Here is a 232,778-nt window from a genome sequence, read left to right as displayed (position 1 = left end):
CGGACGTCCGGCTCCTGGCGAGGAGCAGTAGCAGTCACCGCCGCGGTCGCTGGCCTGGGGTTATCCCTTCGTTGGGAAAAGCCAGGTGCCAACGAGGACCTGGATCGCGCCGTCTGCTGCTGGAAAGCGCGCCTTGGCATGACGTGACTCATGGCTTTGGCGCGCTTTTGAGCCTCCGCGAAGCGCTCAATAATGGACTCCACGGCGTCACCAAAGAGGCCGGAGGGAGTCACAGGAGCGTTCAGCAACACCTTACGATCAGCATCCTTAAGATCAGCCAGGGTTAGCCAAAGGTGCCTCTGAAGGACGACCATAAAACCCATGGCCTTACCCACGACCTGGGCCGCTCGCTTCGTCGCCATCAGCGCGAAGTCCGTCGCCGCATGCAGATCCTTCACGCCTCCGCAGTGAGAACTCTGCCCTCCGCCGACTGCAGGAGGTTCGCCTGAAAAATCTGCAGTACCGCCATGGCGTGCAGTGCGGAAGCTGCCTCGCCATCAGAGGCATACGCTTTATTAGCGAGGTGGGCGGTGGTCCTGCATGGCTTCGAGGGAAGGCTTATGTCGGAGCCTAGGGTCTTGGCTGCTGCAGGGCAAAGGTGCGCAGCGACAGTCTCTTCGACAGGGGGAGAGCGCACGTACCCGTGGGCCTCCGCCCCATCCACGTGGGAAAAGATGGCCTGTGTGGCAGTGTGGACGCGCGCCGATTGGGGCGCAGACCACGTTTTCACCAGCTGCTCGTGCACGTCTGGAAAGAAGGGGACCGACGCCCTCGAGTCAGCTTTCCGTGTGGACCTGAAATACCAGGAGTCGAGCTTACTCCTGGCAGGCTCCTCTGGAGGACACCAGGTAAGCTCCAACTCCTGGACAGCCTTTGACAGAACCCTCATGAGCTCCTCTTGGAGGTCTGGGGACCCCGAGCTGTCTGTCTGATCGGGCTCCAATCCCGCCCAATCCTCCCTCTCCGAGACCGAAATGGACATAGTGTCATCCCCCTCCTCCTGGCCAAAGGACACAAACTCCCCAATGTTGGAAGGAGGGCGGAAGCAGTCCTCGGGGAAGGATACTGGGGAATGGGGCAACCGTTGGGTTTGGCGGAGCGGCAAATAGGCCGAATAGGCCGCGAATCATATCGCGGCGGGTCCGGAGCACGCGGGCCGGCAGGTCCGCGCAATGTCCGCAGTCGGACTCTACCAGCGCCGCCTCGGCGTGGGCCAGGCCCAGGCAGGCGACGCAGTGATCGTGCTGATCCGGCGGTTCTATTGGTCCCGCGCAGATCTTGCAAACTGTAGCCATGATGAATTCAACAGGAGAAGTAGAAGATTCTGACGTAATTGTCGCGGGCACCGCATTTTATACTGCCTCTCGAGCTCGTCAGTATTTGCATACGGTTGCATGCTTCGCGACAATTGGCCAGTCATTTGACTGGCGTGAGCCAATAGGACTTCAGGAAAGGTTGAAGGGAATGTAGCATCAGAACGAGTCAGACAAAACTAAGATTCGATCAGGACATCGAAACATGAGGAGCCGAAATTCCAGGAGAACATGACAACGTCGTAAAGATGCCTATCTCCGACCTCTGGAGCAAGCCTAACCAACAAGCCTCTTCCAGAACAGTTTGCAACATTAAGACAAAAGAACACTTATTGATAAGTGTTCAACGCAGGAAGGAGATCGTCAAATTTGGGGTAAATAATCAAGATTAATGGTCAAAGAGATGGCCATCACATGTGTTCCACGAGAGAAATCACAAGCTTCTTTAGATTGACTTTTCCCCCACGCATAGAAGACAAAGAACCAGACGGAAATCCTTCTGTCCAAAGAACATGTCTTTTGGTTCCCACAGATCTACACAGAGACTTTCTTTTTCATATGCATATAAAATCATCCTAAAAGGAACTTTTCTAGGCATAACACTATATTATGTATGTAACCACACATTAGACTATCATGTTTTAAGCACATATTATGTATGTCTTTCTAATAACTATTGAATGACTTTAAGGTTAGTCGTGTTTGGTATGTATGAGTTTGACATTTCTAGCTTGAAACGTTTCTTCCAACTGATTCTTTGTCAAATGTATCATATTCTGGTTATAGAAATCACATCCAAAATTATACTTTGCAAGAGTGTGTAAAATTCAGACCATGTGACTGATAACATGCTGATTTATGATGGAAGGAACAACCCTAGCTAAGATAATAGCCTATCTAATTGGTCAAGACACCAGATGGGATGTGTCCAAAAAGCTGAGTTTAAAACCTCAGGACACCATCAAATCTCCCCTTCTTCTCTCTCATCCTTCTTCTTCTCGCCACCGCGTTTTGACGCTGTTTTAGCGCTCTTTGAGCGTGCTCTGGCCTACAGGCCAGTTGCTACTTAACACCACGATGAGAGGAAAAACCACCTAGTCTCGTTACTCATTTTATTCTTTTACTTTAGTTTCTTTTCTTTCCGTTGAGACTCGTGTTCAAAAGTTAAGTTTGCCGCAAAGTCCAGCACCCGCTTCAAACTTCAACCAGCAACGGACTCCAAGACCATCCTCAGCCAACTCCCAACCATTGGCTTCCCAAGACATCACTTCAAAGACTACTGAACTTCCAGCCAATCACCAACTCGGGAAAACCCCTTTCCTGCAACGACGACGAAGACAGAAGGGAATCCCTGTAACACAAAGGCAACGCAAGTAAAACAACTCCAGATTCTAACTGAACTGGTGCATTTAATATAAATTTTAGCCTCATTGAGAAACTCAGTGCGAGGGTTAATTAAGTGATTGATGGTTTGTTCAGGTCTATGCAATAGCACATATTGCTATAAACTTGGGATTTCACATTCTCATTCTCTAAACTCATCCTTTCTCTCTTTCTGCAACGTGTGAATGTGTGAATGCGTGTGTTCATGTTAGATTAGTTTGTCTTAGGTTTATATAAATAAAGTCTTATTTATATTCAAAAGAGAAGTATCTTGTGTTTTGTGCTTACAAGTTAATGTCTTAATCTGCCGATCTTGTTACTGTGCTTATTAATAGTGTTTTCACTATATTTTGGATTTTAATATCCAGTGCAGAGTTGATGTTATACGGCTCGTTCAGTGAATCGCTGCCGACTCAGTGATCAGCCGCAGAACAGTGATTCTGTTCAAATTATCTATAAAATCATAAATGATTCCCTTTGAGCTAAATTAAAATTATATTTATGTATCAAACCCTACAGGAAGGAGTTCCCATAACGGAGAAATTCTCTGTGATGTCTCGTGAAAGCTTGAGAGGGAACTGAGGGTGTTGCATTTAAGCAATGAGACATGTGATACTGTGAATATCCACAAGTTTGAATCGGTATTACGCACGGCGCGCTCGCTGAGTGTTAATATAGTAACAGAAGTAAACGTTTTGTGCCAGGGCTTGCCTTTTTCTGAGAGACTTGGGGGAGAGCTCTTTTGACTCGGCCTATCAAGCAGCCAATAAGTACTGACATGACAACTTCATAGCTATGCCCTAGCAACCACTTACAGCACCCTAGCAACCGTAAAAGGACATTAACAAACAATTTTTCAGCACCAAATCATTGTAGAAACATGGGGTTGGGCTCTGTTGATTCAGACTGTCAAATAGTCTTTAAATACCATCCCATAAACTGTATAGTCACACCATAGCAACCATTTAAAGTACCTTAGCAACTGAACAAACACATGAATAAGCAATTTCTCAGCACCAGAAAGTGGTATAGATATGGGGGTGGCCTCTTTTGTTTGGGCTGAAAAAACAGTCTGTAAGTATCACCATGGCAACTGTGCAGCTACAACCTAGCAACCATATAGAGCACCCTAGCAACCGTATAGCAACATAAAGAAGCCATATCTCAGCTCCACAACATCATACAGACATGGGAGTTGGCTCTCTACAATCGCGCAGAACACTGTAGTATCTGCCCAGCGCCGAGTTTTGCCACTGCAAGCACCACTCACATTTTCTTCAGGAAATGTACATTCTAGTATTGTTATTACTATTCGCCCTGACAAAACTTCGGCGCGCTACTCCTCCTACACCATTTGTCGTAGACCCACGAATGAGGTGTCAAATCGACCGGCTCATTGAGGAGAGGTGTGCTATATCTTTTCTAAGTGATTGGGCGTACGATGATCGTACAGCATGCGAAAAATTTGGGCAAAAAAATCCCATAGATTTAACATTGGCATAAAATTTGTGAGATCATTTAACTTCATTTGACTCGGGGGAACGAAAACAGCCAATCATGAATCACCATAGACACTTCCTAGCCACTCCCTAGCAACCAATGTCGAGTACCTTAGCAACCCAAACCGAAACAGGCATATCTTCAAATCTGAATGTCATAGAGACATGGGGGTTGGTTTATATTATTCATACTGGCAAACAGCCTTTGGACTATTATCATTGGCAGCTGCCAAGCCACTTCCTAACAACCATACAGAGTACCCTAGCAACCATTTATCAAGTCCTATATCTTTGCATCAGAATGTCGTATAGACTTGGGAGTTGGTTCTTTTGACTCATGCTAACAAATATGACTTCCAAACATGCTACACATGCTAGCAGTGAATAGCTACATGCTAATAGTGATTAGCTAAGTGCTAATTCAAACTAAGAACTCTATAAAACTCCATAGTAACGATCTGTGACAACTAGTAACTGCCTAGCAACACCCTAGCAACCATCCTGGGTACCCTAGCAACCGCATAGGAACACCTTAGCAACCACCCTGATTACCCTAGCAACCGCATAGCAACAACCTAGCAACCACCTGGCTACCCTAGCAACCGCCTAGCAGTGCCGTGGAAAACACTCATGCCGACCTAGCAACCGAGTGCTGAGTTTTGCCACTGCAAGCACCACTCACATTTTCTTCAGGAAATGTACATTCTAGTATTGTTATTACTATTCGCCCTGAGAAAATTTTGGCACGCTACTCCTCCTGCACCTTTTGTCGTAGACCCACGAATGAGGAGAGGTGTGCTATATCTTTTATAAGTAATTGAGTGTACGATGTTCGTCTGGTGGACGAAAAATTTTGGGCGAAAAAGTCCCATAGACTTAACATTGGCAGAAAATTACTGAGATTATATCTTTGGATCAGGAGGTCACAGAGACTTGGGGGAGGGCTCTTTTGACTCGGCCTATCAAGCAGCCAATAAGTACTGACATGACAACTTCATAGCTATGCCCTAGCAACTACTTACAGCACCCTAGCAACCGTAAAAAGGTTATTAACAAACAATTTATCAGCACCAAAACATTGTAGAAACATGGGGTTGGGCTCTGTTGAAGACTGTCAAATAGTCTTTAAATATCATCTGAGGCGGGGCAAGCGGTGCCGCATTGACTGAGTGAGGAGACTGACTGAACTGTATAGCCAAACCATAGCAACCATTTAGAGTACCTTAGCAACTGAAGAAACACATGAATAAGCAATTTCTTAGCACCAGAAATTGGTATAGATATGGGGTGGCCTCTTTTGTCTGGGCTGAAAAACCAGTCTGTAAGTATCACCATGGCAACTGTGCAGCTACACCCTAGCAACCACATAGAGAACCCTAGCAACCATATAGCAACATAAAGAAGCCATATCTCAGCTCCACAACATCATACAGACATGGGAGTTGGCTCTTTACAATCGCGCAGAACACTGTAGTATCTGCCCAGCTTCGAGTTTTGCCACTGCAAGCACCACTCACATTTTCTTCAGGAAATGTACATTCAATATTATTATTCTTCTTAGACTAAATTTCTGAACGCTACTGCTCCTAGAGCTTTCAAACTGGAACCACCAAACTCAGCCCAGCTGTTCAGACTGGTCTGACTCGAGTTGCTATATCTCTTTAGATTGATCCAACTTACGGTTTTCTTAAAAATGAAGATTAAAAATCAAAAAAATCCCATAGACTTACATTGACGGAATGTTCAAATGAGCCAAGACCTTGCCAGCTCCAACTGCCAAACATTCAAATGTAAACACACTGAAGCCTATTAGACTCAATCAAGCTTCCCTTCTATGTACTATTTCTAACCCATTCAAACTCATATAAGCTTCCACTCTATCTAATACTATTTCTAATCTATCTAAATCATGCTAGCAACATGCTAGTAACATGCTGATCATGCTTGAAACATGCTAACATCATGCTAGCAACATGCTAGTAACATGTTAATCATGCTAGAATCATGCTAACAACATGCTAGTAACTTGCTAATCATGTAAGCAACATGCTAGTAGCATAATAATCAGGCTAGATACCTGCTGGTAACTTGCTAATCATGCTAAGAACATGCTAGTAACATGCTGATCATGCTACAATCATGCTAGTAACATGCTAATCATGCTAGAAACATGCTAGTAACATGCTAATCATGCTAGCAACACGCTAGTTACTTGCTAATGATGCTAGAGACCTGCTGGTAACTTGCTAATCATGCTAAGAAGATGCTAGTAACATCCTAATCATGCTAGAATAATGCTAGTAACTTCCCAATCATGATAACAACATGCTAGTAACATGCTAAATACATGATGGTAGCTTTGCTAATCATGCTCAAACAAGCTAGTAACACCTTAGCAACCTACCCAGGTACCATAGCAACCACCCAGCAACACACTAATATTACCTTAGCAACTGCATAGCAACCACCCCAAGTACCCTAGCAACCGCATAGCAACACCTTAGCAACCACCAAGCAACCACATAGCAACCACCCCGGTTACCCTAGCAACTGCCTAGCAACACCTTAGCAACCACCCGAGTGCCCTAGCAACACCCTAGCAACCACATAGCAACACCCTAGCAACCGACCTGGATACCTTAGCAACCACTTAGCAATACCATAGCAACCACCCCAGCTACCTTAGCAACCGCATAGCAACTCCTTAGCAACCACCCCAAGGACCCTAGCAACCGCTTAGCAACACCCTAGCAACTACCCCAGGTAACCTAGAAAACCCTAGCAACCACCCTAGAAGCCAGCCCAGGTACCCCAGCGATCTGTTTTTCTGTTTGTTCTTCTGATAAGACTGTATTGCCTATAAAACATTCAAACATTAATCTTTAAAACTATTTTACATATTTCAAACTACTTCAAACTAAAAAACCTTCAAACTTCAAGCTTTTAAAACTTTTACAAACTTTCTGGCTAGGTTTTTTCATGCCAACTTAAAGTTTGTATCCAAACTTTACAATCTAGTTCTGAGATCAAATTTTATATCTCCGGTTTATCTGAACATTGCTCGTTGTGACTCTGGATTCTGATTCTGCTTTGTGTACGCCCTGTAACTTTGTAATTACTTTATTACACGTTTGCTGAATTAAGGGTTGTAGGGGGCTAGACGCCGTTTTATTTTGTGTAGGCTATATTTTTCACTTTGTTTATGGTTGAGGGAGGTAGGGAAGTTGGTTTGTAGTTTGTTTTCTTTATTTTTCTTTGAGGTTATTTAGTTATCAAAAAGAAGTTCGTTTTGTTTATTGTTTTGGCTTTGTCTGCCCCTGAAGATATTCCCTTATATGAGAAATAAAACTCGTTTTTTCGGCATCTCTCTGGTGTGGATACTGTTTTCTATTTCTGTTACGTCGAACCCCTAGAGGTCTTAACACTAGTTTTACCAGTTTTTCCACAATGTACAATAATTATACATTTGTCAATGAGATAAATTAACTGCCCTAAGGACCAAATGCTGAACTGTACACCTTGTGGGATTACAAATTTATTTAAATGTTTAATTTAGATCCCTATGTAATAGTGTACAAACTGAAGAAGTTATATACATTGTATTTAGCATTTATGGTGAAGATGATGACATCAGATGAACGATTCAAGAGGTCCCTGCCAGTTCCTGTTCTCTTATTGTAAGTGAAATGAGCCAGACGACGGAGACTCTTGCCTTTTGTTTGTAATTGCTCTTGCTGCCCCTGCCCCCGTCTTTGGGCAGTTAGGCTGATTAGATTAGGAGTCGTTAAATGGGGCAGTATGCTATACCTGAATACTTCATTTGCATGTCTTAAGGTTGTCACCCAGGTGCTTGGGTTCCATTCCTAAGCACTGCCCCCTAAATGTATATAAACTACAATGTATCACTGCTTTAAGTTAGATTTTCGATGACTACAGCTACCGACAGCTTGTGTTCTCAATAAAAGAATCCTGCTGAAGATACAACCCGAAGTCTCCTGGTCTTCACTTCTGAGTTGCCTAAACTTTAGAAGACATAGGTTTACAACAGATGGTGCCGTGACCGGATAGAGTTCCAGCTACCTCACCTGAATCCAGTTTGAAAACTTCAAGCTCAAACAAAGATCTGCTTCCAGACTGCATCTTTTGGAATCCAGCGAAAACTTCAAGCTGAACAAAGATTTCCAGACTGAATTTTTCTCTCAACCAAGGTTGTGGTGAGTGCTGTCTCTAATCCAAAAGAACCTTTAAGACCAGTACAAATTTGTTTATCCTCTGCGCCGTCAGAGAAGAGTTAACAGACAGCTGTAGGGTTTGGTTAACTAAGTTTTCCTCTAAAAAAATGAACTTTTAGAGATGAAGTTACCCTCTGTCCAGGCAGGGAAGTTTAGCATCAAGTGCTAATATTGTTTTATCCTCTGTTCTGTGTAGGCAGGGAAGATTGGCATTTACGTGCTAGTTATTTTGGTTTATCCTCTTTTCACAGATAAGTTTAGCATTTCATGCTAATAATTTTGGTTTATCCTCTGTTGATCAGAGAAGTTTTAGTGTTTTGATTGTGTGGTAACAAAGTTAACAATAGTTAAGCTGTGTTAACAAGTGTACCCTCTGTTGATCAGAGAAGTTTTAGTGTTTTGATTGTGTGGTAACAAAGAAACTCACAAGATGGTTAGAAGGAATGCTAGGCTGATTCAAACAACAGAAAAGGATGGTCTTGCGACTCCATTGTGGTCAGATAGTGAATTCAAAACACTGTTAGGGGAACAAATGAACCTAATAATCACTGAGAAAGTTAGACAAGAACTAACGCAGAAATATGAGATCCATCCAGACAAGACTTGGTCTGTAGATGAGTGTAAAAGGTGTTAGGAGCATGTATTCGCAAGAACAATGTTAAAGGCATTATCTGCTGCCACAGAGAATTTGGTTTAGCGCTAGCTACACAACAATCTCAGCGTAACTCAGAGCTAGAGAAACAGAACAAAGAGCTCCGTGCTAGAGTATCCTATTTTACTAAGAAATTGAACCACAACAAAGCTTCAGCAAAACTGATGTGGAAGAAGTTAGTCAACCGAATGACAATTATCCTGACTTACAAGCTTTCTTTGAAAGAGATGTAATCATCCAATCAGTAATTGATGTGCCTGTAGATTCAGTGAAGGTATGTGGCGCTAAGAGACGATCTCAAGGAATTGAGGGAATTGAAAGTGTTGCTCCCAACTCTTCTGTTGTGCAAGTACAAACTGTTGCCAAAACACTAGGACCTAAAGATATAGAGACTGTCCCAGAGCTTACCCTCAGCACGCACAGATTTTTCTGAATTTAGAAGAGCATTGATCAACAAAATGCGTCTCACGACATGTCGTTAGCAGAAGTCACACAGCTGATGTCACAAATTCTAACTGAATCTGAATTCAACAGTTTTGAGTCTGCTGTTACTTCTGAACTACAACATGCCAGTAGAGACGATTTGAGAGAAGGTGTTTTGAAAATTCTAAAGAATATCATAGGACCCAAGATAGACTGGTCCAGAATCACTAACTGTGTGCAAAGGAAAGAAGAAACTGTGAGTGAATACACTGAAAGGTTTTGTCAGTCAGCTGTAACTTACAGTGGAATAGTGGATGATCCTGAAAGTGTGCTTGATGACAAAGGACCACTAGTTCGAACATGGTTTGATGGCCTTTTATCAGAGTACAGATCAGCTTTGCCGTTCTTAGACCTAACATGGTCCACTGGAAGCTTGCAAAACAGCTTGGACAGCTTAGCTACTTGGGAAAGAGACTCTGATGTTAAAGCCAGAGTAAAGATTGCAGCAGCGTCCTTTAAGGTCAACACAGAGAACCGACAGAAACGTAAGTGTCCTAAGAAGGAGGGCAGTTGTTATTACTGTGGTAAACCTGGACACTGGATGAAAGAGTGTAGGAAAAGCAAAAGACATTAGGAGAAATTAACAGCTTTACTCAGCTTCTACTCAGTCTACTTGGTACTCTGAAGCAGCCCCTCCCGCTTCACCGAACTGTTGGAGCAGTTTGCTCAGGTGTTAACTGTTAGGGCTGTGAGTGCTTAATTCCCCAGTAATGTACAACAAAGCTGAAAGATTCTTTGTAAATAAAACTACAGGAAGGTTACTGTCACTTCCTTCCACTGAGAGAATGCTAGTTAAGTACACTCACAGCCTTCAAAGCTATACTACAGCACACCACAGTCACTCACCTATCCTCTTTGGGTTATGATGTTTGTTATGACTGATGTTCCATTAGAGGATGGAGATGTCACACACTAAAGTTTGCACACCACCTACAGGGATAGGATAGGACACATGGACCAGTGAGGAACCCAGGGAAGAACCGGATGCAACAGGCTTGGGGCCAACCCTGTGGTGAACACACCCTCATAGGCCTTTCCCCATCCACTAGTCCACCCTCACCTCACTGTTCTTTAGGTGTCTCGTGAATTAAGAAATAGGGAAAGAAGGAACAACAATAGCAGACTCAGATTGAACAGAGGATACAACCCTAATGTTTGCAGTCTTTAGAACAAATACTGCTCTGTCTTTTTGTTTTCTTTCTTCCTCTGTGCAGATACCACTTGATGGCTGTTCCAAGACCTATGCGCACCGAACTCCTCACCTGCGTGTGAAGCCACAACCTCTAAAAGACAACGAGACCCACTGCCGAGCCAACTGTCACGAAAGACAGAACAAAGAAAAAAAATACACAACGCAGAGAATCACATACGGGAACTTCAGTCATCATCAACATGAACAAGATTGTCGTATTATTAACCATCATGGACATCACGCTAAGTGTAGACCCCAGAAACAACATATTCTTAGAGCTGATGAATATGTCAAGAAATGCCTTGTTTGCTGGAAAGAACGTTTGCATGCCACACGCACCTTCAGTAGGAGCAGGAATCCCATGGGTGGCACACCCTATCTCCAAATGTGATACGTGTACCTTATTCGATCATCATACCAGTGGATTATACAACAAGGATACATGTCACAACGTAACAATTCCTCCACCTTCTACGTGTTGCATTCCTGGACTACCATCCTGCAACCTAACTTCAGCTACTCCCATCATGACAGATCTACTCATGCCAATGATGTTCTATTGGTGCATGGAAAATTATGCTCCAGCATCGACTACACTGGGTGAAATTCCTCGTGAGCGTTGCAGCTTTGTGATTAAAGAGGAACCAAATTCAATGTGTACGTTACTACATCAGTTACGAAGAGGAGAATGACTTAAAGAGTGTCTCTATGGGAACCCATCCCTACCGAAATTTTTGCTATAAATCAGTTGTGTATGATTCCTCCACCGACTGGCACTTTGTGGTTATGTGGAACTTCTGTCTACAGCATCCTACCCAGCCAATTCAACGGCAGGTGCACCCTGGTTTATGTTCTACCAGCTATCAGAGAAAACACACACTCCACCTCAAATTCTCCACATCTACAAAATTCAGCTTCTACCAACAAAGAGGGCTGCATTCCAGGACTCACTTGTGTACAAACGTGGTGGTCAAGAACTCTTGGAGCATTAATCCCATCGTATGGCGTCATGCAGGCTCTCGATCAAGTCAGAAGCCTGTCGGATTCTGTACAGAAATTGGCCAATGATACGGTTTTGGCCCTGGGCAATATCACGGACACTCTCGCTTCACACAAGATGATGATCTTACAGAACAGAGTGGCCTTGGATTACATTCTTGCAACACAAGGGGGAGCCTGTACCATTATCGGCCCTGAATGCTGCACGGTTTAATGGATCCAACCAAGAACTTGAACAATATCCAACAAGACATCCTTGATCTTTCAGTAAAATTACACCAGATGACTGAAGATAATTCTTCATGGTTCGGAAACTTGTTAGGTAAACCCTGGCTGTGGATCAAGGACATAGCAATTCTGCTGTTGTTTCTCATACTGGTGTACTATCTATGCATCCACAGTATCAAGTGTTTCGTTCAGCAAATGACTTCCGCCTCTCACGAGGAAATGACAGTTCAACCAGAAAAGATTATTACCCGTAAGAACTTCACGGACCATAACTGTATGTTTTGTTTCTGTGTCAGCATGCAGTTCGTCCCTACAGACAATCAACACAGAACAAGTGCTATGTGCCTGTAACGATCACAAGTTACAAGAATAAACTTTTAAGTGTCTAAATTTGTATTTTGTGAGAGTTATTAGAACTCTCAAAGGGGGAATTGTGGGATTACAAATTTATTTAAATGTTTAATTTAGATCCCTATGTAATAGTGTACAAACTGAATAAGTTATATACATTGTATTTAGCATTTATGGTGAAGATGATGACATCAGATGAACGATTCAAGAGGTCCCTGCCAGTTCCTGTTCTCTTATTGTAAGTGAAATGAGCCAGACGACGGAGACTCTTGCCTTTTGTTTGTAATTGCTCTTGCTGCCCCTGCCCCCGTCTTTGGGCAGTTAGGCTGATTAGATTAGGAGTCGTTAAATGGGGCAGTATGCTATACCTGAATACTTCATTTGCATGTCTTAAGGTTGTCACCCAGGTGCTTGGGTTCCATTCCTAAGCACTGCCCCCTAAATGTATATAAACTACAATGTATCACTGCTTTAAGTTAGATTTTCGATGACTACAGCTACCGACAGCTTGTGTTCTCAATAAAAGAATCCTGCTGAAGATACAACCCGAAGTCTCCTGGTCTTCACTTCTGAGTTGCCTAAACTTTAGAAGACATAGGTTTACAACAACCTGTCACACTCTGAAATGTAATATTGGTTTGGGTAAGAGCTTATTAGAAAATAAATAACTTGAATATTTATATTAAGTAGAGCATGATCTCATAAATTGTGGATACATTTTTAATGTGTGATGAGAACTTTTTCAATATTTTAAAAAAATGTGTGGTGATAGAAATGACAGGGTGTTGTGGAAATGACAATGAATTAACGTGAATGTAGAGAAACAGCAGAGATATTTATTAGAAAATGTCTTAAACTCATCCCACTCATTAAACTCAATTCACAAAGTTATTAAACATATCAATTGTACAGAGGCAGTGTGGTGGAAATGACATTTCTGTAGTTTTTTGTGAAAAAATGGAAGATATCTTCAATGATTAGCTTTGAATTAATACTTAGCATTTCATGTATGCAAATACTCTTATTTAACTTAAAAAAATGTTTTGAAGGTACAGTATGCTTGGAAATGACGTAGAATAAATATATTAACTGATCAAGCAATATTTACCTTTATTTTTCTTCCATTTGTTGTTGATGAAAATTTAAATTTCCTCCATGTCCAACATGTGCTCTGATGTCACTGAACATTTCCATAGAAACCACCAAAAGAATCTTTCACACAAACTTTTTAAAGGGACATTAGTGTTGTGGTGGAAATGACACCAATACTGTGCGACAGCTATATTTTGTATAAAAAGTAATATTGATAGTGGTCTCACATTAAATACTATAATGTATTTTAATTATTTTACTAGTGCTTAATTCAGGTACATTAATAGTTACCAGATAAGTCATATTTTTAAACTGTATTTTCATTGTTGAAGTTTAAAAGTCTGGGTGTGCGACAAGGAGAAAACAGTGATTTTGACACCTATAAGGAGGTTGAAAAGTATGAAAAAATCATAATAGAAAGGTAGTAAAAAGTTTTAAAGGTGGTTTTATTGTTAGTTTGACAAAGAAAGAGTAATTTGTCCAAAATTATATTTATTTTTAAAAAATATGACCAAAGAACATAAAAGTGTCCATAGTCTAAGAATCACCCATATATCAAATATATGATATAAATGGCATAATAAAACAAAATGCCAAAAAAATATTATAAAATATATAATGAAAATAGTGGTCCCCTGGAGTTGTGTCACTGGTGTTACCGCTTAACAAAAGTCTTTTATTTTGGAATAAAAAAATCACACTTATGACATCACTCGACTTTCTCCTTCCTATTTTATAAACATCTATGAAAAAAGGCCCATGTTTAGTCCACTGTTTCTTTTCAGTTCTGATAAATTTTCTCATTTATCTCATGATTTCATATGAAGCTTTTAGTTGATGTCACTGGTGTGACCTATTTATTGTTAGGGAAATGTAAAAAAAAAACTATAATACAAATGGATTAAACTACTTAATTTAGTGAGTATACCATGACTGACAACATGTGGCTTGATACCTTGCAGCAGACATTTTGTAAAATGCGTTTTTCATGAAAATTGTCACTGGTGTTACTGTCACTGGTGTTACCTTTCTTATAACAACAGTAAAGATCAGTATATCAGGTCTAAGTGTATGTCACTGGTGTTACTGTGCTGTGTTACTGTACTGTTTTTGTCTCTCACATTAAATAAATAAAACATAATCTCATTTCTTGCATTTTCATTATTTTTCTGTAATTCTGACTACATGTGCTGAATTTTTTTTTTTAGAAATAATATTTCATAAAAACATATTGCTAAAGAAGGTAACACCAGTGACAAAAAAATGATAGGTGTGGTCTTGAAATAATTGCACAAAAAAGCTAAAAAAAATAATAATTAAGCTGTCATTTATATGTATACATAATCTAATAATCTAATAATGTGGTCTAAGTTTAAATGTAAAAAAAAAAAAATTTAAGACGTTTTGCCATACCAAAAGTGGACGTTTCTGTAGAATGACCCTTCTATTGAATCAGCCGTTTTGAACGAATCGTTTGATATGAATGATTCAGTAAGTCATTTATTAAAACAGGGACTTGCTGCCACCTACTGGCGGTTTTATTGTTATATTTATTAATCCATGACAGGCCTAAACCAGCCAAGGTGCCAGCACAAAAACACACTCAGCAAAATATTGTTTAATTATCAATATTGACCAAAATTCCTCTATTTCCGGCCCCATAAGAAAAAAAAAATTTTTATACCAATTTTGTAATCATTGTGTAAAATTAGCCACAAGAACCCAACCCCCACTCCCTAGCTACTATATAGTAGCTACGCAAGTTGGACAGATGTAACAAGAATATCTAATAGGCCTATTCACAGCAATAACATAAAGATTTGTATTTTATCCTATTTACCTGCAAGTGAAAAGCATATTCGTATGTCCTCTACAGAAGTGAAAGGTGACACTGTGCTTTGAACATGTATTTGTTTCCCTGAGATGTTCCTATACAAGAGTCCATTTGAAAAGCAGATATAAATTATACAAATTACAGTATAATGGAATATAACAAGAACATTTCAATATCATTACTCCTTCTGTAAAATTATTTTAAGTATCAGAAGTGGCACATTCAATCTCATAATTTATTTATATTGCATTAAAAAACAAAAGCCACATCTAATACATTACTGTGCTGTATAATACATCAGCTGTCTAAGCAAGCAGATTCATCAATATTCATATAACCATGGCTTCAACAGAGTTAATCAATTTAACAAAGAGATTTATTGAACATGTCATTCCTGAATGGGCGAATTTGATAGATTCATGACAAATAACATGACTACATAGATTGTTTTGTTTTTTTCTTCTTTTAAAATTTGTCAGGTTAGCTTGGCCCCACACAAATTCAGGGGACCCTGTGTCAGCCAAGCAATGGACATTGATATGAATGGGAATGTGAAAGGGTAGCTTTTTATTATAATTTCTTAAACCATCTTAAATCATGGAGGAATGAAATTAATGAAATTCATTTAAGAAAAAAAGGGTGAAACAACACACACATTAAAAACTACACTACAAGTAAGTTTTAGGGGAGGGAAACTAGAAAAACATTTTCATCTGTAGCACCAGAAAAAAAAAACATGTTAGTATTAAAGCTGCCATTAAAGTTTTTTGCTAACTTCCACCAGACTAATGCTGTAACCACACTGCCTCTCTTCATAACCATACCCTGTAAAGACACAACTACAGATGTCAGCAAACATGGACGCACACACAATAGTTGACTGGCCTGCCCTGACACCTTTTTGCTGTTCACAGCGCTGTATATCAGACAGACAGATGTAATTCCTCAGGACATCTTTTTCAGTGATTTATGACCGGTATACAGCAAAACTGCTCCAGCAGCAATTAGCAAAACCAGGAACTCTACTAATTATTTTCAGTATTGACACTGGGATAGATCCACTATATTACAAACTCAAACCCAACAAACATAAGAGAATTCAATACAAAATGCACAAATAATGACATAAATATAAACCCATCTTCATACAAAAAGGATTTACGACTTTTTGACTTTTGTGGTTTCCTTGAAGTCTGGGTTGAGCAGAGTCATAAGATCCATCATGGCTTGACTGATCTGAGAACCAAACTTATGAGAGTCCTGTAAACAAGAAAAATGAACTGTACTTTAGTTTAATATGCTATATAAACATTATGAAATAAATGTCTCCTCTTTCAAAACAGGACACCAAGTGCCTGTTAAATATAAGAATAATAAATAGTGAAAGTGAAGTCTACTCTACAGCAACTGAACTCACATAGGAGAATTTTCCCCCTATATTTCCAATTCAAAATGTTTAAAGAGAACAAAAACTAGCTGCCAGTGTTAAATCAATTGTTTTAGCACATCATTATTTTGTCATGTAGTTAACACAATCTGGGTCTATTATATAGCAAAACAAAAATGAGAAATATGCTGCTGGAAGTTTAAAAAAAAAATTATGCACGGAACATAAAATATGCTTAAAACAAAGCTATAAACATTTTTGATATAATAAGAAAATTATATGAACTATATTCATATTATTAAAGATTTATTAGTCTCTTTCTTTAATTCACTATATTGTCTTTTATACTTTACTTCTGCTTTATATACATTATCATATTGAGATGTTTTTCAACCTATATGGACCAGGAAGTCAAAACAATGCCATGATCTGACATGTGCCCTATCAGTGTATTAAAAAATGATCTAGATGCAAAAAGGCAAGTAGTCAATTGTTCTTAATTGTTCAATTTAAGAGCATGTAGTGATGTCGGGTTGTTTTGCTCTTACAGTCTCTGTGCAGGAGTGCTTGCAGGACACATGGAAGTTGATCATTTCCTCGCCCATAATGATGTAAGATACGCCGTAGCCATCATCAGCCACCTTACACAGAAACAAAACATGGACACAGTGAACTCATGAGCGCTTCTACCTGTTCATGTGTGTTGATCAGTTACTCACAGGACCAAAGCCTCCACCCAGCGAGATGAACTCAGGATGGTTGACCAAATCAAACAACTCCATCTGTTGCACAGGTGTCTGAGAGGTGGAGAGGCGCCAGGGCTCTGACAACACCTGCAAGTCACATATGATATGAACCAACAACTTCATGCGCACGCATCCATTTAGACAAGAATCCCCTCACACATTAACATTAATCATTAATCTAAACTAAAATCAGCTACCAAGATAATGTTTATGCACCAGTTTAGTTAGAGATTGATTCGTTTTATTCTTTAATGCTATTAAACTAAATCTTAGGAGTGTTTGATGACTCATTTGTAGTTTTGGAGTGGTCAAAGAAAAGATCTTTGAAGAAAAGCATGCAAGACATTTTTTGGGTGGCTTATCAAGATGATCTCTCATCCGTGACTGCACAAGATCCAGACAAACACTAACCTCTTTAAGGAAAGGAGACTCTACCCCCAGGTATTTTGAGACCACATATAGGCAGAAGAGATGCCTGTCAATGCCAGATCCAGTCATGGCCAGGCGGTAGAGGTTCTGATGCTTCTCAGCAGTCTTTCGGAACAGCTTGCGGCAATGTTCTCCGTCCTATGAAGAAAAATCAGGCAAAATGAAATAACTGCCATGCAAGAGGTTACACGACAGTGCAAAGTAATTATGGAGGGCTGTGGCACTTAACTCAAATATCAATGGATTCAAATAAAAAATAGAAACAAATAGAATTATTTATAAATTATTTTTTTTAATTATTTAATAAAATAATAAAATGTTTAAAAATGCAATTTAATTACACAATAAATAATAAAAGAATAAATCATTTTTGCATGAAGACTTTAAATAGCATTTTTATAAAGTATTTACAATTAGCCAATCAACTTATAAAACAGGTCTTTTTATTTGACCATTTGAAAAGTGATTTATTTATTTTATTCATTACATATAACTACATTTTTAAACATGAAATAAACAGTTTAAATGTCTATTTATTCAACAGACATATTATATCTTTACTTTTGAACTAACAAATTGATAAATGATTCCTTCATTTTATTTTTAGGTGGCATTCCTGACTTCCTCGGTGAAGTGCTGTCAGTAAGAGACAGAAATAGAAGAATCTTTGGATTTACAGCTGAAGCATTTTGATAAAAATCAATGTGAAATGTACACTGCAGTTCCTTTCCCAAAAGGTAGAAGGAAGAATTTCAAAGAATTCAAAGTATTGAATTAACCTCTTCTGCTTCCAGTGCAAGGACAAAGGCACAGCTTTCGTTTGAACAGGATCGAACGGTCTCAGTGCGACCCTCACGAAACAGACGAGTCATAGAGGCTTCGTACGTCAGGCAGAAAGTCCCTCTGTCCTAAAGGTCAAAAAACAAATGAGACAGTGATCTAGAAAATAACTTCCTGTTATTTACATTGTATTAATTGAAACTGTATTGCAAGCAGAATGAGAGTATGAACACATGAGCCAAATAAGAGAAAGTCCCTTCCCAGGGCTAAAAAATGGCCTATTAAGAATGTTGACCTTCAATATGTGGGACTTTTCTCACGCATGTTAGTCATCTTCAATGCTTTCATTTTGTGAGGATGATGAAGATGTGAAGTACCCTATAGTAGGCCAGCTGCAAGGCCAGCTGCACAAAGGAATCTGGGCTCATTTTCATTTTCTTAATGCTGCCTTTCCCAAATTCTCTGAAGGGAAAAACATGGCAGTCCACATCATCAGCCAATGCTTGTGCAACAGCGAGAGACTCGGACACCTGCGTCTGAACCTACAGAAAGACAGCGGAGAGAGGTGGTCAGTATGCCTGTGATTGGTTTTCATTCCTTTTGGTTCTCAAGAGAACACTGCTGAATGTTGTATCAGTGATAAAATCAGAAATACGGCTGGTAACGTGTCATGCACCAGGATCATGGAATAGCATGAAGGAAAAGTTTCTATAGTTACCCATTCGCTTCGGTGGTGAAATTAAGAGAAATATCCTATAGATTAGACATTTTTAGAAAGATAAATACTCCTAAATGTTTCATGCACTTAAAATAGTCAATTTTGCCAGTCAACTGAGTAAAAGAACATCAATATACATGATGAAAATGATGATACTGTACAAGACAGACCTGGAATCCCAGCAAGTGTATAACCGCAGAAGATTATTAATACTAATATAACTGCTTCAGTTTTGTTTGGAGTGACACGAGACATTTTGGGGTGGGGTATCCTTTTAAGAATACTTTGATAAGGTGTAAAGACTTCAAGTGAGTTGCTTCCATTGTTACAAATGCACACAAGAAAGTTGTGTTTTCACACAGATAATCCCCAGAGCTGATTTGCAAGTGAACTACCAACCCTGAGAAGAGGCTGCAGGGAAAATCCCTGATTGAATGGACACATTTTCAGACATTCCAAGTATACCACAGTGAAGTGACAAAGTGCCATGCAGAGTTTTGTTAAATATTGCTACAGTAATACTAATATATTTATTATAGAAATGATAAATACAGAAAGATTATTGATTAAATTTATAAATAAAAAAGCAAACGACCTGCATACATGCTGCATGCTGCAACATTACTGAACCTTGAAGATATGAAACTCATATAAAGGTTTCCCTTCAATACAGGAACATCAGATGTACAAAAAACCTACGTGTTGCACTGCATTAAACAAATATTTTTAAAAGCTTTATCACTCTATTGTGAATGAATGAATGATGCATTTATATAGCGCTTTATTGTGTATTGCTGTACACCCAAAGCGCTTTACAATCATGTAGGGGCAATCTTGGATGATGCGACGGCAGCCACAGGACAACGGCGCCAGTGCGCTCACCACACACCAGCTACAGGTGGAGAGGAGAGAGAGATAGAGCCAATCAAGTGGATGGGGATTATTAGGAGGCCATTGTGCACTAGAAACCAATTAAATGCATTAAAATAAACACTTCCTCTGTTCCTTCCGTAACACTAACAAAGTCCTCCACACTACTCATATGCATCAAAGTCCTAGAAACTCTAGAAAATAAACATGCCTTGCTTTCCCTCTTCCAGGCAGATTCATAACATTTCCTGTTCCTGTTGGAACTTCTTACTTATTGCCTCAATGGTGAACATGGGAATTTTCTTACAGCCACTTTATACTTAGTGAAGTTCAACAATCTTTCACTGTGCATCAGAACTATATTCTTTGGTTTTTCTCATTGTAATGGATGATTAAGGGAATTTTGGCCTTTGTGTTACCTCAAAGTCCTGTGAAACAGAAAGTCATGGCTGGTGTGCTAAAAATTGTAAATATGAAGGGGATTATATATATGTTTACTCATAATAGGGGTGCCAATAGTTGTGGCCAACATGTATTAGAGATAAACATTTATTTCATAAAGTGATCCCCTCCCCCACTTTGATTTGTTTTACTTGCTGAAAGGTTAGAATTTTGTGATTTTTTTTTAAAGTGAAATATCAAAAGGATAAACGATCCTTCTTTGATAATATACACTAAGGGTGCCAATAATTCTGACCACAACTGTACTTACAATTACAATTACAATGCACCATAAGTGCCTCCATACACGCATCTACTATCTAACAAGATTTAGCAGGCCAATTTTCTCAAATAATAGTTGTTTTAGGAAAACAAAACACTGCTTTTATGGTGCAAACCGACCCTAAAGTGGGCATTAAAACAGTAAAAACTTTCTGCCTGTTTTGCAGCATCACTAGAACTAATAAGGATAAGGAACTAGAGTTGTTATGTTCATGTTATCATCCTTAACCAGACACATGTTGCTGTTGAATAGCATCGAATCTGTCAATGAATCTTCAAAACATCATGAAAGTTGAGGGAGGAGAAGGAAGAAGGAAGAAGAAGACATTTTTTGTGTGTGTGTTTGTGCATTTTTTGCAATCATCCTCAGATGTTTTGCAGATTGCATGAAGAACCTAATGTGTGACATGACATCAGTAACATGCCAAGGTTTGATGAGGAACACAGAAAGCATACACTGAGAAACGAGAAAATTTTTCATCTTGCCTCCAGAGGTATGTCCCAGCTCAAACGTTGAGGAGGCGGTAAAGAATGCTCAATCTCTCCCCTGCAGTTCCCATCTGCTGTGTAACTCAAATGAAATGCATCTGTGGCCAGAGTGAACTAGGAGAGTGAAATATACAATCTGAAAAACATTCTGCCCAAACAAGATTGTATATACTCATTAACGAACATAACACATTTGATGCACATGATTTGTATGTGTGGAGGTGTAAATGGAATGTCTTCTGCAGAAAGAGGACATCAAAGTGGTCTTTGTCCAAAAAGAACACCCACAGACACTTTAATATTCTAAAATAAGGACACGCACAGTGGGTTGTTGACTAATACTGAAACTTGAACCATGACATTTGATGTATGATGAAGGCCAAGTTCATTACTCCTCCGAAACTCCCACACTTACCTCCCACAGGTGGGCCACTGTAGGAGCATCGGCCCAAGAATGTTCTGCATTTAGCCCATTCTTTCCATTCTTATACACCACGACAGAAAATGACTTATCAAACCACCTGAGGGAAGGAGGACAGAAGTAATGTTATAGACACGCAAAGTTTCTCAGTACAAACACGTTATGCTGCTCTCCCACCTGTCATAGCATTTTCCGTGAAGGAGGGATTTGGCATAGCGGTCCAAGTTCACGGAGGGATCTTCCCCCATCATGCCTTCTTCCTGATCATCCAACGTGACAAAGAAGGCTGCTTTCTCAATGCAGTCCAATGAGCGCTTGTTCACTCCACAGCTGAAGAACTGCTTCCTCACCTGAGCCCAAGGCTTCCTGACAGGACAGAGACAAAGAAAATCAGTTAAAGACCCACACAAAACAAACGTCTCATTAAAGCATTTTTAGTGAACCATCGCAGACAACACGCATTTATAACTGATAAGGAAAAACTTCCTTGTAGACATCTTAGTGAGATCTTAATCTTGAGAATGTTAGTAAAGTTATTTTTGGCTTTGAATCAGGAAGAACATGCATTTTCCCATGCTACTTAACTATTGTTGATATACTGTAAAGGTCCTAAAATATGTTTTTAAAAATGTTTTAACTAACAGGATTTTTGCTGACTCTTAAAACTAGTTTACAGCCAGATGAAATAGCGCTGAGAAACACTGTGTGCAACAATAAAGTCAGAAGGCTTTTTAATCTACAATCTGCATCATTTAACATGGATTTACTTTAGTAACACTAACTGCACCATGGTATTTTGGCAGAAATGTAGGATAATCATAAGAGGAGTAAGGGAATATAATTACAGTGTTTTTGTGATTAAGCAATAGCGTTTGTGCATATACAGGTGCATCTCAATAAATTAGAATGTCATGGAAAAGTTTATTTATTTCAGTAATTCAACTCAAATTGTGAAACTCGTGTATTAAATAAATTCAGTGCACACAGACTGAAGTAGTTTAAGTCTTTGGTTCTTTTAATTGTGATGATTTAGGCTCACATTTAACAAAAACCCACCAATTCACTATCTCAACAAATTAGAATACTTCATAAGTCCAATAAAATAAAAAAATTAAAAACATTTTTAGTGAATTGTTGGCCTTCTGGAAAGTATGTTCATTTACTGTATATGTACTCAATACTTGGTAGGGGCTCCTTTTGCTTGGCTCGGCACTGCTGAGGTGGTATGGAAGCCCAGGTTTCTTTGACAGTGGCCTTCAGCTCATCTGCATTTTTTGGTCTCTTGTTTCTCATTTTCCTCTTGACAATACCTCATAGATTCTCTATGGGTCAGCAGAAGGAAGCATGAAGTGCTCCAAAATTTCTTGGTAAACGGGTGCAGTGACTTTGGTTTTCAAAAAACACTATGGACCAACACCAGCAGATGACATTGCGCCCAAATCATCACAGACTGTGGAAACTTAACACTGGACTTCAAGCAACTTGGGCTATGAGCTTCTCCACCCTTCCTCCAGACTCTAGGACCTTGGTTTCCAAATGAAATACAAAACTTGCTCTCATCTGAAAAGAGGACTTTGGACCACTGGGCAACAGTCCAGTTCTTCTCCTTAGCCCAGGTAAGACGCCTCTGACGTTGTCTGTGGTTCAGGAGTGGCTTAACAAGAGGAATACGACAACTGTAGCCAAATTCCTTGACACGTCTGTGTGTGGTGGCTCTTGATGCCTTGACCCCAGCCTCAGTTCACCCAAATTCTTGAATTGATTTTGCTTGACAATCCTCATAAGGCTGCGGTTCTCTCGGTTGGTTGTGCATCTTTTTCTTCCACACTTTTTCCTTCCACTCAACTTTCTGTTAACATGCTTGGATACAGCACTCTGTGAACAGCCAGCTTCTTTGGCAATGAATGTTTGTGGCTTACCCTTCTTGTGAAGGGTGTCAATGACTGTCTTCTGGACAACTGTCAGATCAGCAGTCTTCCCCATGATTGTGTAGCCTAGTGAACCAAACTGAGAGACCGTTTTGAAGGCTCAGGAAACCTTTGCAGGTGTTTTGAGTTGATTAGCTGATTGGCATGTCACCATATTCTAATTTGTTGAGATAGTGAATTGGTGGGTTTTTGTTAAATGTGAGCCAAAATCATCACAATTAAAAGAACCAAAGACTTAAACTACTTCAGTCTGTGTGCACTGAATTTATTTAATACACGAGTTTCACAATTTGAGTTGAATTACTGAAATAAATGAACTTTTCCACGACATTCTAATTTATTGAGATGCACCTGTATATGTATGTATTTAGACTACTGTTTTTCATAAAAATACCTAGAACCATATACATTTTTACCATGGTATTGAGATGCTATAACTGTGGTTATCATTATCTAAATGTATGCTACTATGGAAGACCAGTGGTTAATTTTAATAAAACTCTCACCATATAAAAACGGGATAATAAAGATTTGAAATTTATCGTGATAATTATCTATATCAACTGATATGAAAAATTTAATCATGATCATTTTTTTTGGCCATATTGCCCAGCTTTGCACCACCATATTATCAAGCTTATTATATTTTTATATAAAAATATTATCAAGAAAACATTTAGTTCTACCAGTTAAGCTCCAGAAAGAAAAGTTTGTTTAAAAAAGAAGCAAGAAATAGTGGGCAAGTGGGCATGTTAGGCAATATTGAAAATTTGATTTGAAAAACACTTAATTAGTGTCAGTGTTAGTTTGTAAACAAATGCCATCACAGCCGTAGAATGACTAATCTAGGTCACAATTCAGCAAGGAATTAATTAGTAATGTATTAAAGTAATGATTACATGCTTAAACAGCCCCAACAGTCTTTCAAATGAATAACAGATATTATGCCTTTTCAAATCAAATGAAAGTCATATGTAAGGGATGGATCTTAACAGTCAACACACAGACAAGCACTGCTTTATGTTTGCATTATTTATCTCTAGGCTGAGGTTCATAGAGGTGATGTGAATGGCTGCTCTCCGTTAAACTGCCAGAGGATGAGTACTGTATATAGCACTTACAGACTCGCATCAGAGCGTGAGAGAAAATACAGAGTATAAAATTGTTTCAGTTGCAAGTATCATTTCTTGCTTTCAAGCAAAGGTCATTTCACCTATAATGTAGTGCACAACATCCTCCCATTTCCTGTCTGAGCGTGATGCAAAGTTACTTACTCGGGCTTTTATCATCTCATTACTTTCCAACATGCATAGACTTTTAAAGACAAAAAAAGCAGTGGCATTAAACGGAACTAAGTGGGTGCTTATCATCTGTCTTGCTGCCAAAGTAGCTGCTCTCCTCGGGATCAAGCTACTGATGATCTGCATCCTGCACCCTCTGACCAACACTCTTTGTTGTATTTCTGTATAGCACAATTTAGAGTGCAAGTTTGCTAATGAAATATATAAATAGCAGTTCAGTGCCAACAGCCTAAGCAGTGTCTGTGATTTCAGCAGTCAATTTCAGAGGTTATTACATTTTTATTACATTTGGAAGAGGTTATTACAAAGGTCCTATTGGGACGGTAATTGGTGTCCAAAAACATCAGTGATTGTCCTGGAGAACACTCATTCTGGAATTATTTACGGTTTTTAGACAAACTCCAGGGTTGTGTAGAAATAACATTTCCCATCTGAATCGCTATTCAGAATTATCATTATCAACGAGGGATTGATGGAAACTTTTTTTTAGTTATACTACAGAAACATGTGAACTGGGGCAACACTGAGATGAACAAATAAAAAAAACTATATCACACAAAGCTGTAAGATGACTTCAGAATAATTTGAATGTAAGGCATAAGTTACATGGACTATTGTTAGGATACATTCAGGTGTTTTATGGAGTTTAACAGCCCCTAACCTGGTCACTTTATGGATTTGATTTTTTTGGAAAAGAGCAGTGTGAATATTTTGTATCCTACTGATTTTAAGTGATAAAAGTAAGCGAGAGAATAATGACATAATTTGTAAGTGCAAACGCTATGAAATGTTTTATAAAAGTCCTAAACTGTTAAAAGGTATAAATGAAATATGGAGAGAGAATTTTTCTGAGAGAAAAGACAAGAGTCTGGTGGCAGTTCACAGTGTTTACAGAAATTCCTGCAGTTAATGGATTAACTGATGAATTCACTTTTGTAAACTTAATATCTAACTTAATAAATTACCTTAAGTGAACATTAACAGGTTAATAAGTGCAGTATTCACATTGACTGGTGCTGTGACAGTGCAGCTGTTATTATACATCTACTCATGCTTTACAGCATTTCCTATAGAGTAATATTAATAGTCTATAAAAAACATAAATGGAGTATATTAGAAATTATGTAAAAAATTATAAACAAAATGCAAAACTCGTATATTATCACTTTTTATCATGGAGGAGTTCCCACATGCAGTATACTGCACACTTGATAATGTTTTTTCTTCACTGTTTGCTCCAACTAAAACTAACTTTCATAAAATTAAAACGTTTCATTAAATCATTTAAAATATATTTTTTTGTTCTGTTAAAAAATGTATGTACAGTAGTCACAGTTTATATTTTTACAGCATTTAATAACCTTTGTTAAAGTTAGTTAATAAAATACAAATCTTCATTGTTTGTTCATGTTAGTTTTGCAACTATTGTTCATTAACTAAGATTAATAAATTCTGTAGAAATATTGTTCATTGTTGGTTATTATTTGTTCACTCTTGTACTAAGAGATTTTAATCTCAGTGCGTCTTTTTCCTGGTTAAATAAAGGTAATATATGTAATATATATATACCAGTGCATATACAGTGAGGAAAATAAGTATTTGAACACCCTGCTATTTTGCAAGTTCTCCCACTTAGAAATCATGGAGGGGTCTGAAATTGTCATCGTAGGTGCATGTCCACTGTGAGAGACATAATCTAAAAAAAAAATCCAGAAATCACAATGTATGATTTTTTTAACTATTTATTTGTATGATACAGCTGCAAATAAGTATTTGAACACCTGTCTATCAGCTAGAATTCTGACCCTCAAAGACCTGTTAGTCTGCCTTTAAAATGTCCACCTCCACTCCATTTATTATCCTAAATTAGATGCACCTGTTTGAGGTCGTTAGCTGCATAAAGACACCTGTCCACCCCATACAATCAGTAAGAATCCAACTACTAACATGGCCAAGACCAAAGAGCTGTCCAAAGACACTAGAGACAAAATTGTACACCTCCACAAGGCTGGAAAGGGCTACGGGGAAATTGCCAAGCAGCTTGGTGAAAAAAGGTCCACTGTTGGAGCAATCATTAGAAAATGGAAGAAGCTAAACATGACTGTCTATCTCCCTCGGACTGGGGCTCCATGCAAGATCTCACCTCGTGGGGTCTCAATGATCCTAAGAAAGGTGAGAAATCAGCCCAGAACTACACGGGAGGAGCTGGTCAATGACCTGAAAAGAGCTGGGACCACCGTTTCCAAGGTTACTGTTGGTAATACACTAAGGCGTCATGGTTTGAAATCATGCATGGCACGGAAGGTTCCCCTGCTTAAACCAGCACATGTCCAGGCCCGACTTAAGTTTGCCAATGACCATTTGGATGATCCAGAGGAGTCATGGGAGAAAGTCATGTGGTCAGATGAGACCAAAATAGAACTTTTGGTCATAATTCCACTAAACGTGTTTGGAGGAGAAGAATGATGAGTACCATCCCAAGAACACCATCCCTACTGTGAAGCATGGGGTGGTAGCATCATGCTTTGGGGTGTTTTTCTGCACATGGGACAGGGCGACTGCACTGTATTAAGGAGAGGATGACCGGGGCCATGTATTGCGAGATTTTGGGGAACAACCTCCTTCCCTCAGTTAGAGCATTGAAGATGGGTCGAGGCTGGGTCTTCCAACATGACAATGACCCGAAGCACACAGCCAGGATAACCAAGGAGTGGCTCTTTAAGAAGCATATCAAGGTTCTGGCGTGGCCTAGCCAGTCTCCAGACCTAAACCCAATAGAGAATCTTTGGAGGGAGCTCAAACTCCGTGTTTCTCAGCGATGGGCCAGAAACCTGACTGATCTAGAGAAGATCTGTGTGGAGGAGTGGGCCAAAATCCCTCCTGCAGTGTGTGCAAACCTGGTGAAAAACTACAGGAAACGTTTGACCTCTGTAATTGCAAACAAAGGCTACTGTACCAAATATTAACATTGATTTTCTCAGGTGTTTCAGACCCCTCCATGATTTCTAAGTGGGAGAACTTGCAAAATAGCAGGGTGTTCAAATACTTATTTTCCTCACTGTATATGCACTGGTATATATATATTACATATATTACCTTTATTTAACCAGGAAAAAGACGCACTGAGATTAAAATCTCTTAGTACAAGAGTGAACAATTTTCCTCACTGTATATATATATATATATATACAGTGGGTACGGAAAGTATTCAGACCCCCTTAAATTTTTCACTCTTTGTTATATTGCAGCCATTTGCTAAAATCATTTAAGTTCATTTTTTTTCCTCATTAATGTACACACAGCACCCCATATTGACAGAAAAACACAGAATTGTCGACATTTTTGCAGATTTATTAAAAAAGAAAAACTGAAATATCACATGGTCCTAAGTATTCAGACCCTTTGCTGTGACACTCATATATTTAACTCAGGTGCTGTCCATTTCTTCTGATCATCCTTGAGATGGTTCTACACCTTCATTTGAGTCCAGCTGTGTTTGATTATACTGATTGGACTTGATTAGGAAAGCCACACACCTGTCTATATAAGACCTTACAGCTCACAGTGCATGTCAGAGCAAGTGAGAATCATGAGGTCAAAGGAACTGCCTGAAGAGCTCAGAGACAGAATTGTGGCAAGGCACAGATCTGGCCAAGGTTACAAAAAAATTCTGCTGCACTTAAGGTTCCTAAGAGCACAGTGGCCTCCATAATCCTTAAATGGAAGACGTTTGGGATGACCAGAACCCTTCCTAGAGCTGGCCGTCCGGCCAAACTGAGCTATCGGTGGAGAAGAGCCTTGGTGAGAGAGGTAAAGAAGAACCCAAAGATCACTGTGGCTGAGCTCCAGAGATGCAGTCGGGAGATGGGAGAAAGTTGTAGAAAGTCAACCATCACTGCGGCCCTCCACCAGTCGGGCCTTTATGGCAGAGTGGCCCGACGGAAGCCTCTCCTCAGTGCAAGACACATGAAAGCCTGCATGGAGTTTGCTAAAAAACACCTGAATAAGATTCTCTGGTCTGATGAGACCAAGATAGAACTTTTTGGCCTTAATTCTAAGCGGTATTTGTGGAGAAAACCAGGCACTGCTCATCACCTGTCCAATACAGTCCCAACAGTGAAGCATGGTGGTGGCAGCATCATGCTGTGGGGGTGTTTTTCAGCTGCAGGGACAGGACGACTGGTTGCAATCGAGGGAAAGATGAATGCGGCCAAGTACAGGGATATCCTGGACGAAAACCTTCTCCAGAGACTGGGCCGAAGGTTTACCTTCCAACAAGACAATGACCCTAAGCACACAGCTAAAATAACGAAGGAGTGGCTTCACAACAACTCCGTGACTGTTCTTGAATGGCCCAGCCAAAGCCCTGACTTAAACCCAATCGAGCATCTCTGGAGAGACCTAAAAATGGCTGTCCACCAACGTTTACCATCCAACCTGACAGAACTGGAGAGGATCTGCAAGGAGGAATGGCAGAGGATCCCCAAATCCAGGTGTGAAAAACTTGTTGCATCTTTCCCAAAAAGACTCATGGCTGTATTAGATCAAAAGGGTGCTTCTACTAAATACTGAGCAAAGGGTCTGAATACTTTCCGTACCCACTGTATATACTCTCTAATTAGTATTTTAGAAAATACTCTTCTCCTGAGGATTCATCATTCTTCATTTGTTGTCCTCTAGGGAGTCTTCAATCTCCAATGTCAATAGCCTATATCGTCCAATAATTGTCATTTAAATTTTTTTTTTTTAAATTTTCTGTTCATATATCGAAATATATTTTTGTGCTTATTTGTCTACCTATATATTGAAAGCAAAGCCTGAGCACATAGAGCTCCCGTTGTACTTATTCATTAAGTTTACTGTCTTAACTTAACAGTTCTGACTAATATATTCATTGCGTGCTGTGTGTAAAATTTGTCTTTATTTGAAAAAATATGATTCCCACTGTGCACAAGCATATCAGATTACTGAGTGCACTGTTGGTTACAGTATTTACTTCCTTTTTATTCATATTTTTAACAAATTCTTTATTTGTGGAAAATACTATAGTAGAATAACAGAATTTGCTATATAAATAAATCTCTTTATTTCACACATTACTATTTTATCAAGTAATTTTTTTCATATGTATTCATTTTCAAATTATATAACTGAGTAAATATTATGTAATATGAATACAACTTTAATTTCTTAAACGAGTCCGACTCTCTAACCATTAGGCCACGACTTCCCAATATTACAGAAATCAATGTATCGCATTTATGGCAAATAACATTACAAAACCCATAGTGACCCTGCTGAAAAAAAACAACAGAAACCATCACAGAACTTCTAATGGGTTCCACTACAAATACATTACAGGGCTCTAGACTGCGACCATTTTTTGAGAATGTGCGAGTAAGAATTTAAAGTGGTCGCACGTGTGCGAGTGCATAGTCCGCGTAGCTCCAAAAGCGTCTGCTTCATACCGCGCACGCAGCAGAGCCGTGGCGCATTGTAGCAGCCAGGTGTCGGATTTCACTGATTACGTGAAGAGAGGGGCTTCAGGTGTAGAGCCTGGTTTATACTCGCTGCGTCAGCACGAGCGCGAAGGTGTGCGCCACGGATGGAGCGCAATGGAGGATTTGGTTTTCAAACTTAAGTAAAAGGCCGCTTCTTAAACCAGAGAAGGTGAACATGTTGGTGTTCTTGTAGAAAAATAAACAAGCAAGTCCTGTCAGCGACAGACAGTTTAGTTTTACTTTTCTTTTTGTTTTCGTTTTGAAAAGCTTATCTTTGCTGTTTACCTCAAGTTATGCTATGGAGGCTTTCCTTAATTTTTTAAATATTATTATTTATTTGATTCCTCAGTGTTTGCTAAATATTCTGTCATTTATTAGTCGGCATATAATACAGCATGTGATGTGTCCTATGCCATGCCTCCTCTTATTCGTTTTTGTTAATAAATGTTATGCAAGCTAGTTTGTCATTGTAGCATACCGTTTTATTGTTGTTGTGCTTTTTAATTAAGAATAACAATGAATCCATCTTTTGTTTTAGTCTTAAAAAGTGAAAGGTGTATAGATATAAGCAAAACAGACAATTATCTTTTCTTGTAAAACGTGACACCAAGATCGCGAATTTGAAAGTGAAAGTGAAAGCGCACGAAAAAAGGAATTCCTGTTCACAAAATTTAAATCGCAAATAATACTGATGAAAAAGAACGGGTTGAATGTTGAACACTTTCGTTACCATATAACTATAAACTATGATAAAAGTTCATCAGCATGCATTGATTAATCAAATGTTGTAGCAAAAAAAATTAATACGGTATTGGTATTGACCCGAATACAAGACGATGTTTTTTTTCTTGGAAATACATCTGAAAAAAGCGGTCGTCTTATATTCGGGGTCTAGACTTTGACATGTCAGTAATACACCCACAACAATAGGTGGCGCCAAAAACGCATAAAACGAGTGTGCCATGAAATATGTAATGTAATGTGTGTTGTAAAGATCGTGAATGAAAACAAATGAAAAAGAAAAAGAAAAGCTTACAGGGGCACCAGACGTGACTGTCATGTTAGCCTGATGGGAACAAACTTCCTCTGTAAGTGATTTTAAAACATAAGACAGTACCCAGATTTGAAAACTACAATAAGATTTCACGTCTACTGTTAATAACATTTTGGTAGACTATGAGATGGATAGCCTAAATTTTATATAATTCAGATGGGCTACCTGTTTTCAATGGTATATCAAAAAGTGTATATTTTTCAATGTCATTGTTGGTACATTTTACCAGTATTTACCATACTTTCAAAACAAAAATTAAAATAGGAAAAAAACAGAGAAAAAAACAAACAAGATTTGGGTTTCAAAAAGCCTTTTTCCAAAAGGTACATCTGGAAAAAGGGGGGTCGTCTTATAATCAGGGTCGTCTTATATTCGGGACAATACGGTAATAAAAATTGCGACCAAATTATGTGCTCGTGCGACCAACTGAGAAAGTTAGTTGCAAAAGTGCGACCAGTGGGAAGAATGAGTCTAGAGCCCTGAATTTTCTGAGAATCTGACCTGTTTCCTGCTGTCAGTGCCCCTAGTTTGTCCTCTCCTGGAGAAGGAAGTGAGGGGTCGTCCAAGATCCTTTGAATCTGGTACTGAATCTCTCTGGGTGACAGCAGGCGTCCTGCTCGGTAAACCCATAACCTGAAATACCGGCCCCTGTGGTACACGGCGACAAACTCACTGTCCTGCCAATGCTGCAGCACATCTGAGAGATCAAGAGACTATGTCAAGAACATAAGATCACTTTTTATGTGTATTTGTGTGAGAGTGTGTGTGTGACTGAGTGTGTGTGTGTGTGTGTGTGTGTGTGTGTACTTGTTTTTCTATTCAGGTGGGGACTTAAACCTGAATACACAGACTCATGGGGACTCGTGTCACGGTGGGGACCTAAATTGAGGTCCCCACGGGCAAACAAGCTAATAAATCACACAGAATTAAGTTTTTTGAAAATCTAAAAATGCAGAAAGTCTCCTGTAAGGGGTAGGTTTAGGTGTAGGGCAATAGCACATACAGTAAGTACAGTATAAAAACCATTACGCCTATGAATGTCCCCACAAGGATAGCGAAACAAGTGTGTGAGTGTGTGTGTGTGTGTGTGTGTGTGTGTGTGTACCGGTCTCCTCTCCCGGCGTGCGTGTGGTGTTGAACATGCGTTCACACTGAGCTGCACACAGCGGTATGACTGTACCAGGAATACGACTCTAGGTGAACCAGAGAACAGGATCTCAAAAGACTATTCTCAGTTGAAAAATACAGCAGCATGACAGTGGTTTCTGTGTTTACAACTGATTTATAATTCATATTTTGTATACATTTAGGTAGTTAACATGTAACATAAGTGTCCAATTAGCCATGGATGTCACATAAAAAAATCATGACAAAAACATAATGTAACTTAAAAACAATGTTTTGTCACATACAGGATTGAGCTCCTCTCTATTGACTTTGCGCCGATACAGAAACAGGGCTGTGATAGTATTCCCAGCTCGAGCTGCCTGATTAGCCGTGGGTGACACATATAGGAAATCCTGGGGATAAATTATAGGCAATTAGCAAATGTTGAAGGATTGAATGAATCCACCGAGGGTGAGAACTTCCTTTTTTTGTCTACATAGCGTTAGGTTAATGAAAGCCTGATAAGTAACAATGAGTAATGGGGAGGGCTCGCATACCATGCCATAATAGTTACTGTTGACCATAATGGGACTCTGGCTCCGCAGATAAACATACTCTTCCCACCAGTCACTAACCTGGATGATTAAAAAAATTTATTAACATTTTGACTCTAAATAAGACATATTAAATTACCCTAATCAAATATCTATAATAAAACTAAATAACTTTATTACAAATTAAAGATCTCCAAAGTTTCATAATATTGCTGTGTTGATCTCATACATACACACACAATTTACATGATCATACAGTTGGCTATGAGAGTATTAGAACATTGCTTTAAAAAAAACTGCTTGAAAACTGCTATTAAATGGGTTGTTATTTAATAGAAGGCAGGAGCTTACATTTGCAACTAATTTAAAATGTCAAGTCAATTTAAAATGAGCTCTTCAGGTCACATTAGAAAACTATTGGCAATCAGATAAAGCTGTCTTCAAATGGTTTAACCAAAAATGAAAATTTGTGGAAAATGTACTCACCCTCAGACTATTCAAGCTGCAGATGAGTTTGTTTCCTAATTGGAAAAAGGGAGAAATTTAACATCACATCACTTATTCATCAATGGATCCTCTGCAGTAAATGGGTAATAACAGCTGATAAAAAACATTACAATAATTCACAAGTAATCCACACAACAGTCTATTAATTAACATCTTGTGAAATGAATACAAACACTCAGTTTTTAAATTTACTAGAGGTTAATTGATTGACTAGAGAAGTGTGGATTACTTGTCAGTTATTGTAATGTTTTTATCAGCTGTTTGGGCTCTCATTCTGACGGCACCCATTCACTGCAGAAGATCCATTGGTGAGCAAATGATGTAATACTAAGTTTCTCCAAATCTGTTCTGATGGAGAAACAAACTCATCTACATCTTGGATGGCCTGAAGGCACAGAGCAAATTTTCATTTTTGAGTGAACCTATAAGTATCTAAGATTCAATACCAATACATTTTTATTAATGATCAATTATCAGTTGTCACATATACTATATTTTAATCAGCTATAGTATTGTATGTAATCACATGCTTATGATAAGTAAGACTGATGATAGTTACGACACTGACAAGAAAATAATTCCTCAGAATTGTTTGGCACGTACATAATTTGTGGCCCACAGCGCTTTAAGTTTGAGGTATTTTTGTAGGCGGTTACCCAGACTTTTCTCAAACTCAGCAGCCAGTCTTGTCATTCGCTGAAAACCAGCCATATCTAGCAGTGGCTTCACTGACTCAAGATACTGTAACAGAAAAAACAGTTGAGATAGCATTCACTGGTAACTCATAAAACCCAAACATTCAAGAACCCTGCCAATTTTGATAAGTCATCACTTCCCAGCAAACACGGATCCATGCACATTACCCTCACACAATTTAATTTACACTGCATTGACTCACTCTTTCCAAAGTGTCTTTAATGGGAGGTACAGGCAGGTGTGGTAAAGACGTCTGATAGCTGTACAGTAATGGCTTTCTACTGGACAGCAACCTAACTAGGGTCTGAAATGAAAACAAGAGTGAGAAGGAGTCAAAAAGTAAAATATACAGAGTAAATATACAGAGTTCAACAATAAGGATGACCTGTTATGGTCCAGTGTGAGAGTTTTGGGCTATTTGACTGTAATGTCACCTTCCCTATTGGGCTGGTGCTGTGTTATCAATGTACAATATTCAACAACTAATGATCATGTATGTGACTTCAACAATTGGACTTCAGTGATGTATTGAAAATTGCTGTTGGAAATTGTTCTTATTTTACTGGGCCACTATTGTTATATTATCTAGCCGGCTAATGCAGATGAGGATTTGTTATAATTGCAAGTATGACTTGTCATAGTCTTTAGAGTATTAGCGTGAATATGTTAAAATAAGAAAAAAATTAGAATTGGAAATTGTTTACACTATCCACCTTATTTTTCAATGCAGAAAAGTATAACAAAGTGCAGTGAACGGTAACACTGTTTGCACTACAAACCAGCGTGTTCAGCGTATTCCGCTCTTACATGAAAAATAAGGTGGATAGGACTTTTCACACTTGAAATACTTAACCCTGGGTCATCCTACATGCTGAATCAATGGAATCCTGGTTCATCCTGTTTTACATTTCACACTGCTCATAATTTTTCCAGTGGTTAGCAATTGATCCTGGGTATTTGCAAGCTGATGTTTCAAAATGTACATTACTAAGCCCTGGGTTAATGCCCTTATTTGCATTAATTGTGTGTTTGTGAACTTACAGCTGTCATGGAATTGTATTATTGCAACTTTCAGCAACTGTTTTCTATTTTGATAAATTAAAGTGTCATTTATTTCTGAATTGTCAGCAGTCATTACTCCAGTGTCACCTCCTTCAGAAATCATTCTAATATGCCAATTTGATGCTTTAAGAAACATTTCAGTTTTGAGAACAGTGTATATATACTAATACAATATTCGTAAACTATATTTACACCAAAGGTGTATATACTAATTTTCAACTAAAATATCTATTATTTATAGCTTCTGGCAGGACAAGTGAAAATGTTGGCAGGGAACATACAAATCTGAACAACTCCCTATATTGCTACTGTTTAAAGAGTATATCTTTACAGAAATGATTGAAACAGTAATTTTTTTAAAGGTACTAACCGCCCAGACTTTGGTCTTGGTAGAAATGCGCCCATGTTGCTCGAACATCCATCGGTGGTATGACAGGAGAAGCTTTAGGCAGAACCTCAGAGCCAGAATGAGAGACATCCACAGCAGAGTACTGAACAGCAGCACTGACAGCACAGTCTGACCTTGAGCACTCAATGACAGGCTGACAGGAGAGAAACACAGAGGAGAAAATCTCTTCCAGGTTAATATTAAGCTGTATAAATACACTCAAATGTTGTCATTTCACACAGACTTCACAGTTGTTACAATCTTGCAGGTTAATCTTTCTATCAGAACATGCTACACAACTCCTTGTTTAAGCTTTTGTTTTGTCCAGGCTGGTCTATTGCAATGCTCTCTTGGCAGGTCTTCCAGCCAGTTCTATCAAACCTGTGCAACTGATCCAGAATGCAGCTGCAAGATTAGTCTTTAATGAGCCGAATAGAGTGCATGTCACACCACTGTTCATCAATTTGCACCGGCTACCAGTAGCCACTCACATAAAATTCATGCATTGACTACAAAACCATCACTGGCTCTCCACACCTTTACCTAAATTCACTACTTCAGACTTACGTGCCCTTCAGAAGCTTGTGCTCTCCAAGAGTTGATTATTAAGAATAACTTAAACATTCAAATGTCCATTAACCATTTAATAATTGGTAATAATTAATTAGAATAATTAAAAGGCCAGAGCAACTGGTCATCATCATAAGACAAAAGTGCTTAATTTCTCCATGCAACTGTTAACCATTTAGAAGAAAGAAGTCTGTTGAAGGTGTTACATCCCAGGACGTATTTGTTAAATTCCCGATCTACATTTGTGATGTATGTGGTCACCATTTATTTGTTTGGTGCAATGTGGTTGTACTTTGTTTTTTATTTTTGTTTTGCATTGTGTTGTTTTGTACTCCCTCTCTGGTTTCTCTCTCTCTCAGTCCTCCCTTCTGCCAGGTATGGACATCAGCTGTGCCCAATTAAAACCAAACTCTGTGGGTGACCTGATTGGTTGACGAGATGGGAGCTGGTGGATAAAGCTGAGGTGGAAAGCCAGGAAGAGATTGAGTGTTTCCTCCTGCCCCAGCATGTGTTTGTTGAGCCTGTGTGTTTTGCTTGACTGTTGTGAGGGCCTAAAGCCTTGAGTTTGTGTTACTGAGTGCTTTCCTTGTTAACAAAATCTAATCTGTTTGTAATTTGACTCTGAACTATACTGTTCAAATTCCTTTGTTGCTTGTATTTGATTGTGGAAGCCGTAGAGAGGTGGACGCTATTTTCTTTTGCTAGTTGTGTTTTCTCCTGTTCTTGGTCAGATAGGTAGTGAGGTAAAAGTTATGTTGTTTATTTGTATTTTCTTTATTCAGGTAAGTTAGTTTGATCCTCCCAACATTTAGACCTATTTTGTTTGTTGTTTTGGCCTGGTCCCCTCTTGAAGGTTCTTGCTTCCTCTTTTATTTCTCCTAATTCAGAGTCAATAAAAATGGTAACACTTTACAATAAGGTTCATTAGTTAACTACATTAGTTAACATGAACTAATAATGAACTGCACTTATACAGCGTTTATTAATCTTTGTTAATGTTAATTTCAACATTTAATAATACATTATTAAAATCTTGTTAACATTAGGTAATGCACTGTGAACTAACATGAACTAACAATGAACATCTGTATTTTTATTAACTAACGTTAGCGAAGATTAGTAAATACAGTAAGAAATGTATTGCTCATGGTTAGTTCATGTTAGTTAATACATTAACTAATGTTTAACTAATGAACCTTATTGTAAAGTGTTACCATAAAAATAAATCAATTATATCTCAAATCTGTGTGGTGATTGCTGGCTAGGACAGGAGTGATGACCTCCACAAAAAACTTTTTTTCTTTTTTTGTTTGTTGCACTTTGCAACCCCTAGACGGGGAAGGAATGTAACAATTGGGGGCTCGTCTAAAACAGTTGGAAACTCATCTTCTGTGGGTATGGTAAGTCTTTTTGCTTGGCTGATTTGAACTTTGTGTAGGTGAGGAGACTTCATATTAGTGAAAATGGAGTTTGATTTGATCACTTTTACTCTATCGCCAACGTTAGAGGAATTTGACAAGTGCAGAAAGAAGGATCTGATATTAATTGCAGAATTCTTTAATGTTTTAGTGCCCAAAGAAGACAAGAAACAAGTGATAAAAGACAAACTATATACAAAATTAGTAGAGGTAGGTATATTACCTGAACGCTCTGTGGAGGGTGAGGGTAATGCTGAAATTGAAGCTGATGCCCCGTCTGAGTCAAAATTGGCAGATACTGAAGCAGTCTGTCACGTGGACCCCACAGTAGCGATTAAACTGAAAGAATTGGATCTTGCTTTAAAGCGTCATGAACATGAAACTCAACTTCTTTGTTCGGACAGAAATATTCAGCTGCGCAAGTTAGACCTTGAGGCTCAAGCCTTGAAACAGTCTCCCCGTAAGCGAGAGAGCAGATAAGGAATTGCAACGGGTTAATGGTTTTTAAACCTGCTAGCGACTCCAGGTCCGTCTTAAAAAGTGGTGCACCTAAAAGGGTATGTTTCTACTGCCTTAACCCTGGACATTTGATTTCAGAGTGTAAAGCATGGAAGCAAAAACAATCTGGAACCAAACCCAAAGGTGTGGCTCTCTTGGTTCCTGATCGTTTGCACTCTAGCCAAACCTTATTCGATCCATTCATTATGGAAAGTGCCGTAGCCCTTTCAGATGTCTCTGATTTTAAACCTATTGTAATGCTGAGAGACACTGGGTCTGCACAGTCACTAATTTTGGAGAGTGTGTTACCTTTCTCGTCTCAGTCATGCACTGGTACAGATGTCTTAATTCGTGGTGTGGAATTGGGTTGCGTGCCCGTACCTCTGCATACTATGCACATAAAGTCCAATCTCATTTCAGGCCCTGTGAAAATTGGCGTACGTTCACATCTACCAGTTGAAGGTGTGAGCATGATTTTGGGAAATGACCTGGTGGGTGAAAAGGTTTTTCCATGTCCAATTGTGTCTGCTGAGTCTGATGTTGGGGCCCAAACTGATGTCTCTAAAAGGTTTCCCTCTGTTTTCCCGGCATGTGCTGTAACTCGTGCTCAGGCACGAAGATTTGATGATGTAGTTGATATTTCAGAATCTTTCTTATCTTCCTCTGCTGATGTGGTAGAGAGCAAACTGGCAAAACCAGCAGTCGCCCTTGAAGGTGGGCCGAGAGCAGTTAGCTGCTGCCCAAAGGGCAGACGTGAATCTGACGAAATGTATTGATGCTACTGTAGACAAATCACAAGTCTCAAAACGTAGAGTAGGTTACTTCTGGGAGGATGATGTACTAATGCGTTGGTGGAGGCAACAGATTGCTGATGATGATGATCGTCACATGGTTTATCAAATTGTTCTGCCTTCTGGTTACCATGCCCAAGTTCTACATTTGGCCCATGAGCATGTGTGCTCTGGTCATCTCGGGGTGACTAAAACCTATCAGCGACTTATTAAATACTTCTTTTGGCCTGGTGTAAAATCTGCAGTCTCAAAATTTAAGTCATGCCATATTTGTCAGTTGGCTGGAAAGCCCAATCAGACGATTCCACAGGCTCCCCTTCAGCCCACTCCCGTTATGGGAGAACCCTTTGAGAGACTATTGATTGATTGTGTGGGACCACTACCCAAGTCCAAGTCCGGGTATCAGTACATTCTTACTATCATGTGTACAGCCACCCGTTATCCTGAGGCCATACCATTGCGTTCCATCAAGACATCAAGTTCTGTTCAACTTTTGGATTACCCAAGGTCATTCAGACAGACCAGGGGTCAAATTTCACATCTTATGTTTTTGAACAGATAGTACAAGAGTTAGGTGTGGAACCTCAGTTATCAAGTGCATATCACCCAGAGTTGCAGGGGGCACTTGAGCGATTTCATCAGACCCTAAAGTCAACGATGCGTGCCTACTGTATAGAGAGTGGTAAGGACTGGGCAGAGGGATTACCTTTGTTATTGTTTGCTGTAAGAGGAACTAAACAGGAACCCCTGGGTTTCAGCCCAGTTGAGCTGGTGTTCGGTCACACGGTGCGAGGGCCACTGAAACTACTAAGTGAGCAGTTTCTTACCAAAAACTCCCCACTGGTGTCTACCTTTAACTATGTGAGTTCTTTTCGAGAGAGGCTTCACAAGGCTTGGGATGTTGCTAAAGTCCATCTTGCTGGAGTCCAGTCCAAGATGAAAACCTGTTATGACCAAAAAAGTGTTGTGCGCAGTTTTCAACCAGGTGACTCTGTGCTGGTACTACTCCCTGTTCCTGGCTCAGTCATGTAGGCAGGGTTCTCTGGTCCATATGTGATTGACAAAAGGTTGAGCGACACAAACTATGTTATCTGTACCCCTGATCGGCATTGCAAAAGCAGGATGTGTCACATAAATATGCTAAAGGCTTATGTATCAAGAGATGAGGCAAAGCCTGTTGTTCCTGTTAAACCAGTATCAGTGGATGCTGTATTTAACTGCCCATATACCCCAGAAGCCGATGGCTTGGTGGACGGAAATGCTCAAGTATCTTGTGGCAGATTGCCAAACTCTGCTTTCTTATCCAATTTGGAGTTGTACCTCTCCTATTTGCATGAAGATCAGCGTGGTAGTGTTGTTGAACTGATCAGGAAATACCCGGCACTGTTCCATGATGTTCCTTCCCAAATCAGTGTCGTAAGTCATGACATAGATGTTGGTGAATGTCCACCCATTAAGCAGCATCCATACCGTGTAAACCCACACAAATGGCAACTAATGAAAAATGAGGTTGATTATTTGTTGCAACATGGATTTGCTGTACCCAGCCAGGGTCCATGGAGTTCTCCGTGCTTGCTTGTTCCCAAGTCGGATAACTCCTAACAATTTTGTACTGGCTACCGAAAAGTGAACAATGTGACAAAACCAGAGAGGGAGTACAAAACAACACAATGCAAAACAAAGTACAACTACATTGCACCAAACAAATAAATGGTGACCACATACATCACAAATGTAGATCGGGAATTTAACAAATACGTCCTGGGACGTAACAAAGGGTAAAAGGAAGTGTTACCTGAGGGGCAAGTGCTCCTGAATCTTAGCAATGAGGCCCATAGATGGATCGGACTGCATGTACATAGTGGCCAGGATTGCTATGACAACAAAAAGCCAAGAGGAGAGGCTAGCTGGGTATACACCTTTAATGATTCTGTTCTGTCCATGAGAAAGTGAAAAGTATTAATGCAACCTATGTACAAACACATGCATCACACATTTGGGCTATGTCACAGCAAACTATTGAACAAAGCATTTTAGTGCAAAAAAAGTTACCAAGGATTTTCTGGATTTTAACACTTAAAAATAATGCAAACTGCATCATTTAAGCAACTTAATTTCACTACAGAATAAATGTCCTGTGTTCATTTTTCATACAGTGTTTTAACACCTTTGAGATTTTTACCTTATATTACAAAAAAAACAGAAGATAACTACATGAATTGTGAATTACATGATTTATTTGAATTTACATGACTCATTCGAGTCACTGACCTTAATCCTGCTGATGCGTTTCTTCCAGGATCGCAGTCCAGAGAGGTAGATTTGATTGAGGGCTTGGTAGGACAGATGCAGGTCGATCCCCTCAGGAGTGATGGTGAACTGAAACGCTACTGCCTGGTGAGCCTCTGCCATCACTACACACATAAACTATATGGGGTGCTGTTTGTAAAATAAAATGTGTGAGAAAATCTGGTCAAATTCTGTCAGATTTAACAACCAAAACAAATACATTTTGCAAGATTTACCTAAATAAGATTTATGCATTTTTTATTTCTAAAGCACAGCAGCTGCTGACCAAAGTGCTATACACTGTATAAACATTAAACTAAATATAAATAAAATATAAAAACCAACAACTGAAATACAACACAATAAAATAGACAGACTAACAAGAGAGCACACTGATTAATAAAATTACATTCATCCAAAAAAGGTGTCTTCAGTGAGGATTTAAAACTATCAACATCAATGTGTACCAGCAGATCATTCCACAGTCGCGGAGCAGCAACAGAAAAGGCACAATCCCCTTTTAACTTCAAACATGACTCTAAACATGACACCTTGACTCCAAAAAAAAAAAATGTTGCTATGTAGCACTAAAAGTCGTTTCTTGGCTCTTAATCATAGGGGAACCACATATCTTTAAAAAATGGTGCTATATGGAACCATAAGAGGTGCCATATTGCATTGTATTTCTTCAACAAAAATGGTGCTACACAGAACCAACAGTTTTTTTTTTTGGCTTGTAAAGAACCTTTAAAGGGGCTTAACAGGTTCTTTGTACGGCAGTGGTGCTATAAAGCACCTTAATCACCCCAAAGAACCACTGAAGAACCATACAGGAGCTTAACAGGTTCTGTATATGGTATGGGGTGCTATATAGCCCCTCAGTCATGCCAAAGAACCGCTGAAGAACCACTGAAGCACCAAGATTTGGTGCTATTTAGAACTAAAAGTGGTTCCCCTATATGTATGATTACGAGCCAAATTACGAGTGTTCTTATGAGAGGAAACTGCTTAACGTAAATAAATGCTTTGTGTTCACATGTTGGGCTTATATGCGTATCTGCACATGCTTTACAATTTTGTCTTCATCATTGTCTTGGTACATTAACCCTTGTGCGGTCTTCATTTTGGGTTGTGCACTTATGGTCTTTGGGGTCTCTGGAGACCCCAGGCAACAAAATGTAATTTTGTAGCAAAATAGTTGGGTTTTTTTTAAACCAATGTAATTTTACTCTGTTTATTAATGTTTTTACTCCACATTTGTGTAGTTTTTGGAGGATTTATGATATTTTATTTAATTTATATAAATAAATTAAAAAATATTTTTTATATAGGTTTTTATACAAAAAACAGCTTTTTATGTAAATTTCACTTAATAAAAGACCCACATTTCTAACTTTCATTCATGGGGATAACATGGATCATTTGACATGGTTTAGTGTAAAATTTTTGTCCATATTTTTGGAAATTGCAGTTTCAAAAGTAAAAATGATCATTTTTACCACTAGATGGCTGCAGAGCTCCACTATTTACTATTTGCTATTTGACCAACTGAAAGATATCTTTTCACAAGTTTTTTTCAGTTGGATTCATATCTACATATTGTGAAATCACAATTATAACAATAAAAATGATTTTTGTCAAAGTTTTGCATTTTTAGAACTGAAAAAAAATCAAATTTTCAATAATGTTACATTATGATTCGAATCAAACCTGAACAAGATGTTACAAATAGAAAGGTTGGAGTCTTTAGAGTTCATCATTTATTTAAATCATCTGTGTTTCATATAATTTTCAAAGTGTGTGTGTGTGTGTGTGTGTGTGTTTGGGGAGGGGGGGGTGATTGTGTGTGTGTGCATTGTCGATGTGTCAGTATCACCAATTTATTTTTGTGGTGGCTCTGCATTTCGGATTATTTTATTTGACAAATTATAAAAGAGCAGTTTTTTTTAGTCTCACAAATTTATTCCTCTGTGTTTGTGTGTGTGACTGTATGTGTGTTCACAGCATGATCATTTTGCAATATTGGAAGTGTGACACTTCATTTCTGTCCATGTGTGTTCTGTGTTGTTTCTGATTTTGAGGATGAATTTTGTCCATTTTCTATGCGGGGTCTCTTCAAATAAAATAATCCAAAATGCAAAACCACCACAAAAATAAATTGGTGACACTGACACATCAACAATGCACACGAACGCACGCACACACACACACACACATATACACACACACACACACACACACACACTTAAAATGATATGAAAAACAGATGATTGAAATAAATGATAAACTCTAAAGACTCCAACCTTTCTCTTGTAACATCTTGTTGAGGTTTGATTCAAATCATAATGTAACATTATTGAAAATTTGATTTTTTTCAGTTCTAAAAATGCAAAACTTTGACAAAAATCATTTTTATTGTTATAATTGTGATTTCACAATATGTAGATATGAATCCAACTGAAGAAAACTTGTGAAAAGATATCTTTCAGTTGGTCAAATAGCAAATAGTAAATAGTGGAGCTCTGCAGCCATCTAGTGGTAAAAATGATAATTTTTTACTTTTGAAACTGTAATTTCCAAAATATGGGCAAAAATTTTACACTAAACCATGTGAAATGATCCATGTTATCCCCATGAATGAAAGTTAGAAATGTGGGTCTTTATGAAGTGAATTTTACATAAAAGCTGTTTTTGTATAAAACCTATATAAAAATGTCTTTTAATTTATTTATATAAATTTAAAATATATCATAAGTCTTCCAAAAACTACACAAATGTGGAGTAAAAACATTAATAAACAGAGTAAAATTACATTTGTTTTAAAAATATATATATTTTGTTAAAAAATTACATTTTGTTGCCTGGGGTCTCTAGAGACCCCAAAGACCATAAGTGTAACTTTTTTTTTTCACACTAACATAAAATCAAGAAATCATTCCAATTTTATTTTTTATTTGTAGATCTAGAAAGTGTTGACGACCGTACAAAGTCTCACGCCATTTGGAAAAAGAGAACATTTTTTTTAAATTGAGCAAACTTCATTTGTGGGTCAAAAAGACCCCGAAGAACGCACAAGGGTTAAGCCACTTTAAGCATTTCAGAAAGTCCCCTGTTTAAGTTCTAATTCACAAGCCATACTCGCAAAGAAGGAAACGTTAATTATTAAACCAACAAAATCAAATCTTTCAAAAACACACAGAAATGTGATTCTTTCTTGAGTGGGAGGCAGTGGGTTTAATCAGTGACATTAACAGATTTACTATTCGGCGTTTTCCCGCTTCCTTTGGTATTTTTACACATAGAAAAAAGGTGAAAAACATACTGTTTTATTCAGTTTTCTCTCAGAACGATGATCTGAGTTACTATTGTAATTCTCGATGCAGCATGAATGACATACAATTGTGACATTTTTCACAATCACGACAAAAAAAATCAAATACTGCCCTAAACTCAATAGCGGGAAGGCAGCGCTATCCTGCAAATATGGCGGATAAGCAAAGCAGTTTCCCAGAACTCTACGCAGCGTTACGTCTGTGACGCGTGTCCCGAGACCTCATCAGCGTCGCCCTGGAAACGGAGGAGGATCACCTGCACGCCATCAACGCGGGCTGGCCGGCCACACCTGAGCCCAATCAAGGGACGGCTATATAAGCCGTCAGGAGGCTCAGACGGGTGAGACATGACTCCAGTTATAGAATCGCTAACTTTCCTCTCCATCTCCTATAGATAGCAGCGTCTGACCGGCCAGCCCCGAGGCACCCTCACCGCACAGACACCAAGCCCTCACCCACGTGGAGCACGGAAGGAAGCTGATCCTGGAGCACGAAGAGATCTCACACGAGCACTACGGCACGATCACAAAGCAAAATAAACACACCCTTCGGGGCATTTATTGATCTCCCCTTGTCGTGTGATTCTTCCACCCGTTACACGTCACATTCTCATTCTCTATTGTGGCAGAAATGTGGTATTTATATCAAATGTATTATATTAATGTAGACATGTGTTAAATGTATTAAAGGAGTAATGGAATGTAATTACACTATATTTGTGATTTAAGCTATAGGCTAGCGTTTGTGCATTTATAATAAATGTATTTAGACTACTGTTTTACATATAAATAGGCTACCTAGAAACCATATACAGTGGGGCAAAAAAGTATTTAGTCAGCCACCAATTGTGCAAGTTCTCCCACTTAAAAAGATGAGAGAGGCCTGTAATTTTTATCATAGCTATACCTCAACTATGAGAGACAAAATGAGAAAAAAAATCCAGAAAATCACATTGTAGGATTTTTAAAGAATTAATTGGTAAATTCCTCGGTAAAATAAGTATTTGGTCACCTACAAACAAGCAAGATTTCTGGCTCTCACAGACCTGTAACTTCTTCTTTAAGAGGCTCCTCTGTCCTCCACTCGTTACCTGTATTAATGGCATCTGTTTGAACTCGTTATCAGTATAAAAGACACCTGTCCACAACCTCAAACAGTCCAACTCCAAACTCCACCATGGCCAAGACCAAAGAGCTGTCAAAGGACACCAGAAACAAAATTGTAGACCTGCACCAGGCTGGGAAGACTGAATCTGCAATAGGTAAGCAGCTTGGTGTGAAGAAATCAACTGTGGGAGCAATTATTAGAAAATGGAAGACATACAAGACCACTGATAATCTCCCTCGATGTGGGGCTCCACGCAAGATCTCACCCCGTGGGGTCAAAATGATCACAAGAACTGTGAGCAAAAATCCCAGAACCACATGGGGGGGACCTAGTGAATGACCTGCAGAGAGCTGGGACCAAAGTAACAAAGGCTACCATCAGTAACACACTGCGCCGCCAGGGACTCAAATCCTGCAGTGCCAGACGTGTCCCCCTGCTTAAGCCAGTACATGTCCGGCCCGTCTGAAGTTTGCTAGAGAGCATTTGGATGATCCAGAAGAGGATTGGGAGAATGTCATATGGTCAGATGAAACCAAAATAGAACTTTTTGGTAAAAACTCAACTTGTCGTGTTTGGAGGAGAAAGAATGCTGAATTACATCCAAAGAACACCATGCCTACTGTGAAGCATGGGGGTGGAAACATCATGCTTTGGGGCTGTTTTTCTGCAAAGGGACCAGGACGACTGATCCGTGTAAACGAAAGAATGAATGGGGCCATGTATCGTGAGATTTTGAGTGAAAACCTCCTTCCATCAGCAAGGGCATTGAAGATGAAACGTGGCTGGGTCTTTCAGCATGACAATGATCCCAAACACACCGCCTGGCAACGAAGGAGTGGCTTCAGAAGAAGCATTTCAAGGTCCTGGAGTGGCCTAGCCAGTCTCCAGATCTCAACCCCATCGAAAATCTTTGGAGTCTGTGTTGCCCAGCGACAGCCCCAAAACATTACTGCTCTAGAGGAGATCTGCATGGAGGAATGGGTCAAAATACCAGCAACAGTGCGTGAAAACCTTGTGAAGACTTACAGAAAACGTTTGACCTCTGTCATTGCCAACAAAGGGTATATAACAAAGTATTGAGATGAAATTTTGTTATTGACCAAATACTTATTTTCCACCATAATTTGCAAATAAATTCTTTAAAAATCCTACAATGTGATTTTCTGGATTTTTTTTCCTCATTTTGTCTCTCATAGTTGAGGTATACCTATGATGAAAATTACAGGCCTCTCTCATCTTTTTAAGTGGGAGAACTTGCACAATTGGTGGCTGACTAAATACTTTTTTGCCCCACTGTAGTTGGATTTTTACCACAGTATTGAGGTGCTATATGTGTGGTTTTAACTCTGGTTATCATGATGTAAATGTATGCTACTATGGAAGAACAATGGTTAATTTTAATAAAACTCAAACAGTCAGAAAAATTTAATTTCACCATATAAGAAAGGAGGTTGTTGCAATTTTTTACAGATGTTACTGATTTTGATAATGAACATACATTTACAAATGCATCCTAACTCAAACTACTACTGTCAAATGTGCATTTCTAAGAGACAAAAATTAATATTTTATATATATATATATATATATATATATATATATATATATATATATATATTAGTGGCACGGTACACAGATGTCACGGTTCGGTACGTACCTTGGTTAGGGGGTCACGGTTTGATACGATTTTGGTACAACTGGAAAAAAAGAAATCTACTATGCTCAGTTTCTTTTCATTTATTTTGAACAGACAGTAGTGCAAATTACAATTTTTTTTTCCATCTAGATGTGAAAATACTAAATATTATTACATGAAAAAAAGGTTGGGAACCACTGCTATATAGCACCTTTTTTTTTTTTTTTTTTAAGAGTGTTGGCACAGACAGCATTTTAGCCGCTTTTCCATCATCGGGCTGAACGGTTCTCTTTGCATAACAGTTCCATTCCGTGCCGATCCCAGCCGGCCGGTACAGTGGTTTCGTTTTCCACTGCGGGGCTGATAACGGATATCTTTGGAATGCAATTCAAATGCGCCAGTCGTTGCCGTGGTAACACAAGTGTTTACATATGATGTTTCTGGTTATCTATGGAATGCAATTTAAATGCGCCAGTCGTTGCCGTGGTAACAGTCTATGGTGTTTACATTGCTCAAAATAGCGCGCTTAGCAAGCAACAGAGAATCTAGAAGCCAGGCAACAGACAAGTGACAGATCCTGAGTGTCGACGTCAAGCACACACCCGGCTCAGTGCGGTTGTTTAACCGTGCCAAGAATTCCGGTCCGAGAACGGTTTGTAATCGTCGTACCAGACTCACGTGGAAATACAACTGGAACCGCACCTGACAGTTCTTAGAACCGTTCGGCCTCATAGTGAAAAAGCGGCTAAAAAAACTAGAACATCTCCGGTGGAGAAGATCTGGCCATTTAACCCCTTATACACAGAGCAAAGCCTTAAATTTAACACGTTATTCAACCGGCAAACAATGAAGTGAGGCCAAAACAGGCGAAACATGTTCCCTCTTTCTAGCTAAATCTAAATGTTTTGTCTAAATCGAAATCTTCTATTTAATTCAAAATCTTAAATCTAAATGTTAAATATAAGTGTAAATGCTTGGATATCCTAACAAGCCATACATCAATGGAAAGCTTATTTCAAAAAAATTGACCCTTATTGACTGGTTTTGTGGTCCAGGGTCACATATTGTATATGCAAATAAATATTTTTTCCACAAAATTTTGTTCTGTTTTAATATTGCAAACCCAAGAGGGACTGAATGAACTCTGGACAATATTGGTGTCATGATCATATGTCAGGAAGGTCACAGAAGGAAACTGCAGTCAATATACCAGTCACATCTAGTAAACATGTAGAACTGCTAGTTGTGGCAATGGGAGGGCAATCTTCATGAACTGAGTCTACAACTAAGACATCAATGCCCCCTAGTGTTACATTTATATAAAACAACCCTTGACATTTGTGGTACAGCTATTTACAACATAAATACTATCATCCTTTTGATCATGTGTGTCTATGTAAAATAAATCTGAGAAATCCGAACATAATATTAAAGAACAACAACGAAAGAGAATCATGGTGAACCTGATCAACAGGACAGAGCTGAACGTGCAACACGAAAATGATGTGGTTAGATCGAGCTGGAGTGAAAAGGTTATACAAAGTGAGCAGTTAAACTGTGTGTAAATAAAAGTTTGTTGCATTGTGCTCTGTCACTCATCATTTACAACTGATGCAGAAAAACACAACGTTTTCATCCAAAAGAGAGCATATTACAAATTTACAAAATATCTTCATGGAACATGAGCTTCCTTAATATCTTAATGATTTTTGGCATAAAAGAAAAATCTATAATTTTGACACATACAATGTATTGTTGGCTATTGCTACAAATATACCCGTGCAACTTATGACTGGTTTTGTGGTCCAGGGTCCCACTTTTATGAAATACTGAACTTACCTGGAAGAGTTTCATTGTTATACATTACAATGAACCCTAACTCAAATTTGTCATCCACAAAAAAATTGTGTGCATTTACAACCCAAATTCAGTAAATGTTGGGACATTTTTAAAAATTTGAATAATGAGCCGATATTTTATTCACAATAGAGCAAAGATAACATAACAAATGTTTAAATGGAGAAATTTTACAATTTTATGCACAAAATGAGCTCATTTCAAATTTGATGCCTGCTACAGGTCTCAAAATAGTTGGGACGGGGGCAACAAAGGGCTGAAAAAGCAATACATTTTGAAAAGATTCAGCTGGGAGAACATCTAGCAACTAATTAAGTTAATTGACATCAGATCTGTAACATGATTAGCTATAAAAATTATGTCTTAGAGAGGCAGAGTCTCTCAGAAGTAAAGATGGGCAGAGGCTCTCCAATCATAAAAGATTGTGTAATACTTTAAAAACAATATTCCTCAACGTCAAATTGCAAATGCTTTGCAAATCTCATCATCTACAGTGCATGACATCATCAAAAGATTCAGAGAAACTGAAGAAATCTCTGATCGTAAGGGACAAGGCCGAAGACCTTTGTTGGATGCCCATGGTCTTCGGGCCTCAGACGACACTGCATCACTTATCGGCATGATTCTGTCATTGACATTACTAAATGGGCCCAGGAATACTTCCAGAAACCGCTGTCGGTAAACACAATCCGCCCTTCCATCTGCAGATGCCAACTAAAGCTCTATCATGCAAAAAGGAAGCCATGTGTGAACATGGTCCAGAAGCGCCATCTTGTCCAGTGGGCCAAGGCTCATTTAAAATTTATTTTTATTTGTTTATTTATACATTTTATTTAATGGCGCCTTTCAGGACACCCAAGGACACCTTACAACAAAAACACAAGCAATAACACACCAATACATAAAATAAAATAAATAAAAACACAAAAGATTACAGTGAATAAGCAGATTTAAAGAGGTAGGTTTTGAGTTGTGATTTAAAAATATTGATGGAGTCCAGCTGACGGATATGAATGGGTAGTGAATTCCAGAGTTCGGGGGCAGCGTGACTGAAGGCCCTGGCCCCCATTTTGATCATTTTAACAGAAGGAATGGACAGGAGACCAGAAGAAGAAGAGCGAAGGACACAGGAGGGAGTGTAAGGGTGAAGCAGATCAGACAGATATGTGGGAGCAAGGTTACGGAGTGCCTTAAAGGTGAGGAGAAGGAGTTTATATTGAATTCTTTGGGGTATTGGGAGCCAGTGAAGTTGAATGTGGATCGGTGCGATGTGTTCTATTGATTTTATGCGAGTAATGAGTCTTGCAGCAGAGTTATGAACATTTTGAAGTCGTTGGAGGAGCTTTTGGGGTAAACCAGAAAGAAGGGCATTACAGTAGTCAGGGCGTGAAGTGCCAAGGGCATGAACAAGAACTTGGGTTGAGTGCTGAGTGAGTGATGGGCGGAGTCTAGAAATGTTGCGCAAGTGGAAAAAAAGCTGTGCAGACAGTATTGTTAATATATGAAGTAAAAGAAAGAGTAGAGTCCAGTATTACACCCAAACTTTTGACCTGAGAGGAAATGGGTACCAGACAGCCTTCAATGCTTATACTAATGGGTGGGGATTTGGAAAGTGTAGTTTTGGAACCAATGAGAAGAACTTCACTTTTATTGCCGTTGAGTTTGAGTTTGTTATTTGTCATCCAAGATGTAATAGCCTGTAGACAGTCAGTAAGTGCAGTGGGGCATGATGAAATACTAGGTTTTGTGGAAATACAGCTGAGTCTCGTCAGCATAGCAGTGAAAGTAAATACCAAAATGCCAAAAAATATTGCAGAGGGGGAGGATGTAAATAATGAACAAAAGGGGACCTAACACTGAGCCTTGGGGAACTCCGTGGTGTAATGAAAATGACTTGATGTTTTTCATTTGTACAAACTGTTTCCTATCAGTGAGATATGAATTGAACCATTTTAAAGCAGTACCAGTGACCCCAGTGCCAGCCAAACGCTTGTTTGTAAAACTGGATGCGAGATGGTATCAAAGGCGGCACTGAGGTCAAGGAGGATGAGAATGGAAAGAAGGCCTGAATCAGCTGCACGGAGGAGATCATTTGTGATTTTAACTAGGGCTGTTTCAGTGCTGTGTTTAGAACGAAAACCGGATTGCGATGGCTCAAACAGATTATTATTTTGAAGATGATCCTGAAGCTGTATTGTAACAGTACGTTCAAGAATTTTGGCAGTAAGAGGTAGATTAGAAATGGGACGGTAATTATTGAAGTCTTTGGGATCTGAGCCAGGTTTCTTAATTATAGGTGTAACTGAAGCCTGAATACCGGTAGATAACGAGGAGTGAAGAGTGTGGAGAGACATGATTTAACAAGGAATGTGGGAAGTTTGATTGTTTGTTTATTTATTTATTTAACAGGGACAATACACTAGGCGTTGTTACACACAGACAAGCAATGCCGTGTACATAGGGCATAAAGCATAAAGCTAGTTTGCAGCTTTTACATAAAATTAAAACAACCAAATAAAAAACAAGCACAATCATCACAAGAAACAAAACGAGTACAAATAAACAAAAATAAAATGTAAATCAACCTGCATATAGAAAGAAAATGTAAACTACACCAGCCTGGTGGATCAGGGGAACAAGTAGATGAGCGTACTGAAATGATGATGTTACTGATTTGTTGGATTGATGGTAAAGTGAAGTCAGAGAGTGTGGTGAGTGGTGATGTATGTAAATTAATCCAACTGCAATCAAAGTGTGTTGAAAAGAATGTAGTCAGTTGTTTATGGATTGTGTCAACTTTATGCAAAAAGTCCAAAAAGTCTTGACATTACAGTAGTGAAGTGGAAGGTGGTTTCAGAAGTCCTTGAACAGTGGAAAAAAGTGCTCTGGTATTGAACTCATGGTTATTAATTACATGTGTGTAATATTCAGATTTAGCAAAGTTCAGAGCGTTTTTGTAGGTGGCAACATGGTCAGAGTAAATTTGTTGATGAATAGTAAGTCCAGTTTTATTAGAGAGACGTTCTAAACGGCAGCATTCTTGTTTTATTAAACGAAGGCCAGGAGTGAACCAGGGGGAGGATTTTATAAAGGCAACAGTGCGGGTTCGAAGAGGTGCCAGGTTATCCAATACAGAAGTTAGAATATTATTGTATTGATTAACCAGGTCAACAGAGAAAGGGGATTGTAGATTAAGAGTAGACAGTGCCACAGAAAGTTCATTGTTCAATTCAGATGTGTTGAGTTTTTTTAACATTACGAAAAGATATGGTGCATCGTTTAACTGAGCTGGATGTAGAAATAGAAACATTACAAACTAAAAACTTATGGTCAGATTGGAAAGATCAAATGCATTGAGATCGAAGGGTGTGAGTCCAGAGCAACAGATTAAATCTAGCGTGTGTCCTTTGTTATGGGTCGGGAAGTCAACAAATTGTGCAATGTTAAAGCTGTCCAAGGTGGAAATAAAATCTTTACAAAGTGAATCTGTAGGATTGTCAATATGAAACTTAAAATCACCAGTTAAAATTACATTTGGAGTCATGGTACAAAGATCTGCTAAAATAGATGAAAATTCAGTTATAAAAACAGGAGAGGACTTGGGAGGGCGATAAACAGTCACAATGAGGGTAGGTATGGGTCCATTCAACTGGACCGCCAGTATTTCACAAGAAGTAGTCTCCCTCACGGTCACTGGAACGACCTTAAGGGTCTCGCGATATATCAGCACGAGGCCACCACCTTTCCCAGAAGCACGAGGTTTCGCGATATAAACAAAACCACGAGGCAGCGCTTGATTTCAGTTAAAAAAGTCATTAGGCTGCTGCCAAGTTTCAGTAAGGCAAACAACGTCCAGGTTTTGGTCAGCACAATACTCAGAGAGGAAAACGGCTTTGTTAGTGAGTTAACGGAAATTGAAAACGGAGAGCTTTAGACAGTCATGGATGATCTCAGACGGCCGAGGCACCGCTGCTAATAGGCTGCGGTCAACAGGTCTCTCCGCAAAATGGACTGTTTCAAAGTGGAAAAGTGTTCTATGGTCAGACGAGTCCAAATTTGACATTCTTGTTGGAAATCACGGACGCCGTGTCCTCCGGGCTAAAGAGGAGGGAGACCTCCCAGCGTTCAGTTCAAAAGCCAGCATCTCTGATGGTATGGGGGTGCATAAGTGCATACGGTATGGGCAGCTTGCGTGTTTTGGAAGGCACTATGAATGCTGAAAGGTATATAAAGGTTTTAGAGCAACATATGCTCCCCTCCAGACGACGTGTATTTCAGCAGGACAATGCAAAACCACATACTGCATCTATTACAACAGCATGGCTTCGTAGTAGAAGCGTCCGGGTGCTGAATTGACCTGCCTGCAGTACAGATCTTTCACCTATAGAGAACATTTGGCGTGTCATTAAACAAAAAATATGTCAAAGACGACCACAAACTCTTCAGCAGCTGGAAACCTATATCAGGCAAGAATGAGACCAAATTCCAACACCAAAACTCCAGAAACTCATAACCTCAATACCCAGACGTCTTCAAACTGTTTTGAAAAGAGATGCTACACCATGGTAAACATGCCCCCGTCCCAACTATTTTGAGACCTGTAGCAGGCATCAAATTTTAAATGAGCTCATTTTGTGCATAATATTGTAAAATTTCTCAGTTTAAACATTTATGTTATCTGTGTTCTATTGTGAATAAAATATTGGCTCATGTGATTTGAAAATGTTTTAGTTTTCATTTTATTCAAATTTAAAAAAACGTCCCAACATTTCGGAATTCGGGTTGTAACTGCCAGCTATGAAATATACTCTTTTTTTTTACAATGTCATTTCTAAATGCAGTTAAAACATTAATTGTATGTCCTCCTTTGGAGAAAGTTTCACAAACAAAGGTAAGTGAAATAAATAAAAAGTGTTTTAAAGGAGATTAATTCTAAAAGTCAGCAGGGCCAAAAGTCCACATAGTTTAAAAAACAGACATATTGAGCTCTGAGACAAGAGGGGAAAAGAAGTAGAGACAAAGACATTTATTCACAATCACTGCATAGACTGGCATTGGAGAATAAAGTTTCTGGTTTTGTTAATCGTTAAACATGGATTTCATAGGAAATGTGATAAAAGATAAGGAGAAAGGTTTGAATGTTGTTAAACTGGTAAAACGTGGTAGTAACGAAACTCGAATACCAGCGCGTAATCCTTTCGGCCTCTTGAGCTCGCCTTTAAGCGCGCAGCGACAGATTCTCCGCCTTTGCTCTGCTCTCCAAAAACACGAGACCACTCAGGGATGCCGTGACGTCATGTTTGGATGGGTGAACCTGAAATGTCCCGACGAATAATGGTTTCGCTCAAACGAGCTTATGTTGTACTGGTCGAAGAGTTTTTATTTATTTTGCATATAGAACAGCTCAAGAAAGGCTATTAAAAAGAAAAAAGTTTCCTACGTTTTGTCAGTTTAGGCTATTATATTTAGGCGTATTACCAAATGAAGAGGCTACAGTTTAAAATTCGTAAAACAGCGTTTTAACTGATTTTATTACACAAGCAAACAAACAGCACCCAGTAAAGTTTCTCAGCATTAGAAACGTTTCCACCGCTTTCAACAAGCTAACGTTAGCCAATATTCCTGAACGCTGTAGTCACTAGTGACACGACGCAACATGAGTAATAATTACCGGTTTCAAATAAAAAAGCTCTTCAAACCAAGACAAATTTGTGTTTTCTGATTTACGTAGAAAATGACAAGATGTCTGAAAAATCATACCTGTAAATTTGAGTGGTAGTTCGGGAACAAGTAGGCTAAGACTGACTGCAGTTTCTGACAGATGTCAACTTTACGTTCTCCACCCTTTTACTTCCAGAAATCAACACATACCTGAGGTAATCCGTGTACACACACTGCCTATCTCATTTACATACGTGATGACATCACGCGGCACGTACGAAGAATTTATGATTTATGACTTTGTATAATTTTCCTCTGCCAGCAAGGACTTTTAACTCTGTCATCAAAGCATTGTCTCTATATGCACTTATTTAAAGCACACATTTGTTTTAATGAGAGAAAAACAAGTATGACTACCTTTATTGCATGCCATGCAATGCATGGAGTTTGGCTTATTGATTTAAAAAAATAAACCAATCAATCAATTGCTACATAATATTGTTCATACATTCACTAAATGTAAATATTACTGGAACATTCTGACAATATTGACTGCTAGTAGTTTATTTTATCAATGCAGTCAGACACATTCCCTTTGGGAGAACTGATATATCTCCTTAAAATGTGATTTAAACTTTTTGAAGTTTTTTTCTATGCACTTTTCAAATTCATCTCCATTAACATATAGTTGAAGTCAAAGCTTTACATACACCTTGGAGAATCTGCAAAATGTTAATGATTTTACCTAAATAAGAGGGATCATACAAAATGCATGTTATTGTTTATTTAGCACTGACCTGAATAAAATATGTTTACATCTAGTCCACAAGAGGAAATATTAGTTGAATTTATAAAAATTACCCCATTCAAAAGTTTACAAACACTTGATTCTTAATACTGTGCTGTACCTGAATGATCCACTGTTTTTGTTGTTGTTGTTGTTTTTATTTGTTTGTTGTGTTTTGTTTTGTGATAGTTGTTCATGAGTCCCTTGTTTGTCCTGAACAGTTAAACTGCCTGCTGTTCTTCAGAAAGATCCTTCAGGTCCCAGAAATTCTTTGGTTTTCCAGTATTTTTGTGTATTTGAACTGGCTGTTAATGCATTGTGTTTCCCTCTGGAGCATTAATGAGCGTTTGAACCTTCTGTAATGTTGTGTATGAGTCCCTCAGTTGTCCTCAGTGTGAAAAAATGGATCTTAAAATCATACACAGTCATTCTTGGAAAGGGTTCAAATACACAAAAATGCTGAAAAACCAAAGAATTGGTGAGACCTGAAGGATATTTCTGAAGACCAGCGGGCAGTTTAACTGTTCAGAACAAACAAGGGACTCAGGAACAACTCACTAAACCAGAGGTCACCAAGTTTGGTCCTGGAGGGCCGGTGTCCTGCAGAGTTTAGCTCCAACCCTAATCAAACACACCTGAAGCAGCTAATCAAGGTCTTACTAGGTATACTTCCAGGCAGGTGTGTTGAGGCAAGTTGGAGCTAAACTCTGCAGGACACCGCCCTCCAGGATCAAGTTTGATGACCCCTGCACTAAACGAAAAACACAGCTGTGTGTCATTCAGGTAATACAGTATTACAAATCAAGTGTTTGTAAACTTTTGAATGGGGTCATTTTTATAAATTCAACTAATATTTTCTCTTGTGGAGGTAAATCTCTTTTATGTGAAATATCTTATAATATATACAGTATCTCACAGAAGTGAGTACACCCCTCACATTTTTGTAAATATTTTATTATATATTTTCATGTGACAACACTGAAGAAATGACACTTTGCTACAATGTAAAGTAGTGAGTGTACAGCTTGTATAACAGTGTAGATTTGCTGTCCCCTCAAAATAACTCACCACACAGCCATTAATGTCTAAACCGCTGGCCACAAAAAGGAGTACACCCCTAAGTGAAAATGTCCAAATTGGGCCCAATTAGCCATTTTCCCTCCCCGGTGTCCCGGTTTGAGTCGTTCGTTCATCACGTGACAGCCTCATAAGCTAAACCTATGCAGTCTGAGCCGAAAATAGAATTGATTAGTTCGTATCCCGAGTCTTTCGAGTCGTTCGTTCTTTTGTCACGTGACATGACAGCATTGGACAGATAAATTAGTTCATTTACAAGCTTCCTTACAAACGGGTGCATAGTTAGTATTATTATTATTGTTATTATTTACTCTTAGTTACCTGATGCCTTACTGGTCTCAAATTGTAGCTTTTTAATTACAGTTTATAAATGTGAATTTCTGTCATAATGGTTCTTTTCCATAACACTGAATGTGGTAACAAAGGTAATAAACTAAAGAGTTGGTTATTATTATTATTATTATTAAGTATTTTTCCCTCAGACTGAATAGGTTTAGCTTATGAGGCTGTCACGTGATGAACGAACGACTCAAATCCAAAGACTCGAAACAGGTGAACTAATTCAGTGCAGAACCTATAGGATGTTGCGCATGCGCGACTGAACGAATCACTCTCCAAGACGACTCGTTCTTCCCGAGTCACATTAAAGATTTGTTCAAAAAGAACAAATCGTTCAAGAACGACCCATCACTATCTCATACTGGTCACTGGAAGTTCAACATGGCACCTCGTGGCAAAGAACTCTCTGAGGATCTGAAAAAAAGAATTGTTGCTCTACATAAAGATGGCGTAGGCTATAAGAAGATTGCCAAGACCCTGAAACTGAGCTGCAGCACGGTGGCCAACACCATACAGCGGTTTAACAGGACAGGTTCCACTCAGAACAGGCCTCGCCATGGTCGACCAAAGAAGTTGAGTGCACGTGCTCAGCATCATATCCAGAGGTTGTGTTTGGGAAATAGACGTATGAGTGCTGCCAGCATTGCTGCAGAGGTTGAAGGGGTGGGGGGTCAGTCTGTTAGTGCTCAGACCATATGCCGCACACTGCATCAAATTGGTCTGCATGGCTGTCGTCCCAGAAGGAAGCCTCTTCTAAAGATGATGCACAAGAACGCCCGCAAACAGTTTGCTGAAGACAAGCAGACTAAGGACTGGGGCTGCATGAGTGCTGCCGGCACTGGGGAGCTTCAGTTCATTGAGGGAACCATGAATGCCAACATGTACTGTGACATACTGAAGCAGAGCATGATCCCCTCCCTTCGGAGACTGGGCCGCAGGGCAGTATTCCAACATGATAACGACCCCACAACCTTGCTAAAGAAGCTGAGGGTAAAGGTGATGGACTGGCTAAGCATGTCTCCAGACCTAAACCCTATTGAGCATCTGTGGAGCATCCTCAAACGGAAGGTGGAGTAGTGCAAGATCTCTAACGTCCACCAGTCGTCATGGAGGAGTGGAAGAGGACTCCAGTGGCAACCTGTGAAGCTCTGGTGAACTCCATGCCCAAGAGGGTTAAGGCAGTGCTGGAAAATAATGGTGGCCACACAAAATATTGACACTTTGGGCCCAATTTGGACATTTTCACTTAGGGGTGTATTCACTTTTGTGGCCAGCGGTTTAGACATTAATGGCTGTGTGTCAAGTTATTTTGAGGGAACAGCAAATTTACACTGTTATACAAGCTGTACACTCACTACTTTACATTGTAGCAAAGTGTCATTTCTTCAGTGTTATCACATGAAAAGATATAATAAAATATTTACAAAAATGTGAGGGGTGTACTCACTTCTGTGAGATACTGTATATATATATATGTATATATATAATAACAACAGACATGTTGTTATATATAGATATTGTGTATATTAGAACAACAGAAATAAATTAAATGAGAAGCAAAACAAGGTAATTAGGAAACAATGGCACAATTATTTTTTTTGTATTGTTTATTGTTCTTTATCACAGGCAATAATAATAGTGCACTTTCATTTTTTTAATTATAACACAGACATTTATTTTCTCGTCATTTTTTTCCCTCCAATTTAATGACTTGCATTTCTTACGAAAAAAGTTCCTACTGTGCGCGATGGGGAAGAAAGAGTACAGCTTTACAATCTTAAGAGGAGTTATCAGTAATGACGACAAAGATAATCAATAATCATCAGGTGAATATAGAATGGATAAAGAATGAAGATATGAGTAATATTTTCTGTTTACAATGAAGAGATGGGGGGAGGGGTGAGCATACATTGGGGGCAGGCAGGGCGTATGTATATAATGAGAGAAGAGGGAGGGGGTGGTCTAAAGTATAATTCTATGATTGAGAGGCAGGAGCAGGACGAGGTATATAATGTATGGTAAATAAGTGAAGACTAATGATACATATGAAATGTGATACGTGTGCTGTATGTGTGAGGCGAGTAACAAAAACAGAATATCATTCAGTGCATAATGTGAAAGGGAGGAGAAGGAGGAGGAGGAGAGGACGGACACGTAGAGCAGGAGAGTGTCATGAACACAGAGAAAGTGTGTGGAGTGTATTTCACATTCACTCAGAGCTGGTGTCCAGACAGTCTGTATTTGCACACTCGCAGACTTACCCTGCCTGAGAACTAACAGAATTGAACATAGAACATCTTCAGGGTTTTGCTCTGGCATTTCCTCTGCCTCTGAAAGTGACCGGGCATGTTTGAGAGCGCACATGCTGACCATTTTGTATATGTGGATTTAAGGCATTTGGAGTGTACTAAAATAAGAATGTACCCCGTATTATATCTAACGAACGATGCACCTAAACATTCAAAAGTAGTGAAATATATTCAATGTGCTATGGAAAATCAATCCAGGATGATGCAGGAGCTGCTCGATGACTGAACCGTCCGAAGCTTTGTCTTCCGCTATGCTATTTTTGGGCAGGAGTGTATGTGATGGCTGCAGGGTGGTGGCAGAGGGAGGACCAGAGCAAAACCTCGCTTTGCATTTAGTGCTCCTTGCATCAGGAAAAGAGTGGACTGGAGGGAGGGATGGAGAGAGAGAGAGATTGGGAAAGAGAGAGAGAGAGAGAGAGAGAGAGAGAGAGGAGCATTATGGTCAGATTCTGGGCTTCAGGGCAGAGGCTCATTGGAGAGAGAGCTTTTAAGTGGATATTCAGGATCAGGTTCCCCCCATTCACAAATGTAATGAGCTAAAAAGCCCCACTGATCCTGAGTCTGCACTTAAAAGAGCACTTCACCGATTCCCGTGGGTGGGCGAGGAAAGGGACAACTTTGAATACAATTCTCTTTTTAGGACAGTGCATTCCAGTTTCAAAGTCCAGTTATCATTCATTTTGTTTCATATTGTCAGTTTTGAGAAGGAGAGTCTCTTGTGTCTGTCTGTCTGTGTCTGTGTGTGTGTGTGTGCGCGTGTATGTAAATGTGTGTAAATGTGTGAAAAAAGAATACTGCTCGCGTTTCGTACAAAGGGCTGGCCCGGTACGCACGAGTCCGAAACTTTGGGCTCTTGTCTGGGTAACATTCTCAAAGATGAAGAGCGAACACAGCGGGCCTTCTTCTCATTCCCTCTGTTTTGTTCCTCTGCTTCCATAAGGTTCACTTCAGTCTTTACGTCGTACATCCTGGAGGGTTTTGAAGTCTCTTCCCCGTGGGAGACGTCCAAGGCATGGAGTCATTGCTTGGATGATTTTTCAAAGTTGTTCTCCAGCTTTCTCCTTTGTGAGTTTGCTTCTTTTTTATTGAAAATGAAATGAAAATGAGATGGGTAAACTTAGGCTACTGAAATGGTTTTTAAAAGGACATTTGCAGCATTGTTATAAAATATTTGGGAACAGATACAAATAGGAGGTTTTCTGCCATTTTCTAAATTGCAAATTTTCCCACCCTTGTCATTTTGACTTTACCAGTCTCATCTCTAATCCAATAAATAAATAAATAAATAAATAAATACATACATAATAAATAAATATTCACTGAAATAAATATCTTTAAATAAATCAATTAAAATGTAAAATATTTCTGTTTTTTGACATTCATTTTGTTGATGGAAATATTTCACATCTCAGCTCAAAAATATAATATAAATATTGAAATGGAAAGCAAAAAAAAGAATTTTTGGACTTCTATTTATGATGGAAGTTCTACCAGGAATCACATGAGAAAATGGTGGAGGCTTTCGCATTTTTTCTCACGCTGTCTGTTTGTATGACACAAGGGAGTGACTGGCTATTTTGTTCCTCTTGTTCGGTCTCTGTGTGAACATGTCAGGAAATCTAGATGCTTGCTCAACCCTCTATGCCCTGCTTAGTGAGTGGGGTGGATCTGAGATACTTTCAGAACTGCGAAGACTTAAAACTAGCCAATTTTGCCAAATGTAGCTTCCAGTGGGCAGCTCTCCACTGCATATCTGACACTGACTGATTTTGGATCTACAACATTTCACAGAGTTCAAGATCTACAACACAAGCTTGAACAATCAGTGTTTAACACAGCCTATATCTTCAACACATAACATCTCACTAAAGGCATAATCCATCCTCAACTCATGAAGGTATAGTCACATAGGACTTGTGTTACAAACTTTAGATCGCCGTTCTAAAAATCCCTATTCTTTTCTCTACATAGTGTTCTAGAAATCCTTTTTGTGCTCCAAGTGGTAAGAATGAAGAACTTCCCACTTTTTCCCACAATGTTTGATTTTCTCTACCTCAAACAGCTCATTGTGATTTCCTGATGGATCATTGCTTATGATAATGATGATGATGATGATAATGAGGATGATGATAAGTTTTGGAGACATTCTTTCCTGTCCCACTTGGTGTTTGTTCCTCCTTGTATAGTTTGTTGCCATCCACCGGATGTCAATCTCCTTGTTTGTAGCATATGAAATAATTTATAGCTGGGGTTTATATTAAGCGATACATCTTGCTTCCATTTTTCAAATCCTTTGTTCCTAAAAAGGATAAGTGATCGTAATTTTTTTCGTCTGATGATTATTTGCATGTAAGAACACTTCCATGTGGATAGACTCCTGACTCTCCTATTGTCGCAGTTGGATCCCAGGGTTTCCGCTAGTGATGTGAAAATCAAGGCTGAGTATACCTGTTGTTGTGTACTGTGCAGATGGACTATGAGGGAGTCGTGTCTGGGGGGAATCAAGAGCGGGGTTTGTTCCCACCCGCTCGACAGCTTGTCTGATTAGTTCACTTAGGGTTGAGACTGAGTCCCATTTGAGGACAGGAGGCGAGTTTTATCCTTGCCAGACCCCTTTCTTTGTAGTACACTCGCACTACCACCAATACTGCTTCCTTCTCCTCGATCGCTGCGCTCTGCTCGCTCACCGCGATCACTTCCACCCTCCGAGCGACGAGAGTTCTGCCGGGTCGGTGTGCTGGGTGGGCGAGACGAAATCCCGTTTTTCTCATCTGGGAGAAGAAAAACAGAAAACATGAGGGTGGGGAATTAAAACATTTTTGTTAATTTAAATAAAATTACACTAAAAATCAAAAATAGATTTTGATACATGGAACATTATAAAATGTGAAACCTTCACATTTCACTATCATAAAAAAAGATCTATAATAAAAACAAACTAAAAATGGCAACAAATTAATTTTAGTTTTAGATTTTGATACATGGTATATTATAAAATGCAAAACCTTCACATTTTACAACTAATGTACACTAATAATCAGGGTGCACATAAGTTTTTCAGCCTGGTTCTCATGAGAGCACCAGGACATTTGGTTTGGTCCTCACAGTGCACATAGTGTGACCCATTAAATATAGCTATTTAAAAAACAAAAATTAATTATAGTGATAACAATATAATTGCACTTTATTTATTTAGTTTTTTTTAAATAATAATAATAAACAAAATAAAGTGTGATAATGCTATTATATTTTCAAAATAAAAAGATTATATTAAATAAAAATACAATTGTTTTATAGAAAGCTTACAAATAAAATGCTAATATTTATTCATTTTCAAACTTAAAATCAGCAAGGTTTTATTTTGGCGGGTTGCCGGCAAGTAAGCATTTGTGCTGCTGGGTTAATCTTATACAGTATTACAGTTTGTTGATTTAAAATGTTAATTGTGCATTAACAGCTGTCAACCGCAGTATGCAAATGAGTGGTCTGAATTTATTTATACAGCACATTTTTAATTTTGTTCACGTATGCGCATATGTGCACCCCTGTAAATAATACAAAAAAATATAATAAGATTAAATGTGACAAAAACTAAATTAAAATGAATTAAAATATATTACATTTAATTTATTGTGTATCATTATATGTTTTTGGGTGGAAGTGTAGCGTGTCACATTCACCTGCAAGCGCCTGCACAGAGGGCTGGTCGTGTGTACTGAGAAGCTGAGCTTGAATGGTCTCGACCACTCTTTTAAACCTGCGACTAGGACCTGAAAAATATCAATATCGTCACATCTGCAGAAATGACAGCATGTACAGACTCATGACACTGGCTCTCTCATCTTTTTAAATACCTGATAATAGGGTGAAGGTGACACTGTAGATGCCAGTCTCCCTCCTTCCCTCCCTTTCTCTCTCTTTCTCCCTCTCTCGTTCTCTCTCTCCCTCAGAGAAGGCGATGTCAACCTGAAATTTGACAGGTTTCTGGAAGACAGACGGACCTCCGGAGGACTTGTACTCCGCCCGGAAACTTGTCTGAGAGATGACACTGTGACTCAGGGAGGGAATCTAGAGGAGAGCAGAGATGTACATCAAAGTTTAAATCTTCAAAAGAGAATGAACAAAGCTTATTTGAAGTGAAGAGGAAGCTGAAGAGGAAAAGGAAAGGAAACACCTAAGATATTAAAATTATACTAACTGATAGAAAGGCATGGACAATATCAGCCTTGATTGAGCTTAGTGGTTTGTCTCTGATCACCACAAAAATTTGCTCTTCCCTCTCCAGACTGATGAAATTTCCAAACCACGACTTCTTTGCCAGCCTATAGAAAAAGATGAAAATATATGCAGATAAATACATAAAATATATAGTACACATTATTGTTACTGTTTCATGGCTCTCATTCTACACAGAATACACATGAGGTACTTTTTAACATTATGAATGGATTGTTTGGTTATATAAGTATGTTCTCTTTGAAAATACAGAGTATTCTCATCTGCCTTCATTCCTAGAACTGTACACATTCAGGGAAAAGTAGCCAGATATGCTGAAAAATCTTCAGAACAAACACTAAATCATAGGAGCAGGTTTTTGCTGTTGCAACATTGAACGTCTGACACATAGCATACGGAAAATGCATCAGTGTTAAAATTCATTAACTGTTTTAATGTTATGGCTGATAACCAATAAATGACTAATATTAAAATTCTACTTTGTGTAAATGATTAAAAAATTAAAACCAGTGGTTTTAAATGCTCCAAGTGAATTTAAGTAACACATTATAACGTATAATGTAATGTCAGTGTTATAGTATATAATAGTACATATAGTATATTTTCATTTAAGGTTTTTTTTACATTTAACTTTTTCATCTAATATATTTTTAATTTTATTTCACCTTTATTTTTTTATTTATTTTATACTAAATAATTGTTTGTTTTAAAGGTTAACATGAAGGTAGTGGTGAAGGTAATCCAAAGGTAAAAATAATATATATATAGTATTTTTACCTTTGGATTACCATCACCATTATCTTCATGTTAACCTTTAAAACAGTTATTTAGATATATAGATATATATACAGTAGTGGTGGGCATAGATTAATTTTTTTAATCTAGATTAATCTCACTGTAATCTTGGAATTAATCTAGATTAAAATGGCTCATTTGAATTCTGCCAAGTAGATAAGTAAACAACTAGCAGTCATCAAGAATTTAATATTGATAATAACATTGAAGACATTGTATGATTATTCCTTAAAGATAAGGTTTTAATAGTTTTAGTAGTAGTAGCCTATTATGTTCTGCCCAATGTCTTCAAGTGAAACCGAACTTTTATTTTGACAGGTTGCCGTGAGGATAGTTTTTCTCAAATGAAACGCTCGAATGCTCATGAAGTGACTCTCAGAGCAGTTCTGGAGATGTTGTTCATGTATTTATGTCCTCATTTAATGAGACGGCAGACGTTATCGCCGCAAGCGTCACGCGGTCTTCTGTATGAGTAGTGAACAAACCCGTGCGTCTGCGCCATACATTAACACAGAGACACACAGAAGTCATATTTAAATAGACGTTTTGCTACTTAATATTTACAAATAGGAGTGGGAGTGTGTTCACTTGTGTGTGCGCTTACGTTTGTTTGTGTGTGTGTGTGTGTGTGTGTGCGAACCGGGGCGGAACTCCGCTGTGCGCGCGATACAGAGAGCGCGACCATGTAAGGTAGAGACAGAAATGACTTGCCGATTTCCATTGGGAAGCTTCTTAAAAATAAATTTTCCCTGAAGCAAACCCTGCGGCTTCATAGCTGCATCCATGTTAGCACGCATACACACAGGTTCGAAGACTCGTTCTCGCCCCCTACAGTGCAATTCGGCTAGGTATACATCCGCGCTAAAATATCAAGGTGAAAGTCATCATAGCTTGCGTAGTATAGACCCAGCTCCCAACCCAACTTTGAGAATAGATTAACGGCGATATTTTTTTTATCGCCCGATAAGAGTCTCACGTTAACGCAGCACGTTAACGCCGATAACGGCCCACCACTAATATACAGATAGACATATATAAATAATATATATATATTATCAATATGTATGTACATATAGAGAGAGATATCGATACGTGTGTGTGTGTGTGTGTGTGTATACATACATATATATACAAACACACACACACACCTATATACTACTGTGCAAAAGTCTTAGGCCATAAGTATTTTCACCAACAACAAAAAAAAAATGGTTTTAAGCCAATTATTTCTATTTTTGCTGTAATGTGTCAGAGGGAAGTATCAGTTTATATTCTTTTTGCAGTTACTTGTAATAATCCAGTGAGATTTTTGTTTGCACAAGGAGTCTGACAGCAGCCATTGCTCCACACAGAGATCTGATCTGATCATCATCCAGTCTGTCTGGAATCACATGAAGAAACAGAACAAACTGACACAGATTAAATCCAGAAGAACTGTGGGAACGTCTCCAAGACCCTTGAAGAAACCTACCTGCAAAGCTACCTGACAAACTATAGGCAAGTGTAAAAAGGATGTAAGCGGTTTTAAACACAAAGGGTGGTTACTCTTTTAGTTAATAGGTTAATTGATAAAATCTATTTATGAAAGCATCATCACTTTACAGCATTTTTACACAAGTGCCTAAAACTTTTAACAGTGCTTTGCAGGTAGGTCTCTTGAAGCATCTTGGAGACGTTGCCACAGTTCTTCTGGATTTAGTCTGTCTCAGTTTGTTCTGTTTCTTCGTGTCATTCCAGACAGACTGACGATGATGGTGAGATCAGATCTGTTGTCAGACTCCTTGTACAAACAAAAATCTCACTGGATTATTACAATTAATGACAAAATGAAAGTTTGGAAATGTAAACTGATATTTCCTACTGACACACTATGGCAAAAGATAGAAATAACTGGTTTAAAATAATTTTTTGTTGGTGAACATACTAATGGACATACTAAGACTTTTCCACAGTAGTATATCTATCTATCTATCTATCTATATCTATATATATAAAATAAAAAATATATAAAAAAATACTGATTTATTCCTCTAGATACTTACTCTGGGCTGGACTCTGGAGTTAAACTGGACATATCTTCTGACGTAGGAACTATTGAAACAAATAAAAAAAAAATGTTACAATGACATTTAGCTCAGTTACAGCAATACGAAGGCGATGCTCCTCTCACCCTGTAGCCTTCGGCGGTGGAAGCGTGGTGAACCCAGCAGGTTGTTCTTGAAGGAGTTGAGGCGAGTCCTCCAGTGGGCTGAACTACTGGCAGCCATTCCACCACTTCCCCCAGGACTGGAGGGCGGGGTTAGGGACATGGAACCACCGCCCACACCACCACCTCCTTCAGCTCGTGAGGAGGAAGAAGAAGAGGAGGAGGAGGGCGGGGTGGGAGGGGGGTGCTGGGGGTGGTGCACAGGGGTCCCCAGAGGGGTGGGGAGTGGGGAGCCCTGTGGGGTGACCTGCGACACATGGGCAGAGTTAGGATAGATGGTCTTAGTGACAGACTTCAGGACAGAAGGAGCAGGGAAGAAAAAGCGAGGGATGGGGGACAAGAGCGGAGAGGGGGAGGGCGAAGGAGACGGAGGAGTCTGCAGGGGGAGGGACTTCATAGACTGCAGGTGGGGACGGTCAGAGGCTGCTTTTGACGGTAGGGTCTGAGTTTTTTGGTCAGGCACGCGTTGGGACACCCGGGGTGTGGTGGAACTTCCTGCTTTGGGGTCTTTGGACTGGGTGGTGGAAGCAGAGGTGACTTCAGTTTGGCTGAAAGTGAAAACTGGGCTCTGACAGGTAGGAAGAGAAAGGACAGAAGGATGGAGAGGGAAAGAGGAATGGAGAGATGGACACAGCAATGATCATGAGCGTTAATGAAAGATATGGTATATGATTATTAACATTAGAATTAAACTGAGAAGAGTTAGGAAAATGATGCAAAGCTCTTTCGAGAAGCACGTGAAATCTAGTATCAATTAGTAAACGATTGTTAGGTCGTTAATTAAGGTGCAAAATGCAAGTTAAAACAAGCTTAACATTTGTGTGTGTGTTTGGTGTGGATAATGACTCCAGTATGAGGACAGTATGAGATAGATGAACATAAAAAGAGCAACTGAATCCAGTTCAGCTTTGCTATTCATAGCACAATATCAAAAACAAACACGATACCTTTCACCATTGCAAAATGAGCTCTACATAGTAGTATTTTACTTCTAATCCATTATCAGTTAAAGGTGTGGAGTCACTTACTCGAGGGCTGCTGAGGGGACTGGATGAGAGGCCGGTTGAAGCTCCGCTAACTGACCGAGACCTAGAAGAACACCAGGACATATCAATCAAACATCCCGTTATGTTCATGGATATGTTCGTTATCTTAGATCAGGGGTAGGCAATGTCGGTCCTGGAGTGCCAATGTCCTGCAGAGTTTAGCTACAAGCCTGAAAAACCCTCACCTGCCTGTAGCCCTAGTAATTCTGAAGACCTTGATTAGCTTGTTCAGGTGTGTTTGATTAGGGTTGGAGCTAAACTCTGCAGGACAGCGCCACTCCAGGACTGACGTTGCCTATCCCTGTCTTAGATATACTCACCTCTAGTGTGAGTAAAAGGGTAACACTTTAGAATAATGGTCCGTTGTTAACAAGTAACTATGCAGGAAGTAATAGGTAGTACTACATTAACACTTAACTTAATACTATTAACTGATAGAGAAGCAAGATTAACTAATCAGTAAGTAGTAGCAAATTTAGGAGAAAGGTAGTTCCTTATTAGATATTTGATACTTATTAAATAAAAATCTCCTCATTGAGAACTACTTGTGAATTATGACCAATTAATAAAGAATAACCAATTAATTACTAATCACAACAGTAACGTCTTAAAAGTGAACAATTGGGTTCTTTGTGGAAACTAATTTATGAATATGATATCCCCCCAAATAATTCGGCTACAGTTTGAAATTTTGACTTCTACTCTTACCAAAGGATGGATGTTCTCTGTTTATTTCAATCAAAAACAGAATAATAATAAAAATAATTCATTTAAAAATGTTAATAATTAGGAAGTGATTGAATTAGTTAACATGAGCTCTAGTTTGTGTCAGTTCAGTATGCCTCCGACTCCAAAAGACCTACCTTTAGTGACAGTAGGCTGGGGAGGACTTTTCTTGAATATAAATAATGATGTTCTCTTGACAAAAGCAATTTACATCCTTAATGAAGGCATCGACTGCATTTATATTGTGTTAAGCACAAAACTGCAGATTCCAGATTACAGTGTCTGGTAAAATATCACTAGTGCCTCACACAAATGTATGAATGTACACTATGTGTCAGATTTAAATATGTTGGTTTCACTTTATTTTGATGGTCCCTTTAACAAATTCTGTTGACTATAAGTAATGTTGCACCTACATTTCTACTAACTCTCATTAGAGTGTTAGTAGTGTATTAGTTGACTGGTAGGGTTAGGGTTAGATTAAGTTGACACGTTCTTGCAAAGTTACTTATAGTCAGTAGAATATCTGTTGGGAGACCAACACAATAAGGAGTTAGTAGATATGAAGCAGACAGTCTACTAACACTCTTATGAGAGTTTGTTGACATGTAGTTGCAACATTACTTAGTGTCAACAGAATGTTCAAAAGGGACCATCAAAATAAAGTGTTAAATAACTTATTAAATTACTTAGTAATTACTGAGTGGTTAAGGTGTTTTTCACTTTAAAATAATGGTCCAGATCACTAGTTTTCCTGCAGGCTGACAAGGTTTGAGAGGGGTTAAAGTATTTTTCACTTCAAAGCTAAAGTGCTACTAAGGAACTACTAGTGATCTGGACCATGTGAAAAACATGTTAACCTCTCAGTAGTTACTCACACATAAATTAATAAGTTATGTAATGTTTTATATCTGACACATGATACAGTCATACATTTGTGTGAAGCACTAGTGATATTTTACCAGTAAGTCATTTGGAGTGGGATACATATTGAACTGACATAAAACAGAGTTCATAATTGTGAACTAATTCAATCATGAGCTTGTCAGCATCACTTCCTAATTATTAACATTTTTAAGTGAATTATCGTTTTTCTTATTATTCTGTTTTTGATTGAAATAAACAGAGAACATCCATCCTTTGGTAAGAGTAGTGGTCACAATTTCAAACTGTAGCCGAATTATTTGGGGGATATCATATTCATAAATTAGTTTCCACAAAGAACCCAATTGCTCACTTTTAAGACGTTACTGTTGTGATTAGTAATTAATTGGTTATTCTTTATTAATTGGTCATAGTTCGCAAGTAGTACTCAATGAGGAGATTTTTATTTAATAATTATCACATATCTAATAAGGAACTACCTTTGTCCTAAAATTGTTACTTACTGCTTAGTTGATCTTGTTTCTCTATTAGTTAATAGTATTAAGTTGAGTGTTAATGTAGTACTACCTATTACTTCCTGCATAGTTACTTGTCAACAACGGACCATTATTCTAAAGTGTTACCAGTAAAAGTCGTAGTGGGGAATTCACTAATTGCACCAACTTATAGAGCCGTCTATCTGCATGCTCTACTCTGTGGTTGTGGACATATTTTTGATCATTTGGTCATCATTTGATGAATTAGGAATATTTTACATGGTATGCAGCAACCGCAAGTTCATTTTGAATATGAGAGACGGGGGACAGCAACGGCTTGCATTCACAAGAGTCCAGGTGCTTTGTCGTACTAGCTAGCAGCGCACTGTGGAAGATTAAAACGTTTTTTTCAACTGCTGTGTGTTACTGACCAACCAAAATTTAGCTTAATCACAACCGTCATTTAGCTCTTACGTGGTCAAAAAACAACACGGAGGAGTAATACTCAACAACATGTGAGATAATACTCGCTGTTGCTGATTTCTCTGAGCTCTATGACGTCTAAATGTAACACATGCATTTGATTTTTAATTTTTTCAATTTTGTTTTATTAGCTTTCACTTAGATACAGCAAAAAAATGCAATACCTATACATTAATTGCCTCTGGTAAAGAATGTTTTCACTTGCAAGTACAAGTGCTACCTGTTTGTAAATATAAGAGAAACCTGCTGTGTACCATGTAAAATTCCTTTTCACTGCTGCCAATGATTAATGATCAATAGAACATGCATACAAACATTTCTTTTCAATTAAATTATGAGAGGCAAACAGCTTTTTTGTGGATAAGCTGCATCTAAAATGAGTCTAGCTTACATAGAAAAAATAAATAAATGCACAAGAGCGCATGGTTAAATGTGCAATATTTAATAGTAAAAACATTTTTGTGCTCAAATAGGCCTATCACACCACAGTTGTGCAACTCATCAGTGAATTTACCCACTTTTTTATCTGGATTTTTTTGAAAGGCACTTGAAGTTGAACAGAGGACACGTATGGTACATCAAGCTTGACTTTCAGATGAAGGTTAATACAAAGTTATCAAACAGTTGGCATGTACCTCTGGCTATGTGCAGAGGTATCCAGTGCTCTGCGGGGAGGTGTTGGAGAGCCCTGCTCTGTCACACTCAGTACCTCCAGACTCTTTCTCTCCGGCCGACAGCGCCCATGACGGGTCAACATGGGCGAGTCCACCCGCTTACGGGGAGGATCTGATCACACAACCACAACAACACACATACACCCACTGTAACACAAACATCTACTGTGTGCTCTTCACATTACAAACCTTACTATATCCATGATGGAATCTAAGGTTTGTTTTATATATACAGTATATACAGTATATATATATATATAAAACTATATAAAAAATCTTCAACTGCAATGCAGCACAGATTATCTGTATTACAGTGTTAGAAGGGAAATTAGCATAGAAGCTGAAAAAGAAGTCCTTTTCAATGTCTTGATGAGAGACAGAAAGCTTCTAAGCAATAGGGTAAATTGTACCTGGATACAACATGTGCTGTATGAGAGACAAATCATGGCATGACAGTGAAATGATGGACTAACATATTAGGGTTGCACATTTTAGTCAAAAAATATGATCGCAATTCTTTTCTCAAATCTTGGCAATATTCTGTCAGATGTGCACTGGGATACAATAAACATTTAACATCTTACAGTTTGTTGCAGCTTAGATTTTGAAGCAAAGGGACTAAAAATTACATTGAAATAAATTGTAAAAAACTACAAGATTATAAGCTTTTTTCCAAATTGTCTCATTTAAAGAGGCATCAAAATGACCAATTCAGAACTATTTCAGTGATACTGAGTGAAAAAACAAAAAAACAAAAATTAAATTCTCTTCATTTTCACGTTGTACCTGAAACATAAAGGGGACTCAAATCTCTTTAGTCTACTTCAGTTGATACTGTCTCAGTCCACTTTACATTCATACTGTTGTTTTTGGAACTGATCAATGTGAATAATAATAATAATTGTAATTATTATTGTTACTAGCTTATTTTTAAAGACAATAGCAATTATTTTAATGTGTTTCACTGGTAATATATTTCCATCCTAATTTCTTTACTTTCACATGTTAAATCCTCAAGCTTTTCTTTTCATGGAAAACTGCTTGTAATGTTTAAATTTACATGAATATAAAAAGTGTTGCTGTTCTCAGTGCACATTATAAGCGACTTTTTGCTTTTTTTTTTTTTTAAAGTGAATTCATTTTGATTATTTCAATTAATTGTGTATCCCTATCAGGGAGAGGCATACCTTACAAACAATAAGCCTCTTAATAAACAAAATATATGCAAGTAAATGGAAACTGCCAAAAATCATGTCAGCATCTATGCCAGATTGATACCTTTTGACTCATTTGTTCTGTATACATGAGGAAGTCCCTTTCTGATATAACCTGCAGCACCTGCTCTCACACTCGCTACACTACCCTAACAACCACATGCTACGACTTCCCTGTCGACCTCCTAATGATGATGATTCTTCACCTTGAAGTCTCTTTTTAGTCCTGGTCTGGTCTTGATCTGTTTATTTTGGGGAACAAGCCCTCAATATGTTACATTTACAAATCACTGACGTTTGCCTCAGGGCCCTTAAATAAAACTGGCTTACTTTCAGGCCTAAAGCACCAGCATGATTTCTAGGTTACCAGCTATTCTCATGGTGTTCAGTGACTAGCTTTGAACATGACAGCAACACACACAGGCCTGAACTGCAAAAGCTCACTCACCAATATCATTTCTGGGTGGAAGATGTTCATCTTCATAACTAGGGTAGCGCTCCTTTCTGTCCAACAGAAGATAGTAAATCAACTTCTCCTGGTTTTCTCTGGGAAAGGAGAGATGCAAGTCAGAAGACCAAAATGACTTTCATTGTATTGACAGAAGCATTCTTCAAAATATCTTCTTTTGGGTTTCACAGAAGAAAGTAAGTCATGCATGAGTGGAATGAGTAAAATAATTTTTTTGAGTGAACCATCCGTATGAAGTACAAATCCTTGAGTTTGTGCACTATTCTTTTCTGAATTACAGGCTGAGATGTCTTGAGCACACAGACAGAAGTTCAGACTCACTCTTCACACTGCAGGTCTCTGGTGAGCTTGACACGGTCTCTGAAGCAGCCCAGGGAGTGCATGCTCTCCAGAACATCAGGGTCCAAATCTGTAAGAGACAGAATCCTCTTCACACACACGCGCCTCGGGGGTGGCTGCTCTGGACACGGCTCGTTCCTTCCCCCTCTGAGACACAGACACACAGACACACAAGCAAGTGATTGAGGAGTGTACATTGTGGGCATTACACGCAACAACATAAAATAATAAACACTTTTAATAGAATAGTTCTGTGTAAGACAGAAGGTGAATTTTGCACTGCACAGTGACCATATCTGTCAAGTTCCAAAAAAGACAAAGAAAAGACCATAAAAGTGGTTCTTATGATGCATAGGCTATATTCCAGATCTTCAGGTGACATATGATAGCTTTGTGTGAAGAGCAGACCCAAGTTTAAGTTATTTCTGACGTTTGATGACGTTGATGATGATATTTGGCTGCACTCCAGACTGGATGGCAAGATGTTCCTTTAAAAGCAACATTCAGTCTGATTGTTGCACAAAACAAGCTTGACAAGCTTTTTGGAGCTCGACAGACATACTATAAACTGTTGATGTACAAAAAAGTGCCGCTCAAATATTTTTCAAATTCTCCTTTTGTGCTCCATGGACAAAAATAACAGCATACAGGTTTGAAATGGCATGACAGTCAGTAAACAATTGTCTTTTTTGTACTATTCAAGGCACCTCACATGATACTTACTGATACCAGGGGTGCTTTTGTATTTCTTCCAACTGAGAAAAGAAAAAAACAAGAATTAGCATAAACATTCCTTGGCAATACACTAAGTTAATACTTTTATTCAGCAAGATGCATTAAATTGATTAAAAGTGACAGTAAAATATTTATATTGTTTATGATGTGTACTTTTTTATTAAATGATGTTCTTTTGAATCCTGTTCAACAAAAATGTATCACTATTTCCACAAAAATATTAAGCAGTAATGTTTCTTTAAATACCAAATCAGCATAAAAGAATGATTTCTGAAGGACCATGTGACACTGAAGACTAGAGTAATGACATTTTATTAAATTACATTACAAAATATATTCAAATACAAAACAATTACTTGAAATTGTAATATTATTTCACAAAATAACTGTATTCACTGTATTATTGATCAAATAAATGCAGCCTCTTAACAACCCCAACACTTTGAACGGTAGTGTATATGCAATTTCTATACAAAAAGAGGTGCCTTGTGTGCGTGTTGCATACCGTGAAGCGTTTCTCAGGGTTGACCTCAATCATGCCACGGAGGAGAGCCTGGCAGTCTGGAGGAATGAAGTGAGGCATGTGAAATACTCCACTCTTCACCTTCTCCAACAGCTGACGCAGGTTATCATGGTCAAAGGGCAACGCTCCCTGTGAGGTGAGATGTTACAATTCACACACATTTCTGAGTGCAACTGAGAGCATTAAGTCTTCAATATCCCCACAGTCAATGGCAAATTTAAGACAGAAAACACTTATTTTCCAGCCATTTAATTTTTAATAATGCATGCAAGGAAGGTATTAAAAGTGGGGAAAATGTCGGAAATGACCAATATAAGATGCAGCAAGCTTCTTACCACCAACAGAGCAAAGAGAATAACTCCACAGCTCCACACATCTGCCCGACGTCCATCGTATTTCTCTCCCTGTGAATAAAAAAAACACTAAGTACAGATAAGCACTGGCTGTTTTATACAATATGAATCTATGAGACTTATACGTTAAAACATATGGTGCTTTTGCTCTAAGAGCTTTGTCCTTACCCTGATGACCTCAGGACATGCATAATGGGGTGATCTGCAGATACACAATATAGAGCATTAATACTTCATCTTCATTAATACAGTATTAAAAGCACACAAACACAAACTACTGACCCACAGCTGGTCTCCAGCAGACTGTCCCCAACCTGTAGGGAGGCCATGCCAAAGTCAGCAATCCTGATATTATTCTTCTCATCCAGCAGGAGGTTTTCAGGCTTAAGATCTCTGTGGCTGAAAAAAAAAAAATGTAATGACAACACTGCAATATATTTTTGCATATTGCAATATTTTTCCATACGTAAATGAAACCATAATTATTTTACAGAGTGAGAATAACCTATTTTTCTGTTGCATACCCTGCAGAACATGTAACAAGAATAAATCACAAGTTTTGTAACACATTTACACATGCTTTACTTTCGTTTTGTTTTTTGTTTTTTTCAAATCTATCATCACAAAGATTCAAAAGTGTGGGGTTGGTAAGATTTGTTAAATGTTTTTGAAAGAAGTCTCTTAACATGCTCACCATGGCTGCATTTATTTGATCAAAAATACAGTAGAAACGGTAATATTGAAAAATATTATTACAAATTAAATTGTTTTCTATTTTAATCTATTCTAAAATGTAATTTATTCCTGTGATGGCAAAGCTGAATTTTCAGCATCATTACTTCAGTGTCACATGATCCTTCAGAAATGTGAAATCATTCTAATAAAATGATTTGATGCTCAAAAAACATTTCTTATCAATGTTGAAAACAGATGTCCTGCTTAATATTTTTGTGTAAACCATTATATATTTTTCCGGATTCTTTGATGAACAAAAAGTTCAAAAGAACAGCATTTATCTGAAGTAGACACATTGTATAAGACTATAAATAGCCTTTGATCAATTTAATGCACCCTTACTGAATAAAAGTATTAATTTCCTATATATATATATATATATATAAAAAAAAAAAAACTTACTGACCCCAAATTTGTGAAGGGTAGAGTACCTGTGTGTACATATAGAGTGACCCATATATGGAAATAATGCAAGTCAGCTCGGGCTTCATAACTTTTCATCCCAACTCACATCCACATACTCTTAAAGTTACAATACTTGCTACAAGACTGCTGATTATGCACAAATATTATGAGAAAATATGCCTGTAAAAGAATGTGTGTGCAGCACATTAAATAAAAAAGTAAAAAGAGACATCTACCATATAGAGTGACTGTGACAGAAGTCCAGAGCAGATATGATTTGTCTGAAGAACTTTCGAGCCTCTTTAGGGGTCAATCTGCCTTTCTTTACCAGGTAGTCAAACAGCTCCCCACCAGATACATGTTCCAGCACTAGATACCTGAGAGAATGAGAAAGACATTTATGAAAGAAATGATAGATGCACATGAAATGTTACACACAACCACACCTCCAGAGAATGCAGGATGTAATAAGTCTAGACAAGACAAGACAAGGCCAGACATGCTTCAGATGTGTGGAGATACAGAGCAGTACTTACAGATATTTGTTATTCTCGTACACATCATACAGTTTTAGGACATGAGGGTGCTCTATTAGTTTAAGAATAGCTATCTCTCTCTCCACCTGCAGAAACGGGGAGAGCGAGGAACATTGAATGAGAGTTGAAAAGGAAAAAGGAACAACTTTGATGTAGGAAATAACCAAGTAAAGATGATCACTTTCAATTACAAGTGAACTAATATAGTCAATATATTAACAAGATTCTGACAATCAACAGTAGACACGGACAAAAATGGCTTAGCACAGAACATTAGGGCAGATGCAGCATATACTGTGGTTAATAAAGCATTTGGAGTTATGCAGCTGCTGTGTTAATGAGGAGTTACTGTAAATAAGAAAATGCTGCGTAAGCAGGAGGTGACTGAGAAAAACTACAACTTTTAGGCATTTCCGTTGTAAATTCATTGTATGCAAAACTTACTTTCATAAGAACAGACTCTGATAGCTTTTCTCTGTTAACTATCTTTATGGCCACCTTCTGTCCTGTGATACAATGAACTCCTAACTTCACCAGACCTGCAGGAGGAACACAGATGGTCATTCTTCATAGAAGCATCTTACAGTTTTTTTCAACTGCTTACACACTAAATCTTTACTTGTCACACAATTTCTGAAACCTGAGACTCAAACAGCAGAAGCACACACCAAATCTGCAAAACCAGACACTAATTCTCGGCCTCTGAATCACTGTTTTCAGTTTCATAAAACACAACACACAATTCTCTATGTAACACACAAATCTAACAGGAATTAATATTATGGCAGAGGTGTTTGCAAATGTTTGCTTTAGAGTTGTGTTTGTGATATTTTGAATGCAGTGCTTCATTTTGCAAGAGATGCGAGGCATTTTGCATTTTGTGCGTGCAATTCTTGGATTTGTGTGTAAAGTTTTGAAAAAAAGAGGCAAAGTTCTGAAAATGTGTGGAAGCAGTTGAAAAAAAACTGTAAAAGTGGACAACATTAAAATCCAGATGACATGCGCTTGTAAAAACTGAAAAGTAGGCAACATTTGTCTGCGACATTCATGCAGCACAATTTTAAGTAATCAATTCCCATTTACAAACCATTACACCTGAAAAGAGCAGCACTACCAAAAACACTACTGACTTATGCACACTCCAAAAAATAACATAAAAACACCAGTACATACTGCTCATATAGACAGTCACATAAATCGTTAATGGACACCCTCTTTCACTTGCCAAAAAACAGTCTACTTCTTAATGTATGTAGATCTATATCATTCTTGTCAACATTCATATCCTATTTACAGTGTACTGACAAACAAGATCTTAGTGGCCTTTGCATTCAGAACAGATCGGTGGCAAGCCATTAAACTAACTAGCATCTAGGTTTACAGTACATTTGTTAATTGCTAGCAATCTAATAGTGATAGGAATTATTTTAAATTTTACTTTTTACACTAGTATACTTCAGATACTCATTTCTTTGCTAGTTTTACCTGTTTCATTGCTACTGGTAACAAACGCCAAACCTGATATTGCCAAGTGCAACGTGTTCCTGGGTCAACATTGTGATTAACCAATCAGATTTCAAGAACCAGTTTATAATTTTTGTGAAGTTTAGGATTATAATCAGTGTTTGGTGCGTGTACATCAGTGTAATTCATCTATCAGTTCCTCAGATTTTAGGGATTACTCATGGGTAAGGTTAGGTTTAGGTGTAGGAATATGGTTAAGATTATATTTTTGGATTAAAATGTTGTTCCAGGGTCAACAAAATATGTTGACCCAGGAACACGTTGCACTTGGCAATATCAGGTTGTGCGGTAACAAACTGCAATTTGTTGCAAATTCATCTTAAGTTACTGGTATCAAGTCAAGTTTTCCTAGTACTTAATGATTAGACACTAGTACCTCGTATGTATTTAAGCTGTTACTTGTTTAATTGAACTGAGCTGAGCCTACACCCTACAAAAAAAATTGTATCTAGTGAAAAAAAGAAATGTTACAACAGTTTGGGTAGTAACTAGTTTTCCATAAATATGCACTAATATCAAATAAAACTGCGAGAATAGATATAACTTTTTGAAAAGTAACTGAACAGTTAAAACGCTAATAGGTACCAGGCACAATGGAATGTGAAAGGTGTGGAATTCCTTTAGAATTTAAACCCAAAAATGTTCAATGTGTTACAAGTAACAATGATCTGTCTCTAATGGGACAGCAAAAGAGTAAGTAGCATTAACTAGCAACCTTAAATAATTAAATAGATATGCCTAGGGAAAGTACTAGCATCTTTCAGTAATGAAACCCTGAATTTTGTAATGAAAATTTAGTAATGAAACGGACACAAGTCACAATTGGATAACGAATACAAGTACTACTAGTAGCATAAATAGAAAGAAATAAATGGGGGGGGGGGAAACAGCTTGCAATCACATTCAAGCTTTGAAACAGCGCGAATGAATCACTGCCACTCATGACTCAAAAATAAAACGCCAGAAAATGAAATAATCTTCCTCCCTCAAACACTGCCCTTACACTTGTCACTTGCCTGCGTGCCTCATTACATTTCATCAGCTGAAGCACACACATTAACCGCTTTGCTTATTGCCGAAACAACCTTTCAATAGATTAATTCTTTAATGAGACGCGCGAAGTAGAGCAGAATTTATTCCAATGCATTAACCAAAGAGGAAATGCTCTTACCTGTCTGGCCCTTCCCCAGCGTCTTCTCCAGCCGGTAGGGCCCGACGTACTGAGCTGCCTGACTCCCCGACAACTCCTTACTGGACATTTCGTTCGACCGCGATTCTGTGTCACAATATAAAGGGGGTAAATCAGTGTATTCTCACAATGTATCCACTGGCGTCTGTCCTGCTCACGCAATAGCTCCGCCGTACAGACATCACAGACGGCGAGCGATGACACAGGGATGCTGAGGCGTGAAGTCAGTGCCGTGGCCTACTCCCAAACATCTGCCGCGTCTCCTTAAACTTCGTGGAAACGGATCGGTAACATCTTCCGTTCGAAAATATCAAAAGTGAGCAGAGAAATGCGTGGCCAGCCGAGCCTATACGCCAAACTGTAGCTGTTATTGCGCTTTACACGGCCTGTGGTTGCAGCTGCTGGAAGAATGATGAGGGGACACGATTAAATCTGTCAGTATATGGGCCGATACTATATGACTAGATCAGATAATAGCTGCGAACGACAGTGCAATGATTATGAATATTGAAGACAGATAAATATAACGGGAGCATTAGGTAGCCTGGTTCAGTCATCGGTTTATTTTCGCCGGTATATCTTATCTTTAAAATAAATATGCATGTAGCCTCTCGTTATTGTCAAACTGCAAGTGACCTATTTATTAATTAAAAACTTGGCCACATTGATTCCGCGAAAGAACCGCACATCCGGTTTGTGACACCTTACGCGTATTATTCGGTGTCTCTTTTCTTTTGTCACTGACTCTTCAAAGTGTTTCGCTTTGTTTTCATAAATGTTTGGATGTGAAGGATGAGCGTCCCGTGCCTGATATAAACTACGGTATCTTCCAGGCCTCACATCCGGAAATATGGGAGACTTGTACGGGAGAAAACAGCCACCCTTTCGCGAAAGAAAGCCTCGGCGTCTTCCGTCACATGAATCCGTCAATCAATTAATCCAAGTGTGCATTGCGCTATTGCAAGCTATAGTGTTTGCGCAGAAATCCCTGGCTTTATTCGCGCGGAACACATTCCTGGTCAAAAAGCAAGCATCTTTAACTAGCGTAGGAGCCTCCTCTCCCTCTCCTCTCCCCTCCCTCGCGCTCGCTCGCGCTGGCTATGTGCAGTACATCACAGCATCTCCTCGCGCTCTCCTCCCGTCGCCTCGGATACCGCGCGCGGAGTCATCCTCTCGGGCCGCCTGGCTTTAATCCGTTCGCTTCTCTTGCCTTGTGGCCAAGAGGATAGCAGTCCCTCTGTCAGCGGGGCCTTTCTCTGTTTTTTAGCTCTCACTCTCCCTGTATTGCTTCTCCCCATCCGACACGAGCAGCATCAGCATCCGGGTTCTGCGCTGCTTGCGTCCCCTCCCTCACGCGATTCCCACTGAACATGCTCGTCATAGCCCCCCACCCCACTTCCGCCCCTCACATTATTATTGAACCCATTCCGCGCATTATTGTCATTGGGCAGCATCTGTCAATTTTTGATAAATGCTGTACATATTTTCTGATAATTTGTTATAATATTTATGGACTAGCTGTCCCATCTAGGCTACATTATCGATTTTAGAAAGAAGGAAAAAAAACAGTCACAGGCTTGCAGGAATATCCATTTTGATGGGCCCAGTTGGGTTTTTGCATAGTAGTTTTTAGTAGTCATTTTACATTTCCAAGTATGCATTTAGCAGACTTTAACAGTTTTTTTTTTTTCAGCTGCTTCCACACATTTTCAAAACTGTACACACAAATCCAAGAATTGCATGCACAAAATGCAGAATGCCTCACATCTCTTGCAAAATGAAACACTGCATTCAAAATTTCACAAACATTTGCAAACACCTTTGCCCTAATATTACAGTTTTTTTCAACTGCTTACACACAGTTTCTGAAGCCTGACACTCAAACAGCAGAAGCACACACCAAATCTGCAAAACCAAACACTAATTCTCGGCCTTTGACTCAGTTTTCAATTTCATAAAATACTTTTTGCAAAACACAACACACAATTCTCTATGTAACACACAAAAATCTAACAGGAATTAATATTATGGCAAATGTGCTTGCAATTGTTTGCTTTTGAGATGTGTTTGTGATATTTTGAATGCAGTGCTTCATTTTGCAAGAGATGCGAGGCATTTTGCATTTCGTGTGTGCAATTCTTGGATTTGTGCGTAAAGTTTTGAAAAAAAAAAGAGGCAAAGTTCTGAAAATGTGTGGAAGCAGTTGAAAAAAAACTGTAATTACTGATAGATTTGAGTGTTACATAGAGAATTGTGTGTTGTGTTTTGCAGAAAAGTGTTTTATGACATTTAAAACTGAGTCAAAAGTAGGTTTTGCAGATTTGGTGTGTGTCTCTAGTGTTTGAGTGTCAGGTTTCAGAAATTGTGTGACAAGTAAAGATTTTGTGTGTAAGCAGTTGAAAAAAACTGTAACCAAAGCGACTTACAGAAACAGAATTCGTCAGAGATCAGACAATTTTCAATGTCAGGATTATTAGAAAGTTAGATTAGGTGACAAGCTAGAGCAGAAAAGAAAAAAAGAAACGAAAATGTATTGCTTTCTATTACTAAAATTATAAAGCACCATCCCTGCCGTTTAATGTTTGAACACAAGGTGGCAGTAGTAACAAAGACATAGGCAAGAAGTTATTGAAATATCTCCCAACAATATAATGCGCGTTTATGTTGGGGTTTTTATTTTTTAATCTCACCCAAAAACATTAGGCATAGTGAAATGTTGGGGGTATTTTTTTAGTCCAATCTGTTTCAGGCAGTAGTAGTCCAGACAGCAGGGGGCATTGCTGTAGCTCGTTGAGCTCTTAGTCTATAAGTGAGGCACTAACTGTTCATGTATTACGTTAAAGTACCTATGTAATGTTCATTGAGTCATTACAAGATTACACGTCTGTTGACAAAATTCAGGGTTTCTAATTGTGTGTTTTCTGACAGAGATAAGCAGACAGCAGTGTTTCCGGCAGATTCACCTGCATATTCAACTCAGCACTTTCATATCGTCCCTAGCGTGATGCTTTTCAAGGTCAAACACATTCAGTGACCTTCCTACATGCCTTTTGTCAAGTTTTGTAAAGTTATCCCCTATTCCTAACTGTCTGGCAGGGCTCCAAGAAAGAGCACACCCTACTCTCTTTATTTTCTTGGAGTCTTATGACATCCGAAATCTCTCCTCAGCCTGGAGGAGGCAGAAGGACGTTGGCTGGAAATGTGGTAAAGCCGGGTGTAACGTATAAGCGTAAGTGTAACAAGTCTTGCATTTAGGTTGTAAAAAAACAAGATAGATGGTTCTGATGAGCAAAAACAAGTCCAATTCTAAGTAGCTATTCTAAAATATCCTTTATTTTATTCTAAAACAATATAATTTTACGATTTAATTAATGACTAGCTTTTCATCAACTCATGAACTCCCCAGTTTCCTTATGAACCCCCAGTGGTTCGCCAGCCTCAGCTTGGAAAACCCTCGTCTAATATTTCCCACTCCACTGCTCTGATATTGGTTTAAAAATAGTTAGATATTGAGACCGTTGCATGACAATATGATCACATTTGAGCAGTGATTCATGGAGACATCACCCAAAATTTTCTCTGCTTATGCAAGCGGTAAAATTGGTGTGACAAGACTTTTGCATTGATAATTAGCTTGAATTTCTTGTTTTGTACTGTTTAAATGATGCCAAACCAGCATGTATCAGCATAGTCCAAACACTGAGGATTTTTATTCTTGGTTATAGAACAAGTCTTCACACTTCTAGCTTTGCTAATAGATCAGCTCATGAATGAGCCTAAGATCTGATTGATTGACTGATGAGATAAGTGCATTTGGGGATTTGAGTGTATGTGTTTGTGTGCCTCTTAATGAGTCAAAGTGAGGAGTTTAGAGTATTAGTGACAATGGAAAGCTTAATCTCCTACTTTAGTTCAGCTAAACCCATTACAGAAGCCTGCATAATCCTTGCCTACAGTCCACTTCACTGCATCCACCTTAAAGTTATGGACTTGTATATAAATAAAACCACAGGGACTCATTAGAAGTCACTTTTGGCACGACAGGATCTGCTAAGCAAGTTTACCTAAAAACTAAAACATTGTAAAACAAATTCAGTTACAAATATCAAACCATTTTTAAAATCTTTATTCCATTTTGAAAGCATCTGAGACACATCATTTACATCAACTCTCAAACTCTCTAAAGATCAGATCAATACAATCAGCCACAAAAGGGGAGGGGGGGTTGGTGGTTGGAGGAATCCATTTAAGCTTCACAGGGTGGTAGAGAAGGGAAGAGACACAAATATGGTCTCTGCTGCCAAACCCCAAACCCCATCATTTAGTCCAGTGCCATGAGCTGCAGGGAATGCTGGGAAGGTGGAGGACTCAGTGCAGTAAAACTCTAAAAACAAACAGAAATATGGAGAATCATACATTTCAAATGATAATGAAAAATCATGAAGGCAATCAGAGCAGAACAAATGTGCTTAAGTTTAAACAGCTAAATTAACAGCTAATCAACGGGTATTATTAACAATATTAAATAAATATTTTTAGTTGACATGGTTTCACTTGCTACAACAACATAAACATTTGTGAAGTGAATTAGTTAGTAATGAAGTAAATTCATTACTTTGACTTTTTTAAAAGGTTGACTACACTTTAAAATTAATTTAATCTAAAATAATCTAAAAATCTAAAATAATTGTCAAGTTAACATACATTTTAAAGCAGTGACGTAACAAAGTAAACTTGACAAATTTTTTTTTACAGTGAAATTTAAACAAGACTGTATTTTTTTTAAATTCAGTTTAACATTATACTCTATGTTGGACATTTATTCTTGCATGCTCATTTCCCCCATTACATTTAGATTAAATTTGACATCACACAGTACTCATTCACTTATCTTTAACAACACTAATAATTTCATAAAAACAGTTTATTCTTCAGCAAATCTCAAAATGAATATCCATTTTCATGTTGAACATTATAATGTTTCATTGACTAAATTCACTTGATAAATTTAAAACAATATTTTTAAATAATAGATACATTTTTTGTAATTTTTGTTTTAATCTGTGTAGACAAAATAGTGCAGAAGTGTAATAAATATCTGCCAATTATCGGTTCTCACCCATAACATGGAAACAATTTTTGGTCACATTTTATATTAGGTGTCCTTAACTACTATGTACTTACATCAAAAAATAAGTACAATGTAATTATTGTGTTCATATTGTATTGCAAAACACTTTTGCTGTTTTGAGGTGTGATACGGGTAAAGTTAGGGACAGGTTTGGTGGTATGGGTAGGTTTAAGGGTGGGTTAAGGTGTAAGGGATGGATCAACAGTGTAATTATAAATGTAATTACAGAAATGAATTACAGACGTAATTACATATAGGTATTTTTAAAACTATAAGTACAATGTGAAAACATGTATGTACACAATATAAGTGCATTGTACCAAATAATTAATTTAAATGTGAGTACATAGTAGTTAAGGCCACCTAATATAAAGTGGGACCCAATTTTTATATATATATATATATCTATCTATCTATCTATCTATCTGTGTATCCTAAATTATTAGACCATTCCCAACTAATTTGAAATACTGATCAGTCAGCCATATTCACATATTTAGAAAAGGAAACAGTACATAATACTTCTGCTGATCTGACATAAATAAAATGCTTGTCTGACCGAGTAAAGGGGAACGAAGCAAGTGAATGTGCATTACTTTTCCTGCATGTCGAGCTCCTCATGACGCATCAGCATTGCTCTTCAAACAGGCAGCAAACGCCTCCATTAGCTCCTTACACGCTTCCTCACCATTCTCCTTTACACTGTAGCACACAGAAGACACGCTCATTACGCCAGCACACACACACACATGCTGATTCACATCAACATATCACATATACAACACAAAGTCCCTCTGAAGCACACAAGACTTCATGATCAAGTATAAAGGTTCTGTACCACACACTGTAAAGAAATTACATAACTTTGGTCGTGTCTTTAGTTTCTGCAAAGTCATATAAAATGTGCACTCATGAGAGGCTGGATTCTGCTGGGACTGAATGAGACAGTATGTATGCGTTAGTACAAGTGAGATTATTTGAGCCTCTCCACACCAAACAACGGCAGACACTGACACACTGCATTAGAGTGATGGAGCGAAAACAAGGGTTGGAATGACAGCGCAAAGGGGGAAAGAGATGCAAAGCGAGGGAGGAGGATAATCCAGCTGAACGAGTGAAAGATAGAGCCCTAGAATCACATGACAAAGCAAGCAGGTAATGGAAAAGAGACATGCCCCCTGCTAAAAGAGGGAGATGTCGTGACATGAGGAAAAGAGCCCCTCCCCCAGAGAGAAAATGATTTTAGTCTCTCCCTCCCCCCACAGATCATCTGCTGCATCTCGCATGGTGACATAAGCGTGCTCTTCCTCGCTTTCTCTCATTTCTCAGAGAGCGGTGATGTAACACACAGCTGGTCAATTTAAATATAAAGCGCATTATGCAGACTTGTTCTGATGAGCCACGTGACGTAGCTGTAAGGATGTATGGGGGGATTTCACAAGCCAAGGGCATTTCCTCTTCGTAGGCAGCCATTTTAAAACTAATACTAGATTCAGAAAGAAGACATGCAAAGAATGGACCATTGTGTAGCACAAGACTAATTGACAAAAAACAATTAGGGTCAGATTATGTCTTTATCCTCAACAACCGATAATTAGAGATCACAAAACCATTTCAAGTCAACTGGAAAACCACTCATGTTTTGGGCTCGAAGGATGGTCCATTTAAAAGCTAGTTTGATTTCAAAATGTGTTGAATTTCTGGAAAACTGTGTCAAATGAACCAGAATATGGGTGTGTTTAAAGACCTTTTGATTTGGGAGACAAATGTTGAAACACTCTGTATAAAATTGGTGGCAAAAGCAAAGTCATTTTATGTGTTAGGGATAGTTAATTATTTACTCACTCACACCTTGTTCCCAAATTGTATGACTTTCTTTCTTCTGTGGAATATAAAAGAAAACGTTTTGAGAAAGGGCTTTCTTTTTTTTTGTCCATAAAATGGAAGTCAGAACTGTTTGGTTACCAGCATTCTTCCCTATATTACCATTTGTGTTCTGCAGAAGAAATGGTTTGAAATGACACAAGTGTGTGAGTAAATGATGACAGAATTTTCCTTTTTGGCTTGAACTATAGATAAAATGATCTTAAAATGTGCATTAAATGAACCAAACCATAATTATTTGATGGTCAAATATTGAAATCAGTCAGTCTGGGAGTTGTAAAATTAGAATGATACCAAAAAGCATCAATGGGACAAATGGGAAGGGGATGATCACCTTCCCTAAATTAAGACTGAATAATTCACATGATGGCCAGTCCTCCACATATATAATGCAAAAGGAAAAAGGGCACGTCTCAGGAGTGCTCTGATCTTGAACACAAAAAATAGGAAATAATTTTACTTGATCCAAAGAATAATTCAATTGGAATGTAATAAATACTGAATCCATATGGCATTGATTTATTTCCACATGGGGCTCATATAACAAAGTTATCCTATGCTGATAAAGCAGATGTTTTTGTTTATTGGTAGATTAAGTAACACTGTTTACCCTGAGGGGAGCTTCTACAAAACTAGAACAATGCATTCCAACCGCTACAAGAGCAGGCATGCTAACACAAATGAGAGGAAAAGATCTGCTTAAAGTGTAAAAGATTACCTTGTGATTTGCAATAACATTTTTGAAAGGACACCCTAAAGCAGGCGGATGTTTAGTCGCAGACTTCGAGACCATACAAAATGGAGGACATCTCAAGGTCGTAAGGTCACAAATTTACACAGTTCCACAACAAGCAACAAAATGCATTCTCCCAGTGAATAACTGCTAGCTTCTGGGGTTAAACCTGTAACATTAATCCTCTTCTGGGTTTAAAGCCCATGATGAATCCCCTTTGTGGACTAGCATGACAAAAAACAGACAAGATGGCTACTCTGACATGCTTAGACCAGGTGTAAAGCGATCCAGTGAATAGTACATGTCACACTGTATAATGGATGACAGACACACACACATCTATGCATTACCATGTACGAGGGCACTATAAATACCAGAGTGGTGTACGTTACTTAAAGAATGCCTTCTGTATGGTTAAACATTCAGCTAGTCAGCAACACATGCAAGTTGCTGGTCAAAATGATCACAGAAAGGTCAACGACAAACTGACCTGCTAATAGAGTTTTAACTGTTTACAGTTCTGCCATTCTCCCAACAGTCTTGACCATGTCTGTCCCTGCAGCGTCCCAGCCTCGCTTTGTCATTTTAAGCGGTGACTGCTCATGTGATAGGAAATTATTAATGTTTACAGATGCAGCTTTTCTCCATTTTTCACTGCCCTCCCACAAATCCATTTTGGATTACAGTGGATTTTGTTGGTTTTATATCCGCTAAAGCAGTGTCCCACCTACCAGAATTTTTTAGATGTCTCTCTAATTAAAACTCCGGATTCATCTCATAAGCTTTTTGGGGTGTTGAATAGTGAGACATCTGAAATATCCTGGCATGTGGGTCTCAAAGACTGGAGTTGAGAAGCACTTCTCTAAATGAAGGTGACTGTGATGGCCAGTGCTTCAGATGAAACAGTGACACATTATTCAACCAAATTCTTACCCCCCACACACCCTTCCCCTATCTGGTCCTTGCACACCAAAGGTCAGCGTATGTGCAACCTTATCTGCTTTCTCATGCTGCCCAGGCTTGTCGACACTACAAACACCAAAAGCAACCAGTCTACAATTTTTGGGGTGGGTGTGGGGATTAGGGTCAAAATACAGTTTGAGCAATGGCTGGTGTCAATGGTCAAGAGAGAAGGAACATAATGAAACCCTACATACAGTAGGAGGGAAGTCAGCGTAATGAATGAATGTACATCACTGGCCACTGGTCACAATGAATCTCCTTCATTTGCAGGATATAAAACCAGCAAAACCCATTAGTGGGAGGGCAGGGAAAACCGGAGAAAAGGTTCACCCGCAGACATCAGTGATTCCCTCTCATTTAACTGGTCAAAACTCAAACATGACAAAGTGAAGCCAGGGAGGCTGCAGAAGAAATGGCGAAGATTGAGGGAGGAAATCAGGGATGGCAGGACGAGCGAGAGGAAAAGCATGACGTAGACACATTCCCAACAGCCAATCAGCCGTGAGGAAGAACTGAAGTTGAAGAAAACCCCCAGAATGCTCTTAATGAGCAGCCCCACTGCTGCTGCCAACTCAAATCAAACTGACACCAATCAAACCATTTAAAAAAACTCACTAAACTTAATTAAGTTACATCTTATTAAAAATACCGGATCCCTCTGCGCGAACCCTCCACCTCATATTCGGCGCAAGGTCCTTTCTTCCCTCCATTTTGGATTGCCATCACGATGCAGAATTTACACTGCGTATCATAATTCTACTGCATATCACCAATCTTAACTAATTAAGAACTATAATAAATCTATGTGGAAATAAATCCACATTTTGGAGCATGAGAATTTAACAAATTTGAATTTGGTCAATACAGAGTTGCAACGGACCGGTATTATGGACCATACATGACTGCGACTCCAGTCACTTACCATTTGTCTAGATCTGCCTTGATGGCCACACAGGGTGCTGGGACAGGGGTCTCGGCAGGAGCTGCAGTCTCTGAGTCTGACATGGTTCTGTGGCGTTGGTGTGATCCGTGTGATCCGTGTGCTCCTGTGGTTGCATGTGCAAGAGAAAAAGAGAGAATGGAGAGTTAGAGTTGGCAAGAGGGAGGGGGAGTGTACATAGTACACAGGGGAGGAAGGAGGGGGGAATGTGAGAGGGCACATATGTACATGAGCAAGAGATCAAACAGTGATCAGGTTCAACCGTACTCAGCAAAAAAAAAAAAAAAACATTTTGAAAGTATGGTGCTGCATAAGCAAAAAGCAAATAATTGTGCTTCTTTCTGCATCTAAAGCAACAGTGTGTAATGAAGTTTGCTGAGACAATGGAAAGTATGCAGAGAAACTTAACTTGCATTCAGACACGCAAAAGCTGCACTACTTCGCGTGTTATATCACGGACTGTGCATGGACGCCCCCTAATGGCAACATTTTTCATGACATGTGCACCACTTGAAACTTTTTTTTTCTTCGTTAATCATATTTAACTTCATCTAAAAGCAGTCTCATCTAAATTACATCCAATTACATTATTTCATTTTAATTAAACAAAATAAATAAACATAAAACGGTTTAATGAAAACATTAAAATTAACACATTTTGCAACTTTCTTGTTTTCAGACTTGTTTTAGGTATTGTTGAAAACAAAGTCTTACTTCCCCCATACTTACATTTATGTATACTAAATAGAAGTAGCAGATTAATTAATGAATTAAAAAATGAATAACCTTTCAAGAATTAACATTTTAAACTGTTAAAAGCCTCACCACCAGCCACTTTAGAGCTTATCACATTGTAGCAAATAAGTTTCCCTTTAAACCTTATTTTTATTGTGAGTTGTGCACTACATTCACTAAACCCAAATGACTCTAAATGGATGTCGGTATTTAAAATACAATTAGCTATTTCAATATGAATATATTTTAAATTTGAATTAATATTGCATTCCTATTCAATCAAGCAAACCAATTTGAGTTTTGCTGCCAAAAAGATTACCAGAGACCAGTATTCACAATAGTGGTCACTTAATTTAGGGTTTAATATAGTCACCTATTTACATTTAGGTTATCGAGAGAAAACTGAATTTACAAAAAAAAAACTAGATTTTATACAATAGCCTACTATTCATTCGACGGCAGATAAGATTCATTCATAGCACGCCCCTTCATCTGTTTTACCTCTTCACAAAGTCTAATTATTTATAACAATAAATTGAAATTCCGCGGGACAAAATATATAAAGTATGTGCAAGTTTTACAAAATATTTATTAGAATTAACCTCTTTATTACTGCAGTAGGGCCTAGTGTGTTTTTTGTATTTTTTTATTACACTTTTTCCTCTTGTTTTTTGTTTTTTTAGTTATTGTTGCATTATGTTCACTAAATAATCAAACGAAATTATTACTAAGGTTGCCTGTATCATTAATGTCAAATACGTGAACTTTATTTTTACTTTTAAAACGTAGCCTGTTCGATTGTGTCCGTGAGCATGTGGATCCGTTTAACTGCAACAAAAGCATAGTTGTTACTTTCTAAAGATCTGAAACTTTTGCGGATCTCTGCATCAACACACCTCCTCAACCCAACGGTTAGTTAAAAAGTTAAGCTTAGCTAAGCCTACCTGTCTGTCTAAATGTCTGTTCGTAGAAAGAAATGACTGAAAGCAGCGCGCGCATCTGAAAATGACGGAGGTATTTAACGGCGACCTTCAGACAAGAACGACATGTTCTCTAAACAATCAACCCACATCCATATGCATTCACACTGCTGCCAACGAGCTAAAGTGCAGTTAATTAAATTAGCATAAAATGTCAACCAATTACTTTACTTGGGTCTGCAGTCCGGAAGGATCTGGCGAGATTTACCTGGAAAACAAAATGAATATTTTTGAACTGGATCGCAGTAGCTACTGGATCCACGCCTCCTTCTCCAGGAGACTTCAGGGAGGAGAAACGCCCCAGTGCAGCCGACACATGGGAATACAATACTATTCTCGCTGTAATGAGATTATAAGGTTGTTTACTGGATAAATCGTCTTTATCACAGAGTTTTTAGGAGTTGGTCAAATGAAATGATAAAAATATAGGTTCTCTGAAATATATCTGAAATTTTAAAGTTCCCAAAATATATAAAATATATGAGAAGTTTTGGAAAGACTGAAGCCAATTTGAGGTGAAAGAAAAACAAAACAAAAAAAAACATGTTAATCCATGGCAACCATGTCCTAACCATATTTAAAGGATTAGTTCACCCCAAAATGAAAATTCTGTCATGAATTACTCACCCTGTGTTGTTCCAAACCCGTAAGACCTTCGTTCATCTTCGGAACTCAAATGAAGATGTTTTTGATGAAATCGGAGAGCTTTCTGACCCTCTATAGACAGCAACGCAACTGAAATGTTCCCAGGTCCAGAAACGTAGTAAATACGTAAAAAAATCGGTAAAACAGTCCATGGGACATCAGTGGCTCAACTTCAGTTTTGCGATGCAAAACTTGATTTTTTTTTTCTTTGCGCAAAAAAAAAAAAAAACAAGTATTCTCGTAGCGTCGCAAAACTGAAGCTGAGCCACTGATGTGACATGGACTGTTTTACCGATGTATTTACTACATTTCTGGACCTGAGAACATTTCAGTTGCTGTCTATAGAGGGTCAGAAAGCTCTCCGATTTCATCAGAAACATCTTCATTTGAGTTCCGAAGATGAACGAAGGTCTTACGGGTTTGGAACAACACGAGGGTGAGTAATTCATGACAGAATTTCCATTTTGGGGTGAACTATCCCTTTAACAGGTATTTGTAGTGAGACTGTGGTTATAAAAATTGTAATCAATACAGCAAAAACATGGTTACAATTTTACTACAAAAAAAAAAAAACGGTTAATTTTCATAAGGGATGAATGAATGATAACACCATTACACAAAAATGTTACAAAAGGCCTGTTATTTTAAGGTCCTGTAAGGTCACACACTGTAACTAACTATTAAGTTGGAAAACATAAAGGGAACAGGAAACTTTCATAAGAATTGGACTCAACCTGCACATTCAGACATAAATAAACAAGGAAAGAAACAAAAAGGGTTAAAACGCTCTCAGTTCACAGCAGGTCATGACAAATGAGTGTTTTCTCATTGCTGGGGGAAGGGTCTCACATGTAGACTTTCTTTAAATGGCATGTGGCTGTAAGAGTGTAGAATGGGTACACAACCCCCGTAGTGAGGAAAAGAGCTGGGAAAATCAACCTGGACCCCTCAGATCTGGCCCACTTTCTCTTTGAACTGCCGCTACAGAGCACCAAGCACAAAAACAGCCAGTTTATTTAAAAATTTAAAAAAAGCCTTTTTTTTTTAGCTAAAATTACATGTATGTCTGCACTATGTCTGTATTTTTTTCTGCACTGGAAGCTCCTGTCACTAAGACAAGTTCCTTGTGTGTGTAAACATACTTCACAATAAAGCTCTTTCTGATTCTGATAGTGGTGCAGTCTATTTAGAATCAACTTGTTTTTCCATTCAGAAACCCCAAAATAATTGCATCACACACACACAAAAAAAAGAAAAAAACAGGCACACAAATCATCAAACGTCACAAATATTATATTTAAAAGTTAAAAAAGAGAAGAAAGAATGTTTTACATTTATTTAACTGGTACATCACCTGACCGTCTGATCATCTGATTTTTGCCCTCGTGTCCTGTTTCTACTCAAACAGCTTCTAAATATTGATCAGCCAAACCCTCACATCAATGTTTTTCATTAGTTTCAGGATTTAAATAATACACCTGGAGTGCGAGACTCATTATGCAAATGAGAGGACCAAGAAGAGCAGACCTATATAATGGGAAGAAAATGACAGAGGGCTCAAGAGAGGAAATCAGACTGCAAAGATTCAACCGAGACCAGTTAAAACCAGTTAAAATGACTCAAGAATCAAGACTGTACTTCGCAGGTAAGCAACCCATATGTCTTTCCCAGACTAACCTTTCCCTGCCACATTTTACACTTTACTTCTCCTCCCTTCGTCTTTATATCCCCCTTTCCATTTTCTGTTCATACTTACTGGACTTCAGATGACCCTAATGTTATTTTTGAATGGTTTCTTTTTCTTTTTGCTCGCCAGTGGCTGTTCTGATGTGTGCATTTGCCTCCATCAATGGTGTCGGTCTGAATGATTTACTGGAGCGAGCCTCTCAGCTTTCAGACAAACTTCACTCTCTCAGCACCTCTCTCACTAATGACCTGGTCAGTACCAAAACACCCTGGTAAACGTGTGTTTATGTGGTGTTATATGCCCACTCACTGGGTTATTTATCCAAACAGGTGTTTCTTTCATTGATTTGATGTTGGTTGTTTAATATTAACCTTGCTTTCATCCACAGGATTCTCACTTTCCTCCTGTTGGAAGGGTAATGATGCCCCGTCCGTCGATGTGCCACACATCCTCCCTTCAGATTCCCAATGACAAAGACCAAGCCTTGAAAGTCCCGGTAAGAGCACACTTTACCGTATCCATCTTCATCTCTATCAAAGGTAAAAAAACGTTCTCCTGAACTCTCAGGAAAAGAGTATGACAGTCTCAATCTAATGTATTTTCAGCATATTTCAGCCAAAAATAAAAATTCCTGTCATTTACACACCCTTGATCAAACCCATAAGACTTTCATCGATCTTCAAAATAAAAAAAAGAAGATTTTTAATGAAACAGGAGAGATTTCTGTTCCTCTATTGAACGTCCATACTACCAAAATTTTGACACTTCAGAAAATGTATAAAGATACTGAAAAAGAAATCTATATGAGTCAAGCTGTTTCTGTTTAACGCCATCACTTTACATGATGAATAGATTTCATTTAGGTTTTTATTCACATATGAGCATTAATCAAAACACATACATAGAGCACATGTGAAGTCAACTATACGTGCCTCTCTGACAAACCTCACTGGTTCTTGCAGAATCACAAACATGCTTTTGTGAAACCTCATTGGTTCGAAAGCCTTATGGACTTGGAACAAGATAAATTAAAAATTTTTGGGTGAACTAACCCTTTAATGTGCTGTTTTAACAATGCAGAAGCATCTCCCACTTGTGGTCACAATTGTAGTTACAGGCAAATCAGAGAAGTAGTGCATGAATTTTTATCTGATTGTTTGTGCAGGAGGATGAGTTGCTGTCTCTGGCTCGGTCTCTGCTGCTGGCGTGGTCCGATCCGCTCGCCCTTCTCTCCACTGAGGCATCCAGCTTGGCACATCCAGAACGCAACACCATTAACTCCAAAACCAAAGAGCTGCAGGACAACATCAACAGCCTGGGAGCAGGTCTGGAGCATGTCTTTAACAAGGTGATTGCACTTGAAAGAACAGCTCACAGTGTGTATATTGTGAATGATGATTGTAGGAGGGCAGTGTGAAGTAAAAATGAATGATGTTCAGATTAAATCTTTTTAAGCAGGGTTGGTTTATACATTGTCCCCTGTCCATGTTTTCTTCTCTACAGATGGGCTCAACTTCAGACAACCTGTCCTCTCTCCCTTTTTACGTCAACAGCCTTGGCCAGGATAAAACATCTCGACTTGTCAATTTCCATTTCCTGCTGTCTTGTTTCCGCAGGGACTCCCACAAAATTGACAGTTTCCTCAAAGTTCTCCGCTGCCGGGCAGCCAAGAAGAGACCTGAAATGTGTTAGAGTGGAAGTGCTGTGTTCTGCTTCTCTCAGTGTGGATGTTAAGTTAAAATGGCAGAGCAGTGAGTGATTTGAAAAATCACTTCTTTATAATATCATAACAAAACATGCCCTTTATTTTTTGTTTCTAAGGTGTAGATTTTTGACTCACTTTCTTATAATAAATTGAATTAACAAATACAAAGATAAAATAAATTAAACAACGGCATTTAAATTGTAAAAATTTAATATTTTTATGAAGAGCATATGCACAGAATTTATTTAAATGTTTAACCAGCTTGACAACATTTGTATATTGGGTAACCTAATTTTATTTATTAAGGAAATGATGTTGTATCTTTAACCAGCTTTAACATACTTTTTCTGTAATGCAATGTTTGTCAGTACAATATAATGTCAATAAAATTCTATCAAGCAGATTCATATTGACTCTGAATACTTTATTTACACATGTGGATAAGACTTGCAAATCATTATTAGGGGCCCAAGCACAGAACGTGCTTGAACCATATTTTGTTAGTGCTGATCTTTTTCTTTTTCTTCTCTAAATGTGCTCTAAACTTGGTTGCCTTCTACACTAAGAAGCTATAAAAAGACCATTTACATGGACTTTAAGGACTGAAATCTGACTCAGAAATTTGGCACGTCTAAACACTGCAAACACATAGGCCAAAGAAAATTAGCCTTCTTTTAACTATTAGACTTTTTCTGAATGCAAAATCCAAACTTAGCAAAAGTACACGTAGACATAGACCAGAGGACATTCTGAGGATGCACGACAGGTCGTGTCTGATTCTGCTCGTAAGGGGTGCTACAACTTTTCAGTATTTCTGTAAACTGGTTAATCATGTCTTTTCTTATCAGTTAAGATTCAAGACTGTTGAATTTGCAGTAAAGCACTTTATATTTAAAGAGATAGAGGGCAATTGAATCACCTAATCATGCACATAAGCCATTGGTGCTTGGACCTTGATGATTGTCATATTTTTCATTACATTTATTGTAGCAGTCGTGGTTGCATATGCAGATTATATGAGATCGATATTCTTTTTCATAATGAGAAACAAGAAACTTGACGTAACACACAAAACAAAGACCTGCGGAGTCAGTTGAGTTCCAGTGGATGGAGCTCTTGATAAACCTGTGTAGAGTCTGTGACATCTACAGATGGAGGTGGAGCATCTACTCAGACTATAGAAATATAAACTTTGAACTGCGGGTTTCATCTGGTCAGAGGAGAACTGGCCCCCCGACTGAGCCTGGTTTCTCCCAAGGTTTTTTTTTCTCCATTCTGTCACAGAGGGAGTTTTGGTTCCTTGCCGCTGTCGCCTCTGGCTTGCTCAGTTGGGGACACTTAATTTCTAGCGATTATCGCCGATTTGATTGCACAGATACTATTTAAACTAAACTGAGCTAGACAATGACATCTCTGAATTCAATAATGAAATGCCTTTAACTGAAAATTTAAAATTGAGTGTTTAATCTTATCATTATACATTACTGATACTCTATCCTCCAATTTGATACTGTTAAGTGCTTTGACACAATCTGTATTGTAAAAGCGCTATATAAATAAAGGTGACTTGACTTGACTTGACTATAAATGTGTCGCTCAGTCATCAAACACTTTCATTGTAGCAGAAACAACAGAGCGTAAAGACAAAAAGGTACTGTAATATTTTTATAGAAAGAGGTTTGAATAATGTTGTGAAGATAAATTACTTTTTACTTAAAGAATATTTTGTTCAACAACAAGCTACATATTAATTTTGGCTTGTAAATATATTTGTTCCTTTTCTTTGTCAATGAAAGGCTAAAATGGAGGAGCTGACAATTATTCTGTTGGGAAAGCAAGGAGCAGGGAAGAGTGCATCAGGAAACACTCTTCTGGGTAGACATGTATTTCACACAGCGCCCAGCTCAGAGCGAGTTACTCAAGCCTGTTCACTGAGCATGTCCACTGTGGACAAGCAAAACGTCACAGTGATTGACACTCCTGGATGGTTTGATTCTTCTCGGTTTGAGAATGAAATGAAGCAGAATATCATTGAGTTCGTCATCAGGTGCATGCCACATGTGTTTCTCTTAGTGCTGCCTATTGGCAGATTTATCAATGAAGAGATAACAACAGTCATGAATATCCTGAAGGAGTTTGGAGATGAAGTCAGCAAATACATGATTGTGCTGTTCACCAAAGGGGATGAGCTGGAGGAGAGGCCCATTGAAGATTACCTGAAAGAACTTCACTCAGAACTGAAGGCAATCATTCAGGTATGTGGAGGAAGATATCAAGTCTTCAGCAACAGAAACAAAAAAGATCGCCAGCAAGTGTCTTCTCTTCTGATGAAGATTAATGAGATGGTGAAAAGAAATGAAGAAAAATGTTACACCGAAGCTATGTATAACAAGAACAAGAAACAGGGTATAAATGAAGCAGAGAATTCAGTGCTAAAAAACAGAGACCAAGTGAGCAGCTGTGATGTTGACAGAAAAGAGACAGGAGAAAAAGAAGAACAAAAGGGAAAAGGAGAAACAGATCTTGAAAAGTTAAACCAGAAGATGGATGAGCTAACTAAAACCACCCAAGAGAATGAAACGAAGTTATTGAAAGACATGGGCCAGCAGAAGAAAGACATGCAGCAACTGCAAGGAGAGTTGAAAACGATGCAAGGAGAACTTGAAAAAATGAAAAATGAGCTGCTTCTAGTGCATAAGAAAGCACGTCACCATGAACAATTCCAAGAACTTAAAAAACATATTAAATGATCATTTGAAGTAATCTGTAGTCTTATATGCACAGAGGTGAATTTTGTGGAATCAAATTTGGAATCTTTAATGTTGCAATATTACAAAAAAAAAAAAAAAAAAATTATATATAAATATAATTATATATAAATCTGGTCCAATGATCCCAGATGATGATGCTCATGAGCCATTAAAACTGCTGGGCTTTGATTAATGTTTTGCTCTAGTTTTCTGAAATGGTTGAGTCTTATTTCAGTTCAAAATGAAACTATTATCTGGCAATTACACTGTTCTATTACACTGTAATAAACAACAAATAAATTATTTTATAAATAAAGTTTATGCATTGCAGACAAATTCTTAATTCACAGTTTTTAATTGCCTTTGTAATATTTTAACAAATCTCACAACAGATTATTTAAAATGCACATTTTCAAACATTTCTTATCAGCTCAGTGCAAGACACAAAATCATTTAATCATTTAATCAAGCTGATCTTAATGTTTAATCAGTGAATTAGTTCAAAGTGTGTGTGTGTGTGTGTGTGTGTGTGTGTGAGAAAAAGCACAGGATATTGTACAAGAATGATACAATCAATGACTTTGTGTCCTTCAGATTGACACAAATACATGCATCTTACATTACATATGCCATGTTATAAAATAAACAATCATCATACCATGATAAAGAATGCCAAATTATTGCAACTCACCCTTCATCTGAAAATGTCAACTACAATATAGATTCAGTCGAATGGTAAAGTGGAAACATTTACTGTATTGAATCAGAAATCATAATCAGAAAGATCTTATTACCAAGTATGCTCACAGTATTGAAGTGCCTAGGCCCGCTCCGTCCCCCACCCCAGTCAGAGAGGATGCTGACAGTAACAGAGATGCTGCTTCTTCAACTACAACTTCGAACGCAGATGTCAACCAAGATGAGCACTTTTTAATAACAGGACCTTGTAAATATTATGTCAAAGGGATAGTTCACCCAAAAATGAAAATTACCCCATGATTTACTCACACTCAAGCCATCCTAGGTGTATATGATTTTCTTCTTTCAGACAATTACAGTTATTTGAGTTATAATAGAAATGCCCTGGCTCTTCCAAGCTTTATAATGCAAGTGAATGGGTGGTAATATTCAATAGTCCAATAGAAGACCAATAAAGTGCATCCATCCATCCTAAAGTTAGAAGAAGCTAACGATTATGGTATAAAAGTTTTAAATATACAGTCATGGCCAAAAATATCAGCACCCTTGGTAAATATAATCAAAGAAGTCTGTGAAAATTAATCTGCATTGTTAATCCTTTTGATCTTTTATTTAAAACATTCACAAAAATTTAACCTTTCATTGGATAATAAGAATTTAAAATGGGGGGAAATATCATTACGAAATAAATGTTTTTCTCTACATGTTGGACACAATTATTTTTGATGTTGTGGGCCTATATTTCTGCTGGAGGTCCTGGACATCTTGTTTAGACACATGGCATCATGGATTCTATCAAATACCAACAGATAAAAAAATCAATAAGTGACTGACTCTGTTAGAAATCTTTTAATGGGCCATGTTTGGATCTTCCAACCATACAATAATCCAAACACAAACCTCAAAAACAACACAAAAATGGGTCACTGAGCACAAAACCAAGCTTCTGCTGGCCATTCCAGTCCTCTGACCTGAACCCTGTAGAAAATGAGTGGGTGAACTGAAGAGAAGAAGCACCAACATGGAGCTGTGAATCTAAAGTGTCTGGAGTGATTCTGGATGAAGGAATGGTCTCTGATATCTTGTCAGGTGGTCTCTAACCTCATCAGGCATTATAGGAGAAAATTTAGAGCTGTTAAACTGGCAAATGGAGGTTTCAAAAAGTTTTGAATAAAAGGGTGCCATTAATTGTGGCCAGTGTGTATTAGAGAAAAACATTTACTTCATAATGATATTTCCCCCCATTTAAAATTCTTATTATCCAATGAAAGGTTAGATTTTTGTGAATTTTTTTAATAAAACATCAAAAGGATTAACAATGCAGATTAATTTTCATTTTCTTTGATCATATTTACCAAGGGTGCCGATATTTTTGGCCATGACTGTATCAAAAATGTATCAATTCGCTTCAGGAGGCCTTTATTAACCCCCCGGAGGCACATGGAGCACTTTTTATGATGGATGGATGCAATTTTTTGGACTTTTTGGGTGAACTATCCCTTTAATAACCTATGTCAGGGATCAAAATTATGATTTGCCCGTCACTGTGTGTCATGTGTGAAACAGTCAGTCACACATAGGAGTAGAGCCATACAATTCTGGATCAACTGAGAATCACAATTTTTTGGTTTCAATTAGAGATCACGATTATATCTATAGAGAAAACGAATCCGAAGCACTTCTTTCGGTTCCAAAATGTTAAAAAGCCTTAATTCAAACATGGCTCACTCTAGAAACATAAAAAAAAAAATGGCTAAAACACTGCACACTGAGGCATTTCGGCTACCCAGCCTTCCTCAGAGTGTGTTGGGAGAGATCACAATTCTCCAACGATTCTGAACAGACCAAAATATGTAATGCAAGTATGTAATTTACTAGAGGTTCTGACATAATGTTAATTGCTGCAGTCTATTTATTATTACATTTTTTTATTTGAATTATTTATTGCAAAATCTGCACCTCTTCCATGGCTAATATTAATTTCATAATGATCCTTCTGTGAAGTCAAGCAGAAGAATTTAAGTGAAAATGTGCAAATACTACTGGCTCAGTGAACTAAATATGCAAAACCTTATATGTCACTATTTATAAAACAGGGTGTTCATATTTTACTGTGCTGCTTAAATAATAGTAAAATAAAATAAAAAGTAAAAATTGGAGGCATTAATTAAGTGTATACACACTTCTCCAGGCACGACTACACCACTGGTTTGTCTTGGTGACAGAAGCTTCCAGAGCACAGACACAGATAAATAAATAAAAAAATAAAAAATAAATTAAAAAAATAAATATAAATAAATATATATATAAAATCAATATACAATAGACAAAAATAGACAATAGGCAATGTATGTACAGTTACGGTATATACAAGTTATGCAAGGGAATGTGAATAAGAGGTATGATGTGTTAAATAAGTGTTGGGTATTGCACTTGTTTTTATTGGACAGTGGGGCATTTAACAGTTCATGGGGTAGCAGGCCTGAGGAAAGAAGCCTTATTGTGTCTGGCTGTTTTAGTGCTCAGTGCTCTGTAGGGTCGACCAGATGGCACCGGTTCAAAGAGGAAGTGGCCTGAATGTGAGGGGTCCTGCCCTTTTTTCTCAGAGAGATTACTCCTCAGAGTGGATGAGTACTGTTCTTAGAGATAGGGAGGGGGTACTGTTACGGAGCTGACGAGACATGAGGCATGAGGATCCATTTGCAAGCATTTTTTAGAAACGTGGTCAAACACAGGCAGGGTCAAACATCAGTAGACAGACATGTCGAGGGCAAGACACAAGAGTATACCAAAAGCATGCGCGGGTCGTCGAATGGCGAACAATATCCAAAAGGGCTTGACAATAGGGGTAATCCGAGTATACGAGCAATAATCCAAAGAGGGGCAAATAGAGTCCAAAAGGCAAGACGAAAGCACAATCCAAAAACACAAAAGCAATAATCAAAACACAGGTAAACAGCTTGGCAAGACTAGATAAAGAAACTAGGAAAGACTCCGTAAAGTAGCTATCAGCAAAGACTGTGATAAACGCTAGACAATACTCGACAACTAGAGCAGGATCTGAATGTGTTTTAAATAGTGTGTAATGGCTCTCAGGTGAGCATGTGATTGGTGACAACTGTGTGATCAGTGCAATGGATGCTGGGAACTGTAGTCCGGAGTGGCATGTAAAAGTCTGTGTGGTGTAAGAGTCAATGTAAAGAGAAGACGACATCTGGTGGTGAACAAACAGAAGTGCATGGACAGGATTTGTGACGGGTACTTTGTAGGCTTCTGAGATGTCTGCTGGGCCTTTTTCACAATTGAGTCAATGTGATTGTCCTCTACAATTAATCCAAAATGCCGCTGCAAGATTAGTCTTTAATGACCCGAAAAGAACGCACGTCACACCTCTGTTCATCAGTTTGCACTGGCTACCAATAGCTGCTCACATAAAATTCAAGGCATTGATGTTTGCCTACAAAACCACCACTGGCTCTGCATCGCTTTACCTAAATTCACTACTTCAGACTTATGTGCCTCTAGAAGCTTGCGTTCTGCAAGTGAACGTCGCTTTATTGTTCATCCCAAAGAGGCACAAAATCACTTTCAATGACTTTTTCATTAACTGTTCCCTCCTGGTGCAATGACCTGCCCAACTCAATCCCAGCAGCTGAGTCCTTAGCCATCTTCAAGAAACGGCTAAAAACACATCTCTTCCATCTTTATTTGACCCTCTAGCACTCTCTATTCTAATTCTATTTTATCTGTCTTCTTTGTATCTATTAGTCTCCTTTGTATCTATCTGACCCTCTAACATTAGCTTTCTTTTTTAACATTTAATTTAGCTTTTCTATTCCATTCTACTTGTTTTCTTTCATAAAAAAAATGTAAAACATTTTTTTTTTAAAACCTTGCTACGTGTACTGCGTTAGGCCTTTAGGGTAACTGAGATTTGTCATAGCTCTTGCATTTTGTTGCTCTTTTGCTGGTTTTGATTGCTTCTTTTGTCCTCATTTGTAAGTCGCTTTGGATAAAAGCATCTGCTAAATGACTAAATGTAAGTCTCTAAATGTCCCACTTCAGATCCAGTGTCCAGGAACCTGAATGCAGGGCGACCAGTAAGGGTCCAGTGATGTCTTTCAGGTAGGCCAACACCAGTCTTTCAAACGACTTCATGACCACAGATGTTAGCCCAAAAGGTCTGCAGTCATGTCTAAAAAAGCTATTCAGAGAGATGATTCAGTGATCAAAGAGATAAGATAGGAAGTGATCCTGATAACTCTTCAGACCTGTTTAGATGCTTGCATTATCATATAGTGAACTTTGCAACCAAATGCAAGAAATATCAATAGCCTACATTGATTTAAATATGAGGGCAATAAGTAGGCCTACGTGGGCAATAAATCTGACCCCACTGCCATTTACGGTAAATCAAGTTAAAAGAGAATAGCGTGCATTCACATATCAGACACTGACCAGATCTGATAAAAGAAGATAAAAGAGGGATTATTGCTAGACTCCTTTAGAGAACATTTTAGAAATTTCCGACATTGTTTCCATTTCCATTTCACAGATGTAACATTTAAAAAAAAAAAAAAACATAGCTCAAAGCGTATTTACAAATTAACAATTTCATAGACAGAACAGGTAATGGAGCAACAAGAAGTTTTATACATCTGTGCTGCAAGAAAGCTTCTCTTTAGTAAACATTGTTCTGATTGTTTGTGAGAAGGTTCATGTGAAAGAAAGGTGAAGACAGGGTACTGTGGGCCAAAGAAAGGGTCGGATGTTCCCTCTAAAATCAAAATGTATGTGTGCAAAGTATGTGTGTGTGTGTGTGTGTGTGTGTGTGTATGTGTGTGCTTGTTTGAATACATGGCTTTTGAAGACACAAATATAATAGTATGGGTATTACAACATAAACATGGGTTTTGAGGACACTTCCTTTGTCCTTATAAACCAAATGGCTGAAAAACAATAAATAGTTTTTTTGAAATTCAAAAAATGCCAGTAGTTTTTGTTTTGTTTTGTTTTATTGTGAGTAAAGGGGATAGAAAATAGTTTTGACAGTATAAAAACCAATATATACGTGTGTGTGTGTGTGTGTGTGTGTGTGTGCATGTTTATGTGGTTTACAGGGACACAAATTTGTATAATAACATGGGTATGACAGAGGTATTACAATTTGAAGGTGGTTTATGAGGACACTGTCCCCGTAAATCAGAAGGCTTAAAAAACATACTAAATTGTGTGTTTTTTTTAAATCTAAAAATGCAGACAGTCTCCTGTAAGGGGTAGGTTTAGGTGTAGGGTTGGTGTAGGACAATAGCATTGTCATACAGTTTGTACAGTATAAAAACCATTACGCCTATGGAGAGTCCCCGTAAACCACATAAACCAACATGTGTGTGTGTGTGTGTGTATACGTTTAACTATACTTCTGAAGTACTCCTCACTAGTTTAAAAGGCTTACAAATTGGCCAAAGCATGTTTTTATTTAAATCTAGTGTTTTGCACATGTTGCTGGGAGGGGTAGGTTAGGGGATAGAAAATATCATGAACCTGATACTAAATCAATGGAAGTTTATACAATGTCCTCACTAACATAGTGAAACAAACGTGTGAGTGAAAAAAAGATTTAAAAAATCTTAATCCAGTACATCACGAATGACTGGAAAAATCCATCCAAAAATCCAAAAAAATCATTAGCAAAAGAGTGGGAACCCTGAGGTGTCTCAGATGATTCCTGCTCCAACTCTGTCTGCACTGTAAAAAAAAAGTCCGTAAAAATACAGTACAATATACCATAATAATTTGAAGGAATTTTCCGTATTTGGTTTTTACAGGTGTTTTTCCATATTTTTTTAATTACGCTTTGCATTGTGGGAACAAGAAGCTCAGTCGATTATCGGCGCGAAAACAGTGCTTGAGCAGACGCCATTATTCACGGAGATAGTATCGGTCAAAATATCATTTTAAAGTCGGATTTCGGGTTTGGGGAACTGTTCTTACACTTCCGTGGTAAATTAGTTTTTGTTAAATGTAACAAACTGTAACTTTAAATTAGCTGCTGTCTAGCTTGTTTGGTAAATGAATGTCGGAGCCGTCATATTTAACATTTTGAGCTCACCATCACATCTCACTCGACGACGTGGAGGTAAGTTACTTGTTACAGTGTTCTCACTTTTAGTTTTGTAATTAAAAGTTAATTAATTTGTTACTGAGTGTGTCGTAAAGCATCGGCATATAACGTTACTGAGGTGAAGTTAAGCAGCTAGAACATTACATCTGAGGTACAACTGTGTTTAGAGCGCTTTATAAAGCGCTTTTTAAAGATTAAGATAAGACTAACGTTAGGTGAAGATCTGACATCGCAGATAATAATAATACAATATAAGCATTTTCAGTGGTGCTTTACACGTTGTTAAATTAATTGATGTAATAATATTTTTGTCTTCACCTGTACCTGTAAGGCAAATAAAAGCTACTGAACACATTTTTAAGAATGTTTACATGAGGTAAAAATAAACCATGTTCAATTTGTATATATTGTGCTTGATTTATTTGCTACTAAAGATAGGCCTATGCTATAATTTTTTAGAAATTTCTGCATTAAGGATTGTCCGTTTATGGTACAGAAGAAAATGTAAATCTACAGAATTTTCCGTTTTAATGTTGAAGGAAATGTCCGTAAATATAACAGAAAATGTCCTGGTAATTTTCTGCCAGTACATTATCCGTTTTTTTACGGAATTATTTTTACAGTGTGACTGTACATGAGTGTCTGATTTAATTGTTTTATTAAAATTCCTCTGCCTTTTATATACTCATATCATCCAACAAAACTCTTCAGATCTGTTAGATGCTTACATAAGTCATATAGTTAATTTCGCAACCAAATCTGAGGTCATTACATTACCTCCAGAAGAGGACAATAAGTATGTGGGAAATTAATCTAACCCCACTTGCCATTTACTCTAAATCAGGTGGAAAGAGAATGGCGTGCATTCACTTATCATAAACTGACAACATTTGATAACAAATAATAAAAGAAGGATTATTGCCCAAAAACCTCTGTGCACCATTGTACCTTTAGCAAACATTAACGTATTCCCAACATGGCTTTCATTTTTCAAAATCACAGATGTGAAATACAGATCAGATACTCCCACTTATCACAACACAACCCAATAAAAAAGTTGCAATTTTAATTAATAAAAAATAAATAAATAAATAAAATTCAGAATTAGAGGATCACCTAATTCTTTTGCAGGTTCACCAGTGCAAATTCTTACTATTCTTAATAAATTCAAGAGACAAGATAGTGTTTTTGTGTTACATGAAAAAAGTTATCCTATAACCAATCCTATACACATAAAACATAAAGCATTATCAGTGTCAGAGCCAATGGGTGCTGGTATGGGCTTTGGGATTTATTTTACACATATTTTCCCCTTAATGACACATTGATCATCATCCTGCACATGCTAAACTCAATTTAAAAGTAAATGTTCTTAATGTGGGTATCTTCCCCAATCTTAAATAAAGAACTTTCCATTGCTCAATGAGCATTTTTCCACACAAGAGAAGGAACATGTTTTCATCTCAGGCAAACTTACATAAAAACCATAGGCACTTTGATTTTATTGTAAATAACTGTTTTCAGAAATGCGTTTTATTTATTTTGTTATACATAAGTACATACCCCAACAAACACATAGAAAAGCACTTATTTAAACACTTTCATGGTAGGTGCTTAAAGGTAGTTCAATAGTTAAAAAGAATAAACCATTACAGAACAAACAGTGGGCAGAGTGATCAACAAATGTACATAGACAACATAAACCTAGACACATTTATACATTTATGCATTTAGTTACATTTTTAATTATGCAAATTATTATGAAATAATCCATTTCTAAGGTTTGCAACCTAAACCTAACCCGCATAAAAAATCCTTCTGCATTTTCATTAATGCTCTTACTTGATGTCTTGTGTAGAAATTTTCTAAAACTCATTGGCTTGTTTTTTTGTTGGCTGTTTCAGTTTCTAGTTGAGATAACAATCTGTAAAACTGCCAACATCAGATCTGTTAAGAAGGGGCTGGAGCAAGGAAGCCCTTATAAACTCTCTTGTAGAGTCTCTCTTAAAGACTCTTATTCTAGGTCTCTGTTAAACTGAGCCAAAATGAGTGCACAATTCGCAGGTCTGTAGCAGATTTTTTTTTTATTACAAATGTTAAATTTTTTTTTTAAATGTAGCTTCATCTGAATTTTCCAATTTGATCAGTTTGTATCTTATTCAATAAAAATCTGATATTGTAATATTGTGACAATACAAATACAATCTAAAACGTCAGTACATTATTATTATTTTATGCAATTGTATTTTCTTTCTTGATTGATATAGTACAAGATATTAGGATTGTTCTTATTGGCAAAACAGGCGTTGGGAAAAGTGCCACCGGTAACACTATCCTTGGAAGAGATCATTTTCACAAAGCAGCAAGCTCTAAGTCGGTGACTAAGCAATGCGGTCTGGCCACCACTGTTTTTGATGGCAGAACGATCAAAGTTGTGGACACTCCTGGCTGGTGTGACACAGAGCTCTCCGAGGCTGAGCTCACGCAGGCCACAGTGAAATGCATCGACTTGTCATACCCAGGTCCTCATGTCTTTCTTCTCGTCTTGGCGATTGGCAATCGCTTCACATCTGAAGAAAAGCAAACAGTCCAGCAGATCCAGGAGATCTTTGGGGAAGGAGCTACAAGATACACAATGATTTTGTTCACAAAGGGGGATGACCTGGAGGACACAACTTTTGAGGACTATCAGAGAGGAGCTACAGCAGATCTCAAAGCCTTAATTGCCAAATGTGGTGGCAGATGCCATGTTTTCAACAATAAAGATAGAAACTATTTACAAGTGTCCAAACTCCTTCAAAAGATCCAAGACATGGTACAGGACAATGGTGGTGGATGCTACACCAACTCAACATACCAGCTACTGGAGCAATATAAGAAAAGAGAGGCTGAGCTACAACGGAAAGCTGACGCTGCTAGGAGGGAGATGAAAGCCAGAGAGGTTGAGCTGCAAAGACTGATCAAACTTATGGAACAGGAGCAGCAGTGCCAAAGGCTGAGAGAAACACAGCTGCATGAACAACTGATGGAACACAACCACATTATAAGTACTATGCTAGAGCACATGCACATTGAAAGAAACGAGAGGAGTCAAGAGGAAGAAAGGACACAGAAAGCATTAGGTGCCCAGGCTGCAGAACATCAAAGGATGATGCAGCTAGAGAGGCAAAAACAGAGAGAAGAGCAGTTAAAACATCAGCATTACATGGAGAAAAGGAGTTAGAGAGAAAAAATGAAGAGTCCCAGCATAGACGGAGAATGGAGACGGAGAGGCAGAGGTTGGAAAAGGAGAAGCAAGAAATGTCAAAAAGATATTTAGAAATAATTCTTCAGCTGGAACAACAGAAACAGATGACAGAGGCTGAAATGCAAGAATTGTTAATGGAAAAAATTAGGAAAAAGAAAAACTGTATTATAACATGAAAAGCTCTATTTACACAATATTTCAAGGTGTCTGAAGTTTCAAAGACTAATGAAAATGATTTCAAATTTTACAAATGTGATTGTAAATATTCTGTAATAAAACAGCATTCAGCTGTCAAATGTTTTTCAAGATTTGTTACCTAATGCATACATTTTTAGTAGACATTCGCTAACACTTTATTTAAAGGTGTCCTTGTTACAAATGTTACATGTACTACTATTATAATAACAATGAATTACGCATAATTACATGCAAGTAACCCTAAACCAAACCCTAATCAAATAGGAAGTACACGTAGTTAGTTAATATTACTTAGTACTTAAATGTATAGTTACACTGTAACAAGGACACCTTAAAATAAAGTGTCCTTATCTTATCAGATAGATCTAGATACAGCTAGTTAACTATGATATATCAATGAGACAACAGCCAATAGACAATGCAAGAAACCTTTAGATATAATATAATTTCAAGTTTCACTAAGGCTTTATTTCTTGCAGACAGACCCAGATATTTATTCAGAATGGCGAAGGAAAAAATTAATTTCAAGATAAAACATACAAAAAGCAATAAGACCAGCTCAGCAACAACTCGTTAAACATGTCTAATTGATGTTTTTATAATTGTCTTGAATTTAGTTGTGTACTGTATATGTTTATTAAAACTATATGTACGTTTGTTGAAGTACCTGAATATTCACATAAAAAAAACAACAATGCACCAATGTATTTTTTTTTCTTCATAGTGTTGAGTGAAAGTAGATTATTGGTGTGATGTGTGAATATTTGTTTGATGAATTTTGTCAAATGCACAAGCAGGTTTCTAAAAAAGAAAAAGAAAACAATATATCCTACTGAAACCATTAATAATGATAATAATAATAATAAACTATGCTATTGTAAGATTTACAGAACCTCAGACACTTTGATCTTCTGAGATGGACAACACACATAGTGTATTAACATACAGACATGTTTTCACATATCACTGAGAAGATGCAAGAAAAGTCCCTTCTCACCCGTTCATCCCCTTCCTTCCTCTTAGCTCACTCAGAATGGTCAATAATATAATGTTCTACATGAATGCAGGTGATATTTAGAGTCATGTTTGGTATCATTTGAATTGTCTCTGTGCGTCTGGTACAATGGTCTCATACTTACAATTAAGAAGTAAACTAAAAGGTAATACAAATCCTAAGAGTTCAGAGATATTTTGCTCACTGTAGAGGTTGTGCCATTTCCCAGTGTCTTTCATGCAAATCTGTCCCAAAAAAGGTGTAAACGATCACGTCTAGGACTTGATCAATGCAAATTATAATTGTTAGTTCCTGTCTGCATTTAGAGGATGCTTGTCTTGGTCTGAGGTACTTAAAGTGAAAGCTGCATAAAGATTAGGGTGCTTCTGTAGTCAGAAGCCCGTTGCATGGAGCATGTCCATGTGCTCTGCATTTAACCCATCCAAGTGCACACACACCGCAGTGGGCAGCCAGGGGTTTGGTGCCTTGCTCAAGGGTCTCACCTCAGTCATGGTACTGAGGGTGGAGAAAGTGCTGGACATTCACTCCACCCACCTACAATCCCTGCCAGACCTGAGACTCAAACCCACAACCTTAGGGACACAGGTCTGACTCTCTATCCATTAGGCCACGACTGCCTACTTACATTTATCTTTGAGATTGATTTGATATCTCTGAATTGGCCTCAACCTCTGATTATTGTAATATTATTCAAACTAAGTGTACGTGAGGAATCACGGCATGATTATATAAAGTTATCATTAGAGGAAGTTAAGTTGGTCAACTTGGTTCTATGGTAATGGCCATGACCTCTGGTTAGACATAGTCTTACCTTAATTAAGTGTGCATAGATCTATGGGTACTAAATAATGTATTCTAAAATGAGCAAAATATGGCCATCTAGAATATTAGTCAATCACCTCTGTCTAATGACCAAGACTGACAAGTTTGTGAGTATGAGATCCATATATTGGCTAGTACGAGACTCAAAGTGTTACAGGAATACGATTAAAAGGATTCAATACTATTAAAGAGTAAAATAGAGTAATCAGATATTTAGATAAATTATCTTCTCAATGATCAATAATAATTGGCATTCTAACCTAAATTTGAAGTCATAATAAAATAGAGTCTGATTAGAATTGAACTTAAATTAAATAACTTTGTGCACCAAAAAGATCAAACGCGCAGGAAACCTTCGTTGGGCCAATTGAATGGACTTTACACAACGAAAGATACAACAGAACAATTTTGGTATATTTTATATTATGCAATGTGTGTGTAAAACGGCCATACATTGGCATCACTATTCTATACATTGTATCAAATTTACATAGTGTTCTTGGGGCAACATGTAATGAAGAAAAAATAAAGAGGTAATATGAGTAATAACTTCCAACAATTTTTCATAGGAATATTTACACTTTTGTTTGCCTATCAACTCGCATCACCCTAAAAAAGCCTGATTAACATGCTGTATGTCAAACATGAAATTGAGGCCCTTTTTTTAATAACAGAAAGTAGTATTCTGATTTGATAGCCCATGTTTTCTCAAGATAAGAAATTTGTAAATAACTACAAAATATCATAATACCATAAGAGATCTAGCATTTCATTTAGTCAATGTCAGTTATTTTTAAAGACCAAAGAGGGAGTTTTAATGGTTAAAGTCATTCTGCATATCTAAAATGCCCTAAATGTGCTATACAGGACTTCCAGACTTAAAACTGACATATGAACTATTTATGCCTGGGTCTCAAGAGGAAACATAGTAATGATCACCTGGTGTTGTTTAAATCAACATTTAAAAACTACTGAATATGGCATGCAGGAGCATGTTAATAGTCTACTGTGAAGTCAGTTTGCATTTTTGGTCATTGAAAACAAACCATGCAAGTTCAATTTATTGTTTTTATTTCAAAAAAAGAAAGAAAAAAAAAAGGGGGGGGGGGGGACTTCCTAGTGGACAAATGCCTGCCTGGTAATAATCCAAACCAGTGCTAGACAAGACATCTGAACTTGCACCCCTCAACAAAAAGTGCACACTATAGTACACAGCAACACTATGAGAGATCACAATATGGAACAAGTGTGAAGTTACTCAAACACAGGATAAGCATCACCTTCAATAAAAGCATTCAAATGGAAAATTTAGTCTGAAGGTTTTCCTCCATGGAATTAAATTGTAGTTCTGGGTCTGAGAATCTTAGTTTTAAGTGCTTACAGTGCAAAAGAGCAGCAGATAAGCTTAAACTAAACTGTCAGTCACCGGATGAAGATTCCTCTATGACATTAAAAAGATCAACGGACCTAAAAAATAGTGCTCATTAACACCACCTATGAGTTGCACAAGAGATCACTATGCTGTCTCATCCATAACACGATAATATCCTCTGATTAAGTCATTGAAAAAAAAAAAAAAAAAGTAACAGATGAAGACATAGCACTACATGAATTAAAACTGTTACTCCACAGAAGACAAAAGGCGCATAATGGAGGCGCCCTCTACTGATGGTCCAAAACAACTGCCTCCAAGTACAGAAATACAAAAACGATATGGGCTCATTCAGCTACTACTGGGCAGAGCTCCTGTCCACAGTGGAACATGACCGGTTTACCTACATAGAAGATGCTGGCTTTACCAGATGGAATTTCAAAACATATGGCTGATTTGCATTTTTTTACAGTGACCAACACACACGTCGGCAGGGCAGGGGGGAAAAAAACAAACAAAAAGAATACATGACGTTGTCAGACAGACAAACAGGCAAAAGAGAGCAGCTGCACATGTGTACATGCATAAACCCAGGGGATTTTATCCAAGATGGTGCACCTAAAATTTGGAAAAAAAAACAAGGCCAAAAAAGAATTTGCCATTGTTTAGTCCGGTTGGGTGTATTTTAAAGAGGGGAAAGAAAAAAATAAAAAATAAAGTCGTCAGACAATATTCTGTAAAACAGAATTTCTAAAAATGTCTGTCATGCACAGTTTGGAATAATGTACATGGTTTCACACACACAAAAGCGTGCACTGCTCTCTGAGTTGCCTCACACACACACTGATGCTAAAGGAATCTAGCGCATCCTGTACTCTGACGTCTTGGACACCTCACAAAGCTGACCCTTGAAGTCAATGTCGACGGTAAAGTCCAGGTCTCTCTGGAAAATAGGAAGAAAATTATATTAATATTCAAATACGAAATATCCTCTTAATGGTCAGGAATGTGATCCATGTATAGATCTGTAGAACCATCCCAACATTCGCTTATTTACTTATGACATTCAACAGGTTTAACTTTAAAATTAAGACTGTAAAGCTTTACCAAAAGGAATAAATTCTTAAATATCAAAATAAAAGGTTTAATTATAATTTCAAAACAGCACTGTACTTGCAGAAAAAAACTTCTCTACATGAAAGAATTTTAACAGTAGTGTATGCATATTTTTGGGACTTACATTGTAATATAATGCAGTATTATATAATATAAATTTCTCTTTACACGTTCATGTAAGAATCTATTCTAAAAGTGATCTTTTAGAATATTAAGTGCAGGTGGGGCTTACATTATTCTTGACGTTGGGTTTCATGCTGATGGTGCCAAAGATCTCCTCTCCGGTCTTCACCGTCAGATAGTCATCAAGGTAGAACACAGTCTGCTTCCAGTGAGTGTAAGGAGACTCTGGGCCTAAAAGGCAAATGCACTTTGTTTTCCAAGGGTTCATTTATAGCTTAAATTCATGGTGAAAAAAAATTGCGGTAGAGAGAGGGGAAAACAAAACCAGCACTCACTAGTAGAGAAACCCGTCCTCTTGTGGCAGCGAGTGAACTCAATGTTGAAGTAGGTTACCAGCGCATGAATGTAGTCGTTCCTTTTCACCTGCAGGCAGAAAGGTGACGTGAAGGACAGGTCCTCAATCTTCACTGTGTAGATGTCCACCTCCTAATGAACAGAGAAAATTGATAAGGTTGAATAAGCAAACAAGCAGGGAAAAAAATCTTTTTTTATATTTTAAGAACACTTGCTAACCTTAATGAGGCAGGCAGTACTAACGAGCTGTTTGGGGTCAACAACATCCACTAGTGGTTCCTTAATGGCCACTTCCTTGATACAGGACATGTCAAAGCCATAAACATTCTCCCACCCTGAAAATACACAAAAATAAAAATGAAATTGTGTCCTATTTCAGACACAGCAGAAAAGGCCTCAAATGCATTCAGAGATTGACATACAGTGAATTTTGTAGTCCTTGTACTGTCGGTCCTCAATAGCAGTGACGTAGAGCGTGGCTCTGTCAGGGAAGATCAGGCCATCCGGTTTCTGCAAAAGAAAACAAATGGGCAACATGAGCATTAATAAAATTACAGTCAACATGCTCAATTTTTATAGTGACTAGCTTCAACACTGCAACGCGTTAAAAGGACATTAGCATACACCCACCAGCCATTTGTCTCTGGCATAAATGACGGTGTTAAGCATGGACTCGTAGAAGAGACAGTAGCCCATCCACTCAGAGATGATTATGTCTACATTTTCCACGGGAAGCTCAACCTCTTCTACTTTGCCCTTAATGATGGTAACGACTGGACAATGAAAATGAGGTTAAGAATTTGAGGTACACAACTCATAACACAGTAAGTTCAGTTCAAAAGGGATCACAAATGTGCTGTGCACACGAGGTCTGTAAACAATAAGTCAGTCAAGAGCTATGAGAAGTACTTACTGTGATCCAACTTGTTGGCCTTCACAATCTTCACAGCATAGTCGGATATACTGCTGCACTCAATCTGGGGAACGAATGACAAAAGAATGCAAATTCTGACAAAAGCACAGCATGGGCAAGAAGCTCATTTAACTAAACTTATCAGTATCCATAAAAACTCAACTGTTGAAAACAATGCGCTGACATTTAAATATACAGTTATGATTTACACTCACCCCAATTACTTTCTTGGCCCCAGCTTTGGCTGCAAACATACAAAGGATGCCAGTTCCACTTCCCACATCCAGCACCACCTTATCCTTGAAGAGATGCTTGTTGTGGAACATGGAGTTTCTGTACGTCAGAGTACGAACTTCATCCTTTAGCATCTCCTGTGGACAAAGAAGGGGTTTATATTAGTCACAGATATTAAGACGTTTAATTGTACCACTCTTCATGAAACATGGACCAATAATACTGTACCTCATGGATGCCAAAGTGTGCATAGGAATCAAAGTAGTAGTCTTTGGAGGTCATGTCTTCTGCTGCAGGTTTTGCAGAGCTCTCTCCCTGTGACACCTATTAAAAAGTAATCAAATTAAACACCAAGCATGAGCAAAAAAACTGAAGATTAGGCAGTCTCTTTTGTATGCTACATGCAATTTTGAAAAGTTGAGGAAACCAAACCCCATCTAAACCAGATGGTGATAAATCTGATTTGTAGTTATTGTGAGGAATTCTGTTTAATGTTTCAACACCGATTGGTATATGCACATTTTAACAATAGGACAAAACCTGTTTCGGTCACGCCTGACTCATTTTAACGAATCGAATAAACGATTCAATAACCGCAAGCCACAAAAGAATCGCTTGTCGCCTACTGCACCAAAAGTAAGGATGTAACGTTAGTTAAAAATTCACTGTTCGAACAAAGAAAATCTTATTTGTAAGCGATTCAAAAGATTCAAACCACCGTGACCAATCAAAATCCGCCACTATTACAATTAACAGAGCTTAAGTGTGAATTCAAGACCACCATTGCCTCTTTAAAGACAACTCAAATAGGTTAAAACCGTGATAAACGTATTTTCCCCAAAGAACATTATATTTATTAGAGAAGAAAAGTCGCGGTTATACCAATTCGCATTTTAAACGAGAAGAATCGTTTTCATAGCGTCGGAAGTCCTCTGAAACTTTAAATTTAAATGCATGCGGGCAACAACGTGGTTGAGAAAAAGAGTCTTTAATTAATTGATCACACCGCGAATTATAGCAATCATCTCACTAGTAACTACTTAGTCGTGGTTTGGTGAACAAAGCTGTAAAAATTAGCAAGCGCATCCCATGCGGTGCTCCGTCCCATGCGGTCTTTAACCAACAATAAGTCACTGTAGCGCGCCGCCAGCGTGCTCTAAACCACCCTCATGGAAACCGAACGAGCAGGACTCACAGATCACTAAATCTAATACCATTACACATCAAATCAAACATTTAAAAACTCGGAACTAACTCGTTTTAGCCTATTAGCAATAGCAGGCACGTGATGCTAAATGAATGAATTACCCACGGCTGGCTAAAATGGATGCTCAAGATGCGTGTGCGCACATTTCTAGCCACCTGATAACGACATACGCAGCGCACAAATCCTTCAACGACTAAAGAATCGGAGCTAGGACGCAACAAATAAAGCTAGCGTGTTGAGTCTAGCTATCGTAAATAGCTATTCGGCCTCGGATGTGTGCCAGGCTGTATGGCCTTGAGTAGCTCCAGTTTAAGTTACCTCCATTCCGTCCGCTGTCTCCGCCATTTCGGTAAACTGGACTGTACCACGACTGCAGCACTGCTCATGTAAAACACACTTGTTTTGCTCCCGCCCCTTCGCCTTTACCGAATGATTTGATTGGACGACAATCACGGGATTTACTGTAGGCCCCGCCCACTTTCTTGCGGCTCTCCGTTATAGGCTCAATTTCTCTGCGTTTTTCCGCTCTTTTGAAGCGTGGCTTTCATTGGGCTAAACCGTAGCGCGATCACTGATTTATGCGTTCATTTAAATTTTATATACTACAAGTTATTTGAGAATTATGATTTAATTGTTTTCAGGTAGGCTAGTTATGAGAGTTGGACTGATGTCTGTGACCATATACGTTTACAAAAACGTTTTTAGCAAACTGTAGGCTAATACCTTTTGTGCACAAGAACAGATTGAAGACATTTATTCAAATATTTATAGAATCGTACAATATTTATCTATCTCGATAGATAGATAGATAGATAGATAGATAGATAGATAGACAGACAGATAGATAGATAGATAGATAGATAGATAGATAGATAGATAGATATAGATAGATAGACAGACAGACAGACAGATAGATAGATAGATAGATAGATAGATAGATAGATAGATAGATAGATATAGATAGATATATAGAGATAGATATAGATAGATAGATAGATAGATAGATAGATAGAATGAGTATTGATCAAACTAAAACAAGTGAAAAGAAAAAAACAGTAGCACATTACATAGACACATAACTTAACAAAATTAAAAGCCTCTCCTCGTGTCTCCCTCAAATTTATATACATTTCTTTGCTTCTTTTTTTTCCCTGTGGAAGATGAAAAGATATATATTTTTTAAATAGGCATATTCCAGTGATTTTGTTCTTGCAATCATAATCAGTGTTTGAGCCACAACATTCTTGAGAATATCTTCTATTTTGTATTTTTTTTATAGAAGTCGTCATACAGTTTGGAAGGATGTGGTGAGTAAATGGTGACAGAATTTTATTTATTTTTATTTTTTGGATGAACTGTCCTTTTAAGTCAAAACGAGCTATGCGAAGCCTATTTGATGCTAGATGATGCTATATCAATGTTAAAGCAAGATGCCTTTAGAATAGTGTGCATTTACTGATAAATTGTAACAAATATAGATATGAGTTTACCATGTACGGGATGATGTATCATCCGATATATTATTTGGGGAAATTTGTTAAATTAGTGCCACAAAACTGACAGGTGCCATCTTGCTCTAAGTAAGAAAACCCCTTAGCTGGGACAAGAAGCCCCCAAGTTAAATCTCAGCTGTCATCTGATTTTTGTAGAATATATAAAATTCAGGATTCAGAATTCAGGATTACTTTATTTGTCCCTCGGGAAATCTGTCTTGGACATAAGAGCTGCCACATACACTAATACATAGAGTTATAATTCAACAACAGTATGCAACAACAACAACAACAAAAAACATAAGTACCTTACCTGCAACACCTTCATTTCACCTCCACCTTTTGTCCTAAGTTTAGGAGATTCACAGATAAAGAAATGAAAGTGTTTTTATTTATTTGTGATTTTAGCTTAACTGATATGTTATCAATCCAAGCTAAAATTCCATAACGTAAGACACTCTCTATCACAGCCTGATAAAATAACATCAATACCCTTTGTTCAACCCCAAACACCCTGAGTCTTCGCAGGAAATAAAGTTGCTGTTGAATCTCTTATAGTACATACAGAACTCACATGGACATTCCAAGACAATTTACAGTCACACCCAAGTATTTGTACGAATGGACCTGGGTAATACAACTGTTATGGACCAGTAGTGGAGAATGGTCCCCCAGATGCCCTGGATCAAAAATAATTTCTTCTGTTTTCTTAGTATTTACAATGAGATGATGGTCCTTACACCATTGTACACTTTTGTACACCATTGTCTGAACTTTTTAACCACCAAGGTATAACTAGAAATGTTCATATCCATATCCATAAGTCCCAAGATGGCAGTGTCATCAGAAAACTTAACAATAGAAGTGCTGGGATGATAACTATTTATACAATAATTTGTGTATAATGTCAATAAAATGGGAGAACTCATGCATCCTTGCGGAACACCTGTGTTCACAACTTTAGAGATAATGCCTGATTCACTCTGACCTGCTGGATGCTATTGGTCAAAAAAGAGTAGCCTACCACTTAATGATGTATGGATTCACAGACATCTGCCTAAGTTTACTGAGAAGGGTGTTTGGCTCCAGCGTGTTAAAGGCAGAGCTGAAGTGCACAAACAGTCTACACTGTAAAAAAATAAAATAAAAAAATAAAAAGTTGAGCCAACTTAAAATTTGAAGGCAACCAGCTTCAGCAGATTTTTGAGTTTGCTCAACTTATTTTTGTGGGAGATTCTCTAATTTGTGTTGTATAAATTTAAAACAACAATTTGAGAAAACTCAAAAACTCAAGAAAACTTTTTTTTTTTTTTTTTTTTACAGTGTAGCATAGGCCTTTGTGGTTTTCAAGATGTTGCAAAATAAAGTGTGTTGTAATTAATAAAGCATCATCCATTCCCCGATTGTCTTTATAGGCAAACTTGTACGGATCTAGCTGTCCCTTTATGTCTGACTTCAGCTTCCCCACCATTAGCTTTTCCAGACATTTCATTATAATAGACACCAGGGCTACTGGTCTATAATCATTATTTTTAATGATAAGTAATTATTGCTTAAAGGGTTACTCCACTCCAGAATGAACATTTTGTCATTAATCACTTACCCCCATGTCGTTCCAAACCCGTAAAAGCTTTATTCGTCTTCGGAAGACAATTTAAGATATTTCGGGTGAAAACCGGGAGGCTTGTGACTGTCCCATTGACTGCCAAACAATTAACACTGTCAAGGCCCAGAAAAGTTGTTGAATATTGCTTTATTGTTGAATAAAGTCGACTTTTTTTCTTTGCGTACAAAAAGTATTCTCATTGCTTCATAACCACTGACGGCAGATGGACTATTTTGATGATGTCTTTCATACTTTTCTGTGCCTTGACAGTGTTAATTGTTTGGCAGTCAATGGGACAGTCACAAGCCTCCCGGTTTTTATCCAAAATATCTTAAATTGTCTTCCGAAGACGAACAAAGCTTTTACGGGTTTGGAATGACATGGGGGTAAGTGATTAATGACAAAATTTTCATTTTGGGGTGGAGTAACCCTTTAATAATTAATTATTATCAAATACACTTGATTTCATCTTTAATAAATTATTTGAAAGAGCTGGTGTGATGTCCATACAGTGTTTTCCCATATGAGCTCCAGCTTCTCTGTGACCCTAGGGAAGTGTTTTTAAAAATGGATGGATGGAAGAAAAAGGTGTCATGTAAAAAATACAAAATTACATATTCTATAGCTATTAATTCATGCATAGAGCAGCATGTGTAGAATTTTTTTGACAAACAAATAGGCATTTGATTATTTTATGAACTCTTTGCAAATGAGCTCAACCCACCATTCAAAATACATTTTTGACATATTCAGACATTAATGTGATTTTGATTCTAACAGACGCTTATACCATGATACCAATGAACGTACAGAACGAAAGATAGATAGATAGATAGATAGATAGATAGATAGATAGATAGATAGATAGATAGATAGATAGATAGATAGATAGATAGATAGAAAGTATCGTATGATTATATTAATATTCATCCCCTTCACACAATCAGTAACGCTATTTCAAATATCAGATTTAAACAGGAAAACCAATCGTCAGATTTAATTAATGTGATTTACAACTTCTCTTTTAGCAATTTATCACCATTCCCACATACTTGCACTTTGATACTTCCAACAATGTCGATCTTGTTTTCAAGCCAATTAAAATGGACAAAAAAATTAACTGACGTATGAACGGACAAATGGTGTACTGTCTGACAGTAAACTAGCCAATCAGAGCAGGAGAAGCGGGCTGGGGGCGGGACATGTGGGGAGGAAGCGCTAGAACGAGCTCAGCGCCCGTTCTGTCACGAGCTCCGTCGGGGTACAGCGACCGAGGGAAAAGTCTCGTACATTATTGACGACTAAATACAGCCCAGAGCTATCTTTTTCTCCAGAAACAGGTCTGTCAGATTAGTTCGTCAGCGAGCAGGATTTCCCGTTGTCCTATCGCGGTCATTTGGGTGATGTATTCTAACATTTGATAGAGCTAGCCAGCTCGCTAGCTGTTTGGCTAGCTTGCCGTGCGTGACTCAAAGTCAGAGAGGAATCAGTTGTTATTTCAACACCATCCATCGACATATAGGCGCGTAATCGTAAACTAAAAACAACACGTTGGCTTGTTTTTTTAAGTAGTCAGTGCCGCGACGTAAGCGTACGCCTTGCATCGTTTTCCCATTGACTAGAGTTCAAGGGATTGAATGAATTAGCCAACGGAAACAGCAGTCGCGCTGACTCCCCAGCTTCTCTCTACCCGCTGCATTCACCTCTTTTCTTCATAAACACTCGCTGCTGCTTTATCTGTGTGCTTTACGAGCGCTTAGTTTAATTCGGGACTAAATTAGCAGCTCTAGTGTGGGTCCGTGTTAGTTAGCCCGCTAGCTCGGTGCATTTGAACCCAAACCGCCGCCTGTTAAACCTGCACCTCTGAACATCTGAAAGTCATTTGTTTCGCCTTGAAGCCGGCTTGTAGTAAAAAAACTAGCAAACATGCCGGCTGTGTCGAAGGGAGACGGGATGCGAGGATTAGCTGTGTTCATCTCGGACATCAGAAACTGTAAGTTGCCCCTGTCACACTCAAACACCATTAACGTTAGTCATTTTCTTATGCGAACGGTTGTGCTGAACTCTTCCTATATAACGTTACGCCCTAAACTGAACCAAAGGGCTTCTGCTTTGCTCCGTGATGCTTTTTAGCCAGCATTAAAGGTTACATCGTGCTAGTCAGATGAATGGCTCTTGGCTAGAGAGGTCATGGTTGACTATAGTAATCGCGCCGATCACCCAGGCCCGTTAGCTTTAGCTCCGGTGATGGAGTGATGCTTTATCGCTAGGCCGCCGCCGAAAACCGTGTGTTTCACTGCAGATGGTTTATCCAGCATGGCTTGTGTCTGTTGCTCTTGTCACCTTGACTGGCTGGATAGCGGTTGATATCTCTGCTCGCCAAGAGGACTCGGTTCAGATGTGTTTTTCACGATAATCCAGTTATCAAGCTGTCGCCTTGAGCTAAGCGTTATAGGAGGGTCATCTGGTTAAGATGTGTCTGTAGTCTTCTGGTTCTGCCTCTTTTGTGCCTCTAATTTTACCTCTTGAATTTTTTGAAAGGCTTTCTTTGTGGTAGGAGTTTGAGTTCCTAGTAATTTTGTGGAGTTTTGAAGAATAAGATTGATATTCGTGAACTTTTTTCGTCCTCATTTTCTGTTGAACGTCTGAGAGTGTTAAAACATGCATAATTCCAATTCCAGCTATCAATTTTGTGATATTAGTGATGAATGAGTGAACTGTTTTGCACATATATTGACTGGGATTCTGTATATTGTAGTATGCATCTTGCATCATATTTTGGCACCACATACACATGAAGTTCCAGGTAACCTGTGTGAGATTGCTGTTTTTCTGGACATAATCTCCTCATTGTCACATTTTATTTTAGGGCCAGTTGCATAAAAATGCATAGCCTTTATACTAAAGTGGGTAGTGCATGGTTTTTAGGAAGGTGTTGTGCTCTCTAGGGTTGTTTTATCATTATACAATCTGATATTAATTCCCTCTTAGCAATGAGGCTTTCCAATACCTCAAAACATGCGGTGATATGATATGATTCGATTTAGGGACCTGTGATCAGTATATCGATATTACAATGTTATGTGGCTATTTTACATAACCTGTTACATTTGTTTAATCCACAAATGCAAACAAAATATAACATGGACATTTAATTGTACTCTGGACATAGAAAATTGTGTATTCCAGTTGGGACATCCACCAAAAAATGATGTAGCCTAGATAAAACATATGAGTCACACATTAAGTTATCAATCATCTAATGTCAGCTCTGCATTGGCTTGTGCAATGAGATAAGTAATGACAATGGTCAAGGCTTTGTTCTCTCCAAAATGTACAAAAGTAGTATTAGGACTACAAAATCAAGTATTTAAACTGTTGGGGGGAAAAGATTTGTACAAAAAATAAAGATATTTCAAAAATACAGTTTTTAAAACTTATCAAATATTTGATGACACCTCAATGGCAATTTGACATAACTCTCAAATATTATTTAAGTTTAAAAATATAAATATAAATTTTTATGCATTGCATCAATACGCCATATTGTTAGTAATTTGATCGTTGGTCCATGTCATTGTATTATTTCACACCTATTGCTCAAGCGTTTTAATCTAGCCTGTTTTTAGTCTGTCTGTCTTGCTCTACACTCTTGTTTAGCTCATAAACAAATGAATAAATGGTAAATACATTTTACCATATTATAGAGTTTGTGGTGTTGCTCAATTTGCGGTGTTAAGTCATGAATCACTCTGTAGTGTACAGATGCTTGTCACTGTCTGATACTATTTAAATGAGCTCTTTTCAGATACATTTCAGAATCATTTTGAGCTGGAGAACAACACAAATGGGAAATAAAGGATATGTGAATGCAATGTATGTGCTGACATTCTGGCAGATATTTGATTTTGAGGTCATGGTAGTGAGTTAATCATAGCAAACAAACCATAAGATTTGGCTCACTGATGCCTGAGGTCAGTCCATATTTGGTAAAGGTTGTACATCATTTTGCATGCCACCTGGAAAACTTTTGTGGGTGTGTTTAGTACTACACACTCTGAGACACCTTTATGATGCTTTTACCATGTTAGTGATCTTTTCTTTATCTATATGCAGAAAGGATTGTTGCTGTGTTTATTCTGTTGCTTTGTCTGAGAGTTAGCAATGACTGGCGTTACCCACAGTTGAAATCAGATTGCATGTTACTGCAAGCTTTCACACAGAGAAGCCAGCCATTACACAGCTTGAACCTTAAGTTGGTTAACATCTACAGTTACATAAATTGTAGGAATAATGTTGACCCATGCTGTTTTGCAGCTATGTCAGGTTACTTTGGTGGAATGAGAGTATATTCTGCGAATAAAAGCTAATTCAGTCCTTCATTGCTGCCATAATTGCAACATTGGTGCATCAATTTCAAATCTTATATAACCATAAGATTATATTGGTTATATAAAAGTCACTTAAATTTTACATTTTGATGCTTTCATCAAAAAGTGCATTTCCAAGCATAGTTTAATTCATTTGTGTCCTACTGGAATCATTTAAAACTACAACACCAATAAAAGCATGTGTGCATGGTCAAAGTTAGTTTGACTTGTGCATAAGAAATGTATTTTTGTGAGAACCCTGGTATTGACTCAGGACACTCATAGAATTATATTGCACCAAAATAGCACTTACATGCAAAGCTGTTCAACATAAGCAGGAGAAGGTTTTTTTTTACATTTAGCAAAGGGATTATTTTCCTTCTAGCATTATCTCATGTGTCAGCAGTCACTAGAATGTCATCAGATCCTTTCTTGAAAAGTGTATATACAAAACAGAGTGAATATTCATCCGTTGTGCATGAATAACATTGGAGCAAATAAGAAATCTGATGGTTTACCCAAGGGTGATTGATGGAGCGAGCACAAGAAATGGTTTAACCTGTATGTTGTTGGTGTAGTAGCAGTGGATGAGAGAAAACATTGAATAAGTCACGAGCTGTACAAAATTATGGTGGATTTTGGATACGTAGTTGCATGAATTTTATCATGCATGGATGCAAAGAAGTGAGGTGTAATGTTTGTATTGTGTGGTTTGGTTTTGCTAGACCTTTGTGGAAACTTTTTTTTTTTAAAACACATTGGCACTTAATCTTTATCCTGTTCAACTCCATACCCCTGAAAAATGGGTTGCTATTTCCTGTCATCTTTCCTGGTTTCCTGTCCTCTTCATTTATCATCTGCTCCTTTGACCCTCCTTTTATTTCGTTCTCAACGCACCAACTTTCATAATAGTGACAATCACGTAAATTGGTAATAAGTTTTTTTTTTTATATATATATATACATAAACATAAACATATACATAAACATAAACATAAGATTGTTTTTGTTTTTAAGATTCCTGATTTGGATGATATTATGAAAATCTTGTTTTATACAAGAGTAATTCAATGTGAAAATAAAGGCAGGGAAATATGGATGTTTTTAATGCCTAAAGAGCTCACAGTGTAGTCATACTGTCTAAGCTGTACTGTGGTAAATGCAAATTATCTCCATTTGAGGCAAGATATCAACAGCAGCTGGGCATTTTGTCAGCTTGTGTTGTCTCCTGATATGTTCAGATCACCCAGTGATAACCAATTGCTCTGCAGTGTCAGTTGAAATCCTGTTTTTTATTTCTCTCCTCAGGTAAGAGTAAGGAGGCCGAGATAAAGCGCATAAATAAAGAGTTGGCCAACATCCGCTCAAAATTTAAAGGAGACAAGGCTTTGGATGGATACAGCAAGAAGAAGTATGTGTGCAAGCTGCTCTTCATCTTCCTTTTGGGCCATGATATTGACTTCGGCCACATGGAGGCTGTCAACCTGCTCAGCTCCAACAAGTACACCGAGAAACAGATTGTGAGTGGAACCGTCTCAAAATATCCTGCCGTGCGTGGATGTGTATATTAAATTCTTGAATTAGGTTTTTTTTGTTTTTTGTAATTTTAACTAGTGGTCGACCGATATATCGGCTGATATTTGGCAAGTTTTTCTGTTTGGCCGATGGGTTTGAGTCAGGGCTTTTATTTTGACTGCGCTGAGAGCATCAGCGCCTGAGCACACAGTGCTCACATTCTCTCTCTAGTTCGCTGTCGATGTTAACAGTTCTGTCTATACGGATAGAAGTCTGTCTAATAATCAGATAGAACTGTTAAACAAAGGAATTAAATGTAAACAAAAAGTATTATAACGATTGCTTTTATATTATTAGTAACAGAAAGGCAAACATTAATACTTTCTCGTTTGCCATCGGCATTCAGCAAATACGCATTTTTATCATTTAAACAAATCTTTGAATGACTAATGGACATTTAATTTCACAAACCTTGCAAACTTAGTAGAATCCAGTTGTGAGATCTTGTGAAGTGTGCATTTGTATCTTGCATGATCGGTCAGGAGGAAACGCGTGATCGACAAACTTTAAACTCGTGATTTCAAATTATGCTGCGCTTTATGCATTTGCCCACTGTCATATTCATGTCACTTTCACTGTGTGCTGTATGTAAAACGAGTGTTACCTTGGCTTTATTTGGACAATATGATTCCCAATGCACACAAACATCCCAGAATACTGAGTGCCCTGTTAGTTAGTGTTTACTTCCTTTTTAATTATATTATTATTAAATATTTATTTATTTGTGAAAAATACTTTATCACCTGAAGTATAAGTGTGTTTATTTTACACATTTATTTTTGAATCCATTTTCAAATGATTTCAAATTTCTTAAATATTAATTAACATTAAAATTATATCGGCCATCGGCCACCCTGCTTTCCAAGATATCGGCATCAGCTGTCAAAAAAACAATATCGGTCGACCACTAATTTTAACACTTGACTTTGTGTAAACATGTATTTGTGTGGTAAGTTATTGCACACTTTACTGCTGCTCACAGTCAGATTATTACAAAGGTGTAAGGAAAAGATACAAAACATGACAACTGTACAGGAAATATTAGCTTATCAGGATTGTAAGATACACAAAGTGCAGTAGTGTCTGAATTCATCTGTTTATTTATCCTGGCATTCATATGGCATTCACAATGCATTGACTGGTTAATAAGCCAACATATGCGGTTTCAAACAATGCATATACATGCCTTTTATACGCCATGACAAGATATCATGAATGAACCTCAGCAGGGTCTAAATGTTTTCAGTTTTCTCATTCTTTTTTCAATGAGAAATACTCCCTTATATCTATCTGCATAGAGACATGAAAGTAATTATTGCGCAAATTATATGTAGGATATTGACTACACTGTTGAAACCAACAGATCCAGTGTGCAGTGTTAACAGCCTCTGAGGTGTAACTGTCAATATAAACTACCATTCAAAGTTTGGGGATTTTTTTTAAAGAATTTTAGAATTTAGCAAGGTGCATTAAATTAATCAAAAGTGTCAGAAAATGTATTTATAATGTTATAAAATATTTATTTTATATGTAAATGCTGTTCTATAGAACTATCTATTTATACAAAAATATTTCCACAAAAATATTAAAGGTGCCATAGAATGGAAAACTGTATTTACCTTGGCATAGTTAAATAATAAGAGTTCTATACATGGAAATGACATACCGTGAGCCTCAAACACCATTGATTCCTCCTTATGTAAATCTCCTGCATGAAAAAGACCACTGAAAAACAGGCAAATCAGAACATAACAGTTGTGATCACTACGCCCCCAACATTTGCATAACGTATACCCGCCCATGTTCTAGGTCAGCCGAACCTGCAAAGCCGAATCATCAGAAGTTCTGCAAATATTGTGAAGAAACAAGCGAGGACAACAGCGAAAATGGCAGATCATGGAAATAAACGTTACGTTCCAGGCTGTGCAGGGGATGTTAAGTGCAGGGATGGGTTGGTGTCTGTATTCAAAAAGGCACGGAAAGCAAATAACGTGTTCTAATAAAATAACGCGAGCCAATAAAGGGACATGGTTAGCTTGCTAGCAGTAGCCTGTTACATTACAGTATGTCAGATTTCACTTACCACATAAACAGTGTAAGGAGAGATGACTGAGGATGATGGCGAATTATTTACAGATCCTGAGCACCACTGACAAGCATCTGATCTTGTAAAATGTGTGGTAAGTACTTCTGCTCCATAGTATAAACAGAGTTTGTGTGATCGCGAATCTCGAAAGTGAAACTAAAACGCGATCGTGCATTCGAAAGCAGTTTCAATGCCCCTCATATTAATAGCGGCTCCCTGGTGCCCGCATTTTATATACAGTATAATTACCCGACGATATAACTGCGCGAGAAAGTACTGAAATATATATTTTCCTCCCTGTGTTTCCTTCCTGCTATGAGCTACTGAAATGAGCCGCACTGTGAAACAGCCAATCAGAGCAGAGCTCAACATTATTATTCATGACCCTTCCAAATAAGGTAGAAACAGACCATTTCATTGTAGAGACAAATCCTAGGGTTGTAAATGAACATGTAAAACCGGAGATTTTTTTGCCCTTACCTAAGCCACATACCTTCTATGTAGATATCAGAGAACAATTTAAAATACTGTATCAATGCATTCTATGGCACCTTTAAGCTGTTTTCAACATTAATAATAATTAGAAATGTTTCTTGAGCAGCAAATTAGAAGGATTTCTGAAGGATCATGTGACACTGAAGACTGGAGTAATGTCTGCAGAAAATTCAGCTTTGTCATCACAGGACTGAATAGCATTTTTTTTTTAAACTTTATATTTCACAATATTACTGCATTTTTGATCAAATAAATGCAGCCTAGTTGAGAATAAAGAGACTTCTTTCAAAAGCATTTTTAAAAATCTTACTGACCCCAAACTTTTGAACATTAGTGTAGCAAAAGTATCTGAAGTTTATTACTCTGCAGTTTTACCCTTGTGAAAGTTAGCTTTTCTAGATGTGAACATGGCCCTGCGTGGCCCTAGCAAGTGAGAGTCAGCAACAGATGTGTTTTTAGCTTGTCAAAGAGGCTTAGTGACACTCCATGCCATGTAGGCCTACCATGAGGTCTAATTATCTCCTGCTGATCAAACACCCACTCTAGCTGCCACACTCCCATCAGCCACGCAGCTCTCCACAGGGTAACACTGACAGAAGCCGGGCAGAATCTGGGCGATCTGAGCATGTTTCGGTACAAAAAGGACAACAAACTGAGGGCCATTTTGAGGCAGCTTATCATTGTCCCTGAAAAGGAAAAGCATTAAAATAATATTTACAATGCAAACTAGACAACATGTGTTGTCACTAAACTCCACATGGCCTTAGTATTTGCTCTTGGATAATGCTGTACAAGGTAAAATGAAGGAGATTTACATAGTGCTAATGAATTGTGGAAGGGTTGTAGAGCACACAGCACACAAGGTCGTTTGCTTCCTGTTGTAATTTTATACACTGCCATAAACTAGAAATAAGTTAAGGTCATGCATCTTGTTATTCCTTTGTTAAAGTCCTTTTCACTGCAAGACATTGTAGTATAATGCTGAAGAATGTGCTGATGTCACCACGTTTTGACCTACTCCTCCCATACGGGTCAAATACATTCAATACAATATTCAATTTCCTGTGAGCCCAGCCCAAAAATTCAGCAAAGGTTCTTCACTCAAATAAACACCAATTTCCTTATATAGAACTCTATAAACAGTTTCACTACAGCGTCTTACAGTTTTCTGTGATTCTTTAAATACGACTTATAAGCACATTAAAATGGATTCCAAACCTGATTTAGGTCACCGAGCGGCCTGCTGTGTGGTAAGATTTGGTCTCTCAAACTAAACAATGAGTCACAGCCTACAGCTAACTGTTTCAACGCATCCATTAGCCGGAAAATTCCACTGCTCTTCTGATACATGATATGCTATGTCTTGGATGCTGAATTTCTGTTCTGGGTTTTTGTTCAGCAAAAGGCATTATAATTTATAATATAGGTATGTACTGATACATGACAGAGAAAGAAAAATGAACATAAATGGCAAAAATCATCCAGAAACAGGCAATTAGAGTTTTTGTGAAAATCTAAGCAAAGGCTTCCAGAGTGAAGATTGTATTTTTGATCAATTCAGTGAACTGTAATAATGGAGTTGCGATACACTGAATGGAGCAAATGATTGAATTTTGCTAGCTGATTATAGTAGAATTCAGATGATTCTGATCATCTTGCAAGACACATTCCTCCAAACCTCCAGACTTTAAAAGCACGTACAACATCACAATGCAGTGAGAGTGGAAAAGAAGCAATTCAAGAGAGCTTCAAGCCTTGCAGCAGTGAGGGAGACACATTAGCTCAGCGAGGGGGAAAATCTCTCTCCCGTGGTTTAGTGCTTTTCCACAGACCTTGCAGTGCTGCCACTCTGAGCCTGTTTGAAGATGACGGTTCTTCAGTGACGCTGTCTTCATTTCAGATTTACCGTACGCTCATTTGGCCTAAGTCGGTGTGTGTGCAGAACAGATATCATAATCATCAGCTTTCTTTTCTTCCTTCCTCTTTTTCTGTGCTCCAGGGATATCTCTTCATCTCTGTGCTGGTGAACAGTAACAGTGAACTGATCAGGCTGATTAACAATGCCATCAAGAACGACCTGTCCAGCCGAAACCCCACCTTCATGTGTCTGGCTCTGCACTGCATTGCCAACGTGGGCAGCAGAGAGATGGCCGAGGCCTTCGCCGGAGAGATTCCTCGCATCCTTGTGGCTGGGTGAGCAACTTTTGGCTGGAAAAATTGAGTGAGAGGGCAAAAGTTAGGGATTCAGGTTGAGGGATTTAGATTGAAGGACCTTGCATAAGGAGAAGAAGAGGGTTAAAATTGGAAAAAAGGAAGTGTGTATTTGTGGTGTGTCACATGTAAGAAAAGTGAAATTATGCTTTCTTGCATTTAGTATCCGAGATTATGATTTGGGGTTTTAGTGCCAGTTATAGCCTATACTTTATACTATATATATAAACTTGCTTTACTCTAGCAAGTCACTATAGGCAAAACCCATTGTTTTTGCTATAGATGGCTGATGTAGTTCCTATTCTAATGACAGGGACACGATGGACAGTGTAAAGCAGTCAGCTGCTCTCTGTCTGCTCCGTCTGTATAAGACCTCCCCAGACCTGGTGCTCATGGGAGAATGGACCTCTAGAGTGGTGCACCTGCTCAATGACCAGCACATGGTGAGTCTGGCACATAGAAACCACAACCTCATGATGTTAATACACATATCTTTTGATGTATGTAAGATATACACACTTATCGATCAACATGTTTTTTTGTGTTTGTTGGGTTCTTACTGATTTCTGATTCTGTTCTTTTCTCAGGGTGTGGTAACTGCTGCGATCTCCCTGATCACCTGTCTCAGCCAGAAGAACCCTGATGAGTTCAAGACCTGTGTGTCGCTTGCTGTGTCACGACTCAGCAGGGTGAGTGTGTGTGTGCGTGCGTGCACGTATGTGTTTATATGAGCCTATAGGCCAGAAATTTCTGAATGGTTTGGAGTCCCTTGGGGGTTTGTGAGGTTGGTGGAAATGCAAATGCATTTAATGAATGAATGCATGCCTGCTTGCTTTTATTCAGCAAGGGCATAATAAATAGGTTAAATCAATTTAGAAATAAATGCTGTTCTTTTAAACTTTGTTCATCAAAGAATCCTGAAGAAAAAATCAGTTTCCACAAAAATGTTTATTAGTACAACTGTAAGATTGATGATAATAATAATAAATGTTTCCTAAGCAGTAAATCATTATATTAGAATATAAAGTATTAGTATTAGTGTTCAATACTTATATTACCCGCTGTATGTATTGAACACGTCACCATTTTTCTCAGTAAATATATTTCTAAAGATGCTGTTGACATGAAATTTTCACCAGATGTCGGTACCAATCCAAGTAATCAATACATACAAAGAAAGCAAAACAAATAAGTTCAGAAATTAAGTTCTGTGTAATAAAGTGTAATGACACAGGGAAAAAGTTTTGAACACATGAAGAAACGGAGATGCAAAAAGGCATGTGAAGCCAAGACACCAGCTGAAATCTATCAGTAATTAGAAAGCAGTCCTGCCCCTTGTCAGTGGAAATTAATATTAGCTGCTTCAGTCCCAACTGATGGCCTATAAAAAGGTGTCTCATGACCAACGTGTCACAAGAAACATTTCATGATGGGTAAAAGCAAAGAGTTTTCTCAAGACCTTCGCAACCTTATTGTTGCAAAACATACTGATGGCATTGGTTACAGAAGAATTTCTATACTTCTGAATGTTCCAGTGAGTACTGTTGAGGCCATAATCCGGAAGTGGAAAGAACATCATTTCATATTAAACTGGCCACGACCAGGTGCTCCTCGCAAGATTTTTGACAGAGGAGTGAAAAAAATTATCAGAAGGAGTTGTCCAAGAGCCAAGGATTACTTGTGGAGAGCTTCAGAACGACCTGGAGTTAGCATGTAGATTTGTTTAAAAGAAAACAATAAGTAATGCACTCAACCGCCGTGGCCTGAATGCACGCTCACCATGCAAGGCTCTATTGCTAATGAAAAAGCATGTTGAAGCTCGTTTAAAATTTGCTGCACAACATTTAGACAAGCCTGTGAAATACTGGGAGAATATAGGCTGGTCCGATGAGATAAAAATTGTAGTCTTTGGATGCCATTATACACACCATGTTTGGAGGTCAAATGGCACTGCACATCACCCCAAAACATCATGGTGTAGCTCCAGCAAAATTCATATAGTTGAAGGAAGGATGAATGGAAAAATGTACCGAGACATTCTTGATAAAAATCTGCTGCCATCTACCAGGATGATGAAGATGAAATGAGGGTGGACATTTCAGCAAGACAATGATCCCAAACACACAGCCAAGGAAACCCTCAATTGGTTTCAGAGAAAGAAAGTAAAGCTGCTAGATGGCCTGCCAATCACCGGACTTGAATCCAATAGAAAATTTATGGAAAGAACTAAAGATTAGAGTTCACAGAAGAGGCCCATGGAACCTTCCAGATTTGAAGACTGTTTGTGTGGAAGAATGGGCCAAAATCACACCTGAGCAATGCATACGACTAGTTTCTCCATACAGGAGGGATCTTGAAGCTGTCATTACCAACAAAGACTTTTGTACGAAGTATTAAATAAATTTCAGTAAGCGTGTTCAATACATTTCCCCTGGGTCATTCCATTTTATTACACGGAACTTAATTTCTGAATTTATTTGTATTTTTTTTCTTTGTATGTATGGATTACTTGGGTTGTTGCCGACATCTGGTGAAAATTTCATGTCAACAGCACCTTTAGAATACTTATTTTACCTGCTGTATTTATTTATTTTAAATGATAATAATACTTCACAATATTACTGTTTTACTATATATTTGATCAAATGAATGGATCCTTGATGTATATTTAACTTAAATATAAAATGTTCATTCAGTGTAAAAAGGATAACAATAGAAATGTTTCATAGATTAACATTTAAAAAAATTTTTTATAATGCATTGTGTTAAAGTGCAAATTTTTTGTACTCGCAGCTAAAGTCTGTTGTTGGTTCATTTTGCCAGCTTTTCATAGCTGTGTAGCAGGTTTTTTTATTTGTTTATTTGCAATGTTTTGCCACTTAAATTCATTTGACAGCAGTTTTATGAAATGCTCAGTTCTTTGCAGCCCCAGATTCATGTGTTCTTATCTTTTGATTCGTTCTTGTTTTTTTTTCCCATTCTCAGATTGTCTCTTCAGCCTCCACTGACCTGCAGGACTACACCTACTACTTCGTTCCTGCTCCATGGTTGTCCTGCAAGCTGCTGCGACTTCTGCAGTGCTACCCACCACCTGAGGACGGTGCCGTGAAGGGACGGCTGGTGGAGTGTCTGGAAACTATCCTCAACAAAGCCCAAGAGCCACCCAAATCCAAGAAGGTTCAGCACTCCAATGCCAAGAATGCCATCCTATTTGAAGCCATTTCTCTCATCATTCACTATGACAGGTGCAAGTTGCCTCCATTTCTTTTTTTTACCCCCTTTAAAAACGCACAGATCATTTTAGGAACAATTTTCATACATATGGATTCATGAGTGATTTATATTTTTTAAAATATAATTCACGAGTGATTTATATTTTTTTAAATATAATTCACGAGTGATTTATATTTTAAAAAAATTTTGTTCTTTTGTATTTCTTAAATAATCGCTTTAAAATGATCTGATGAGTGTTCCAATGATTTTATCTGTATTAAGCATTTATCTGTTTTGTTCAAACTCTCTTCATGGCCTGTTTCTCAACAGCGAGCCGAATCTTCTTGTGCGGGCATGTAACCAGCTGGGGCAGTTCTTACAGCATAGAGAGACCAACCTGCGCTACCTGGCCCTGGAAAGCATGTGCACCCTTGCCAGCTCCGAGTTTTCCCATGAGGCAGTTAAAACACACATAGAGACTGTCATCAATGCCCTGAAGGTATAGATTCTGCATTTTTACAATAAAAAGGCTTTTTAATAGCAGATTCATCCTTTTATTATTCATGGACACTGTTTATAACCATTTAATTCTATTTATTCTGCTGGCAGACCGAGAGGGATGTCAGCGTGCGTCAGAGAGCTGCTGACCTCCTCTATGCCATGTGTGACCGCAGCAATGCCAAGCAGATTGTCGCCGAGATGCTGAGTTACCTGGAGACAGCCGACTACTCAATCAGAGAGGAAATGGTGCGTCTCTCTTCATCTCTTCCATGTCTCTTCAGCCACAGGTCGTTGTTTTAATGTGTGACTGCTGTGTCTGTAGGTACTGAAGGTGGCCATCCTGGCAGAGAAATATGCAGTAGACTACTCCTGGTATGTGGATACCATTCTGAACCTAATCCGTATTGCTGGGGATTACGTCAGTGAGGAAGTGTGGTACCGCGTCATCCAGATCGTCATCAACCGTGACGATGTGCAGGGATATGCAGCCAAGACGGTCTTTGAGGTAAATGGCACCAGATGTTCAAATTGTCACTTCTTATGCACATTCAGAAAATTGATTTCCACCATCATTACGATACTTCATGCAACTCTCTTTGTTCATTTTTTTTTTTTTTTTTTTTCTCAATTTCCACAGGCTTTGCAGGCTCCAGCTTGTCACGAGAACATGGTAAAGGTTGGAGGCTACATCCTGGGAGAGTTTGGTAACCTTATTGCTGGTGATCCTCGTTCCAGGTGAGCGTTTTCTGACATCACACTTTGGATGTGTTTTTAATCTTATTGCTCTACTAATGCTGTCCTCTTTTTTTCTTTTTTTTACTTTTTTTCTTTCATCTTTCCTATAATCTGAAATTTTCAAATTGTTGCCTCTCATCCCACCCCTCTGTTCTTCTGTCTCACTAGTCCTTTGGTTCAGTTTAACCTGCTCCACTCTAAGTTTCACCTGTGTTCAGTCCCCACGCGCGCCCTGCTGCTTTCCGCCTACATTAAGTTCATTAATCTGTTCCCGGAGACAAAGAGCACCATTCAGGAAGTGCTGCGCTCCGACAGCCAGATCAGGAACAGTGATGTCGAGCTGCAGCAGAGAGCTGTGGAGTATCTCAAACTGTCCTCCATCGCCAGCACTGATGTCCTGGTGAGATCACACTCTTTTGTACTCACTTTTTTGATTTGTCTAACCATTTATTTGCATTATCATCTGTGTCACTGTGTGTAACTGTAGGCCACAGTGCTCGAGGAGATGCCTCCATTCCCAGAGAGAGAGTCGTCCATCCTGGCCAAGCTGAAAAAGAAGAAGGGACCAGGAGCCGTGTCTGTGAATGAGCTAGAGGAGGGAAAGAGAGAGGGAGGAGAACTCAATGGAGGGGGAGACAGAGGAGGGGACAGCTCTGCCATTGCTGCATCTAATGCTGTGAGAAACATTTTTATATATGCCCTACTGTTAAAAAGGTGGGGGTCAGTATGATCAATTTAATCAATCCTTGCCGTAAAAAAAATTAATCAAAATTGATCATTTATAGTTTTACAAAAGATTAATTTTTCAAATAAATGTTGTTCATGTGAACCTTCTGTTCATTGAAGAATCCTGAAAAAGTGAGCAGCAAATCAGTATATTAGAATGATTTCTGAAGGATCACGTGACACTGAAGACTGGAGTATATGGATTTTCCATCACAGGGATGAGATTCATTTTAAAATATATCAAAATAGAAAAACATTTTTTAAATTGTAATATTTCACCATAATAGTTGTAATAGTAATCTGTTCACAATAATAGTATTTAAAATCAAATGAATGAATCTTGGTGAGCATAACAGACTTCTTACAAAAACAGACTTTTGAATGGGAGAGTATAGCAAGCCTTTTGGCTATAAACATTGGGTCTGGTCCACTTTGCAGCTTACGCTGGTCAAGAACCACCCACTTAAGACAAGAAAGGCCTGTCTGACTGATATTAAAGGGATAGTTCACCTAAAAATTAAATTTGTCATTTACTCACCCTTGTTTTTCCAAACCTATATGAATGACTTTCTTCTACTGAACACAAAGGAAGATATTTTGAAGAAGGTTGGTAACCAAACAGTTGCTACTAGCAAAAAATGATGACAGAATTTTTACAATTTTGGGTGAACTATCCCTTCAAAAGTGATTGTTCACATTTAGTTTTGTTTTCCCATGCTTTTTAGGATCAAGTTTATCTGTGATAGGTGACAGCACAGTAATAGACTGGCATGATCAAAATTTCTGCCCACCTAAACAGAATAAGCACAGACATTGCTCAAAAATGTTTTTCCTCAATAGTACTCATTTTATCAACCTAGTACCTTGTAGATATGACTTTATTTCCCGTCAGACTGGCTCATCAGATTGGAGAACAGGCATCTCTTATCATTTTTGTTGGCAATATGCATCAGATGGTCAGTGCATGTACTGTGGGCAGTCTGTGGGCTGAGGCTGAAACTAGTACGTGGCAGACTTCAGCCGTTGGAGCCATGCACACATGTTTGCATTGTACAGGGAAGTGAGTCAGCAAATATAGAACAATCCCTGAGAAAACACCCTTCCACTGAACACATCCTGATTCAAATGCTTTCTAATTAGACATTCAGCTCTTTAGCATGTCTTTATTAATCCAAAATCCAATGTAATGAATGCTTTCTTTCTTTTAGTCCACTCCGTCCCCGTCTGCCGATCTGCTGGGGCTCCGCACGGGTCCCCCTGTTACCGCCGCCGCTCCCAGCGCAGGCAGCTTATTGGTCGATGTTTTCTCAGAGGCTGGCGTCAATGATGATGGCTTCCTGAGGTAAATAAGGATCTGGTTCATTAGCATCCTGTTTTCAGTTCGTTGTGCATTTATTGCTTTAATTAACTGAAGTGAAGCGCACTAATATTTTAACATGTTCAGAGCTCGTATATACGTCCGTCAGGCTTTCTGCTCTTCTGTCGTTTCACTTTCTACCGCTCGTTCTTATTGTCTTCCTCTCTGTGTGTTGTGTAATCTTGTGTCCTTTATCTTGCTGCGTATGTGACTGTCTTTCTCTTTTCTTGCCTCTTTTTTTCTCTTTCTCTTTCCCTCCCTTTTCCATCTCCCTCATTTTGGTGTGTGTGTGTGCGCGCACATGTTTGTGTGTATGCGTGAACGTATGTGCGTCTCACGTCCTTGCTTTTCATTGGACGATGGCAGAGATCTGGAACCCCCCACTGAAAGTTCTGACTCCCTATTGGCTGAGGGTCCTGGTGACTCTGAGTAAGGGGCCAGTGGTAGACTACAGTGTCAATATGTTACAGCAAAACTTATTGACAGTCAATAGTCATATATAAACACTTAACTTTTTGGTTATTTATAGATGTTGTTGTGTTAATGTGTTCTTTTCTGTTTGTGTCTGTGGAGTATTTTCTATTTGGGTGCTGTGTGGTGGTATTATTAATTGCTAACATTTTATTGGCCGCGGATGTAATGCCGGTACTAACCTCTGCCTTTGTCTCTTTCTCTCCTCTTTCTACCTACTTTGGCTTCACTCTGCACTTCTTCTCTTTCTACTGGCTCACCACCTTCAAACATCTTTAATCTGTTTTAACCATCTGTGCCTTTTCACACTTAACACTTCTCACCCCTCTCTTCATCTCCTGGGGCTGCTCTCCACTCTCTGCATCCTTCGCTTTTGGTCTCTCAGCTCTGCTCCCCCCTCTGTGGTCTCTGAAGATCCTGCTCCTCCTCTGCCCGAGTCAAACGAACTGCTCAACAAGTAAGAGCTCACTCGCCCACTTCACTCCCTCCATTCACCCACAGCCTTTCTCATATTATTTCTTCTCTTGTATTGGAAGACAGAATGCAAAATGTAGTTAAAAATAACCACAGACAAATGTGTTTTTTTTTTATTTATTTATTTATTTTTTTTATATAATAATACTGTTTATCTTAAGCATGTAGTGTGGGAACTGCTATTCGGTCTTTTTTTTTTTTTTTTCAAGTAAAAAGTCTGGGTGGATCAGTAAACACTTTTTTTTTTTTTAAAGAAATACTTTTATTAAAGAAATACTTTTATTATAGTAATTGAAAGTGATTGAAAGATATTTTTAATGTTAGAAAAGATTTTTATTTCAAATGCTGTTCTTTTATGTATCTTCTATTCATCAAAGAATATTTTCAACAGTGATAATCAGAAATGTTTCTTGAGCATCAAATCAGCTTGTTTGAATGATTTCTGAAGGATCATGTGACACTGAAGACTGGAATAATGACTGCTGAAAATTCTGTCAAAGGTTGAAACTACGTTTTAAAATATTAATGCAACAGTTATTTTAAATTGTAATGTTTGACTTAGGGCTGCTCGATTATCATAAAATATCAAAAATCATAATCACGGTTATTTAAAATGATTATTAGTGGGCCATATGACCAAAACTTTATATGAAAGATTTATTTAAAGATAGTGATATATATCAAATATATGTTTTCTGTAAATAAGGTTGCTATGACATCTACATTTTCGAGACCAGCGAAATATCACACGATTCTCAATACCACAGCAGAATACTAGAGTTACTAATATTAGTAAAAATAAAACAAAAAAGGTCCTCAAAATTATTGAAAATAATTAAACTGCCAGTAATAAAAAAGCAAAGGAAAACAATAGAATTTAAAAAAAAACATAAAAATGAAACAAACTGTGCTTTAAGTTTTTTTTTTTTTTTATGCCAGTCTAAAGTATTCAGTTAACAGCCTACTAGAGAAATTGAATAACCTAATGTAAAATAAAACAGCATAGTCTTCACTGTAAGAATTAAACTTCCTTTGTTTCTTATTAAAGCTACAAAAGTCCTTCAGTCAAGAGCAGTGAGTGATTTTGAATTTGTCTTTTGTTGTTTGATTAATATAAAGCACACAGTCGCAGCAGGAATATTAGCCCGCTATCACTTTAAGAGCCACACGGAACCAATTTACTGTTACACAAGTATTTTCATTCTCAACTCTTTATGTTCATTTATTACATATCCAGCGAGGGTTTACGTGAATAATCACCATGCATCTGTGAGCACATTAGACTTCTTTCTGAAACATAAAAAAAAAACTTGTGAATGACTATATGCGGAGAAAATTAATTATTTATTTAATGTTGGGAAATACTATCTTATGTTATTCTGACAGCTCAGATTTGTAATCTCTATTATGACTAGTGTTGTCAAAAGACCCGGTACTTCGGTACCAAGTCGGTACAAAAAAAATGAAAACGTCACGGTACCAGGTTTTTTTAAGTACCGGTGGTACCGAGTACCCGGTCAACCTGGTTCTTGACACGTACGGCCCTATGATTTCCGCGATGCAGAAAACGTGGATGGAATCTCGGAATCCAGTTATAAAAAAGGAATTTACAGTTTAGCACAAAATGCCACGGAATCTGTCAAAGTTTGGATGAATTGATCAAAAGTAGGTCATTACACTTAAATCAAATCGCGACACGGACTAGTATCTGTAAATATTAAGCCGCAAAAGTCGGTTCAAATATGAATCCTGCGCGTCTCTGTGTGAGTGAATGAAAGGGAGAGACGTGCGTTTTTGTTTTTGTTTTAATACATACACTGAAGTGCGCGTGACGCTCGCGGTGATTTCAGCATCTGCCATCTCAGTGAGGACATAAATACATAAACAACATCTATAGAACTGCTCTAAGAGTCACTTCACGAACATTTTACCGTTTCATTGAGTAAAACCAGCGTCATATCATATAGCTACACACAGAAATTTAAATGTATTCACGGCAACCCGTCAAAATAAACATTTATCTTAAAGACATTGTGCCAGAAATATATTACTATTATTTAGTATTATTTTACCGTGGATTTTCACTGGTATCGGTACCGAATACTGAAATTTTGGTACTGTGACAACACTAATTATGACTATTAATTATGGGGACCAAATTATACGTTTTAAATGAAAACGAGTTGTTGAGTGAGTTGGCACTCACTCAAAATCTCTGTGTCAATGAAACCAATAGCATGTGTCTGCTTGCACATTGTAGATACTACTGTTAGATGTCCCATATAAGCTTCGTGGCTATATTTGAGCTAATCACTAGTTCACAGCTCCAATACTTATTTTACATTTTTTATGAGATGAGACCATGGCACTACATGGTAAACAGCGGTCGGGAGCATTGAGGTCTTTTTTTTGCTTAGGCTTCAGGTTACAGTCTCTTGTCTCTGTTGTCACCGTCTCAACACCCAGCCTCCTCTCAGTGTCTTATGCTGCATTCACGTGCTCCTCGGATGGTTTCCTTAAGGCGAAGTCATTGTTCCAGTATTGATTTGCATGGCTTTACTTGCCTATTAGAGTGAATACATGCCACATTTTTTTATATAACCGAGTCCCTTAGCATGGACAGAAACTAATTATATAATTTACTAACACTGTTGGTAATTTATCTGTTTTACTAATGGTCACAGACTCCCATTTATAGATCAAATAAAAAATTGGCAGTGCGTTTTCCACGTGAATTTGCCCAGTGGGCAGCTCATGTTTTTGATTTTTCTGACAACACATGAATACACCATTACAAAACCAGTACCATTTCTGGCTGTCCCCGCATGTTTGTTTGTTTGTCTGCCTCACACACACCCTTATCTCTTGCCCTCAGGTTTGTTTGCAAGAACAATGGAGTTCTGTTTGAGAATCAGCTGCTACAGATCGGCATAAAATCTGAATATCGCCAGAATCTGGGTGAGTCACAACATCTGCAAAATTGTAATTGCATCATTTAGAGGTTCATGTCAGCAGACTTCTGGACTATGTCTTTAAGTTTATTGTTTTTTAACCTGTGTTTACGAGAGACTGTAGTTTCAGCATACGCATTTGAACAGTTCTTGCTCATTTTTATCCTGTTGTTTTAGCATTATAAAAACCTGAAAGGGATGTTACATTGTTAATATTTGACTTGATATTCAAAATGCCTTTGGGTTAAAGATGAGATGTCTTATTTTAGTGCCTACATAAAATTGAATGTACAAAAGATACTTTATATAAATAGATAAGCTATTAAAATGCAAATTACGGCCCTCTTTTATGTTTGAAATAACTTTTGTGAAAATAAAATGCCAAAATATTATTGAAATAATATTCCATCATCATTTAGCGTGACGTATTTATGCAAAAATTAAACAACATAGTTATTCTGACCTGTGCTTATTAAAATATATAAAAGAAAAAGCGATCATGTGAAATTGTATTATATTTTAAATGATTGAAATCTTGCTGACAAATGGGTAAAACCTAGTGATTTATAGGATAGTGGCAAAGATTGGTAAAGATTTTTGAATTTTCAGTTAATTCGTTTTTGGGGGCTGCACTTTGATCCTTATTTTAATGTCATTTAATGCCTTGGTGTATAAATTATTGGTCCACTGAATGTCATTTTAGTGGGTTTCTTCTGTTAATCACAGTAAAAATGTATGATGGTCATTATTTTACAATTTAAAGCTGTATTAAACCTTGGATGCTTAAACACCTTTTCATCTTTGACCTGTGTCTGTTGTCTTTCCTCACAGGGCGGATGTATCTGTTCTATGGCAATAAGACGTCAGTGCAGTTTGTAACTTTTACGACCACAGTCACCTGCCCAGGAGAGCTACAGTCTCATATCCTTCACATCCACACATGAAAACTCATGTTCATTCTTGCTTACACACATTGTGTTATTTGTCGTGTACATTATCAGAGTGTGTTGGTGGTTTGTTTATCTCCTTAACTGGTCCCACAGATCAATGTTCAGGCTAAACCAGTGGAGCCTCTCATAGAAGGAGGTGCTCAGGTGCAGCAGGTCATCAATATTGAGTGTCTGACTGACTTTACTGAAGCACCACTGCTCAACATCAAGTTCAGGTAACAGATGCATGCATTTAAACAGTTTATGACCATGAGTCAGCATACACAGATTTACTTAGTTGATGTGCTGTTTCAGGTATGGTGGAGCGCTCCAGAATCTCTCACTCAAGCTGCCTGTTACCATAAACAAGTTCTTCCAGCCCACAGAGATGGCATCACATGACTTCTTTCAGCGTTGGAAACAGCTCAGCCAGTGAGTGTTTGTGTGCAGACAGAAGACAAATTACTGTATACATGCATCACGAACTGTTCTCTAAATGAGAAACATGCTAAATTCCCTTCTCACAGGCCTCAGCAAGAAGCACAGAAGATCTTCAAGGCCAACAATGCCATGGACACCGAAGTGCTCAAAGCAAAGGTGGGTTTACACAACTTCATACCGACTTTGTAATGCCATACTAGCCTGCTGTGTACTGTACACTATACTATATACTGTACTCTGGCTTCTGTTTATTTAATAGCTAGTAAAACAGTAATCATTTTCAAACAGTTGTATGCAAAATTGTCAGATGACATGATCACATTTATTGTTTAATTCGGTGTCCAGTTATCAGTTGTCTCAAAAAAAAATATTTTTTGCACTTTTAATCTAAGTTTGTATGAAAAGTGTTAACTTAAGATCAATAGAATTGTTAATCAAGAATAGATAATGGCTATATTAATTTAGCTTCGTTCTTCACAGGAAAATGGACGATCAAATCGCGTGCATTGCATTGTGGGAGACAGTTCCCAGTATATTTTGCACTATATGCTACAAATTTTGGAATATGTTGTAGATTATCTGGTGTTTTTTCTCATTTTGACCATTGAATCAAAATATGAGTGTAGGGGGGGCAAAGGAAGAAATAAATGAACTATAACTGAACAAATCCTATACTATAACAAATCCTTACTAAAAGAACTCTTCCTGCAGACTGACATGTCTAATTTTACAGAATCCAAAAAACAAAAGTAATAAGTAAATTGTCTCTTTCGTCTGTCATCTATGACATGATTTTGTGACAGAAGTAGCTACGTGCTGCATCGTTGTCTTTTCCATCTGTTTTACAATAGGTGGCAACCAGTCTTAAGGTGCAATATTAACATGATATTTCATTGTTTGAATATATGTGACCCTGGACCACAAAACCAGTCTTAAGTCGCTGGGGTATATTCGTAGCAATAGCCAAAAATATATAGTATGGGTAAAAATTATAGATTTTTCTTTTATGCCAAAAATCATTAGTATATTAAGTAAAGATCATGTTCCAAGAAGATATTTGGTAAACTTCTTACCATAAATATCAAAACTTTTTTTTTTTTGGATTAGTAATATGCATTGCTAAGAACTTAATTTGGACAACTTTAAAGGCGATTTTTCTCAATATTTAGATTTTTTTTTTTTTTTGCACCCTCAGATTCCAGATTTGCAAATAGTTGTATCTCGACCAAATATTGTCCGATCCTAACAAACCATACATCAATGGAAAGCTTATTTATTCAGCTTTCAGATGGTGTATAAATCTCAATTTCGAAAATTGACACTTGAGACTGGTTTTGTGGTCCATCACATATATTGGTAATCGCCGATGCCGGTGTATTGCAACATCCCTATGCTAGAATTGTAAGATTAGTATGGCAGAACATTACTTTAGTTATAGCTATTCGATTTAGAGGGGTAATGTAGAATTTATGTAGAGATGAGCCCACTTAATTTGATTCTCGTCTTGTCTGTCTTTTTCATCTTTTCCATTCACCCATTTGTCTCATAGTTACTGGGATTGGGCATGGCTCTCTTGGAGAATGTGGATCCGAACCCAGAGAACTTTGTGTGTGCCGGAGTGATCCAAACCAAGGCCCAGCAAGTGGGTTCTCTGCTAAGACTCGAGCCCAACGCACAAGCTCAGGTATGAACAGACATTCGTTTTAAGCAAATATGTATCCATATTACACAATCAAAAGCTAACAAAAACAAAGAAATGCCACAAGCATCAAAAGTCCCTCCCTGCTGCTATGGAGCACAGACTTTTCACCAAGTCAGTTTTATTGCATCTTACTGTTGTCTGTGTGTCTCTGTGCCTGCTGATGCAACTCAAGTCTGGGGAGCAGGTAACGCAATCATCCTGCCACCCCTTTCAACTCAAACCACCTCCCATCCTCCCTCCCTCCCGCTCTTGTGATTCACTCCATGTCTGGTAGTAAAACCCAGTTGATTTGGCGTGACAGCAGCGTCCTTCTCTTTGTATCTGTGCAGTTTCCTTTGTCCATTGTGCAAGTTTACATTTAGTCTCTCTGTATTGGCAGTAAGGATCAGACACGCATTCGGACAGCAGAATGAGCGTCAATCTGCACAATTGATGTCTTTTTCAGTTGTTTGTGTTTCCGTTTACATTTTGTAACGCTCTTTATTCTCTTTCTCTCTCTCGCTCAGATGTACCGGTTAACCGTGCGCAGCAGTAAGGACACTGTCTCCAAGCGTCTTTGTGAGCTGCTGGCAGAACAGTTCTAGAGAGTGATCTAGAACCAACACCCAGACCAGACCAGCGTTCCTGAGAGACCCCAGAATAAAGAATCTACAAAACGCATTCATGCATAAGGGAAAAAGTAGCTGTCAGCCTCTGGCAGCCATATTACTGTCCTTCTGATAATGATTATTATTATTACTGTTGTTATCATCAGCGCTGCCCTTTCTTGTTTTTATCGGTGTTTACCTGTGTGTGAGCAATGGAGCGAAAGGAAGCGTGCATGTTTTTTTCGTACATGTATGAAAGAGTCATGGTGATAGTTCCGTTCTCCGTCCTGCCTGTTCAATGATCAACTCCTGTGCTTGTGTTGACAGCTTGTGTGTGTGTGTGTGTGTGTGTGTGTTGTGGGTTGAGGGGGGAGGGAGAAAATTAAAGCAAAAAGATGGAAGTGGAGCAAGTCTTCCCTCTCTCCCGTATTATCCGCAAAGTTTCAACCGCAAAAACTGCACATTAGCTGTTTCTTTGGAACATTCCCTATAAGACTATTAGCAGGACAAGAAAACACAATCTCAATACACTAACGCAACAGCACTTCCCTAAAAGAGGCCAGAATCACTAACCCCCATTGCTTTCTCTCTCATTTTCCTCCTCAACTGAAATCGGTCACATCCAGAGCCATTGGTGTACATAGAGAAAAAAAAAAAAAAAAAAGAGAGATACCACATGCATTTCCAGTTTATTGCACCGTACGTACGTTCCTTCTGACGTAGAAATGGCCAGTGCACTTTAAGAGGCTTTGAGAGGAAAGGCTTTTATAGTCCCACCCCCTTTTTCCTGTTCTTGTCCTATGTATTCAGTACTCGTCCTGACCCCCATATCTGACAATGTTTATTGAAAAAAAAAAAAAAGAAATCTCTATATATATAAATATATATAAACCATGTAAATGATTACCCTTCATGGATGCATTTGTATGTCTCTTTCTTGTTTTTGATAGTGGTATATTGTCAGTGTGTTTGTATGCTTTCTTAAATGGTCTAATGTTTTTGCTCTTGTTTTGGACATTCCATTCTGTACTACGAGTGAATGGGCATAACGTTTCAGGTTAGTCGTACAGTGTTAAACAAACTGGGGAGGAACTAGAATCAGAAAGAGGAAATGAAGCAGAGGGAGGGTCAGGTCCGCCAGTGTGTGAGTTTCTGCACATGAAGAGTGCAACTGTTGTGGACCTTCATGTAAATGTCTTTTCTTTTTTTTTTTTTTTTTTTTGTAATATCGTTTAAAAAAAAAAAAAAAAAAATACATCTGGAGGACAACATCTTCCAGTGCAGTTATTTACTGAAATGAATAATAGATAGTGGTTACCTCATTACTAAATCCTTACACAACACACACACACTATTAACTCTGAGTAGTGAGTGGCCACAGCTGGAGACCCATATTTTCTTTTGCAGCGATAAAACCTGGGAAAGCACTTAGTTTGTGAAAAGTCGTCACAGGCACGCAGTTGTACACACATTCTTAGGCTTAGAGGACGGGGGCTTAAGGGGGAGCACTGGACCAAAGCAGCTGCCAACTGTCAATCACGTACAGGGATCATAACAATTTTGGTCAGCATTGTTTGGTGAGCGAGTGTGTGGTGTTATTCTGTGTGATCCATGTGAAAAATATAATGGAATTTATGCGACATTGTCATATTAGTTCAGCTGGGGGTCACGCTTCCCTTGATGCAGTGATGCAGCACTGGGGACATCGTCATTGTAGTTGATTAGAGTCACAGTCATGGCGTGTGTGTGTTTCTGTGTGTGCGCGTGTCTATGCAGTATCCGCTAGCTAATGCAGCCCCAGTGTATCGCTGTTCAACCTGTCAGATACCTGTGTTAGATTAAATTTACTCTGTACTGAATAATGTGAAAGTAAAATTATGCCATATACTCGAACCAGATGTTTTCTTTTTGTGTGTGTGTGGTAGGGATGGGCACAGAGATCAGGTGGGCTGACAGCTGAATCTCACACATGCACAAAGCACAAAATAAGTCATTGTCTCACAACAAGGTATAGGCCCTACTCCATCTCTAAGATGTAAAGTGGCCATGACATGGGTTTAAAAATAATAACCGGTAAAAACAAAAGTTAAATTTTTACCAACCTTGACACTATTTCATTCTGACTAGAAATTAGTCATAGTTTAAAAAAAAATTTTTTTTAGGATTTATACAGCTAACTACTATAATGGTGGGTTGAAAAAATGCTGTCAATTTTAAAAGAAAATAAATGTTCTCCGTCTGTTATTTGTTTCGCAGTATAACTCGTATTTCTTGATAACCTAAATATGATTTATACTGTGGAAAAATACAGATTAATATTAAGTTCATGATTAGGTGGGCCTAATTTATCCAGGAAGCCAATATGGGTCCCTGGACCAGTCAGAAGGGTCAATTTCTTTAGCTGAATAAATAAGCTTTCAGGTTTTGAATTTTTTTTCTTCAATTTTCAGACAATATTTGGCTGAGATAAAACTATTTGAAAATCTGGAATCTGAGGGTGCAAAAAAAAAAAACATTGAGAAAATTGCCTCTAAAGTTGTCCAAATTCAGTGCTTAGCAATGCATATTATTAATCAAAAATTAAGTTTTGATATATTTACGGTAGGAAATTTACAAAATATCTTAATGCAACATGATCTTTACTTAATATCCTAAAGATTTTTGGCATGAAAGAAAAATTGGTCATTTTGACCCATACAACGTATTGTTGGCTATTGCTACGAATATACCCGTGCTACTTAATGACTGGTTTTGTGCTCCAGGGTCACATATGCAGGATTTTCAAGATAATATCTTGGCAATTTCATTCCATCAGAGTAAACACCATTTTCGTAACCCAGGGTGGTATAGCAATAATACAGCTAATTAAATTAACATAAATCTAATTTTAAGTCTGTTGCAATTGAGTTTGTGTTTTGCAGCCTTGGAAGCGAGATAAAAAAATAAATAATTTATTGATACAGTCTGATAAAAACAAATGACATCATTGAGAAAAATACAATGTAATGTACGGTTGTTTAATATAGTATAAACATGATATCAATAGGTAAATGTGGACCAGTGAACTAAGCGTTCTGAATAATATATCTTGTTTACAAGAGAAGCACTGCTCGCGCGGGACTTTGCAGACGAGCTGGCTTACAAAAACCCCTACAAGGACAGAAGACAGTCTCGTTTGACGGATTACACACTCGATTTGCAAATGAAAGCGGCGTGTTCCTGTCTGAAAGCCTACAGAAAGTAAAACACGATTCATCACAATAAAAATGCCGAGGTCTTCAGGGCAAACTGATGATGGCGAGCAAACAGAGCGTGCCCGCGCGCGCGTCAAAGAGCAGCTCTGCGCGCTGATTGGCTGGAAATGACATCACACAGAATGGTACTATTCTTAGCTCCTGGAAACTGGATGACCTCATCTTTTTCCTCCCTCGCGCAGGTATAGACATACAACAACAAATAATGTTAGAGGCGCAGACAGAAGAGAAGAGAGAGGAGCTCGGGAGCACAGCTACCCTGAAGAGAGCGAGATCAAGGGACTGTTTATATTCAAACACAGGCTTCACGCGCTGCACGCTTGCTCTTGTTTGTGCTATTTGAGTTTTAACGCTCGTCCAGCAGCTTCGTTGGACTTTTTCAACCTTTTTTGATTTCCTACGCACTCTGCTGATCCATAACCGACTGAATTGGTGAGTAGCCGCTTTTAGTTTGTTGTGAAGAAGCCTAACTTGTATATCGCCATTGTTAAAAAAATTCTTGAAAACTTTAGGGATACAATTTGGCCTGATTTTAGGACTGTGTATGTGTGTGTGTTCGTTGCGTCAGCAGTAATTTTCTGTGTATTTTTTTTCCTCCGTAGGTTTTCGGATTGTATTAACATTTGGAAGAACTATTTCTTTAAAACAAAAAATTCAAGAGATGGTCTACTACAGGGACAGTCAGTGCGAGAGGCCGCCGTTGTCTCGTATTCTGCCGCATCTCTACCTTGGTGCAGAGACTGACGTAACGCAGGTATATTTACAATTACCTAACGATTCGTCGTGTTAAAGAGTACATAATCCTCCCTAAACCATATTAAAAGTACATTTGCTGCGTAAGTTAGTTTATTTGCATATATATTTGCTACAATAGTTTGTTCTCGTCCGTGTTTTGCAGAACATCTAAGTTGTTTTCTCACCTCTCACCCGTTATTGGTACACACAGGATGGTTTGTCCGACCGAGGCATCTCATACGTACTAAGTGTGAGCCGATGCTGCCCACAGCCTTCATTTCTGCCCCAGTCCCAGTACCTCCGGATCCCCATAGACGACTCCCTGCGGGATGACCTGCTTCCTTGGATCCCTCAGGCGTTGCACTTCATTGGTGAGGGATCCGGAATCCCACTGCTTACATCAGCCTGCATTTGCATCCCAAATGCATTACATCATTAATACATCTAGCATCGATGCACAGAGCTGTGACTGTGGAAATAAATTTGTTTTGTCTGTGCAAAAAAAACATGAGGCTAATTTAAAACAGATCATTATTTTATGCATCTGGTAGAAAATTTTGGGTTATAGGTGGCATTGCATGTATAATATTTTTAATAAAACAAATGAACTGTTTCAGATGGGGCCATGTCATGTGGCTGCTCAGTCCTGGTCCACTGTGCTGCAGGAATCTCTCGGTCTCCAGCACTTGCTGTGGCTTACGTCATGTATAGCCTAAAAATGGATCTGGATCATGCTTACAGGTAATGTGCATGTGTTGTTTTGTTTTATTCTACTGCTATTTTCTGTGTAAAAACGGTGAAATTTTGCATCAAAGTCTGATGATAAACGTGAGAATTATATACATATATTTATTTTTTTATTTTTTTATCATGACTGCAGATGATTAAGTTAATTATCATGATCTGATTATTTCTTTAGGTTTGTGAAAGAACGCAGACCCACAATTTCACCAAACTTTAACTTCTTGGGGCAGCTGCAGCTCTTCGAGGGAACACTGTCTTTGAAGAATAATAACACAAACCTTCACACTCAGCAGTCAGTCAAACCTTTGGATAACTGCCTACAGCCCACCAGTGAAAAAAACAACAGCAGTTCCACAGCAGCACTGTTAACTAACCTAAACCTTCAGAACAGCATGGACAACAACTGTATTATTAATGGATGTACTGAGGATTCCAAAGCAAACGTGCACTGTGAGAACAAGAACAACCAAATGGAAAATATTCAGAACCGAGGCCAACGCTGTGAGGTGATGAAGCCAGAGTTTACCTTATCTCTTTCAGACAAGCTCGGAGCGCTCACTCTCCGCACCAGTCCCGTAGAGGTACAAAGACCAATCAACGTCACATCTCAGACACAGCAGGATGCACCAAAGTCCAACCTACCTAAGCCTACTTACCTTCAGATTCCGTCTCTAGCGGAGAAACGCAAAAGCCTTACTCTTTCCCTAACACCAGTGTGTGCAGTTCCTCAGTCTCACCAGAAGGGGTCATTAGTGAACAGCTGTGATCTGAACCAGAGCAGTTCCGCCGTTGACCAGACGGGGGAGTTAGATGACCTGGGCAGAGTCAATATGGAGCCATCAGCATCAGAAACCAGAACAGAACCAAAAGAGGCAAAAGGGTTTATCAGCCAGGAGGCTTCAGCTAAACTCAGCTGCTCAAAATCACAACGACGAAAGAGTAAACTAAACAGCAGTAACCCCAGAGCAAATATGGAGCAACAAAAAAAAAAACAAGTGAGCCATTCAAGCACAAGATCACAGAGGCAGACCCAGGGACCACGTGGTATTGTACCCTCTCCGCAGGAGCTTTTCGTGAAGGAGGTTACTGGTGGTGTTGAAGCAGTGGAGGGTATGGTCGGAGACCAGAGCCCCTTGTCTCCAGTCAGTCTTACAGTCAACAAAATACTGGACTGGGGTGAACGCATGCTGCTTGGGGTCCTACTTGGCCCACGTATTAAAGTGGGACAGGCTGCTTTGCCGTACAGATGTTGAAGAGAGATGTATGGACTGCGCTATTTAAAGAAACAGGTGTAAACAAGGACTGTACACTGTATCTCCTTAATGATCTGAAGGAACTAAAATGAAGACAATGATACTATGGCTGAAAAAGCATATGTATGAGTGTGTGAATTCACTTATTTATTTAATGAAATTGCATGTTCCTCCAAGACTATTTGACAGACTCACGTCATCTGATGGACTGGTGATATGTGAATAAATGACTGAACGTCTGCAAGAACAAGTGCGATTTGTTCTGTTATAATGCACAGTCTGCCTGTGACTTTATTTATTGAAATACACTGATAATTGTTATTTATAAAGGGGTATTTTGCAGGTGGAATTTTAACACTATAGCTTGTATTGAAAACAGTGTTCATTAAAGACAATTATTTTATTCTGTCTCATTGTCTCTTTCATTTTAGAGTTACTTTAGCAGCTATTTGGTGAACTGTATAATAAAATGTTATTAAAAGATACAATTTTGCTGTGAATTTGAATGCCAGTTGATCAATAGGGCAATGGTCCTGTTCCCTCTTAAAGGAGTAGCTCACACACAAATTAAAATTTGCTGATAATTTACTCACCCTCCAGCCATCCTAGATGTGGATGAGTTTGTTACTTCAGTGGAATAGATTTGGAGAAATTTAGCATTACATCACTTGCTCACCAATGGATCCTCTGCAGTGAAAGGGTCCACAAGACTCCATTGAACCAATTAACGTCTAGTGAAATGAAAACCTGCGTTTTTGTAATAAGTGCTTCATCTGTGCATATTGTTCTCCTCATATAGGTGATATCATGGTTAGCAGTCTCTTATTTTAGCCAGAGCAGCAGATGTAAATTAATTTATTGCAAACACGCAGCTTTTCACCTCGTAAGACATTCACTGATGGACTGGAGTGGTGTGGTTTTCTTGTGGATTATTGTGATGTTTTTATCAGCTGTTTGGGCTCTCGTTCTGACGGCACCCATTCACTGAAAAGGATCCACTGGTGAGCAAGTTATGTAATGTTAAGTTTCTCCAAATCTGTTCTGATGAAGAAACCAACTCATCTACATCTCAGATGGCCTGAGGGCGAGTACATTTTCAGCTAATTTTCATTTTTGGGTGAACTATTCCTTTAAGAAAACCATTAGTAATAAATACACATACAATGATACCTTAAGTTTTTTTTAAACTTGCAGGAATTTATTGCAACCGTTTACTTAAATTTACTCCCCTTGGTTTAGTCACAATAAAGAGGAGTAACGTTTCCTCCTAAATGTTGGAAAGGCAGACAACTGGTGGGTGTCTCTAAAAACATTTAGTCACACCCTGGGAGGTTTTCGTTTAATACAAGCCAGATGATCCAGCATCCACATCGATGATCTATTTTAAACATTACGTTTTATTATTGTTGTTATTGCTGTTATTATTAATCTTAACAGTATTGTATTATTATTGCCGAAGTATCACCATAGTATCACAAAAGAATATACAGGAAGAACTTATGCAAATGTTAAAGTAGCCTACAAGGAGGGAAAAACACCAATTATAAACTAAAAAAGATACAAAACAGTACATCTGGACAAACATCTCATTTCATATGTCGCATTTTTTGACCACAAAATATTTTATTACTTATCATGTTATTATTTTTGTTTTGCCCTTTATTTATTTATTTTTTATCTTATTTAAAAGCTCGGTAAAATCACAAGCTGAATAAAAAAATGACCAATGAATGCTGAATTAGCGCTCAATGCAAACATCTACTGTAACGCAGACAAACCAGGCCCTTGGCCAAATATGGGAAAGACTATGCTCGAATTACACATTTATCATATAGCGTGCCGTCTATTGCGGAAATGCAAGCGTAGTAACAGCAGAATCGTTCTTCGAATCCTGTGCATCAGCCAATCAGAACACGCCGTTGCTCACCGATTACGAAACCATGCGTTCGATGAGAACAACAACGCCTAAAGCCCCGCCCACTTCAGGCGTACGTATGAGATACACTCGGAGACGAAAAAAGTTACCCCTGGTCAAGAAAAAAAGCTATCGGAAGCAAGACAGAGTCCAGAAATCACCAAGAAAAATCCAGAGGGCGGACATTCCTTTAAGCCTGGAATTCGCTTTTTATCTCCCTAAGCAAGATGGTTGTATCGCGTGTACAAAAGGAGCATTTGTAGGCTAAATCTTTCGGATATAGTCTATTAAAGTTGTCAGAGTATTCGCGGGTTTGCAGTGGACTAAGTTGTCTGACTTTCGAGTCGCTAACTTGCCACCAGAAGGCTAATTTACTCAAGGCGGCTGCGGAAGAAAGGTAATCGGCGATCATTGCCCAGACCAGCACGGTATTAGTTTAATTTCCTCTCTAGCGTTATCAATCTACAAATGCTATTGTTTCGTACATATTGAACCATGGAGATTGGACTGATGATACATACTCGCCCAAAATCTGTAACATTGTACTGCCTACTGTAGAGGTTTATCAACGATGCCAGGCCTTGTACGGTCTGAAATCTTTATGCTCGATGGAGCAGCGTTATTCGTTTAAAAACAGTTTTAGACGAATAAGAAGACAGGATTCGTGTTTTTATAAGCTAATGTTTCATATTTGCAGGAGTACGACCATGTCGACTGAAGAAAGATATAAGTTGGTGGTCGTGGGAGGTGGTGGTGTGGGGAAAAGCGCCCTCACTATTCAGTTCATTCAGGTAAGTGTATTTTTGAGGGCTTTTTGTATGAAATAAAGATGTATTTGTGGCTTAATATTGGGCAAATGCGCAGTGAGTGTAAGTGTTGCTGTGGGTGTGTTGTAAGAGTTGTGTGAATTTCACAGTGCAGTGGGCTTTTCTCTGCATGTTCCTTCATGTTAAAGCCCTTGAGGAGTTGGTGAACAACCAAAATGCTTTCTTTGTTTTCTTTCACAGTCATACTTTGTGTCGGACTATGACCCAACCATTGAAGACTCGTACACTAAAATCTGCACCGTGGATGGAAAGGAGACACGATTAGACAGTATGTTGGAATTAATGTGTTCTTTATAGGAAGGAATGAGTGTTGAAAAGCTCCACAGGTTCCCTCAGAAGGGAGATTTTGGTCAGAGTTGCATCAGTATGATTCATTGCTGACTACGGGTTCCTGCCCAGGTTTTGTTTTGACTTGCTGTCAGTACAACATCATGCCAGCTGTGCTTAAAGCAAACTTTGTGTGTCAGTCAATTATGAATTGCATTTGGGCACCACAAAATGTTATTTGTGTAGATGAGCTCATCTTTCATATTCCCCTTTCTTCATTTGTGTTATTGTGTCGTTCGCTGTTCATTAGTCCTCGACACAGCAGGACAAGAAGAGTTTGGAGCGATGAGAGAGCAGTACATGCGCTCCGGAGAGGGTTTCTTACTGGTGTTTGCTCTTAATGACAGTGGCAGGTAGGTGTTTTCCAGAGTGTGTTTGTGTCTGCGTGTGTGTGAGAGGAAGGGGAATAGATAGTTCCTAACCTTTCTGTGTGATGAGAACAGAGAGTGTGTATGTGGCCGTGTGTGTTTTAAAAAAGAAAACCACAGAATGTGTTTGTGATGAGAATAAGACTGCTATGAGTGCTCATGTTATCTGGTGAACCTCAACAGCTGAACTGAACCTCTTTGTATGGAGATAAATTTATACTATAAATGTAGTAGTTTCTCACACATGTGACTTGGACTATGTTTTCCAGATTTTCTATGTAAATATTTGTACCGTTGTAAATTGCAATCAATTATTCAGCTTTTGGAGTTAAGAAGATTTTTAAAATATATTTCTTTCTTCAGTGAAATTCTTTATCTTCAGTTTAGTTTTAGTTAGTTTTCTGTTTCATAGTTTGTTTTAATTTTTTTTTTTTTTTGTATTTTAAGACTGACATTATGTGCTAACTGGTATAATTTTAAAAATATTAAATGGTGTTAAAATTCTTAGCACAGTCTTTTGTTTAATGAGAAAGTTTTAGAATATCTAAGATGAGTTCAATTATAATGGCATTCTATGATCTCTGTATTATTTTATGTTATTTTTGTGTTTGTAGAGCAAAATCTTGAACACTTTCTCTCTGTTTCAGTTATGATGAAATTCAGAAATTTCACACTCAGATATTGCGGGTGAAGGATCGAGATGACTTTCCTATGGTTCTTGTTGGCAACAAATCAGATCTTGACCAGCAGAGAGTGGTAATGTTTCCATGTTACACACATGACTGAATGTTTAATGAAAACCCTAAATAGGCTGCCAATTCACATGTATGTGTTTTTCAACTAGATCTCAAGAGATGAGGCCATGTCGTTTGCCCAAGAAAACAGGATCCACTATATGGAATCGTCAGCTAAGAACCGCCACAATGTGGATGAAGCCTTCGTGGAGGTTGTGCGAGCAATAAGGTATGTGGAATAGAGAAGCGCTCTTGTGAGATTGACAATGTAGTGCATTGTGATAAACTCACATTACCGTCTGTCTTCAGGAAGTTTCAGGAGACAGAGAGTCCACCGCTCCCCTCTAATCACGCTGGGAAGCAGAAGAGTGGTGGCTGTCCCTGCACCCTGCTCTGACTGCCCCTCTGCACTGTTGCCTAGGAGACTGAAGCCCTCACTCTCACGCCTGGTGCCTTATATGTCTACACAGAGTGTGTGTGTGTGTGTGTGGCACTGTATGCATCAGTGTTTTAGTGGCTTTTACAGTATGTGTGTATGAATTGGTTTCCAAGAAGAAACTAGGCAATATCAAATGAGAGCGAACCGTGAATCTGTTGGAAAGAGGGAGTTCTTGTTTCGTCCACATGTTTTATGTAGTGCCTTGTTAAATCATGTTCTTGATTTTACATTCAAGCACAGAATTTGTTTATATCCACCACAGTATGAGATCGCAGTCTGATTGTGTGCCACGAATGAGATTTAAAAAAAAAAAAAAAAAAAAATCCCCACTAAGGTGGTGAACAGTAGCGACAATGTATATTTAAACAACCACATAAGCGATCATAGGCGGTGCTGACAAAGCTTTTTTGATGGTTCTTATATCATCTGTATGTCATATATTGGGTTACTGACTCAAAAAGATAAGTCAGACAGTATTTTATTGGCCCAGAGCTCTGTTCAGCCTGTCTTCTCTCGGGAGATTCATTTAGTCAGTGAGACTGCACTGAAATGGCTGCTCAAGTCTAAACCTTGCTTCCCATCAGTGGCAAGAATATATACAGCCAGCTTGTTTTCATTAATCTCTTTCTGATAAAGCAGTGTGGAATGACTAAGACGTGATGTGGTTTTAATAATTGAGTATTTGTAGTAGTGTCGAAACAATGGGTCCAGTATCTGCAATGCTAGTATTCATACAAACCAAAGGCTATAATGTGCATGTTTGCACACCTAGCTTTGTCATCGTGAATAGTTATCTAATGTAGTTTAACACTAAAATGGACAAATCGTGTGGTTTTATTTCGGGATTATTTTGATCTGTTTCTTTTGTTTTCGGTTCAATTTTATGTTTTTTTTTTTTTAAGGTACTTCTATTTGTGCATATATGCAGAATAAGGCAGTCTGTCTCCAGGTTCACATGCTATTGTATACGACATGCTTGTGATTTTTGCACCTTCGTTCATAGACAGTGATGAAAAAGTGATACAGAGGAATTGCCAAATTAATTTACTAACTAAGCCTGATTATTAATCAGTGTTGTAAGGGAATGAGTCACTGTAAATAGGAAGAATGGCCTAGTTTATGGTGAGAAAAAACACAACTAGGTGCTTTTCCTTAGTCACACTATAGCAGTTCTTATGGTATACTTGTCTCTAGAGGGAGTCGCTACACACTTTACAGCCTTTAATCAAGGGACATGGATGGGGTTTTTTTTCAAACTGTGACAAATTCTGTTGTTGATCAGGTTTGTCAGCTGCAAATAAGAACAAAGCACTATTTAATTTGAAATGTTAAACAGAATTACACAATGTGGTAACAGGATAATTCTCATTCATATCATTTCAATATAATTTCATGTCTTAAGTCTGATTATTTCAGGGTTTCTTTTTTTATTTAAGCGGTGTTTTTGTTGGCTCTGGAGAAATATCAGACACCATTTATCTTCCAATTTTGTATCTCAATCTAACAATATTCTTTTGTACACAATTAAAATATGTCTTTAAACCATTTCATGTAAGCCTTATGGGTGATTGATTTTCTGGTAAGTGATTCATTTGAAAAGTATTCATAACAGTTTTCACACGTAACGTTTTCGGATTTGGCTTCGGATACTTTAAGCGGAGGAATGAGGAAGTAATTGTTCAAGTAATACAATTTTATTTTAAACTTTATGAATTAAATATAAATAAATGAATGTTGTGTATTATTTACTACTATCAATTTAGCTGTATATACGTTTTATTCATCTCTCTTTGTAATTAACTCTATTCTTATTGGCCCATAACAACCAGATAAGAGCTACCCTGCGCATATTGTTGCTAAATTATTCCCACATGTGAGATAGGGAACATTTTTAGTCGTTGGGAGGGAATCAACAGCACGGCGACATTATGAATTTTCTTGTGAAATATTAACATGGCGTCGTTTTCTCACAAAATTTGACTGTGGTAACGTGGTGAACGCACTGACCGATTCCTCAATAATATAAGACTACTGTCACGTCTATAGGACTGACTGTCGTTACTCAATTAAAAGCTGTTGTCAGATCTGCTCTTGCTGATAAGGAAGGGGGTCCATTCATAACTATCTTTGAAAAGGAAGGTTGGTTCAATTCAGGCGCAGCTGAAACCGGAAGCTGTTGAAGGTACACTGGGGAGTGTTATTTGTTTGTTTTTTAAATGACAGATGATAATAACATTAAACTGAGATATATGCAGCACTTAGATACAGCACTAAAACTTGCTGATACTAAAGGTTTTTCGCAATGGGGGCGATTGAAGCACCTTTGTTTATTGAGATGTTCAGGTAATTCACCGAAACTCTGTTACGTCCCACTGCTGCCACTCCTACAAATGCTCGCGGCTGTGAACTATGTTGTCAAACTGGTATGTCTCGTACCTGATGAGTTAAGATGTCGATGTGAATGTGAACACAGGTAAATATGGAACAATTTCAATTAAAAACATCGAACATGTGAATTCCGCGCATTCGAACTGTTTATCTACAGCCATAATATACAGCAACAAGGCAGGAGATCTCTGGAGAAATCTGAAAGTGTTTTTCTTTTAAAGTTTCCTTCTACGGAGCACAAAAGAGTGTCAAGGTAAGCGGTCGCTGACCCATGTCGTTTTTCTTTAGACGCAGTTTTGCTTTCTTTTCTACTTTCTGTCGTGCGTTTTGTAATACAGCTTGTTTTCTGAATGAATGGGCAGATATGCACTATTTACTTTACTTAAATACAAAAAAATATATTGAGTCATTCCCTCGTTTTGCCACAATTTTGTCAGAGTGTGGTCCATTTAAGTTGCAGTGTTGAAACGAAGATATTAAACGGATATATTATGTACATGTAGGCCAATATCTTTTTTTCTTAATATAAAATAAAAAGTTTTAGAATTTTTATCACGTTAATGTAGAAAATATTGTGTAATATAACGTGTTTGTTTGTTTTTTGTTTTTGCTATGAAAATAGCCTAAGATGCTGACATGGCATTAAATAAATATATACTAGCCTACTACTACTACTTAATTTAAAAGAAATAATATTTGCTTTTGAGTAAGTGAAATGACCGATAGAGGACGACATTGTAAAAGCCTTTTCATATTATTCGATATTTTTGTGACGAATTCTTGTGTATATTTCCTCTATATGGATTTATCAAAACGTAGCCAGTTAATCTTTGTAATATGTTTTATATTATTTTGAACAGGCACAATGCTGGGGTTTCCAGCTATATGTTTCAGCTTGATATCCCTACTGCATCTTGTTTGGGGCAGAGTGATTTACAATGGAAATGATGGTAAACAATAAACTTTAAAACACTTTTTAATAGCCAGTGTTTGAAATTATTTGGGTTTATCTTTTATCATTGCTAATTGTTTAGTATTATGGTGTGTTTTTTTTTGGGGGGTTGGTTTACCTCCCTATGCACTCATTCAAATCAAGGACTAGGACCTCTTAGATCTAATTTACTTTAGATGTATTGCAAACATTGGTAGGTTTCAATGCTGTAATTAAATATTAGTTATTTATTTTAATGCTTTGTATTTTTAACTATATGTCTTTATGGTTAACTGTCATTTCATTACCATTCCTGCATATTGTATTGTTCCTTGTGTCTGTAAAAAGTATGTTTGTAGTGTGTAGCTGATTCTCATTATGATGCATATTCTCTTGTGTTCCTCAGTGTTCCTAGAAGAGAAGTCAGCAGGTTCGTTTCTCTCCCGTCAACTGTTGTATAACAGTTGGGATTTTGAGTTAGTGGTCCCTGACAATCTAAAGAGGGAATGCATTGAGGAAATATGCTCATATGAAGAGGCCAGAGAGGTGTTTGAAGATGACATACAGACGGTAAGAAAAAGAGTGTACAAGAGAAAGTGAACGCAACGGAAGCATGCTATAGCCACTATGTGATGAGATGAAAATAAAAAGATGGTTTATGCACAGTTACTTGATGCTATTTATTTTGTTTTCCAACAGGCCACATTTTGGGAAGGCTATGTCAATAGTCATGGTAAGGTTTTTTTTTTTTTTTAATTAATGTATATTTAAAGATATGGACATTGAACATTTAAAATAAATTTTCAAATAAAAATGACAACTTAAAGTCTCATTTTTAGTCTTACTGCACTGAAGCAAGCAGCCCTTTACTCTTAAAATGGTGGTTTTATGGCACTGCTTTTGGAACCTTTAATTTTAAGATTGATGTCTAGCTAGCTATCATCATGGCGTAAGCCAGGGGTCACCAAACACGGTCCTGGTGTCCATTCTTTGTACGTCGCTAACGTCGCTGATCTTGGATTGTTTAGTTTGTCAAAGCTCATCCCGGAGTTTCTGTCATAGCAACAGGTCTGTAAGCTTAAACCTGCTCGGGAGCAGGTTTATTTCATGTAAACAGGATTAGGTTGCATCTTTTTAAGCAGAATTGATACTTAAAATATGTCCCAGCCACCACTACTTTATTATAAGAGTACCCTACTGGTCCAGGGACAATAATTTAAAATAATAATAATTTCAAAATTAATTTGAAAATAATATAACAATGTTGTGTAGTCTATAATACTATAGACACAGCCAGTTTTACTCATTGAAAGATTTATTAGTGATGAAATAATTACTTTATAATTGTATTGGAGTCTTACACGCATGCTATACAGTTAATCTGAGTCGTGCATTAATTTGAGTGGTGACCGATATTATGAGAGTGGCTTGATGGAGCGCAGGAGATGCAGACAACTGGATCTCTAAGAAACTTTAATTAATGCTGTCATATAAGAAATCTGCTTCAAAGATAAAATTAAATGAATTGCTAATTACACCATTGAAATAAAAATGTAAAGCCTGTACAAATACTAGAAATCATGAGTATAAATAATTGGGAATCATGTAAACAAAATTACAAATAAATTAAAAACAGTTCACATTTCGTTTATCTATTATAACATTTATGTAGTTTTGTTCGCTTGGATGTTTCCTTATAAAAGTCCAGAAATTGTCAAGTTTTTTTGTCAGGTGTCTTTTTTAATGATATGATGTCATTACGTTATTTTCTTGGCCGCCAGCCAATCGCTGCATTGCTGATCATGGTTTCGAGTATCGATACATCTGCCCTTTTCGGGGAACATGAGAACGCGCTGTAATCCTAGACAACTTAATCCAGATATTTTAATCTAACACGCAAATTCATTTGAAGAACCAAATTAACCAGAGATCAATTATCAGGATTAGAAGATCTGGAATCTTTCAAATCATCTCAGATGTAATAAACGACGTACGAAGAACGGGCCCCTAGAGGGCCGGTGTCCTGCAGAGTTTAGCTCCAACCCTAATCAAACACACCTGATGCAGCTAATCACTGTCTTACTAGGTATACTGGAAACTTCCAGGGAGGTGTGTTGAGGCAAGTTGGAGCTAAACTCTGCAGGACACCGGCCCTCCAGGACAGAGTTTGGTGACCCCTGGCATAAGCAAATGCAAACTACAAATATTATGAGTTATGTTATTGTCAGACCCTAGACTTGGGATTTGACACAGTATTTTCAATATTTTATCCAAAAAGGAAAAACGGGATCACTGAATAAACAATTAAAATGTGTATTTTTTTGAGAATGATGACTGAATGTATGATTGTTTCCCACAGAGTCTTCAGCCCCAGTGGATGTGTCTGGTTTGGTAGCTGGCATTGTGGCTATTGTCATAACAGCTATTATAGCCACTGTTTTGGGCATATATTGCTACAAGAACAGAGGCAAAAATTCAAGAGGGGGCAGGTAGGTGCATGCTATCATTACCACAGCAATATATATGCCCTTTATGCAGCAATATCACACTAATGTTTTCGGCATCTTCACAGTGTTCCTGTGCAAATGGGTGTGGATGGGCAGCCAATACCTGAATCTTTGCCCTTGGCTAACAGGGCTCCAGGTCTCCCCTCGTACAATGAGGCTCTGACCCACAGCGGCCAGCATGATGCACCTCCACCGCCGTACTCTGGGTAAGAGCACTGGACGGCTTGTTTGTACAAAACAAAACAAAAGCGATGCAGTGCCTGCTATAAAATTCTTTTGCGCTGCATGTTCAAAATGTATTTTAAATATGCATCTTTGCTCTTTGCAGGGGAAGTCCAGCCGAGCCACCACAAACTCAAGAAGAGGAATGACAAAGACATGATGATGTTGTTGTTGTTTTTTAAATAAGGGAGGGGAGAGGGGTGATACAGGGTTTTACTGGTGGAAAAGTGCAGCTTCAGTCAGTAGATAATTTATTATACTTTCGCTACATGTTCAGCAGTTAACCCTATTTTATTCTTTTAGAATCATTTTGCTATTATCATCATGGAACGCAGTTTCAGTGTGAATGTTGTCAATATTTTCATGAATCAGGTTTGTTCACTTTTTAAAAAAAGAGTTTTATCAAATGGAATTTAATTGTCATTATTAATAAAAGAAATGAAATGTAGACCAGCTTGAATTTGTTTGCTACTTCGACTGCGTGAAGCAAGAGCGCGCGTGACGCTTAAATCGATTCCAGTATTTAGTCGCTGTTGTCGCTCATCTTTCACAGTCTCGGTGTGCACAGACCGTACTAGAGAGAGCGTCCTATACTCAGTAGTGCCTCTGTGCTGTAACAAGGCGGCAGTACGCACGAGACTTCCAGACAGACTGCGTATGTGTGAGAGTGTGACAAGCGAGTCGGCAGAGGGGGGCGTGTGTGGATATGTTTATGTGTGTGAGCCTGTTAGTCCACTCTTAAAAATGGCGTCTTCTTGGCTAAATACCTGAAAGTAGCGATTAGAATCCCGTGCGTTGGTAACATTTATGTGAGGCGCTGAAGCATGACACTGGTCCCTTGCATATTTCTTAGAAACTTCGCGGATTTTAATGAACCTAACAAGCCACTTTGTTCCTGACGAGGAGGTAGCCTACCATCCCGCGTATATTTATCCATGATGTAAATATTTGGGGCGCAACAGCTGAATAAAAAAAGAAAACGCGCGCTCGGTTGACTACTATTTATAGAGACCTAGTATCTCACCTTTTTGTGGCAATGCAGTACGCGAACAACTAAGAGGAAATAGGCTACAATCAAGCACGTGTCGTGGGTGTAACAAGCAATGGCATCGGAATTAGACATGCAGTGCATTAGCCGCGTTGCTGTTTCTGCTGCGAAGGACAATAGGCATCGAGATATTTAAGAGGGCAAAAGAGGGGAGGGGAGGAAGAAACCGGATTTTTTGTGGTGGCTGTGGTTGGTGTAATACTTCAACCCCCACCCTCCTCCCCGCCTCCCCTCTGTATCCTCCATCTCCCCCTCCTCCTTCTCCTCCCTCCATTCCTCTCCCCCTCTGTGCTGGTCCTATTCTTGAGGACTTGCTTGTGAAACGGGAGAGATAAACAGACATTGAGCGCAGAGGAAAGGACAAGGGGAGAGATAGTGTGTTAGAATTTAGGAAATACCTCCCTCCCCTTCCCCCTGTCTATCTCTCCATCTTCATCCCTTGTCTCTTCTTTAATGGATAGAAATTATCCTGGAACAGGATTCGGTGATCTGGGCGCTGGAACGGGATGGAGTTACGAGAGATCGGCGAAGGCAAGGTAAGGCGCCTGTGCAAGTACACTTCTCCCATGCACTGGATGCATAAATATGCTTAGCTGGCTGTAACAATGCCCATGCCGACGGACGCAACGCAATGCAATGCATGTTCCCACTCTCGCTCCCAGTGCTGTGTTCATTCACCACTTCCATGCGTTATATTGTCGCTGGCTCCACGTACAGCCATCAGTATTGTCATTTCTGAGGGAGGAGGGGGTGTCTTGAAAATGCAAGGAATGCGATTGAGAGTTAATGCGTGATACGGAAGGTAGACTGAGACAGAAAAGGGGGAGAGGGGCGAAAAGAGGGGGGATGGGATGATGTTGCTAGCTAGCTTGCTAGCGTATTATCAAAAATGAAAAATCAAACCTGCCTTGGAGGCGCACCAAACCGGACATTGCATGCCGTACTTAAATACACGCTAATTCGGCGTAGTGAGTAATGCGTGGCACAAAACGCACGTTGACAAAGCGTTATTTTGGAGGCAACCAATTAGAAGCAATCACATATATTTTTGGGGGATGAAATGGTCGCTAGCTACTGTATTGCTGCTCGTCTCTGTAGCTAACGCATATTTGTCTGATAAATCGAGTAGGGTTTATTTTGGAAATGCACATTTTGAGTTAAATCGGAAAACAATGTTAGATTTACTTGAACGTTAAATGACAAAACGCGAGGTGAAGTTTCTTATAGTCAACATGTATAATTCAGTTACACATGTCACAACACTGGCTGTATATTATATGCAAACTTATATGAACAACCTCTGCTACTAATTCGTAGTATTAAAAAAAAAAAAAAAAAAAAGACAACCCAAATTTTGCATAACCTATCGTTATCATCTAACGGAGAAATACCATATCTGTTGTTGAGGATACTGTCGTTTCACTAGTCTCTTGGCAACGTACCAAATAGTGTGTAGTGTTCCTCAGTGAAATTACAGCGTGACCGAGACGTGCACACTGTAAACATAAACGTAAGACGCACTGCAAACGTACTTGCAGCCCACCAACAGAAAAGACTATAAATAAATACTTACTGCATAATGTTTTTTCCCTTATAAATATGCACAGAGATTTGAAAGAACTAATAAAATGACCTGACAAACCTTAGTTTTACATTGACTAGCCATTAAATCTCTGCGGGAAAAATTAGGTTTGCTCAAAAGGGTTGATGCTTTTAGGAAGTGTTGCATTGCAATATTTAAATAGCGATGAAATATTTTGTTGCTGACGTTACCTGAAAACGGGACTGTTACGGTGTCGTGCAGTACGTTAGGTACGTGTTTCACTATTTTCGCGGCCTACTTACAGTTCAAAGGCGCACCGCTATGTACGTTATCAGTCGCCGTGACAACCAAATCAATCTTAGCAGCTTACAGAGCGCGCGTGCAATCGTTCTTGGTGGCGTTAGTGTCTCGCGTTGCATGTATGCAGTCAGTCGTACACTTGGGTGCACACCTACAGCATAGTTTAACCTATTGTTATATGGGCACGGGAAGTGAAATGTTAAGAAATTTGAATATATTTATGATCATTTAGGTGTATTATGCGATACGGTGGAATCTATGCTACTATTCGTTGTCTTTGCAGGCTTCTTTCTATTAAAAAAAAAAAAAAAAATCTTTAATTGTAGGTTGTGTTTAATCTTTTTATTTTATTTACACAGATGCAAATAAGTTCTGGTGCCTATTTGTTCTCTGTGCCATAATGTGTCAAGAAGTCTTATCATTTGTGCATTGCAACACATTTGGAGTGGCTCCTTTTTTTCTTACATGACAGGACAACAATAGGGCTATTCTTTTGAGCAATCATTCCTAGATGTGTGGAAACCCCTATGTGTATGTATGAGGAATTCCAATCATGCTCCTAAAAAAAAAAAAAAAGGGTTACAAATGCTGTGTGGGGTTAGATTTTTTTTTCTAACACGTAACATTTCTCTGTTATTCTGCGTCCCAGTATCTCTGGCGGACTCTTAGCAAGGCTGAAGAGGAATTGTTCTATTTTCGGTCAAAATCTTTAATATTGTGTTTCTGACTCAAGAGCATCTCTGTAGACTCATAGGCAGATTGATAGAATCCAGAATCTTAATGAGGAGTTCAGGCTTATGATGATGGACAAGCTTCAGTGCTGCTGCTGCAGAGGCTGAAAAGCATCCGCCGAATAAAATGAAATGAACCGCTTTTGTATTGAATCTTCTCTCTTGTAGTTTTCCAAAAATTGCTTCTGCTTTTGAATGAATATTAGACAGTGAGACTGCTGCTTTGGGTCATTGGAAGCATAGCCATTATGCAATGATGAAACACTGAGAAGTGGTAAATTAGCATAAAATAAAACAAAATGACACTGGGGGTCTGTGTAGGACACCACATTTGGCAATATTGGATCTTATATTAAGAAATGTTGTTGCATGTGTTAATATTAAACGAGAATAAACATAAAATGATAGCACTGTTGCTTAGCAAGAGTTCTGCGCACTGAATCTTGGTTATGAAGACGACAAAGGCATACTCCATGATGGCAAGGTTCACCAGGCCCTCTGTCCTTCTTAGGGCAGCGTACATCCCGCACACACCTCTGCATGGTTCTAATGGAGATTAATGGCCATGACTGAGTTCCCCATCAGGCTGTAAACATTTTGCACCTGTTGGGGGGGGACTGTGTTGAATTATTGCCTGTGTAATTAGGAGCAGTCTTGTACAGTGGATTCAATCAAGCTTTCTAATTTAACCCTTCCATTAGTTTTTTTTTGTTGTTGTTTTTTTCAATTTCCTTCCATTGTTTGTTTATTTATTTTTCACCTTTTCCCTATTCTTTTCTCTCCATTGTTAAATTATGCTTAATCAGCTCAAGAACAGGCACAATGGCAGGAGGTGAGAGGTTTAACAGGATAAACTGATTGACTGAAGGTGTAAGACAGCATGATGAAAAAAAGTGAGAGAGGAGAGACTGAGAGGAAGAAATTACTTGATGTAAAATAGTTTTAGTGTGATCCAAATGTATAAAAATAAAATGGTAAATATATACATGTTTTTTAATATATTAAATTGAGTCCCTCTATTTTTATTGTATCAGTTAAATATTATAATATTAAAACAAATAAAATGTATTTGTAGGTCACTAATTAAATATAAAAAGCAAAAATCAATAAGCAAAGTTTTAGCTCAGCCCTGCTGTTGTTAAATTCAGCATGAAACCGAAACCATCTTCTCTTGTGAAATGGCTTATCGAATGAGAAAAATGTTGGACTGGACTTGTTTTGTTCATTGGTAATTGATTGGATTGTTGATCATTGTTGTTTTGCTAATTGCTGCGATCTCATATGAATGACAGGTTGCTGGAGGGAGGAATTATTGTCCATCCCTCATGCCGGTGCACACGTGATCAGAGAAGAGATACTGTTACTGAGGGGGAGGGGAAGGAAAAGTTAATGTTTATTAGAAATTATGAGTGCATATGAATTTAAAGATGTGCATGGATAAATAATTTCTAATAAACACTGCAATATTCCATAAAAATATAAGCAAATATGAAATTCTGCATGTAACTTCTCACTCATTGTTATGCTGATGATATAATTTGTAATAAAAGAATATTTAATTAAAAGCAAAATAGATTGTCTCATACTTTTGAACCCCACTGTTTGTACGATATCCTTCATTTTACCTTATTCTTGTGAAGTTCATCATCTATTCCCTGATCGTCTCTGCTCTGCCTCTTTGGGATTAAGAGCCAATTACTGTCTAATTCTTATCAAACCTCACATTACCTAGAAGTGAAACTGCTTCCTTTGGTTGCACAGAATAATTATTTCATGTACATGGATTTCACATTTGAAGAGAGAGTACTGATGCTATGATGCATTACTTATTTATGATGGTAAGACATTCAGTTGCAGGAGAAACATCTGCTTGTCAGGGTTCGTCATATTTATTTTATTTTTTATTTAAAATGATCATATCCATCTCATATCTTGATGGTCATTTTTTAATGCTATGTGTCACTTTTGCATAGTACTATGACTCTAACACTTTTTAAAGCAGTGACTCAGCTTATCTACAATGCTTGCCTTGTTCTGCATAACCTGAAACGATCCCACAAAAGAATCAGAAGCATTAATGTATCAAAACATCATAAGGGTACTTTTGTCATGGCACTGTATATTATGTATTATGCCAGAGGTACAATCAGTGAAGCAGTTGGCAGCCGGGATGTGCGCTCTCACTCATGCATTTAAATGTTTAACCCAGTTCATTAGAGCCTTTATCCAGTTAATTACGCGAGTCTTGTGCCTCCAAGATGAGGGTGTTTTTAAAAGAGATGGACATGCTCCCAGATGGAACCCCCTCAGGATGGACATCAGTTGTCTTTGTCACATTTATTAGGGTCTTTTGAGAGACACGTATTCCGGTGACTATATTGAGCCCAGGAGTCTATTTAATGGAGAATGACAATATAAATCTAGTCTTGCGTCCTGTCGGGACTGAATTGGGAAGTAGGCCTATGCAATGGGTGATGTGCTTATAGATTGTACAGATTTATTTAGGTAATTCTTCGAGTACTACACTCAAAGATGTATGTTTGAATAAGGTCTTTCTTTAATAGGTTTTAAAATAGATTTTCTGGTCCACTCCACCGCTTCTGTTGAATGACACCCACCCCCTCACCACGCGCTCACTCAGTATGTGGTGTCTGTGGCTTCCCACTCTGGTCTCAGAGTGAGAGGGATCTAGACTAACTGAGCTGTACTCACACTAAGAGCTTGTTGAGGATGGAGGGGAGGGGGTTACCAAGGCAATTCAGTCAGTGGAGAGCTTTTATCAATGAGCGCTCTGTGTCTTACCTCAGCAACATCCTAACTGCCATTGTCAACCGAACTGGCCACTCTTTATGAAAGCGAACAACAGAGACTGTCTGCAAAGACTGCAAAAGACAGTTGATTGGCTGGCAACAGGCAGAGTGGCCAATCAGAATGCTGAGCTACACTCGGTATCATTGCACATCGTGAAGCGTAGCGGTGGTAAATGTTGAGACAAGATACAAAAAAATGAATTATAATGTGGTCTTGTTTTGTCATAAGTCACATATCGATGAATCAGCATATTTGCCTAATTTATAGATAGAGGAGGCAATATTGAGAGTGCTGATAATATATTTGTTGGTGTGATGGTTGTTGTAGATAGTGTGTCAAAATCAGATCCTGCTGGTTTTTTAGGAGGAGGATGTGGAAGTGAGTAGGCTGATTAAAAGAGCTAATCTTTGTGTGTGGCTATGGTGTGAGAGGGATAATGCCAAGCTGGGTCAACTGATACTCTATACAGGGATTTAGTATGAGGGGGGGGGGGGATGAAATCCATCCCAATGTCACATGGCTGATTTTTGATACAATACAGTGAGTTATTGTTTGATTTAGTCCTCCAAAATTACTTTTAAATGAAGAAAACACAAGTGGTTGATGTTTGAGCAATTAAAAAGAAACACACACACACACGCAAAAAAAAACAAAGTCATAATTAGATTGTACAAAAATTGGCTGATTGGAAAATTAAATAATTAGAGATTATTTAATTAGATGATTAGTGGAATTTGATACTTGCACCCTTTATTTTTAAATTGATCAAAGATACATTACAAAACACCTACTAAAAGAGCAACAAACAGTGAACAAAAACAATGGTATAATCAAAATTCATTCCCAGTGCTTATTTTCTCTGCATCTTTCTCTGCATTGTTATAGAAATAACTAAATATATAGCTAAATATTATTGGGAGTTATGGTGGGTGCTTAATAATATATAGTTAGTACAAATTAACAGTACTATTATTAAGCACCGACCATAACTTATTATGCTAAATGATGAATATTAATCATGTTTGTATAATTTAACCTTTTTATTTTAAAAAATCATATAGATTTCATTCAATTTGATTGCCTTATTCAAAATTCTGGCTTATATGAGTGTTGTATTATTTAATATATATGCTTTATAATGTGTGTTTATGGTGTGTGTGTGTGTGTGTTACATTGTGTAATGTTTTTCTTTAAAAAAAAATTAATGTTTAAGCATTATTTTACCATTTACTTCTCTTATGTACAGGTGCATCTCAATAAATTAGAATGTCATGAAAATTCATTTTTTCTTGTAAGTTATTTCAAAAAGTGAAACTTTCATATATTTTAGGTTCATTGCATGTAAAGTAAAACACTTCAAAAGTTTTTTTTGTTTTAATTTTGATGATTAGAGCTTACAGCTCATGAAAGTCACAAATCAGTATCTCAAAATATTAGAATATTTACATTTGAGTTTCAATAAATGACCATCCTTACAGTATAAATTCCGGGTATCTCTTGTTCTTTGAAACCACAATAATGGAGAAGACTGTTGACTTGGCAATGATCCAGAAGACGAACATTGACGCCCTCCACAAAGAGGGTTAGTCACAGAGGGTCATTACTGAAAGGTGTGGCTGTTTACAGAGTGCTGTATCAAAGCATATTAAATGCAAAGTTGACTGGAAGGAATAATTTGGGTAGGAAAAGGTGCACAAGCAACAGGGATGACCGCAAGCTTGAGAATACTGTCAAGCAAAGCTGATTCAAACACTTGTGAGAGCTTCACAAGGAGTGGACTGAAGCTGGAGTCAGTGCATCAAGAGACACCACGCTCAGATGTCTTCAGGAAAAGGCTACCAAACCACTTCTGAACCAGAGACAACGTCAGAAGCATCTCACCTGGGCTGTGGAGAAAAAGAACTGGACTGTTGCTCAGTGGTCCAAAGTCCTCTTTTCAGATGAAAGTAAATTTTGCATTTCATTTGGAAATCAAGGTCCCAGAGTCTGGAGGAAGAATGGAGAGGCACAGAATCCATGTTGCTTGAAGTCCAGTGTGAAGTTTCCACAGTCTGTGATGATTTGGGCTGCCATGTCATCTGCTGGTGTTGGTCCACTGTGTTTTCTGATGTCCACAGTCAACGCAGCCATCTACCAGGAAATTTTAGAGCACTTCATGCTTCCTTCTGCTGACAAGCTTTATGGAGATGCTGATTTCATTTTCCAGCAGGACATGGCACCTGCCCACACTGCCAAAGGTACCAAAAGCTGGTTCAATTACCATGGTGTTACTGTGCTTGACTGGCCAGCAAACTCACCAGACCTGAACCCCAGAGAGAATCTATGGGGTATTGTCAAGAGGAAGATGAGAGACACCAGATCCAACAATGCAGATGAGCTGAAGGCCACTGTCAAAGAAACCTGGGCTTCCATACCACCTCAGCAGTGCCACAAACTGATCACCTCCATGCCATGCCGAATTGAGGCAGTAATTAAAGCAAAAGGAGCCCCTACCAAGTATTGAGTACATATACAGTAAATGAACATACTTTCCAGAAGGCCAACAATTCACTAAAAATGTTTTTGTTTTTTTATTGGTCTTATGAAGTATTCTAATTTGTTGAGATAGTAAATTGGTGGGTTTTTGTTAAATGTGAGCCTAAATCATCACAATTAAAAGAACCAAAGACTTAAACTAATTCAGTCTGTGTGCATTGAATTTAATACAAGAGTTTCACAATTTTAGTTAAATTACTGAAATAAATGAACTTTTCCACGACATTCTAATTTATTGAGATGCACCTGTATGTATTATGCACTGGCCAGTTAGGACAGTGAGGTTGTGTCAGATGCCCAAATTTCAAATAATGCATAAGAATGTAAACAATTACTCTGTTTTTGTGTCTGTTTCTGTAATGTTTCCTCTGTCAGTTACCTCTTTTTGAATCCTCTGTTTTTCAGTTTGGTTTATGGGAGCTCCAGATCCTCCCATCCAGACTCGGAACTCCTCCACCGCCAACCTTATGCCACACCACACCCCCTGCAAGGATATGCAACAAATCATCATCCAGGCACCTCTGGACAAGGCGGAGCATGGGGCACAGGAAGGAGCTTAGGTAAGGTCGACAAAATTAATTACTTAATTACTGGGAAACCTCTGTTGTTTCATCCAGCTTGTTTGAGTATAATGGTGACGGCTCATAAACATATTTCTTCAGAAATTGCTATGATTTAACACTGTACTGTTAGACTTTGCTTTAATAATCATCTTTCACAGGGCTCTCAGGCTTGTTTGATACTGGACTACATCATGCCAGTCCCTCAGGACCAGATGCTTCAGTTATGAACTTGATCTCTGCTTTGGAATCCCGAGGTGCTCAGCCACCCCCCTCTGCCTCTTCCCTTCTCTCCCAATTTCGCACTCCCTCTTGGCAAACTGGTTAGTGTTGTGAGTTATTGAATAGAGAATTATGTAATTATAAACACAGAAATATATCATGTAATAAATATATAGAATCACCCTATTAACTGCTGAATCATTTTCTTTTTCCTTTGCTTTCTCTCTGTTGCTGTAGCAATGCACACTCCAGCCCCTGCGGAGCTATTCATTTCTGGTGCACTACCTGGCTCTGGCTCATTTCCCTCTTCCTCTGCTCTGTCGGCATATCAGCACCCTGCATCCTTCTCAGGGCGCTCCTTCCCTGGAGTAACCCCATCATTATCTCTGCAGGACACGCCTACCTTCAGTCCTACTTCCAACGGTCTCCTGTCACCACATGATCCTTTGCTACACATTAAAACACCCTCCCAGTCAAGTCTTGGATTTGACCGTCTTCTGTCTTCACAGAGTGGGACTGCTTCATATAGAGGGCCACAAGAGCCCACTAGTGCTCCTCCACCACAAGCACCTGCATCCTCCTCGACACGCCATTTACCGCCTCAGTTTAACCTGCTGTCCTCACAACTGCAGGATCAGTCCTCTCAACTCTATAATTCCTCTGTTTTTTCTTCTGCACCCCCTCAACCACCACAGTCCCAGGAAAGAGCCATCCCCAGGCAAGACAGTGTGATCAAGCACTACCAGAGACCTTCTCCCGGACAGTCTCAACTATCCTCTTCCACACCTCATCCCCTACAACACTATCTTAGTTGCGGTGCATCAGGATACCAGCAGATATCACATCATCGGCATGGTTCCTCCATAAACTGTAGCCCACTGGGTGAGCAGAGCCCATCATCTGACCCCAAACCCTCTCCTCGATCAGAGCAGGTATATCGTCCTATTATCCAGCCCCCGTACACCTCCTCCTCAGTCTCCTCCTCAGCTGGCTCGGGTGGTGGTATTGGCAAAACAGGAAAGAGTTCCAGTTCAAGTAGTGGCTACTCTTCCTCTGGTTCTTCCTCATCTCGAACCCCTCACACTCCTCCTTCAGCTTCTTCCACCTCCTCTTCTTCCTCCTCTGCCTCTAATCCTAATGTCTCAACCAGTTCCTCCTCTGCACCCTCAAGGCAGCAACCACCACCCCAGTCAGCACCACAACCCCCTCCACCTCCAACAGTGTCATCCTCTGCTACGCAGCAGCAACCACCCAAACCTTGCCTGTCTACATATGGCTCTCCAGTTGCTCCTGTCAAGCCAGCTGCTGGCCTTCCTGGTCAAACCCCACCACAGCAACAGTCATATTCACCAAGCCAGCCACCCACCTCTCACTTGCCCCAGCCATATGGAGGATTCAGTTCTCCACAGGCTCAGGATCTTGGTTCCAGCCTTGGGGGGTCAGGAAAAGCTTATGGAAATCTTGGAGCTACGGGGCGTTCATTTTCAGCTGAGGTGGTTTATGGCTCTGATTCAGGATATGGTTCTTTGCCACCATCTCTCGGAGGAGCAGGGAGTCCCTCAATGGGCTACGGTGGTACAGGACATTCACCTGCACTAATGGTGTCTGGAGGTGTTACCGGTACAACAAGCAGTACCACCGGATCTGGAGCAGGTAGTTCAGGAAGTGTGGGGGGTGGTTCAGGTGGCGGTAGTGCTAGTGTAGGAAGTGGTGGAGGATCATACCACCTCCCAGATTCCAGCCCTTCACCGTCAAGTAATTCTGGAATAATCCGCCCAGGTCTGCACTCTCCTGCTCCAACTCGCCCTGCACAATCACCTGGAGGAAATGGAGGCAACAAGTACCTATCCTCAGTCCTTTCCCCAGCATTCCTGGCTTCTCCACAAGGATACTCAGACACAAGGGTGCCACCCCAGCAAACACAGTCTTATCACACAACGCCGCCAAAATCTAAGTCTGATTCTGATATGCTTGGGGTAGAAAGATCTCAAGAAGAGGACGAAGAAGATGAGGATGACTTTTTGATTCAGCACTTATTGGACTCACAGAGTCCAGCACCCAATCCCTCCCAGCATCATTCTCAACAAGCTCAGCAAGTAGCCTCACAACAACCGCAGTCCCAGTCCATTTCCCAGAGTAGAGATGGAGGGAAGTCTCTCTCTGCATATGAACTGAACAAAGCATCTGAAGAACGTTATCATCTACAGAGTGTCATTCGGACCAATAATACCACCAACAATGTGGCTTCAGTTGCTGCTGGCTCTTGTGGTCCAGGGACAGGTTTAGAGAACCAGTTGGAGATGTCTCTGAAAAAGCAGCAGCAGACTAAGTCTGATAGATCGCTTGCTGGAGCTGGTGCAACTGGAGGTCAAGGTGCAGTTGATTCTTTGTCTCATACTCATTCCCATAGTCAACATGACTCCCTAGGTTCAGTGGTCCACTATGGCAGAGGAGACCCTTACACTCATCAAACACATCAACATCACCCTCCTCACCCATCGCACTCGCAACACCCTCAGCATTCACAGCACTCTCACCCCCATTCAATGGCCCACTCGCATATAGATCTTAAGAAAGCTCAGGATCCTTCAGAATTACCCTACCTACGAAAGACTCCAGATTTGCAGCAGCGACAGACCCAGTCCTCCCTTGGACTAATGGATTCTCCACCCGACCCATCTCAGCAAACCTCCCAGGCTCACCTTCTCCAGTCTGTCCTTTCACATACCACTCGAAACAAGATGGACAACCAACAGACTCCCTCACAGCAACAACAACACCCAATGAGTCAACAAGCCATGATTGGACCAAATGGGGGATTAGGTACTGGTGGATCTGGAGGAGTAGACGCTCAGCCACAGGCCTCTCAACTTCAACTCCAGCTCCAGTCCCAAACTATGGATGTCCACTATGGACGTGAGGCTCAGCGAAACCAAAGCCAGTCAAATCAGAATTCTGTTTCACCACTAGACATGCTAGAGAGATCTCTCTCTAGGACAAACAGTCGGGAAGGGCCAGGGCCCACTGATAGAGTTGGTGCAGGAGATGGGAGCACCGCTGATCATCACAGACAACAGCAACAACATAGGATGTCCTCACACCATCAATCCCACCACTCTCAACAACCAGCAGCAGAGCTTCATGATTTCTTGTCCGAGTCTGATTTGAGCATGTCAACCCCCTCTCATTTGCATCATATGGCCTCACACCATCCACCCCCTCATTCCCACCATCAGCCACAGGCACACGCTCACCATCAACATCCTCACCAGCACCCTCACCACATGCAACCAGCTTCTGGACCTCCACAGCCCCAATCCCAGCCCAGGGAACAAGAGCCACAGTTGGATCAGCTCAAAGAGCATCAATATGACACTGGTAGCCCTGTGGGAAAAACAGCTCAGAACCAGGGTCAGAGCCAAGAGCAGCAACAACGGTTCATGCCACTGACATCTATTTGTTTCCCAGATTCTCTTCTCCAAGATGAGGATCGTTCCTTTTTTCCAGGGATGGAGGATATGTTCTGCTCTGAGGACTACAAGGCAAGTTGTGCTGGAGGAGGTGGAAGTGCAGGACAAGGGGGTCAAGATGGTGTGCCAGAGGCACGTGGGACAGTACAAGAAGGAATGGATGCAGTTAAAGCTACAGGTGGTGGAGGAGGTGCATATGACATGATGGGTCATCATGGTGATCCGGGTTATGGGCAGTATTGTCACAGTTTGTCTGAATCTGGCAATGGTACTATGCACTTAGATCTGGACCCCTTGAAATCCCATGAACTCCCATCCACTGTAAACACAGAACAACTAGGCTTAATTCAGTCTCAGGGCCCAGGCCTTGGGATGAGCAACACGGGACACGTAGTGGACGGAAATGGAAACAAAATGATGGGCTCTGCAGGTGTAGGTAGTGGTCCTGGCACAGCAGGGCTCACCTCACCAATCTTTTGTTCCTCTAGACCTAAAAAACTTTTGAAAACAAGCTCATTTCACCTCCTTAAACAACGGAAAGACCCTAATGCCCAATCACAGGCTAAAAAGAACTATGCTCAAGAATATGAATTTGAGGATGACGAGGATAAAGCAGATGTTCCAGCTGACATCCGCTTAAACAGCAGACGTCTGCCAGACTTGCTTCCTGATCTCGTTTCCAGTTGCAGAAAGTCTGGAAGTGGTTCAGGAGTTGGCAGTTTAAGCCCTTTGATGGGTGATTTAGATTTCTGCCAACCCTCAGGGTACCCATCCCTTGGACCTCCTCCACAGCTGCTCCCACATGATGGCCCAAAGAAAAGGGGTAGGAAACCCACCAAACCTAAACGTGAAGGTCCACCAAGACCCAGGGGTAGGCCACGTATTCGGCCTCTCCCCGAGCCTCCGTATTGCAGGAACATGATGGGACCTGGTGGAGAGGGTAAAAGGGGCCGTGGGCGAGGAAGAGGGCGTGGAAGGAAAGATGATCAAATGCTAGAAATGCACAGAGACATGAACAAGGGGCAGAACTACCAACAACAAGCACCTCACCTCCATCATCAACCACAGTTGCAACAGCACATGCACCACCATCTACAGCAACAACAGCAGCACCAACCACAACATATGCACCAACAGCAGCACCTACATGTACAACAACTTCATCAACACCATCAACAGCAACACCATCAACAACTTGCACAGCATCAGCCTCAGCAACAATACCAGGAACCCATCAAACCAATCAAAGTAAGTTAAAGGTTATGATTTGCACCAATGGGAAGAATTATGTTTGTGGGAATGATGGGTCAATGAAACTGTAACAAATGTAAAAGCATGTGTTGATTCAAAAGATAATTACTTTATTGTTTTCCTACCAGATTAAGCTCCCTATTACTTCAATGGCTTCATCTGACTCCCTACTGAGGACAGACTCCCTGTCTAGTACGGATCCAGTTTTGTCTGATGGTTCGGTAGGATCTGCACCATCTCTTGGTTTAAGCCCAGGGCCCACTACCAGTGTGGACATGAACAGAATTGACATGAACAGAAATGATATGAGCTGCGGTCAGGAAAAGATGAAGCAGAAACCCCAAGAGGTGAGTTCAGCTTGCAAAAAATTTTGTGAATGTTGAAATTTAACAGAAAATATTTAAATAACTCCAGATGTTCTGTGTAAAATGTAGAGCAAATGGCAATTCTGTGGTTTTGCATTTTAGGATATTATTTGTTGCAATATCTGTATCCTTTCATAATCCTTAGAAAGATAAATTGATGTCTTAAAAAAATTAGCATAAAGATGCACCATAAAATCAATTCCGACAACCTCACTTTTTGCAACCTATTTGTCCAAAAACATAACAAACGATGTGGTTGTTCATATTCTGTCTTTTTGATGTCCTTAAATGACCTGCAGATTTAGAGCAAAGTTTAGTGGAGGAGGTGCGTTTATAGGAGGTCAAATATTTTGTGGAAGACCTGCCAGGCCTTGTTGGCAGCTGTGATAGATTCATTTTATCAAAGCAAAATGCTTTGCTGAATTTGTTCTTTTTAGTTAAAACTGTTATTTTCTTTTCTTAAAAAGAGTTTTTAGGAGGCCTTTTAAATTGATTTATCAAGCATATTTATAGTCATTTTTGTTAGCCTTGCACAGCAAGGTTCGACAATATTATTCAGCAGTAGAAGGGATTGGTGGGAAGCAGCATGTGAAATCAGTTATGATTTATGCAAATGCAAAAGTAATGTCACTTACCGAGCAGCGACCAAGTTCACTGAGTAGATGATCAGCAACCTGAGTAGGATCTTTCCAAATACAGAAAAATCTAGATGATGATGAAATGGTTTGACATAATTTGAAAACTATAGGCCTACATGTCAAAGTCACAAATGTTTTGTCCTAAATGAGGAAAGTAAACATCTGCTGTAACATTATGAAATGTTGTCAGACCAAAACCATGTTTCATAGCATGAAGATTCAATAACTCAACCAACATTTTACAGCCTTAAACAAATGATGTCCTTTGTTGCCTCAGCAACAAGTAGCCTCAGGAAAGAAGGGTGGAAGAGCCAGTCTAGGGTGTTATGCGTAGATGTGCGATTTTCTTTTTATGCATGTATGTGAAATGTTTATGATTTATGTATCTGCAGATATCCTGGGAGGGAGACATGGATGACCAAATGACCCCAGAGACCTGGGCTACCATGCAGAAGCTTTCCAGCTCAGTAAGACTTCAATTCTTATTTTTTTATCAATTTTCCAGGTGTAATTCTGATAGAAAACAATAACCCACTCATATTTTGACCAAAAGACACATTACTAAATTATACATAAAACGCATTTGGATTTCTTTCACACTCAATTATTTTACATAGGAAGCATTGTTCTCAGTGTATGCACTTTGCCACTAGAGGGAGCAGAATACATAGACTAAATGATTGGCAGGCCACCCTGATGACTGAGTTCTTAAAAAATGCAATAAAAGAAAGGGAGAGCGCTGTTGCTAGGGTGGCTGTTGCTAAGGTTACTGATTCATAGTAACCGTCATCAACCACCCTGCTGTTCAGTAAGGTGTTTTACCTCCTTCCAGACACGCCTAACGTAAGAGAGTGGGGCTACAGTGATTATATAATCTAAAGATGTTAAGAAAAAAAGTACATTTTATTACAATTTGTCATTTATTTATAAGCTGTTTTCTGGTTGTTCTTTATTTTTCTTTCCCTTTTTTACTATATTTGTCTTCTGCGTAAACATTTCAATGCTATTTGACTCTTATTGCTTGTATTTTGCCATCTTTCACTGCTCTGCACTTCTTGCTCACAGACTGAGGAGAAATCTTCAGAGCTGAAGTCAGGTTTTATAACTTCCTTTCTGGATTTCTTGAAAACTGGGAAGAAGCAGCCGGGCACTGAAGCTCTACCTGTGGATGGGTGCACTTCCACAGATTCCTCTTCAGTAAAGGGAGGCATTCGTCCATTATCCCCACAACCACCTCCTCCTCCACCTCCCCCGTTTGGAGAGAACGAGGGTGATGGAAGCCTGGGTCTCAGTAACTGTCCCTCCCCCTGTAAAAGACTTGATGAGGAGCTCAAGAGGAACCTGGAGACCCTGCCGTCATTCTCCTCAGACGAGGAAGACTCGGTCAGTAAGAACCAGGACCTGCAGAAGAGCATCTCATCCGCCATTTCTGCCCTCTATGACACGCCCCACAGTCTCGCTGCCATTCCACCTCCTCCTACGCCATCGCCGCCCACTCCGCAGACAGTGTCTCTTAACACACCTCCGCCCCCACAACCGGAGTCTGTCCCGCTCACTGAACCTGAGATGGAGATAAACACGTCACAGGAGCTGGATTCGCTCTCACGGCCCAACCTGCAGGAGGAGGCTCATGTTCCAGGCAAGGGTGAGGAACGGGAAGAACCTGTGCAGGAGGAACATGAAGAAATGCAGCAGAAAGCAGACAGACAGACTGAATGTGAGGAGGAAGGAGAGGAGTTGGAAGTAGACGGAAGTGAGAAGGAGGAAGCTGATCAGATAAGGACAGAGGAGAGCAAGCCAGAAGAAGAAGAGCCTGAGTATGAAATGCTGGGTGCTCCCAAGGTTGATGGTGAGTGTATTAACATATCTACAGTCAAATATTACAATCAGTGAAAGAGTAATTATTTCCTTCTTTCCTCAACCGTATCCCGTTTTAGGATACGAGCTTCCCCCTGCACCCCCTTCTCCTCCATCTCTTTCTCCTTCTCCCCCAACCTCCTCCTCCCCATCCCCTCTGCCTCCTCCTCCTCTGTCTCTCCCCTCCCCTCTCCCATCTCAAGAAGAGGAGGAGAATCTACAACAGCAGCAGCAGCAACAGCCACCACTGCATAATTCCCTGCCTCCCAGCCCTTCTCCACCTGCTCTCCCCTCTCCCTCCCCGCCTCCACCCACGTTGCCCCCCTCTGCTACACCCCCACCATCCCCCTCCCCGCCTCCTCCCGAAGAGCTGCCCCAGCCCTCCCCGGCCTCACCCCCCACCCCCGAAGATGCCCCGACGCCTCAGATCACTTCACTGCACCTGGCTAAGAAACAGTCAAACGCGGCCATCGCCGGAGAGAGTGAGGATGATGACAGTGAGAGTGGGGGGGAGGGGATCTTCAGAGAGAGGGATGAATTTGTGGTGCGCACTGAAGATATTGGTACTCTTAAGGTAAAAATCCCCTGTTTTTTGTTTTAGTAGTATTCTATGTGTACAATCAATATTTCGATTTTTGCAGGGATAGTTCACCCCAAAATGATAATTCTGTCATTGCTCACTTTCATGTCATTGTGATCCTATATGACTCAATTTCTACTGTGGAAGATGCAAGAAGATAATTTGAAGAATGCTGGGAACCGAACATTTTCAATTCCCTTTGACTTCTGTATTATGGTCAAAAATTCTAATGGAAGTCAATGGGAACCAAAACTCTTTGGTTTCCAATATTTTTTAAATTGTCTTCTTTTTGTTACGCTTAAGAAAGAATGTCATACATGTAACGACATGAAGGTGAGTAATGGATGAGAGAATTATAATTTTTGGATGGACTATCCTTTTAATAATTGAAGTCGCAATTAAACGGAAATAGCAACAGATCTTTTCTCCCGTAGTGCAACGTACATACAAGTGAAACAGATTGTCAGACAAGAAAAAAATGATGGTGGGGACTTGATTCGGTCCATGTCAGGGGTCTCCAACCCTGCTTCTGGAGAGCTACTGTTCAACCCCAATCAAATACACCCGAACCTGCTAATCAAAGTGTTCAGGGTAACTTGAAAATTACAGACAGGTGCGTTCAAACATAGTTGGAGCTGAGGTCTTCAGAACGGTAGCTTTCCAGGAGCAGGGTTGGAGATCCATGGTCTGTCGCTTGTTTGAATTTTGAGATGTAGGTTTTACAGTGAAAAATTTATGCTTAGATTTGATTTTGGAAAGGCAGGGTTTAAGCAGAATAAACGATGGAAAAATCTGGTATAAATCACCAGTCTGTTGTTTCTGTGGAAGGTCCAGTTATGTCAAAAAATTAAGCATGTGCATGGATGAATCGTTCACAGTAAGATCTACAACATAGGTTTACAAAATAGATGAATGATGAATTTTTATTTAATACCAATTTAACTAGATGCTCAATTCTCATGGCTTTTCTCAGCTGGCGCTGCAGACTGGACGAGAGCCTCCTCCAATCTGGAGGGTCCAGAAAGCTCTGCTGCAGAAGTTTGCTCCTGAAATCAAAGATGGACAGCGGCAGTTTTGTGCTACCAGTAATGTGAGTGTGTTTTTGTATTTGATAAGAATTAATAGCATGCATTGGATGGCTTGCATGAAAATGTAACACTACACCACCCCCTTAAACTCATGCTATCTGTCCTCTGTCACCCTTTGGCAGTATTTGGGCTACTTTGGAGATGCAAAGATGCGTTATCAGCGTTTATATGTCAAATTCTTGGAGAATGTGAATAAAAAGGATTATGTCCGAGTGTGCTCACGGAAACCCTGGCATCGGCCCAGTCTCACACTGAGGTAATTTCACTCTAAATGCACTTATGGAGCTACTGTGGTCCTGTGCTATATTGCTGTTAATACAGTAGTTACTGTCAATCAAAGAGTTCTGTGATCATTTACTCAAACCCTCATGCTTTTAAAACCTAAATGCTGTTGCTTTTTCAGTGGAGCGCAGAATTTTTGAAGAATCTTCAAACAGCTTAAAACAGTTCACAGTGGCCTATGTGTCAAAAAATAAATAAATAAACAAAACACTAAAAAAAGCAGCAGAAATGTAGTCCATCTGACTCATAAGCAGTATTCAAAGTCATCTGCACCCATACAATAGGTTTGTGTGAGAAAGTATTTATTTATTCATTGATAATCTTTCAACTGCTGCAGCTCTGTAATAAAATACTGGCATTATGATAATTGATCTTGAGATATGCGAAAGCTAAGGATATATGATGTCCAACCTGTGGCTTAGGCTTAAAGCATAACAGAATTTGTTAAAACAGTATACAGGTTTAAAATTTCACGAGGCTGAGTAAATAATGACAGAATTTTAATTTCAGGTGAACTGTCAATTTTATCAGTATATTGTCGTTGCTAAGATGAATGTCTTTCCTTCCTACCAGACGCCAGTCACTTCCTAAGCCACAACCTGTACGTAGCTTGACTCCACCTCGCATGGAACGAGAGGATAGAGAGAAAGAAAGAGAGAGACAACGGGACCAAAGGGAAAAGGAGAAAGAGAGAGAAAGAGAAAAGGAAAGGGAGCGAGAACGAGAGAGGGAACAGATCGAGAAATCTAGGAGAGAAAAGGAGAAAGAGAAGGAAAGGGAGAGAGAACTTGAAAAGCAAAAAGAGAGGGAGAAACAAAAAGAAAGGGAAAAAGATAAACAAAAAGAAAGGGAAAGAGAGAAGGAAAGGGAAAAACAAAGAGAGAAAGAAAGGGAAAAGGAAAAACAAAAGGAGAAGGAGAGAGAGAGAGAAAGAGAGAGGCAAAGAGAAAGGGAGAAAGAGAAGGAAAGGGAAAAACAACGAGAGAAGGAGAGGGAGAAAGAGCGAGAGAAGGAAAAGAAGCTCCAAGAGCGACAAACTCAAGAGAAGCTGGAGAGGAGAACGGCCGTTGTGGAGCGCGGGAGGGTCAAAGAGGAGAAGAGAGTTGTAGAGAAGAGGGTTGACAGGACGAGGAGCAGACCTGTGAAAGTAAAGGCAGAACCTCCACCTAAAAAGAGGAAGAAGTGGCTTAAAGAAATGCCCTCTTCATCTGATTCAGACTCCTCCCCTGACCCACCCAGTGAGGATGAAGGTGTGTATGGCTTGGTTACTGTGTGTGTGGGTTTGCAATATTATGCAAAGCTATCAGCAGCTTCATTCAGTGTAACTTCAGTTTGGGTTAGCAAGATTTTTAAATGTTTTTGAAAGAAGTTTCTTATCCCTTTATTTGATCACAAATACAGTAAAAATGTTAATAATATGAATCATTGCATTTAAAATATATATATATATATATATATATAAATTAAAAAATATATCCTGCAGAGTAACCCAACACACCTAAAGCAGCTAATCAAGGTCTTACTTGATATACTTGAAACTTCCAGGCAGGTGTGTTGAGGCAAGTTAGAGCTAAACTCTGCAGGACACCGGCCCTCCAGGACCGAGTTTGTAGACCCCTGCTATAATCTGTCTATAAACCAGCACACTGTATGAGATGATGGACACTGAATAGTTCATTTAGCATTTTCTTGCAAGTTGTTGAAGTGTGTATGAAAGTATTTTCTGGTGTGTGCCTTCTGGTTTTTCATGTGTTTTGCATCTGTTCTATCTTCAGTATCCACACGGAGTGGGATAAACAGTCGGGCCATGAGAGAGATGTTCCGCAGTTATGTAGAGATGCTGGTCAGCACTGCGCTGGACCCGGACATGATCCAAGCTCTTGAGGACACCAACGGTGAGCAAACAACATTCGGTTAAATATAAAGTGCATGTGTGGAGGATTGGGTGGGGTGATTAAGGGAGAAAAGGATGGAGAGAATAATGAAAGATGAGTTTAATAAAGCAAAGGAGGCAGAGAGAGAGGACAATGAAGTGAGGCTAGAAGAATAATGACAAGCAAAAGATGCTTAGAAAAGAGGAGTGGAAAGTTACAGTGAGTAATGAAGGCTGTTAATTTAAGTTTCATTAAATTGTTTTCAGGCCAAAGATGTCATCATTCCAGGCCTAAACGCAAAGATATCTGAAAAAGTAACAGTGTAGCAGTGATTAAACCTGTGCCTATAGATAAAATTGCAAAAATCATCTGACACTATTTTAAACAGCAGTTTGCTAATTCTTTTGCTAGTTAAATCTTACTGTTCAAAAATTACTTTTTTTTTTTTTTTTTTTTTTTTTGAGAAATTTATACTTTTATTCAGCAAGAATGCAGCTAATTGATCAAAATTGACTGTTATATAGTAAAAAAAAATTACTTTTCAAATAAATGAATTTTTTTTAAACTGACCTTACACTCATAAAACATAATTTTCAGTGCTTTTCTTTCCAAAACAAAAAGATAAAACCCAAACCTTTGAACGGAAATAAAATATTTATAGTTCCGTTATTTATCACATTGCAGAACCATTTAAAACGAACTAGTGAAAAACTTAAGATGCATATATTCTATAATCATATAAATGTGAATCTTAAGTAATGATGTTTTTGAGTTTAATCAAAATGCATTACCACTGGCTCCTCCCCTTTTGTCCTCAGATGAGCTTTATCTCCCACCCATGAGAAAGATTGACAGTATCCTCAACGAACAGAAACGAAGGCTGTTAAGAAGGGTCAACATGAGTGTCCAGCATCAGGTGACACTGGCTTTCAGTGATACACAAATGCATTCCTCTGGAGTACTCTATAGACGTCTTGATTTGTGTTTTCTGAGGAACGTGTCTGGCAGTCTCTCACTCTCCCTCTTTCCCATTCTGTAGGAGGCACTGCACATGTTCCCTCAAATGACAGCAGACCCCCTAGACTCTGGAGCGGTTAAAGTGCACCTGGGTGGAGAGAGTTACAACCGCAAAACCCTCAACAGAGTCAAAAGGAGCCTTCCCAAACAGCAGGCATGTTGTATACACAATTGTTTCTCACATAATTAAGCCCTTTAGTAAGAAACCGCAAGAAGTATTTGGGCACTTTAGCCATACCTAAAAATATATATCTAGCTATGTCAATCATAGGCCCCTAAATCTAATCAAATTGTAATTTTATCGCAGCATGTTTTGAGGTATCGGCAAATATTGTATTGCTGATTTTGTATTAGTTGATTAAATATCATTGCAAAAATGGCTAAAAAGCACCATTTGTTTGCAGATGCCAGTTGATTTGATGTTTTGTTATATAATGCAATGAAGATATTTTGAAAAATGAGAAGAGATTTTGGAGAATGTTTTAAATATTTTTGTCCCTATAATAAAAGTCAGTTGTGTCCAGAACGACATTGGACCCCTTTGACTTTCTTTTTCATTTTTCCAAACATGACAGAAAGTCATACAGGTTATTTGGTGAACTGTCCCTTTAAGTGTCCAAAAGCTTTTTGTGGTCATTGAATTCCAATAATACATCTGTCTTGAAATCTCTGAGCTCTCTTTCTTCACTTGTAACCCCATCTCTCTCTGCTTGCCAGGACCTGAAGCTGTCAACAGAGACTTGTCGAATATACAGTCTCTATCACTCTCTCCATCACTACAAATATCACACATTTCTGCACTGTAAAAAAGAGGTATGAGGATATATGAGCTTATTTGAGAAATGCAACACTGTATTCATGTATTAGCCCGTAAAAAGCCTCAGCTCTCTTTTTCCCTCCTCAGACGGACAGCATAGAACAGGCAGCTGAGGAGGATCCAGGTCAGGAGGAGGTGGTTCAGCAGTGCATGGCCAACCAGGGCTGGCTAGAGACTCTGTTCAATTCCTTCATTGAACTGCTGACGCTCAGCACCAAGGCTTAAGATTCAGCTGTCGACGTTCCAAGCACGTCCTGTTTGGAGAAGGGAGAAACTCCTCTCTCTCAAACAAAACCGGTGCACCTCCAGGTTGCAGGAAAATGAGATTTTCCTTTGCAGAATGTGTAAGAGCCACTGGCGGTTTAAGCTGTTGCATTTTAACATAAAAATGTTTTTGTAAAGCTTTCATTCCTCTCTCTTTCATTATGTGTCAGCTCCCTGCGACGGGAGCCACAGGGAGACGGTATGAAAACAAAAAAAAAAAACAAAAGAGCGAGAATGTGTAAAGACAGTTGTCTGCACAGAGACGAATAAAGATAGTGCCAAAGGGAACAGGGTTGAAAACCTCACTGGTCAGCAGTGTTTTGGCAGAGGTGAGCTTTGAATGCTATGTTCCATGCACACACTTATATATAAATATGTATTATGAACAATTATGATTTGTATTATTTATACATGGACATTTATACATGGTTACCTCCCAAAGCTTGGGGTGGTTTGCTGTTATTATTTTGAATAATAATGCTCATGTTTTATGAGGGTGTACATGAAATGGGCCACCCGTAACCCCCTATTCTTCCTGTCCCCTAAAGCTGAAGGACAAGGCGGACAGGATGCAGACAAAAGAGTGGGGTCAAAGCAGTGTGTAGTTCTTTTTTTTGTCGAAAAATAGAGCAAAAGAAAAATGTATTTAAAATAAAATAACAAAAAAAAATTTCTGTTTGTTCTTTAAAAGAAAATGCGGAAAAAGAGGTGTATTTGTTCGTTTTCTCAAAGAAAACACGACGGTGCAGAGGGATGTAATAGTTTTAAAGTGTGCAAAATGTCTGTGTTTACTGTTTGTTTTTTATCTGTTGGTTGTTTACTACGATAATTATTATTGTTATTATTATTATTATTTTGGAGGTTTGCTTATTTCTCTCTTCTGTAAATATTGTACAGTTGCTTCAGTCTCTCTCTCTCTACCTGTCCCTCATCTGTACATGAATTCTCCTGTATTTGACAAACGCAAATAAAAGAAAGAAAAATGAGTTTATGAAAATGATGCATTTTCACACAAGACTGCCTTGGATTTTTTGTTTGTTTGTTTTTTATTTTTCCATTTGATTTGTTCTAGACATACTTGCTGGTATTTTGCGCGGGATTTATACGGGTAGGAATGATATCGTGGAGGGAAATACATTGGAAATCAAGCAGTACAGTCAAAAAAATAACCTACTCTAAATATTGTAAGTCTACTAATCGTTTTGTAAATGAAAACATTTTTTCTGAGGATGTATTTTTATTCAGCGTTCTCGGTGCAGAGCGTTAGATTGATCCTCAGCAGAGATCTCTTCAAGGTAAACATTCCACTCCTGCTAGAGCGCGAAAAAAAGAGAAACCGTAGAACTGCATTTCCTGTTGTTACCATGGTAACATAACCATGGCAACACCAGCAGCATTTTCCAGGAGTGTTTGTCTGTCTTTGGTGTGACGGCTGTCTCTCTTTGTCTCTTTCTTTCTCCTTTGCTTCTTAGTAGCTTTCTATTTTACGGTTTCTAGCTCATCGTGACTCTCACGTTTTTACAAAGAGATGACATTCTCCGCTATTTTGTGTACATTATAAATCATTTCTTGCCTCCCTTATTTTTTTTCTTCACATATCATACAGAGCTTCGTTTATTCTGTTTTCTGTCTCGATAGCATTTTCTTTTTTACATACACCAACTGATTAAATGAAACAATAAATGATTTCCTTATAAGTTACATGATTTTTAGTTGCGCTATTATTAATATTGTTTCACCGCTGTATCAGTCATTAGTATAAAATATCTTGCACCTGTCTTTCATTAATCATCTTGTCATCATTACTGCTCTGTTTCACTGTCATCTTCCTCCTCTTCCTCCTCCTCCTCCTCCTCCTCCTCCTCCTGCACAGCGCTGTGCCTCGTCTGGCCACAAAGTGGCGCCAGTTTGCCGTCCGTTGACACTCCCATTGGCTGAATGATTTTGTTCCTGAGCGGGTGTGGTGGAAGGATAATAATGATGAAACAAAAGTAATATGAATAAAGGCTGCTGTATATCATGAGGGGATCAACTATGCACTACACATACGTTTTGAACAGAAAATCAGTGATGCTTTTAGCACATTTCTGGTGGATTCTCTCTGACACACACATACCGTGAGAGTCTGTTGAACATATTTATGAGTCTGAGCGCCTCTGCCTCTTTCTCTTCTTCAGTCATTCCTTCCATTGGATCAGGCTGTTCCTCCTCCACCCGTCCCGTCACAGGGTTAATCCTGTCCTTGGCCTGTCTGTACTCCTCCGTGTCTGAGTCAGAGTCACTGGAGTACTGCGGTTGAGGAGAGGGGCCGCGGCCGTTCAAAAGACCCCGTGCCGCCAGCAGCCCCGCTGCATTACCGTAACCAGTGTACTTCACAAACCTGCTCACTGGGAGAGAAAGAGTTCATGAATACCATTCTGCCAGCACTGTTTTAAATGTCACAGAAAGGCGTATTATGAGTGCTGCAGAGATGACATTTTTGTAGGCCGAAACCAGGAAATGAATTAGCATTTTAGCACTTCTGGTTCCATTGTCCTGGAGGCAATGGGATTTTTGAATGGGTCTTTGGTTAAATGCCTGAAATAAGTTTTAATATAAGCTCAAGATATTTTCATGTTTTAATGATATACAGTACATCAGTAATACCCCTTGTGATTTTTAAAAAGCAGTTGCTAACATACTACAGAGGTTATCAGGGACATTAAACACCATCACACCAAACAAGAAGGTTCATCCACTCACTAGTCTGCTTTTACAGCCTTAGTGTATTTATAATAGCAATCTTGCAAACTATTTTAACTCAAACTTTAAGGAATAATATGGTGGCCGAGAGAGCTCAACGTTTTCTCAACTTCAGAAAACACATGCAAATAGAAAAAGCACCAGCAAATCAAGAACACATCTTCATCAGTTTGACAACAGGTGCTGCAAATGCTCACAACGCAAACAAATAAAGATTTTTATTTGCAGCGCGTTTCTTTGTTTGGTTGTGTTGTGAGCATTTGCAGCGCGTGTGTTGTCAAATTGATGAAGTTGTTTGCATGTCTATTTGCAGCGTGTTGAGTTCTCTCAGCCACCGTAGAAAAATGTTTTTAAGCAAAGATTGAAAGAGTTTTCCGAAACAGTGGTGATGACATTAATGTCATGCAACCATGGTGGCATTTGTTTATAGCCTACATTTAGCGCTTACTTCTGGTGATTTTATTTAGGCTTTAAAATTCATAAAAGCTGTTGATTTGTGATGATTATCATGAAGAATCATAAAAAGAGCTTATTTTCTGCAATAATCCACTTGAAAAATCATGTTTTATTTTTGTCAAGGGATGCAGGGTGATGTTAACTTCTGGGTTGGCCTACAAAAAATACTTCTTCCCTGCATGTTCACTTATAACATGTTCATACCATGAAACATGAATATGATAATCATTCAGTATCATGGTATGTGTAAAGTATGAATGTCAGTGCACTCTGCATGGTTCAGTGGATGCATCTATGTACCATTTTCTTTACAGAGCACAAAGAGAAGCTCAGCTGCACAGTGTTTGATATCAGTGTCGACATGGGTCATTAGTCGCACTAGTTTGCTCCTCAGTGTGCTCCCCTGTTCAGGCCTCATCTCAACGTCTCTCAGTGGAGGCAGGATCTGTTCAAAAATAGCACAGGATCAGGCTCCTGGTGCTTGGCCATGAGAATAACAAGTATATGTTGTGTCAAACTTAATGTTTCAAGTTGTGCTCCAGAAGTAACACTTATACTCACACCAAGGATTATAACTATAAGGATAACAATAACTATACAGTTTTTAGTAATAAAGTTTTGAGTCCATACCACAGCTATAACGATAACGGCAAAGAGGAAAAATATCATTAAAATTATTTTCCAGCTGATAAATAATAAAATCACTGGCAGCCAAACAGACATAACTGTAGCATGCTCTTATAATAAGTTGAACGCTAATGTAATTATTGCTGTAGTTATCCTCATAGTTATCGTTCTTGGTTTGAACATTTTGAAACACGCTGAAATGGTGAAAATGTTTAAAAAAGGTATTTTGAGGTGAGTTTCGTACCTGCTGTCTGAGATAGTGCCTAGTTTCCCTGTGTGCTTTGCTGCTCTCAGTCAACAGGTTCAACACTGGAGCCAACTTTTCCTTCAGCTTATGGCCCTGTATAATTCACAATTAAAGACATAACATTTTATAATGAAATAAATTGTACAAATGCAAAATATTTAGGCCTATACGTTTATAAATATATATATATATATATAAACCCCTTCTAATTAGAAGACAAACCTCAGGACTGTTAAAGGCATAGTTCATTGAAAAAATTAAAATTCTGTCTTCATTGTTGTTCCAAACCTGTGGACATCCTTTCTTCCGTGGAACACAAAAGAGAATATTTTGAAGTGTGTTGGTAACCAAACAGTTTTGGTTAACATTGATGTCCAGTGTATGAACCAAAACATTTCTCAAAATATCTTATATGTTCCAAGGAAGAAAAAGTTAGATTTGAACAACATGAAGGTGAGTAAATGAATGAATTTTTATTTTTGGATTAACTAACTGTTTAACATGCATTTCATGGAAACTGAACCCCAGTCTATGAAGTCCCTGGAAATCGAACCCTTAACTTTGGCCTTACAAGTGCCAAGTTCTTGAGCTACAGGAACACTAGACATTTCAGAGCGCTCTTTCTCACTCTGTCCAGTCTCTTCTCCATGAAGAGCAGCAGAGTGTGAACGCAGTCCATGTTGACACCACCGGACTCCTTCGAACCTTCAGACAGGCGAACAGACAGCAGAACATCCAGGCACTGCAGAGGGAGCGCTGAGAGCACATTCACTGTGTGTCTGTGGATATTCAGCACAGAAGAGTTACAGAGATCAATAGGACAAGACCTCTCAAGACTCACCATGGTTTGATTATACTCTCACCCTTGCAGCTCCTCTTTTCTATCCTCTCCCTCACAGGGCACGAGCAGACAGTGACGCAGGACTGCAGCTAGGTGACGATACAAAGCTCCAGCCTCCTGTGGCAGAAGGAGAACCAAAACATTGGCAATAAAATCTAATTCTTAACCTGTCCTGTTATGGTGGATAGGGGGGATTTTATATATATATATATATATATATATATATATATATATATATGTGTGTGTGTGTGTGTGTGTGTGTGTGAGTGTGTCATCAAATTAAGAATTATTTTCCATGACTTATTCATTCATTCATTCATTCATTAAAACAACTTACTAAAATCTTTCCTCATGTCAGGTAAATTTTGGCCACATTGTACGAATTCATACAGTGTTGGGGAGTAACTAGTTGCATACAAAACAAGGTTACACTTTTTTTAAGGTGTCCTTGTTACAGTGTAATATATTTAAGTACTGAGTAATATTAATTAACTACATGTACTTACTATATGGTTTGGGTTGTTTAGGATTTGGTTTAGGGTTACTTGCATGTAATTATGCATAATTTATTGTTATTATAATAGTAAGTATATGTAACGTGTAACAAGAACACCTTAAAATAAAGTGTTAACCAAAATAAATGTTAATGTAATCTGTTACAGTTACTGAGAAAAAATGTGTAATAAAATTACAATTACTTATGAAAGATTACAAAAGGGGTTACATCTGAATATTTTCACACTCATACAGATTTGATTGATTTCTTTCCCAAAATGCATTGAGTGCTCTAATATATGAGACACCAATGTTTTAGGAGTTTAGAACACAGAAGAGGACACATGTTTATTTGATAACTGCTTTATTTCCTATTTGGGCTTGTGTATATGCTTTATTTTTAAAATTAACTATTTTTTTCCCAAGGCATTGTCAGATGCCAGATTATTTTCTACGCAAAGATTTAATTTCACAAACTGTATCATAGCTATTAAACTATATTTTGTTATGATTTTAAATCTGTATTTAACCTCAGAATGATATCAAATTAAAAAGAGGTGCTAAAGTCTGATTTTGAAAATTAAAATTTGAAATTTTAATTTTGAAAAGTAATCTAAAAAGTAATCAAATGTAATCAGTTACATTACTTTAATAAAGTAATTATTACATTTTAAATAGGGTAACTTGTCATCTGTAACCTATTATATTTCCAAAATAACCTTCCCAACACTCGTTTTAGTTTAGTTAAATTGTGGCTATGAATTAAGAATATCTTGTTTTTTTATCTCCCTGCATGCCCTGTACAGGGCTATGTGCTTTTCATGTTTAACTAACAGTGTTTTTTATTGACATCATCCTCCAGAATGTTTTTGGGGTTGGTACACAGCATCAGTTATTATTAGCATTGGATTGATATGTGATGATATGCAAAGTTTTGTGCTGTTTGGTTTGTTCAATTCCATCCAATTCATAATAAATTACAATTATCTTTATGTTTGATCATCTATAATATAGAAATTTCAGAAAAAGGTTAAAAATATATCAAAATAAGCAATGGCTTAGCTCCTTAGCTCTTTATGTCCATCTTGTTAATGATGGAATGACCCAGCTGTGGTCATTAGGGGTTAAAGAAACAGCCAATAAAAATGCAGCGTTTACCTCATCTACTTCCTGTCTGTGCACACTGTAGGTAATGTTGAACAGGGTCTTGAGAATCTCAAGGGCGAGCTGAGTCACCTCCTTACACACAGGGGGTGCTGTGAGGTCAGTCAGCACCTCATGTGTTTCACCCCAGCACACTTCCAAACTCTGTTCCAGAGCAGTAGTCAGCATGGACACGCCGCGCTCCTGACAGGAAGAGCACACAGAATGAATCTCTGAAATGCCCACAGAAATGAAACAGGCAGTTTTGTGTCCTCCTAACACTTTCCTTTTTGTGGCCTTGATGACTAGGTGGTCTACACTGATACTGCAGGGTCCTCTAACTGTTGTTTTATTTCAAATGAATTGTTTTATAAAATTTGCATTAAACAAAAATAGAAGTAAACAGAATTAAAGTTAAAAGACAAAGTTCAGCTAAATGTTTCATCGTACCCCTGTTTAGTAAAAATTATAAAATGACTCTGTACATCCGTAATGATCTTTTAAATGACTTTATGCCCATAAAATATGCAAATACATTAAAGGTATGGTAGTATTCACATGTTTTACAGCCCAGATTTAAAAATTTGAGAAAACATTTAATGGGGAGTCCTGGCTCCATCTTTCTGTCCACCAAGCGGTCATTATAGCTTGAAAAAAAAAAAGTGTATTCCAACAATCCAATAAATTTTTATTGAAACCAATCCAATGATTTTTACAGTGTATGTATGATTGTTACCTGGCGGAGCTCTATCCTAAGCTCAGGCCGTAAAGCAGTCAACAGAAAGAGAAGTCGTAGTTCATAAAACTGACCACTTGGAGGTGATGAGGAATGTATACCATCTTTAAGTCTCTCTGACAGGCCGTGGAGCAACCTGGTGAAGAAAAGAAAGCGCAAGAGAATGAAACGGAGAGAGTGAGTTTTCTATAACGATATTGAAATATTTATTGACACCGTACTTGGCAAATGCTTCACATGTAACAATTTGAGCCACACCTCAGGATGCTGGCTCTCTCTTGTGCTTTTGGGCTGTTGTAGATGATATTGCACAGGGCCTTCATCGCCTCTTTCCTCCAGACCTCTCCATCATCATACCCCTCCTCCCCCTCCTCATCCTTCTCTCCTCTAGCATCCCTCTTTCCTCTTGTCAACGGCCCACAGACCCCATCTTTCCTCATGTTTTCTTCATGGTGGTCGTTTTGTGTTTCTCTCCCAATATTACCATTAGATGTCACATTCACAGGGTTGACCTGCAAGCCTCCTTCACTGACCAAAGATTGAGCACAGGCTGCAGAGACACAGACTGAATCATCTCCCTCCCTGTAGCATGTTGGGTGTTGTGTATTGCTGCCATTATTATCCGGATGTGTCTCTGTCTCATTCTCCGGAGTGATGTCACTGTGGGAGGAGCCCCATTCAGCCTCCTCTTCTTCAGGCCAGATAGGCAGGGCGGAGAGGCCCCCGAGTCGAGCAAGAGTTAGAATGGCATAGTCTGTGATCAGGGGTGCCAAGGCCTTTCGATCACGCGAGATAATTCGCAGAGTTCTCAGACACACCCTCAAAACTCCTGGCTGCAGCCGCATGCGAATGAACCAGATCAGAGCTGCAGCAAGTCTCTGGAAGAGACAGAGAGGAAAAAGATGGAAAGGTTTGAATTTTTAGCATTGCATTTGATGGGAATGTATAATCAAATACAACATGGCCAAACATATGTGGACAAGCCTTCTAATTTTAGTTACGGTTTGAATGTAAGAAACTGAACTTCAACTATAATTTTTAATGAATGACAGACAGACAGATAGATAGATAGATAGATAGACAGATAGATAGATAGATAGATAGATAGATAGATAGATAGATAGATAGATAGATAGATAGATAGATAGATAGATAGATAGATAGATAGATAGATAGATAGATAGATAGATAGATAGATAGATAGATAGATAGATAGATAGATAGAAAAAACTTCAATTTGGAATTTGGAAAATTAGCTACAATATTTGGATGTGGTGCTGGGTTGTACTTTTGGCCATATTTTATGGACGAAGTTGTAAAAAAAGTTTGGGAAAGAAGTTTGACTCACCCTCCGCAGAATGAGATCTGGATCCTCATTCTCATCAGAGTCCAAATCTGAGTCAGAGTCTGGAACATACTCTCTCACTTTATTCCTGCGGAACTGAGTGGAGAAGAACAAACTAATTCACAAGAGACAAGAGAAAGAGAGGTAAACAAGCAAACAAACAAACAACAACAAAAAAACATAAGCTTTTGCGATAATGAGAGGTGACATGGAAAAGAATGAAGTCAGTGTCTGCCCTTCAAACTCAAGATTCAGATTTAAACCATGGTCTGCTTCTTTACATATAAACAACAGAACATTGAAGTTCATTGAAGACTATTAAAGGCTTTGGGTACAATTCCTTCAACACAGAGGAGAGATTATAAAAGCTTTTCATTTATAAAAGCTTTATTTTGTGAGCCCGGGCATCATGAAGAGTGTAACAGTGTAAATGGCTCTTGTGAATGCATGAGAACCAGCAAATTATCTTTTTGACACACGGCACAATAATTGGTGCTTAGTAACAACAAAATAATGAGCTCAAAAGAGTTTACAGGCACATCCGACACAGACGCTCAGGGTGTCGGTATGTACAGGTGCCCCTGGTGAGATAGACGGCGAGTATATTAGTTTCAGATTATACACCTCTCTCGTTTTTCTTTCTCACAGACGTCTCACCCCCTTCTTTATTTATCTACAGCAAATACCTGCTCTTTTTCTGTAGGTCATGTGAAAGATTTACCTCTTCCAGCTCTCTTTGCTGTTCTCAGTTCAGCCGAGATTAATGAGCATATGACAAAAAGAAGGAAATCATGATTAAAAACATGCTTGTGAGTATTATATACACCGAATGAATGAGATGAGGGTGAAGTGAGGGATAAAGATAAGTGAAGGTGGATGAGTGAGATTTACATTATTAGCTGTGTTAATCCAAGCCATGTGTGCCCTCGGATTGAGGGCAGACAGATAAACACACAAACATTAGCATAGACTTTAGAATTTACCTTTCTTCTCTCTCTTTCTTCCACATCAAAAAAGAAACATTGTAAGTTCTGTGAACACCAAAGGGAGAATTAAAAGGAGAAATATATGAGAGACGGCAGGATTTGAAGGCTCTGCAAATGCTAGACACATTAAAACTTCACCACACTGCAGAAACTGTAAAATGACTGGATAAGTAATGAGAAACACCCTTCAGGTTTACCCCAGTTCTGTTGTCATGGAAACTGCTAATATCTGAGTGTTGTAGAAGTAGTAGAAGATTCTAACACCGTTTTTTTTTTTTTCCTTTTTACTGTCTGGCACAGTGATCATATTAAGCACAGTATTAATCTTATTATATTTAATTAAAACTCAGCATTGTGCTTGAAATTGTATTTACCTCAGTGTTGTAGTCATCCAGATGTGTTTGAACATTGTCCTGGTCGCCTTGTTTGATAAACTGAATAATCTTCTCCACGTCCACAGGCATTCTTAATAATTAATAATCAATCAAATAGAAAATATGTTCATTTTCATGAGGAGAATTTCTCAGAAATACTGATATAACCTTATGCAATATTAGAGACACATTCATATTCCTGCACTTACCCTCTTTGGTTTTAAAAAGCACAGATTTGAAAAATGTGATGAGTTTCCTTGCAAACGGCGCGTGTTTAGTGTGTCTCTGTCTTCATATGTTCCTCTTTGTAATCTGACAGGCCTCAGATTTGGCTTTGAGTTTTCCTAAACTAATCCCACCCATCCTCTCTCACTCATTCACACACTGCTCATAAAACTCCATGAATGTGCATTTGGTCTCGTCTGTGGGCACAGGTTTGCTGTATTGTATTTTCTTTCTTTCTTAATAATGTAAAAATAATACTACACACTGCAAGACTTATCCTCAGAACAGGAGCGCTAATTAGTGAGAAAGCCAATAGGGCCAAACAATAGGAACCAAAAAAAGCTTGAGCAGCTATGCTGGCATTCAGACAACAGTGAGAAAAAGACAGAGGGTTGGAGAGAGAGATGAAAGCAGCACAGGTTTATATAAAGCTTAATAGGGGTAATTAAACAAAGTGGGGGTCAGGAAGAGAAAGGCTGGGATGACTGGGGTGAGCTGATAGGGGTAATTATTTGTACTGATTGAAGGTGATTAATTGAGGCTAGTTGTTCAGCTCACTGATGGACCCTCATAAAACGCAGAGTCCATTAGAACAGCGAGACACACACACACAGAGAGAAAGAGACAATAACCCCAGCACTACTGGGCTGGACGACACTTTCACTCTTGACGGGGCACAATCAACCTGACCAGACAGGAAAGAGTTGCTATTTTGTGTTTCATGATCTGTTAAGTTTTCTCATAAGCAGAATGCAGAGATCTGGATTGCTCCTGCTGTCGCTGTGTGCCGGCTCTCTGGTGACCCACAGCGGCGCGTTTGGGAATCGAAGGCTGTGCGGGATTCATCTCGTGGAAGCGCTGCTGCTCGTCTGTGGTGAAAAGGGCCTCTTCTACCAGCCTGGCAGGCGTATCAGAGAGCACACTTTCCGTGAGTCTGCTTACACACGCATTTCTGTGCGATGCATTCCGTCAACTTTACAGTAAGAGATAACCTACTGTCTGTTCATGTTTTTGTCGAAATTGTTTTGCGTAACAAGCATTAAGATAACCCAATCAATGCAAACTAAAGTTATTGGGTAAAAAAAGAAACATTCGGTAGGCCTATCACAAATTTTTATATCAATGTGTGTTTTTAAGAGGCTAAGAGGCTATATGATTCAAGAGAGAAGAAAAATAAATGATAAAATCTAACTAAAATCACATTTTTACATATAAACATATCATATTTATTTAATGCATTAATGCATATTTATTTAATCATGTATAACCCCCCCCCCCCATCCACCAAAAAACTGTTTACTGTTGTAGCAAACCTATATGACTTTCTTACTTCTGAGCACCACAAAAGAAAATTATACAGACAAATGTTGTCAGTTTTGATGCCCAATCTGCCCATTTATTTAGAAAACTTTACAGTAAGAAATACTGTCTATCCATTTTTTGTCGAAATTATTTTCAATATTCAGTATCGCACATTTTTTTTATAGCTATTATTATTATTATTATTATTTTTTTGGTGGAGGTTAAGAGGCTATAATTCAAGAGAGAAGAAAAATAAATGATAAAACGAACTATCGCCATTTTTTTTGAGTAATCTAAAAACATTTTGAGTAATGTTTTTTAAACATACCATATTTATTTAATGCATTTTCATCTATAAGCCACCCCCCCCTCCCCACACACACACCTAAAAATATCATTAAAATTTATCATCACTTTATCATCATTTACTTACTGTTGTATCAAACCTATATGACTTTCTTACTTCAGAAAATTATATAGAATAATGTTGTCAACTACAAAGTTTTGATGCCCAATCTGTCCATTTCTTCCATTCTTTTATTGTTATTTAAATGAGAAATTAGACATTTCTCAAAATATGTTATTTTATGTTCAATAGAACTTAGACAGAAAGTCATACTGGCTTGGAATGACAAGAGGTTGAGTAGCCTACATTAAACAATGTTCATTTGTGGGTGAACTAGGCCTATCCCTTTTAAGTCAGAAATTAATAGGATAGATTTATGATATTATTAAGCCATTGGACTACTCTTTAAAAAAAAAAAAAAAAAAAAAAAAGATTTTAATATCAAAAGGGTGGCCTCTCAGGTGTAACATTTTTGTGACAGTATCCAATTAATCCCCTGTAGCCCCTGTAGCCCCTGTAGCCTGGTCTCCCTGTCTCTCTTTATTAGAGTAACAGAGTAGCCTGTGATATTTATTAGAAGTTCATTCAGGTCTTTCTGTCTGTAGAAAATAGAAAAATGTTTGATTAATTAAATGAATGAATTTAATACTAGTATGCATTCTACGCCTGTATATACTACTTTTGAATCCCGTCTTTCAACAGGCGTCATGATGAGGAACAGCGCCCCCTTCCTGGGGCTCACTGGAGCGGCTGCTCAGAGTGGAGACAGAGGCACTGCCAGAAACACTGTTGCAAAGAGAGGCATTGTGGAGCAGTGCTGTCATTTCTACTGTGACTATTACGACCTGGAGAATTACTGTAACACATAGAGAGTCTGCTGCATGCACTTCACCTGAGTAATAACTTGCATTATTTAAGTACTGCGGGTCTGGGATATGGTAGGCCTATTTGGATGATACCATTAATTATGAACAGCAGTGAATGAAGGATCACTTGAAATGTTACACAGTGGGCATGTTTATGATTAAAACGTTTGCATATATTAAAAAGGAAATCTGACTGTTTTTGTTTGTGTTGCACTATACAAAGTGTAGGATGTTAGGATGTTTATTGTAGGCATATTTAATTATTATTATATTCCTGTAGCTCAAACAGTGAAAGCATGGCACTAGCAACACCAAGGAGATGGGTTTGATTCCCTGGGAATGCATGAACTGATAAAAATGTGTAGGCCTACCTTTAATGCAACGTAATTCATTTAAAAAAAAAAATTAAAAAAAATGAAAGCATTATTGAAAAGTATTATAGAAAACAATGCACAAAGCAAAATGTTTTCAAATACTGTATTATTAAACTAATAATAGTTCTAAATAGTACTATTTCAAAATCACTTGTGTATCAAGCTCAAACAATCACCATATATTAGACCATCAATAATCGACTACAGGACATTTATAAATTAATACAAATGTTAATGTAATGTGATCATTCAACCCTAAATTAATTTCTAGATTTTCTACTTTTTGGTATATATAACATATTAATTATTAATATATTAATACAAAGAAATTTCCATTTGCCTCTGATTTGCATCGTCGCCACAGAAGTAGTCTTTGATGAAAAACATCATTTCCCAGAAGCCCATGCCGGCAATTTCACAGAAGGGGAAGCAAAATGGCGGAATCGGATGGGATGGGCCTCTTATTGTGCTCCTTAAAGAAAAATGTTTCGTGCCTTTGCATGTCGTTTTAAAGTTAACAAAAACACTGTGGCGGGTTTTAGCAGCTCATCAGTTTTGGGATTCATCAGCCGGCTCATCTCCGCACTATAAAGGTAAACGGCTCTTATAGCTTGTCTAACTTAGCTAGCCAGCTAACCCCTGTGGACGACAAATTGTAGGCTAAAAATGATTGCTGCTAGTGCGAGAAGGTTGCTTGAAATTAAGCACAGATGAGAAATTCAGCTAGTGATACTCAGTGCGTTCAGAAAGAGACGTATAGTATTGGTGGCTATTAAATGACAGTTAACAAGTGAGTACATAGTCAAACACTGCAGTGGAGCACACGAACAAGATAGCATCGTCTCTAGCATCATCTTACATCAGTCTCATTCACTGCACACGATCAGAGCTGTCACAGGGTCAAGACGCGAAGACACAGTGTTGAATGTCAATACAGATCAAGCTTTCTCATCAGTTTACTCGAGAAATCAAGTTCCCCTGAGTGCTCTTCAAGTTAAAGACAGAGATTCAATGCAGAAGTAGTTTTCTCCCATCTCTCAGGTATGGTTATCATAACGGGTGAAGCTTTATGATGGCTCAGAGATGATGTTTCAGATCTAGGTTATTTATTAACCAGTGTTGTCTGCTATGTGTAGATGGGAACAGATGGACAGGCTGAAAAGGACAAAGGAGAAATTGTGCCAGGCAAGGTACGTGTCACATCATCTTGTTACTGTAGTAGCAGGTTGGATAGTCACTGTGATTATGTATATGTGACCCTCGACCACAAAACCAGTCATAAGGGTCAATTTTTCAAAATTGAGATTTATCTGAATAAATAAGCTTTCCATTGATGTATGGTTTGTTAGGATCGGACAATATTTGGCCGAGATGCAACTATTTGAAAATCTGGAATCTGAGGGTGCATAAAAATCTAAATATTGAGAAAATCGTATTTAAAGATGTCCAAATGAAGTTCTTAGCAATGCATATTACTAATAAAACATTTAGTTTTAATATATTTATGGCAGGAAATTTACAAAATATCTTCATGGAACATGATCTTTACTTAATATCCAAATTATTTTTGGCATAAAAGAAAAATCTATAATTTTGACCCATACAGTGTATTTTTGGCTATTGCTACAAATATATCCCAGTGACTTAAGACTGGTTTTGTGGTCCAGGGTCACATATACTGTTGACAGTGAGATTAATATTCAGCATGCACAGCACTCTCTGCTGAATATGCTTTATGTCTTCTGTCTTGTCTTCTTGTAGTCACAATCTGAACAATGTCCTGATGAAGAGGAGGAAGTGGAGTCTAAAGCAGACAGAAGGACAGTTGGCTTAAGATGTTTCCAAGGAAACAGAGAGACCTCAGAGGATGAGCCTAGTGAACTGGTAAAATTATTTAGGCAATTTGCATAATTGTAAGTTATTAAATTCAGTCCTGTTACATGCTTTGTCTGTCTGTAATTTACCCAGTTTGTAATCGGTGACCTGAGGTGACCCTTGAATCATTTCCTTTTTGTTACACTCTTGTAGGGGGCTGCTGTTGTTACTTCCTCTGAGCCTGTGTTTCTTGTGCCTCAGCTCAGCTCACAACCTCAGTACCTGGACTGGTAAGAGCTTAATTCAGCACATACAGTTCAAAATTGAGCATGAAAGCACCAAAATTTGACTTGGTTATTTACTTTGAGGGATGTGAGTGTTTTATCTCAGTGATGTACTTGTTGATTGGTTGTTGAAGTGGTGTTTAATTGTCTTTGAAAGGTGCTGGCCTGTAAAGGAAAAGCGTAGTACACATTATATCAAAAGTTTGTTATGAGCAGAACTGGGTCAATTAAGGCCTTTCCACACTGGGCACGAGGCGAATCGCTGACAAACAGTGCTGTCACACCGAGCATGAAACGATTGTTCGCCTTCTGCTAATTCACGCCTGCATGCTAGGTGGCGCTGACCAACAATGCATTTTTCCTCAGATATGTATCTCATATATGGATTTAACATTGTCCGCTGCTCAATATACAGCATTAAATTAAGATAAACAAAGTTTGGTTCTACACCAGAAACACAAACTATCTATAATGCTTACAAGAATAGGCTACATCCTAAAATATAATTAGAAGTACAATTAGCATCAAGGTACACTTGAAAATGTATGTAATTATTAATGTATTTGCTTACCCACTTTAAACCATCACCGAGTGCTTGTAATAACTTCCGATTGTGATCTATAGTTGATTTTGATTCTATAATAAGCAGACACATGCACTCTTTGTATGTTTAATAACGCTACACTGCTAATATTTGTCATAAACATCCTTTATTGCTATAAAAATACCACAAGCTGCATACAAAACACATACAGAAAATATATCGTCATAATCATGTCTATTTGCTTTCATATTTCATGTGTAGAAAAAGATTGAACGTGCTCTGACTCCAACACTCGCGCACGTGGAAGAAAACAGATGTTGCTCTACAGATCACATAATTCAGTAGAGAATTATTAGAAATGTTATTCTGTATAAAGAACATGTGAGAGTAAATCTGTTCTCAAATACCACGATAAGAACTCAGCATCCACTCTCTTCTCTCTTGCGGGATACTCTTCTTCTGTGTTTTTTTTTCTTTTTCGAAACAGCACCACCACTCTCACACTTTTGTGCAACAGCTGCTGCTCCGGTCACGTGATCCTAGCTCAAATCTTATTGGACGGCCCGTGTTTTCACTTTGCGAAACTGAAAAGATTCGTCGGACTGATTGGAAAAAAAAAAATCGCATTTTCGGTGCACGATTGTTCACGGTCTTATGTGGAAGCATCTATAGAAATCTATTGTTTTATTCCAGCGCGTCATCGCGTCCGATATTCATTTTGCTTTTTCACACTTTTTTTAGACTGTCAATTCAAGTAAAGTCACCTTTATTTATATAGCATATGTTGTCAAAAGTGCCAACCGTGATACCATTTGGTACTGAAATTTTAAAAATGTCAATTTCCTGCTAACTTTTGAGTGCTGTTGAGCAGATTCTTAAACAGCGCTGATTGGTCATTGTGTTCACGCGCTCAACAGATATGACTGTGATTGGCTACAATGTTCACTGAGTGCTCACACAGAAGCGCACGGGTAGTGTTTGAAAGCCACGTCTATCAGCAGATCTGTGCAAGCACTCAGTGAACATTGTAGCCAATCACAGTCAAATCTGTCGAGCACATGAACACAATGACCAATCAGTGCTGTCTAAGAAAATGCTCAACAGCGCTCAAATGTTGGCGGGAAATTTTTTAAAGGGGTAGTTGACTGTTTTTTTTCTAGGCTTGATTGTGTTTATGCAGTCTAACGTGTGTTAATGCTTTGTTTACCTTTTTGTGACGTAACGAACCTGGGAAGTAGGGATGCGCGGTATACCGGTACTGGAAAAATACCGGTATATTTTATATTTCAAACGGTACGATATCATAATTTTGCTCAATTTGGTATTTAATACGCTGCTGTTGCGAAGTGCACCTGTAGGTGGCAGTGCTTCCCAAATTGCTGCGCAACCGGTAAATGTGACAACAGAACAACGCGATGGATCAAACAGATGAAACTCTATTAACGCATCCGAAATTAATAAATAAAGAGAGCAGTAGAAGTAGGGCTGGGCGATATTAGCGGTAAATCTCCATCACCTGCTGCCGCTCCATTTGAAAGCAGGTGATGGAGATTTACCGCTAATCACGGAACCAGCTTTACTGACGAGATGCGCATGATCATCGTTTTCGATATATCGCCCAGCCTGAAGTAGAAGTGAAATATGGCATTACTTTGCATACAAAACAGATGACAAAGGTGAACGAACTGACCTTACTGCACCTGTTTGCAACCGTTGCTATAAATTATGTGTTGCCACAGGAGGCAACACATCAAACCTTTTGAAGTATTTGTCACTTGCTCATCCTGATCTTTTCAGAGAATTAAAGGGGTCCTATTATGCTTTTTCACTTTTTGAATTTTAGTCAGTGTGTAGTGCAGGGTTCCTCAAATCTTTCCCTGGAGGGCCAAACTCACCTACCTGTGATATTCTAATGATCTTGAAGACTCTGATTAGCATGCTCAGGTGTGTTTGATTAGGGTTAGAGCTAAACTCTGCAGGAGTGGGCCAGATTTGAGGATGCCTGGTGTAGTGTGTATGTTTGGGCATAAAAAAAGATCTACAAAGTTACAAATCTCAGAGTCCACTCCAAAGGGAGATATTTTCTTTTTAAAAAATCCCTTTTCAAGAACTACAACGAACGACTTGTTTGGACTACAGCGTTGTTTAGTGATGTCACAAAGCATTCCATTAGAATATCATTAAAATAATTCCTGCCTACGGAAATTCTAATGGTGGGGCGGGGCGAGGTCATGGTTAGAACCTTGGTTGAGTGCATCAGACAAGATGACGACGAAGAAGTAGTACTGCTGTAGCGCCAAGTTATTACACATGCACCTGAATAATTATGTATGTGAATATGTGTTACAATAATGAAAATGTTTTTATAAATTGCTGACAGTACAATACTGGACAGTGATGTAATCTGCAGAATTTACACGTCAATTATGAGACTACAGTTTTTCATACATTGATTTATTTGTGGCGCCCGCCACAATATCAAAACTGACTGCCACAAATAGATTTTCCAAAAGGCTTTGACCTCGTTGAATAAACATGAGCACTGCACGTTTCAAAATCTAAACTTGGTGCGGGTGTTTTTATACCACTGTGTTTCTGAAGGAAACCGACTGTTTTCAGAAAATTTTGGATGTCATTTTCAATTCATCTTGCATGTAATGTCAATGCAGCTTTTGTGAGCTGAGCGCAGGGTTGCCAGGTTTTCACAACAAAACACACCCAATTGCTACTCAAAACTAGTCCAAAAGTAGCCCAATCGTGTTTCAAGGGGGGTCCCCCCGGGAAAAATCGCATTCCGGGGGGGTAAAAATCACGCTTTTTGGTGGGATTCCCCTGGTAAAATTAGCATTACAGGGGTTAAATATTACGTTATTGGGGTCGCTTCAACCTGCGGACATGAAAAACAACCCGCGGCAACAGTGTTAAAGTAGCCCAATTCCGCAGGAAAACCGTGGACTTTGCAACACTGGCTGAGCACTGCTTTGTGTACAGTTACTGGGGAAACCTCGATCTCTACCACTCCAACAGCGCCTCCCGCTGGCAGAGAATGAATTTGCATATGCTGCCACAAATTGTGATTTAGCCACAAAAAAAACCAACAACAACAACATTACCACTCACTCTTAATATGTCTTGCAATGTCCGTGCGTTCAAAGGTTCTGCGCCATCCTCTTGTTCAAAATTCTCAGGATATGGCTATATTGACGCCATCCGGTACTTGCTGCTTTGGCAAGGGGCGTGGCAGTACTGAAACACCGTCTAAGCTGTTCACCAATCACAACGCACTGGGACAGCTAACTAATCACAACACATTTAGTTTTTCGGAAGGTGGGCCTTCATCAAACCCGGAACTAATCGAGCCGTTTGTGCCAGGCTGAAAGGTATTGTAATAATGTCAATTATGTGAAAAATAATGTTTTTCGAACCACCAAGCATGAGAGCATGTTCTAGTACACCCCAAAACAAAATCAAGACTTTGTAAAAGAGCATAATAGGACCCCTTTAAGAGATTGACAGGTGAGTGCATCATTGATAAATTCAGATTTAATTTTAACTTTTATTTACAACTGATCAACACACATACAGATGTGATACAGTAAGCGAAAATGTACGTTTGACACGCTAGAACCAGTGAAGTTTGGTCACGCAATATATGCACTTATATTTCATACAATTGAATATTCATTGAATTATGCAAGAGTTTTGCTATATTAATTTTAGTATCAATAATATGAAGGGAATGTTTCTGCTGTGCTGGCGACTGCTAATATGAAACAGCCGAAAGAGCGAGATTTATACTTAATGCTTTTTCTTTGGCTAACTGAGTCTGAAATCTGAAAAACAATCTGAGAGAGAGAGAAATAATAACGTGATTTTGAATATTGCTTTGCCTGTTAGAATAACACTTTACAATAAATCAACATTTGTTGCATTAATTGCGTTACTTCAGTTGTATTTTTTTTTTTTCTTCAAACTCAGTCAAAATGAAACCTATGAGATATTTTGTTTGCACTGAAAAGATAAGAAGATTTGAATATATTTTCATTGTATTACTTCAGTTATATATTTTTTTTCTCCAACATCAAAATTTAACATGTTCTCTGTAGGTTTTTTTGTTACAGTTTGAAACAAAGGTATTAAGATATGAATCTGTTTTTATTATTAGTATTATTTTAATAAAATTTTCAATTCACTTATCTTTTGAGGCTGGTTATTTGTCACCTATGGAATCAATTTAGTATTGATACTGAGGTATTCCATTCAGTATCCAAGCCAAAATTATGGTATCGAGCCATCCCTACTGGGAAGTAACTCATTGTAGTCCCTACGAGTCGTTTTTGTAGGCATTAAATTGCCAGACTTTTAAAAGATGATATCTCCGTTTGCATTGAACTTTTATTGTCGTAAATTTGCAGATATTGTTAATACTCAAACAGCAACATTACACACTAACTAACGTTAAAAAAGTGAAATCGCAATCAACCACCCCTTTAAAATTTCAGTACCATTCAGTACTTTTGACAACACTAATACAGACTGGGTCAATCAGCTTTAAAACAGGAAACCGCTTGTTAAACAGGAAAATAGTGTGTCAATAATGCAGGAGGACAATAATACATTTTTCAATTTTTCCATTGAAGTCAATTAATTTGATTCAGTGATGTTATCGTCTAGCTCAGTTCAGCTCTCTTCCGATAGTCTCTGTCCAATCAAGCTGACAATATCGACAGAAATGAATTAATTCCAGGCTGCAACACAAGTCTTGATTAAAGGACTTGTCTGATTCTCGTGGTCTTGTGCCAATCGCCGTCTAGTTGACTATAAGTAGACTATGATCTGTCCTGTGACAGGTGGGTTTAGATTCAGAGACGTGTTTGAGTGTGAAAAATTACATAAAATCATGATTCAGTCAAAAAACCTTTGCCATTTCATTGTTGTCATACTTTATGGGGTATTTCATTGGTGCATATTCTGTTTGTATGGGAGAATAATCAGATTATATTTTTCTTCTGTATTGAAGTGTTATTTGTTCTGAATTTGTTATTTTAGTATTTATAAATATGTATTTTGTTTTGGCGCTTTAACATTAACACTAAAAAAATTTAATAAAATCTTAAATTAAAAACAGTGAAAATGTCAACAGTGCAAGTAAAATTCTGAAATACTTGCTTAACCAGGTCAGCTGGAAAATAGGTTTATTGTTGAGGCCTATTTTGTGTTAAAACAGTGTTACTGATAAACTTTAAACTCATATTTTTCTTGTCCTTTAGTGACTTTGATGTGGAGCTAACAGCAGAAGTGAAAGTAGAGAATGGCGCATCTCTTGCTTTGTTGACATCTGTTACCCCAAATCTTGGTTACCAGAAGCCAGGTAGGTTCAAGTCCATAGCTTGCCTAAGATAATGTAAATAGTACTGGGTGATCAAACTAATACTTTTTTTTCCATTGTCTTTCATAGGATCCTTCTTAAATGTAAATTTTCACTTCCCACCATCTTTAAGGAAAAAGAGAATTTCTATAGACAGTTTTTTGCCTTCAGGCTCTTTTCCTGGATGTTACTCAAATGTAATTCAAGCCTCGGGACAGATGCAACCGGCCACTTCGCTCAAAAACTCTGATGGGGTCATACAGATGGCCAAAAGCCCTCTCCCCTCATCACCCTCCAACTCACCATCATCTCCTTCGTCTGCTCCCTCTTCCCCCTCCTCCTCCCCTTCGTCATCATCTCCTGGTGGAATGGGTACAAACTACCGTGAGGATGAGGACAGAGGCCATGCTGGAGACAACAGGGTCAGCAAAGGAACTGGAGACTTTGTGTCATCCACTTCGTCATCTTTGGTGCCATCGTCGATGCCTGTGCCACCTTCTAATCCCTCACTCCATCCATCTTCATCATTCACACATCCATGCAATGATGGACAGAGGGAGAGTTTAGAGAATGACATTTATGACCCCTTTCACCCAACAGAAGGCGAGGGGGAGAGAGATCAGGCGTCCACTGAGGACGAGGAAGAAGAGGTTGATAAGTATGATCCGTTTGAACCGACAGGTTCTCCAGCCTCTGAAACAGAGGAGGAGAAAAGATGTATGGATGAGGTGAATGAAGGAGGAAGCAGTATTAATAGCGAAGGCAATGTTGCGAAAGCTGATAGAGCATTGGAAATGGGGACCCCTGCTGGCACAGAGGGGGGTCCTCCAGATTCAACAGAACTTGGTGCACCATCTTCGATGTTCAATAATGTACCTTTAGAACTCAACAGCAAGCGATCCATCAAAGATAGAATAAGGGAACAGGGAAAAAATCAAAGAGAATGGGGAACAGACTCTGAGCACTCTGAGATAGAAGAAGGAGAGATAGTGGGCGCCAATGAAAGAGGAAGGGAACGAGTGATTGAGAGAAGGAGGGAGGTGTTGCTTCCATCTTCAAGCAGTCCCTCTTATCTTCAAGCCGGTGTCCCAAAAACTGAGAGGATCTTACGGGTGTTAGAGGGTGACGGGTTTGTATCTGTCCGTGCTGATGAAGAATGGGAGCGGGAACCAGTGGCTTCTGTGGGTGTCGGAGATTTAAGAAGAAAACTGACAAGTAGGAGGAAAGAGAGGTTCAGATCATGCCCTTCTTCTGCATCCATATCACCGCCGCCTGTCCCTGTTTTGCCTTTGCCCTCTCCTTCCTTTCCCAATTCTCCATCTCTATCCACTGATAAAGGGAGGAGTCGCAAATCCTCCAAGAGTTCAAAGGAGAGGGATAGGCGCAAGCGGAAAGAGGGAAGAGGAGATAAGGAAAAGAGGAAAAAAAGGAAAGAAGAAAAGGAGTCAGGTGAAGGTAAAAGAGAAAGCAAAGAGAGGGACAGTGAAAAAAGGAGTGTAAAAGAGAACAAAGACAAGGATAGCGATAGGGGGAGGAGCAGCCGAAGTGATAGTCACAAGAGGAAAAAGAGACACGGGAGCACTCCAGAACATTCCTCCCGCTCCCACTCCCAGAATGCGTCACGACACACACACAGTCGGAGATCCTGGTCCAGCCACTCTGAGGATCGCCACAAAGATAGAGACCGAGATAAAGAGAGGGAGAGAGAGCGAGAAAGGACCCATGAAAGAGACAGGGATAGGGACCGGTGGCGAGATGACCGGGATAGAGAGCGAGACAGAGACTCCAGAAGAAGAGATGAACGAAGGAGAGATAGGGATGAAGATATCAGGAGGTCAAGCAGCCGAGAGAGAGGCAGCACAAAGAGGAGCAGAGGAAGCAGTGACAGGAGAGAGAGAGAGAAAGAGATGGTTAGAGAAAGAGATCGAGACAGGGACAGGAGAAGAGATATTAGACCTGTCGTGCCCCCGTCCATTCAGGATCTCAATGGCTCTGATCTTTTTGCGATTAAACGTACCATCACTGTTACCACCACTACAACAACCACCACAGTACCAGGTTCACCACGGCGCTCCCGCAGCCGATCCCAGAGCTCAGACAAACATCATAAGAGGAAGAAGAAACGAAGAAGACGATCAGATGATGAGGAAAGAAAGGACGAGGAGCACAGGAGCAGATCCCGACCCACCTCCCTTACACCTCCTCGTTATCATGGATATGAATCGGACCGTCTCTCGGATCGTCCTGAGATGGACATGCTCTCCTTAGATGGGGAAGCACTAGATTCAGACTACCCTTCACTAGAGGACTCACCACTACTTCCTCCTCCTCCTGAGCCCCCTCTACCCAGTCCTAAAATTAAATCCGGAGCACCCAAAATTAGCCGACATCATCTGAAGAAGAAATCCAGATCTAGCAAGACAGTTGGTCAGTCTGAATCCACCTCTTCCTCTTCTTCTCATAGACCAAAAGCCAAAAGTAAAAACCTTCTGTCATCTCTCTCACCACCTCTTTCTGCATCCTCAGGCAACACCACCTCCCTTCAGCCCACAGCGTCCTCATCCACTACTAAACGAGGACGGAAAACCGGTAAGGAAAAAATAGGGAAGAAGGATGCCGGGCGTTCTGGCAGGTCCAAGAAGCTCAGTGGTGGTACCAGAAAGGGTAAGCTCCAATCTAAAGTCTCTGTTCTAGTGCGTGAAGGTGTTAGTAGCACAACTGGGAACTCTGGGAAGCTGGGCCTTGATCTTCTTGGACCTGGTGGTGTTGTAAGTGGAGCTTCAGGGCCCTCAGTTGTTGGTGGGTCTATTGCTGTGGTTTTCCGCCGAGACAATGAGAGCCGATCACCGTTTCTTAAGCCCTGCTCAGAGACACTGGCCCTTCCAGGGAGAGGCAAAGACCCAAGCAAAACTGGGAAACAACGCAACATACTTGGGCCTCCGTCATCAACAAATCCAAGTGGACTTAAATCAAAGAAGGCCAAGCCAAGCTCTGCTACGTCCACATCTTCATCTGCCTCTTCCCCTACTTCCTCACTGGCAGCAAAACGTAGAAGGAGGCCTGGAAAGAAGCCCAGAGAGAAAGGGATAAGTGTGGATGGAAGTGATTCTAAAGGTGTTAATAGTAATTGTAGCACGGTTGGTGGTGGTTGGCCGGGAGTAGCAACAGAAATGCAGCCTTTGGTGGGGGTTGGATCCAAGCCATCCAGTCCTCCTCCAGCTCTTCCTGGTCCCATTCCCTCCTCCTCTTCATCATCCTCCACGTCCTCGTCAGCAAGTATTCTTCCTCCATCCTCTTCACCACCACACACATCCCCGTTGTCTTTGCCTCCATCTCGAGATACTAGAGAGTCATCCCCAGACTCTCAAACTGTTGATAGTAGCTGCAAGACACCAGAGCCTTCATTCCTCTCGGAGGAGGGCCCTGGTCAGTCCAAAGCCTTGTCTCTCACACCCTCAAAGTCCCCTGCCAGCCCTCCCGGTCTGCTGTCATCGCAGATCAGGGGGGATACCATATCTCAGTCCACTTCCAGTGCTAAACCTCTCCCACCAGATGATCAGAAGGGCTCACCACCATGCTCTACTTCAACAGCTTCGGTGTTGGCCTCCATCTCTCATTCCAGTGCTCCTCTGGCAAATGACCCTTCTTCATCCTCCTCTTCTTCAGTGTCCTCATCTTCAGTTAACAAGCCACCCCCACCTCCACCTCCCCCCCCATCGGCTCCGCCATTACCCTGGAGTCTACAAACCGGAGTGGACTGCACTGCTGGAGGTGTTTTAGCATGTAAGTGTTTAATGCATGGCTTTTTAAGTAATTCCCTTTTGACATGCATTTTGAATGTATAGTGGGATCAGAAGTCATAATGTTCTTCTGTTAAATCCCTTTAGTGACAGCTCTCCTTTTCAAAATGGAGGAGGCCAATATAGCCAGCAGAGCCAAAGCACAAGAGTTCATCCAGGCCACAAGTCAGGTAAAATCTGTGATGATATTAAGGGGTGGTCACATTACACTTTTCGTTCCATTGACTTCCATTCATGTGAATGCAAATTCAGGAGACCAGAAACGGAGGTTCATGTGAAGAACTTTCCAAAGTTCAAGTTTTGTGAATTCTGACCTGCAAATTCGTACCATTCATTCAAGACGTGGCTAATAAAAGATCGATATGACCTCTTAATTAAAAGCAAACTTTAAAACTGCAGGATTGCAGTGTTACATAAGTGGAGTAATTATGCATTTTTAAAAATGAGTGTGTGATGTCATCTCGTTCTTTGCAGTATCTGAAAACAATTTGCATGCTTTAAAGTCTGTAGTGTGACTGCCCATTTATTATTATTTTATATAACTTTTTGTCTTAAAAATGCACAATGATTCCAGAATAATTCTCTATCCTGTTCTAAACGGCTCTACCAAAGGCCTGAAGTTCAGCTGATTGACTTACTTTTAAGTAACTTACTTAAAAGTGTAATAAAATTGTAAGATTCTCCCCTTTCATTTTACACAGATTCTCTCTCAGGCCAATCAGAACCAGTCACAGCCACACCCTCCTTCATCATCCTCATCTGTCTCATCACAAGTTCCTCCACCTCCATCACATGCTCCACCCCCAGGACCTTCTCCTGCCCAGTTTATTCTCCACAGCTCTGTCCCATTGGTTGGCTGCACCAAAACTCCTCCTTCACACTTGCACCCTGGACTCTCAATGGGTGGAGGCTGTGCTCAAACACCACCGCCTCCATTGCCCATGGGAATGACAGGGCCAACAGGGGGCAGTGAAACGGGCTGGGATAACGAAAGTAAAGACCCTGACAAGGTATCAGCACTTCATTTAACATGGTTCTTTCATGGGTCTTTTAGACAAGCATAGAATTCCTTTCAATCTATACATTTCTTCTATATTTCTGTAATTAGGTCTGCAAAAAGAAAAAAGCGGTGTAGCTTAGTCCAGAAGTAAATTGATTTAACAATTTAAGGTGCTTTGAATTTGAATCACTTTAAAGTCCAGTTGCAATGTGAATGCAAAGATTATGGTTTTTAATTCTAAGTTCAGTTCTATTGGCAGCACGTTGGGCCAAACATTAATTTAAAAACACCCATTTAAGGACAAAAGATCTTGCTTGATAATTAATATTTTTCTTGCTTTCAGTGTTACAATATGACAAATAATCTTTTGGGGGTTTCGACCCTATGTATAACGAACTAAATCTTAATCTATTACTTTTGGTTAGTATCTGAAGAAGCTCCACACCCAGGAGAGGGCAGTAGAGGAAGTCAAATTGGCCATCAAGCCATACTACCAGCGTAAAGACATCAACAAAGACGAATACAAGGATATCTTAAGGAAAGCTGTGCACAAGGTAAATAAATATAACTTCAAGATAGCCTTGATTTGCAGCACACAACACAGTGCTACTAATAAATATTTAGACCGATCATGACTAAATCTGTCTTTACCTCACAGATTTGTCACAGCCGAACAGGTGAGATAAACCCAGTTAAAGTGAGTAACCTGGTCAAGCTCTACGTCCAGAGGTACAAGTATTTCAGAAAGCACGGCCGCAAGATGGACGAGGAGGAAAAAGAGGACAGGGAGTCTGCCTCAATGCATTCCTCAACATGATTGGACAAAGACTGTTTATTTCTCTCCATCTGGTCGAACAAGTTTGCAAAATCTCCTCCCCTGCACGTGTTTGGGCCCACCATGGCTATTGAGTGACAGTCCTTTGTTATATTGCTCTGTTCCCCCCATGTGTTGACATCATGTAAACTTGAGTACTCCACCCTCCTTCCTGTCTCTCTTTCTTGTCTTGCTATAAATATGTATGAATATAGAAATGTGGTATGATATAAGGTATACTGAAGGCATTCTTAAGTATACACTCGAGAGGGAGAGATAAAGATGGCACACACTTTCTTACACATTATGTTCAACATGTGTATATACTTTTAAGTACACTACATAGGTGTTCTTTCTTCCTCTCTCCCTTTTAGAGAAGGGTGCACATTTTAAATAGTCAGCTGGATTACACATTTATTACTATTGAGGTTTTGAGTGTGAAAGAATGAATGAAAGAACAGAGATTTAATGTACCCCGTCAGATTTCCTTTAAAACTAGGATTGCAAGTGCAACCTGATTCTTGTCACTGTGTCAGAGAGCATTCATTTGTCGAGGTGCTACTCAGACATGTGACACTCTTTCAGATCTCTTTGAGATACCTATGGAATGGAGGATATTTGTCAGTTCCATCTCATAGGACAGTGAATGTGTATATACATGGAACAGACTTATGTTTGATGACGTTTTTGTTTTTTACTTCAATTATAAACAGCCGAACTTACCTGACAAAATGTCATCACTTAGCTAGAGAATTTGTTTTACCCTGTCAAATCTTCACATAATATAATTGAGTTGGCAGAAGACAGTCAATGGAAGAGGTACTACAGTGTGTATATGAATGATTGAGATAAATGCATGCGTTTTGGATTTTATTTGTACTGAAGAAAACTGTAGTGATTGTGAAGGTCACATGAGAGATAAACTTTCAAATTTGCCCTTCCAAATGAAGATGTTTGCCTCTTTTCTTAATCAAACCTTCAGTTTTCAGTTTAAAACTCTATGAGCAGAGTTCAACATCATTTGTGATTTATTTCTCCCAATTTTAGGTGCACATACAATTTATGTAAAAGCTTGCCCTATTATTGCCCTTGATTACTGTGAGTTATAAACTAAAACCTTATGTAGTACAGATGTTACAGTTTCCCACCTTACTATTATAACAAGTTATTATGCAGTAAATGATGACTTTACATAAATGCAAACAGACAAATGTGCATATTTAAAACAAATCAAATTTGCAGTGTAGCTACCTCAGGTATCATACACTAAGAAAAAAAAACAGATAATGTCCTGGCAAGAAATTATCAGTACATTTTAACCATAAAACATAATGCAATGTGTAATTCAAAATACGGTTAGAAATCTTTATAAAAACTGAAAATTCCTTCATATTAACACCATGCCATGGGCCATATTTTTACAGACTTTTTCTTAGAGTGTACAGTATTTCAAGTGCAGCTAGCAAGACAGTTCTTCATACTAGAGAGATTAAGGAGACTAAACATCAGTGACAGTCAATTGTTAGAAATGTAAAAAATATGTATAGCTTGAGGGTGAGTGCTCACTTAAAATCAGCTGAGGACAAAACAAGGACTGTCTAAAGTTAGTATTGAAAGGTTTAATACTTCAATTGTCGATACAGATCATGAAAGATTTTTTTGCCCCCAAGTGATTCTCCTGCATAACGTACGCCATTCATTTAAGATTGCAGTTTACATTTAAAAAAAAGTACCTGTCGTTACTCTTTTAACACTTATTTGAAGAGGTGAGGGCTGTTGTAAGGATGATCTGTTCATTTCTAAATAAGACAATTTTAATCCTATAAATAATGCATTGAATGAGGTATTTATATAGCACTTTATTGTGTATTGCTGTACACCAAAAGCAATTTACAATCATATGAGGGGTCTCTCCTCAACCACCACCAGTGTGCAGCATCCACCTGGAGAGGAGAGAGTGATAGAGCCAATTCAGTGGATGGGGATTATTAGGAGTCCATGATTGACAAGGGCCAGTGGAGGGAATTTGGCCAGGACACAGGGGTTACACCCCTACTCTTCATGAGAAGTGCCATGAGATTTTTTTAGTGACCACAGAAAGAGTCAGGACCTCAGTTTTACGAATCGTTGAATAGTGTCCTCAGCACTATACTGGGGCATTAGGACCCACACAGACCACAGGGTGAGCACCCCCTGCTGGCCTCACTAACACCTCTTCCAGCAGCAACCTGGTTTTCCCAGGAGGTCTCCCATCCAGGTACTGACCAGACTCAACCCCGCTTAGTTTCAGTAGGCAACCAGTCTTGGGCTTTAGCCACATCTGAACACACAGATAAGTGGCTGTGGCTGCGGTTGATTAAGAACTGTTAAACATTAATGCCATTAAAGTATGTTAAATATTATACAACATAATTATTACATTGCCTAATATTAAAATCCAGTTCTGGGTGTAGTGGAAATACAGTACTTAGTAACTAACACACCTATGCCCTTGTTTTTCTAAAGAGTTGCATATAGCCTACATGGTAGCAATAAAGTGGACAAACAGATTTCCTAAAGGACACTGCAGCTGCTGTCCGCCGTCATGATGACCTGATGATGGATTTAAACAGACCTGTACACTGTATTAACCATTAAGTGAAATAGGTACTGTACAGTCATCTGAGCTAGTCATCACTATGGGCAGAGACCTCATCAGTGCAAAAGAAAAGAGTCCTTTTTCAGATCTTTCCATACCTTTGTTGCATTATGTCCTTCATTATATGGTGGTGGAAGCAAGATGTTTATTGCAAAGTGTGAACATTCACACCTCTTCATCACGTGTTGAATTAGTACATTTCATTTGGACATGAACCAATTATACTGATTTCATATTAAATTTTAAAACTTATCTGGGCTGTTATTCAGAACATGTTTATATTGCCATCATATGGGTTTATATATTGGACAAAAATGCTTAACTCAACTTTAAAGATTTAAAACATAAATTTTTCTCGATCACAACATATTACAGGTATTTATAAAATGTTCATTCAGTCTTATGAAATATCCTGACGATATTACATATGTAATATCATATGTAATATATATATATGTGACCCTGGACCACAAAACCAGTCATAAGTAGCACGGGTATATTTGTAGCAATAGCCAAAAATACATTGTATGGGTCAAAATTATCGATTTTTCTTTTATGCCAAAAATCATTAGGATATTAAGTAAAGATCATTTTTCATGAAGATATTTTGTAAATTTCCTACCGTAAATGTATCAAAACTTAATTTTTGATTAGTAATATGCATTGCTAAGATCTTCATTTGGACAACTTTAAAGGCGATTTTCTCAATATTTAGATTTTTTTGCACCCTCAGATTCCAGATTTTCAAATAGTTGTATCTCAGCCAAATATTGTCCGATCCTAACAAACCATACATCAATGGAAAGCTTATTTATAGCTTATCAGCTTTCAGATGTATAAATCTCAATTTCGAAAAATTGACACTTAAGACTGGTTTTGTCGTCCAGGGTCACATATGTAATTCCATATGTAATATCCAGACGAGTCTGTTTACAGACAGGAGATTAAAGAGCAACAACCTGGAGCTTCACCTGCTCACAACAGTGGAGACTTCAGGAGAAACTCCCTTGCTCTCCCCCCACTCACCATCATGAACAGCACTGCAACAACAGTGGAGAGTAATTCAGGTTCCTGGGTACCACCATCTCTCAGGACCTGAAGTGGGACACTCACATAGACTGTATTGCTAAAAAGACCCAGCAGAGGTTGTATTTCCTTCGCCAGCTGAGGAAGTTCAACCTGCCACCCAGCTCTACTCGGCCGTCATTGAGTCTGTCCATACACACCCAGCCCACTCTCTCTTCCAACTGTTGCCTGGTCTGTGCTACAGAGTACTGACCACCAGTACAGCCAGGCACAACAACAGCTTCTTCAGCCTGAAAAATTAAAACTTCCATAATTAGCCTTTACATTATCCATCATAACTGACATATTTATATTTATTCATGTCATTCACAATTTTTACGTTTGTAAACTGCACACTTGTAAATAACATGTCTGTACATTCATTTAAACAATTACAATGTTTTTTCTACACTTCTAAGTCTGTATATAGTGCATTATTTAATTTTCTGTTTTTCTTATTAGTGTTATATTCCATCTCTACTGTGTTATTCCTATGTATGTAAAGTCTTTATTCGGTCTTTATTTCTTTACATTTAATTTCTTTCTAAATCCCATTCTTCTTTCTAGAGACAGAGAGAGTACCCTACCCTATATATATTTGGGAAAATTAATAAATATTTGAATCTTACAGGTGAGTGCTTAAGACCTATCCAATTATTTACTTCCTGGAGCTCAAACTAACTTCAGTCAAACCAGCATAACTGGCCTCGCCGACATAGCATCTTAAGGTCAATAGCACTTCAAAAAGACACGCCTGTAGGGACGTGAAAAAGTAGAAGTATCCGGTTTTTCAAAGCCTATGTAATAAAACAATATAGCGGGAGTAAATATGTATTTATCATATTCTTCTTCTACTGCTCTTATCAAGGCCGCATATTTGTTTTCCCTGCCCTCACCGCCCACAACTGTTTGTATGGTTTAATCATAGCCTGTATAAAGGGTTTAATGCAACAGCGCAGAGCATCGCGAGCTCGTGCTGGAACGCGTCCAGAGGAGCGCGAGACGTGTAGTGTGGGCGAGGCTTTCAAATTCACGGCTTCAGAAAAACTTTCATTAAGTAGGTTATCTCGGGAATCCGGTTGATGGAAAACTAGAGCGTAATTGCATCTAGACACCCTATGGATCTTATCTGAAGAATAATTAATCCCTAATAAGCCGGACAAGACGGACAGATGATCAGAATGAAGAAAATCGAGAAAGAAAATGAAGGAGTTGGAGGAGAAAGAAAGTCCGAAAACGATCAGGTGTGTTTGATACATTATTTAAAGTAAATAATGTTATAAAGTCACCTAAGTATTTCTCAGTACGGAAGTAGGAATGCCGTTTTTTATTGTTCATGCTTTGTCAAGTTCGTATCTAGTAATATTTATTTTGCCACTGCATTAAAATGTAATAAACGGCAGAGATCGGCAAAAAAAAAAAAAACATCAGACGTCCAGAGTCACGATTTTGTGAGTGCAGGCTTATGCACCTGTAAGAACTCTTCAACTTAAGTTGAATGATAGAAGTTTCCCAAGATATTCAATGTATCCATACCTGTGCTTTGATATTGTCTTGCACCGCTGCGTTATTTGTTTAGTAGAAGCTTACTGAGAACAATATAGGGCCTATCAGCAGAAGCAATTTATCAAAGACAGTCCTGCTGCCACTCCTAATCAATTTCAATAAGTCTCCACCTTAATATGTAAAATGTATTAGGATAAGTGTCTTAATATGCAACAATTGTAAGCTATACATGCACATGTAATGACTGTTTAAATTGCTTTTCCAATCAGGTTTGGATTGTCTCTGATGTTGCTGAGGAAATTCATATGAAATGATTAACCGAACTTTAAAGCACCCTATTAAAGTTATAAGCTTTAACAGGTTTTTGCACTTGCTCAATGTACAGGATGAAGATGGGAGACATATTTTTACATATATATACATACACATATTTGTCTGTCCTATAAGATTACGTTTAAGATATGCGAAAGCTTTCTTCTTGTTCTATGCATTATTCATTTCACTATATTGCTATTTTATAATTCTCAAAATGCAAAAACAATAAAGCTATTCAAAAAAGTAATTCAATGTGTAAAATACAAAATGAAATGTCATACATTTACAAAATGTCACTGACTGTGAAAGAAAAGAAACCGGACCTGTATGTGAAAATGTCTGACTCATGCTTTACTGTGTAATGTCTGTGTTGTAGAGCTGGATCCCAAAGACGATTAAAAAGAGAGTGTGCACCACCTTTGTGGAGGACTCATCCAGGTACAACAGCCATTTTCCATTTTCTCTTGCATTCAGATTTACTAGTGTATGCAGAATCTATTCAGTCCTTTCATACTCTCTTATTTAAAAATACACATTGATCTTCTGGTAATATGATCTGAGCCGTTAAGTAGCTGATTTGGTAATGTAGGGTGGGTCAACAAACATGCCGTTTTTTCTTGAATGAAGGTGAACTCCTAGCCATTTGTCAACACAGTACATTTTCTCTGTCCATTTCCCATTTACAAGCTATTGTTATGTATTGATTCACAATAGGGTTTGGGCAGGTACTGTTTTCATTTCATTTATTAATTTTAGTGATGATGTGTACATTATGTGACATACTGTTTAATTTCAGCTATTAATGTCTTCATTTGATGAATGACATGCACACACACAAAGGAGATTGATTTCTTTTTTTCAGTTCTCAGTTCTCTCTCTTTCTCTCTGTGGCAGTAATGGGGCTTTGTGCCAGTGTGGTGGAGCACGGGACATTCATGCATCCATAACGGCAGGTGATCATGTTATCAGCCAGTGGGACAGTGAACAACACACCTCTGAATACCCCACTGATGCCTTTGGACAGCTGGAGTTTGCTGGAGCCAGACGCAGAAACAGTCCAGTGGGTGTCACTTTCTTTTGCTCAAGCACGCACAATCACAGTTACTGTCATTTATGAACTCCATCTGACAATACAACTATGATAAATTGGTAGTACTTTACAGTGAGGATCTATTCTTTGAAGAAATAACTAAAGTCACTGCACCCAAAAAAGTCCAAAAACGCAAATGCGGTGATAAAAACCACAGCTTTACTGAGGATCATTTGGTCAAATACCATGACCTTCTTCAGTGCCTAGTAACATAATTACAAAATGATATATAGAGAAGGAAAATATGTGTAGTTTGTTGTGGTTTTTCATTCTCATGTGCAGGCTTTTTCAGGTTCTAGTCATTAACATTAACATTAAATGCAGTTGATGTCAGTGACTAAAGATACACATTAGCAAAATGTAAGCAAAATCGAATGAACCAAAAAAACAAAAACAAAGTATAGCCATATTTATCAAAAGTATAGCCATGTATTAGGCAGAGCTCATACAGAAGTCGTTTTCTGTTGGTCAGTGCAGTGAATTTGCATGACCAACTGAATCCATTGCAAAATCTGTTTATGGAAATCTTTTGTCCTCACTAGAAATTCACGATCACCTGGATTCCATTTGAAATGATTGGATCTTGCCTGTGAAAATTCACTTAACAGCGGTAAATGAGATCTGAACAATGAACAACAGTTTTACAGTGTTTATGATTTATATCAGTTTCTACATAGCAAGAAGTCTATTAATAAAGAAACAGTAACTTAAATTAAAAAAAAATAAAATAGCATTAACTATTGTTTATAAATTGTAAAGTGTTACCAATTCATTTTTTTGAGAATTGCAATTTTTTGAGCAAATTCAATAATAGTGCCACCTTTATGCATGGTATTTCAGTGCAAAAACCTCTTATTTACTAATTAAATGTATTGAAATTTTATTTAATTTAGGTTCTAGACCTTAGTCTATATTAAATTTTACCTGTATGAAAATGAGGATTTCAGTAAATGCGCCACAGTTAACTAAAGTTTTAGGAAAAATATCAAGGTTTTGGAAAGATGTTTCCTCGGCTGAACAATTTATCTGTTGTTAAACCGCATTACAATCCATTGAACTCACTGTTTCTGTTCCTCACAGCCTCATTTTCACTCCTGTCAAAAATTAAATGGCACTACCCTGACTAAGGTCTATTCTCATTCCCTTTAAAAGTATGCCAGGCCACTGGGAAATTACAGAACTACTATGAAACATGTAATCCATAGCAATTATAAACTTCCCTTTAACCAACCCCACAGTGCCTGAAGTCATACACACTTCTCATAACCACATTAAAGCCAATTAAATTTAGACAGTAACAAAAGAAAACCTGTCTGAGATTTTTTTGGAGACCGTGTGTTGCCTCAGGCAGATCCATTGTTCAGTCTTTCTCTTCTCACTCAAATCCCTTCCTACATTCAGCAGTTTTTGAGTGACAGCATAAATATCCTGCATGTTTGTGCTTGTTAGTAACATGTCTGAATGCCTGTGTATCTTAGTTTAGGATGAATAATATCACACATACAAACATTCAGGACCGTTTTTTCTGCTGTGCATTCATATGTCATTCTTATGTCCCCAAGTTTCTGCGCCTGGCACATGATACACCTCCGAACAATGTGTACTCGCTGATGACGTCACAGTGGGGCCTGCCGATACCCAATCTGGTGATATCTGTTGTGGGGGGAGAGGGGAAAGAGAAGGTGAAACCCTGGGTGCGAGAAGTGATCAGACAGGGTCTTGTCCGGGCCGCACAGAGCACAGGTAACCTCTCCTGCTCGTGTATCTTTAGCTCAGTTATGAGTGCTTGAAACCTTTATACTCGCTTATCTAACATATGGACTGTTAACCCTACCTTCACCCTCCACCCTTCCACCAAGGTCAACATTGTGCACTAAAACTAAGATAAAGACTGCTATTTATTTATTTATTTTTACTCATTTTATATTATTATAATAAAAGAAAATATATATTAGATAAATAAAAAATATATATAAGTAATAACTGAAATAAAATAATGAATCAAATATTTTAAAAAAAGCAATTATTGCATGGCAGAATAAATGAATGAGTAACGTTTTACTTGTTTTTCTGACATCCATCAGCATGTCCACACATGCCTTTACATACACACGCAACAAACTTCCAGATCATGTCAGATTGTGAAACTGGAGATCACAGATGACTTTTTTTTTTACAGTGAAGACTTTAAGCAGGGGATAAAGTGGCAGATTTGTTCACTGAGGTGTTCCATAAGCTTGACTGAACTGTGTGTGTGTGTCTGAAAACATCCACAGATGATAAGTCTTGAGATATCATTAAAATTACGAAGCTGATAACAAAAATGAAACGCTAATGAAACTACAGTGGCCGTATAATTTTATCATATATCACTGCATTCTGAGTTAATGTTTTGGGCCACCTCTGGCTCACAGAGTAGATCAGGTAGCTTTACTGAAATGTGTTCTGGAAAAAAAATGTTAATAACTGTTTTCATATACCCAGTAATTAGTGTCTAGTCTTAAGGTCAGTGATAGACAGGCCAAACTAGTATTACTCAACAGCGGCATTCCTCCTGTGTGTGTGTTTGTAGTGTGTTGAAAAGGTTTATTATGCATATGGTAAGAACACAAATGGATTTAATCTAGAAGTGTTGCATTATGGTAAAAACCTTTATTAGTGATGGTGTTTGTGACTTTTATGTATTTCCATGCAATTTAATTAAGCTGATGAGTAATTTAGGTAACAGTACTTTTAATTTTCTTTTTCCAGGGGCTTGGCTCATGACGTCAGGTCTGAGGGAGGGTGTTGGCCGTTGTGTAGGTGAGGCAGTAAGGGATCATTGTGCAACAGCTTCATCTCTTTCCCAGGCCAAAGTTATAGCTGTTGGAGTTGCACCCTGGGGATTGATTTACCAACGTCAGCAACTCGTAAACCCACAGGTACTACCATATGAGTCCATTCTGCTTCAGTATCAACAGATCAACAGTTCACATGAAAGCCACACTCAAAATGTATGAATGTCAGAACAATTATGTTTATGCAAATAATACAGACAGACAGATTTCTACAGATCGTTACAGTTCACTATTACATTCACAATTAAATTAAATTAAATTAACAATAATATTATTCATTATTTATTATTATTACTATTATTAATTTGTGTCATATATCATTATTATTGTCATTATTGTCATCATTATTTTTAAATATTTATTATAAAACAATTAATCATTGTTTTTGCATATTGCTCATTGGACACAAATAATCAATGTATTAGTCATAAAACATGCATTAATCTTGTGATTAACTTCACCTGTGGTTCACATCTGTGTGAACTTCAGGCTAACTAACTTTGGGAAAAATTAATTTAATGTAATTGCAAAGTTAGATGAAGTCTAGCATAATAGCATAATATGTGAGCTGAAGCCTAGCATAGTATGTTTGCAGAGGCCATTTATTTTTAGATATTGTGAAATATCACATGAAACCAAAACATTTTAAGTGTAGTTCAATGTCCAGATACGTTTTACAGAGTGTACAGGAGCATTTCACTAAATGTCATATAGGCCTGAGTAGTGTTTTGAACTGCTGTAGGACTTTGGCTAGGCTGCACTGTAAAAACTTTTGGTTGGTTATTCTTTACAAGGGTAGTTTCCCAGCGCGGTACTATGTGCACAACATGCCCCATGAATGCAGCTGCCTGGACAACAACCACCAGGCTTTCCTCTTGGTGGATGATGGAAGTGTTGGACACCGAGGTAGTGAAACAATGTTCAGAGCCAACCTAGAGGACTTCATCTCCCATCAGCGCACTGGCATCTGGGGTGAGAGAAAAAGAAGACCGTTGAACTGAAAAATAGCAGAAAGAAATTCTGGAGCACAAAGCACAACAGCAAATTCTCAAATCGTTTATCTAGCACCTTCATCAGGGACTGCCACGGGAAGCACAAGCACATCCCTGAGGAACTATGCACTTCCTTTTATTAAATAAGATAAATAACAGAAGTAAACACAAAATGAGAGGAAGGAAGAGGGAAGTTAAACACTGGTGTGCTGCTATATGAAAAACAGTAGTGTTTTGGTATTTAGTGAAGTAAATGGCCTCGGAATTATTTCATTTAGTAGTAGTAATAATGTGTATTATCCCTACACAGGAAGTTGTTTTGCAGCATTACATAAAATGTAATCCACAATCACAAAGACACGATTATATAAAATAATATATGTATGTATGTATATATATATATATATATATATATTAGCATGTAATGTGAGGACTACACTGCCCTCTGGTGGATCAGAATGAGACAGATGTAAACTGAACACTAGTGCCTTAGGTTCTTTGTTTTCACTCAGTTTATTTTGAGTAATGCTATACTTCTCTTATATTAACAAATCTGTTTTCCTCCTGTCCTTAACAGGAAGTGGAAGCATTGAGATTCCTGTTTTGTGTGTGCTGATCGCAGGAGATGCTGCAATGCTAGAGGTCATTACATAGATTATTTTAATCATTTGAATATTAATATATATATATATATATAATATGTATTTTAAAAGAATACAGTTAGTTTTATTTCATTAATATTAATTTTTATTTTATATACCTATTTAATGTAGTCTGGGTCATCTCCAAAAGCATGAACAAAACAATGCAAATTTTGTTTTGTTCATACTTTTTCTTAATGCCTGTTGTTTTGTTCATACTTTTCTTAATGCCTATAGCCTGTAAGCCAACTGTCCATGTGCTATTTGCATTTAGCACTGTTTTTGGAATGAGGCCCACCAGTGATTTATTACACACGTTTTACAGTTACAGTTATAAATGCTCTTAAAAAGTGTCTAGGGATCTAAAATTTAAATGTATAGTTTAAAATGGCAGTTTTATCAGTTAAATCCATTTCAAACATATTTTAAATGAATGATATCTTTGTAATTGCAGAGAGTGGATTTATCTCTGAAAAACACCACTCCATGGTTGGTGCTGGCAGGCTCGGGTCCAGCGGCAGACCTGATAGCGGCAATACTGAAGGATCTCAGCATACCTTTGAGTCCACCAGTGAGTCCCACTTTACCGACCGCTGCTGAGGAAAGCAGGAAAAGTGCCAGTGTTGAGCTGAGGGACAAAGTGAGAGAGAAAATTAAGAAACATTTCCCTTCTGAGACTGAACTGGAGAAGCTTGTGGATCAGGTGAGCATACAGCAAGAGATTGGATAGAGTGCATGCAGGCCGAAGGTATTTCTTTTACTTTTAGTAACTTTTCTCTTTTTCACACAGGCACTTAGTATCTATCACAACCGAGATCTGATCACTGTGTTTCATGGAGACCAGGAAGGGCAAGATGACTTTGACAGAATCATCCTTAGAGCTCTCGTAAGAGGTGAGATTAAATCACCTGCTTTGAGAATTCAACACGTTTACAGTATATACTTATGGGTTTATGTGTGCATGTGTGTGTTCAGCTGCTAAACGGGATGCTAATGATCCCAGTGAGTACACTGAAGAGCTGAAGCTGGCAGTGGCCTGGGACAGAGTGGATATCGCCAAGAGTGAACTCTTTAATGGTGACATCCAGTGGAAGGTAGGATTAATAGCAAAATGAATTAAACCAAATGTAAAAGTGTGTTTTAACATTACAGCTTCGGTTGATTTAATCTTTCTCTTAGTATGAAGACCTGGAGGAATCAATGACTGATGCGCTGGTGAACGACAAGCCCCATTTTGTGCGTCTGTTCGTGGAAAACGGATTGAACATTCTGGACTATCTGACGTATCATCGTTTAGAGAGTCTTTACAGCTCACTGTCGGACTGCAATCTGGTGTCCTCACTCCTCCAGAGGAGGCTGCAGGAGCGAGTGGGCTTAGTTGGCTCTCAGACCCGCTTAGCTTTACCTGATGAGAATTACTCTTTCAAGAGCCACGCCAGCACCCTCACCACCCCGTCTGCTGCTCGAGACCTCACCCTATATGAGGTAAAAGGACAGATGACGAAACCAATGTATAATATTATGTCTCATAATTTCGCTGTTACATTCTTTTTATCTTTTATATATATATATATATATATATATATATATATATATATATAAACATGACTGTTCAGTACATACCTTGGTTTCAGTTCAGCAGGGGGAAAAAACTAAACATAAATTTGCTTTTTTTAAATTAAACAGTTGTTTACTGAACAAATTGCTCTTTCTTTAAATAAATTAAATTGTAATTAACAATTTTTAGGGATAAAAATCTACCTCAGCTTCTGCTCTAAAATATAGTGAGCCCTTTTACATTACTATAAGATTAACAACAGAGCCCAAACTTGAATTAAATTATTATTTATTTTTAAATATAATAATCAACACTCAGTTTAAACATGTAAATTGCACATAATACAGTTTTTAAATAACCTTATATAACTTGTTTTATAACAGATTTATTTAAACATACATTAAAATCACTAACAGGTAAAGTAAAATTTTATGAGGATATAGTTTAATATTTTGTAAAAATGTTCCTCTCTAGACTTTATTTCTCTAGCAAATAACGAGCTGTGGACACTAATGGCTTGCCTGAGGTAAATGAAATTGCTACGTGACATTTTGTTTACAAGCTTGTTTTATTGATGTATTTCTGCAGCTGAAACACTGATTGAGAGATTACATGAGGCATGAGATGTTCATTTATGTTTATTTCACGTTAAAACTAGTAGTAAAGAGGAAGGGATGATCCCTCTAAATTACAGTTCTTATCAAAAATTTTGGAGAAGGTTGTGTTTAATCAGCTTTTTTCTTTCCTACAGCAAAATGGTAATTTCGATAAATATCAGTCTGGTTTCAGACCACGGCATAGTACAGAATCTGCATTACTTAAAGTACAAAATGACTTATTGTTGACTGTCGATTCCGACAATTGTGCTGTTTTAATTTTGCTGGATTTCATCGCAGCATTTGACACCCTCGATCATGACATTCCTTTAAATAGTTTACAGCAAATTGGGATTCAAGACTTTTCAGTGGCTGCTCCACAGCTTTGGAACAATTTGCCATCCTATATACAATCTGCACCAACATACGCTGATTTTAAGTCTCTTCTTAAAACTTATTTACTGTTGCATATGGTCATAAGTAAGTGCAGTAGAATATAGTGCACTGTTTGTCAGTGTTCTATGTTTACTTTTTGTAATTTTTGGTATTTGTTTAAACTTTGTACAGCACTTTGGCCAACAGCTGTTGTTTTTAAATGTGCTTTATAAATAAATATGACTGACTGACTGAAATTTTCAGTTTGATTTTCAATTTTATTAGATTGTTCAAGCATGTTGCCAAATAACTTGCACCTTCACCATACTTTGTCTATACCAAAAATGTATGAAGATACGTTTTTAGTGGGCTTTCACAATTTCCTTTGCTTGAGAAAACAGGAAAATATACAATTACAATTCAATTTCATTTGATTTAGTCGAGTTAGATGTGGGTCAAATATGCTGAGTTAGTTATTATTGTGCGGCTTCCCACTTTCCACAGCATTTCTTACACATGAAATCAAGAACCATTCACTCCATCAAAAAATAACAAGGAATAATAATGATGTCTTCATAATAACATCTTCATTATGATTTTTTTTTATCTCTCAGGTTTCACGGGTGTTATCAGAAATCATGGAAGATGTCTGTCAGCCATTTTACTACACTACTCTTGGTGTAGAACAGGGATGGGCCTCAAGGAAAGCAATGAAGGTACCAGCCAGGTTTTTTCAGAGGTATTGGGACTGGTGAAATGATTTGACTTGCGGCACTTATATTAATACATTATAGATAACAATGTTGTGATCATAGTTTCTGTCTCGTCCTTTTAGCATATGAATAAGTTGCTGCTAACTGAGAGTGTGTACCGGAAACAGCGCTGTATGTCTCCCTGGATTGCTCTGTTCATTTGGGCTGTTCTTCAGAATCGGAGAGAAATGTCTATCTACTTCTGGGAAATGGTATTGTTTTTTTGTTTTTTTGGGAGGGTTTTTTCAAAGTCATAGTTGAAAACAATATCATGTTCTCTGCAAATTATTTCTAATCTTGTATGATGTTTGGACAGATATATACATTTGCAAATGTGTAGATTAAAGTTGCATATGACAGTAATCCTGGACTCTATACTGACACCTAGTAGTGTGGATTCAGTATCACACTAAAGATTCAGATGTTGATGCCACTGTAGAAATGTCATATTAATTTATTCAGCAAGTAAAAGTGTCCAATAACAGGAGGTTTGTATGCAGAATACCACAGATGTGTTATTTATTATGACTGGAGTCATTGATCATGATAATTACCATGGTCCGTGTATAAAAATGTTAATAATTTTGCTTTGTTTTGCTCCTTTCCCCCTCTCTCTTTCAATGGTAGGCGGGAGAGTCAGTGCTAAGTGCTCTTGCGGGGTGTAAGATATTAAGAGAGCTCTCCAAATTGGAGACAGAGACTGAGACCAAGCTCTCCATGAAAGAACTTGCTCAAACCTTCGAGAATCTGGCACATGGTGGGTGTGAATCAAGTTAAAGAGATGGCAGATGGGAATGATTTTCAGTTTTTTAGTGAGGCCCAAAAGTATTAGACAGCTAGTAAAAGTGCTTGTATTTTATATTTATTTCATAGATTAAGAGTAAGAATTAAAATAAATAAAGTATATTATATTTATAAATGTGTGTGTGTGTATATATATATATATATATATATATATATATATATATATATAATATTTCAACAGAAAGCAGTTTAGCATTCCACTGTGCTGTTTCCAGAATATTTCTGTGCAAGTCTGCGCTAGACAGGATGCATTGAATTAATGCAGCGTTAAGAAATCTTAGATTACATGCATTATGTATTTTCTCATGACTTTCTTCATAGATGTGTTCAGTGAGTGTTACCAGAGCAATGAGAGCCGCTCTTTCAAGCTTCTCATCAGACAGTCATCTGTATGGGGTAGCGCCACCTGTCTGCAGATGGCCACCACGGCTGACGCCCGCCTCTTCTTCAGCCACGATGGAGTGCAGGTAAGCAGTGGTCATGTTTACCTGTTGGAGTGTCAATATTTTGTAGTTACATTGGTGTCATGGTTCTTCATCCCATCCATGGCTAGACTTTACTGTCAGAGATTTGGTGGGGAGACATGGACAGCAATACAGAAGTGTGGAAACTGGTCCTCTCGTTTTTCCTGCCTCCCTTGATCTACTCCAGCCTTATCAGTTTCAAGTCAGTACCCAATATTTTCGGCCAAGATTAGTTTTCTTTCTGGTACAGTCGTCAAAGTTTTAATGCCCTTCGATCACTTAGGGAGCAGGAGAAGGATGAAGAGCCAGAGGAATTTCATCAGGGTAAAGAATTAGACAGCGTCGATGGAGCCGAGTCATTGGTTGATGTTATAAACACGTAATTCATGGTTTCTCAGCACCATAAACATTTTTACTAGGTTAAAGATGATTCAGATAAAATAGAGAGTTGTACATGTTCTTCACAGGGAGGACGACGTGGAGGAATGCAATGCTTTAAGAGGAAAACGGGAAGGTGTGTCTAAATGGCATGATCACAAATCCTGTTAAACTTTGACTTGCTGTAAAGAGCTTACATCTTTATTTTTTATATTACAGCATCAAAGGCTATCACTCTAAAACGACCTTTTTTATTGCACCGATGGCGGCAGTTCTGGTTTGCACCGGTCACTTCGTTTCTAGGCAACGTGCTGATGTACTTCCTCTTCCTTTTCCTGTTTGCTTACATCCTATTGGTTGACTTCAAGCCCCCGCCTCCGGACGGACCCGCCTCCTCAGAGCTTGTGTTGTATTTCTGGGTTTTTACTCTGGTCTGTGAGGAGATTCGACAGGTATGCACAATCTCCATTGTGTTTACACACATTTCAATGCACTTGTTCAGTCTGCTGAATCTTGATCTCCCTCTCAGACGTTTTTTGTAGGATCTACCACTGTAATTCAAAGGATGAAGTTATACATCCAAGACATCTGGAACAAGTGTGACATCACGGCCCTCGCGCTCTTCATTCTTGGGCTTCTCTGCAGGTGAATTTAGTGAAATCTGTCCTGTGTATGTTCGTGCATGTGATTGTATTGGTTAGAGCATGTGCGTTTTTGTTACAGGATGTTTCCTTGGTCGTATAATTTCGGTCGTGCGGTAATGTGTGTTGACTATGTGGTCTTCACGCTCCGACTCATTCATATATTTGCGGTGCACAAACAACTTGGTCCCAAAATAATCATAGTTGGGAAAATGGTGAGAAGGAGTCTTTCATTTTCAACGTGCCCTAAAAAGTGCAAATAATCCTGCTAAAGAATGATCATATACTCCACAGGTGAAAGATGTGTTTTTCTTCCTGTTCTTCCTGGGGGTGTGGCTAATGGCATATGGAGTAGCCAATCAGGCGCTGCTGTACTCCTATGACTCTCGTCCTGGGTGGATAATTCGGCGCGTGTTCTACAGGCCATACATGCACATATATGGGCAGATACCACTGGATGAAATTGATGGTGTGTGTGTGTCTCTGTTGTGTGTTATTTTTGCTATACAGTTCCATCACAGTATACTTTTCAAAACTTTGGGGTCTGTTTTCTATCTCAAGTCTATTTTTTGTAACAATGTAAAAAGTCTTTACTTTCACATTTGATCAGTTTAATGCATCCTTGGTGAATAAGAGTAGTACTTACTGACCCCAAACTTTTGTACTTTAAGCTGATTTTATTGATTGTGTTGTAATAAGTTTTGTTCTTTGACGCTAGCTGACAAGCAACAGGAGAGAGAGTGTACAGACAATGTCACGCTCATCCATCAGGGGGCGGAGCCATGCCCACAGTCTGATGCTAACTGGCTGGTTCTTATTCTGCTGTCAGTCTACTTGTTGGTCACCAATATTCTGTTGGTGAACTTGCTCATTGCAATGTTCAGGTAAAAAAACTACACCATCAACACACAACACATGCCTGTTTGTATTTAAAACAATGATTTTATATGGACTTTAAAATGAATTACAATAACTGCTACCATGAATTGATGTTGCAAATGTTACATGTCTGTACATAAGTGCAAGATATTAAATTGCTAGATTTCTCCAAAAGTTAGTTCCATGGGCACTTGAGCACAAGCAGGTGGAGTGTTTATTAATTTATAAATGTTTTGAAATGGTTTAGTTAAATAACATTTAAGTTCAAATTTGCATCTATATAGTAACCAGTTTATGAAAGCAATAAGTATTTGTTATTAGCTGATATTACAAATGTTCAGGTATCATAGTTTCCACAAAAATATTCACAACAGCAGTTTTCAGCATTGAAAATAAGAAATGTTTCTTGAGCATCAAATCAGCATTTCAGAATGATTTCTGAAGGATCGTGTGACACTGAAGACTGGAGAAATGATGCTGAAAATTTGTCATCACATTCAAATTCATATAGAAAACTGTGATTTTAAATTTAAATAATATTTATAATATTATTAAATATTATATTACTGGTATATTACTGTTTTTACCCAATATTACTGTTTTAACTGTATTTTTGGTAAATTACATTTATGTCAACCTTTGGTTGATTGGTGAGCATAAGAGACTTATTTCAAAAACAATAAAAAATTGTACCAACCCCCAAATTTTGATTGGATATATATATAAAAAAAATTGGATTTTCAATTATTCATGCTCGTTTTCCCTACCTTTACATTAAAATACCTTTTTCCATCATCTAATTCTCACATAAAGTTAATCTGTAAAGACATGAATAATGGAACAAAACAAATGAAGTATCTTTAGAAAATCTTAAAATGCATATCCATTATTCATATTGTGCATTATTATGCCTAGTGTAACATGTAATACAGTTAATTGTATTGTCTTTTATTTTTGGAATTTTTAGACAAAATGGTATAATAGTATTTAGTATAATAGGAAAATAGTTTTATGAAAATAATAATCAGCTCTGGTATCAAACAGAATTGTATTATTGGTGTATCCCTAGCAATGAAACACTAGTGGCAGAAGGGGTTCTTTTGCTGCTACAATACTCTATCAACAATAAAGCATGACCTCTCTAGCCGTATTGCTTTGTATGATTGTGTGTTCATATTATTTGTCTACAGTTACACATTCAATAAAGTCCAGGAGCACAGTGATGTACACTGGAAGTTCCAGCGCCACAACCTGATCGTGGAGTACCACTCACGCCCCTGCCTCTCCCCACCCTTCATCATCATCTCCCACCTTCATATCTTCTTCAAAAGAGTCATTCAGAGATTGCCCTCCAATAAGAGCCAACACTTTAGTACGTTCTGACATATGATGCTACATTATACACAGAGTCTCATTTGATAATTTTGTCTTTAAAGGGATAGTTCACCCTTGAAAATTCTGTCATTTACTTTCCCTCATGTCGTTCCAAACCTGTATGACTTTCTTTCTTCTAAGAATAGATATTCTTAGAAATGCCTTTGTTTTTTGTTTGGTTACCAACTACCTTCAGAAAAGAAAGTCATACAGGTCTGGTCAGACATTAAGGTGAGTAAATAATGACAGGATTTTCATTTTTTGGAGGAACTATCACTTTAACCCTGAGGTGTGTCTTTTTTCCTAGTGTTGGACCTGAAAAGCAAAGAGGCCAGTTTGCTAAACACATGGGAGTCGACGCTGAAGGAGAACCTGCTTTCCAGACAAGGAAAGAAACAACGAGAAAGCGACACAGAGCGGCTCAAACGCACCTCCACAAAGTCAGTCAACCCTGTTTCTCTTCTTTCATACTCTCAGATCAACAATTACCAACTTATTTCACATACTTCACATGTGAGTTCTAAAAAAGATGAGTGAGTGGAGAACATATCCATCACTGACAAGTAGATCTGTATGTAATACACACCCGGGGGCATTTAGTAACCTCACAGTGGCGACTCTCGTTTCGCATTTATGTGCGTGTGAAGGGGGGAGAGACTGTCAACTCCTGCTGAATCAGGCACTGGCGTCTTGAATGACAGAATGTGTGTATTTGTGTCCATATGTGTGTGTAGGGTGGACAGCGTGCTGAAGCAGATGTCGGAGATTCGCGATCACGATCGCAGGTTGAGAAAACTGGAGTCGGAGGTTCGTGACGACTATGCACACCTGTCTACCTGTGGCTATCAAACACATTGACACCTGTTTTTAAATCCCAGCAGCGTCCCACAGAGTGTACGCATGCGTCTGTGGGTGCAAGACTATGGGTCTTGCCTTATTTTAGCTGCAGCTGTTGTGTTTGCTGGCTCAGCGCAGACCAAGGCCCATCTGTCATTCTCCCTATCACTGTACGAGCCTTTAGAATGTAGATCCACTTTGAGAATGTGCCAAGCTGTCAGCCGATCAATGTAATTAATGAACCTGTGCTTTAAAGGGGACCTCAGTTTTTTGACCAATACTCTGTCTTTTACTGTTTGCTTGTTACTCAGGTGGAGTACTGCTCTACTGCCCTCTCCTGGATAGTGGAGGCACTGTCTCAGAGTGATTTTGTAAAGCAGACGAGTCCACCTCCTCTTCCTTCCAAAGGTGTTGTGTTCACTCTCCTCTGCCTTTCCCCCTCTTTGCAACGTCAAAGTGAAGCTTATGTTTCTCAGGCTCCGTCTTAGTAACAGTGTTTACAGTGTTGGTTTGGCTGTAACATTTTAATGATACTTATTTACATATAAATATACAGTGACAGTACTTTCTTACTGATGGAGACATAACATCATCACAGAATATATATATATATATATATATATATATATATATATATATATATATATATATATATATATATATATCAAGGGTGCAAAATTCTGGAGGGCCACAATATAGATTTAATTACTTTTAAACACTTTCAATATTATGTTAACTATCATGTCTCTTCTGGCTTTGTTTCAGGTATTGCTTCTAAACGGCCCACTTTTTCCAGATCAAAATTATGCTGATAATGCAGATATGTAAACTTGTGCATTTTATGAACTTATTTTTTGTATGATTCTTTGTGCCATTTCAACTTGACATGTTGAATGTCAAGAAGACATTGTTTTGATCAGATTTCTTACATTGTATCAGAAAGAATGATATGATTTGTTATAAAGTTTTGAAATATCATATTTTGATTAATTATTTGAGTTGACAAACAGCACCTAGGGGCATGGAGAAAACTCTCCTTTGATAGAAAAGAAAATGAAAATAAAGTATTTATGATCAAATACTGGTATTATTTTGTATAAATATACATGAAGACTTCAAAAACGTTTTTCTTTTAAATGAGAATTTTTATCAGGCTCCTATGTTTACGTTTAGTAATTTCACTTTAATGGCAAATAAAAGGTTATTAGTCAGTTATTGAATGCATTATTTTCTTAAATCCTCATTTGAAAGAAAAATCTCAGACGGACTTAGAGACTTAAACTTTGAGCATAATGCTCTTGGAAACAAGTATAGTCCATGTTTCAAATAGAGCTATAGAGCTAGCAAATCTGTAATTGCATCTTATGTTTTATTTGGTTTTTCTAATTAGATAAAATCTCTTAATCACTGGTCATATGTTTCCTACTGATATTTATGCTTTGTCTTGTAATACAAAATAATTTATAAGTGAATTTCAGTGCAGATCAATGCAATCATCCACAATTACACTGTGATATTTCTTATTGTGTCTGTTACTATTGGAAATCAGTTTATTTTCTGTGATCGTAATTTATCACGTTTATTACAAACCTGTATTTTTATGGTTTTTTAAAACTGTTTTAAAATTGTTTTAGTGTACAAATTAAACTTAAATTTGCTTTTACATTCTCTTTTTTGCTTTCTATTCTCAGTCTTCACCAGTGGCCATCTGTAATGACCCTGTCCCCTTTTGAGTAACATTTGATTCCTAGGTTGGCATGGTCTTAGTCTCCTACAAGCCTTACATGGCAAGGGCTGCGGTCGATGAGGATCAGGTTGTCATCTTCAGTAACTGTGGAGTGAGAGTAGGGGGGGACTTGACTCCTCTAAGGATCTCTGCTTAAATCTAACTGGAGCTAAATCAGCACATCATCTTAGTTTAGCCACTTGCTCTGTGTCAACATGGAAGCGCTGCTGTTTTCAGAACAGAATCTTTGTGCAAGCAGCTTTACTTGCATGAACGTGCATGTGGAATTTGAACAATTAGCATATCAATTTAATTTGCTATGTTGCCCATTACTACACTCTTACAAATGAAGGTTCTTTATTGGCATCTATGGTTTCTTATAGAACCTTCAACATATATCCATGGAATCTTTTCCTTCCACAAAAGGTTCTTTATAGTGAAAAGGGGTTCTTTAGATTTTTTAATTGTAAACAAAAAAATAAAAATAAGTAAAAAATGTGACCCTTATTTTTAACAGTGTTGTGTATCACATTTAGCAGATTTAACCTTTAAAGCTTGAAAAGGTTATGTGTCATCATGTGCTTAGACATAGACATCAATCATGGGGCATAAAATCTCATAATATTTTTAAATGTACTCATAAAGAAGTGATATATTTACAAAGAACTATATCCACAAAATAAAATTGCCCCAAGCAATAGCAAAACTGAAAATGCTTTTTGAAATATTCTGACTGAACAGAGAAGTGACCAGGTGGAGCGCAGGCTGAGAGTTTTGTTTTATGAGTGAGGAGGACGTGATTTTAACAACTTCTGGTCTGAGTGCTATCATGAAAAAAAGTGGGTCAGATCAAGATACCAGGCCATACACATTCAGCTGTTCTCCTCAGAGTAGAAAGAGCAGGATAAAGAAAAAGAGAAGGAGTGAAGATGATCAGGGACCAAGGCATGTCTGCATACATATCCGCTTTCAACCACATTGCAATTTAACATCTTGCTAAACCCCCCCTCGATCACACCACCTCCCCTCGCCCAGTACCCTCACTGTTCATTTTTTAGTGCATAGTGAATAGATCAGTTTAAAGGAGTTGGATTCCCAGAGGAACATTTCATTATTCTTTTATAGCTCAGGAAGTTCTCACTTATGTTAAGTATCAGCTTTGTCTCAGATGTTTCTCCTAAAATTCCTTAAGAGAAATATGAAGCAGAACAAATGAGACAATTGTTGCATGCATTATAAAAGTATAATGCTACAAACGTAAAATGTCTGTGTAGATAATAGTCCAGGAAGAATTAGATGGAAAATGTTGAAATATTGAAATCTCTACATTTTGATGGCGGACTCATATTTTGGCAAATATGACTGTAATTTGATACATTGCTGAGATTATGAAACTCATATGTGACATAACTGGGGTCTTTTTCAAAACATTAACATCTGAAAAGCAGGAGACTCCATTAGCCCACCACTTCATCTCATTATCCAAGAGAAACGTTTGAGAAATGCTTTACAATGTGGTTTAAGAGAATGAATAATTTTTTACAGCGTATACTAATCTACCTAATGTTTTTTCATAGATATTACTATTGCTTATTGTTCATTTGACTAATAATGTTAATATGAATAATTATAATTTATATTTAATTAAACTTTATTATTTTGAGTAGTTTTCATAAAAATGTAAAATTGTATTAATATCTGTAGAAACCCAAATTATTAAAAGCCATAAAAGTACTGTTTATTAATGATAGCATGACAGTATCCTGTGGCCTGAATTAACTTTTGTTAGCAAATTGAACCTTAGTTCAATTTAATATCTTAGTTCAATTGAACTTTGGATATTAAAGAGATTTCAACTGATTTTTTCTTTCTTTCCATTCCTCTGGTGCCACACAATCAACCAAATGGCTGCAAGTACAACCCGAATTTCAGAAATGTTGGGACGTTTTTTTAAATTTGAACAAAATGAAAAATAAAACAATTTCAAATCACATGAGCCAATATTTTATTCACAATAGAACATAGATAACTGTCACAAATCAAGC

The 232,778-nt window shown here is 38.4% G+C and overlaps 14 protein-coding genes and 1 long non-coding RNA gene across 36 annotated transcripts; 10 read left to right on the top strand and 5 right to left on the bottom strand.

Moving 5' to 3' along the window:
* Window positions 1-15,479: 15,479 nt before the first annotated feature.
* On the bottom strand, window positions 15,480-55,317 carry cpt1a2b (carnitine palmitoyltransferase 1A2b). 4 transcript variants are annotated; one of them, XM_058770027.1, is made up of 19 exons: window positions 55,178-55,317; window positions 41,468-41,635; window positions 40,992-41,131; window positions 35,902-36,073; window positions 34,672-34,773; window positions 34,377-34,514; window positions 33,270-33,347; window positions 33,018-33,125; window positions 32,711-32,798; window positions 32,107-32,302; window positions 21,999-22,187; window positions 21,816-21,921; window positions 21,398-21,514; window positions 18,978-19,142; window positions 18,600-18,728; window positions 17,803-17,958; window positions 17,365-17,478; window positions 17,194-17,286; window positions 15,480-16,518 (listed from the first exon to the last, which is right to left on the bottom strand). In XM_058770027.1, exons 2-19 carry the CDS (start codon window positions 41,618-41,620, stop codon window positions 16,417-16,419), a joined length of 2,346 nt encoding a protein of 781 aa, XP_058626010.1. In that variant the 5' UTR covers window positions 41,621-41,635; window positions 55,178-55,317; the 3' UTR covers window positions 15,480-16,416. The 4 variants fall into 4 exon arrangements, with proteins under 4 accessions (XP_058626010.1, XP_058626011.1, XP_058626012.1 ...); XM_058770028.1 differs by having other exon boundaries at window positions 40,992-41,126; XM_058770029.1 differs by having other exon boundaries at window positions 40,992-41,070.
* A 3,565-nt stretch (window positions 55,318-58,882) lies between these two features.
* Window positions 58,883-80,471, bottom strand: brsk1b (BR serine/threonine kinase 1b). Of its 2 annotated transcripts, XM_058771429.1 has the most exons (20): window positions 79,947-80,471; window positions 79,122-79,226; window positions 76,871-76,965; window positions 76,427-76,512; window positions 76,127-76,267; window positions 75,033-75,149; window positions 74,919-74,952; window positions 74,733-74,801; window positions 74,380-74,526; window positions 73,863-73,894; window positions 73,122-73,286; window positions 72,780-72,877; window positions 71,079-71,229; window positions 67,856-67,916; window positions 66,792-67,395; window positions 66,664-66,712; window positions 63,789-63,912; window positions 63,445-63,658; window positions 63,271-63,360; window positions 58,883-62,361 (listed from the first exon to the last, which is right to left on the bottom strand). In XM_058771429.1, exons 2-20 carry the CDS (start codon window positions 79,207-79,209, stop codon window positions 62,144-62,146), a joined length of 2,583 nt encoding a protein of 860 aa, XP_058627412.1. In that variant the 5' UTR covers window positions 79,210-79,226; window positions 79,947-80,471; the 3' UTR covers window positions 58,883-62,143. The 2 variants fall into 2 exon arrangements, with proteins under 2 accessions (XP_058627412.1, XP_058627413.1); XM_058771430.1 differs by having other exon boundaries at window positions 66,792-67,074; window positions 79,122-80,471.
* A 2,778-nt stretch (window positions 80,472-83,249) lies between these two features.
* Window positions 83,250-90,800, bottom strand: LOC131538088 (uncharacterized). 4 transcript variants are annotated; one of them, XR_009270466.1, is made up of 4 exons: window positions 90,677-90,800; window positions 88,773-88,896; window positions 84,867-84,972; window positions 83,250-83,523 (listed from the first exon to the last, which is right to left on the bottom strand). It is a non-coding gene; the product is annotated as an uncharacterized LOC131538088 (long non-coding RNA). The 4 variants fall into 4 exon arrangements; XR_009270469.1 differs by having other exon boundaries at window positions 90,714-90,737; XR_009270468.1 differs by having other exon boundaries at window positions 90,672-90,695.
* Window positions 90,292-94,936, top strand: prl (prolactin). Its single transcript, XM_058771934.1, has 6 exons — window positions 90,292-90,436; window positions 92,607-92,795; window positions 92,967-93,088; window positions 93,226-93,333; window positions 94,003-94,185; window positions 94,341-94,936. The coding sequence occupies exons 2-6, from the start codon at window positions 92,648-92,650 to the stop codon at window positions 94,527-94,529; spliced, it is 750 nt and encodes a 249-aa protein (XP_058627917.1). The 5' UTR covers window positions 90,292-90,436; window positions 92,607-92,647; the 3' UTR covers window positions 94,530-94,936.
* A 1,408-nt stretch (window positions 94,937-96,344) lies between these two features.
* LOC131535412 (GTPase IMAP family member 8-like) lies at window positions 96,345-107,668 on the top strand. The gene is made up of 2 exons (XM_058768215.1): window positions 96,345-97,180; window positions 106,333-107,668. Exons 1-2 carry the CDS (start codon window positions 96,345-96,347, stop codon window positions 107,336-107,338), a joined length of 1,842 nt encoding a protein of 613 aa, XP_058624198.1. The 3' UTR covers window positions 107,339-107,668.
* A 2,132-nt stretch (window positions 107,669-109,800) lies between these two features.
* On the bottom strand, window positions 109,801-115,165 carry prmt1 (protein arginine methyltransferase 1). Its single transcript, XM_058771590.1, has 10 exons — window positions 115,035-115,165; window positions 113,738-113,833; window positions 113,491-113,646; window positions 113,276-113,339; window positions 112,993-113,135; window positions 112,785-112,872; window positions 112,582-112,697; window positions 112,344-112,494; window positions 112,118-112,239; window positions 109,801-111,712 (listed from the first exon to the last, which is right to left on the bottom strand). Exons 1-10 carry the CDS (start codon window positions 115,059-115,061, stop codon window positions 111,629-111,631), a joined length of 1,047 nt encoding a protein of 348 aa, XP_058627573.1. The 5' UTR covers window positions 115,062-115,165; the 3' UTR covers window positions 109,801-111,628.
* A 3,873-nt stretch (window positions 115,166-119,038) lies between these two features.
* ap2a1 (adaptor related protein complex 2 subunit alpha 1) lies at window positions 119,039-144,531 on the top strand. Of its 3 annotated transcripts, XM_058771296.1 has the most exons (22): window positions 119,039-119,808; window positions 123,493-123,704; window positions 128,340-128,533; window positions 128,865-128,994; window positions 129,139-129,240; window positions 131,537-131,796; window positions 132,095-132,263; window positions 132,374-132,511; window positions 132,588-132,770; window positions 132,903-133,000; window positions 133,169-133,400; window positions 133,488-133,676; window positions 134,935-135,068; window positions 135,450-135,512; window positions 135,940-136,011; window positions 138,904-138,986; window positions 139,811-139,901; window positions 140,022-140,144; window positions 140,224-140,340; window positions 140,436-140,505; window positions 141,899-142,033; window positions 142,558-144,531. In XM_058771296.1, exons 1-22 carry the CDS (start codon window positions 119,742-119,744, stop codon window positions 142,633-142,635), a joined length of 2,940 nt encoding a protein of 979 aa, XP_058627279.1. In that variant the 5' UTR covers window positions 119,039-119,741; the 3' UTR covers window positions 142,636-144,531. The 3 variants fall into 3 exon arrangements, with proteins under 3 accessions (XP_058627279.1, XP_058627280.1, XP_058627281.1); XM_058771297.1 differs by lacking the exon at window positions 135,450-135,512; XM_058771298.1 differs by lacking the exons at window positions 135,450-135,512; window positions 135,940-136,011.
* Window positions 144,532-145,997: 1,466 nt separating this feature from the next.
* Window positions 145,998-149,027, top strand: si:ch211-195b15.8 (dual specificity protein phosphatase 16). Its single transcript, XM_058771307.1, has 5 exons — window positions 145,998-146,324; window positions 146,495-146,646; window positions 146,839-146,998; window positions 147,245-147,368; window positions 147,547-149,027. The coding sequence occupies exons 2-5, from the start codon at window positions 146,554-146,556 to the stop codon at window positions 148,622-148,624; spliced, it is 1,455 nt and encodes a 484-aa protein (XP_058627290.1). The 5' UTR covers window positions 145,998-146,324; window positions 146,495-146,553; the 3' UTR covers window positions 148,625-149,027.
* A 1,585-nt stretch (window positions 149,028-150,612) lies between these two features.
* Window positions 150,613-154,784, top strand: rras (RAS related). 2 transcript variants are annotated; one of them, XM_058771335.1, is made up of 7 exons: window positions 150,613-150,936; window positions 151,237-151,330; window positions 151,547-151,634; window positions 151,944-152,046; window positions 152,709-152,817; window positions 152,906-153,024; window positions 153,105-154,784. In XM_058771335.1, exons 2-7 carry the CDS (start codon window positions 151,247-151,249, stop codon window positions 153,190-153,192), a joined length of 591 nt encoding a protein of 196 aa, XP_058627318.1. In that variant the 5' UTR covers window positions 150,613-150,936; window positions 151,237-151,246; the 3' UTR covers window positions 153,193-154,784. The 2 variants fall into 2 exon arrangements, with proteins under 2 accessions (XP_058627318.1, XP_058627319.1); XM_058771336.1 differs by having other exon boundaries at window positions 150,613-150,967.
* Window positions 154,785-155,201: 417 nt separating this feature from the next.
* prrg2 (proline rich Gla (G-carboxyglutamic acid) 2) lies at window positions 155,202-159,727 on the top strand. Of its 3 annotated transcripts, XM_058771322.1 has the most exons (9): window positions 155,202-155,416; window positions 155,578-155,707; window positions 155,844-155,875; window positions 156,483-156,572; window positions 156,960-157,123; window positions 157,253-157,286; window positions 158,913-159,042; window positions 159,126-159,266; window positions 159,389-159,727. In XM_058771322.1, the coding sequence occupies exons 2-9, from the start codon at window positions 155,625-155,627 to the stop codon at window positions 159,429-159,431; spliced, it is 717 nt and encodes a 238-aa protein (XP_058627305.1). In that variant the 5' UTR covers window positions 155,202-155,416; window positions 155,578-155,624; the 3' UTR covers window positions 159,432-159,727. The 3 variants fall into 3 exon arrangements, with proteins under 3 accessions (XP_058627305.1, XP_058627303.1, XP_058627306.1); XM_058771320.1 differs by having other exon boundaries at window positions 155,202-155,707; XM_058771323.1 differs by having other exon boundaries at window positions 155,203-155,707; window positions 155,780-155,875.
* A 137-nt stretch (window positions 159,728-159,864) lies between these two features.
* Window positions 159,865-183,535, top strand: prr12b (proline rich 12b). 3 transcript variants are annotated; one of them, XR_009270365.1, is made up of 17 exons: window positions 159,865-160,866; window positions 168,656-168,810; window positions 168,972-169,133; window positions 169,270-173,750; window positions 173,882-174,100; window positions 175,149-175,223; window positions 175,822-176,605; window positions 176,694-177,187; window positions 178,167-178,283; window positions 178,404-178,537; window positions 179,137-179,813; window positions 180,339-180,458; window positions 181,256-181,353; window positions 181,477-181,608; window positions 182,172-182,267; window positions 182,359-182,615; window positions 182,706-183,535. XR_009270365.1 is itself a non-coding variant. In XM_058771287.1 (16 exons), the coding sequence occupies exons 1-16, from the start codon at window positions 160,784-160,786 to the stop codon at window positions 182,494-182,496; spliced, it is 7,965 nt and encodes a 2,654-aa protein (XP_058627270.1). In that variant the 5' UTR covers window positions 159,865-160,783; the 3' UTR covers window positions 182,497-183,535. The 3 variants fall into 3 exon arrangements, 1 of the variants encoding a protein (XP_058627270.1); XR_009270364.1 differs by having other exon boundaries at window positions 182,359-182,864; window positions 183,084-183,535; XM_058771287.1 differs by having other exon boundaries at window positions 182,359-183,535.
* A 74-nt stretch (window positions 183,536-183,609) lies between these two features.
* si:ch211-195b15.7 (synembryn-A) lies at window positions 183,610-193,098 on the bottom strand. Of its 3 annotated transcripts, XM_058771299.1 has the most exons (14): window positions 192,737-193,098; window positions 192,528-192,618; window positions 192,151-192,198; window positions 191,889-191,906; window positions 191,171-191,263; window positions 190,081-190,700; window positions 189,823-189,958; window positions 189,102-189,290; window positions 187,471-187,565; window positions 187,236-187,386; window positions 186,605-186,700; window positions 186,034-186,178; window positions 184,652-184,922; window positions 183,611-184,485 (listed from the first exon to the last, which is right to left on the bottom strand). In XM_058771299.1, the coding sequence occupies exons 2-14, from the start codon at window positions 192,615-192,617 to the stop codon at window positions 184,338-184,340; spliced, it is 2,100 nt and encodes a 699-aa protein (XP_058627282.1). In that variant the 5' UTR covers window position 192,618; window positions 192,737-193,098; the 3' UTR covers window positions 183,611-184,337. The 3 variants fall into 3 exon arrangements, with proteins under 3 accessions (XP_058627284.1, XP_058627282.1, XP_058627283.1); XM_058771301.1 differs by lacking the exon at window positions 191,889-191,906 and having other exon boundaries at window positions 183,610-184,485; XM_058771300.1 differs by lacking the exon at window positions 192,737-193,098 and having other exon boundaries at window positions 192,528-192,709.
* LOC131537713 (insulin) lies at window positions 189,934-195,561 on the top strand. 2 transcript variants are annotated; one of them, XM_058771337.1, is made up of 3 exons: window positions 189,934-189,999; window positions 193,487-193,680; window positions 195,103-195,561. In XM_058771337.1, the coding sequence occupies exons 1-3, from the start codon at window positions 189,986-189,988 to the stop codon at window positions 195,267-195,269; spliced, it is 375 nt and encodes a 124-aa protein (XP_058627320.1). In that variant the 5' UTR covers window positions 189,934-189,985; the 3' UTR covers window positions 195,270-195,561. The 2 variants fall into 2 exon arrangements, with proteins under 2 accessions (XP_058627320.1, XP_058627321.1); XM_058771338.1 differs by lacking the exon at window positions 189,934-189,999 and having other exon boundaries at window positions 193,376-193,732.
* Window positions 195,562-196,053: 492 nt separating this feature from the next.
* On the top strand, window positions 196,054-210,220 carry scaf1 (SR-related CTD-associated factor 1). 5 transcript variants are annotated; one of them, XM_058771292.1, is made up of 11 exons: window positions 196,054-196,233; window positions 196,596-196,681; window positions 196,777-196,830; window positions 197,402-197,524; window positions 197,669-197,745; window positions 203,554-203,654; window positions 203,742-207,434; window positions 207,539-207,621; window positions 208,153-208,461; window positions 208,877-209,005; window positions 209,110-210,220. In XM_058771292.1, exons 3-11 carry the CDS (start codon window positions 196,777-196,779, stop codon window positions 209,266-209,268), a joined length of 4,728 nt encoding a protein of 1,575 aa, XP_058627275.1. In that variant the 5' UTR covers window positions 196,054-196,233; window positions 196,596-196,681; the 3' UTR covers window positions 209,269-210,220. The 5 variants fall into 5 exon arrangements, with proteins under 5 accessions (XP_058627275.1, XP_058627273.1, XP_058627276.1 ...); XM_058771290.1 differs by having other exon boundaries at window positions 196,528-196,681; XM_058771293.1 differs by having other exon boundaries at window positions 196,054-196,681; window positions 203,742-206,078; window positions 206,178-207,434.
* Window positions 210,221-213,902: 3,682 nt separating this feature from the next.
* trpm4a (transient receptor potential cation channel, subfamily M, member 4a) lies at window positions 213,903-230,670 on the top strand. Its single transcript, XM_058771295.1, has 28 exons — window positions 213,903-214,212; window positions 215,166-215,227; window positions 215,684-215,849; window positions 217,442-217,622; window positions 218,631-218,800; window positions 219,511-219,688; window positions 220,286-220,350; window positions 220,804-221,052; window positions 221,140-221,242; window positions 221,325-221,443; window positions 221,529-221,834; window positions 223,493-223,594; window positions 223,714-223,842; window positions 224,258-224,387; window positions 224,756-224,901; window positions 224,988-225,100; window positions 225,182-225,277; window positions 225,366-225,412; window positions 225,496-225,728; window positions 225,806-225,921; window positions 226,000-226,132; window positions 226,212-226,386; window positions 226,636-226,801; window positions 227,987-228,168; window positions 228,478-228,610; window positions 228,905-228,977; window positions 229,319-229,415; window positions 229,773-230,670. The coding sequence occupies exons 1-28, from the start codon at window positions 214,141-214,143 to the stop codon at window positions 229,817-229,819; spliced, it is 3,789 nt and encodes a 1,262-aa protein (XP_058627278.1). The 5' UTR covers window positions 213,903-214,140; the 3' UTR covers window positions 229,820-230,670.
* The last annotated feature ends 2,108 nt before the right edge of the window (window positions 230,671-232,778 follow it).

Source organism: Onychostoma macrolepis, chromosome 03 (genome assembly GCF_012432095.1).
Source record: "Onychostoma macrolepis isolate SWU-2019 chromosome 03, ASM1243209v1, whole genome shotgun sequence".
NCBI classification, from domain to species: Eukaryota; Metazoa; Chordata; class Actinopteri; order Cypriniformes; family Cyprinidae; genus Onychostoma; species Onychostoma macrolepis.
Note: the sequence above shows the minus strand (reverse complement) of the source record. Positions and strands in the feature narration are given on the sequence as shown.

Bases quoted from the DNA above. Each gene is read 5' to 3' on its own strand.
- brsk1b (XM_058771429.1), bottom strand. From the start codon at position 79,209: ATGTCCAGTAAGGAGTTGTCGGGGAGTCAGGCAGCTCAGTACGTCGGG. The intron at 76,966-79,121 runs GTAAGAGCATTT...TTCCTCCTGCAG, and splicing joins GCTGGGGAAGGGCCAGACAG to GTCTGGTGAAGTTAGGAGTT. The intron at 74,953-75,032 runs GTCAGTAGTTTG...GTGTATCTGCAG, and splicing joins CTGCTGGAGACCAGCTGTGG to ATCACCCCATTATGCATGTC.
- si:ch211-195b15.8 (XM_058771307.1), top strand. From the start codon at position 146,554: ATGGTCTACTACAGGGACAGTCAGTGCGAGAGGCCGCCGTTGTCTCGT. The intron at 146,647-146,838 runs GTATATTTACAA...TGGTACACACAG, and splicing joins CAGAGACTGACGTAACGCAG to GATGGTTTGTCCGACCGAGG. The intron at 146,999-147,244 runs GTGAGGGATCCG...GAACTGTTTCAG, and splicing joins TCAGGCGTTGCACTTCATTG to ATGGGGCCATGTCATGTGGC.
- prl (XM_058771934.1), top strand. From the start codon at position 92,648: ATGCAAATGAGAGGACCAAGAAGAGCAGACCTATATAATGGGAAGAAA. The intron at 92,796-92,966 runs GTAAGCAACCCA...TTTGCTCGCCAG, and splicing joins ATCAAGACTGTACTTCGCAG to TGGCTGTTCTGATGTGTGCA. The intron at 93,334-94,002 runs GTAAGAGCACAC...TTGTTTGTGCAG, and splicing joins ACCAAGCCTTGAAAGTCCCG to GAGGATGAGTTGCTGTCTCT.
- prr12b (XM_058771287.1), top strand. From the start codon at position 160,784: ATGGATAGAAATTATCCTGGAACAGGATTCGGTGATCTGGGCGCTGGA. The intron at 173,751-173,881 runs GTAAGTTAAAGG...TTTTCCTACCAG, and splicing joins AACCCATCAAACCAATCAAA to ATTAAGCTCCCTATTACTTC. The intron at 181,609-182,171 runs GCATGTTGTATA...TCTGCTTGCCAG, and splicing joins GGAGCCTTCCCAAACAGCAG to GACCTGAAGCTGTCAACAGA.
- prmt1 (XM_058771590.1), bottom strand. From the start codon at position 115,061: ATGGCGGAGACAGCGGACGGAATGGAG. The intron at 112,698-112,784 runs GTATGTCAATCT...GTGTATTTTCAG, and splicing joins CAAGGACTACAAAATTCACT to GGTGGGAGAATGTTTATGGC. The intron at 111,713-112,117 runs GTAAGCCCCACC...CCTATTTTCCAG, and splicing joins AACCCAACGTCAAGAATAAT to AGAGACCTGGACTTTACCGT.
- ap2a1 (XM_058771296.1), top strand. From the start codon at position 119,742: ATGCCGGCTGTGTCGAAGGGAGACGGGATGCGAGGATTAGCTGTGTTC. The intron at 132,512-132,587 runs GTGCGTCTCTCT...CTGTGTCTGTAG, and splicing joins ACTCAATCAGAGAGGAAATG to GTACTGAAGGTGGCCATCCT. The intron at 135,513-135,939 runs GTAAGGGGCCAG...TTGGTCTCTCAG, and splicing joins GAGGGTCCTGGTGACTCTGA to CTCTGCTCCCCCCTCTGTGG.
- prrg2 (XM_058771320.1), top strand. From the start codon at position 155,451: ATGACAGATGATAATAACATTAAACTGAGATATATGCAGCACTTAGAT. The intron at 155,708-155,843 runs GTAAATATGGAA...TTTCTTTTAAAG, and splicing joins CGATGTGAATGTGAACACAG to TTTCCTTCTACGGAGCACAA. The intron at 159,267-159,388 runs GTAAGAGCACTG...TGCTCTTTGCAG, and splicing joins CCTCCACCGCCGTACTCTGG to GGGAAGTCCAGCCGAGCCAC.
- scaf1 (XM_058771289.1), top strand. From the start codon at position 196,777: ATGGGAACAGATGGACAGGCTGAAAAGGACAAAGGAGAAATTGTGCCA. The intron at 197,746-203,553 runs GTAAGAGCTTAA...CTTGTCCTTTAG, and splicing joins CAACCTCAGTACCTGGACTG to TGACTTTGATGTGGAGCTAA. The intron at 209,006-209,109 runs GTAAATAAATAT...TTTACCTCACAG, and splicing joins TAAGGAAAGCTGTGCACAAG to ATTTGTCACAGCCGAACAGG.
- cpt1a2b (XM_058770027.1), bottom strand. From the start codon at position 41,620: ATGTGTGTAGTGATGGCAGAGGCTCACCAGGCAGTAGCGTTTCAGTTC. The intron at 32,799-33,017 runs GTATGTGACAAA...TGGTTCACCTAG, and splicing joins ATAGAGAGGAGCTCAATCCT to AGTCGTATTCCTGGTACAGT. The intron at 21,515-21,815 runs GTAAGTGTGGGA...TCACTCTCCTAG, and splicing joins CAGTGGCCCACCTGTGGGAG to TTCACTCTGGCCACAGATGC.
- LOC131535412 (XM_058768215.1), top strand. From the start codon at position 96,345: ATGGAGGAGCTGACAATTATTCTGTTGGGAAAGCAAGGAGCAGGGAAG. The intron at 97,181-106,332 runs GTTGAAAACGAT...CTAAAACGTCAG, and splicing joins ATGCAGCAACTGCAAGGAGA to TACATTATTATTATTTTATG.
- si:ch211-195b15.7 (XM_058771299.1), bottom strand. From the start codon at position 192,617: ATGCCTGTGGACGTGGAGAAGATTATTCAGTTTATCAAACAAGGCGAC. The intron at 187,387-187,470 runs GTGAGAGTATAA...GAATATCCACAG, and splicing joins AGAAAAGAGGAGCTGCAAGG to ACACACAGTGAATGTGCTCT. The intron at 186,179-186,604 runs GTACGAAACTCA...ATTTTTGAACAG, and splicing joins GGCACTATCTCAGACAGCAG to ATCCTGCCTCCACTGAGAGA.
- LOC131537713 (XM_058771337.1), top strand. The intron at 193,681-195,102 runs GTGAGTCTGCTT...GTCTTTCAACAG, and splicing joins TATCAGAGAGCACACTTTCC to GCGTCATGATGAGGAACAGC.
- rras (XM_058771335.1), top strand. From the start codon at position 151,247: ATGTCGACTGAAGAAAGATATAAGTTGGTGGTCGTGGGAGGTGGTGGT. The intron at 151,635-151,943 runs GTATGTTGGAAT...GCTGTTCATTAG, and splicing joins AAAGGAGACACGATTAGACA to TCCTCGACACAGCAGGACAA. The intron at 152,818-152,905 runs GTAATGTTTCCA...TTTTTCAACTAG, and splicing joins ATCTTGACCAGCAGAGAGTG to ATCTCAAGAGATGAGGCCAT.
- trpm4a (XM_058771295.1), top strand. From the start codon at position 214,141: ATGATCAGAATGAAGAAAATCGAGAAAGAAAATGAAGGAGTTGGAGGA. The intron at 228,169-228,477 runs GTACGTTCTGAC...CTTTTTTCCTAG, and splicing joins CAATAAGAGCCAACACTTTA to TGTTGGACCTGAAAAGCAAA. The intron at 228,611-228,904 runs GTCAGTCAACCC...ATGTGTGTGTAG, and splicing joins CTCAAACGCACCTCCACAAA to GGTGGACAGCGTGCTGAAGC.